The 288,358-nt window shown below is 43.9% G+C and overlaps 1 protein-coding gene and 1 long non-coding RNA gene across 2 annotated transcripts; one reads left to right on the top strand and one right to left on the bottom strand.

The window, feature by feature from the left end:
- The first annotated feature begins 35,782 nt into the window (after window positions 1–35,782).
- LOC121582434 lies at window positions 35,783–38,149 on the top strand. The gene is made up of 6 exons (XR_006003352.1): window positions 35,783–35,860; window positions 35,951–36,062; window positions 36,151–36,374; window positions 36,466–36,637; window positions 36,771–36,898; window positions 37,025–38,149. It is a non-coding gene; the product is annotated as an uncharacterized LOC121582434 (long non-coding RNA).
- A 115,267-nt stretch (window positions 38,150–153,416) lies between these two features.
- Window positions 153,417–278,732, bottom strand: LOC121582435 (leucine-rich repeat transmembrane neuronal protein 4-like). The gene is made up of 3 exons (XM_041898207.1): window positions 277,999–278,732; window positions 266,947–268,508; window positions 153,417–157,744 (listed from the first exon to the last, which is right to left on the bottom strand). The coding sequence occupies exons 1-3, from the start codon at window positions 278,000–278,002 to the stop codon at window positions 157,436–157,438; spliced, it is 1,875 nt and encodes a 624-aa protein (XP_041754141.1). The 5' UTR covers window positions 278,003–278,732; the 3' UTR covers window positions 153,417–157,435.
- Between the last annotated feature and the right edge of the window lie 9,626 nt (window positions 278,733–288,358).

Raw genomic sequence — 288,358 nt, 5'->3', positions numbered from 1 at the left:
GCACACCACCCTCCCCCCGTCTGTCACCACCAACACGGCCTCCTCTGGACCAACTGCCTCCTCCGTCTCCCCTGGTCACACCACCATAGCAGCCTCGTCTGGTGTCCCTGCCCCCTGCAATTTGAATACAGCCACCTCCACAGATAAACACATGTTAAATTATGAAAAAATTACTGTTTGTTATCTGTTTTATAAAACAGCAATGTACTTTTTTTTGTATCTCTTTACATATCTACAGTCCATAGCACCAGCCCTCAAGTCATCTCCACCTCCTCCAAAACGTCTGCAGCTTCCTCCAGAGGTATTGATGTAAAAAAGTTTAAAAGGATTTTCATGAAACATGCTCTGTCTAACACTACTTTTTCTCAAACTGCAGCACAGAAAAGGAAGAGAAAAGCTCCTCTGGCCACCTCTGTCACGCCACCCATGGCACCACTCTCAGGTACTTCATAATCTGTTTTTCTCTCAGTTGTATCAATTACTATTGTTATTGAAGAACTTCTACATTTTGCAAAACCATGTTAATCAATTTTATTCTTATTTTATATAAAAGAAGACACCACCTGCTGTGCTTGCTGCGGGGAGCATGATCCGTCTGCAAGCTCCCCTCAGGAGTGTAGATCTGAGGTGCCATGGGTGTGCTGTGACTTCTGCCAGCACTGGTTCCACTGCAGGTGTGTGCAGTGGGATCCAGAGGTAGCAGTGGAGCTGGATTTTTTTTATTGTGATTTTTGTATTTTGATTTTTGTGACAATATAAGGATGGAGGTCAAGATTTAATTGTTTGTTTTGTTTGTGTTCATATGAAATTATTTGTTTGTCTAAAATATAATATATATATATTTATTCAACCCATCTTGTGTATTTATTCCTTTACTTTCCAAGTGCATCCCAGCAACACAAACTCCAACAGTGTTTTCATTGTTTGTCAATGCACATTACTGAAATTAAAGTTTTATTTTATGTAAATTATTCATACTCATATTATATTTTAGTATTCAACTGTTATCTACTTTCTCAAAACATAAGATTAATCTGTAAAACAAATTATGAGACATTATTTGGTTACAACACTGAATATGTTGGTGAAGAACAATTTTTTAAGAGTCCACAGGAGGGCGCACCGGGCTACGCAATGAAAAGTTGACAGGCAAGTCATTATTTTTTACCAGAAGGCTAGCCAACTAGTCAACTATCTAGTAAACACTCGGATACGAGGTTGGTGTCGCTTCTTTGAACAAAATTAAACGGATATGTCTCGTAATTGAACAAAATAGTATATTGGCCAATAACTGGGGACCGTATGCCGATAATACGGGATGTATTTTTTTGCTAAACCGCTTATCAAAAAGCTGATAGCATGTTTGACATTTCAGTGGAAATACTACTAATTGCTAACCCATTAGCTAACATTTTTACGATACCAATAATCACAAAATATTGATGGCTTGATCACAAGATAAAAGTGTTGAAGGTAATATATTTCTTAAACGCTGTTGAATATGCCGATAATACCGGATTCCACGCTAGGCTACTGCCTTAATCACTAATCGTCCTCATCATACACAAACATAAAAAACAAAGCAATTTAATTGGCAGATTAATGTTTCACAATTGGATAATCCAATATAAACACACACATCACCATAGCTACCAAGGATAGTGGGAGTGAACTTCGGGAGAAGTGGGAATGGGGTGAGGGCGGGAACTGCAGCAACACTATGAGCTGGTGGCTGTGGTGCAGTCGGCGGTGTAGCAGCCGATCAGGGGAGCCGAAGGGCGGCAGCCAATTGTCAGAATGCCGCCCCAAATTCAATTGCCGCCACAGGCGGCTGCCTAATCTTACCTAATGGGAGGGCCGGCCCTGCATAGCGTGCACCACAACCAAATGCAGTTGGTAATTAAAGCAATGCACATATGGCACTTTGCGATTCAAGTTATCTTGCAATATTTTCTGCACACCCCTGTGTTTCCCGGACATCTTACTAGCCCCGTCGTAGCATTGACTTAGAATCTTTCAGTGCTGAGGCCAACATTTGTTAGCACTGAGATAACAAGGTTAGTTAGTGATAAAGCATCACGTTGTTTGCTTGTTGCCATTGGCAGCAACCGCTCTCGCACACAGTTTTTTTCCATCTACATATCGAATGACAATAGAAATGTTCTCTCATCCAGTTGGGTCTTTGGTTCCATCTACTTTCAGTGTATACCACGAATCACCAATTTCCTTCACAATTACCTCTGTGAAAATCTTACTCATAAGAGCTATGATTTCGTTCTGAATGTCATGGGATGTACACTACCGTTTAAAAGTTTGGGGTCACTTAGAAATGTCCTTGTTTTCCATGAAAACATACATTAAATGAGTTTGAATAGGAAATATAGCAAAATGCATAGGAAACGTAGTCATTGAAATAATGATTTTTAATAGAAATAATAATTGTGTCCTTCAAACTTTGCTTTCGTCAAAGAATCCTCCATTTGCAGCAATTACAGCCTTGCAGGCCTTTGGTATTCTAGTTGTCCATTTGTTGAGGTAATCTGAAGAGATTTCACCAGGCTTCCTGAAGCACCTCCCACAAGTTGGATTGGCTTGATGGGCACTTCTTACGTACCATACGGTCAAGCTGCTCCCACAACAGCTCAATAGGGTTGAGATCCGGTGACTGTGCTGGCCACTCCATTATAGACAGAATACCAGCTGACTGCTTCTTCCCTAAATAGTTATTGCATAGTTTGGAGCTGTGCTTTGGGTCATTGTCCTGTTGTAGGAGGAAATTGGCTCCAATCAAGCGTCGTCCACAGTGTATGGCATGGCGTTGCAAAATGGAGTGATAGCCTTCCTTCTTCAAGATCCCTTTTACCCTGTACAAATCTCCCACTTTACCACCACCAAAGCACCCCCAGACCATCACATTGCCTCCACCATGCTTGACAGATGGCATCAAGCACTCTTCCAGCATCTTTTCATTTGGTCTGCGTCTCACAAATGTTCTTCTTTGTGTTCCGAACACCTCAAACTTCGATTCGTCTGTCCATAACACTTTTTTTCCAATCTTCCTCTGTCCAGTGTCTGTGCTCTTTTGCCCATCTTAATCTTTTATTTTTATTGGCCAGTCTGAGATATGGCTTTTTCTTTGCAACTCTGCCTAGAAGGTCAGCATCCCGGAGTCGCCTCTTCACTTTTGACGTTGAGACTGGTGTTTTGCGGGTACTATTTAATGAAACTGCCAGTTGAGGACCTGTGAGGCGTCTGTTTCTCAAACTAGACACTCCAATGTATTTGTCCTCTTGCTCAATTGTGCACCGGGGCCTCCCACTCCTCTTTCTATTCTGGTTAGAGCCAGTTTGCGCTGTTCTGTGAAGGGAGTAGTACACAGCGTTGTACGAAATCTTCTGTTTCTTGGCAATTTCTCGCATGGAATAGCCTACATTTCTCAGAACAAGAATAGACTGACGAGTTTCAGAAGAAAGTTATTTGTTTCTGGCTATTTTGATTCTGTAATCGAACCCACAATTGCTGATGCTCCAGATACTCAACTAGTCTCAAGAAGGGCAGTTTTATTGCTTCTTTAATCAGCACAACAGTTTTCAGCTGTGCTAACATAATTGCAAAAGGGTTTTCTAATGATCAATTAGCCTTTTAAAATGATAAACTTGGATTAGCAAACACAACGTGCCATTGGAACACAGGATTGATGGTTGCTGATATTGGGCCTCTGTACGCCTATGTAGATATTCCATAAAAAAAATCAGCCGTTTCCAGCTACAATAGCCATTTACAACATTAACAATGTCTACACTGTATTTCTGATAAATTTGATGTTATTTTAATTGGCTGAAAAATTGCTTTTCTTTTCGAAAACAAGGAAATTTCTAAGTGACCCCAAACTTTTGAACGGTAGTGTATATGGGGCATTACATGGAATTGTGCTAAATGCTTTTGCAAGTTCCTTGTCTTTTCTCAGCGTGGATTCCAACATTGACAGAAACATTCCACTGCTTCCTTCTCCCATCGAGTCAATCGCATCCAAACTCCCTCACAAAGAAAGCTCATTTACTGCAATAAACTCCACAATGTCCACAGATAAAGATGATCTCTTCCTAGATGCTCAGTATTCACAAGAGTGAGACATTTATTTTCCCATTGTGCTTCGTGTTTGTTTTTGTCTTCCATAAAATCATGCATTTGAAAGGCTCTATACAAGAGGCATGCTTCCCCAGCCCTTTAATTTCCAATTTCAGTAGCCAGTTTGAGTGAAAGCTCTGTCCGAATTAGCATTAGCCAATGTTAAAAGGATAACAGAAGGCTGTATCTGCCTTGCAGAAATATTCAAGCCACTCTCTGTCCCTGAACCAGGCACTGCAAAAGGCCCACTTTCTTCCACTGAAAATGTGGCTTGGGTAAGTGTCAAGACAAACCTGCGTTGGCTCATTATCATTGAGGTCGTCAGTTGCTAGTGGCTGGGGTAATGGATGTGCAGGACCAGGTACTTGTTGTGATGTTACCATCGTGCTCTTGTATGTCAGCAGGCGGTGTGGGGGATATGGCGGGCATTGCATTTTCTGCTAGGCACATCAACCTCAGTTGTCAGGCTAGCAGGCTGCTCGGCTTCGGTCTCAACGTGGTGGTCCTCAGTTTTTTTGCTCTTGGCAGTGCCCAGCCATTTTCAGATATCCATGCTGATCAAAGCTTAGCCAACCTGCTATAATTATTCAGTGCGCCACTACCAAAACTTAACGAAGCTAGCTGTAGCTGTCTGTAAAAGTGAACAACCTTTTTCTCTCTGTGAGAAAAAAAACTGTCAATTTGACCTCGCCCTGGGATACAATGAGCTTCCTAAACAAGGTAATGAAGGTGGTACCTTATGACATTGCATGGCTAGGTGCCCAATCAGAATGCATTTTTGGATTTTAACTACAAAATATTACATTATTACATCCCCCCCTCTCCCTCCCCCCGCCTCTTCAGATCATGAATGCACACCAGTATATAGCCTTGGTCCCAGTCTGCACTACTGGCAGGCCTGGCGGGCCTAAACTGGCAAAACCGGGCATGGTCATGAAATAATAATAATGAATATTTTTTTTATTTTGGAAGGGGGGGCTTATATTTGTCCTGTTACACACAAGTGTGTAATGGAAATGTGTTTTTTTGCATATCCCAACTCTACCTGAGACACATGCAGGGAGTGGGGTCACGGCCATGGTCGCCATTGTAAAGCGCCCCTGGAGCAATTAGGGTTACGTGGCTTGCTCAAGTGCACAGCAACAGATTTTTCTTACATTTTTTATATGATTGGGGTGGCACAAATTCTATCTGGGGTGTCCATGCCCGGCTTTGCCGCCACATAGCGCCGGCCTTGGACCCGGGTTCGCTTCCCTGCTCCCCGATCGCTACAATACCATGCCAACCAAACAATAGAGAGACAGTAATAACAGTTTTTATTGATAGCATGCCCATTGCTCTTGTGCTGTATAGTGAAACAGTTATTTGTACTGTGGTATGAAACAGTACTATAATGGGAATGATGCAGCTTCTTTCATATAGGTGGTTATAAAGCACAGCAATGGCACACTAAATGCAATCTGCAACCTACAGTATGTCTTGTGCATTCATATCATATACAGCCCATATTCTGTTTTTACAGTGCATAAATAGAACAGTATATGGTGTTTTTCTCTCTATATCCTGGGTGAATCAATCAGCGTTGGCCTCTCATTGAAGACCGGGAGAGTTCATTAGTACATTAGCAGGGCACTCTGGGAAATCAAAACCACAGACTCTTGAGTAATTCTACTCCTTCATTCCCTGTGATGGGGTTGGCTGCCGTTTGATCTCACGCTCCCTTCTTCTTTCTTTCTCTCCCTCACGAGCGGTCGTGTTCATTTTCTCTTATTAACCATGTTTTGAGGCTATAGAGTGTTTGTTTTAATTTACTTTGTTTACAAACATTGGAGTCAAACAAGTTTGGATTTTGGTTTCTGACGGGGTACGACAGTTGAACTAAGCTCATGAGGCATTATAAGTTATATTCTTCAAGGATCAATGGGTAGGCCTACATATCATACATTTATAAGTCCAAACATGGATGTAGCAACTGCAGATTGCCCCTTTAAAGCATAATGTATGTTGTTTTTGTGATTCAAAAGACTGAAGATAAAAGGGATCATGAATAGAATTAAATGTAAAATAACTTTTCAGTTTTTCATTACTCTGGACCTGTCATAGTTAATTTTGCGTTTCCTGATTCTCCTCATTTGAAATTTCAATATGTCTACTTTATCTCTCCAGAAGCCAAATTATCTCCTAACATTTATTCCTCTATGAATATTTGATTGTCAAAAATTGCCTAACGAATGGACGGGCCTGAGATTTGGTTTTGATTCGAGACTATCAACTATCAAGAAATCAATTTATTCTGCTTTGAATAATTCAGGCATTAATGGGATGAGAAATGGGGAGAGGGGCGGAGGGTTGAAAAGATGGGGAGGGCGTGGGACAGATGGAGAGATAGGACTGCAGACATGCCAATCAAGCACCAGAGCCCCAGTCTCTCTGTGGTCACTGCTAGGAGAGCCCAGTGCTATTCTGCTGCTGTAATCTCTGCTGGCCTGCTGTCTCTTCAGGGTTAGTTAGGTGAGTGGTTGGGTGCTGACATCCACCTGCTGCAAGGTATCTGCCATTTTTGGTTTGACTTGCTGAAGGTGGTTAATATGGCAGTCCGAGCATTTAGCTATTTGGTTGTCCCCTTCAGAGGGACATTGAATTAACCACGAATAATACATTGAGGCTACTTTCCATGTTTAATTTTCTCTGTAATTGAACTTTCATGCTTTCAAGCCACTAACCTCTCTCAGAATATTTTAATCCTACTAATGAGTAGAAATGTTAATGTGCCCCTCAAGTGTCAAGACATAATGCTTATTTAAAATGTTCAGAGAAGGTAGTGAAACATTCAGACTGAAAAATGAATGAAAGAAAGAAAGAAAGAAAGAAAGAAAGAAAGAAAGAAAGAAAGAAAGAAAGAAAGAAAGAAAGAAAGAAAGAAAGAAAGAAAGAAAGAAAGAAAGAAAGAAAGAAAGAAAGAAAGAAAGAAAGAAAGAAAGAAATGCATTGGGTAGTCACTGTCTAAGAGGAAGGGAAAAGTTATTTTTAATGGCAGTTCCTGCTTGTCTCCTGGGTGACCAGGAATTGACTGGTCATTGCGGGCTGTACTCAGGGGGAGCTGAATAAAATAATGACAGAAACTTCCATCCAAAAGCACACTTTCCTGTAATAAAGACTTGGCAAGGGTCATGTAGCCGGGGAATGGTCTCTGATATTTGGATAACCTGCTCTGCCTGAGGCAGGACTGAGATGCTCCACAGTCAGAGAGAAATGACATGTGTGGGAGGTTTAAGCTCTAGTGATGTACTGTACTCTACCATTCAACCTGCTTCCTCAGTCTCTTGCTGTCTCTTTGTCATTGGCGTCGGCTAATGGGGATCCTAATAAATAGGTCCCGTGTACCTCAGTTGGTAGAGGATGGCGCTTGCAACGCCAGGGTTGTGGGTTCGATTCCCACGGGGGGCTACTGTGAAAACAATTATGCACTCACTAACTGTAAGTCGCTTTGGATAAGAGCATCTGCTAAATGACTCAAATGTAAATCAAATCAAATCTCTATTCAGTCTTCCCACCATTTTCTATCTCTGTCTCCCTATTCAGATAATATCCTCCTTATTTTCCCACCCACGTTCCTCCATCTTTCTATTTCTGTTTCTAAAATTGCTGTCCTGGTTTCAAACTCCACTATCTACACTGAACAAAAATATAAACGTAACATGTAAAGTGTTGGTCCCATGTTTCATGAGCTGAAATAAAAAATCCCCGAAATATTCCAAACGCACAAAATTATTTATCTCAAATTTTGTGCACACATTTGTTTCATCCCTGTTAGTGAGCATTTCTCCTTTGCCAAGATAATCCATCCACTTGACAGGTCAAGAAGCTGATTAAACAGCATGATCATTACACAAGTGCACCTTGTGCTGGGGACAATAAAAGGCCACTTTAAAATGTGCAGTTTTGCCACAGATGTCTCAATTGTTGAGGGAGGTGCAATTGGCATGCTGACTGTAGGAATGTTCACCAGAGTTGATGCCAAATAATGTAATGTTAATTTCTCCATTATATCAAATCAAATCAAATCATATTGTATTTGTCACATACACGTGTTTAGCGGGTGTAGCGAAATGCTTGTGCTTCTAGCTCCGACAGTGCTGTAATATCTAACAAGTAATATCTAACAATTTCACAACAAATACCTAATACACACAAAATTAGTAAGGAATGGAATTTAAGAAAATATACATATATGGACAAGCAATGACAGAGCGGCATGGACTAAGATACAGTAGAATATTATAGAAAATAATGCAGTATATACATATGAGATGAGTAGTGCAAGATATGTAAACATTATTAAAGTGACTGTAAACATTATTCAAGTGACTAGTGTTCCATTTCTTAAAGTGGCCAGTGATTTCAATATGCAGCAGCAGCCCCTAGTGTGCTAGTGATGGCTATTTAACAGTCTGATGGCCTTGAGATAGAAGCTGTTTTTCATTCTCTCGGTCCCAGCTTTGATGCACCTGTACTGACCTCGCCTTCTGGATGATAGCGGGGAGAACAGGCAGTGGCGGGTGGTTGATGTCCTTGATGATCTTTTTGGCCTTTCTGTGACATCGGGTGCTGTATGTGTCTTGGAGGGCGGGTAGTTTGCCCCCGGAAATGCGTTCGGCAGACCGCACCACCCTCTGGAGAGCCCTGCGGTAGCGGGCGGTGCAGTTGCCGTACCAGGTGGTGATACAGCCCGACAGGATGCTCTCAATTGTGCATCTGTAAAAGTTTGTGAGGGTTTTAGGTGCCAAGCCGAATTTCTTCAGCCTCCTGAGGTTGAAGAGGCTCTGTTGCGCCTTCTTCACCACACTGTCCGCGTGGGTGGACCATTTCAGTTTGTCGGTGAGGAACTTGAAGCTTTCGACCTTCTACACTGCGGTCCTGTAGCTAGAAGCTGCCTCCAACGTCATTTTAGAGAATTTGGCAGTATGTCCAACCGGCCTTACAGCTGCAGACCACGTATAACCACACCAGCCCAGGACCTCCACATCCGGCTTCTTCACCTGCGGGATCGTCTGAAGGGGGGTGAGGGGAGGGTGCTGAGGAGTATTTATTTCTGTAATAAAGCCATTTTGTGGGGAAAAACAAATTCTTATTGGCTGGGCCTGGCTCCCCAGTGGGTGGGCCTGCCTGCCAAGTGGGTGGGCCTATGGCCTCCAAGACCCACCCATGGCTGCACGCTTGCCCAGTCGGGAAATCCATCGATTAGGGTCTAATGAATTTATTTCAATTGACTGATTTCCTTATCTGAACTGTAAGTCAGTAATATCTTTGAAATTGTTGCATGTTGCGTTTATATTTTTGTTCAGTATATTTCTTGTCTTTACTTCTGTCCACCTCTTAGTCATGCAGAAATGCATCCTAATTGTGAATGGGAAACTTCACAGACAATATAATTATCCCAACGCTTCCTGTAATAAATCTGCTGTCCACCGGACCATCCGCTGCAGCGAAAAGTAGAATGATTTAGGAGACTGGGAGGTCTGCAATGTGTGATGTTTACTGAAATCCCTCTTGATATCGATGAACAAAATGCTGGATCACTGCTGCAACCTGGGGAATGAGAGAGAGGAAAAAGCATTGACAAGCATTTTGACACATCCTCAAACTGAAACTCAGTGCTTGAATAATTGCTTTGCACCTAATTGAATTAGAGTGTCCTCTTGGGTGTGTGTGGAAATGTTTAGGGAGTGAACGTTATTTATAATAAGGGTTACATGGAGAAAATCGGACCTCACTGAAATGAAAATGGATGACCTCCCTTCAGCAAAATATATATTTAACCTTTACTGAATGCTTGAAAAATAACTGACCCTCCCCTATACCCCAAATAATAATTAAAACATAAAGGGGATAGCAGAGAACATGCCTACCATTTACCCTCACTTCTTGAACCGACCAAGAACATATTCTGTTTTGGAAACTGTTCTTTGTCCTGTATGCATTACATGGCAACACAGCAATTTTCATAGCACAGGGCTGCGGGCCAAAAGGTTGTGGGTTCACAGACCACCGTGAACAAAATATCTCATTTATAGTAAAAGCATTGCATGAATATCGTTGAATTTTCATCTATTCATTCATATTTCTCCAATGCCAAATCAGTATGGGTTTTTTGTAACAAAAATGTCCCTGTTTGCAAATCATTTAATCTGAGACATCATTAGGAATCTAAGCATGGTACTTTCAAAATGTAGGCATACCTTTCCACCCCAGACAGAGAACCTACCAACGCAGAAAAATGTAACTGCTGGCAACTCTTCTTCCGTGGCTTAACCCAATGAGAGAAGGCCACAAGCGTTTCCCTAAAAGCTGTCTGGGTTTAAACATATTATTTTGTACACAAAGTGAATAGCTCAATCAATTGATAGTGACAATTAGATTACTTCCAAAGCAACTTCAATGTTTTGTCTCCTCGGCTATAGAAGGTTGTAGCTCAGCCTCTTTCCCGGGTATTTTACAGCTTGTTTCTAGCATAAAGCATCGCGGACCAAAGCGCTGTAATAAATCACTTTAAATAATTGGATCTGTTTAATTTTCTTCTAAATCTTAACCTAACAATTGGTAGGCCATTTTCTTTAATAAAAGGTAGGCCTATGGCATACCCTATTATAACACCTCATTTCAACTTAACAGCCCTTCACTGACATGGAGGTAGACTATTTAAAGAGTGCATGGTGGGTGGAGGAATTGGCAGACAAATCTATGGATATAGCAGCCTATAGCCTAATTTCATCTGTCAAACAATAAGGCTTACCTCTTATTTCTTAAATAGGAAGAAATAGGCTCCAACACAAAGCACCCTTTTGGTTAGTAAAAATAAGTCTAATTAAAATGAAGACGTTGAAATGTCCCCTGTAGCTCAGTTGGTAGAGCATGGCGCTTGCAACACCAGGGTTGTGGGTTCGTTTCCCACGGGGGGCTATTATGAAAATGTATGCACTCACTAACTGTAAGTCGCTCTGGATAAGAGCGTCTGCTAAATTACTAAAATGTTAAAAATGTTAAAAAATGAATTATGCCTTGGCTACTAGAATGTACCTACTTTCAGCACCATGACCTGTCCATTTCTGATTGATTGTGCCACGGCTGCTGCTTCAAGTTTCAGCACCACACTGTAATTTACTCGAATCTGACTTATTGTGAGGTCAATAACGCTGATAAATACATCATGGGCAAGAAACACAATGTTTTTTAATCAAATCCATTGTAGTAGTAACAAGCTATCAAAGTTGACCTCCAGTGCTTCTTCTCATCTTCGCAAATCTCCTTCTCAAACTGAACAGAACATAGGCTATAGGCTAGTCTGCGCACAAGCTATTTCATTTTTACAATTTTTTTCGGAATCATTCTTTGTCTCTCGTCCTGAACTGCCACTGTTGGCCATTGGTTAGGCAGCACACAAAAACGTTTTGATCAGCAAGAGCAGAGCAGGCCGGGGCTCAGGGTTGGAATATCCATTGCGGTGTGTAATGCAGCCTAGTTGTATTTACACCATCCCAGCAGGTATCTTAGAAATATAACTTTGCTCTGTGCTTTTCCGAGCCTATAGCTTATAGGCTATGGATCATTTGATTGAGACCACAATAAATAGCCTATAGGTGCACTTGATATTGCACGCCCAGCTGAGAATCAGAGATGAGGGATGGCATCGGGAACACATCGATAGATAGACTAATAAGCAACTAGTTCTGAAATTTCATCAATTACAAATTACATGACCTTCCCCTGGACTAGATTACAAAAATACTAAACCCTCCCCTTGACTGAAATTGAAAAAGCTTGACCCTCCCCCATTTTCCTCTAGGTAACCATTCTGTAAATTTCTATCCATCCCTTATTTGTGTGTGTGCGTGTGTTTGCTGCTGTGTGCACACGCATTCCTTTGTCTGGTGTGTGTGTGCGTGCTGTTGGGGCGATCGGGGAGCTGCCTCAAAGAAACAGCTGCATTAGGTTTCTAGAGGGTTATATCAAATTCAACATCGCAACTCTCCAGAAGCACAATGTAATTTAAAAAGTTTACAATAACATTAGAGGAGCTTTAGAGAAAGAGAGGAGTGCAGGAAGGGTAACCTTGTGTTGTTGTTCAGAGCTGCTGATAAGGAGGCAGCCTCTAAGTGAACTAAATGAGAAATAGCGCCGGCACAGCTGTTGTTCCATTAAGGGCCCCCTGAGGAGGCTTTGAAGGGGGGTCCAGGAGGAGACAATACTCACAATGCCCAAAGACCTTGCCACATCTGCTACTCACTCCAACCTCTCATTCTGTGTGGCCCTAATCTAGTAATAAAACCTGTTATTGATACTTGCATTGTGATGAGGTGTGAATGAAGGAGTCAGGCGCAGGAGGTAAAACACCGAAGTCCAGAGTTTATTCCATTACATAAATAAAACGCACCAAGCGTCAATACGAAACTATCACAAGGGAAATATTCCACCTTGGCAATAACAAATGGAAGAGTAGCTCAACCGAGCTACTCGCTCTCACAATGAAACAATCACTCACAAAGACAAGGGGAACAGAGGGAACACTTATACACATACTAATTACGGGAATGAGCACCAGGTGTGTGTGATTGACAAGACAAGACATGACAAGTGGAGTGATGAGAATGGGATCAGCAGTAGCTAGTAAGCCGGTGACGACGAAGGCCGAAACCTGCCCGAAAAAGGAGGGGAGGCAGCCTTGGCGGAAGTCGTGACTTGCATGCCATTCATCATTCATTTATGGATCTGGAGACGTTTTCAGATCGGTCCCTATCCAATTCTAGTGGTCTTCACTTGTTGGAACCATAGCTCTGAGGCAATTGAGGCACTAGCTCTCTCGCCAATACAGCTCTATGTCAGCCAGAGAAGATGCTGGTAGTTGGTTCTGGCTTACACTAGCAAACAACATCATTTATGAGGCTTTGCAATAATGTGTTGTTTTCAAAGCAGTTGCTATGGGAGCATTGCACAGCATCTGATTTCCACAGGCCAGGCCTGAGCAGGTCTGTAAGACAGCTCGATAGGTGCCTGGTGGATATCCTAGAGGAGAATCTAATTAGTAATAGGTGAGGAGAAGTCCTGCATTCATGTTTAGACAGGGTGGCCAGCCTCTAAAGGCTTTGGTGTGAATGTGCGTCAGTCGGTCTCATTCACAGTACATAGGATGGTTCTGGCGGTTAGAGAGCTTTTTCAGACCATTCATGTTCTCAGTATGACTCATTCCCTTAGCAATACCCTTGCCAGAAGCCATCCATACCCCCCTGTATTCCTTTGCTGGTATTTGCATATATCAATATTTGATGACTACATCAGAAACTCAATATTTACTGTAAATATTTGTTATTAAGAATGAGTTTCTGTTTCTCTTTATATCAGAGAAACAGATCAGGTGTTTTATATCCTTCCTTTTCCAACTCGCCACAATGGGTCAACCACTAACCATGTTTCTAATAAGCCATTATGAGCCATTTCATTAATGAGCCATTATTGTACCTGTACTCATCTGTGGTTCTATGTGTGTGATGAGTGGCCGAGACGTGACCTCATAACCTTGCACTCAGACCTGAATAACTTCTCCCATTAATCATAGTGCTATTTTAAAGAACAAAGAAATAGAGAAATAATAGCTTAAAATGATTCTCAGTACAGCATGTTGCCAGAGAAGTGTACCTGCTATTTTTTCTTATGTCCTAATATATCCCTAACAGCAAGGCAATTATACCTGAGCTCACATACTGCACCAACTGTGATATAGCACCCATGTTGCTAAACAGGGCAGCTATGTACAGTAAGCTATGTTGGCAGATAGGCCTAGTTAAAGCCGAGTCCAGCAGTTTGTGTCAGTACCAGTAATTATGTTCTCATCTGCTGCAGCATTGAATCTGACGACACCTTTGCATTTCAGTCGGATCAGTCTCTTTAATCTGTTAGGATCCTCTCAGCCAGCCTAGCTTTCAGCCACAACAACTATTTTCTGTATTTATGGTTTCTTTCTTATCCTCTTTGTGCCTCCCATCTCCCATCAGACCGGGGCTTTTTTAAAGAGACCAGATCCATTTAGATAGATCTGGCAGAAATGAGTCAGTCTGGGACGGCCCCCAAAGGGACCATCACTCTCTCCTTTCTCTCTCTCTCCTTTTCGTCTTTTTTCTCACTTTCTGGAAAGATACAGCACTTTTATGAGAGCCCAACACAATCACATTACTGGTAGTAGTAAAGCTACCAATTTAGTGCAGTCTTCAGAATCCAACATATCTGAAGTGTTCTCTCTCGTTCTCCACGTCGACACACATGCTTAGCTTGTGGTGTCATATGTGGCCCCCTGCTGCTTCTCCACTGCAAAAACAATTCAGAAGCCTGTCAACGGCGTAAGCCATACCTTACCGCATAGGATAAAGGAAGGAGGATAAGAGGAGATACATTTGTTGCAGGGTCCTCTATAGCTTTGGGCAGGCTGTAGCACGGGCCCAGCGGTGCCTGAATTATTTAGCCCAGCCTGGGTCTCCCTGAGCGGGGAGGAGCGGCGAGCAAGGAGGGAGCACTGCTGGGGATTAGCTCCCGTAATGGGGTTTTCAGGAGAGCCAGGACTCCAGATTGGGAGCGATATGGCGCAGAGCGTAAACACCCAGACAGGGGTAAAGGGGGGATTTAGCGTACAAGGATACCCACGTGTCCCTGGTATCGCTGCAGCGTCTAAAGTACACCAAGTACCCTTCCCATGGTCATTTAGTCAAGCACCTCCGGCGGGGATTTGGTTATCCTCTCTCCAAGAGCAATACTGTCTTACAAAGCTGCACCCCCTCAACCATATGATGGGGAGAGAGAGAGAGAGAGAGAGAGAGAGAGAGAGAGAGAGAGAGAGAGAGAGAGAGAGAGAGAGAGAGAGAGAGAGAGAGAGAGAGAGAGAGAGAGAGAGAGAGAGAGAGAGAGAGAGAGAGAGTACATTATAAAGATAGAGGGAGAGGTTAGAGTGATAGATAGAGAGCCGTGCAAGACAGAGAGGCATGAGTTGTATTATCAACATCTGGACCATCATCAACATAGCTAAAATCATCTGTAACTAAATACTACCGTTAGTATTTACTGGTACGACTCTCACACATTTTTCTCCCACTAATAGTCCTTTTGATGTTTATGATACAGCAGCAGCTCACGAGGAGAGAGAGAGGTTTTTGAGCCAGATGGAATCAGAGACTGTATCAGCCCTGTCTGAGATGAGCTCACATCTGCCATTCACGAGGAATATAAAAGAACAGACGGTGAGCGATTACACACTGATAAAGAGGGACAAGGTTATCCTACTCGAACACAGCAGTGATCTTTGTTGACCTGGAGGTGGGAGGCCAGACAGCCAGGTCAGGTCATGGAGTGACAAGAAGCCTTGGGAATGCGGTGAGGAGACCCTGTGTACATCATGATCCAGACACGCCTCATTGGAATTGAAAGTTATGACTCCATTTCCTAGCCCTGAACTGATTAATACAGCAGGGTGTTCGTTGGAACATTTTGACCAGCTTGCTTCACATTTGCACGTTTATGCACGTGCACGTCAGTGGAGGCTGGCGTCACTTTAAACCGGAGGGGGGCTCATTGTTATGGCTGGAATAGAATGAAAGCAACGTAGTGTTGTTTACATTTGGTTGATGTGTTTGATACTTTTCCATTCATTCCATTCCAACCATTACAAAGAGCCCATCCTCTGATTTCTTCAGACAGACACACACACACACACACACACACACACACACACACACACACACACACACACACACACACACACACACACACACACACACGTATGGCGCCGGAGAAGATGGCTGCCATTTTACAGTCCTCTAACCAATTGTACTATTATGTGTGTTTTTTCACGTTATTTGTAATTTATTCTGTACATAATGTTTCTGCCACCATCTCCTATGACCAAAATAATCTTCTGGATATCAGGACAGCGATTACTCACCTCGTATTGGACGAAGATTCTTTCTTCAACGAGTCGGAATCGAAGGATATTCTACAGACACCCGACAAGGCCCAAATCCCCGTCATTCGCATCGTGGACGTAGGTCGGGGTGCCTTGTAAACTGCCTCTTCCATCCAGCCTATTAGCCAATGTTCAATCATTTGAAAATAAATTGGACGACCTAAGATTAAGGTTATCCTACCATCGGGACATCAATATTTTTATTTTATGCTTCAACGAGTCGTGGCTGAACGACGACATGGATAACATACAGCCGGCGGGATATACGCTACATCGGCAGGATAGAACGGCTGACTCCGGTAAGACAAGGGGTGGCGGTCTGTGTATATTTGTAAACAACAGCCGGTGCATAATTCTAATACTAAGGAAGTCTCGAGGTTTTGTTGGCCTGAGGTAGAGTATCTCATGATAAGCTGTAGACCACACTATTTACCAAGTTTTCATCTATATTTTTCATAGCTGTCTATTTACCACCACAAACCGATGCTGGCACTAAGATTGCACTCAATGAGCAGTATAAGGCCATTAGTAAACAGGAAAACATTCATCCAGAGGCAGCGTTCATAGTGGCCGGGGACTTTAATGCAGGGAAACTTAAATCCGTTTTACCTCATTTCTACCAGCATGTTAAATGTGCAACCAGAGGAAAAAAAACTCTAGACCACCTTTATTCCACATCCATTTGGCAAATCTGACCATAACTCTATCCTCCTGATTCCTGCTTATAAGCAAAAACTAAAGCAGGAAGCACCAGTGACTCGGTTAATAAGGAAGTGGTAAGATGACGCAGATGCTAAGCTACAGGACTGTTTTGCTAGCACAGACTGGAATATGTTCCAGGATTCTTCCGATAGCATTGAGGAGTACACCACATTAGTCACTGGCTTCATCAATAAGAGCATTGATGACGTCGTCCCCACAGTGACCGTATGTACATACCCCAACCAGAAGCCATGGATTACAGGCAACATCTGCACTGAGCTAAAGGGTAGAGCTGCCGCTTTTAAGGAGCGAGACGCTAACCCGGACGCTTATAAGAAATCCCTGTATGCCCTCCGACGAACCATCAAACAGGCAAAGAGTCAATACAGGACTAAGATTGAATCGTACTACACCGGCTCTGACGCTCGTTGGATGTGGCAGGGCTTGAAAACGATTACAGACAACAAAGGGAAGCACAGCCGCGAGCTGCCCATTGACACAAGCCTACCAGACGAGTTAAATCACTTCTATGTTCGCTTCGAGGCAAGCAATTATGAAGCATGCATGAGAGCACCAACTGTTCCGGATGACTATGTGATCACGCTCTCCGTAGCCGATGTGAGTAAGACTTTTAAGCAGGTCAACATTCACAAGGCCGCAGGGCCAGATGGATGACCAGGACGTGTACTCTGAGCATGCGCTGACCAACTGGCAAGTGTCTTCACTGACATTTTTAACATGTCCCTGACTGAGTCTGTAATACGAACATGTTTCAAGCAGACCACCATAGTCCCTGTGCCCAAGAACACTAAGATAACCTGCCTAAATGACTACCGACCCGTAGCACTCACGTCCTTTAGCCATGAAGTGCTTTGAAAGGCTGGTCATGGCTCATATCAACACCTTTATCCCAGAAACCCTAGACCCACTCCAATTTGCACACTGCCCCAACAGATCCACAGATGATGCAATCTCTATTGCACTCCACACTGCCCTTTCCCACCTGGACAAGAGGAACACCTATGTGAGAATGCTATTCAACACCATAGTACCCTCAAAGCTCATCACTTAACTAAGGACCCTGGGACTAAACACCTCCCTCTGCAACTGGATCCTGGACTTCCTGGCGGGCTGCCCTAGGTGGTAAGGGTAGGTAACAACACATCGGCCACACTGATCCTCAACACAGGGGCCCCTCAGGGGTGCGTGCTCAGTCCCCTTCTGTACTCCCTGTTCACCCATGACTGCATGGCCAGGCACGATTCCAGCACCATCATTAAGTTTGCCGACAAACAACACAACAGTGGTAGGCCTGATCATCGACAACGATGAGACAGCCTATAGGGAGGAGGTCAGAGACCTGGCCGTGTGGTGCCAGGATAACAACCTCTCCCTCAACGTGATCAAAACAAAGGAGATGATTGTGGACTACAGGAAAAAAAAGAGGACTGAGCATTTTTAATTGTTGTTTTTTTCCTCCTATGTTTTGTTGATTTAACTCTTTCATCCACCCAGCTTCTTTCTGTACTTAGATCTGTCTGCCAGAAGTCCTTGGAAATGTAATACATAGAATAGTCCTTTGGAGGAAGGATTGTTGACATATATTTGACATCGGTATCTAAAAGCATAATGTTGAAATAATTAATTAAAGTTGTCACCTTAAATGACTTTTTAGCCTTACCCAGGCCTCCTTTAAGACTATTGTGTTTCATCTGTAGGTGCTACAAAGCAAACATTGGTGTCAAATGAAGCTTTACCGCTTGCTCTGTAATATGAGTAGTATTTTGATTTCATTCTTTTTTTTACATTAATTTATTTTATATTGAAAAATATATATAATTTTTGATTTGGCAAATTGTTTTATATACAGTGAGGGAAAAAGTGTTTGATCCACTGCTGATTTTGTACGTTTGCCCACTGACAAAGAAATGATCAGTCTATAATTTTAATGGTAGGTTTATTTGAACAGTGAGTGACAGAATAACAACCAAAAAATCCAGAAAGACGCATGTCAAAAATGTTATAAATTGATTTGCATTTTAATGAGGGAAATAAGTATTTGACCCCCTCTCAATCAGAAAGATTTCTGGCTCCCAGGTGTCTTTTAAACAGGTAACGAGCTGAGATTAGGAGCACACTCTTAAAGGAAGTGCTCCTAATCTCAGCATGTTACCTGTATAAAAGACACCTGTCCACAGAAGCAATCAATCAATCAGATTCCAAACTCTCCACCATGGCCAAGACCAAAGAGCTCTCCAAGGATGTCAGGGACAAGATTGTAGACCTACACAAGGCTGGAATGGGCTACAAGACCATCGCCAAGCAGCTTGGTGAGAAGGTGACAACAATTGGTGCGATTATTCGCAAATGGAAGAAACACAATAGAACTGTCAATCTCCCTCGGCCTGGGGCTCCATGCAAGATCTCACCTCGTGGAGTTGCAATGATCATGAGAACGGTGAGGAATCAGCCCAGAACTACACGGGAGGATCTTGTCAATGATCTCAAGGCAGCTGGGACCATAGTCACCAAGAAAACAATTGGTAACACACTACGCCGTGAAGGACTGAAATCCTGCAGTGCTCGCAAGGTCCCCCTGCTCAAGAAAGCACATATACAAGGCCGTCTGAAGTTTGCCAATGAACATCTGAATGATTCAGAGGAGAACTGGGTGAAAGTGTTGTGGTCAGATGAGACCAAAATCGAGGTCTTTGGCATCAACTCAACTCGCCGTGTTTGGAGGAGGAGGAATGCTGCCTATGACCCCAAGAACACCATCCCCACCGTCAAACATGGAGGTGGAAACATTATGCTTCGGGGGTGTTTTTCTGCTAAGGGGACAGGACAACTTCACCGCATCAAAGGGACGATGGACGGCACCATGTTCTGTCAAATCTTGGGTGAGAACCTCCTTCCCTCAGCCAGGGCATTGAAAATGGGTCGTGGATTGGTATTCCAGCATGACAATGACCCAAAACACACGGCCAAGGCAACAAAGGAGTGGCTCAAGAAGAAGCACATTAAGGTCCTGGAGTGGCCTAGCCAGTCTCCAGACCTTAATCCCATAGAAAATCTGTGGAGGGAGCTGAAGGTTCTAGTTGCCAAACGTCAGGCTCGAAACCTTAATGACTTGGAGAAGATCTGCAAAGAGGAGTGGGACAAAATCCCTCCTGAGATGTGTGCAAACCTGGTGGCCAACTACAAGAAATGTCTGACCTCTGTGATTGCCAACAAGGGTTTTGCCACCAAGTACTAAGTCATGTTTTGCAGAGGGGTCAAATATTTATTTCCCTCATTAAAATGCAAATCAATTACTAAAATTTTTGACATGCGTTTTTCTGGATATTTTTGTTGCTATTCTGTCTCTCACTGTTCAAATAAACCTACCATTAAAATTATAGACTGATCATGTCTTTGTCAGTGGGCAAACGTACAAAATCAGCAGTGGATCAAATACTTTTTTCCCTCACTGTATTGTTGAACATGATATACTGTACTAGCATATCAAAGTTCCAGAGTGGGATCTCTAATAGTTTTAAAGTTATGGACAATTTTATACAGAGAAATTGGCACAATAGGCAATGTAACCAATCACAGCCCTCCTTTCACTTGCATAATTGCACATCCTGCAAATCACCAGCCGAGGGCACCATTTTTAATCCATTTACACATCCACTCTGTTGGTAATGCTTACAAATTGGATCATAACTCTAAAAGTAGCAGAGAATCCACTCTGGAACGTTGATATGCCCGTAGAGTATATTATGTTCAACAATATATAAATAAATGTGGCAAATCTGAAATTTTATATTTTCAATATTCATGTTTAGATTATTCATATTTCATAAATTAAGGTAAAAAATAAGTTACTGAAAACAAAATACTACTCATAAAACAGAGCAAGCAATATTTGCTTTGTAGCACCTACAGATGAAACACTAAAGGCTAAAATGTCATAAATATGCCAACTTTGTTAAATTCTTTCTCAATTATGCTTTTAGATACAAATGTCAAATATATGTCAACAATCCTTCCTCCAAAGGACTATTCTATGATTACATTAAAAAAATTAAAACAAAAACAAAAAGTATTTTTATGTCTGGGTTTAGTGAGGAATCACTCCTAAGCAAAATTATCGGTCAGTGAGTGTATCCAACCCTGAACATGTTCATGTTGAAAACCCCAAATAAATAGATTATAAATAGATCAAGTCATTATCTGGGAGGCACAACCTCTGACCGATCCATTCATTATTGTATTTGATGAGCTTCGATACTGAGGGTTGATTATCAACTATGCATTACCAAGCACTCCATAGGTCAAGCATTTAATGTTTTGACCTCCACTTCCCAAATACCAATTAACCGATGCCCTAGCCATCATACCCAGTGAAGGCCATACACATCAACCCAAGGCTAGCTGTGGGAGAGCCTAGCTTTAACACAATGTCAGACATACACATGTTCTTTATCCATCTTGACCTCTTCTCAAATCAGCATGGCCCCTGTCTACACTGTGACCCATGACCCCAATGCTCCTGTTCAATGCTTTAATTGTCTGCTTTCCTCCCTCAGAAGTCATTCCCATACCAATTACAGTAGTGTTAGCAAGCTGCAGAGTGAATGTGCCCTCCACAACGAGAGAGAGAGAGAGAGAGAGAGAGAGAGAGAGAGAGAGAGAGAGAGAGAGAGAGAGAGAGAGAGAGAGAGAGAGAGAGAGAGAGAGAGAGAGAGAGAATAAATAAGCAGCAGGGTCGGAAATCAGGATTATAGGCTGTGGTCATTAGGGTCAGAGAAGGGTTTGAGGAGGAAAGAGCAATGGAGGGAGGAGGCCAGGGATTGGGATGAAGAGAAAGAAAAGGAAGATGGAAAGAGAAATGAATAAGTGTGGGCAGTCAGTTATCTGTTCAGATGGACAGGGTCCTATCACGTACATGCTGTCTGAGCAGGAAGAGGATAGGCCTGATGAATGTCCTATGATAGATGAGTGGACGCATGGAGCACCGGTCCCATCTGCAAGGCTTAATGAAATGTGTCCCACTACAAGATGGAACATATTATTCAAACTGCGATGCCTATTCCTCTTTCCTCTAACGCAGCCCGGAGGAACAGCCATCTGCCTCTCTTCCTCTTCTGTTTGTCTTTCAATTTGAGAATCCGTTTTTTCATTTTGCACCCCTCAGATATCTCTCGTCTCTAAAATGAATAGTAGTCCATTCTTCGTGTCTTCAGATCAAATATGAGTCAGACAGACTCTACAGGTGTGTTTTGTGTTCAAGCCTGTTGCTCTGCTCATAATTCTACAGGTGTCATTCTATTACAGCCAGAGCTAGTGTATTTAGACGGTTTCAAAACATACAGTAAGAGGGAGAGGAAGAGAGAGTGGACTAGCTTGAATTCACAAGTGTCATTGTTAAGCAGTTTCTGTGGAGGACTACCTCTACACTAGCAGACAGAAGACAGACTGCCAGGTCCTCTCCACACATTCACATGGAGGTACAGAAAATAGCACCTTCACCATAGAAATGAGTTAAGGTGAAACTGCTCATTCGAAACTTTGTGGAAGACATTGAGGGACAAAGAGAGAAAGAGACACAACACAGAGTTTTCAATTTAAATTGCAACCAATAGAATGTTATATACAGTGGGGAGAACAAGTATTTGATACACTGCTGATTTTGCAGGTTTCCCTACTTACAAAGCATGTAGAGGTACACTTCAACTGTGAGAGACGGAATCTAAAACAAAAATCCAGAAAATCACATTGTATGATTTTTAAGTAATTAATTTGCATTTTATTGCATGACATAATTATTTGATCACCTACCAACCAGTAAGAATTTCGGCTCTCACAGACCTGTTAGTTTTTTCTTTAAGAAGCCCTCCTGTTCTCCACTCATTACCTGTATTAACTGCACCTGTTTGAACTCGTTACCTGTATAAAAGACACCTGTCCACACACTCAATCAAACAGACTGGCGAGTGGAGTTTAGACCAAAAAGCTCTAGTTTTGTCTCATCAGATCTCATGACCTTCTCCCATTCCTCCTCTGGATCATCCAGATGGTCATTGGCAAACTTCAGACGGGCCTGGACATGTGCTGGCTTGAGCAGGGGGACCTTGCGTGCGCTGCAGGATTTTAATCCATGAAGGTGTAATGTGTTACTAATGGTTTTCTTTGAGACTGTGGTCCCAGCTCTCTTCAGGTCATTGACCAGGTCCTGCCGTGTAGTTCTGGGCTGATCCCTCACCTTCCTCATGATCATTGATTCCCCACGAGGTGAGATCTTGCATGGAGCCCCAGACCGAAGGTGATTGACCGTCATCTTGAACTTCTTCCATTTTCTAATAATTGCACCAACAGTTGTTGCCTTTTCACCAAGCTGCTTGCCTATTGTCCTGTAGCCCATCCCAGCCTTGTGCAGGTCTACAATTCTATCCCTGATGTCCTTACACAGCTCTCTGTTCTTGGCCATTGTGGAGAGGTTGGAGTCTGTTTGATTGAGTGTGTGGACAGGTGTCTTTTATACAGGTAACGAGTTCAAACAGGTGCAGTTAATACAGGTAATGAGTGGAGAACAGGAGGGCTTCTTAAAGAAAAAACTAACAGGTCTGTGAGAGCCGGAATTCTTACTGGTTGGTAGGTGATCAAATACTTATGTCATGCAATAAAATGTAAATTAATTACTTAAAAATCATACAATGTGTTTTTCTGGATTTTTGTTTTAGATTCCGTCTCTCACAGTTGAAGTGTACCTATGATAAAAATGACAGACCTCTACATGCTTTGTAAGTAGGAAAACCTGCAAAATCGGCAGTGTATCAAATACTTGTTCTCCCCACTGTATATGGGGGATACAATCATCCCAGCTCTGCAGATTTAGCTGCGAAGAGACAGAATCATTAGATTACTTGTTTTGGTGCTGTCCATATGTAGCTTGTTTTTGGTCACAGATCCAGGAATGGCTGTAGAATAGCAACATGTAAGTTAACTCTGCAAATAGCACTAATGGGTGATCTGAAAAGTCATAGTCAATCAATCAATAATATAATAATACTCTTAGCAAAAATGTTTATCTTTAATTTACAATCTGTAGAAACTATGAGAATAGAAAGGTTCAGAACTTTTGTGAAACATCACCGCACAGTTGAAAAATAGATGTCAAATAGAAATCAAAACTGGATGGTCTTCAGAGATACACTACCGGTCAAAAGTTTTAGAACACCTACTGATTCAAGGGTTTTTCTTTATTTTTACTATTTTCTACATTGTAGAATAATAGTGAAGACATCAAATCTTTGAAATAACACATATGGAATCATGTAGTAACCAAAAAAGTGTTAAACAAATCAAAATATATTTGAGATTCTTCAAATAGCCACCCTTTGCCTTGATGACAACTTTGCACACTCTTTTTTTTTTTTTTTTTTTGTCATTTAGCAGACGCTCTTATCCAGAGCGAATTACAGTTTAGTGAATACATATTTTTATTTTATTTTTATACTGGCCCCCCGTGGGAATCAAACCTACAACCCTGGCGTTGCAAACGCCATGCTCTATCAACTGAGCTACATCCCTGCCGGCCATTCCCTCCCCTACCCTGGACGACTTGTGCGCCACCCATGAGTCTCCCGGTCGCGGCCGGCTGCGACAGAGCCTGGATTCGTACCAGGATCTCTAGTGGCACAGTTAGCACTGCGATGCAGTGCCTTAGACCACTGCGCCACTCAGGAGTTCACTCTTGGCATTCTCTCAACCAGCTTCATGAGGTAGTCACCTGGAATGCATTTCAATTAACAGGTGTGCCTTCTTAAAAGTTAATTTGTGGAATTTATTTCCTTCTTAATGCATTTGAGCCAATCACTTGTGTTGTGACAAGGTAGGGGTGGTATACAGAAAATAGCCCTATTTGGTAAAATACCAAGTCCATATCATGGCAAGAACAGCTCAAATAAGCAAAGAGAAAAGACAGTCCATCATTACTTTACGACATGAAAGTCAGTCAATACGGAAAGTTTCAAGAACTTTCAGTTTCTTCAAGTGCAGTTGGAAAAACCATCAAGCGCTATGATGAAACTGGCTCTCATGAGAACCACCACAGGAATGGAAGACCCAGAGTTATCTCTGCTGCAGAGGAGAAGTTCATTAGAGTTACCAGCCTCAGAAAATGCAGCCCAAATAAATGCTTCACAGAGTTCAAGTAACAGACACATCTCAACATCAACTGTTCAGAGGAGACTGTGTGAATCAGGCCTTCATGGTCGAATTACTGCAAAGAAACCACTACTAAAGGAAACCAATAAGAAGAACAGACCTGCTTGGGCCAAGAAACACGAGCAATGGACATTAGACTGGTGGAAATGTGTCCTTTGGTCTGGTGTCCAAATTTGAGATTTTTGGTTCCAACCGCCGTGTCTTTCTGAGACGCTGTGTGGGTGAACTGATGATCTCTGCATGTGTATTTCCCACCGTAAAGCATGGAGGAGGAGGTGTTATGGTGTGGGGGTGCTTTGCTGGTGACACTGTCTGTGATTTACTTAGAATTCAAGGCACACTTAACCAGCATGGCTACCACAGCATTCTGCAGCGATATGCCATCCAATCTGGTTTGGGCTTAGTGGGACTATCATTTGTTTTTCAACAGGACAATGACCTAACACACCTCCAGGCTGTGTAAGGGCTATTTTACCAAGAAGGAGAGTGATGGAGTGCTGCATCAGATGACCTGTTCTCAACAATCCCCCGACCTCAACCAAATTGAGATGGTTTGGGATGAGTCGGACCGCATACTGGAAGGAAAAGCAGGAAAAGCAGCCAACAAGTGCTCAACATATGTGGGAACTCCTTCAAGTCTGTTGGAAAAGCATTCCAGGTGAAGCTGGTTGAGAGAATGCCAAGAGTTTGCAAAGCTGTCATCAAGGCAAAGGGTGGCTATTTGAAGAATCTCAAATATGAAATATATTTTGATTTATTTAACATTTTTTGGTTACGACATGATTCCAGATGTGTTATTTCATAGTTTTGATGTCTTCACTATTATTATACAATGTAGAAAATAGTAAAAATAAAGAAAAACTCTTGAATGAGTAGGTGTTCTAAAACTTTTGACCGGTAGGTTAGATGGGACAAAAAACTAACAAAAGATAACTAATGTAAAATATACTGTGTCCGAAAATGTATATAGTATGTCTAAGCTGGAAGTAGACGCCTAAGTGTTGTTTTCCATTCGTTTACTCCAATTAGGGGAGGGGTGGTAGGGTTATGGGAAAATAATAAAGGAAGAAATATCTATATATAAAAATATCTATATTATTATTATTATTTAGTTATTTTTATGGGGGATTGGAAATGATGCAGACAATTACATTAATAGAAGCCACAATCTATTTGCAATATTAAAGCTGATCCACCCCCTAAAAAAAGAGAGAAAGAGACTGAGAGAATGACAATGGAACAATAGGGTTATTTCACTCTATAACCCCTGCTTCTGCTTCACTCTGCCTCCTCTCCTTCTCAGCTTCTACCTTTCTCTCTTGCCCCCGCTCTTTCCCTCTCTATATCCCCTCTCCTCATCTCTCTTTGTGTGGATCGTGTCTCTTGAGGAGCCGCTGTGCTGTTGTGTTGGCGCTCAAGGCGAAAGGCCAAGGTGAGTCCTTATCAGACTCATGTTTACAAAGCTCTCTGCCATGTCAACAAGGTCAAACTCCTTTTCTCTCCTGCTCTCCTTATGCTGTGCCCCTTATTCCAAGAACACACTCCACCTTCCTCCTGAAGGCCATCCAGCAGCCCGTCTCTTCTACCATCTAGCTATCTCATGCATGTGTGTGCGGCGTAGCCTATGTTGGTGTGCGTGCTCACCAAAAGGCTGCTTCCTCTCCGGAATAATTGATTTAACAAATTGCCGGCCGTGTTTCATTCCGAGGAAGTGACAGGAGTGGAGCGGGGCGCCGGAGCCAGGAGATTAATTAGGAAACAGAGTCGTCTTTATGGAAATTAAACGTGTCCTCTGATGATAGCCTTCCTTTCCAAACAGCCCGCCAGGTCTGCTCCCTTTTGGATGATAAAAGACCGGGAGGCTTCAGAAGACATCACAGAGATGACCTCCCTCTCAGCATAGGCCTGCCCTGCCCCACAGCACAGCATAGCATAGCACAGAACTCAGAGCACAACACAACCCAGCACCCACAGCTACGCTCGCTCCAACTCATCATGGGGTGATGGGTTTTACGGTTAACCATCAAATAGGCACTGAACCTTGAAAAAAACAGCTGCTGGTGAAAACAACATGAGATCCTCTCATGGCAACAAATTGTATTGAAACGGAGGAATGGCATACATAACAAGCCCCTCATATCCTGTTCAGGCAGCCCTGTACAGTATCTGTGGGTCCTCTACAGAGTGCTCTGCATATAACGAGGTCCCAGGAGAGCAGACCTGAAATGCTTGAATGAGTTGCGGTATAGAAGCTGGTGTCCATTACATTACCTACTGTATGCATGCACATGACACATGCCCCGATGATTGGAAGAGAGGGATTAACTAGCTTTCAACAAACAACATCTGAATAAGTAGTCACGCTGCATGCCTGGCTCCTCCTCAACCTCGCTTCATATGGAGTAAGAATTATACATTTTTTTAAAGACATTTTTTATGTGCCTAATAGTAACGACATAATTTAACTATATTTTTCCATTTGTCTCTGGTTCTTGGGCCCCTTATGGGCCCGGACCCAAGGCCTGTGGTTGTTGGTTGCAGTAAAACATTATTTTTAAATACACATTTCCATTTTTCTCTGCCTCGAGTGCCCCCTAAGCCCCTTTATTAACCAGGCCCTGTGTATATGAAGCCATATATCAGAGAGATGGAGGGAAAGAAAGACACAGACTTTTGTTTTGATCTTGAGGTGAGTGCTGATTGGATAACAGCAGCCATCCACTTAAAATGGATGATTGGATCTCAAGAGGTAAACTCGCTAAATCATGCAATACAAAAGTATTCACCCCCCTTGGCGTTTTTCCTATCTTTGTTGCATTACAACCTGTAATTTAAATTGATTTTTATTTGGATTTCATGTAATGGACATACAAGAAATAGTCCAAATTGGTGAAATGAAATGAAAAAAAGTATTTCAAAAAAGTCCAAAAAAGAAATAACGGAAAAGTGGTGCATGCATATGTATTCATCCCCTTTGCTATGAAGCCCCTAAATAAGATCTGGTGCAACCAATTACCTTCAGAAGTCACATACTTAGTTAAATAAAGTCCACCTGTGTGCAATCTAAGTGTCACATGATCTGTCACATGATTTCAGTATATATACACCTGTTCTGAAAGGCCCCAGAGTCTGCAACAACACTAAGCAAGGGGCACCACCAAGCAAGCGGCACCATGAAGACCAAGGAGCTCTCCAAACAGGTCAGGAACAAAGTTGTGGAGAAGTACAGATCAGAAAATAATAAGCAAACACGTTTGGTGTTCGACAAAAGGCATGTGGGAGACTCCCCAAACATATGGAAGAAGGTACTCTCAAACAAACGCAAACACAACACCTCTCATCACCCTGAGAACATCATCCCCACAGTGAAGCATGGTGGTGGCAGCATCATGCTGTGGGGATGTTTTTAATCGGCAGGGACTGGGAAACTGGTCAGAATTGAAGGAATGATGGATGGCGCTAAATACAGGGAAATTCTTGAGGGAAACCTGTTTCAGTCTTCCAGAGATTTGAGACTAGGACGGAGGTTCACCTTCCAGCAGGACAATGACCCTAAGCATACTGCTAAAGCAACACTTGAGTGGTTTAAGGGGAAACATTTAAATGTCTTGGAATTGCCTAGTCAAAGCCCAGGCCTCAATCCAATTGAGAATCTGTGGTATGACTTAAAGATTGCTGTACACCAGTGGAACCAATCCAACTTGAAGGAGCTGGAGCAGTTTTGCCTTGAAGAATGGGCAAAAATCCCAGTGGCTAGATGTGCCAAGCTTATAGAGACATACCCCAAGAGACTTGCAGCTGTAATTGCTGCAAAAGGTGGCTCTACAAAGTATTGACTGGGGGTATGTCTCTGTTTGGAGAGCTCCTTGGTCTTCATGGTGTTGCTTGCTTGGTGGTGCCCCTTGCTTAGTGGCGTTGCAGACTCTGGGGCGTTTAAGAACAGGTGTGTATATATACTGAGATCATGTGACACTTAGATTGCACACAGGTGGACTTTATTTAACTAATTATGTGACATCTGAAGGTAATTGGTTGCACCAGATCTTATTTAGGGGCTTCATAGCAAAGGGGGTGAATACATATGCACGCACCAACTTTCCGTTATTTATTTTGTAGAATCTTTGAAATAAGTTATTTTTTTCATTTCACTTCACCAATTTGGACTATTTTGTGTATGTCCAGTACATTACATCCAAATAAAATCCATTTAAATTACAGGTTGTAATGCAACAAAGATAGGAAAAACACCAAGGGGGATGAGTACTTTTGCAAGGCACTGTACCAAACAAAACGTAACATATCATACTAAATGGAGTGTCACAGATTTACTTACAGAATAATACGAAATGCTCTGAGACCACGTTGAACAGCACCTGTCCAGACATTAGATCTATGGAGCAGACAGACACTGAGGCTAAAGGAGGGAGAAAGTGGGGGAGGACATGGACAGGAAAACGAATGAAGGACAAGGAAAAAGATAATGGCAGTTAACCCTAAAAGTGTTTATTTTCTAAGCTTATAGTATTCTCTGTGGACTGTGGTCCTCTTTAAATAACAAACGTTATTTGATTGATCTAGTATTTCTCAACAGGACTCATTTATTCCAAGATGGTGCAGTAGTGCGGTCGTTTATGGTGTTGTGTCCTCGTGTAAATACAGTTTTTTTGTTTTTCTGTCTTTTATTCGTATATATTTCTCTCTCACTTTCCATCCTTTAACTAAATATACTTTCCTGCAACCCGCCTCACCCAATGTGGAATGGATTCTATTATTTCTTTATTTTTATCAAGAACCTACGGCTGAAACTAGCCAGCTAGCCAGCTAACTAGCTACTTGCTATTAGCCACCGTTAGCGGTCTTCACCACTGTCCGTGGCCTGCACTACCTACCAGCCAGCTCTAGCCTGGACAATTATTGGCCAGTCTGCACAGTGTGCTATCGACCCAGAGCATATCGGATTTTCTGCCGGATTCACTGAATCACTGGACCGTAACACCGGACCATCGCAACTAGCTAGCTGCAACCGAATGGCTGTTGTTGGCTAATATCCAATTCCCGACGTACCAGTTAGCCTTGAGCTAGCTTCGAGGCAGGCCCATCTCCTGGCTATCTACCTCTCTGTCAACCGGATGGGACCTGCTAGTGTCGACACAGAGCCCCGCTGATCCATCACGACTGGTCTGCCGAAGTAATCGTCTGATGTGGTTTCAACAGGCTTCCTGTTGCGATGACCACGAAGATCCATCTCCTAGCTCCGGCCCGCTAGCACGCGCAATCAACAGCAGTGCTTCCTGCTCACCTGTGCTTTAGCAGCCTATGATCTGCTCCCGGACTTACTTAGTGCTGTTCACTGGACCTTATGATCACTCAGCTACACAGCTAATGCCTGCTGGACTGTTCCTTTACACAGTACCCCAACCTGTTTATCTGTTTAGCCTCAACCCAACCTTTCGTCGCCATTACCAGTTGTTGTCTTAGCCCTCTCGAATAACACCTGTGATTGCATTATGCCTCTCTCCCATGTCAATATGCCTAGCCTATTGCTGTTTGGGTTAGTTCTTATTATACAATTTCACTGTAGAGCCCCAAGTTCAGCTCAACCAGCCTCAGAGAGCTCCATTGTCCCACCCCCCATACACACGGAGACCGGCTCAATCGGTACCTCCAGTGATGCTATCTCTTTCATAGTTACCCAATGCTTAGGTGTACCTCCACTGTACTCATATCCTTCCATATTCTTGTCTGTACATAATGCCCTGAATCTATTCTACAACGCCCGGAAATCTGCCCCCTTTCTCTGTACCCAACGCACTAGAAGGCCAATTCTTAAAGCCTTTAGCCGTATCCTTATTCTATTCCTCCTCTGTTCCTCTGGTGATGTAGAGGTTAACCCAGGCCCTGTAGCCCCTAGTATCACTCCTACCCCCCAGGCGCTATCATTTGTTGACTTCTGTAACCGTAAAAGCCTTGGTTTCTTGCATGTTAACATCAGAAGTCTCCTCCCCAAGTTTGAGTTATTCACTGCGTTAGCACACTCTGCCAACACAGATGTTCTAGCAGTGTCTGAATCTTGGCTTAGGAAGGCCACCAAAAATTCAGACATTTCCATTCCGAACTATAACATTTTCCGTCTAGATAGAACTGCCAAAGGGGGCGGAGTTGCAATCTACTGTAGAGATAGCCTGCAGAGCTCTATCATACTATCTAGGTCTGTGCCCAAACAGTTTGAGCTTCTACTTCTAAAAATCCACCTTTCCAGAAATAAGTCTCTCACTGTTGCCGCTTGCTACAGACCCCCCACAGCCCCCAATTGTGCCCTGGACACCATATTTGAATTGATTGCCCCCCATCTATCCTAAGAGTTCGTACTGCTTGGTGACCTAAATTGGGATATGCTTAACACCCCGGCCGTCCTACAATCTAAACTAGATGCGCTCAATCTCACATAAATTATCAAGGAACCTACCAGGTACAACCCTAAATCCGTAAACAAGGGCACCCTCATAGATATCATCCTGACTAATTTACCCTCTAAATACACCTCCGCTGTCTTCAACCAGGATCTCAGCGATCACTGCCTCATTGCCTGCGTCCATAATGGGTCCGCGGTCAAACGACCACCCCTCATCACTGTCAAACGCTCCCTAAAACACTTCAGCAAGCAGGCCTTTCTAATTGACCTGGCCCGGATATCCTGGATGGATATTGACCTCATTCCGTCAGTAGAGGATGCCTGGATGTTCTTCAAAAGTGCTTTCCTCTCCATCTTCAATAAGCATGCCCCATTCAAAAAATTCAGAACTAAGAACAGATATAGCCCCTGGTTCACCCCAGACTTGACTGTCCTTGACCAGCACAAAAACATCCTGTGGCGTACTGCATTAGCATCGAACAGCCCCCGCGATATGCAACTTTTCAGGGAAGTCAGGAACCAATATACACAATTAGTTAGGAAAGCAAAGGCTAGTTTTTTCCAAACAGAAATTTGCATCCTGTAGTTTTGGGACACTGTACAGTCCATGGAGAATAACAACACCTCCTCCCAGCTACCCACTGCACTGAGGCTAGGAAACACTGTCACCACCGATAAATCTACGTTAATCGAGAATTTCAATAAGCATTTTGCTATGGCTGGCCATGCTTTCCACATGGCTACCCCTATCCCGGCCACTAGCTCTGCACCCTCTGCTGCAACTTGCCCATGCCCCCCCAGCTTCTTCTTCACCAAATTCAGATAGCTGATGTCCTGAAAGACCTGCTAAATCTGGACCCCTACAAATCAGCTGGGCTAGACAATCTGGACCCTTTCTTTCTAAAATTAGCCGCCAAAATTGTCGCAACCCCTATTACTAGCCTGTTCAACCTCTCTTTCGTATCGTCTGAGATCCCCAGAGATTGGAAAGCTCCCGCGGTCATCCCCCTCTTCAAACGGGGTGACACTCTAGATCCAAACTGTTACAGACCTATATCCATCCTGCCCTGCCTTTCGAAAGTATTTGAAAGCATAGTTAACAAACAGATCACCGACCATTTCGAATCCCACCGTACCTTCTCCGCTATGCAATCTGGTTTCCGAGCTGGTCATGGGTGCACCTCAGCCACGCTCAAGGACAGTACTGTGCAGCCGTCTTCATCGACCTGGCCAAGGCTTTTGACTCTGTCAATCACTGCATTCTTATTGGCAGACTAAATAGCCTTGGTTTCTCAAATGACTGCCTCGCCTGGTTCACCAACTACTTCTCAGATAGAGTTCAATGTGTCAAATCGGAGGGCCTGTTGTCTGGACCTCTGGCAGTCTCTATGGGGGTGCCACAGGGTTCAATTCTCGGGCCGACTCTATTCTCTGTGTATATCAATGATGTCGCTCTTGCTGCTGGTGACTCTCAGATCCACCTCTACGTAGACAACACCATGTTGTATACATCTGGTCCTTCATTGGACACTGTGTTAACAAACCTCCAAACGAGCTTCAATGCCATACAACACTCCTTCCGTGGCCTCCAACTGCTCTTAAACGCTAGTAAAACTAAATGCATGCTCTTCAATCGAACGCTGCTTGCACCCGCCCACCCGACTAGAATCACTACTCTCGGCGGGTCTGACTAAGAATATGTGGACAACTACAAATACCTAGGTGTCTGGTTAGACCGTAAACTCTCCTTCTCCAGACTCACATTAAGCATCTCCAATCCAAAGTTAAATCTAGAATCGGCTTCCTATTTCGCAACAAACCCTCCTTCACTCATGCTGCTAAACATGCCCTCGTACAACTGATTATCCTACCGATCCTTGACTTCTGCGATGTCATTTACAAAATAGCTTCCAACATTCTACTCAGCAAATTGGATGTAGTCTATCACAGTGCCATCCGTTTTGTCACCAAAGCCCCATATACTACACAGTAAAAAATGGGGTGTTAATATTTCAGAGTAAAGTTATTTTAACCCAGATAGAGTATTTTCAACATTTTTGAGAGTAAAGTTGCTCTATCAGTGGAGTTAAAAGTGAGTGTAAAAATCTGCAGATACGCAGTGACAATTTCAACTCTACAGCAGTGATGAATACCCGCCACTCTGCTTTGCTGAAGTTTGGCACGTACGTTGGTGGAGGAAGATTGCGAAGGAGTAGCTAGGCCACAGATATTGCTAGGTAAGTTACATCCCCGTTTTTTCAACACCAAACCGGTATTTTTTAACTTTACATAATTTTAGAGTTGTGCTGATGTCAAGGTCATATTTTAAGTTACGAGTTCCATGCGGCGGTCCCCCTTGCAGTGACCTCGTCATCAGCCAGCTAAATTAGCTTGTAAGTTCAGATGGTTGACAGTAATAACTGTTATATGATATACCCATGGAATATGTTTGATATTTTTGTGAATGGCTTGCTGTTTCATATGGCTAAAAATAGGTAACGTTAACTTAGCTAATCAGTTCGTTTGAAGGACACCACCGTTTGGCATGAGCGCAGATTGTGCTTGTCATGCGGTTAGCTAGCTTGCAATCAGTATCGGTAACTGTCTTTCTTTGTGTTGCAATATTTTCACGAATGAAGTTTGTCAGAATGGTAAATACGTAAAATAACGTTCGCTAACAACAAAACATTTATACAGATAGTATTGTTAGCTAACGTTATTGTATAGCTTCCCAGGCTTCCTTACACTAACGTTAACTGTTTTTTATAAAGCTATATATAACGGTAATGTTAGCATGCTTCTGATAGTTAGCCAGCTAATGTTGGTGTTATAAAACGATAACTTAGATCACTGATTTGCATGACGGGTTTGTTTAACATTGCTTAACCATTTTAATGGTTAGCTACTGTTCGAACTAAAATGGCTAATGAGCTAGCTAACTTTGACACATAGCTAGTTATTTGGTAGCTAATGGGACAATGTGCCTCTAAACTTGAACTAGCCTACACCCATTTGCTGCAGAAAATGGCAGCTTAACGTTATATTCAACCAGCACAACTTTGTCTACTTCAGCCTTTGTAATTGCAGTGTAACGTCTAAGTAATGCATAGTGCTACTGAGATAAATGGATAGTTAGCTAACGCTTAGTTGAACCAGCACTAAATGATGATTTTGAATATATATTTTCTTTGTTAACAGAGGCAAAATGCTGTTGCGTGTTCAGCTCGGGGAAGAGCAGAAATACGTCAAGCTGTCTGAGCTGACATTCAATGCTTTCTTGAAAGAAGGTAGGTATAATAGGTTAAAGCAATACATATCACCCTAATGACAAAATAATACAGCATTAAGCTATTATCTTATGATATCTATTTAGGTCTATAGTCATTTCTGCTGTGCTTTATATTTTCAGTAACATAAAATCAGGTGCAGATCCTTGTCTTTCATCATTTTGTGAACACATGAGGCAACCTTAAGTATGAACTTGGATTCTTGTGAGAAGGGAATGCATGTTTTTCTTTTTTTTCTTCTTTTTTAACAGTGTGTCTAAAATTCAACATACCAGAAAGCAGAAAGCCAGACATTAAGGTGTATGACCAGTCTGACACAGAAGTTGACTCAGATGTTTTTGAAGAATTAGTAAAGGAGTCACCTGGAACTTTCAGAATCATGCTGGGCAATGGACTTGGTATTCATTCATTCAATTAGTTTTTTAGTTTAAAGGCCAGAATGAGAACCTTTATTGTCTTAAAAATAACAGTTTATTGTAATATGTTTCTATGTTTTGCACAAATTTCATAATGAACAGATACCTCTCATTCATCATCATGCTCGGGTACATCTGATGACACCATCATTCTGAATTTCACTGTGTGTGACGATGTTGAAGAAGTAGCGGCTGGCGAAGGAAGCCAGCCTAAAAGGCCATGCCACATAAACTATGAGGCAAAAGCAGTAAGTGGTGAACATTGCTGTTAAGTCCAATCTGAATGTTGTTTCATCATGTGACAGCATTACATATTGTTTTACAATTACGGAAAGCACATTTCTTTCCACCTATAGCTGATTGAAAAAATCCTAACATCAAAGCCTGGTGGTGAACGCATTATGCAAGAGTATGGAAAAACCAAATCTCTGACAGATGCCACCAGAAGACAGATGATCAACATACTTGCTGCTGAGATGACAGAAACACATGGGTAAGCATTAAGCATATAGATGGGCTGTAAAGAAACATTGTTATTATTTTCCGGTTATTAATTATGTAAAATGTGTTGTGCAATATCAATTCAGTGTGATGTTAACTTTGAATTCATATGCTAGGACATCCCCCCAAAAGTGTCAGAGCACAGGGGATAGTAGCTTTGTTTCCCTATCTAGAAGACCCATACTCACAACATGGATATGTAAGTAAATGGGTTATTGCAACATTATGCACATATTCACTCTATGAAATGGGAATAGTACTCCTTTATAATTTATTTATAATAATATAGGATCATTACTACGATCCGGAGAGTGGTTCCGGATACCTTGCATGGCGATTGAAGACCATACAAAGAAAAACAGCAGAGGAAAGAGGTGCCTCAGTCAGCAAATCTCCTAAAGGTATGTTTTCTGATCAGTGACATGTAATTATAATGGTGACCTGTGAATTGTACAGAAAGGATTTCTTAACACTGTATTTTGTCTTAAGTTGGTGGGCCAGGCCGTGATCGTCAGCCCTTCACCTATGACAGAGAGCCATCTGATGAGGATGTGGAAGCAGCTATTGCTGTTTTGAGACACTCTGCTGATGAAAACACTGTCCGTGAGAAGATGAAAATGACCTTCATATATCGGCAAGCAATGGTCAACGATGAAGCCAAATCATCAGATGTCTTCTCGGTCTTCCCAAGATTTCTGGACACACCAGGACTGGTATGACAACTTAATTCACTGCATCACCAAAAATATCCAATGAAGAATAAGGTAACACTCATTATTTCTGTCTTTGTGTGTTACATTGCAGATAGAACAAGATTTCAGACTTCTGTTTGGTGAGGCCACAGCCAACAAATTCTTGGAGAAGTGGCCAACCACTTTCAAAGCAAAAGTAATAAAGGAAAGCCATGGACTTGTATCCACCACAGAACTCTTGGATTTGATGCGCAATGCTGAGTCAGCTGCTGAAGTTGAGAATGGTATGAATGAACTGTTTTACTTTTTATGTGGATAATGTAGGTGTGCATTATATGTCCATAATGGTGCAAGTTGTGAATAAGAATGTTATGCTACGGCACAATGTTAACCAGGTTTTTATTTACTTATTTGTAGGCTGGGACAGTGACATGTCTGCCATCTTGCTGCTGCTACATTTGCTACCACCATCTGCACAAGGTAGAAAGAGGCCGGGAAAGATGTCTGCATATCAAGCTGTAGATCAGCTCATCAGATTTCAAAAGGTATGCTTAACAGTTGTTTAAAATATATATTCCATCATCTCAATCTTGTGCACAGTTTGAGGTGATCTTATCTATTGTCAGAGGTTAGTCACCAAAACAATTCTGTTGAATGTGTTTTTTTTGTAGGTTGGAACCAGTGTGCAGCAGCATCTTGACAACATCACCCAAAGCAGTCAGCCCTACCTTCTCGCCCAGGGATCCACACAGAGCAGCATTCACTCCTACTTCATTGTGGTTGACAAGCATGCTCTTCCATGCAAGGCAACAGGTTCAGTAGGAGCTTTTGACGAAGTCTTTAAAGCCCATTACGTATTTGGTACGTCATACAGTTCTTCCTTGAGCAGCTTTTTCACTTTTGTGCAAACAACCATCTATAACATCGACATGGGGGAAACAAAGGAGACTCCTAGAGTTGCTGAGTTGCGAGCAAGAATGGTGCGTTAGTTGAGATAAAACTATGAAGTGTTTTCTTTGCAAAAGTGACCATGGAAGTCCAAACAACCTTGTTAAGCACCTTAAGATAATTCATGGGCTATGTACAGGCAGGACTCTTTTTCTGAAATGTGGTCAAGAAGGATGCTCACGTTCTTTTGGTAGCTTTTCTGGTTTTAGAAAACATCTTAACAAGTGCCACGGAGAAAGTTTAGTAGATTCTATAGAAGATGATCTTTCAGACCCTCAAAGTACCGTCAACACCAGTAATATTTCTCATGTTGAAGTGTCGACTGAATGTTTAGAGGCTGAGTCAGAGTTATCTTCGCCATACATTGTAAATAGTTGTGCAGCTGTTATTTCTGATCTAAAGGCAGCAGGTGTTGGTCAAAGTACAGTAAATACTGTAGTGATTTCCATGGAAGAGATTGTTCAAGATATTCATCAGCATGCTAAAGAAACAGTGATAAAGCATGTATTTAGTAATGAAAGAGAAACAGAAATGTGCAAGAAAGTTGAGGCGTGTTTTGAGGGGTTAGAGAATCCTTTCACAGTTCTAAATTCGGAATACAAGCGATCAAAATTTATGACTGCCAAGTGGGAAATAGTAGAACCAGTTGAATGTGTGATTGGTTCAAGATTTGACACAAGACGAAATAAAAAGACTGGAACATATGATCAGGTAGTAGTTCAAGATAAATTCATGTATATTCCAATTTTATCTACACTGCAGTCAATATTTAAAAGTCAGTATTTTGCAGAAATGTTGCAAAGCTCAGCTACCAGCAACTCTAGACTGAGAGATATTTGTGATGGATCTTTTTTAAAAGTCACCCCCTGTTCTCAACTGAGAAGCAGACAATACAGGTCCAGATGTTCTATGATGATTTTGAGGTCGCCAACCCATTGGGTTCCAAGCGAGGTATTCATAAATTGGGTGGAGTATATTTTACTTTAAGAAACTTCTCTCCAAAATGGAATTCTTTTTTGGCTAACATATACCTGTGCGCCTTATTTCATACTCAAGATGTTAAACGATATGGTTTTAGTGAAATTTTTGCTCCCATTGTTCGAGACATTAAAGTGTTAGAGAGCGATGGTATTGAGATTCCATTATACAGTGGTTATGTACGTGGCACTGTAGTACAGGTAACAGGTGATAATTTGGGTTTGCATAGTTTGTTTGGTCTGGTGGAGTCTTTCAGTGCAAGGTACTGTTGCAGGTTCTGTTTAGCAGAAAAGGAGGACTTTCAAACAGAATTCTCTGAAGATTCTTCCAAAATAGTTTTACGCACCAAAGATATGCATACTGCTCACTGTCAAGAAATGGCTTGTAATCCATCCCTTCCGTATGTTTTTGGTGTGAAAAGGTCATGCATATTAAATTCATTGAGGTATTTTCACACAACTGAGAACTTCTCAGTTGATGTGATGCATGATGTGTTAGAAGGGGTTGGCCAGTACGAATTGAAGTTATTATTTCTGTATTTGAATGAAAAACATGTTACATCAGGAGAAATACATTCAAGAATACAAAGTTTTGATTATGGTTTCACAGAGAGAAATAACAGGCCTGTGACTGTTAATTTAAGTGAAGGATCTAATGATCTGGGACTGAATGCAATTCAGTCCTGGTGCTTACTTAGGAATGTTCCTCTTATCTTTGGAGATTTGGTAACTTCTACTGACCAACACTGGGGCCTGCTTCTTTTATTATTGCAAATAATTAACATTATATTCTCGCCCATGTTATCTCAAGGTCTATGTGTATATTTAAAACATTTGATTGTTGATCACCATACACTGTTTAAGAAGTTGTATCCTCAGAAAAAACTTTTACCAAAGCACCATTTTCTTATCCACTATCCCCGCTGCATCCAGAAAATAGGGCCTGTACTTCATAGTTGGTGTATGAGGTATGAAGGCAAACATAATTTTTTCAAAAAACAGCTTAAATCGTTTAAAAATATTACCAAAACGCTGGCAAAAAAGCATCAGAATCATATGGCATATAGTTGGCGAAGATCAACAACTTTTAGTCGGTTAGATATTGGTCCAGGAAAAATGGTGGCTTTAAATATGGTAAAAGGAGGTTCTGAAATTGCTTTGGCAATGCAAGTGCCCAGTAGCATTCAGGTTATGAAGGTTAATTGGGCTAAACATAATGGGTATGTTTATCGCCCACACTTGGTTATCTGTGGCGAAGTTGACTCTGAAGTGCCCTTGTTTTATCAGATTGAGTCAGTTCTGATAATGTGTGAAAAACTGTTACTACTCACAGTGCCTTTAGTTACAGTAACTTTTCAAGAACATTTCCATGCATATGAGGTGATCAGATCAAAGCATGATTTAGTTTTTTTTCATGTCGACAACCTGCACTACCCTAGACCTTTTGACATACAAAGGTCATATGGAGGAAATGACACAGCTCTCCTTGTTGTGCCATATTGCTTTCTCTGGTGAACATTTTTATGATGTTATACTTCTGTCATAGACAAGGCAATGGGTGTACAATGTAAATTCACGGACATTGAAATTATACTTTTTTTTTCAATAAATGTGGGTGCTCTCATCTTGTATTATTGTGCTTTGTTTTATTTGATAGTATTGATATTTCTATAATTCAGTAACACTACATCATATGATTTAAATAAAAAAATAAAAAACACTGTAGAGAAATGAAAAGTAAATATCATTACACTTTAAAGTGTCATTTTTTGAAGTAAAATTGTAGTTGACTTAACTCTATACAGTGTAATCATATTACTCTCAACAGTGTGATTAAACTACAGTGTTAAATATTTTGACACATTTCATTGTTATTTTTTACACAATATGGAGTAGAATTAACTCTAAAAGTTTTACACTGACCAAAGAGTACATTTTACACTGATTTTGAGTGGGACCAAATGTTATCTGAAACAGAGTTAAATTCAACTCGATAGGAGTTAAATTAACACTTCTGTTTTTACTGTGTACCCACCACTGTGACCTGTATGCTCTCGTTGGCTGGCCCTCACTACATATTCGTCGCCAAACCCATTGGCTCCATCTATAAATCACTTCTAGGCAAATCCCCACTTTATCTTAGATCATTGGTCACCATAGCAACACCCACCCGTAGTATGCGTTCCAGCAGGTATATCTCACTGGTCATCCCCAAAGCCAACACCTCCTTTGGCCCACCCAACTACCTCATCCCCATATTGCTATTTACATTGTTATTTATTTTGCTAATTTGCACCCCAGTATCTCTATTTGCACATCATCTTCTTCACATCTATCACTCCAGTGTTAATACTAAATTGTAATTATTTTGCACTATGGCCTATTTATTGCTTACTAACTTACTACATTTGCACACACTGTATATAGATTTTCTATTGTGGTATTGACTGTACGTTTTGTTTTTGTTTATTCCATATGTAACTCTGTGTTGTTGTTGTTTTTATCGCACTGCTTTGCTTTATCTTGGCCAGGTCGCAGTTGTAAATGAGAACTTGTTCTCAACTGGCTTACCTGGTTAAATAAAGGTTAAATAAAAAATAAAAAATTTTAGAAAGCCATTAGCTGGGAACTACTGATTAATTATGTGTTGAATGTACTAGCTAACATCTTGCGAATCCCACCCCCATAACGCCCACATACACACCCATTACACACATTCAGTGTTTCATTTTATTCAGGACCTTACAGACAAAAGCTAAAACAACAGCTTAAGTAGTTGTCGAGGGGATGTATACAAGTATCCCTAAGAAGACAGAATGAAAAGAGTAGAGAATATCTTACAGAATCTGAGCAACACTTCTACTGGAAAATATTGTGACATTTTAAAAGCAAAGGGTAGACCGTCAGTAATTGGAGGAGGACCGAAGTAGACTATTTCTTGACATTGTGGAAATGAATGGAAAAATAAGAACACTCCATGGATGGCATTTAGAGAGAGAACATCCACCACAAATGGGGCAGATGACGCATGTGCACACACACACACACACACACACACACACACACACACACACACACACACACACATTCCTTCTTAATTTCAGGTGGTTTTCATCCTAAGTCGTCTTCATCCTCCCCTCTGTTAATGGAAATTCCCCTGGGCATGTCTCGGAGAAAGAATCTCCTCTATTAATTTGATTCTACTCTCTTTATTGGTCCACCCACTGAGCACAAATGAAATAACCCTGTCAGTTCTAATTCAGGGATGGCATCGCTCTCCCAGCACAGCGGACATAGGCCAGTACATCACATTGCATCCCAAGGAAACCACAGATCAGAGGGTTCCAGGAAGGCTGATTGGTCTGTAAGAAGAGGCTAAAATAGCACCAGTATTAATTATAGTGATTATGGACACTTTTGTGACCACAGGGATCAACCCAAAACCCTCAGGGGACAGTGACCAAGTAAATATTTGTCTTTGGTGCATGGATGTGAAGTCAACCAACATCCAACATCCAATAACCACAACTCAATACATACTGTATCTGTTCAAAAGTTTTAAAAAATCACTCTGTGTATAGATACAGTGAGGAAACCCAGTAGATATTGTGATGGTGTGTGATGGTATGAGTGAAAGTGTGAGCTCCCCCCTCCCTGCTCTGCTTCCTGTTCTGCGGTGGAGTGTCAGATGCTAATGCTGGCGGATAGAGGCTCTACTCTGGGGTTTTAACTCAAACATGGAGGCCTAATGCCACGGGATAAAGCGTTCAGCCTCACTTACAGGGGCACCGGCACTCCCACAGGATCATGCAGGGGCCTGGGCGGCTGGGCTGGCTGCATTAAATTACCACAGACTCGTCTTGTGCATCTCCATGTCAAGGGAGCGACTGGAGGCGGCTGATGCATGCTGGGAGCCAGAATCGACAGCCTTAAAGGCGAACTGAACTCGAGAACCAACTTCTCTTGTTGAAAACGACATATGTGATATTAGATATTAGTCAGAAACATTTATTCCACTGCCAGAATATACTTAAAAGTGTAAGTAGCTTAATTTTGGTCATACGGTCAGTATCGTCCAAAACTGAGTTCGTCATGACCTACCTGAGGGTTGGGTTTTGATTTTGACAATGTCCATTTGCCCATTGACTTGGGATGAACAGCTGCGGAAATTGCACTCTATCCAATGGCACAGGCAGAGACAGACCTGCCCAGCAGCGTGCAGCAGCTTGGAATTTGTTTATATAGGACAAAACATTGCACATTTTGTAACTTGAGAAAAATTGCACCAGAAACCTTAGTTAGATGTAAAATTGTGCAACTAAAACCTCCTCTGCAAAAAACGTCAAAATACGTTACAGATTTCATGAGATATCTTAGATTCATTCTGACTATTTTGAGGAAGTGTCACGAGTTACAAAGCCAGAACCCAGAAGCAGACCAGGACAAGGTAAGTTGAAACGAAGGTGAGTGTTTATTTACAAATTCAAGAGTGATGCTGAATAATCCAGGGAACAGGGCGGGCGGCGTTGATTAGTTGTTGGGGGTGCAGTGGTTGATCCAATCATGGCTCGGCAGCCGCCGACCACCAGGCAGAGGTTGGATGAAGGTTCCGGACGAGTGACTGCAGATGGAACAAAACGGAGGTAAGTAAACAACAACCCAACAAGGTGCAAAACAACAAAACTAACGCTAGACGCTCTAAGACTGATACTCTGATAAACCTACTGTTCATGGCTAACGATCCGGCAGGGAATGGATGTTAGGCCAGAGCCTAAGAAGGGTGATGATCAGGACCAGGTGTGCAGATTGCTGATGGGATGCAGGTGCGGAAATCAAGAGAGCTCCCCGGAGCGTTCCAGAACCCTCGGGAAACTGGAGATCCCGAGCAGAAAAACTAGTCCACAGACAGGACCCGACTCAGACTGCCGGGATCGTTACAGTACCCCCCCTCCGACGAACGCCACCGGGCGGACTCCCCGGAGCGCCAGGATGGAGGCGGTAGAAGTCACGGATGAGGTCAGCATCTAGGATCTGTCGCCGCGGAATCCAACTCCTCTCTTCAGGACCATACCCCTCCCAGTCCACGAGATACTGGAAACCCCGGCCCCGCCGTCTGGAATCCATGATGCGTCGCACCGTGTAGGCAGGACCACCTCCGATCATCCGAGGAGGAGGAGGCGGAGGAGGCAACAGAGGACTGAGGAGAACAGGCTTGAGGCAGGAGACATGAAAGGTGGGATGGACTCTGAGCGTCCTCGGGAGTTTGAGTCGAACTGCCACCGGATTGATCACCTTCTCCACCACAAACGGACCAATGAACCCGGTAACAACTTCCTAGACTCAGTCCGTAAAGGAAGATCCCGTGTGGCCAACCAGACCCTATCTCCGATGGTGTAGGTGGGAGCGGGGATCCGGCGACGATTCGCCTGGAGCTGATACCGGTCCGAAACTCTAAGGAGTGCCTTTCTGGCCCGATGCCAGGTCCGGTGGCAACGACGAATATGGGCCTGAACAGAAGGCACTGAGAGCTCCTTCTCCTGAGAAGGGAACAAGGGAGGTTGGTAGCCATACAGGCACTGGAAGGGAGACATCCCAGTGGCAGATGTAGGGAGAGTATTGTGGGCATACTCAACCCAAGGCAACTGAGAGACCCAGGAGGTGGGGTTGGAAGAGGCCAGGCAGCGTAGCGTGGATTCCATCTTCTGGTTGGCTCTCTCCGCCTGACCATTAGATTGGGGGTGAAAACCAGATGTGAGACTGACTGTAGCTCCAATGGCCAAACAGAAGGACTTCCAGACAGCAGAGGTAAACTGAGGGCCACGGTCGGAAACGATATCACTGGGCAACCCGTGGACCCTGAAAACCTCCCTAACCAGGATCTCGGACGTCTCCGAGGCAGAGGGAAGCTTGGCAATTGGCACAAAGTGGGCGAACTTGCTGAATCTGTCCACGATAGTCAGAACGCCCGTGTTCCCCTCAGAAGCGGGCAACCCAGTGACAAAGTCCAGGGCCAGATGCGACCATGGTCGCCGGGGAATAGGAAGGGGGTGAAGTAGTCCAGAGCTGGGCCGATTGGTACTCTTATTCTGCGCACACACTGGACAGGCAGCAACATAACCCCGAGTATCCTCGGCCATGGCAGGCCACCAAAAACGTCTGCGAAGAAACGCCATCGTCCGAGCCACGCCAGGGTGACAAGCCATCTTGCTGGCGTGGGACCATTTGAGGACCGCAGGACGAACCGACTCAGGCACAAACAACCGACCGGGTGGACCGTTACCGGGACCGGGCTGCGTCCGAAGAGCCGCCATCACCTCCTCCTCAATCTTCCACCTAACAGCTCCCACGACGCAGTTCCGGGGAGAATTGTCTCGGTCTTGGACCCACTCTCCTCCGTCTTGGAGAACATCCGAGACAAGGCGTCCGCCTTGCCGTTCTTAGATCCAGGTCGGAACGTCAGGGAAAAAATTGAATCGTCCGAAAAACAACGACCACCTGGCCTGACGGGAGTTGAGACGTCTAGCCGATTGCACGTAAGCAAGATTCTTGTGGTCAGTCCAGACAATAAACGGCTGCTCCGCCCCCTCCAACCAGTGGCGCCACTCCTCCAAGGCAAGTTTCACCGCGAGAAGCTCCCGGTTACCCACATCGTAATTCCTCTCCGCAGGCGAAAGGCGACGAGAGTAGTAGGCGCAGGGATGGAGTTTACTGTCCGTGGAGCATCGCTGCGACAGGATGGCGCCAACTCCCACATCAGACGCGTCCACTTCAACGACGAACTGACGGGCCGTGTCCGGTTGAGAGAGAATCGGTGCGTTGGTGAATCGCCTCTTCAAATCCAGAAACGCTCGATCCGCCTCCGGATTCCACTTGAAGCTCCTGATACTGGAAGTCAAGGCCGTTAACGGAGCGGCCACACGGCTGTAATCCCGGATGAATCTGCGGTAGAAATTCGCAAACCCCAAAAATCTCTGGAGCTGCAATCTCGTACCGGGCTGGGCCCATTCCAGAACCGCTCTAACCTTCTCCTGGTCCATCCTAATCTCTCCCCTGGAGATGATGTACCCGAGAAAGGATGTCGTGTGGGCGTGAAACTCGCACTTCTCGGCCTTCACGAACAGGCGATTCTCCAACAACCGCTGCAGAACCTGCCGGACATGCTGGACGTGGTCGGAAGGTTCCTTCGAGAAGATCAGAATGTCATCCAGGTAAACAAACACAAAGAGACCGATCATATCTCTCAGGACGTCGTTCACCATACTCTGGAATACCGCTGGAGCATTGGTCAGTCCAAACGGCATCACCTGATACTCGAAGTGACCCATCGGTGTATTGAAACCCGTCAACCACTCGTCTCCCTCTCTGATCCGGACCATGTGATACGCATTGCGTAGGTCTAGCTTGGTGAACACCGTAGCACCCTGTAAGGAGTCGAAGGCAGAACTCATCAAGGGCAGGGGATACTTGTTCTTGACCGTGATGTCATTCAACCCCCGATAATCAATACACGGTCGAAGAGAGCCATCCTTCTTACCCACAAAGAAGAATCCTGCCCCCCAGGGGTGATGACGAGGGACGAACGAGACCAGCAGCTAGGGACTCCTTGATGTAGGTCTCCAAAGCCTCACGTTCAGGGCGGGAGATACTGTATAACCTTCCCTTGGGGTAGACAGCTCCAGGGAACAGGTTGATGGCACAATCATATGGTCGGTGGGGAGGGAGTGACAGAGCCTTCTGCTTACTGAACACTTCCCCCAAATCGTGATATGTCTCGGGAACCAGGGACAAATCTGGGGGTTTAGCCTCAATCACCTGGCTGGGAACCGAATGGGGACAGGCAGTCCTGAGACAGTTAGCATGACAATCAAGGCTCCAACTCGTTACCTTGCCCGTCACCCAATCGAACGTGGGATTGTGTTCCTTCAGCCAGGGGTATCCAAGGACCAGAGGAACATGGGAAGACGGCAGAATGAAGAATGAAATCATCTCCGAATGATTCCCTGACAACAGCATCTTAACCGGTTCAGTCCTCATCGTGATACGTGCCAGACTACTGCCGTTCAGAGTGGTCGCTTCAATGGCTTCCGGCAATTGCTCCTTGGAAAGCCCCAGCTGTTCCACCAACTCGGCATCAAGAAAGCTTCCATCGGCACCTGAATCGATAAAGCGTTAATCGCTAAGCTCTGATTCCTGTTCACAAGGGTAGCCGGAAACGGGGTCTGACAGAGGTACTGAGAGGTTGAAACTGGCTCGCTAAAAGTCCTCCCAACTTTAGCGAGCCGGGCAGTTTGACGACCGCCGGGAACAAGTGGAGATGTAATGTCCCGAGCTACCACAGTAGAGGCAGCAGTTGGTCTTACGTCTATGTTGACGCTCCTCCTTGGTTAACCCGTGCCGCCCCCACTTGCATGGGTTCAGAATCGGGAGAGAGGACCTCTCCACTAATCCTTTGTGGTGGAGAATGATCGACGTGTTCTGGTCCACCACCCGACCCGACTGGGAACTGAGAAGCTGATCGATTGGACGGACCCCATTGCTTCTCCCTCCTTCGCTCTCGGACTCGATTATCCACCCGAATAGACAAGGCTACCAAGCTGTCCAGGTCACTAGGCTCCGGATAGGAGATCAACTCATCCTTGAGCTGCTCCGACAGACCCTGGTAAAAGGCCGCTTGCAGAGACTCCTCATTCCACCCACTCTCCACAGCCAACGTCTTGAACTCGATCACGAAGTCGGCCACGCTGCGAGTTCCTTGGTGAAGCGAAAACAGGCGCCTAGCTGCGTCCCTCCCTCGGACGGAATGGTCGAAGAGCTTCCTCATCTCGGCCGTGAACCCCTGGTATGAAGCCATGCAGGGGTCTTGTCGTTCCCAAACGGCTGAAGCCCACTCCAGCGCTCGACCACGCAGCAACTCAATCACAAAGGCTATCCTAGCCTTGTCTGTGGCATAAGAGTAGGGCTGTAGATCGAACACTAACCCACACTGCATAAGGAAAGAACGGCATCTTCCCAGCTCCCCCTCATATTTATCCGGCGTCGGAACCTTGGGCTCACGGAAGGACACAGCTTCAGACGCGGCAGGCGAGATGGGTGAAACCGGTAGTGGATCCTCCACCGGAAACTTGCGCTGGTTCTGGACCTCCGTCAGACCGGTAGAAAGGTTCCGAACTGACAACGCTATCTCCTGTAGTGCCGTGCTATGTTGTCCCAACATCTTCTCCTGATGGGAAATGGCATGGCGAACAGAGTCCAGGTCCGCTGGGTTCATTACTGGCCGGATCGTTCTGTCACGAGTTACAAAGCCAGAACCCAGAAGCAGACCAGGACAAGGTAAGTTGAAACGAAGGTGAGTGTTTATTTACAAATTCAAGAGTGATGCTGAATAATCCAGGGAACAGGGCGGGCGGCGTTGATTAGTTGTTGGGGGTGCAGTGGTTGATCCAATCATGGCTCGGCAGCCGCCGACCACCAGGCAGAGGTTGGATGAAGGTTCCGGACGAGTGACTGCAGATGGAACAAAACGGAGGTAAGTAAACAACAACCCAACAAGGTGCAAAACAACAAAACTAACGCTAGACGCTCTAAGACTGATACTCTGATAAACCTACTGTTCATGGCTAACGATCCGGCAGGGAATGGATGTTAGGCCAGAGCCTAAGAAGGGTGATGATCAGGACCAGGTGTGCAGATTGCTGATGGGATGCAGGTGCGGAAATCAAGAGAGCTCCCCGGAGCGTTCCAGAACCCTCGGGAAACTGGAGATCCCGAGCAGAAAAACTAGTCCACAGACAGGACCCGACTCAGACTGCCGGGATCGTTACAGGAAGTGATACTGCCTTCATTCATATGGTGTCTCATGGGGGGCAAACATCAGTAACTCCCATATCGAACCACACCAAGACTGAAATCCACATTTTCTTATTGAGCAACAGGAAAACAGCTCTTTAAGACTTTGATTTCCACTTGTTTATAACAGGCAATGTGCCAAAATATATAGCCCATGATGCAGTAACTTTCCACCAGATGCTTTTAACAAATCCCCTTATCTTGATTTGCATTATAAATGGGAATGACGTAGTTTAGCTGGCACTTGAGTACAGCCTCTCCAGAACCCTGGATGTTATTCGCCCACTCTGCCCATACTGCAGCAGCGGCTGCTAGATAGACTCCCTGCACCAGGCTCTGACCCCACCCACTGTCTACCCTGGCGGATGTGGGAGCCTGATCACGCTGGCTGCTAATAGCATGGCTGGTTAAGAGAACCCATATGGGGTCTCTCTCCTTTATGTCTCATTTCCCCTCCCTCCTTCATCTTTCATTTCCCCTCCCTCCTCTCAGCAGGAGCACTCCACAGGGTGGAGAGAAACTGTGAAAGGACCCTTCCCATCTCTCTTCCCATCCGGCTCTACTTCAAGATTATTTATAGTGGGCAATTACTGCCATCCTTCCAACAAGCATACATGCAGTCATCTTTCCAATACTGTACATACCCTCACTCTCACTCTGTAATATCCTTCTGCATATGCACCCTATCCATCAACCTATGCACCTGCATACTCTCCATTATCCCCAAGAAGCCTATTTTATTCCAACCACCAACGCAGTCAATCAATAAATGTTCTTCACAATACCTTCATGTAACATACAGGTCTCAGCGGTACAATCTCTTAGTGGTATTTTTATACTGTGAAGGGCAAGATCTCTATGAGCAGCAGCTTGTATATTTCAGCCTGGTCTCAAGACTAGACGTAACAAAGTAAAAGTAAATCCTGGACACTCAAAGTGGTACGATATGTTTGGTATGGTTGCATAAGATGGAAGGTTACTTAAGACAAAAACGAAGGTAGGGTGGTTGGTCGTGGTGGATGGGTAGGCATATAATGCGAATTTCTATCAACCCAATGGTTGCATGTTTGAATCTCATCACAGACAACTTTAGCATTTTAGCTAATTAGCAACTCTGCAAATACTTACTACTTTTTAGCTACTTTGCAACTACTTAGCATGTTAGCTAACCCTACCCCTAACCGTTAATCCTAACCCTAACCTTAACCCTAACCTTAACCCTAACCTTAAACCCTAAACCTACCTCCTAGCCTAGGTAATGTTAGCCACCTAGCTAACGCTAGCCACATCAAATTGGCATTCGTAACATATCATACGAATTGCAATTCGTACATATTGTAAGAATTACAATTCGTAACATATCATACAAATTGTAATTCGTAACATATCATACGAAATGGATGATGGACATCCACAAATTAATACATGCCATACAAAATGTAACATATCATGCTAATTGGAGCGTCCCGGATAAACATTTACCAAGTTATGTCTACCCCTGAGTCCAGGTTGCATATATGCCCTCTAATTTACAGACAAATGCTATCTACAAAATACTATTTAGTTCACAGTTGCGAGAACATTTTTGTCAGATATATTTGGAATGGTCATACCCAGTGGGCATGGATAAGCAGTTTGACACTTTAGCCTACACCATTTTTCTTTCACAGGCTGGCCTCTGGTGACAAAGGGTAGGAGGTAAGAGCTGATTTAGAGGGGAATAGACACTGGAATCGCCCACTGGAACACATCCTGTGGCAATCTGATGCTCGCCGGCATCTTTGCTTGTCATACAGCACATTGCTTCAGTGAGTCATGACACAGAGACAGGCTCTCTCTTTAAGGCTGCCGGGGCCTCGTTCTCCCTCTCCTCCCAGCATAGCCATTTGGCTTACTGCATAAATCACCTCTAAGTCGTCTTAAGTCCAAATCCTCATGAGCTTTGAATGGCGTCTCGCTGTGGGGTTTCTGAAAATTGAATTTTAGTTCTGCGGATTTACTTATTGTTGGGGGTAATCATTCATGGATTTGGTTTAGTCTGAGTTGCTTTTTTATCCACAGTAAAGATACAGGGATTTATTCTGTATATGCTATTAAAGTTGTCTCCTTTCACATTAAAGGCTAAATACAATTAATATTATTGGTTACTAAAGATAAGGTTTCAAATAATTAATTAGGTTTGAATGTATGCCCAAGAGCCATTGTATTCAGTAGTCATTCAGTACATTATCAGCTTTCAGCAGCTTTTTCTATAATGTACAAGATGTATTGACATTGACAGAGTTCATATTTTTGTTTATCAGAGTTTAAGTTTTACAGTAATTAGATTATCAAGGACATATTACATTAGTGCCATGCAACAGTACTGCATCTGGAGCAAGCTTTCAGACTCATACTTATCCTAAAACCTATAACAATGCATGCTTACATAACAAGACCCATAGGGCAGGGGGTGGGTGAGAAAGAGAGAGACGAGATATGAGACGGCAGGTTCGGGACAAGGAATCACGACCAGTGAACAGGTCAGGGTTCCATACTGCAGGCAGAACAGCAGAAACTGGGTCAGTAGCACAACAAGGCAGCACGTCCGGTGAACAGATCAGAACAACCAAAACTGACTCACCAGCATGACCAGGTGGACTGGGACGGGGACAGCCAGGAATCATCAGGCCAGATAGTTAGAGGGAGCATACCTAAGATCACACAGGACACCAGATAAGACAGGAGAATTACACCAGATATAACAGACTGACCCTAGCCCCCCGGCACATAGACTATTGCAGCATAGATACAGGAGACTGAGATAGGGGGTCGGGGAACACTGTAGCACCGTTCAAAGTTACCCCCAGACAGGGACAACCAGGCAGGATATGACCCACCCACTTTGGCAAAGCACAGCCCCCACACCACTAAAGGGATATCAAGAGGCCACTAACTTACTATCCTGAGACCATGGCCTACACTCTCAGAAAAAAAGATGCTATCTACCGTAAAGGGTTCTTGGCTGTTCCTATAGGAGAACCCATTGAAGAACCCCTTTTGCTTGCAGGAAAACACTTTTGGTTCCAGGTAGAACTCTTTTGAGTTCCATGTAGAACCCTCTCTACAGAGGGTTCTACATGGGACCCAAAAGGATTCTAACTGGAACCAAAAAGGGTTCTCCTATGGGGACAGCCGAAGAACCCTTTAGGAACCCTTTTTTCTAAGAGTGTACAAAACAGACTTAGGGTATGTGTTGGCATCTATCCATCCACTGGCTGGTGTGTTCGCAGTGGCAGACCCAGTGGAGTGACCAGGGCAGGCTAATCATCAATAATTCAGCGGGCATGCCAGCTCAAAGGTAAACAATGCCTTTAATTAGGGGAGGTCTCCAGTGTGCACAGGCAGATTAATGAAAGGCCACTCACTCCACTGGCGCCTGGAGACAAGAGGTCTCTCAATGTGACAGAGGCACTGCCAAACGAAGCAAACAAACTCAGTCGGGTTGTGTGTGTGATGGGGAGTGGTGTGTGTGTGTGTGTACACACAGTTTCAAACAAAGTACATTTCCAACAGCACACAGAGATAAAAGTACCAAGGGCACTTAGTCTCCATACGGATACCAGTATAGAATGAATTCAGTGTAGAATACTGCAGCCTTGGGGATCACAACACTTGTATAGCAGATAAACCTATGGCATTCAATTGTCAAGAACTTACATACAATTCAGCACTGGACAGCGACCATCTCGTCCTTGAATACACATACAATTTCCAGCACCAAGGACAGCGCATGTAATCTCCATAACTCCAAGGATAATCAACAAAGCAGCCACCAGACTTCAACACCTCTGCAATCTCACATATTGTACATTGCTCAATTTCTGTGAGTGTGCTGTATGTGGGGGTGGCAATGATTTACAGATTGACCCTGAGAAATATTGATATTCACAACAAAATAACTCTAAAACAGTGTGCATTCCAGTACAGTTTGCCTGGAGTCCCTCTCTAATCCTGTCACAGATATTTAAGTCTCCATAGCCCCAGTGTGCATACCCAGCCAATCCAACAACAGTAAGCATGGTAGGGTTTTACTGCAGAAATCCCTCCCTCTGAGAACACAATGCATTCTGAAGCCACCACCTGCCAAACGTGACACAGGCGGGAGGCTCTTTAAATCCACCATTTCGGCTCTCGACATGCCCTGCGTTGGTGCCACCTGTTGCCGCTGGGACAGAAGGACAAAGATGAGCATGCTCTATGAGACAAAGCTACATACGTGGCACACGGAACGTCTGTCAGACCTGCCCTGGCACTGTCTCTCCCCACCCTCGGCCATCATTCATCATACCGTCACAGACCAGGGACCAGACCCAAAGAGCACAGCAAATGCTTCTCTGCTTTACAGCCCCTTGAACAAGCACAGGGATGACTGTATAATGAGCAAGGTCTTATGCTTGAGATACACTAACAAATGCGTTGAAGCTCATTAAAATCTATTGAATTCATTGACTGTGAATCACTGGTATACTTATTGTACTGATCTGAAAGAACATTGTGATGACAATATCTTATCATAAAAATCATCTATGTATAGTAGGTAAAACATTTACAAGGCATAGATAGATAGATAGATAGATAGATAGATAGATAGATAGATAGATAGATAGATAGATAGATAGATAGATAGATAGATAGATAGATAGATAGATAGATAGATAGATAGATAGATAGATAGATAGATAGATAGATAGATAGATAGATAGATAGATAGATAGATAGATAGATAGATAGATAGATAGATAGATAGATAGATAGCTAGATAGATAGATAGATAGATAGATAGATAGATAGATAGATAGATAGATAGATAGATAGATAGATAGATAGATAGATAGATAGATAGATAGATAGATAGATAGATAGATAGATAGATAGATAGATAGATAGATAGAGTAACCTTTAGGCAGTAATTGTAATCTGTAAAAGTTGTTTGAATATTCTTATATTGAGCATGATCTCCTTTATGGGTATTAAACATAACTTATATGTTGCAGTAACATTAGTAAAAACGGTGCTAAAACCTTTATACTGTGTTACTGCATTTTAGTGTTTTATGCACATTTAAGAGTTGCTATAGACATGGATGAGAGGATGATGGAGGAAGTGTTGTTTATCAGAGCACATAGTGGTCTAGTGGTTGGATGAAATGACACAGCTCTAGTTGAACTCAGGGGTGGACTGGGACCAAAAATCGGCCCAGGCATTTCTAACAAACCAGCCCATTTTTTTCTTGAAGCCCTCATTTATTTGCCAGATAATTATAAGTTTGTGTGAAGAAAAAAAGTTAGACAGGCCCACTGGGCTAAAAATGGACCAGCCCATCTGGCATTTGCCCGAAAAACCAGATGGCCAGTCCGCCCCTGGTTGAACTCCTTGGAAGCAGCATTGTTAGACTATGTGAAGTTATTTCTAGCAGCGCCACTGATCTGACTCTACAACCCTGCAAGGAGAAAGAAGCCTCTGACACTGCTCTGTTTTCTCCCTAGCTTTTGTTGTCTCTTCAAGCACGACATTTTCTCAGTATCAGGCCACTGATGTGCTCCTTTGAGCATTACTTTGAGACATACACTTCAACATCAGTCTACTTCACTGTGCCTCCTCTTTAAGTGTTATTGTAAGCCCTAGCCATTTCTTAAAATGTTCCTCCAGGAGTTTTATTTAAGGGCTTATTCCCTTTACCAGCAGGTTGTTGCTGTGCTTTATGTGTTTACGTGTTGTTATCCAGAGGCGTACTACCAGCCTGAATCTGTTGTTGTTGATGTGCTCTCTAAAGATGTAACCCCCACTTCCGGAGGATTCTTTCACAGTTGGACCACTGTTATTGTTTATGTAATCTATTGTCCGTAAATGGTCTGCTGGGGACAAAGACTCTGGGCGACATGAGACATGGTCGTGAGGTGGACTGTCTGGCCGCTGTCCCCGGGAGATGTATGGCTACGGTCATCCCAGTTGTCCCCAGACGTCCCTAGACCCCATGTGGCCTGTGTGTTTGACAGGTCCCCAAGACACAAGGTCACATCGTGATTAATCACCACACATAGCGGAGCTCAGCCTCCCTCAGTCTGCTGCCTGGGCCTCTGCAGCACGGCAGAGCAGAGTGTGATGTAGCAGAGAATAGAGGTACAGAGCACAACAACACAGCATGAGTCATGGGATGGAAACATACACATGTAGATGAGTATTCTAAACATCACACTGGTTTGGAATGGTTCACAAAGCAAACACAAAATGTTGAGTCAGACCATTATCCTAATTGACAATGTCCTATATACAGTATCTTCCACTTCTCCAGTTCATTGGTTTCAGCCTGTTCACTATGGTTGCGTTTAGACAGGCAGCAAAATTCTGATATTTTTTTCACTAATTGGTCTTTCGACCAATCAGATCAGCTCTCAAAAGACCAATTAGTCTAAAAAATATCGGAATTGGTCTGACTATCTAAAAACAGCCTGATATAACTGTACATGTGTGTGGGTGGTTTAAGCCCGCCCCTTCACTCAGGGGTCAGTCGGGGGTCAGACTAATGTGAACACAGAAGTAAGAACACATTGCAAAGTGTATGGATGAATATGGATCAAAGTTTCCCGACACCTTCCAACTCAATTACTTCAGCCTGCTTACCTAATGAGCTTCTGCTTGCTTAATTCAACCCCGCTCGTAAGGATGACTGTCATTAGCCAGGGTTTACTGGAAGGGAGCGATGTGTAATCGAGAAAGTAGTTCTGGGACAAAGTAAAGAACATGTAGTAGTGGAAAGAAGTCCCCAGATTCTGGACTCTTTATTTTTTCTTTGTTTTTCAAGTAGTGCCCCCGTAACTAATTGTCATGGCAACATAAACTACCACTCTAGTGACCTTCAACTACTGCTAAGAGAGGAATATTCCATACAGTCACTGTTAGAAAAGCGCCAGTGCAAGGATAATAATTCAGACACCTACAAGTGTAATTATCACATTCTCACATCGCATACAATTAGGTATAATTAGGAATCTGCATAAATGCACACACATGCACTTATAAACACATAGGCATACTGAAACAGACAATCTGTGGGTGGCGAGGGAAGGGGGTGTTGGTTAGGTTGGTAACATGGTTTTCTATTCTTAGCAGCCTAGCAGGCAGTACAGCCTAAAATCCTCTAGAGGACCACCACCTTCAAAGAGACCTGAAACAATGGTGGGTCGAGGTACACAACAAACAGGCTATAGAGAAGATAACTGGGCCTTTAATTGACAGCTCAGTGACGGCTCATTATCCCTTTATTGGGTTATGTAAATGACAAGAAAAGAGGAGGTGCAGCTCTAATGAGATTCAGATGATTTTCAGGGCCATTGCCCAGCCAACTCGAACCCAGCCACGTTCAGCTACATTCACATGCAAATACACTCTGGCATAGGACCGCACACTCCATCCAAAATAACCCTTTTCAAGCATTCATTCTCAATGGGTCATTCTCAATTCCCACATTCGTGGCACAAACCTGTATGGCCCTTGTGGAGGGAAAGGGCACTGAGTATATAATGGTGGGTCGAGGTACACAACAAACAGGCTATAGAGAAGATAACTATAATAATCAAGTTGGGTGAATTTTGGCCCATTCCTCCTGACAGAGCTGGTGTAACTGAGTCAGGTTTGTAGGCCTCCTTGCTCGCACACGCTTTTCAGTTCTGCCCACATATTTTCTATAGGATTGAGGTCAGGGCTTTGTGATGGCCACTCCAATACCTTGACTTTGTTGTCCTTAAGCCATTTTGCCACAACTTTGGAAGTATGCTTGGGGTCATTGTCCATTTGGAAGACCCATTTGCGACCAAGCTTTAACTTCCTGACTGATGTCTTGAGATGTTGCTTCAATATGTCCACATAATTTTCCTTCCTCATGATGCCATCTATTTTGTGAAGTGCGCCAGTCCCTCCTGCAGAAAAGCACTCCCACAGCACACCACTGGAGCAGTGGCTTCTTCCTTGCTGAGCGGCCTTTCAGGTTATGTCGATATAGGACTCGTTTTACTGTGGATATAGATACTTTTGTACCTGTTTCCTCCAGCATCTGCACAAGGTCCTTTGCTGTTGTTCTGGGATTGATTTGCACTTTTCGCACCAAAGTACGTTAATCTCTAGGAGACAGAACGCGTCTCCTTCCTGAGCTGTATGTCGGCTGCGTGGTCCCATGGTGTTTATACTTGCATACTATTGTTTGTACAGATGAATGTGGTACCTTCAGGCAATTGGAAATTGCTCCCAAGGATGAACCAGACTTGGCTGGTTTCTTTTGATTTTCCCATGACGTCAAGCAAACATGCACTGCGTTTGAAGGTAGGCCTTGAAATACATCCACAGGTACACCTCCAATTGACTCAAATGATGTCAATTAGCCTATCAGAAGCTTCTAAAGCCATGGCATCGTTTTCTGGAATTTTCCAAGCTGTTTAAAGGCACAGTCAACTTAGTGTAAGTAAACTTCTGACCCACTGGAATTGTGATACAGTGAATTATAAGTGAAATAATCTGTCTGTAAACAATTGTTGGAAAAATTACTTGTGTCATGCACAAAGTAGATGTCCTAACCGACTTGCCAAAACTATAGTTTGTAAACAAGCAATCTGTGGAATGGTTGAAAAATGAGTTTTAATGACTCCAACCTACGTGTATGTAAACTTCCGACTTCAACTGTAAGCTTCATTCTGTGTATTATCAGCTTCATCCCTATATCATACATTACACCCATTCACTAGGCATTTTGCCAGGGCCGGTGCTAGCCTTTTGGGGGCTTTCAACGAGATTAAAACAGTAAATTGAGATCCCAACTGAGTTCCTGCATTTTGCCATACAACAGCTTTTATGCAAGTCAGCTTCTCCCTGTGGTTTTACCTCAATGGTTGACAGTTTATGACTGTACTAGTTACATATGTCTGCATTCATCTCTTGTCTCTTGTGTACGATTGCAGATTGCAGTTCTAACATCAAAGCATGGTCTGAAGTGAAAGAATACAGCATTTGGTGACTCTCACCTCCTGACTGTCAAGATTTTCTATGGTATTTGTCTTTGGTGTGCTTCCTCTGAAATTGTAGAGCCATATAATGGCAATTGTGTAGCATCCAGATTTGGTCTGGAGTAGGGAACAACAAAGCTGCACTTAGCCCTGCAATGTGTCTTACCTGCCCATGTCTCTTTAGTCTAGAGGTGAGTTTGACAAAGGAAAAGTCACCTCTGCTCACCTGCTATTTGAGCTAAGTGACTGGCATGTGAGACAAAGTCTAATCCCACAAGTAGGTTAGAGAGTAGAGAGGAAAAATCAGAGGGGAAAAGAGTGTACACCCTGGTCTCCAACTCCAAACAAACCAACCAGGACCAAACTAGCTAGCCCTCAGATCCGATTAGGCCATTCCAGATAGGCATGGTAGATTGCCTGTAAATACTTTTTCAATTTGGACGATTAGCCGGGGGCTCGCTTTGAAGAGGCTGAGCGCATTTCTGACCTGGCAGGCAATCCATTTCCCCAAATGCTAAATTCCGACCGGAGAGATACCTATCGCTCCATCAGTCTCGAAAGGAAGATCCTATCTGCTGTCTGTGTGTGACATCACTGAGAGAGAGAGACACGCTGAATTTAGAACACAGGTGACTAAGGGCAATGGAAACATTGTGTTTTCTCTCATGGAAAATACTTCTCCATTGGTGGAAGGCTGGGTGTTGGCTGTGCACCTGTGGTTGGTTGCTCTGGCCTCTGATCTTATCAGTTAACTTATCAAAGGTACGTCAAGTTAGAATATAAATCAAGCGAGTACATCAGACTGAGGGAGACCGGGCATTAGGTCATGCACTTTCAATTCTTCTGAACTCTTTGGTAGCCGTCTGAAAACTCTTGACATTTATTTGTGGGAATGGCAGTTATGCTAATTTCCCTTCCCTCACACATCACTCTCACACACTTTGAGGGCCTGATCGGCCTGATTTCACAGCCGTCTGCAGAGTTGCCTGAGAGGAACTCCGTTTGAGATGCTTTGATAGTGTTGGGCCTCCCCTTCCATGCACACGCTCTGGTTCGCTAATGGTCCCTCCAGCAGTGCCCCGTCAGAGGAAGGGAACCCTGTAGACTCCCAATTTGTGTTGCGTGTGATTCGTCTCGCACCTCTGATACACGTGGCCCATTTCAGTTTGACACACTGTGGAAGAAAGATGGGGGAACTATCTGTTTGTTTTCCTCCTGTCATGCTGGAGGTTAATGGAAGCAGAAGCATGATGTGCTCCAAGACACAAAAGACAGGATGCTGGCTTTCTTTTGTGGAAGCTGCTCTCTCTCCTTCCTTGTCATCTCTTTCTCCTCCCTCCTCCTTCTCTCCCTGTTAACTTGCTGTTTGTCTTTCTTTCTCTCTTCCAAATGCAATTTTCCCAGTTTATGATGTCTCTCCTTATGTCTGTCTCCCACATACTGGGAAATAACACAGGAAATAAATGGAAAATGTATATTTAACGATACACAATAAAAGTTGTTCATAAACACAGTAACCTCTGTACAATGGTACACAGAGTGTAGAAAACATTAAGGACACCTTCCTAATATTGAGTTGCCCTTTTGCCCTCAGGAAAGCCTCAATTCGTTGGGGCATGGACTCTACAAGGTGTTGAAAGCATTCCACAGGGATGCTAGCCCATGTTGACTCCAATGCTTCCCACAGTTGTGTCAAGTTGGCTGGATGTCCTTTGAGTGGTGGAGCATTCTTGATACACACGGGAAACTGTTGAGCATGAAAAACCCAGCAGTGTTGCAGTTCTTGACACACTCAAACTGGTGCGCCTGGCACCTACTACCATACCCTGTATAAAGGCACTTACATTTTTTGTCTTGCCCATTCACCCTCTGAATGGCACACATACACAATCAATGTCTCAATTGTCTCAAGGCTTATTTAAACTGTCTCCTCCCCTTCATTTACATCGATTGAAGTGGATTTAACAAGTGACATCAATAAGGGATCATAGCTTTCACCTGGATTCACCTGGTCAGTCTATGTCATGGAAAGAGCAGGCATTCCTAATGTTTTGTAAACTCAGTGTAGATACGTAGATCTTCTAGGAAGTATTTTATATCACAGAGAAAAACAAAGGCAAAAGGCAGTGTCTGTGTGTGTGTGCGCACCAACGTGTGTGTGAGTGGCGGGGTGGCAGCAGCTCATTTAAGGAAATCATACTTGAACATGTCATAATCAGTTCCAGATAGCTGCACTAATGCATAAAGCATGTTTCCACAACCCTGTAATGAAGAGGTTTGCATGGTTGCTTTTCAAATGAAGCATCCTTTACTTGTCAGATTAATCATTTTCTATAAAATGGACATGATATGTATATTACATACTAGACAGGTCACGACATGCTTGACTTGCTTTGTCCTTTCCCATTTATAGATAACTTTTGTTTTATGTGTTAATGGTCCATTTGGCCAGTTTTTCCCCCTCATTATTTGCATTATAAAGGTGACCATTCAATGTGTTCACCAGTCCATCTAAATGCAGCAGCAACCCTCACATACAAAATATAAGATTGGTGTTATTTATTCAATATAGTCTGAAACTACCTTATATCTTTCTCTAATAAGATTAGACCTCTCTTACCTCTCTGACCACATAAAGAGCAATTATGAGTCTGTCTGGCCTGTGGCAGGAGTTCAACCTTCAGTGACCGCATGCTGAGGCTAACTAACCAGGGCAACAAAATATCCCAGAGTTATCTCAGTGTCGATATCACAGTGTTGAGAGTCACAACATCACAGAGCTCAGGTTCCATGACAGGGATATAGACTACTGTATGAAAAGTTAAGGCTCTTGTTTACTTGACTTCACTTATGCACAACTCTCACACATTAGTCAAAGCGTAGGTGAACAAATTGACCTCAACAATATCATCATCACACTCTGCTAAGTATGTGTGTTTGCTAACTACCCACCGGTACATCAACAACAAAGAGATCCTGGAAAAACCAAGAAGCAAACTTATCAATGACAAAAATTGTGTTATGCATTTGAATTGTGTATTAGCAGATTATTAGGGGAATAAAGCACTTAAAATACTTTGACTAATAGAATAAAGATTTGCCGGATCAAAGCTTTAGCAGGAAGAAATCCCCCTTGTTAATCTACTGCTCACTGCAGTGCAAAGTAGCTAATTACACACAGATCAAACTAAGGAACAACAGACTTTGGGTCGAGGACCCAACCTCTCCTCCTCTTCTCTCAGAAGTTTCATACAACAATCACCTCATTAAGAGAAAAGGCTGGCTTGAATCGGGCTGTTCTCACTCACTTAGTGGTGTTATGCAGAGAAGGAGAGGGTATAACATTGGCTTCACTATCTCTCTCTCTAATACGATTATTGCGAATACTCAGATTAATATAATATTTCGATTAAAACGTTAACATGCTTTGCAAGAATAACTATTTCCCTAATAGTCCTGTTTACACATCTGAATTCAGGCTACCTGATGGCACTTTAATAAATGCAAAACGTTCACATGTGCAGATCACCGCTGGAACTCTGATCAAGGTGTTTACATGTCCTAATAATTCGAAAGATTGCTGAGAAAACCAGGTGTTTTACTTGCTTAGATTATGACCTTAGACCGATTAAGATAAGCAGAGTAAGGTATTTACATGACTAATGCCATGCTCGGCCTACTGCCATAATCAGTTTAATATCAAATTATTAGTGTGCATGTAAGCGTTCTCTCTCTCTCTCTCTCTCTCTCTCTCTCTCTCTCTCTGTCTGTCTGTCTGTCTGTCTGTCTGTCTGTCTGTCTGTCTGTCTGTCTGTCTTTCTGTCTCTCTCCCTCTCTCGCGCTCTCTCTCTATCTATCTTTCTCTCTCTTAGCAGTGGTGCTGTGCAGAGATTATGTTGTGCATAACATTGATTTTACTATCTCTATCTCTCTTCCTTTCTCTCTCTCTCCTTAACTCTCTCCTTCCTCTCATCATTGTGTCTCTCCATCCGGCTGTGTTGTCGACAGTGGAGCTCTTAACCCCAGAGAAACCCCTGGGGGGGCTGCCCCCTCTTGTATGAAGTGTATAATTAGTGAGATTAACAAGGCCAACAGCGCAATTAGTCCTCTGAAATCACTCTCACATAGATTGGGCGAGAGAGAGGAGACATTCTGACCCCGTGGAGCCCTCTGCTGCTTTCCAGTGATGCAGGGGCCAGATGGGAATGTCAAACCAACATCATACATGGGTGGTTGGGTGGGTGGGTGGGCTGGGGTAAGTGTCAGTAGACGACATTATGCCACACTGAACTGGGAGGGCGGAAAGGAGTGAGAGAGAGAGAAAGAGAGAGTGAAATAGAAAGAGAGAGGGAGAGAAAATGAAAGAGAGGGTGTCCTATTGGAAAGAAAAAGGATGGTAGGGGAGGAGGAGGAGGAGGAGGAGCTGGTAAGCCCACAGGTTTTAATTAAGAAATGTCTGAGGTTGATGCTATCTCAGTAGTGCCTGGGCGAGGGAGGTCTGTGGCGGCCCTCTCCTATGCAAAGCACTGCATATATCCTGACACCCTGCGGACACATTTTTGGAAGAGGCCTCTTTCAACTGGCGTGCCCCCTGCTGTGATGACTTCAGATGTTGCTGCGCCGACAGTTGTTCCTCCAGGCAGACTACGGGGTGACTTTTGAAGTGGGCGACCCTAAAACGAATATTTTAATTTGATTTTAATTTGTGACTTTCATTTGCCATGGGGATGCACGACATAAAAGGTCCTTAAATTCTCCTGTTTAAAGAATCGTTGAAAATAACATGAAAACTAAATGAAAAAAGATAGCAAGGGAATACAAATCTACTTAGTTGATAAAGAGAGGAGCATGATATCTGTGAGGGGATCAGATAAGAGGTTGTTGGCTGAGAAATGTCACTTGGATCGATCATCATCTCCATCGACTCCTAGAAGTAAAGGTGCCTGGAAGAACCTTTTGGGTTGCAACACCGGCGGAACCTTTCCAGTTGAAAAGGGTATTTGAGGAACCCCTGTGTAAAGGTTTGAACCGGAACCTTATTGTGATGGGAGGGGTTCAATTTTGAACCTATTTAATAATATATTGTAGAGGTGGCAGCCTATCAGATTGGAAGTGTGGCTTACTGGATAGTTATTTTCGGTCAACCATTAACCAAAATGTAATTCCTCTTCATCATGTTAAGTTTGTCTACTGCAAATTAAAATGTTCCTTGAATAGTTGTGTCAAGGGCTGATGTAAGTGTGGTGTGGAAGTCAGGCGCAGGACACCGAAGCTTAGTCCAACAAAGTTTACTAGTTAACCACTAGGCAAAATACAATAAACGGCCTCAAAAACACACAGAGGCGAGCGATTACGCAAACTGTGCGTAAACACCAAAACAACAAACAGAGCAAACACGCAGCACTAACTGACAGGCGAAAAACAACACACAACCTAACCAATACAAAACAGGCAACTTATAGAACACATAATCAGACACAAACGGACACAGGTGCAATAGACAGACAAAAGCAATCAAACAAAGAAACATTCAATGGTGGCAGCTAGTACTCCGGGGACGACGAACGCCAAAGCCTGCCCGAACAAGGAGGAGGAGCAGCCTCGGCAGAATCCGTGACAGTACCCCCCCCCCCTTGACGCGCGGCTCCAGCCGTGCGCCGACCCCGGCCTCGGGGACGGCCAGGAGGACGCGGACCCGGGCGCGTGGGATGCCCACGGTGGAACTCAGTCAGGAGGGATGGATCTAGGATGTCCCTCCTAGGCACCCAGCACCGTTCCTCCGGACCATACCCCTCCCACTGGGGACCACTCATCCGGCGCCTCGAGTCCAAGATGGTCCGGACCCTGTACGCCGGGGCCCCCTCGATGTCCAATGGGGGCGGAGGGGTCTCTCCTATCTCATCTTCTTGGAGTAGGCCAGCTACCACCGGCCTGAGAAGAGACACATGGAACGAGGGGTTAATATTCTTGTAATCAATAGGCAGTTGTAACCTGTAACACACCTCGTTCAATCTTCTCAGGACTTTAAAGGGCCCCACAAACCGCCGACCCAGCTTCCGGCAGGGCAGGCGGAGGGGCAGGTTTCGAGTCGAGAGCCAGACTTGATCTCCCGGTGCGTATACCGGTCCCTCACTGCGGTGGTGATCGGCGCTCGCCTTCTGTCGACGGATGGCCCGCTGCAGATGGACATGTGCAGCGTCCCACATCTCCTCCGAGCGCCGAATCCACTCATCCATAGCAGGGGCCTCGATCTGGCTCTCGTGCCATGGTGCCAGGACCGGCTGATACCCTAAAACACACTGGAAAGGTGTTAAATTGGTGGAGGAGTGGCGGAGAGAGTTCTGGGCCATCTCTGCCCAGGGGATATACCTAGACCACTCCTCCGGCCGGCCCTGGCAATAGGACCTCAGAAACCTACCCACATCCTGGTTGACTCGTTCAACCTGCCCATTGCTCTCTGGGTGGTACCCCGAGGTAAGGCTCACCGAGACCCCCAAGCGTTCCATGAACGCCCCCCAGACTCTGGAGGTGAACTGGGGACCTCGGTCAGACACAATATCCTCGGGGACTCCATAGTGCCGGAACACGTGGGTAAATAGGGCCTCAGCAGTCTGTAGGGCAGTAGGGAGACCCGGCATTAGGAGGAGACGACAGGCCTTGGAAAACCGATCCACAACGACCAAAATGGTGGTATTCCCCTGGGAAGGGGGAAGGTCGGTCACAAAATCCACCGAGAGGTGGGACCATGGTTGTTGTGGAACGGGCAGGGGATGTAACTTTTCCCTGGGCAAATGTCTAGGCGCCTTACACTGGGCGCACACAGAGCAGGAGGAGACATAAACCCTCACATCCCTAGCTAACGTTGGCCACCAGTATTTCACGCTAAGGCAGTGCACTGTCCGGCCAATACCTGGATGTCCAGAGGAGGGTGATGTATGAGCCCAATAAATAAGGCGGTCACGAACCTCGAGCGGAACGTACGTCCGCCCCACAGGACACTCGGGGGGAGTAGGGTCGGTACGCAGTGCCCGCTCGATCTCCGCATCGACCTCCCACACCACCGGAGCCACCAGACAAGACTCCGGCAGTATGGGAGTAGGCTCAATGGACCTCTCCTCTGTGTCATACTGCCGGGACAGGGCGTCTGCCTTACCGTTCTGGGACCCTGGGATGTATGTGATCTTAAAAACAAACCGGGTCAGGAACATGTTCCACCTAGCCTGACGAGGGTTCAATCTCCTAGCTGCCCGGATGTACTCCAGGTTACGGTGGTCAGTCAGAATGAGGAAAGGGTGTTGAGCCCCCTCAAGCCAATGCCTCCACACCTTTAGGGCCTGGACTACAGCCAACAGCTCCCTGTCCCCTACGTCATAATTACGCTCCGCCGAGCTGAGCTTCTTAGAGTAGAACGCACAGGGGCGGAGCTTGGGTGGCGTGCCGGACCGTTGCGACAGGATTGCCCCAATTCCGGCCTCGGACGCGTCTACCTCAACTTGAAATGGTAAAGCGGGGTCCGGATGCGCCAGCACCGGAGCCGAAGTGAACAGGTTCTTCAGTCTAACAAATGCCCTGTCCGCTTCAGCTGACCACTGCAGACGCACCGGACCCCCCTTTAGCAGGGACGTAATGGGAGCTGCCACCTGTCCAAAGCCCCGTATAAACCTCCGGTAGTAATTAGCAAAACCCAAAAACTGCTGCACCTCTTTTACAGTGGTTGGAGTTTGCCAATTACGCACGGCCGACACACGGTCAACCTCTATCTTCACACCAGACGCTGACAATCGACAACCCAAAAAGGAGATGGACTCCTGGAAAAACTGGCATTTCTCTGCCTTAACATACAAGTCATGCTCCAACAGCCTCCTCAATATTCGGCGCACCAGGGCTACATGCTCGGCTCGGGTAGAAGAGTACACTAGGATGTCGTCAATGTATACTACCACACCCTGCCCATGCATGTCCCAGAAAATCTCGTCAACAAAGGATTGGAAGACTGAAGGAGCATTCATTAACCCGTATGGCATGACGAGATACTCGTAATGACCCGAGGTGGTGCTAAATGCTGTTTTCCATTCATCCCCCTCCCTAATGCTCACCAGATTGTACGCGCTCCTGAGATCCAACTTTGTGAAGAACCGCGCTCCGCGTAATGACTCCGTCATAGTCGCAATCAGAGGAAGAGGGTAACTGTACTTAACCGTGATCTGATTGAGACTACGGTAATCAATACACGGGCGCAAACCCCCGTCCTTCTTCTTCACAAAGAAGAAACTCGAGGAAACCGGGGAAGTGGAGGACCGGATGTATCCCTGTACCAAGGACTCGGCTATGTAAGTCTCCATAGCCGCTGTCTCTTCTTGAGACAGGGGATACACACGGCTCCGCGGAAGTGCCGCTCCTGTTTGGAGATCTATCGCACAATCCCCCTGTCTATGAGGTGGTAGCCGTGTTGCCCTAGTTTTGCTGAACACAAGTGCTAAATCCTCATATTCAGGAGGAATGCGCATTGCGGGCACTTGGTTCGGACTCTCCACCGAGGTCGCCCCTAAGGAAACACCTAGACATTTCCCTACACACTGGGCAGACCACTCCATAAGAGCCCTCTGTTGCCACGCAATGGTAGGATCATGGGCGCTTAACCAGGGAAGCCCCAGCACCACGGGATACGCAGGAGAGTCGATCAGATAAAACTGAATGATCTCCTCATGACCCCCCTGCGTCGTCATCTTAAGTGGTGCTGTGACTTCTCTGATCAACCCCGACCCCAGCGGCCGGCTGTCTAGGGCATGAACAGGAAAAGGGGCTTCTACCGGCCGAAGGGGAATTCCTAGCCTATAACAAAATTCACGATCAACAAAATTCCCAGCTGCGCCTGAATCTACTAGCGCCTTATGCTGGGAATGAGGTGCCACCTGTGGAAATCTCACAGGTATACTCATGTGACCAACAGAGAGCTCTGGGTAAGTGGGGGCGCCTACTCACCTGAAATGACTCCCCGGTGCGTGACCTGTTGTCCCCTCTCCCAGGAGACCCTCCCCAGCACCTAGCCGCAGTGTGTCCTCCACGGCCACAGTTGGTGCAGGGGACGGCCCCCCTCGGGTTCTCTCTCCTCCTCTCCCTAGCGCCAGCACCCCCGAGCTCCATGGGAATCGGCTCGGAGGTGCTGGAGGGTGGAATGGACGACCCCCACTCGGGACGTCCGCGGGTAGCCAGCAGGGTGTCGAGACGGATGGAAATGTCCACCAACTGGTCGAAGGATAGGTTGGTGTCCCTGCAGGCCAGCTCACGACGAACGTCCTCTCGTAGGCTACACCGGTAATGGTCGATGAGGGCCCTCTCATTCCACCCCGCATCCGCCGCTAGAGTCCGGAACTCCAGGGCGAACTCCTGTGCACTCCTCTTCCCCTGTCGGAGGTGGAACAGACGCTCCCCCGCCGCCTTCCCCTCAGGTGGATGATCGAACACAGCCCTGAAGCGGCGGGAGAACTCCGCGTAGGTGATGGTAGCGGCGTCTATTCCCCTCCATTCGGCGTTGGCCCACTCCAACGCCTTGCCGGATAGACAGGAGATGAGGGCGGAGACGCTCTCGTATCCCGAGGGCACCGGTGTATGGTGGCCAGGTATAGTTCCACCTGCAGGAGGAACCCCTGACACCCGGCTGCAGAACCATCATATGCCCTCGGGAGCGAGAGCCGAATGCCACTGGGTTCCGGTGCTGGGAGAGGAGGAATGGCCGATGGTGATGGTAAGGTGTGCGAAGGCGTGGGCACCTCTCCCGTAACCAACCGGCGTAGAGTGTTGGACACCTCGTTCATGGCGGCCCCAAGTTGCCGGATCATGGTGTCTTGGTCGCTGATCCGATCCTCCAGCGACTTGGGTGCCGCCGCTGCTCCTGCTGACTCCATAGTGGTGTGTTGTTCTGTCAAGGGCTGATGTAAGTGTGGTGTGGAAGTCAGGCGCAGGACACCGAAGCTTAGTCCAACAAAGTTTACTAGTTAACCACTAGGCAAAATACAATAAACGGCCTCAAAAACACACAGAGGCGAGCGATTACGCAAACTGTGCGTAAACACCAAAACAACAAACAGAGCAAACACGCAGCACTAACTGACAGGCGAAAAACAACACACAACCTAACCAATACAAAACAGGCAACTTATAGAACACATAATCAGACACAAACGGACACAGGTGCAATAGACAGACAAAAGCAATCAAACAAAGAAACATTCAACGGTGGCAGCTAGTACTCCGGGGACGACGAACGCCGAAGCCTGCCCGAACAAGGAGGAGGAGCAGCCTCGGCAGAATCCGTGACAAGTTGCACATTTTACATATTCTAATATTCATAATATTAACATTGCCGATTACATACAGTAATAAAGTGGTATCTATTCCAACTTTGGGATTTGCTTTGGCTCTTGAGTAACTCATACAACTTTGTTAGCCTTATTGAAGCTACAAAACTACTGTGTGTTAAACATTAACATGTGATTACAATACAACCGAAGAGATGAACAGGAACGACATTTACTCTAACAGTTGGCCAAATAAAGATAGATTTGAAAGCCACGCCCTTACTAAGCCACGCCTCCACTCAAGGGTTCCTCTAGGAACCCGTTGCTACATTGAACCACTGTTTCTCCAAGAACCCAAAGGTGCAAATATGAGCCATTGACAAGCAATGGTTCCTTGAGGAGCTACAGGGTTCCTTGAGTCACCACTAATTCTAAAAGTGTAGACGTCTATTCCAACTGTAGGGTCAAAGCAGCTCATCTGTCAACGTTGATGTGAGCTTATACACTAGAAAGAATGGGAGACATACATACGGCTCTCAGAAATGTATTATAGAATAGAAAACATTAAGAACACCTTCCTAATATTGAGTTGCACTCCCTTTTGCCTTCAGAAAACCCTCAATTTGTTGGGGCATGGACTCTACAATGTGTCAAAAGCATTCCACAGGGATGCTGGCCCATGTTGACTCCAATGCCTCCCACATTTGTGTCAAGTTGGCTGGATGTCCTTTAGGTGGTGGACTGTTCTTGATACACTGTTGAGTGTGAAAAACCCAGCAGCGTTGCAGTTCTTGACACACTCAAACCGGTGTGCCTGGCACTTACTACCATACCCCGTTCAAAGGCACTTAAATATTTTGTCTTGCTCATTCACCCTTTGAATGCCACACATAAACAATCCATGTCTCAATTGTCTCAAGGTTTAGGAATCCTTCTTTAACCTGTCTCCTCCCCTTCACCTACACTGCTTGAAGTGGATTTAACAAGTGACATCAATAAGGGATCATAGATTTCACCTGGATTCACCTGGTCAGTCTACACTCTTAGAAAAAAGGGTTCCTCCCCAAAGGAGAACCCCTTTTCGTTCAAGGTAGAACCCTTTTTGGTTCCAGGTAGAACTCTTTTGGGATCCATGTAGAACCCTCTGTGGAAAAGGTTCTACATGGAACTCAAAAGTGTTCTACCTGGAACCAAAAAGGGTTCTTCAAAGGGTTCCCCTATGTTGTTCTATGTCATGGGAGAGCAGGTGTTCATAATGTTTTATACACTCAGTGTATATGCACTTTTATTAATTATGCCTGGCACCAACACATATAACAAAAAATTACTCAGAGCCTGGGCTTGTATAGCAGTGTGCCGTTGCCCTGCATAACATTGACGTGTTCCAGGAAACATTATTTTATAAGGACTCATCAGATCAAATAGCACGAACTGAAAGACCATCAGCCTATGAACAATCAAATCAAACAATTTCAGCTTCCATGCAATCCCTAGTCCAGAGTCAATCCACTATAAAATCCATCTCCCAATACCAAGAAGATGTAGTTGACAAACCCAGCTTTCATTAGGAGACAAAGCCTAGGCTGCCTGTGGCACCCTGCTGTAATGAAATCCAAACTCAGTCATGTTGTTAGCACTTTTTAACTTTTCCCCTCCACGCATAGGGAAGGAAATCTATAACTCATCCCATAAATGAAGCTGGCACCATACCACTGTGTGGGAGTTCAGAACTGCTGTCATCCTCAGGGCGCTCTGTCCATCCACTAAATCACCCCGAATAAGAGGGGAAGAGAGAGGGAAAGGTGGAGAGAGGGAGGGTGGGAGGGGAGAGAGAGAGGGAGAGAGAGAGGGAGGGTGGGAGGGGAGAGAGAGAGAGAGAGAGAGAGAGAGAGAGAGAGAGAGAGAGAGAGAGAGAGAGAGAGAGAGAGAGAGAGAGAGAGAGAGAGAGAGAGAGAGAGAGAGAGAGAGAGAGAAATGCTGTGACAACATTGGTGAAGAGAGAGAGAAAGGGGCAGAGAGAGAGGTGAAAGAGTGGAACAATGAAAGGGGGAGGCAGAGAGTGATGAGCAGTGACAAGTATTCACGGATGCCAAGGGAAGCCAGGCTTCCCCAAATATTTGACCCAAAAAATTACAATTATAAAATAATTTCTCTGTGCTCTCTGTGCTTTCATAGTTTTCATCTGAGCGAGGGAATCAGCATTGAGCTGAGCTCAACTGTGGGTTGTCCTGGTGCAGCAAAATGTCCCCCAAGGGAGCCCAGTTGGGATTTGGCTTCAGACCAATCAAATCACCTCCTAAGCGAAACGTCCTTTTCTGAAGAACTTGTCTGTTTCTGGTCTGCTTGAGTTGATGTCCTGCAGTAGCTAGCTTGCTTAATCAGCCCTTTCCTAAACCATTGGTGGAGATGGGGATTTGGACTTGTGGTTTTGACTTAATTCTCTGTACCAGTGCATTCGGAAAGTATTCAGACCCATTGACTCTTTCCAAATTTAGTTAAGTTACAGCCTTACTCTAAAATCGAGTAAACACATTTTTTCCTCATCGATCTACACACAATAACCCCTAATGACAAAGCGAGAACAGGTAAAAAAATTTTTTTGCAAATGTATTACAAATACAAAACAGAAATACCTTATTTACATAAGTATTTGCTATGAGACTCGAAATTGAGCTCAGATGCATCCTGTTTCCATTGATCATCCTTGAGATGTTTCTAGAACTTGATTGGAGTCCACCTGTGGTAAATTCATTAGATTGGACATGATTTGGAAAGGCACACAACTGTCTATATAAGGTCCCACAGTTGACAGTGCATGTCAGAGCAAAAACCAATCCATGAGGTCAAAGGAATTATCCGTAGAGCTCAGAGACAGGATTGTGTCGAGGCACAGATCTGGGGAAGGGTACCAAAAAATGTCTGCAGCATTGAAGGTCCCAAAGAACACAGTGGCCTCCATCATTCTTACAGGGAAGAAGTTTAGAACCACCAAGACTCTTCCTAGAGCTGGTCGCCCAGCCAAACTGAGCAATCGGGGAGAAGGGCCTTGGTCAGGGAGGTGACCAAGAACCAGATGGTCACTCTGACAGAGCTCCAGAGTTCCTCTGTGGAGATGGGAGAACCTTTCAGAAGGACAACCATCTCTGCAGCACTCCACCAATCAGGCCTTTATGGTAGAGTGGCCAGACGGAAGCCACTCTTCAGTAAAAGGCACATGACAGCCCGCTTGGAGTTTGTCAAAAGGCACCTAAAGGACTCTCAGACCTCGAGAAACAAGATTCTCTGGTCTGATGAAACCAAGATTGAACTCTTTGGCCTGAATGCCAAGCGTCACGTCTGGAGGAAACCTGGAACCATCCCTACAGTGAAGCACGGTGGTGGCAGGATCATGCTGTAGGGATGTTTTTCAGCGGAAGGGACTGGGAGACTAGTCAGGATTGAGGGAAAGATGAACGGAGCAAAGTACAGAGAGATCCTTGATGAAAACCTGCTCCAGAGCGCTCAGGACCTCAGACTAGGGCGAAGGTTCACCTTCCAACAGGAAAATGACCCTATGCACACAGCCAAGACAACGCTGGAGTGGCTTCGGGACAAGTCTCTAAATGTCATTGAGTGGCCCAGCCAGAGCCCAGACTTGAACCCGATCGAACATCTCTAGAGAGACCTGAAAATAGCTGTGCAGCGACTCTCCCCATCCAACCTGACAGAGCTTGAGAGGATCTGCAGAGAGGAATGGGAGAAACTCCCCCAAATACATGTGTGCCAAGCTTGTAGCATCATACTGAAGAAGACTTGAGGCTGTAAACGTAACAAAATGTGGAAAAAGTCAAGGGGTCTGATTACTTTCTGAATACACTGTAATTCTCTGTACAGGCCAATGATTATGACGGCGATTCAGATCTAACCAAAAATATATTTGTTTTACCTCTGGCCTGAGACGATTGAATTTCAATATGTAACCTAGATGTAGCCACACACGCCCACACACACACAGACACACAGACACAGATACACACACACACACACACACACACACAAATGTTTACTTTGAAATGGTGCTGGAATAGTGGAGGCAGTGCTCCTGTTGTCTTTGTACTGACTTGTGGTAACTCTGTGGTTCTAAATCAGTCGTTTTTTAGTAAACTGTCAAAAACATGAACTTGCTTGACCATGCTGCAGGTGATATAACTGTTTGTTACATGCAATATTTGCTTCATGGACTTCACTAGACAGAAGTTGCTCTCCGGTTTTGTGATGAAACAAACGTATGTGTAGTTGAATTTATTCCGCCACTGTTTGACTGTTGTCTTATGGTTGTAATAGCCTTATTGTATATCACGGTGGCGTATGAACTAACGGGTTATAGGGCAACAACGCAATTATCACAACATAGGCTGGCTTGGCTTGGCTTCCTCAGTAATTTTACCCATGCATCGCTACTGGTGATGAGTAGAAAATCTATGAATATTTTTACCAGCTTTCTAAAATGAGGGAGCGTGCAAGATAAACGGAGGGATCATGCAGTATAGTGATAAGAGGAAGACAAGAGGAGCGAGAGATCATTAGAGGGAAAAAGTGTGTGGGGAGTCATTACCATGAGGCATGCAGAAAACCCACTCTTGTCTATGCAGACATCAAGAGAAACAGCTGCTAGACACGTGTATAGTAGAATAGTATACAGCATCTCCCTGCTTTCTAGGGACAATCAAAACCTTCTTATGACACAAAACACATACAGTACACGTTTGTGCGTACATGTACATTTACATGTACATTTACGTCATTTAGCAGACGCTCTTATCCAGAGCAACTTACAAATTAGTGCATTCACCTTATAGCCAGGATCGAGGCTATAAGGTGACCTCACATCTGACCACATGCACGCACAAACACACGCGCGCACACACACACAAACACACACACTCAGCCACACAGAGCAGAGTGGTCAGATGTGAGGTCTTCCTCCAAGGCCCAGTCAATCCATCAGAAACAAAAGCGTGTCATGGCACGGGGCAGAAACAATCATCTTGGTCACGGGGTGCAGGTCAGTTTCACACCACAGTAGACGTTAATGCCCTTCTCCCCCGGAGGTCAGTCAGCAGACCCGCTTACTCAGGGACCTGCCTGGTAAAGAACAAGAGTGTCCAAGATCCAAGATGGCGTAGCAGTGTCCAAAATCGAAGATGGCGTAGCAGTGCGGTCGTGGTTTTATTCTGTGTCCTAGTGTAAATATCCAGTTTCTTGTTTTTTTGTCTATTTTGTATATATTTCTCAATTTTACTTTTCATTCTTTAACTAAATATACTTTCCTGCAACCCGCCTCACCCAACGTGGAAAGGATTCTATTATTTCTTTATAACTTTCATCAAGAACCTTAAGCTGAAACTAGTGTAGCTGCAACTGAATGGCTACTTGCTATTAGTCACCGTTAGCGTCTTCACCATTGTCCGTGGCCTACACTATCCACCAGCCAGCTCTAGCTCTAGCCTGGACAATTCGTCGGCCAGTCTGCACAGCGTGCTATCGACCCAGAGCATATCGGACTTTCTGCCGGAATCACTGGACCCTAGCGCCGGATCATCGCAACCAGCTAGCTGCAACCTGTTGTTGGCTAATTACCATTGCCCCATAGCAAGCACCAGTTAGCCTTGAGCTAGCCTCAGGCCCATCTCCCGGCTATCTACCTCTCTGTCAACCGGACGGGACCTCCTAGTGTTGACACTGAGCCCCGCCGATCCAACACGACTGGTTTGCCGACGAAATCGTCTGATGTGGTTTCATCAGGCTTCCCGTTGCGACGACCACGAAGATCCATCTGCTAGCCCCGGCCCGCTAGCACACGCAAACTACAACTGTGCTCCCTGCTAGCTGTGCTGAAGCACCAATTTGAACTGCTCTCGGACTCACATATTGCTGTTCACTGGACCTTATGATCACTCAGCTGCACAGCTGATGCCTGCTGGACTGTTCCTTTACACGGTACCCTGTCCTGTTTATTCTGTTTAGCCTCAGCCCAAACTTTATCGCTATTACCAGTTGTTGTCTTAGCTCTCTCTAATAACACCTGTGATTGCTTTATGCCTCTCTCCCATGTCAATATGCCTTGCCTATTGCTGTTTGGGTTAGTTCTTATTATTCAATTTCACTGTAGAACCCCAAGTCTCTCTCAAACTGCCTCAAATAGTTCCTTTGTTCCACCCCCCATACACGCCGAGACCGGCTCAATCGGTGCCTCCAGTGATGCTATTACTTTCATTGTTACCCAACGCTTAGGTTTACCTCAACTGTACTCATATCCTTCTATATCCTTTTCTGTACATAATGCCCTGAATCTTTTCTACAACGCCCGGAGAACTGCCCCCTTTATTCTATGTACCCAACGCACTAGAAGACCAGTTCTTAAAGCCTTTAGTCGTATCCTTATTGTAGTACTCCTCTGTTCCTCTGGGGATGTAGAGGCTAACCCAGGCCCTGCAGCCCCCAGTATCACTCCTACTCCCCAGGAGCTATCATTTGTTGACTTCTGTAACCGTAAAAGCCTTGGTTTTCTGCACGTAAATATCAGAAGCCTCCTTCCTAAGTTTGAGTTATTCACTGCGTTAGCACACTCCGCCAACCCTGATGTTCTAGCAGTGTCTGAATCCTGGCTTAGGAAGGCCACCAAAAATTCTGAAATTTCCATCCCCAACTATAACATTTTCCGTCTAGATAGAACTGCCAAAGGGGGTGGAGTTGCAATCTACTGTAGAGATCATACTATCATACTATCCAGGTCTGTGCCCAAACAGTTTGAGCTTCTACTTCTAAAAATCCACCTTTCCAGAAATAAATCTCTCACTGTTGCTGCTTGCTACAGACCCCCCTCAGCCCCCAGCTGTTCCCTGGACACCATATGTGAATTGATTGCCCCCCATCTATCCTCAGAGTTCGTACTGCTTGGTGACCTAAATTGGGATATGCTTAACACCCTGGCCATCCTACAATCTAAACTAGATGCCCTCAATCTCACACAAATTATCAACGAACCTACCAGGTACAACCCTAAATCCGTAAACATGGGTACCCTCATAGATATCATCCTGACTAATTGACCCTCTAAATACACCTCCGCTGTCTTCAACCAGGATCTCAGCGTTATTGCCTGCGTCCGTAACGGGTCCGCGGTCGAACGACCACCCCTCATCACTGTCAAACGCTCCCAAAAACACTTCAGCGAGCAGGCCTTCCTAATTGACCTGGCCCAGGTATCCTGGATGGATATAGATCTCATTCCGTCAGTAGAGGATGCCTGGTTGTTCTTTAAAAGTAATTTCCTCTCAATCTTAAATAAACATGCCCCATTCAAAAAATACAGAACTAAGAACAGATATAGCCCCTGGTTCTCCTCAGACTTGACTTCCCTTGACCAGCACAAAAACATCCTGTGGCGTACTGCATTAGCATAAAATATGCAACTTTTCAGGGAAGTTAGGAACCAATATACACAAGCAGTTAGGAAAGCAAAGGCTAACTTTTTCAAACAGAAATTTGCATCCTGTAGCACTAACTCCAAAAAGTTTTGGGACACTGTAAAGTCCATGGAGAATAAGAGCACTTCCCTCCCAGCTGCCCACTGCACTGAGGCTAGGAAACACTATCACCACCGATAAATCTACAATAATCGAGAATTTCAACAAGCATTTTGCTACGGCTGGCCATGCTTTCCACCTGGCTACCACTACCCCGGCCACCAGCTCTGCACCCTCCGCTGCAACTTGCCCATGCCCCCCCCGCTTCTCCTTCACAGAAATACAGACAGCTGATGTTCTGAAAAAGCTGCAAAATCTGGACCCCTACAAATCATCTGGGCTAGACAATCTGGACCCTTTCTTTCTAAAACTAGCCGCCAAAATTGTCGCAACCCCTATTACTAGCCTGTTCAACCTCTCTTTCGTAACGTCTGAGATCCCCAGAGATTGGAAAGCTGCCGCGGTCATCCCCCTCTTCAAAGGGGGTGACACTCTAGATCCAAACTGTTACAGACCCATATCCATCCTGCCCTGCCTTTCAAAAAGTTTTTGAAAGCCAAGTTAACAAACAGATCACCCGACCATTTCGAATCCCACCGTACCTTCTCCGCTATGCAATCCAGTTTCCGAGCTGGTCATGGGTGCACTTCAGCCACGCTCAAGGTCCTAAACGATATTATAACCGCGATCGATAATAGACAGTACTGTGCAGCCGTCTTCATCGACCTGGCCAAGGCTTTCAACTCTGTCAACCACCGCATTCTTATTGGCAGACTAAATAGCCTTGGTTTCTCAAATGACTGCCTCGCCTGGTTCACCAACTACTTCTCAGATAGAGTTCAATGTGTCAAATCGGAGGGCCTGTTGTCTGGACCTATGGCAGTCTCTATGTGGGCGCCACAGGGTTCAATTCTTGGGCCGACTCTTTTCTCTGTGTATATCAATGTTGTCGCTCTTGCTGCTGGTGACTCTCAGATCCACCTCTACGCAGACGACACCATTTTGTATACATCTGGCCCTTCATTGGACACTGTGTTAACAAACCTCCAAATGAGCTTCAATGCCATACAACACTCCTTCAGTAGCCTCCAACTGCTCTTAAACACTAGTAAAACTAAATGCATGCTCTTCAACCAAACGCTGCTTGCACCCGCCCACCCGACTAGAATCACTACTCTCGACGGGTCTGACCTAGAGTATGTGGACAACTACAAATACCTAGGTGTCTGGTTAGACTGTAAACTCTCCATCCAGACTCATCTTAAGAATCTCCAATCCAAGGTTAAATCTAGAATCGGTTTCCTATTTCACAACAAAGCCTCCTTCACTCATGCTGCCAAACATGCCCTCGTAAAACTGACTATCCTACCGATCCTTGACTTCAGCGATGTCATTTACAAAATAGCCTCCAACACTCTACTCAGCAAATTGGATGTAGTCTATCACAGTGCCATCCGTTTTGTCTCCAAAGCCCCATACACTACCCACCACTGTGACCTGTACGCTCTTGTTGGCAAAATACAAATACAAAACAGAAATACCTTATTTACATAAGTATTTGCTATGAGACTCGAAATTGAGCTCAGATGCATCCTGTTTCCATTGATCATCCTTGAGATGTTTCTAGAACTTGATTGGAGTCCACCTGTGGTAAATTCATTAGATTGGACATGATTTGGAAAGGCACACAACTGTCTATATAAGGTCCCACAGTTGACAGTGCATGTCAGAGCAAAAACCAATCCATGAGGTCAAAGGAATTATCCGTAGAGCTCAGAGACAGGATTGTGTCGAGGCACAGATCTGGGGAAGGGTACCAAAAAATGTCTGCAGCATTGAAGGTCCCAAAGAACACAGTGGCCTCCATCATTCTTACAGGGAAGAAGTTTAGAACCACCAAGACTCTTCCTAGAGCTGGTCGCCCAGCCAAACTGAGCAATCGGGGAGAAGGGCCTTGGTCAGGGAGGTGACCAAGAACCAGATGGTCACTCTGACAGAGCTCCAGAGTTCCTCTGTGGAGATGGGAGAACCTTTCAGAAGGACAACCATCTCTGCAGCACTCCACCAATCAGGCCTTTATGGTAGAGTGGCCAGACGGAAGCCACTCTTCAGTAAAAGGCACATGACAGCCCGCTTGGAGTTTGTCAAAAGGCACCTAAAGGACTCTCAGACCTCGAGAAACAAGATTCTCTGGTCTGATGAAACCAAGATTGAACTCTTTGGCCTGAATGCCAAGCGTCACGTCTGGAGGAAACCTGGAACCATCCCTACAGTGAAGCACGGTGGTGGCAGGATCATGCTGTAGGGATGTTTTTCAGCGGAAGGGACTGGGAGACTAGTCAGGATTGAGGGAAAGATGAACGGAGCAAAGTACAGAGAGATCCTTGATGAAAACCTGCTCCAGAGCGCTCAGGACCTCAGACTAGGGGCGAAGGTTCACCTTCCAACAGGAAAATGACCCTATGCACACAGCCAAGACAACGCTGGAGTGGCTTCGGGACAAGTCTCTAAATGTCATTGAGTGGCCCAGCCAGAGCCCAGACTTGAACCCGATCGAACATCTCTAGAGAGACCTGAAAATAGCTGTGCAGCGACTCTCCCCATCCAACCTGACAGAGCTTGAGAGGATCTGCAGAGAGGAATGGGAGAAACTCCCCAAATACATGTGTGCCAAGCTTGTAGCATCATACTGAAGAAGACTTGAGGCTGTAAACGTAACAAAATGTGGAAAAAGTCAAGGGGTCTGATTACTTTCTGAATACACTGTAATTCTCTGTACAGGCCAATGATTATGACGGCGATTCAGATCTAACCAAAAATATATTTGTTTTACCTCTGGCCTGAGACGATTGAATTTCAATATGTAACCTAGATGTAGCCACACACGCCCACACACACACAGACACACAGACACAGATACACACACACACACACACACACACACACAAATGTTTACTTTGAAATGGTGCTGGAATAGTGGAGGCAGTGCTCCTGTTGTCTTTGTACTGACTTGTGGTAACTCTGTGGTTCTAAATCAGTCGTTTTTTAGTAAACTGTCAAAAACATGAACTTGCTTGACCATGCTGCAGGTGATATAACTGTTTGTTACATGCAATATTTGCTTCATGGACTTCACTAGACAGAAGTTGCTCTCCGGTTTTGTGATGAAACAAACGTATGTGTAGTTGAATTTATTCCGCCACTGTTTGACTGTTGTCTTATGGTTGTAATAGCCTTATTGTATATCACGGTGGCGTATGAACTAACGGGTTATAGGGCAACAACGCAATTATCACAACATAGGCTGGCTTGGCTTGGCTTCCTCAGTAATTTTACCCATGCATCGCTACTGGTGATGAGTAGAAAATCTATGAATATTTTTACCAGCTTTCTAAAATGAGGGAGCGTGCAAGATAAACGGAGGGATCATGCAGTATAGTGATAAGAGGAAGACAAGAGGAGCGAGAGATCATTAGAGGGAAAAAGTGTGTGGGGAGTCATTACCATGAGGCATGCAGAAAACCCACTCTTGTCTATGCAGACATCAAGAGAAACAGCTGCTAGACACGTGTATAGTAGAATAGTATACAGCATCTCCCTGCTTTCTAGGGACAATCAAAACCTTCTTATGACACAAAACACATACAGTACACGTTTGTGCGTACATGTACATTTACATGTACATTTACGTCATTTAGCAGACGCTCTTATCCAGAGCAACTTACAAATTAGTGCATTCACCTTATAGCCAGGATCGAGGCTATAAGGTGACCTCACATCTGACCACATGCACGCACAAACACACGCGCGCACACACACACAAACACACACACTCAGCCACACAGAGCAGAGTGGTCAGATGTGAGGTCTTCCTCCAAGGCCCAGTCAATCCATCAGAAACAAAAGCGTGTCATGGCACGGGGCAGAAACAATCATCTTGGTCACGGGGTGCAGGTCAGTTTCACACCACAGTAGACGTTAATGCCCTTCTCCCCCGGAGGTCAGTCAGCAGACCCGCTTACTCAGGGACCTGCCTGGTAAAGAACAAGAGTGTCCAAGATCCAAGATGGCGTAGCAGTGTCCAAAATCGAAGATGGCGTAGCAGTGCGGTCGTGGTTTTATTCTGTGTCCTAGTGTAAATATCCAGTTTCTTGTTTTTTTTGTCTATTTTGTATATATTTCTCAATTTTACTTTTCATTCTTTAACTAAATATACTTTCCTGCAACCCGCCTCACCCAACGTGGAAAGGATTCTATTATTTCTTTATAACTTTCATCAAGAACCTTAAGCTGAAACTAGTGTAGCTGCAACTGAATGGCTACTTGCTATTAGTCACCGTTAGCGTCTTCACCATTGTCCGTGGCCTACACTATCCACCAGCCAGCTCTAGCTCTAGCCTGGACAATTCGTCGGCCAGTCTGCACAGCGTGCTATCGACCCAGAGCATATCGGACTTTCTGCCGGAATCACTGGACCCTAGCGCCGGATCATCGCAACCAGCTAGCTGCAACCTGTTGTTGGCTAATTACCATTGCCCCATAGCAAGCACCAGTTAGCCTTGAGCTAGCCTCAGGCCCATCTCCGGCTATCTACCTCTCTGTCAACCGGACGGGACATCCTAGTGTTGACACTGAGCCCCCGCCGATCCAACACGACTGGTTTGCCGACGAAATCGTCTGATGTGGTTTCATCAGGCTTCCCGTTGCGGCGACCACGAAGATCCATCTGCTAGCCCCGGCCCGCTAGCACACGCAAACTACAACTGTGCTCCCTGCTAGCTGTGCTGAAGCACCAATTTGAACTGCTCTCGGACTCACATATTGCTGTTCACTGGACCTTATGATCACTCAGCTGCACAGCTGATGCCTGCTGGACTGTTCCTTTACACGGTACCCTGTCCTGTTTATTCTGTTTAGCCTCAGCCCAAACTTTATCGCTATTACCAGTTGTTGTCTTAGCTCTCTCTAATAACACCTGTGATTGCTTTATGCCTCTCTCCCATGTCAATATGCCTTGCCTATTGCTGTTTGGGTTAGTTCTTATTATTCAATTTCACTGTAGAACCCCAAGTCTCTCTCAAACTGCCTCAAATAGTTCCTTTGTTCCACCCCCCATACACGCCGAGACCGGCTCAATCGGTGCCTCCAGTGATGCTATTACTTTCATTGTTACCCAACGCTTAGGTTTACCTCAACTGTACTCATATCCTTCCATATCCTTTTCTGTACATAATGCCCTGAATCTTTTCTACAACGCCCGGAGAACTGCCCCCTTTATTCTATGTACCCAACGCACTAGAAGACCAGTTCTTAAAGCCTTTAGTCGTATCCTTATTGTAGTACTCCTCTGTTCCTCTGGTGATGTAGAGGCTAACCCAGGCCCTGCAGCCCCCAGTATCACTCCTACTCCCCAGGAGCTATCATTTGTTGACTTCTGTAACCGTAAAAGCCTTGGTTTTCTGCACGTAAATATCAGAAGCCTCCTTCCTAAGTTTGAGTTATTCACTGCGTTAGCACACTCCGCCAACCCTGATGTTCTAGCAGTGTCTGAATCCTGGCTTAGGAAGGCCACCAAAAATTCTGAAATTTCCATCCCCAACTATAACATTTTCCGTCTAGATAGAACTGCCAAAGGGGGTGGAGTTGCAATCTACTGTAGAGATCATACTATCATACTATCCAGGTCTGTGCCCAAACAGTTTGAGCTTCTACTTCTAAAAATCCACCTTTCCAGAAATAAATCTCTCACTGTTGCTGCTTGCTACAGACCCCCCTCAGCCCCCAGCTGTTCCCTGGACACCATATGTGATTTGATTGCCCCCATCTATCCTCAGAGTTCGTACTGCTTGGTGACCCTAAATTGGGATATGCTTAACACCCTGGCCATCCTACAATCTAAACTAGATGCCCTCAATCTCACACAAATTATCAACGAACCTACCAGGTACAACCCTAAATCCGTAAACATGGGTACCCTCATAGATATCATCCTGACTAATTGACCCTCTAAATACACCTCCGCTGTCTTCAACCAGGATCTCAGCGTTATTGCCTGCGTCCGTAACGGGTCCGCGGTCGAACGACCACCCCTCATCACTGTCAAACGCTCCCAAAAACACTTCAGCGAGCAGGCCTTCCTAATTGACCTGGCCCAGGTATCCTGGATGGATATAGATCTCATTCCGTCAGTAGAGGATGCCTGGTTGTTCTTTAAAAGTAATTTCCTCTCAATCTTAAATAAACATGCCCCATTCAAAAAATACAGAACTAAGAACAGATATAGCCCCTGGTTCTCCTCAGACTTGACTTCCCTTGACCAGCACAAAAACATCCTGTGGCGTACTGCATTAGCATAAAATATGCAACTTTTCAGGGAAGTTAGGAACCAATATACACAAGCAGTTAGGAAAGCAAAGGCTAACTTTTTCAAACAGAAATTTGCATCCTGTAGCACTAACTCCAAAAAGTTTTGGGACACTGTAAAGTCCATGGAGAATAAGAGCACTTCCTCCCAGCTGCCCACTGCACTGAGGCTAGGAAACACTATCACCACCGATAAATCTACAATAATCGAGAATTTCAACAAGCATTTTGCTACGGCTGGCCATGCTTTCCACCTGGCTACCACTACCCCGGCCACCAGCTCTGCACCCTCCGCTGCAACTTGCCCATGCCCCCCCGCTTCTCCTTCACAGAAATACAGACAGCTGATGTTCTGAAAAAGCTGCAAAATCTGGACCCCTACAAATCATCTGGGCTAGACAATCTGGACCCTTTCTTTCTAAAACTAGCCGCCAAAATTGTCGCAACCCCTATTACTAGCCTGTTCAACCTCTCTTTCGTAACGTCTGAGATCCCCAGAGATTGGAAAGCTGCCGCGGTCATCCCCCTCTTCAAAGGGGGTGACACTCTAGATCCAAACTGTTACAGACCCATATCCATCCTGCCCTGCCTTTCAAAAGTTTTTGAAAGCCAAGTTAACAAACAGATCACCGACCATTTCGAATCCCACCGTACCTTCTCCGCTATGCAATCCAGTTTCCGAGCTGGTCATGGGTGCACTTCAGCCACGCTCAAGGTCCTAAACGATATTATAACCGCGATCGATAATAGACAGTACTGTGCAGCCGTCTTCATCGACCTGGCCAAGGCTTTCAACTCTGTCAACCACCGCATTCTTATTGGCAGACTAAATAGCCTTGGTTTCTCAAATGACTGCCTCGCCTGGTTCACCAACTACTTCTCAGATAGAGTTCAATGTGTCAAATCGGAGGGCCTGTTGTCTGGACCTATGGCAGTCTCTATGTGGGCGCCACAGGGTTCAATTCTTGGGCCGACTCTTTTCTCTGTGTATATCAATGTTGTCGCTCTTGCTGCTGGTGACTCTCAGATCCACCTCTACGCAGACGACACCATTTTGTATACATCTGGCCCTTCATTGGACACTGTGTTAACAAACCTCCAAACGAGCTTCAATGCCATACAACACTCCTTCAGTAGCCTCCAACTGCTCTTAAACACTAGTAAAACTAAATGCATGCTCTTCAACCAAACGCTGCTTGCACCCGCCCACCCGACTAGAATCACTACTCTCGACGGGTCTGACCTAGAGTATGTGGACAACTACAAATACCTAGGTGTCTGGTTAGACTGTAAACTCTCCTTCCAGACTCATCTTAAGAATCTCCAATCCAAGGTTAAATCTAGAATCGGTTTCCTATTTCACAACAAAGCCTCCTTCACTCATGCTGCCAAACATGCCCTCGTAAAACTGACTATCCTACCGATCCTTGACTTCAGCGATGTCATTTACAAAATAGCCTCCAACACTCTACTCAGCAAATTGGATGTAGTCTATCACAGTGCCATCCGTTTTGTCTCCAAAGCCCCATACACTACCCACCACTGTGACCTGTACGCTCTTGTTGGCTGGTCCTCACTACATATTCGTCGCCAAACCCACTGGCTCCAGGCCATCTATAAATCACTGCTAGGCAAATCCCCGCCTTATCTTAGCTCATTGGTCACCATAGCAACACCCACCCGTAGTATGCGCTCCAGCAGGTATATCTCACTGGTCATCCCCAAAGCCAACACCTCCTTTGGCCGCCATTCCTTCCAGTTCTCTGCTGCCAATGACTGGAACAAATTGCACAAATCTCTGAAGCTGGAGACACTTATCTCCCTCACTAACTTTAAGCATCAGTTGTCAGAGCACCTTACCGATCACTGCACCTGTACACAGCCCATCTGAAATTAGCCCGCCCAACTACCTCATCCCTATATTGTTATTTATTTTGCTCATTTGTACCCCAGTATCTCTATTTGCACATAATCTCTTGCACATCTATCATTCCAGTGTTAATACTAATTGTAATTATTTTGCACTATAGCCTATTTATTGCCTTACCTCCATAACTTGCTACATTTGCACACACTGTATATATATTTTTCTGTTTTATTTTTGACTTTATGTTTTGTTTTACCCCATATGTAACTCTGTGTTGTTGTTTTTATCGCACTGCTTTGCTTTATCTTGGCCAGGTCGCAGTTGTAAATGAGAACTTGTTCTCAACTGGCTTACCTGTGTCAGCTTCCTGCCTCCTGTTTGTCTCCGGGCCTCTAGAGGTCATCTGTGTTCCCCTCTGCCTTAGTTCTTCCTTGTGTGTCCTAATTAGCTTGATCCAGGTCACCTGTGCCTTGTTTCCCCTTGTGTATTTTAGCTGTGTGTTTTCCCCTTGTTTCTCACTTGGTTATTGAGTCCTGGCTATGTGTCTCCTGCTTTGTTCCACCGTGTCTTTCCAAGTAAGGTTTTCTAAGTTATCTTTAGTTTGTTTTTCTCCCCTCGGGGAGTTATTTTGTTTTGCCTCCTGTTTTGTTAATATACCTCTTTCTGAGAAGAACTTTTGTTGGACTATTTTTGAAGTGCAAGGAACCTTTGTTTTTACATTAAATCTACTTGCCTGGAGTATTGCCTTGGGTGTTTCATTTGGGTCCTACTACACCTCCTCTGTGGCTAAGGGGTATTACCCCCAGCTCTCCACATCTGAGACCGGAGTTCAAGCCCAGCATTGTGACAGAATAACCAAGTCAATCATGGACCCAGAAACACTCAGTTCCCAGGACCTGTTGGCGGTGATCACTCGACATGAGGCTTCTTTCCAGCGCCATGAAGCCGTTCTCAGCCGACAAGAGGAGCTGATGGCTAGACATTCTCAACTCCTGGCCGAAATGATGAGTTCCCTTCACCATCTCTTTGAACGCCTCCTTGGTCCTCTCCCTTCCCCCAGGTCACCTCCCAGTGACGACAGGCCTTCTCGGTTGGCGGAGCCCCGACTACCACCTCCCAAGCCCTTTTCTGGGGATCCAAGCTCTTGCCAGGGTTTCCTCACCCAATGCTCCCTCACCTTCGAGCTCCAACCCTCAAGTTTTCCCACAGACCGTTCCAAGATTGCCTACATCATTACCCTTCTTTCAGACAAGGCGCTCGCCTGGGCCTCTGCGGTGTGGCAGTCCCAGGAGGCCTGTTGTGACTCCCACGCTGCATTTGTAGAAGAGTTCAAGCGGGTGTTCGATCATCCTGTCAGTGGGCGGGAGGCTTCCAAGCGCCTACTGTCTCTCCGTCAGGGCCCCCGAAGCACGGCAGATTTCGCCATTGATTTTCGGACCATAGCAGCAAGGAGCGGATGGAATGATGAAGCGCTGAGGGTCTGCTTTCAGGGAGGGTTATCTGAGCCCCTTCAAGATGAGTTAGCCACCCGAGAACCTTGGCCATCCGCCTGGACAATCGTCTAAGAGAGCGGAGAACGGCTCGCCGCCAGGTGTCTCAGTCCCAAGTTCCTCGGAGCAGTTCTGTTTCTCCTGTTTGGACTCCGTCATTCAGAGCTTCCCCGGCTCCTGAACTGGTCCAGGATTCCCCGGAGAGCATGCAGTTAGGCCGTTCCAGGCTTTCTCCCAACGAAAGGGAACGTCGCATGAGGGAGCGTCGGTGCCTCTACTGCGGGGTTGCCGGCCACTTCCGCTCCACTTGCCCCGAGCTGGGGAAACGCCAGTCCCCGCCCAGCTACAGGAGGGCTGTGATGGGGAGAATTAGAGCTCCTCCTACTAACGCTGTCCTGGCTATTCCAGCCACTCTGTCCTGGGAGGGCCACCAGCATCGGGTCCAGGCTATGATCGATTCCGGTGCCGCAGGTGATTTCCTGGATGTAACCTTGGCTAAGGAACTTAAGATCCCTACCCAACTACTTCCTCATCCCCAGGCAGTTACAGCCTTAGATGGCAGACCTCTGGAACCAGGAAAGGTTACAGAGGCGACTCAGTCCCCTGCGACTTACCATCTCTCAACACCAGCAGGAGGAAACCTTCTATCTCATTGACTCTCCCGAGTATCCTATAATCCTGGGTCACCCTTGGCTATGCAGACATAATCCCCAGATCGACTGGTCTACTGGCACCATTCTAGGCTGGGGTCCCACTTGCCAACTCACATGCATGCTTCAGAGTCCCTCAGCCCCTAGTACCCAGTTTCAAGAGTCTGTTGACGTCTCCCCTAGTCCCCAGTGTTTACCATCGGTTCAAGGCTGTGTTCAGCAAGGCCCGGGCTACTTCCTTACCGCCTCATCGCACGTATGACTGTGCCATTGATCTACTCCCTGGGTGCTGCCCTCCTAGAGGTCGGATCTTTTCCTTGTCCTCCCCCGAGCACGCAGCTATGGACACCTACATTAAGGAGTCCTTGGCAGCCGGCCTCATCCATGCCTCTACTTCCCCGGCTGGGGCGGGCTTCTTTTTGTTGAAAAGAAGGACGGGGTCTTAGGCCTTGTATTGATTACCGGGGACTCAACAAGATCACGGTTCGGAATCGATACCCTCTTCCTCTCATGGCCACTGCTTTTGAGCTGCTTCAAGGGGCTTCCATTTTTACTAAACTGGATCTCCGCAATGCTTACCATCTCGTGCGGATCCGGCAAGGTGACGAATGGAAGACGGCGTTCAACACGCCCACGGGGCACTATGAATATCGGGTGATGCCGTTCGGGCTCATCAATGCCCCCCGCAGTATTCCAAGCCCTGATTAATGATGTTCTCCGGGATATGCTTAATCTGTTCGTCTTCGTGTACCTGGACGATATCCTCATCTTCTCGAGGTCACTGAAGGAGCATGAGGGGCATGTTAGCCGGGTTCTCCAGAGGCTCCTTGACAATCACCTCTACGTTAAACCTGAGAAGTGTGAATTTCATGTTTCTCAGACTCAGTTTCTCGGGTTTATTGTCACTCCTGGGCACCTAGAGATGGATCCCAAGAAGGTCGAAGCGGTCCAGAGCTGGCCCACACCTACCACGGTCAAGGAGGTTCAACGGTTCATTGGCTTTTCTAACTTCTATCGGAAGTTCATCAAGAATTTCAGCTCGGTGGTAGCCCCCTTGACGACGCTTACCAAGGGAGGAGGGACCAAGATTCACTGGGGTCCGGAAGCAGCAGGGGCCTTCGAGGATCTCAAGCGCCGCTTCACGTCTGCTCCGATTCTGGTGACTCCTGACCCAGAAAGACCTTTCGTGGTGGAGGTGGACGCCTCAGAGGTGGGGGTGGGAGCCGTCCTGTCACAGAGGGGTGAGGATGGGAGATTACACCCTTGTGCCTTCATGTCTCGCCGCCTGTCTGAGGCCGAGCGCAACTACCACGTGGGGGATCTAGAGTTGCTTGCAGTAAAACTGGCCTTGGAAGAGTGGCGCCATTGGCTTGAGGGGCTCAGCACCCGTTCCAGGTTCTCACAGACCACAAGAACCTGGAATATCTCCAACAGGCTAAGCGGATGAACCCTCGGCAAGCACGATGGTCCCTTTTCTTTAATCGTTTCCAGTTCATCCTGTCTTACCGACCTGGCACCAAGAACGTCAAGCCGGATGCCCTGTCTCGAGCCTATTCTCCCGAGGTACAAGAGAAGCCCTTGGCATCGATTATTCCGAGGTCTAGGATCGTCGCACCTCTTCAGTGGGAACTAGAAAGAGGGTCACGAGAAGCCCTGGTCCATGAGCCCGATCCAGGCGGTGGTCCTGCCGGTCGCCTGTACGTTCCTCTCTCTGTTCGGGCCCGCGTCTTGCAGTGGGGTCATGAGTCGCCCTTGACATGCCATCCAGGCAGTGCTCGCACACTGGAATTCCTCCGACGGGCGGTTTTGGTGGCCGTCCATCAAGAAGGACGTGCAGGTCTATGTTGAGGCCTGCCCGGTGTGCAACCAGGGAAAGTCGACACGCCAGTGACCCCAGGGACTGCTCCATCCCTTACCTATTCCTCGAAGGCCATGGTCACACCTTTCTCTGGACTTTGTTACGGGACTTCCTCCATCCCAGGGCAACACCGTCATCCTAGTGATCGTTGACCGGTTCTCTAAGGCTGCCCGGTTTATTCCCCTGCCCAAGCTGCCCTCGGCTAAGGAGACTGCTGAGCTCCTCATGAACCATGTCTTCCGGATATTTGGCATTCCCCTGGACGTGGTCTCTGACCGAGGTCCCCAATTCTCGTCCCGGTTTTGGGGGCCTTCTGCAGGCTTATTGGGGCCACAGCCAGCCTATCGTCGGGGTTCCATCCAGAGTCTAATGGCCAAACGGAACGGATTAATCAGGATCTGGAGACCACCCTGCGGTGTATGGCGGCCAGTAATCCCACGTCTTGGGCCACCTATATCATTTGGGCTGAATATGCCCACAACACCCTCCAGTCTTCAGCCACCGGATTGTCCCCCTTCGAATGCCAGTTCGGTTACAACCCTCCATTATTTCCAGAGGAAGAGGCGCAAGTTGGTGTTCCCTCGGCCCAGCGCTTTGTCCAACGCTGTAGGCGGACCTGGAAGAAGGCCAGGTGTATCCTCCTTCGGACCTCCCAGAGATACCAAAGTCAGGCTAATCGACACCGCCGGACGGCCCCTAGTTTCCGAGCTGGTCAGAGAGTTTGGTTGGCCACTAAGAACCTGCCCCTCCGGGTCGAATCCAAGAAGCTTTCCCAGAGATACATCGGCCCTTTCCGCATAGCTAGAAAGGTTAACCCTGTTTCGTATCGTTTGGTTCTGCCTCGCTCCCTTAGAGTTAACCCCACTTTCCATGTTTCACTCCTTAAACCTGTCTTGTCTTCTCCTTTTGCCCCCCCACGCAGACCCCCGCCACCTCCCAGGATGATTGACGGCCAGCCAGCCTACACAGTCCGCCGGATACTGGACTCCCGGAGGGTCCAGAACTCTCTGCAGTATCTGGTGGACTGGGAGGGCTACGGGCCAGAGGAGCGCTCCTGGGTTCCAGCCAGGGACATCCTGGACCCAGGTTTGATCCGAGATTTTCGCACCCTGGGGCCGGGGTGTTCTGGAAGGAACGTCAGGAGTCGTTCCTAGAGGAGGGGGTCCTGTCAGCTTCCTGCCTCCTGTTTGTCTCCGGGCCTCTAGAGGTCATCTGTGTTCCCCTCTGCCTTAGTTCTTCCTTGTGTGTCCTAATTAGCTTGATCCAGGTCACCTGTGCCTTGTTTCCCCTTGTGTATTTTAGCTGTGTGTTTTCCCCTTGTTTCTCACTTGGTTATTGAGTCCTGGCTATGTGTCTCCTGCTTTGTTCCACCGTGTCTTTCCAAGTAAGGTTTTCTAAGTTATCTTTAGTTTGTTTTTCTCCCCTCGGGGAGTTATTTTGTTTTGCCTCCTGTTTTGTTAATATACCTCTTTCTGAGAAGAACTTTTGTTGGACTATTTTTGAAGTGCAAGGAACCTTTGTTTTTACATTAAATCTACTTGCCTGGAGTATTGCCTTGGGTGTTTCATTTGGGTCCTACTACACCTCCTCTGTGGCTAAGGGGTATTACCCCCAGCTCTCCACATCTGAGACCGGAGTTCAAGCCCAGCATTGTGACAACCTGGTTAAATAAAGGTGAAAAAAAAGTTTAAAAAAAGTGCAAGGACATCACAGACTAGGTAAATCACTATTTAATGGACTGTTGTGCAATATAAGCCATGCAACTAGAATAACAGAGGATATTTATAGGGATCGTTATTTTTCCCAATGCTGTTGATGTTCCAGCATACAGGGTGGCCCACATCACTTCACTCTAATCTGTTCATAGACTTTGAAGCACTAAACCAGTCAGGTTAGATGCTTTGATCAAAGTAACTGATCCAGTTTCCATGCTAGGTATCTGAATAATCAACAGCAGGCCTCCATTCAACAGGGTCCAAACTCTAAAAGAGCAGGACCAGTGTTTCAAAGAAGGTTCCAAGTTCATACCAAAAATTGGTTGCCATGACAGAGACATCTTATTTAATCTCTATACAGAGAGAAACAACAGCATACCCTACCTACTGGAAGTGTTCAACCCTGTATGTTTTGACTTGTTGTAAACATGTACTGAGCCTAGGTGCAGTATGCAGTTCAAGTGCTGAGGGGGTACAATGTAGCATATATGCACCTTGCAGTTCCTCAATAGAAAAGCATAGACTTGGTCCTGCTTCTGTTGCTTTCTCCAATGAAAGCAGTAGATGATCTCCTTGCCTTGGACAATCTAGGAATGGTGCCATTCTAAGCCGGATTATACGGGGCTAACAGGATCCTGGTAGGTGGGTGAGAACTAGAGAGGACAGAATTAATGAGACGGATGTGGGGCATTACATCAATTGTGTTCCTCATAAACTAGGACGCCTCAGTTTTTACTGGCCAATGGCCATAGTGAGAGAAACAAACTCTATACTGCACTACCAAGCTATCTGTTCTTTGCCAGGCTTGTATTTTGATGAGGCCATCAAGTAAAATGACGTGCCCTTTGAAATTACTTGTGTTAGTGCTACTGGATAAAACCCACAGCCTGGTTTGCCCTGTGTAATATCAACAGTGTGGGTATAGTGTCTGAGACTGGACGCAGATCATGAAAGTCATCAAACCAAATGGATGACCATGCAGCTTCACTTTTGCAGAGTCTACTCTGATGAGTTAAACTCCACATTTTCCTTTCTACACCCTGGGACTGGCTGGTTGGTGGTCTGGCTGGAGGTCTGAGGCTAATCCTGCTTGGTGCTGGTCTCTGCTGGTCCTCTGGGCCTGGAATGGTTCTCTCAGCTCTCCCTCCATGTGAATCAGAATCAGCTCAGCAGGTGAGGGGACTCCAGCCGAGATGAAAGTGCCATCCGGACTGAGGATGTCAATGGGACTGTGATTATGTCTTTCCCAATTCCCCCCGATGCAGCAGGCTGGCTACTGGGGCTAACATCAGAGAGGGTCTGAGGGACTTCGTAGAAATGTATTATGGATGCTGCAGGCCCTGGCAGGTCCCACTACACACATCCTTTCTGCTCGAATCTAATCCTAATGGAGTAAGGTGAGAGGTAACCGATCAACAATGGAAGAGAGGGGAAATGGAACTGCAAGTGAGAGTAGGATGCTTTGAGGAGGGAATTATCGTCGGTTGGTAGTAGTTCAGAAACATAGTAACAGCACATGGAAAATAGAAAATAAGAGAAATCTGACTGGCTTTGCAGTCTACTTGACTCTGCCACTGCAGAAACGTATGGAGACAGTAGCTATCTTTGGAGAACAGCTATTGTTTTAGTTTATGCACATGATGCATTGGGAGTTCATATTCCCATTAATAAAGAGTTATTTTGGATATAATGATGTCAATTAATTTAGACAAATATCTTGGCAACTACTTAAAGGTCCCGCACAGTCATCATATTTCCCAAGTAAAAACAGCCTTTAAGTGACCAAAACATATACCTATAATCTTTTTACGCAATGAAAATGCTCCAAATTTGAGAAATTGTACCTTTTATCTAATCTCCAACTATCAGGAAGCTTGAAAGAACAGGTTGAGTGGGTAGGGAACTTATATTCTTGAGCACACCTTGACTGACAGCTCTTTGAAATGCCCTTGTGGTCGTTGCCAGGTAACTAGGTAAACAATGGGCCACATGTTATTTATGACTTGACTTCCAAGGCTAAATAGTATGCCTCAACCCATTTTCTCTCCAAAATGCCCTCATGGGTTAACAGAGTTTTTCATGGACTGTTGGGTATCTGACAAACAGGAGCTATACACAATTGCCTTTCAACTGTTTTGTAACTAACTACAGAATACAGTTCACTGATACACTTCTTCACAAGACATTAGGGTGAAAACAGCATACAAGAAGTGTACTGGACAATGTCTTAGTATCTCTACATTAGCATTATAAATTACAAAAAGCTCAGCATCTAGTTTTTTTATCAGACATTTCTTTGATCATTTACATTAGGTCCGCATAGTTTAAATATTCATCAACATTAATATTCAGGAGCCTGTCTATACAGCCTGTAATGTGTTTGAAAAGCGAAATGTTATGGGTAGTGAATTTAATGTAATTTTACTATCAATTCGTTTATGTAGTGAGACACTTTTTCTGCAATGTGTTTTCTGATGTTTTAGAAGTACTCAATTTGAAATATGCAATTTTTAGTTGGGGACTTTTTAGGACAACCTTTCAATGTATTATGTGCCTGAAATGCTAAATTGATGCAGATTTGGAATGAAGAACTATGACTTACTGTATGTTGGGTCTGTCTTCACAGGCTTCACAGCATATCTCCCCTTCTTTGCCTTGGGAAAGCTGATTTTGTATCGCATCATTCGTGCTGCGGTGGTTGCCTGGCTGCGGTCGGCATTCTCATTGAAATGCATAGCTGCCAGGTACAGCCTAAAACGATAACAGTTTGTTTAGGAAAACGATACTATTGTAGCCATTATGCAAATGTCTCACACTCAAATTCCCCACGTGTTACAGAAAAGATACCGTTCACAAATCAAAGCAGAAACAGCCACAGTTGAATTAGCTAATGTTAGCCCCCCATCCCCCCAAAATGTTGGCTACTGTTTCAGATTCATCCAACTCTGATACTTACATTATGGTCAGCCCTTGCAAGATCCACTTTCAATGATGGTACAGCATCTGTCTTCAGGATTAGTTTACTGGTAAGACCCATCAATTGTTCTCTCTACTTAATAAAGCAACGTCACTAGAAATGTGCACTACACATGCGTGACATTTTCGTAATTTTAAGTGCAGCCTCAGCCTATCCACCCAAAATGAAAAGCAGCCAGTGCTGTCTGATGTCTTCATTCTTCGGAAAATAGTGTACGTTATGGCTATGGCATCCAGTCACAACACAGTGTGCTTTCTCCAACATGGTGGTAAGTAGCTTGCTACCTAAAAGTCACAACACAGATGAAAAGGGGTTAGTTACCAGTAGCATTCTGTCACGTTCTACTTGAGCTAACTAAAAAAAGGCCATATGATGCGCACATGTGATGATGGTTTTGAGGCGTTACATATTTACATTAGTTAAGATTATAAGACACTACCATTGGTGTATAAAAGTTCTGGCTTTACATGAAGTTGCATGAAGCTGTAAGTAATGCCTGCCTCCTGAATCCAAGCATTTGACATGGAGGGAGGGGACCAGTAACTGTATGATCAACTTTGTCAATGTACCAGCTACATAAATGTTCCATATACTTATATAGTAGGTCAACCGACTATGAACTGGTTTCATTCAAATATTATCCAATTTGATGAAAAACATGATTTTCAGTGTTCGAGACCTTTAAAATTGCATTCCCGCTTTAAATGACGTTCAGCTTATAAAGGCTTCATAAAGTCATCATAATGCCTTCATAAGCACTACATCAATGTGTTACAAAGCATCTTTACCATATGTGACCGACCGGCTAGATTCGGTCTTATGTAGCAAAATTTGAAATAGTGTTTTTTACATTGGATAAAAGTAGAAACTAAGAGCTAGAAAACGGTATACAGTGCATTCGGAAAGTATTCAGACCACTTCCCTTTTTCCACATTTTGTTACGTTACAGCCTTATTCTAAAAAGGATTAACTAGAAAAAAATCCTCATCAATCTACACACAATACCCCATAATGACAACGCAAAACAGATTTTTTGACATTTTTGCAAATGTATAAAAAAGACATAAGTATTCAGACCCTTTGCTATGAAACTCGAAATTAAGCTCAGGTGCATCCTGTTTCCATTGATCATCCTTGAGATGTTTCTAGAACTTGATTGGAGTCCACTTGTGGTAAATGTAATTGATTGGACATGATTTGGAAAGGCACACACCTGTCTATATAAGGTCCCACAGTTGACAGTGCATGTCAGAGCAAAAACCAAGCCATAAGGTTGAAGGAATTGTCCGTAGAGCTCCGAGACAGGATTGTGTCGAGGCATAGATCTGGAGAAGGGTACCAAAAATATTCTGCAGCATTGAAGGTCCCCAAGAACACAGTGGCCTCCATCATTCTTAAATGGAAGAAGTTTGGAACCACCAAGACTCTTCCTAGAGCTGGCCGCCCAGCCAAACTGAGCAATCGGGGGAGAAGGGCCTTGGTCAGGGAGGTGACCAAGAACCCGATGGTCACTCTGACAGAGCTCCAGAGTTCCTCTGTGGAGATGGGAGAACCTTCCAGAAGGACAACCATCTCTGCAGCACTCCACCAATCAGGCCTTTATGGTAGAGTGGCCAGACAGAAGCCACTCCTCAGTAAAAGGCACATGACAGCCCGCTTGGAGTTGCCAAAAGGCACCTAAAGGACTCTCAGACCATAAGAAACAGTGGTAGCATCATGCTGTGGGAATGTTTTTCAGCGGCAGGGACTGGGAAACTCGTCAGGATAAAGGGAAAGATGAACAGAGCAAAGTACAGAGAGATCCTTGATGAAAACCTGCTCCAGAGCGCTCAGGACCTCAGACTGGGGCGATGGTTCACCTTCCAACAGGACAACGACCCTAAGCACACAGCCAAGACATCGCATGTCTCTGAATGTCCTTGAGTGGCCCAGCCAGAGCCCAGACATGAACCCGATCGAACATCTCTAGAAAGACCTGAAAATAGCTGTGCAGTGACGCTCCCCATCCAACCTGACAGAGCTTGAGTGGATCTGCAGAGAAGAATGGGAGAAACTCCCCAAATACAGGTGTGCTAAGCTTGTAGCATCTTACCCAAGAAGATTAGAGGCTGTAATCGCTGATGTAAATGTGTACTGATGTAAATGTGATATTTCCGTTCTTTTTATTTTTTGGCTAAAGATTATACAAACCTGTTTTTGCTTTGTCATTATTGGACATTGTGTGTAGAATTCTGAGGGAAAATTTCAATTTAATCAATTTCAGAATAAGGCTTTAACGTAACAAAATGTGGAAAAAGTGAAGGGGTCTGAATACTTTCCGAATGCACTGTATCATAAACTACAGTTATGGAACAATGGGAAAGTAATTGTGCTTTGAAAGTAGATAAACTTGTAACCCCACTTTTGAAAAAATGCAAAACAACCAAAGATTTCAAGACTAAAGGCTGGCTTGTACTATGACCATTGACATGTCTGGAGACAGTTGTCGCAGTGACATCATTTACATTGTATTGTCGTCCGACATCAAACTTGTCATTGTCGTTATGAAAAAGTAGAATCACAAAAACGACATGCTGCATGACATCAGCAACCTGCTGGTCCAAAATAGCATAACTGGTGTATTTTAACACCAATAAATTCATCAGTTTAAAAATGAATTTAGTATATTTCAATCTAGCAAACCAGGCAACAAAAAACTACTTTTTGGATCTTTCTAGCGTGTTAGCTAGCTAACTAACGTTAAGTTAGCTGGCTAGCCAGTTCAAATAATGACCATATCAAATAGCTGACAACATCTTAACTTGAGCTAATTTGTATTAATTATTACAGGAAAATAAACTCACAACAAGATCATTATTTATATGTTAATGGCAAACTAATCACCGAAAATAGCTTACGGTTGTGAGTGTGACGAAATAAAAGCAAGGCATTCTACCTGAGAATTTTAGAACTTGGACACTCTCTCTGCTACTATCTAGTGGCCAAAATCTAAATCGTGCCTAAACTGCAATATTATATTGTGGCCTTTCTCGCATGTTCTTTTGTTTGTATTACATTTTACCAGATCTAATGTGTTATATTCTCCTACATGAACTTCAAAATGTTTCCTTTCAAATAGTATCAAGAATATGCATATCCTTGCTTCAGGTCCTGAGCTACAGGCAGTTAGATTTGGGTATGTCATTTTAGGCGAAAATTGAAAAAAAGGGTTCGATCCTTAAGAGGTTAAGAAGGAAAGAAATTCCACAAATTAACTTTTAAGAAAGCACACCTGTTAATTGAAATGCATTCCAGGTGACTACTTCATGAAGCTGGTGGAGAGAATGCCAAGAGTGTGCAAAGCTGTCATCAAGGCAAAGGGTGGCTATTTGAAAAATCTCAAATCTCAAATCTCATATATAAAAACACTTTTTGGTTTACTACATGATTCCGTATCCGTTATTTCATAGTTGTGATCTCACTATTATTCTACAATGTAAAAGTAGTAAACATAAAGAAAAACTCTTGAATGAGTAGGTGTGTCCAAACTTTTGACTGGTTGTGTATAATATATGAAAATGTGGCTAGCTAGACTCTCTTACCCGAATCCATGGATGAATGCTTCTCCCTCTCTGTCACGGATGCCATGGTTGCCCTTAGTCTGAAGATGTAATCCGGAGACAGGTGTTTTATACAATAGCCTTCTGTGTGTTGTCTTTTCAACTCCCTCTGCGTATTTGTAATCAAATGCAATAATTTTCTCAATCTCCTTAGCTATCATACTCTGCTTCTACCGGACATTCCACTGATTTCAAAACTCGGTCCTCCAGAAAATGGAGAGTATCTTTCAAAAAAGCCACGTTAGAAAGGATTACATACACATACTGAGCAGCTCATGTTCCAGAGAGAAGCATGCTACATGGCAGGCCAATCCAAACTCATCTGTCGGCATGTCCAGCACAACCATTATCTCAGCCAATCATGTCTAGTGGGAAAGTTCCTGTCTTTTTCCGTGGCTAAACCAGCTAGGCTCATAATTTAACATTTGTATTCGTATTTACAGATGGCAAACAAGTTTGTAATTAAGGCACATGAATGTTCACATGTTCCAGAAGGTTTTTCCTGCCCAAAAAACACATTATGATAAAACATAAATAATCACAGAAAATAGCTTACGGTTGTGAGTGTGACGAAATAAAAGCAGGGCATTCTACATGACCTGCACCAAAGTCAAAATAGGATGTAACGTTAGGCCAACGAGACAGTGTCCAAGTTCAAATGCATACAAATGTCTCTCCTGTGCAGTAGTGACGCGCGACATACGCCTAGTTTCCTGAAACGAATCACGTATGTCATGCTCTATAAAGGGTTCATAAATGTGGAATAACTGTGTGACATAACCCCCAATGTCAAATGTGACATAAACCTGTTCTTGAAAAAGAAATGTAAGTTATAGTTATGTCATTCTCATTGAAAGCAAGTCTAAAAAGCGGTAGATCTGTTCTATGTGCGCTATTTCCACGCTTCCCAGATCTTAAGTTTCGTTTTTGCATCTTACTTTCTGTTTTGTACACTAGCTTCAAACAGCTGAAAATACAATATTTTTGGTTATGGAAAATATATTTCACAGCGGTTTAGATGGTACAAAGATTCTCTACACTATACTTGCTTGTTTTGTCATATAAACTGAAATAGAATTTTAGCAACCAGGAAATGGTGGAGCGATTTCTACATGGTGTGTCTCTAATAAAGGCTTTATAAATCATATATGAGTCTTCACGAAGCATTTATAACCTTGTCATACATGTAGGTAGAGCATTGCAATAGCAGAATAGTGGGTTAGATTCCCGGGACCACCCATACGTAAAAATGTATGCACTTTGTATGTAAGTCGCTTTGGATAAATGGCATGTATTATATTACTCTAAACCCTTTCTAGGATAGCCCAACCTCTTTCCCTGTTGGGTGCACAGCCAATATTGGACCTGATCTCAACTTTCCCGAAAATGCTGTACTGCAGGATAACACACACTCTAAAGTGCAGTCATGCACAGCAAAAAGACGATGGTAGGGCTCTTTAAAATCCGTATTTATTTTTTTGCCCATTTTTTCAGGGGGGTTTTCCTTTCTGGGTTTCCCCCAGTTTTTTTAAAACACTTTTTAAATAGAAAAGCGTGGATTTTCTGGATTTTCTGTGTTCACAACAATACTTAAACCACATCAGGGGACCACTTTTGAGGTCTGGGAAAAATCAAATAAACTTTTATTTTTTAGTGTAGTTAGCTTTAATTGAGTGTGCATTCATTGTTATTATTATTATTATTATTATTATTATTATTATTATTATTATTATTATTATTATTATTATTATTATTATTATTATTATTATTTATTTATTTGTGGGGGGGTGGGGGTGGGGGGTAGATCAGCTTTAATATTGCAGATAGATTGTAGCTTCCATCAATGTAATTGTCTGCATCACTTCCAATCCCCCATATATCTTTTTGCAAATATATATACATATACATACATTCACATACAGTGCCTTGCAAAAGTATTCATCCCCCTTGGCATTTTTCCTATTTTGTTGCATTACAACCTGTAATTTAAATGGATTTTTATTTGGATTTCATGTACTGGACATACATTAAATCCATTATTAAAAAATGTAATATGGCACCTCAACAAACCTGCCAAGAGAGGGCCGCCCACCAAAAGTAATGGACCAGGCAAGGAGGGCATTAATCAAAGAGTCAAGAAAGAGACCAAAGATAACCCTGAAGGAGCTGCAAAGCTCCACAGTGGAGATTGTAGTATCTGTCCTTAGGACCACTTTAAGCCGTACACTCCACAGATCTGGGCTTTATGGAAGAGTGGACAGAAAAAAGCCATTGCTTAAAGAAAAAAATAAGCAAACACGTTTGGTGTTCACCAAAAGGCATGTGGGAGACTACCAAACATATGGAAGAAGGTACTCTGGTCAGATGAGACTAAAGTTGAGCTTTTTGGCCATCAAGGAAAACGCTATATCTGGCGCAAACCCAACACCTCTCATCACCCCGAGAACACCATCCCCACAGTGAAGCATGGTGGTGGCAGCATCATGCTGTGGGGATGTTTTTCATTGGCAGAGACTGGGAAACTGGTCTGAATTGAAGGAATGATGGATGGCGCTAAATACAGGGAAATTCTTGAGGGAAACCTGTTTCAGTCTTCCAGAGATTTGAGACTGGGACGGAGGTTCACCTTCCAGCAGGACAATGACCCTAAGCATACTGCTAAAGCAACACTCGAGTGGTTTAAGGGGAAACATTTAAATGTCTTGGAATGGCCTAGTCAAAGCCCAGACCTCAATCCAATTGAGAATCTGTGGTATGACTTAAAGATTGCTGTACACCAGCGGAACCCATCCAACTTGAAGGAGATGGAGCAGTTTTGCCTTGAAGAATGGGCAAAAATCCCAGTGGCTAGATGTGCCAAGCTTATAGAGACATACCCCAAGAGACTTGCAGCTGTAATTGCTGTAAAAGGTGGCTCTACAAAGTATTGACTTTGGGGTTTGGTGAATAGTTATGCACGCTCATGTTTTCTGTTTTTTTGTCTTATTTCTTGTTTGTTTCACCCGAAAAAATATTTAGCATCTTCAAAATGGTAGGCATGTTGTGTAAATCAAATGATACAATCCCCCCCAAAATCCATTTTAATTCCAGGTTGTAAGGCAACAAAATAGGAAAAATGCCAAGGGGGGTGAATACATACAGTGGGGAAAAAAAGTATTTAGTCAGCCACCAATTGTGCAAGTTCTCCCACTTAAAAAGATGAGAGAGGCCTGTAATTTTCATCATAGGTACACGTCAACTATGACGGACAAATTGAGAAAAAAAAATCACATTGTAGGATTTTTAATGAATTTATTTGCAAATTATGGTGGAAAATAAGTATTTGGTCACCTACAAACAAGCAGGATTTCTGTCTCTCACAGACCTGTAACTTCTTCTTTAAGAGGCTCCTCTGTCCTCCACTCGTTACCTGTATTAATGGCACCTGTTTGAACTTGTTATCAGTATAAAAGACACCTGTCCACAACCTCAAACAGTCACACTCCAAACTCCACTATGGCCAAGACCAAAGAGCTGTCAAAGGACACCAGAAACAAAATTGTAGACCTGCACCAGGCTGGGAAGACTGAATCTGCAATAGGTAAGCAGCTTGGTTTGAAGAAATCAACTGTGGGAGCAATTATTAGGAAATGGAAGACATACAAGACCACTGATAATCTCTCTCGATCTGGGGCTCGACGCAAGATCTCACCCCGTGGGGTCAAAATGATCACAAGAACGGTGAGCAAAAATCCCAGAACCACACAGGGGGACCTAGTGAATGACCTGCAGAGAGCTGGGACCAAAGTAACAAAGCCTACCATCAGTAACACACTACGCCGCCAGGGACTCAAATCCTGCAGTGCCAGACGTGTCCCCCCTGCTTAAGCCAGTACATGTCCAGGCCCGTCTGAAGTTTGCTAGAGTGCATTTGGATGATCCAGAAGAGGATTGGGAGAATGTCATATGGTCAGATGAAACCAAAATATAACTTTTTGGTAAAAACTCAACTCGTCGTGTTTGAAGGACAAAGAATGCTGAGTTGCATCCAAAGAACACCATACCTACTGTGAAGCATGGGGGTGGAAACATCATGCTTTGGGGCTGTTTTTCTGCAAAGGGACCAGGACGATTGATCCATGTAAAGGAAAGAATGAATGGGGCCATGTATCGTGAGATTTTGAGTGAAAACCTCCTTCCATCAGCAAGGGCATTGAAGATGAAACGTGGCTGGGTCTTTCAGCATGACAATAATCCCAAACACACCGCGCGGCAACGAAGGAGTGGCTTCGTAAGAAGCATTTCAAGGTCCTGGAGTGGCCTAGCCAGTCTCCAGATCTCAACCCCATAGAAAATCTTTGGAGGGAGTTGAAAGTCTGTGTTGCCCAGCAACAGCCCCAAAACATCACTGCTCTAGAGGAGATCTGCATGGAGGAATGGGCCAAAATACCAGCAACAGTGTGTGAAAACCTTGTGAAGACTTACAGAAAACGTTTGACCTGTGTCATTGCCAACAAAGGGCATATAACAAAGTATTGAGAAACTTTTGTTATTGACCAAATACTTATTTTCCACCATAATTTGCAAATAAATTCATTAAAAATCCTACAATGTGATTTTCTGGATTATTTTTTCTCAATTTGTCTGTCATAGTTGACGTATACCTATGATGAAAATTACAGGCCTCTCTCATCTTTTTAAGTGGGAGAACTTGCACAATTGGTGGCTGACTAAATACTTTTTTTCCCCACTGTACATACACATTTAAATACATACATACATACATACATATAAATACATATATATATATATATATATATATATATATTCTAGCTTATACATACTATATACATTTTATGGACACAGTCTATTTTACAATAGTTCTATTTTGTTTGTTTTTACTCCTGTCCTTCCTCTACCCTCTACCTCTCCCATCTTTTTCTGATGTCCATCCGGTTCTATTTGCCATATCTTTCAAACTGTGCTCTTTCACAAAAGTTCTTAACCTATAACTTATATACGTTTTACGGACACAGTATGTTTTACATTAGTTATCTTGTTGTTATTAGTTGTTATTAGTCCCAAACTTCAGCTCCATTCAACCCCTCCCATCTATCTCTTAACACCACCCATAATGTATTCATATTTGCCATATATTTTTCAACTGTGCTGTGATGTTTCACAAAAGTTCTGAACCTTTCAATTATCATTGTTTCTACAGATTGTAAATATAAAAAACATTTTTTTGCTAAAAGTATTATTATATTATGGTCTTTAATGCAAGGCCGACAGACAAGTTCCTTACTTTTTCCCCCTTCCACTTTCCTCTTCCATTTTTGCGGTAATTACATTTTAGTCATTTAGCAGACGCTCTTATCCAGAGCGACTTACAGTTAGTGAATACATTATTATTATTTGTTTTTTTTCATACTGGCCCCCCATGGGAATGAACCCACAACCCTGGCGTTGCAAACGCCATGCTCTACCAACTGAGCTACATCCCTGCCGGCCATTCCCTCCCCTACCCTGGGCCAATTGTGCGCCGCCCCATGGGTAACCCGGTCGCGGCCGGCTACGACAGAGCCTGGATTCGAACCAGGATCTCTAGTGGCACAGCTAGCACTGCGATGCAGTGCCTTAGACCACTGTGCCACTCGGGAGACGCTGCAATCAGTTGGTTGTAATTTTGTGTTTGTTAGCTGCATGTGTGACATAACTCCACAAGTCCTACATATGATATCATTTACAAAGATTATATATTTAAAACATTTTCCCAAAAAATAATGTTTTTTTTAATCCCACCGTAATAGGACCAAGCAGCGTGTGCAGGAGCAAATGCCGGGTATGGAACAGGAGGTTACTCTGGTAGATGTCCTCCTCGGTTGGGGGAGAATCACAGAGGAGGAGGCCGTCTGCTACCGGAGGGCAATGAGGGAGGATGCCCAGGCAGGAGAGAAGAAGCGGCGCCAACCGGGCCGTCGTCGGACAGGCGAGAGGCAACCCCAAGAATTGTTTTGGGGGGGGGCAAACGGCATGGACGATGGGGCTGCTGGAGGCAGCTACAGGGCGAGTTTGTGGACTAGGAGAGGAGGCCACCAGGTTACGGGGGCCATTGGTCATGAGGGGGAAGGAGAGTGTAGAGGCATGGCGAGAGGTACTGGGGTGTGTTACCAGTCCGGTCCGGCCCGTTCCTGATCCCCGCACAAGCCCAGTGGTGTGTGTTCCCAGTACGGTCTGGCCTGTTCCTGTCCCTCGCACCAAGCCTGTGGTGCGCGTCGCCAGCCCGGTCCGGCCTGTTCCTGCTCCCCGCACCAAGCCTGTGGTGCGTGTCGCCAGCCCGGTCCGGCCTGTTCCTGCTCCCCGCACCAAGCCTGTGGTGCATGTCGCCAGCCCGGTCCGGCCTGTTCCTGCTCCCCGCACCAGGCCTGTGGTGCGCGTCGTCAGCCTGGTCCGGTCCGTTCCTGCTCCCCGCACCAAGCCTGTGGTGCGCGTCGCCAGCCCGGTCTGGCCTGTTCCTGCACCCCGCACCAGGCCAGGGGTGCGCGTCGCCAGTCCGGCCCGGCCTGTCCCTGTCCCTTGCACCAAGCCTGTGGTGCGCGTCGCCAGCCCGGTCCGGCCTGTTCCTGCTCCCCGCACCAAGTCGGTGGTGCGCATCGCCAGCCCGGTCCGGCCTGTTCCTGCTCCCCGCACCAGGCCAGGGGTGCGCGTCGCCAGTCCGGCCCGGCCTGTCCCTGTCCCTCTCACCAAGTCTGTGGTGCGCGTCGCCAGCCCGGTCCGGCCTGTTCCTGCTCCCCGCACCAAGCCAGTGGTGCGCGTCGCCAGCCCGGTCCGGCCTGTTCCTGCTCCCCGCACCAAGCCAGTGGTGCGCGTCGTCAGCCCGGTCTGGCCCGTTCCTGCTCCCCGCACCAAGCCTGTGGTGCGCGTCGCCAGCCCGGTCCAGCCTGTTCCTGCTCCCTGCACCAAGCCAGTGGTGCGCGTCGCCAGCCCGGTCCGGCCTGTTCCTGCTCCCCGCACCAAGCCAGTGGTGCGTGTCGTCAGCCCGGTCCGGCCCGTTCCTGCTCCCCGCACCAAGCCTGTGTTGCGCGTAGCCAGCCCGGTCCGGCCTGTTCCTGCTCCCCGCACCAAGCCAGTGGTGCGCGTCGCCAGCCCGGTTCGGCCTGTTCCTGCTCCCCGCACCAAGCCAGTGGTGCGCATCGTCAGCCCGGTCCGGCCCGTTCCTGCTCCCTCCACCAAGCCAGTGGTGCGCGTCGTCAGCCCGGTCCGGCCCGTTCCCGCACCAAGCCAGTGGTGTGCGTCGTCAGTCCAGCACGGTCCGTGCCTGTTCCACCTGTGCCTGGTCCGTCACCGGTCAGCTGCTCCACGCCGGAGCCAGAGCAATCCGCTCCACCGGTGTTCAGTCCAGCTCCGGTCAGCAGGGCCAGACCACGAGGGCGCGAGAGTGAGTGGTGGTCACGCCCGGAGCCGGATCCGCCTCCGAGGCGGAATGCCCACCCGGCCCCTCCCCTGTGGTGTTTGGTTGGCGCTGTCGCAGTCCGCGTCTTTGGGGGGGGGGGGGTACTGTCACGCCCTGGCTCTGGGGACTCTTTAATGTTGAGCCAGGGTGTTAGTTCCTATGTTTAGTTGTTCTATGTGTTTATTCTAGATCGTTTAGATCTATGTTGGCCAGGGTGGTTCCCAATCAGAGGCAGCTGTAGCTCTTTGTCTCTGATTGGGAACCATACTTAGGCAGCCTGTTTTGCACAGTTGATTGTGGGATCTTGTTCTGTATAGGTTGGGAGAGGGGAGGGGTAGAATGATTACTTTTATACTATTCCAGGTATTCCTTAAAGAGGTAGGGTTTCAAGTGTCTCCGGAAGGTGGTCCGTGACTCCGCTGTCCTGGCGTCGTGGGGGAGCTTGTTCCACCATTGGGGTGCCAGATCAGCGAATAGCTTTGACTGGGCTGAGCGGGAACTGTGCTTCCGTAGACGTAGGGGAGCTAGCAGGCCAGAGGTGGATGAACGTAGTGCCCTCGTTTGGGTGTAGGGTCTGATCAGAGCCTGAAGGTAAGGAGGTGCCGTTCCCCTCACAGCTCCGTAGGCAAGCACCATGGTCTTGTAGCCTCAACTGGAAGCCAGTGTGCCAGTGTGCGGAGGAGCGGGGTGACATGAGAGAACTTGGGAAGGTTGAACACAAGACGGGCTGCAGCGTTCTGGATAAGTTATAGGGGTTTAATGGCACAGGCAGGGAGCCCAGCCAACAGCGAGTTGCAGTAATCCAGACGGGAGATGACAAGTGCCTGGATTAGGACCTGTGCCGCTTTCTGTGTAAGGTAGGGTCGTACTCTGCGAATGTTGTAGAGCATGAACCTGCAGGATCGGGTCACCACTTTGATGTTAGCGGAGAATGATAAGGTGTTGTCCAGGGTCACGCCAAGGTTCTTTGCACTCTGGGAGGAGGACACAATGGAGTTGTCAACCGTGATGGCGAGATCATGGAGCGGGCAGTCCTTCCCCGGGAGGAAGAGCAGCTCCGTCTTGCCGAGGTTCAGTTTGAGGTGGTGATCCGACATCCACACTGATATGTCTGCCAGACATGCAGAGATGCGATTCGCCACCTGGTTATCAGAAGGGGGAAAGGAGAAAATTAATTGTGTGTCGTCTGTGTAGCAATGAAAGGAGAGAACATGTGAGGATATGACAGAGCCAAGTGACTTGGTGTATAGTGAGAATAGGAGAGGGCCTAGAACTGAGCCCTGGGGGACACCAGTGGTGAGAGCACGTGGTGCGGAGACAGATTCTCGCCACGCCACCTGGTAGGAGCGACCTGTCAGGTAGGACGCAGTCCAAGAGTGAGCAGCGCCGGAGATGCCCAACTCTTTGTCTGAAATGGTGTACACGTTCGAGTTGGATATTATCGACAGCATCGAGTAGGATTTGATGCGCTGTAAGAAAGAATTCCTTCACTACATTTTCGGGACGTTCTCTTTCTTGGATACCCGTAAGTACTAGATTTTCTCTCATAGATCTAGTCTGTATGTCTAGTAAGGCTTCTCTCAGAAAGATGTTCTCCTTTTTAAGTTTATTAACATCCGTTTCTATCTTAGTGACTGTCCCTTTTAGCTTTTTTGTTTCTTTCTCCATTATCTCAGCGTTTTCGTCACTCATTTCAAGGCATTTATCGACTTTAACAGATCGCTTTCCACCCTTACCAGTCCCAGTGGTGAAAAGCATAAATAATTTGTCGCGTTTTCTTTTGGATATTGATTCTCCTCATTTACCCTCTGTCATGTTTGAGTGTTGCTTGTTTTCGTAATATTTGTCAATACATTTCTCTAGCCTTATGATTTCTTTTGCGTTATCATCCAGATTGATTGTTATTACCCACGAGTATATGAAGTGCTAATATTTAGTCTAACTTACTGATACTGAATATTACGTTTTTATCTTGAAGCGATTTGCACCGCTGTGTTCAGTACGCCACCATGTCTTCTTACTCGGAGAAGGAACTACCTATTGGCAAAACATGTTGTGGTGTATTGATACACCATCCAAAGTGCATGCACAGTTTTGTTAGTGGTGTTTCTGTAGGGCAGTAAGCGTACATGTGATGGAGTTCGCAAATCAAATGCCCACTTGTGGTATCACTGGACAGCAAAAAATGAGTAAGTTAACCTTTATTTATTGTAATTTAAATTAGTTTGTAGTAGTTATATAAGTGGTGAGTTAGATTACATACCTACCTCAATCGTTATTTCAAATAATTTTGTTGACTTCACAGTAATTGCTAGCTAGCTAACGGACCTGCTAACTTTCTTTAATGTTACTTTTAAGGTTGGTACCTCCAGCAGGCAGAGAGGCAAGAACCATTTGTCAACCAGCTCAGGGACAAGTTTCACTATTCACAGCCCTGTGTAATGTTCAATGTAACTGCATTGCTGGACTTTTTGAAATGTAATGTATTTGTATTGTTTAAAAACGAATAAATAAAAGGAAAAATATGGTTCTTTAATGTTTATTTGTTTTAGCTGTTAGTGACGATTCCTTTAGAGTTAATACATTTGCGTTTACATCATTAAGCCTTTATGTATGTGTTATGAATGACCAAAGGTGTCTGAATTTAAATTAAGTACAGTGTCATGCGTTATAGAGTCTTTATGAATGTGTTATGAATGACCGAAGTTGTCTCTCAAACAAAGTATTACAGGACACTACACAAAGTGTCAATAAATAGGTTACAAACGTTCTGCCGATTTTTGAAAGTTCTCATGATCCACAGATTACTATAGGGTGTGTTAGGTATTTAGATAGGCTGATGGAACTGCAACGCTTGTGTTTGAGTGTGTGTGTGTGTGTCTTTGAGTAGTCCTACAGAACCTGAGACTACCGCACCAGGTATTCCTCTTCTGTTCCCATGCTAGAGACCAGGGCTTGATGATAACCTATTATAATGGTGCCAACATTTTGTGGCTGATCTTTCAGCGGTAGAGCGGGTGAATGTGTCAAAGACCTGACTGGGTCCAGCACCGCAATGTATAGCTTGTTATATTGTTGTGTCAAAGACCTGACTGGGTCCAGCGCCCCACGGTGTGGCTTGTTATAGTGTTGTCAAAGACCTGACTGGGTCCAGCACCACACGGTATGGCTTGTTATATTTTGTGTGCGTCTTTGTGTACTGAGGAACATTAAACTTGGTTTCAGAAGAAAGCCATTTTCATCAAGGTAATTGTTGCCTGGTGTAATGTGACTAAAATGACTACTCTTTAGAGCACATGTCATCCTGCAGCATATCATGTCACCCTTTATAAAGCACATGTTTACAGTTGAAGTCGGAAGTTTACATACACCTTAGCCAAATGCATTTAAACTCAGTTTTTCACAATTCCTGACATTTAATCCTAGTAAAATGTCCCTGTTTTAGGTCAGTTAGGATCACCACTTTATTTTAAGAATGTGAAATGTCAGAATAATAGTAGAGAGAATGATTTATTTCAGCTTTTCTTTCTTTCATCACATTCCCAGTGGGTCAGAAGTTTACATACAGTCAATTAGTATTTAGTAGCATTGCCTTTAAATTGTTTAACTTGGGTCAAACGTTTCGGGTAGCCTTCCACAAGCTTCCCACAATAAGTTGGGTGAATTTTGGCCCATTCCTCCTGACAGAGCTGGTGTAACTGAGTCAGGTTTGTAGGCCTCCTTGCTCGCACACGCTTTTTCAGTTCTGCCCACACATTTTCTATAGGATTGAGGTCAGGGTTTTGTGATGGCCACTCCAATACCTTGACTTTGTTGTCCTTAAGCCATTTTGCCACAACATTGGAAGTATGCTTGGGGTCATTGTCCATTTGGAAGACTCATTTGCGACCAAGCTTTAACTTCCTGACTGATGTCTTGAGATGTTGCTTCAATATATCCACATAATTTTCCTTCCTCATGATGCCGTCTATTTTGTGAAGTGCACCAGTCCCTCCTGCAGCAAAGCACCCCCACAGCATGATGCTGCCACCCCCGTGCTTCACGGTTGGGATGGTGTTCTTTAACTTGCAAGCAACCCCCTTTTTCCTCCAAACATAACAATGGTCATTATTGCCAAACAGTTCTATTTTTGTTTAATCAGACCAGAGGAAATTTCTCAAAAAGGTGCGATCTTTGTCCCCTTGTGCAGTTGCAAACCGTAGTCTGGCTTTTTTATGGTGGTTTTTGAGCAGTGGCTTCTTCCTTGCTGAGTGGCCTTTCGGGTTATGTCGATATAGGACTCGTTTTACTGTGGATATAGATACTTTTGTACCTGTTTCCGCCAGCATCTTCACAAGGTCCTTTGCTGTTGTTCTGGGATTGATTTGCACTTTTCGCACCAAAGTACGTTCATCTCTAGGAGACAGAATGCGTCTCCTTCCTGAGCGGTATGACGGCTGCGTGGTCCCATGGTGTTTATACTTGCGTACTATTGTTTGTACAGATGAACGTGGTACCTTCAGGCGTATGGAAATTGCTCCCAAGGATGAACCAGAGTTGTGGAGGTCTACAATTTATTTTCTGAGGTCTTGGCTGATTTCTTTTGATTTTCCCATGATGTCAAGCAAAGAGGCACTGAGTTTGAAGGTAGGCCTTAAAATACATCCACAGGTACACCTCCAATTGACTCAAATGATGTCAATTAGCCTATCAGAAGCTTCTAAAGCCATGACATCCTTTTCTGGAATTTTCCAAGCTGTTTGAAGGCACAGTCCACTTAGTGTATGTAAACTTCTGACCCACTGCAGTTGTGATACAGTGAATTATAAGTGAAATAATCTGTCTGTAAACAATTGTTGTAAAAATTACTTGTGTCATGCACAAAGTAGATGTCCTAAACGACTTGCCAAAACTATAGTTTATTAACAAGAAATTTGTGGAGTGTTTGAAAAAACGAGTTTCAATGACTCCAACCTAAGTGTATGTAAACTTCCGACTTCAACTGTATGTTATATTCGACATAGTGGCTTATATCACATCTGACATTGGTGATTATGTCACACAGTTATGCCACATTTATGAACCCTTTATAAAGCATGACATACTGTTATAGATGCTTTGAAACACATGTATCTAGTTCTTAGGAAGGCATTATGAAGGCTTTATGAAGCCTTTATAAGCTGTACATCATTTAAAGTGGGACCAAAATGGTCAGTTAAGGTGACTGTTTGCCATTAAGTCAGTTGATGGGAATGATTCCTAACCCTAATGATTTCTAACCCTGCGTCTGGCAAATATGTCTCTGTCTTTGATCAATGTGTTGCATAAACAAGTTGTCACTCAATCAGCGATCATTATTAATTAGATTCTATCTGGCTTGATTTAATTTCTGTGGATGCCTTACGGTGTGTTAGAATTTCTCATCAGTTCTCATCAGTGCTTTCTCGGTATTTCCCACTGAACATAGCGGGACTAGTTTGTATTAATGTATATTTGGGGACATGGATATTAGAAAAACCTCATGGCAGGTCAGTCAGGGGAAGGCATTGATAAGACTTAGTCTTAATTTTCTCCTATTTAGCTAGTCCCTAATACTTGCTCTATAGAAGCCCCTGCTTGTCCCACTCTAAGTCCAACAGTAAGATTGCGTCAGATAGGAGAGTGACAAAAGAGAGAGCGAATAGCTTTATTACACGTTAAGAACCCATTGTATAAATACCAAGTGTGACTAATGTCATTTTTATATTCCCTCTTATCCTTATATACAATTTCATTGGCCAGTATTTGGCCAGCTATATCATGTATTGGTCTCCATGAGAGTTTCTAATTTAATTTCTCCCCATGACTCTAATTTGTGCTGTAGGGCCAGGCTTGATCAGATTGACGTAGGCCTTTCTTTCATCTGGAGGGATTTTTGTGCTTTCAGTATCTATAGACCACCTGGTGGAAACAAGAGTACCTGCAATTGTTCAGTTGTTGTTCAATTCCATAAAATTAGTTATTGTGAGGAGGGTCTATGCCCTTACTCTTAGAAAAAGGCTAAAGGTAAAAGACAATGCCTACAGGTCTTACTGGAGTAAACTGAGAAGCAGTTAATAATAGTTATGAAACGAGCCACAGGAGTCTCCTCAGCTTACCCTGAAGAGCAATGCTGCAGAAACTGTTGACATACGCATTGTCTGGAAAAGTCTGTGAAAGATGAGGTACTATTACACCACATGTCTACAAGTGTCAAACAGGTAACTTTATTTTTCCTCTCAGCTATGATTTCCAGGAGAAAGCATCTGTCAAGCAATTCTGGAAAAGTGTTGTTTGATGAGTCCAATTTTCAGCCGGCGCCACCGAAGTTTGAGGGGCTCATTTTCCCATAGCTATTTAGGGAGGAGGTTAAAGTGTTCCATTAAGGGATAGCAATTTAGATCGGGGGATTGTGCCTGGCTCCTTGATTGCCCATGTGACAGAAAAGAGACGCTGGGAAGGCAAGCCGGAGCTCAGACACTTGTTTATTGGAGGTCACCTTCCCTGCCATCTCAGCGTTGGGGATGGAGGCTGCCAGATATTCTTCACTGAAATTGGTCTTACAGTACCCTTCTGAGGGTTTTAAGGTACTCTCTTTTGACCATCACCTTTTTTGTCTCCTGCTTACTTACTCTCTCTCGCTATTTCTCCCTATCTGTTTCTCTCTCCCTTTCTTTCTTAATCTCTCTATGCTCCCACCCTTACCTATTGTATCTGTAAACAGATCCTTGTGTGTGCATGAGAGATAGTATGGATATCTACTATTTAAAAAAAAACTTTATTTAACTAGGCTAAGTCAGTTAAGAACAAATTCTTATTTACAATGACAGCCTACACCAGCCAAACCCGGACGACGCTGGGCCAATTGTGTGCCGACCTATGGGACTCCCAATCATGGCCGGTTGTGATACAGCCTGGAATCGAACCAGGGAGTCTGTAGTGATGCCTCAAGCACTGAGATGCAGTGCCTTAGACCACTGCGCCACTCGGGAGCCCATGAACAGAGCTGCTAAACATACAGTACATTAAGTGTTGCTGGTTTGATTCTACACTACACACACAGGTGTTGTTTAATGTAGTTGTTCAACTCTGCAAAGTTTAATTGAGATACTTAAAGTATTTGGAGGTGATCTCAAGCCACAGAGTGTAGCTCAATTAATCCGACACCCCAATCCTGAAAAATTGCAGCAAAGAGGAGGATTATGGAAGATTAATCTCTGACTTTTTTAGATGTGTTTTGAGCTTTCCTCCTTTCTCTCTTTGAAGCATTTATTTCAGGATTTTTTTTTAGCTTTTGCTTTTTTGTGGCTGCCTTCTTATTTTACGGATGGTTTTGCAAATTCACCCCAGGGAGAAGGGAAGATAATTTAATATTTTCCAACGTGGAGACAACAAGACATACAAAACAGAAAGGTGGGAGTAAAGAAGACAGCTTTCAGGATTTTGTAAGTTTTTCAGAGTTATCTTTTTTTAATGAAAGTTTATCCATCATAGCAGACAACAATAGGTACCATCCTAAAAAATGGAGGAGGCAAAAGATGGAGGAAGGCAATCAACCAAGCACTCTCAAGACATTCTGTCTGTCAGAGGAGTGGAGTCGCTTCTTGACCACAGAGAGAGTGATATAATTTTAGCGGTGAACTCTCACCCCAATATAAACTAATACCCTGATAGTGCTGTAATGAAAGAAAGGCTCAACTGTTTCTCCCCAGACACTAGTTTCCACAGAGACATAATGAGAGCATTGAGCGATGTCCAACATGACCTTTGAGAGATTGGGAGGACGTGACCAGACACACTATCACCTGTTTCCCAGAGCCCAATATACCTTTAAAACACAGAGCTCTTAAAATGAGAAGGCTAAATCTGGAAATGTCATTTCTGCATCAGATTATGTGATGAAAGCACACAGATAAAATCTTCAGTCATAAAACACACTCAGAAACCCGAACCCTGGTCACTCAACATAACAGTCAGACAAACACTGCATTAAAAAAAAATTAGAAAATGAAAAAGGTTCACCTTTTCAATTGAATTTGCATATGAAGCAGCCCATTGTTAGAGTTCAGGTCTAAATTAATGCCTAATTAATCTCCAACACATGTCCAAATCAGATTAGTTATTTGTTTCCTACATCAGAGAAAAACTGGGCAGAAATCCAATTAAATAAGTGGGATCATGGAAGTCTAGTCTTATACTAAATCAATATAAATAAAAAAAGAAGTGCAGAATACTCTGATGTCCAACACCCGCAGCTAGGAGCACGTTGCTCAAAAGAAAATCAATTTAGGGACTCAGGGCTACATAATAATTCAGATTGGGCGGATTATTTCCTCTGTGCTGTTCTTGCTGAGGTATACAGTCCTGGAGACATGCATAGGTCAAAATCGTTTTTTTAACTAGCGTCTGGGGAGAGCGGAGTCTGGCGAAGGGGCTTGTGAGCCAGTCATTTCACCATGCTGAGAAAGGTCACTGCTATTCGCTGATACCAGCTGACAGGGTATACACACAGTATGGATATGCAGCAGAAACACCTCAGAATATCACTATGCAAGATCGAAAATAACATCCAGCAAGAATATTATTTCCCATATGGGAAAACCTGCCTGAGAAAAAGTTCACAGCATAATCACAGTTTGCCACATAAGTAATATCTCAATCAGTAACACAGCATATGAACGCAGGAAGAAGAAGTTGGGTGGTTCATTGCGGGTCTATGTATGTAGGCACAAGCTGGAATATTGGTAGTTAATCACAGCTTTGGATTAGTATGTGTATATGATAAATATGATAATGGTGAGCCCTGCATGCATAATGCAGTTTATATACTGCACGTACATTATAAGGCCCATGGATAAATTACAGTATAATAAATTGGGTGGGCTGCTGTGTCAGACTGGGGGGTTGGAGGTGCTGAATGTTTTTCTGCAGGGGGAAAACACCTGGAATGTCTCTGAGTCTAACAGATGCTGACAGGGACAGAGCAGCTTGGAATAGGCCTGAAAGACATGGCACAGAAGGAGAAAGAGAGAGAGAGAGAGAGAGAGAGAGAGAGAGAGAGAGAGAGAGAGAGAGAGAGAGAGAGAGAGAGAGAGAGAGAAGGGAAGAGAGGGAGGGCGACGGGGGGAGAGGGGAAGAGAGAGGGAGAGGTAGGGAGGGAGGGGAAGAGAGAGGGAGAGGTAGGGAGGGAGGGGGAAAGAGAGGGACGTCCACCATGTGCCTTCTCTTCTGTAAGATGTCTGAAGGCATCCAAGCGAAAGAGACACTATCGCCTCTCCTGCTCTCCCTCCTGGAGCTGACACCTCTTTCTATATCCTAAGGTCATTCTTGCATTTATGTCTGGTTCCTCCTGTGCACACATCTCTCAGTAGCACTTTACACTCCAGCTCGGTAATAACATGATAATAACTATGTATTTACTAGGTAATTAGCTAGTAGTTACCAAAGTTACCAATATACTCTAAAGTATGTGGACACCCCTTCAAATCAGTGGATTTGGCTATTTCAGCCACACCCGTTGCTGACAGGTCTATAAAATCGAGCACACAGCCTTGGATTCTCCATAGACAAACACTGGGAGTAGAATGGCCCGTACTGAGGAGCTCAGTGACTTTCAACGTGGCACCGTCATAGGATGCAACCATTCCAACAAGTCAGTTCGTCAAATTTCTGCCCTGCTAGAGCCGTCCCGGTGAACTGTAAGTGCTGTTATTGTGAAGTGGAAATGTCTAGGATTAACAACGGCTCAGCCGTGAAGTGGTTGGCCACACAAGCTCACAGAACGGAACCACCAAGTGCTGATGTGCGTAGCGCGTAACAATTGTCTGTCCTCGGTTGCAACACTCACTACCGAGTTCCAAACTGCCTCTGGAAGCTACATCAGCACAATACCTGTTCGTCGGGAGCTTCATGAAATGGGTTTCCATGGCCGAGCCTAAAATCATAATGCGCAATGCAAAGTGTCAGCTGGAGTAGTGTAAAGCTCGCCGCCATTGGACTCTGGAGCAGTGGAAACGCGTTCTCTGGAGTGATGAATCACGCTTCACCATCTGGCAGTCCGACGGACTAATCTGGGTTTGGCGGATGCCAGGAGAACGCTACCTACCCGAATGCATAGTGCCAACTGTAAAATTTGGTGGAGGAGGAATAATGGTCTGTGGCTGTTTAGTTCCAGTGAAGGGAAATCTTAACGCTTCAGCGTACAATGACATTCTAGACGATTCTGTGCTTCCAACTTTGTGGCAACAGTTTGGGGAAGGCCCTGTCCTGTTTCAGCATGACAATGCCCCTGTGCACAAAGCGAGGTCCATACAGAAAGGGTTTGTCAAGATCGGTGTGGAAGAACTTGACTGGCCTGCACAGAGCCCTAACCTCAACCCCATTGAACACCTTTGGGATGAATTGGAATGCCGACAGCGAGCCAGGCCTAATCGCCCAACATCAGTGCCCGACCTCACTAATGCTCTTGTGGCTGAATGGAAGCAAGTCCCTGCAGCAATGTTCCAACATCTAGTGGAAAGCCTTCCCAGAAGAGTGGAGGCTGTTAAAGCAGCAAAGGGGGGACCAACTCGATATTAATGCCCATGATTTTGGAATGAGATGTTCGACAAGCAGGTGTCCACATACTTTTGTAGTTTCCTCCCAATCCTTTCCTGACATCTCAATTAGCCCATGGTAAACAAAGATGGTCGTTTCTATGTAATAACATGGAATCAAGGCTGGAAAATGCAACATTAGGTGACCTGTTTCTCTTTAGTTATAACGTTAAATCCCTTTCCCATAACAAACATAACAGTGACATATGTCCTTGTAAAGTGACAAAATAGCTGTATATAATAATGTCTTGAAGTACTCAAGAGACAAACAAAGCCCATTTCACAATCAGATGATTCTTTATTGACAAATAAGATATGGACAAGATATGAAAAGTGGCATTCGGTGACATGCTGTAGCTAAAAGGAAAATGACTGCTCAATGAAAAGTTATTGACTATGCACAGGATAATGGGGTAAAATGACCCAGTATAAGTTAAGCCACCACTCTTTTCTTGATAAACACAACATTTATAAAATAACCAATATTGAGGAGAAGTTAAGCAAGATACTTTTTTTCTCTGTATGTGTAGGCTAACGCAAATAGCCTACACATAGAAAGAAAGAAGTAGCTTGCTTAACTCTTCCTACATTTTGGGTTTGAACTCAAAGAAATAGGGTGGGGGATTAAACTTTCACTGCGTCATTTTATGCCGTTCTCCCATAATCAAAACTCTTCCTTGAGCAGTCTTTTCCCTTTTTGTTACAGCATGTCACCGAATGTCACTTGTTATATCCATCATTAGTCATATCTTGTGCAGATGTTTTTTGTCAATAAAGAAACCTCTGATTGTGAACTGGGCTTTGTTTGTCATGTCATAGTAATTTAGGGCTCTATTCAATCTGTATCGCTGAAGCGGGAACATTGCCTTTATATTTCAATCACGCTGTAATACTGAATTTCCGTGATATGGATTGAATAGAGCCCTTACTGTCACTATACAAGGACATAATATACCACTGTTATGTTATGTTTGTTATGGGGAAGGGATATAACGGTCTAACTAAAGAGAAACAGGTAATGTTGCATTTTCCAGCCCTGATTAAATGTTATTACATATAAACTACCATCTCTGATAGTTTATATGTTTACAAACCATGGGCTAGTTGGGATATTTAAAGGGATATAATGTTATAACTAAAGAGAAATAGGTAATGTTGCAAATACTTAGTTATTACCAGGTTATTACCCGGTTATTACCGAGCTGGAATGTAGTGCTACCCATCTCTCTTTCAACATATTCCATCTCTCCTGGAGAATGTTTCTCCATGTATGTATCCATATCTATAATCTGGATTAAATAATTGTATATTAAATAGGACCCTATACCTCTAACAATGTGTTCCTAACCATACCGTTTGTCATCATGTTTTTCACCAGAATCACAGCAATGAGAACCAAAGGTGCAACATGCTGTGATGGGCAACAGCGATCTGTTCACTTGTTCACAACATGTCTTCCTTGAGAAATATGACACACTATCAATCTGTGAGGTTGGCTTGATGTCCATGGAAGAAGTTAGGGTTCAAACTGGATTATGTAAGGAACTGGAATGGACATATTGGTCATGACTCAAAATAAGCAATATGCATTGAGCATTGGTCAGGCTTCATCCAAGCATTGGTCAGGCTTCATTCCTCCGAATTTAAACTGCAGAATATTCTTTTCATGATCTGTGTGTGCTTGTCTGTATGTGCGTGTGTGCACACATGTGTGTGCTTGCCTGTGTGCGAGCGTGCATGTGCACATGCATGTGTGTATGCGTGCTCACATGAAACGTGTGTGAAAGCAAAAGCAGAGTGTTTGGGGGCTGTCAACCTCCACCTTCCCCTCTCCTTGTGGTCCCCCGGGGGGTTTATGGGCAGTGGAGCGTGAGTGCGATCGCTGCTTCCTCCTCATAGAGGATGCCAATCCTCCTCTCTGGTGTCCTGCAGACGCAGCGCTGGTTGACAGACGGGAGGAAAAGGGAAAGAGAGAGACATCTAACTAACAACAACAACAACAACAACAACCAGAAATAGTGTGGGGGGGGTGATTCTACTGCCCATCAGCACCACTCCTCTGACAGGGACTTGAAGAATGTTAGGAGAAGACATATGGAAAAATGGAGAGAATAGAAGAGAGATAAAATAAAAAAGAGAGAATGAACGAGAGGAGATTCAGAGACATTACGAGGGCTAATTTACGCCTGCTTTGATGGTTACAATTGTTGAGTTGAAGCAACAAAGTATTGTATTTGTTATTACAAGGAGAAAATGTAATATCATATTTCAAAAACAATTTGCACTTGAAAAAGAGAGCTAGAGTAAGGAAAATACTGTTTACTGAAGGGATTGGCAACTGGTGGCCCCCCTTTTGTTGGCCCGCAGATCAATTTCCCCCCACCCAAAAATAATTACAGGAAATTACCTGCAACATTTTCTCTCAGCTGCAACATTTTCTCTCCACTCCATGGCGAAATTAGTAGAATTGCATAAAATGTGTTATAAAATTGCAATATCTTCTCTCCGCCCCATGGCAAAATGTGTAGAATTGCAGCAAACGGCAACATTTTCTCGACGCTGTCAAGATGGGGGCCGCTAAAATGTTTTGCTCGCAAGGTCAGTAGGGCGCCCCAACAAAATTTTGCTTAGGGTCCCCAAAAAGCTAGGGCCGGCTCTGACTGCATATGTCAGTATGGATGTCGGTATGCAGACCCGTGAGCAACTGCGGCCCTTCATGATGAGTTCAGATTGTTTGTGGCCACCATCAAAGTTGCTGCTACTGGTTTACTGCTACTGTATGGAAGTCCCAGCTGCACCTTTACTTGAAAGTATGGTGGTTATTACACAAGCAGCCTCTCCTACCCAGATAATATGTCATTACCTGCAGTAATCAATGTCAGTGGACATGGGTTGTGATTTGAAGAAGAGAAGCTATGATAAAACTGTTATTCTGAATTCTACTTGTAAGTTATACAGTACAGCAACCCAGAGAGTAGGGAGATGATGAGTCATGAAAAGTCAGGGGAAAGGTTATTCTTCAGCAGGTGTAATTGTTCTCTCTGCACATTAAAATGGAGGAACCCCTCTTAGTTCTTCTCCTCCACACTGACTCATACTCTGGCCTGATCCCTGTCAGAATATTGAAAGGCCCTCCGTTTGTCCAATGAATGAATGGATTCGGACGACTTGCATTTTAATTTGCCACAGAGTGCTGAATTGATTTGAACTTACTGATGGATCCTTTGAGGCGCGAGAAGAGGAGAGGAGATAGGGGAGGGAGCGTCAGATGGTGATTATGCATCCCTCCATCTATCTCTCCCTCTCTCCCTCTCCCTCCCTCGCTCCCTCTCTCCCAAGCAGCCCTCTCAGACATCCTGCCATCTGCCATATAACTTTGGAGATAATGCCACCTCCCTGTCCGCTTACCACAGCAACAGCCAGGGGGTAATTAGATGCATATCATCAGAACACTCAGTGCTTTCACCATACCCTCTACTGTACATACCAATTGCCATGTACTGGACCAAACAATGGCAATGGTCCGATGCATTAGATACTTTTCTCCCTCTGGATGTACAAGATATAAAATGTCTACAGCAGAAAAGACAAAGGCATGAATTCAAACATGCTTTCTTCCGGCACTGGAACAATGGTGTTTTATACCAGGTCCTGGAAACCCGCTCACTGTTTGTATACACTGAGTGTACAAAACATTAAGGACACCTTCCTAATATTGAATTGCTGTAAACATAATGTGTTAACCCTCCAAGCACACAAAAGGCAAACGAAGTTCAAAAGCCAATTGTTACATAAAGTGTAGAAGCTTTCCTGGATATAGTTGTTTGGAGAGGTCACGCATACATGATTTACATTGACACACTGAAGGTTAAAGTATATGAACTATTGGATATGGCCTACCTCTCTCTGCTCTAAACTATTTCCACTGACAGGGCAATGGAGTTCGCTTGAAACTATTGCAGTTTTAGGCCTTAAATTACCTTCATCCCTGCAAAGAATCATACTTGGCTTGACCCAGTGCTGTGTGTGTGCATGTGTGTGCATGTGCATAGGTACGTACATGTGTCTTTTTGCCTCGTCAACCCTGGGCTGTATTTTGTTCACACAATTGCTTTCTGGGTGATTCATATTAATATTGACATTGGTGATAATATATATTTTTCCCCCCAAGCAATTTCCATCTGCCCTTCAGCAGGAGAGACAACAAGCAGCCAGCCGCACAATGGCTAATCCTCCCCCACTGAACTGCACTGCTGATTCCTGCTTGTTAAGGTGCTGGCATTATTTAGGCCAGCTGACATGGCTTAAACTGTCTGGAACCACACAGTACATATGGCCTGGTCTTATCAAGGTGAGGTAGCGTGTACAGTTTAAGTTCTTTGGTGTTCTGTTGTGTGGATAGACTCTGAGGGGGATACATCTAACCTTCCCTTTTTTTCTAGCCTCACACTCACTGTTGGCCCACAGTACTACATGGCATGGTTGGTATTTGAACAGAGCTGCAGTGAAGACATTTCCTCTCAGCTCAGTCTTCTAGTTTGCAGCTGTATATGTATACTCAATTTGAGTTCAGAAGCTGTGGCATGTCTTCAGTGTTGTTGCTCCGTTTGGAATACTGGAGTGGTGCTAATGCCTTCCTGGAAAAAGTTTTTTGTTGTTTTTATTTTAATTTAATTTTTTTACATCCAATGTGGTTCCCTGGTTCCTTCCGTATCTATTTCCTCCCAGTGTTTCAACATGGCAGTGTGGGCACTGAGACATTCGACGTGCTCTGCTGACTTCTCAGATTATCGCTATCCGTCATTTGTCTATATTCTCATTTAGAAAAGGAGGCCACTTCGCTTATTGCATTATAATTTGCCACAAAGGTTGCAGAGGGCCAGGGCCAACCTCTCTCTCTCTCTCTCTCTTTCTCTCTCTCTCTCTCTCTCTCTCTCTCTCTCTCTCTCTCTCTCTCTCTCTCTCTCTCTCTCTCTCTCTCTCTCTCTCTCTCTCTCTCTCTCTCTCTCTCTCTCTCTCTCTCTCTCTCTCTCTCTCTCTCTCTCTCTCTCTCTCTCCCTCTCTCTCTCTCTCTCTCTCTCTCTCTCTCTCTCTCTCTCTCTCTCTCTCTCTCTCTCTCTCTCTCTCTCTCTCTCTCTCTCTCTCTCTCTCTCTCTCTCTCTCTCTCTCTCTCTCTCTCTCTCTCTCCTGCCACCACTCTCACAAGCCCTCCAGATGCTCACAACCCATAATAATGGCTGTAGTTGGTCTCCCACCTCAAATAGCTCCCTTCACATGTCATTTCTCTCTGCTCGGTCCTCTCACCACTGTTCCTTGGTTGTTGATACAGTAAAGACTTTGCCGTTGAAGCAGACAGCGAGGGAGACTAGAGGAGGGCCTTGGAGACAAAGAGTTGGCTGTGAGCTTCATTTTTTTCACACCTTGAACTGTGTTCATAGACTATTAATGTGACTTGAGAATACCATTAGACCCCTGCCAGTCTTTCCAAATTGGTTGATATACTGTCTCTTTCATAGTTTTGATGTCTTCACTATTACAGTTTTTCTCAATTGCTAAAACACTAAACCCTATTGTCTGAACCAAATGCTCAGTTGCCTGAACCCACTGATTGAATCAATCACTCTTTTGGCAAAACCATAAGCACTTTTCTCCTGTTTAAACATAACTTGCCAACACATTTTCATTATGATGCACCCGTGCTGCATAATGGTGAGCACAGGTGACAAAAGTCAAACACAATTAGAGCACAGGTGTCACCACTTGAACACAACAACTCAAAATTGATCACACTTGTGGCTAATGATGTGAGGGAACATATACAGTAAGCCAGTTCAGAGAGCACTGGTTTGTGAGGCCCTACAATGGATAGAAATCTGAGAGGAAGAGTTCGTGTGAGAGGAGGTCGAGGTGGTCGAGGTGGTCAGCGAAGACAAAGAACAGTAATATCTGATGAAATCAGAGCTACTGTGATTGACCATGTTCTTGTCCATGGTATGAGCATGAGGGAGGCTGGACAAAGGGTACAACCAAACATCAGTAGATTCACTGTGTCCACCATAATCCGAAGATTTTGAGAAGAGAACAGGTAATTACCTTTTTTTGACATTATAGTACAGTATGTAAATGTTGACAGCAATTACTGTATGACATACTATATACTGTACCACAGTATACTGTAAGTAAATATATGTTTCAGTACATCACTGTACCAATGTACTGTAGTATTGTAATGGAGGGTTGGTCTAACTGTTTGTAGGCCTAGTATTCCATGTATATTTTTGTAACTCCATGTTCTCTTTTGTAGAATTGAAAGACTGCCACATGGGGGTGGGAGGACAGGTATGTTCTCCCCACACCAAGAGACCCTAATTGTTGATATGGTCCGTGAGAACAATGCCATTAAACTGAGCGAAATTCAGCAGAAGATCATTGAGGACCATTTAAATTTTGAGGGTATCAGCCTCTCTACTGTTGATCGTGTCCTCAAGCGCAACAGACTGCGCATGAAACAGCTATACAGAGTGCCCTTTGATCGCAACTCAGACAGAGTCAAAGAGCAAAGATTCCAGTATGTACAGGTTGGCATATATCCAGACACATTCAATGTTGATTACTCTAAGTAGTGATTTACTGTAGTGGCCTAAATCACTTTTTCCGTATCACTTACAAAACTATATATATTTCTACAGAGGGTTTTTCAACTGGATGCAATGGAAAGACCCCATCAATACATCTACATGGATGAAGCTGGGTTTAATCTCACCAAAAGGAGAAGGAGAGGCCGTAATGTGATTGGCCATCGGGCCATTGTTGGTGTTCCTGGGCAGCGTGGTGGCAATGTCACATTATGTGCTGCCATCAGCAATCATGGGGTTGTCCACCATCATGCCAACCTGGGGCCCTACAACACTCACCAGCTCCTCATTTTCCTCAATCACATGCGAGATGCTTTGTTAGGGCAGCAGGATGAGCATCCCATCTATGTTGTTGTTTGGGACAATGTGAGTTTTCACAGAGCTCTCCAGGTTAGAGAGTGGTACAATAAAAGGTTTTATCAATCTTTGCCTTCCACCGTACTCCCCTTTCCTAAACCCCATTGAGGAATTCTTCTCCTCATGGCGGTGGAAGGTATATGAACGCCAACCTTACACCAGGGTAAATCTCCTGCAAGCCATGGGACTTGCCTGTGGTGACATAGGTGTGGAGGCATGCCAAGCCTGGATACGGCATGCCAGGGTTTTTTTCCCCCGTTGCCTGGCCAGACAAAATGTGGCCTGTGATGTGGATGAAGTCCTGTGGCCTGACCCAGTACGGAGACATGATGCTGTGGCTGAGTAACTTATTTGTATATTTTTGTACTTTATTTTTACATGGGCTTACTGTACACAAGTGGCAAACGCATAAGATTTCTGTTTGTTTTTACAAGTGCTACATGTAAATGCACAAGATTTCTGTTTTGTCTTTTTGTACAAGTGCTAAATGCACAGTTTTTTTTTGTTTTGCAACATGCATTTAGCCTACAGTGAACAATAAAAATTTATTTATTCAGCTTCATGTCCTGAGCATTGTGTTTTCAATTTTTCTACGTAGTGTTTAGTGACTGTTCAGTAGTGTTTTTTATTTTGATTGACTCGGGGCACGATTTGACAACATAGTTCAGTTTTGAGCACAGATTGAACTGTTTTGAGGTGAAAGTTTGGTTTTGCAAGAAGAGTCTGAGGTTTTGTGAATGTAGCTTGAAAATTTGGTTTTGTGTTCACAGTTAAGAGAAAATGAGAGCAGCTTTCAAGAAATGTGTCTTAGCAATCGAGAAAAACTGTATTCTACAATGTAGAAAATAGTAAAAATAAAGAAAAACCTTTGAATGAGTAGGTGTGTCCAAACTTTTGACTGGTACTGTATGTGCTGTTATGTGGAAAGTATTGAGAAACTCTATGTAAACACAAGACGTGCCTCAGCCTGCTCCAGCCTTGACAGAAATACCTACACAAAGCAATTGTTTCTCACCCCGCATCGGGCTACAGAGGGAGGGGGATATTTCAAATGCCCAACAGACCATAGCTATGCTGGACTTGTAATGTTCTGCTCGGCAGACTCCTGATGCTACATCATCTAAGAGCAACATACACCTGGACAATCCTGCTTTGTGACACAGTTATTGTCACTATGACACCATTGACAGGAAGGAGGAAGCTACGATGCATCTGTCCGGTAGATTTCACCCAGACAGGCATTCAGAACACATGATAGGGCCCGAGCAGAGAGGGGAGTGATGATCTGTTAAGTCTAGCCCACCTGGGCTGAGGTAAACAGCAGTGTGACTGATGTGTGTAGGCGGCTTACACGGAAGCAGCCTGGGGTCAGGACAAGGGCAACAGAAGCCCTGCGGTCTTGTTTACCAGATATGCTCCAGGCAGGTCAGTTTCTGTGTGAGGTTCTAAAACCAGGGGTCTCTCTCAAGTCCTACAGGTTATGTCAGGTGGAGTGTGTCTCTGTCCACCTATAAAAAAAATCTCAAGGGATTCAATCAGGGGATTTGTTCTCCCGGCCGACAATGATGTTGTTGATCCTTCAGGGCTCCTTAAGCTGGAGCAGGGAGTGCTGCAAAATACACTTTTTATACTTAGAAAGATCATCATAAAAATATCTGAAATAGCATGGGAAAAAAGGGGGGATGCAGAAGATGTTAGAGGTTATTAAGCCTATCGGAGAGGCTAACATCTGCTTTGTAGACTATCGTATTAGAATAATGACCACTGATTTATTCCAACTTTGGAGAGACTGCAAAAAAGTAACCTTTACTCATATAAAATTCCTCACATATGCGATTCAGCAACTGGAATGTATTAATACATTTCCAAATCTCCACGTGGTTTCTATTATGTCAAATAAGATTAGTCATACAGAGTGGAATACACAAATGGGGGTTATGTAAAGATAGGCCCACTGTGTGAGTCCTCCCATGGTAAATAGTGTGTGTTTAAATAGAAAGGGATATATAATATGAAAAGGTTCCTACAGGAGCACCATTTACAGCTTGGAAATGGAGAAGAAAACTGCATCTCTGAGTGCTGTGTAACTCCGCCAGGAAAACGTGACTGGTATGGACAAGTGGAGATTGATGGCATCTTTTTTCCCCTGGCTCAGCACTCTTTGATTTCCGCTGCAAATAGAGAGGAGGGAGGGAGGGAGATAGAATGATATAGCGGTATCCATGTCATTTTCATCCGCAGGTCAGCTGAGAGAGAGAGAGATTCTCTATGCCTATAAAGCACTTGGAATTAAGCCTATGGGACATTATTTCAGGGTCTGAGGATAGTCTCCATTCATATACACTCATCTCACATCATTGAAATGTTTTTGTGGAGGGATATATTGAGTGTTTTACATTGAGAACATTCCAGCCCATCTCAATTAGATGATTTGTGTGATGTGAGTGGTAGAAATAAACTCTTTCCTGGTCCTCTGTTATCAAAACTATTCAACAGTCCTTTAGGCGCGACAGCATGCTTTTCAATTTCCGCCATTGAATGGCAGCCTTGCTACTAATTATTTCCAAGAAGATGATGCATCGAGATGATTTGGGTTTAGAAGTGGATCTCGGCATAATTGTTTCTGCTAAGAAAATTATTGAAAAAAAGTATTCAGGTTGCCATGACCTCTCCAGAAGATGGGTGTCAGATGGAGCGGGCGTGCTCTGAGGCGGGCGCCATCCCAGGCAGAGAGCACCAGTGATCTGAGATGGTGCTGTAAAGCTGCTTAACTTAACCAAAATGGCTTTTGCATTCACTTAAAGCCTCCTCAGACTGTCAGGCCTTGTTTGAGAGAGAGGGGTCAAGGATGGCAAAGCTGTCCCATTATAAGCCATCATATAGCAGGGAGCATAGTATGGTGGGACCATATGGAGTTGGGGGCAGTGTGCAAATTAGTATTTGTTGTCCGATTTGTTTAAAATGCAATTTTGTACTGATACAGTGGTAAATATGAAAATAAAAGCTTATTCCAAATGAAAAGAACACCCCCACCTCTCTGTCATAGTTTAAACTAGTGGCAGTTGGTTCAGGTTCTTTCAATCGCATTTATCTCCCTACTCCGCCTGTCTGCAGCAATTAAGATGCAGCAATTAATTGGGCGACATGGGTCCCATTATGCCTGGCAAAAACCAAACACTGCATTCCACATTAAGAACTTTATACCAAAGGTATAATCATTTTTGACTTTATGTTTTGTTTACCCCATATGTAACTCTGTGTTGTTGTTTTTATCGCACTGCTTTGCTTTATCTTGGCCAGGTCGCAGTTGTAAATGAGAACTTGTTCTCAACTGGCTTACCTGGTTAAATAAAGGTGAGAAGAAAAAAAAACGGTCAAGCATGGTGGTGGTAGTGTGATGGTTTGGGGATGCTTTGCTGCCTCTTGACCTGGACGACTTGCCTTAATAGAAGGAACCATGACTTCTGCTCTATATCAGAGAATTCTACAGGAGAATGTCAGGCCATCAGTCTGTGAGCTGAAGCTGAAGCGCAGCTGGGTCATGCAGCAAGATAATGATCCAAAACACACAATCAAGTCTAAATGAAAATGGCTAAAAAGCAACAAATTTGACATTTTGGAATGGCCTACTCAAAGTCCAGACCTAATCCCAATTGAGATGTAGTGGCAGGACTTGAAACAAGCAGTTCATGCTTGAAACCCACAAATGTGCTGAGTTAAAGCGGTTCTGCATGCAAGAGTGGGCCAAAATTCCTCCACAGCGACATGAGAGACTGATCAACAACTACAGGAAGCGTTTGGTTGGAGTCATTGCAGCTAAACAAAGTTATTGAGTGTAAGGGGGCAATTACTTTTCACACAGGGACATTGGGTGTTGCATAACTTTGTTCATGAAGTAAATGAAATAAGTATATAATTGTTGTGTTATTTGTTCACTCAGGTTCCCTTTATCTAATATTAGGTTTTGGTTGAAGATCTGATAAGATTCAGTATCAAAAATATGCAAAAGTAGAGAAAATTTGAAAGGGGGCAAATACCTTTTCACAGCACTGTACATAGTTACCATTAAAATGCATGTCTTTACAATTAGTCCCATGAAATTTGAAGCTCATTTGCTTCATTTTTTTTACAATTTAAAAACTAACGTTTTACAGAACAAAATATTTTGTGCAGTTGTACAGCAAATTTCCTGCAATTCCCTACATTTTGCCATTACTTATGCCATGTTAATATGATATCTGAGTGAAAGTGGCTAACAAAATCAATGAGGCCCCCTGGAGGTCAGGGCCCCTGGGCAAATTCCAATCTGAAAAAATGTAGCTGACATGGGCTAATTGAGTGACTGTCAGTGAGTGACATAACAATAGGAAAACTGCTGATACACAACCAAATGTTCTAAATTGTCTTCTACTATTATAACTGTCAACAGTAAGTTCAGACAGCGACTGAGTTCCTAAATATATATATATATATATATATATATATATATATATATATATATATATATATATATATATAGGTGTAACGATTCGTTTTAACAACGATTCGATTTGTATCACGATTCGTGGTTGTCGATACGATTCAAGGGACGATATTGGTTCATTTAGAACGATACGATCCGAAACGATTCAGTGACTTGAAATCGATTCAGTAACCTTTTAGCCAAAAATTCAACCAGACTGAAATAAATACCTGGTAACCAGTTGCATTTTAATGGCTGGCAATAGTCTTGATATTTTTAACAGTGTTTCATGCCTCCATGCAGAACATCTGGTATTATGAAACTTACCCAGTTCCACAAAGGAGATCCAATTTTCTTCACATAGCTTTATTCAGTGCAGCAGTTTTTTTTGCTCCACCTTTTTGTAAATAAAACTGCAGCAGCTTGACCACAGAGCGATGAAATGTCTCACAGTAAGGAACGTTGCGATCAGCTGATTTCGCGCAATTCTCCAGTGTGTGTGTGCGGTGCACAGAATGTGCACAAGGGAGTCTCCAACCGCAGCATGTTGCCGGAGTTTTGGCACAACGCCGTTGTAGATACCTACGTTGACAGCAGCCCCGTCTGTGCACACAGCGACCAACTTTGTTGTCCAGTCATCCAAGCCTGTGACCTGGAAAAGTCTCACAAGTCCGTCTGTTATGGCCTGTGCGGTTCGGTCAGCACCCAATTCAATCAGTCCAATAAAGTCCGAAGTAAACTCTCCGTTGCTGGACACAGACACAATGTAAACTATTTCCTGCTCAGTTTTTGTGATGTCCTCAGATCCATCAAAAAAGCATTCAGTAAAGGAACATCCTCAGAATAGGAAGACATGGGACGTGCGTGTTTAGCTTTATGGAAAGAGAAAAATATTAAACAGAGCTTGCCGCTGTTCTTCATTCAGCTTGTCTCGCCATCTGGCAAGTGGGCGACTGGACATTTATTCTCGGCTAGCTTTTAGCAATGGCTTGCGCCACATTCGTGTGCTCCTTGCTCTTTTCATGTTTGTCAAATAAAGGATGGTTGAAATTCTTTGAGCCTTTATAAAATGCACCTGTTTTGTCTGCTAGATGTGGATTTGAGCGGCAAATCTTGCACCACATTTCAGTGCGCTCCTCGTTAGCTTCAAGCCACTGCACATCTTGGAGCCACTTTTCCGAAAAAAGTATTTTCTTTGGCTCTGGCTCCAGTTGGCGTTTCTTTGTAGGTGGCGAAACGCCAAAGAAGCTGCTTAATGTCTGTTGCTTTTTGGACATCCCTGACAGTAGTTGACAAGCAACATGTCATGTGTAAGGTTAGATGAGAAGATCGGTCAAGTACGCAAAGGCGCGTAGTCCTGATTTTTGTCGCGCTTGCGTATCTGCGTACCAGTTATGTGCACCCCTGCATATAAAGTCTGACGTGCTTAAATCCAATGGGTTATTTCCTAGTATCGATACAATCGATTTATTACATTTTAAAACGATGTTAGATCGATATATGTTGTCCAAAAGGCCAACTCGCCGAGCACAGATCGATGTAGTTGGATCATATGAATATAAATCGATACATCGATGTAGTAGATGGATCGTACACCCCTAATATATATATAAGTTCAGACAGCGACTGAGTTCCTAAATATATATATATATATATAAAATTAGAGGTCTGTTCCTCAGTGTCCTGTCCATGATTGAAGGTATTTGCTTCAAATATGTAACCCAGAACTTATTTTTCTCTTCTCTTGTATAATTTCTTCTCTTTCAACACTCTGCAGTAGTCTTGGCAACCTCTCTCACTGTCTGTCACTCTCTCTCTTTCTTTTCCTCTCTCTCTCTCTCTCTGCACCCCACTTCTCGTTCTTTTCAAACCTTCATCTAGCCCTCTCCCTCCCTCCCACCCTCTTCCACCAGCCTCTCTTGCTTCCTCTTTCTCCCGTTCATTCCCTCTCTCTGGGAATAAAGCTGTCTGATTTTGTCTCTTGAGTGACATGTCTCTATATCTGATAGATTTTCCCTCTCTCATCCAACCATTCTTTCTCTTTCTCTCTCTCCCTTCTTCTCTCCTCCTCTCTCATTTCCTTTGTGTCTCAAAAGCTGTGATTATGCAGCTGAATATAGCCACATTCTCCATACAGTACAATACAGAGTCATTTATTACCCTAGCAGTGCTAAAAAGGAGGACATTTGTGTTTCTCTGCCAGTTATTTTGTTCTTTCCAATGTGAATTGTTAATATACTTTTGCTGTTGAAATGGTGCAGAATTGCACATAGAGACTTGCATTTACATAAGCAAACATTGATCACATTACTCAACAGCATGGCAACAGCTGCTAAATGACCTGTCAACATTTCAGTAATGCCAAATGCTATAATCACAAAGACTTGTTAATTCTGTTTAAACCCATCAATAGGACCTCAATGAGGGGGAAACCATGAGCTCTTTCTGCACATGTTCATACACAAGACACTGAGCATTTGCACATTAGAGTTTCAAGGCAACATTTCCCAGAAGTGAATTGCTTGTTCATATGCAAATTATACTCTTTAATCCTCCATTATTCTCCATTTACATGCGCTTCAGAGAAATTGCACTCTCCCTACCTATCCCTAATCACTTACAAAACAAAGGTACTTACATGATTCACTTCTGCAAATGCTGCAGTGAGGAACATGGCTTGAGTCTCTGTGGGGATACAAATGAGAAACAAGTGAAATGCTGTAGCCTCTAATCCATTTCCAGGCCACGATTCTCATGACGTCGTCTCTTTCCTAAATCACAATTAAATTTTTAACATGATGGGCCCTTTGTGATTTTTACATTACAGCCTTAGACTATAGCGAGAATTACGAGAAAGAAATGCTGGAACCATGATGCAGCAGGGATATGTCAAAGCCCTGAAGAGAGATAAAATGTATGTTTATAATAATAATAATTATCTTTAGATGATCTATTTTCATAATAAGCTACCAAGATGATCCCAAACATCTATCTCCATATAGATCTATTGGAAATCTTATCCACATCTCAGTGCTGATCATGAGCAACTGTCTGACTGGAATCTACAGTACCAGTGAAATGTTTGGACACACCTACTCATTCCAGGGTTTTTCTTTATTTTTTTACTATTTTCTACATTGTAGAATAATAGTGAAGACATCAAAACTATGAAATAACACATATGGAATCATGTAGTAACCAAAAAAGTGTTCAACAAATATAAATATATTTTAGATTTTAGATTCTTCAAATAGCCACCTTTTGCCTTGTTGACAGCTTAAAAGTTAATTTGTGGAATTTCTTTCCTTCTTAATGCGTTTGAGCCAATCAGTTGTGTTGTGACAAGGTAGGGGGGTTATACAGAAGATAGCCCTATTTGGTAAAATACCAAGTCCATATTATGGCAAGAACAGCTCAAATAAGCAAAGAGAAATGACAGTCCATCATTACTTTAAGACATGAAGGTCAGTCAACACGGAACATTTCAAGAACTTTGAAAGTTTCTTCAAGTGCAGTCGCAAAAACCATCAAGCGCTATGATGAAACTGGCTCTCATGAGGACCGCGACAGGAATGGAAGACCCAAATTTAACTCTGCTGCAGAGGATAAGTTCATTAGAGTTACCAGCCTCAGAAATTGCAGCCCAAATAAATGCTTCACAGAGTTCAAGTAACAGTCACATCTCAACATCAACTGTTCAGTGGGGACTGTGTGAATCAGGCCTTCATGTTCGAATTGCTGAAGAAAAAAAAAACACTACGAAAGGACACCAATAACAAGAAGAGACCTGCTTGGGCCAAGAAACACGAGCAATGGACATTAGACTGGTGGAAATGTGTCCTTTGGTCTTGTCACGACTTCCTCCGAAGCTGCCTCCTCTCCTTGTTCGGGCAGGCTTCGGCGTCCGTCGTCACCGGCCTGCTAGACACTGTCTCTCCTCTTCTCATCATTCCATTTGTTTTACACACACCTGGTTCATATCCCCTCATCAGTCCCTATATAAGTATTCCCTCTGCCCCCCATGTCTTTGTGTGTGATTGTTTCTATGTGGAGGTGTCGATAGCTCGGTGGAGCATTATGTACTTTATCGCTGGGATATTCACCCGTGTGTTTTGTTTTTCCCAGTGCACCGGAAAGTCGCACTGTAGTTGTTTTACGCATTGCTGCGAACCGCTGTATTGGCCGAATAAACCATTATTCTGTGTTTTACACCTCCTGCGCTTGACTCCGTCCAAATCACACGCTACAGGTCTGGAGTCCAAATTTGAGATTTTGGGTTCCAACCGCCGTGTCTTTGTGAGATGCGGTATGGGTGAATGGATGATCTCCGCATGTGTATTTCCCACCGTAAATCATGGAGGAGGAGGTGTTATAGTGTGGGGGTGCTTTGCTGGTGACACTGTCTGTGATTTATTTAGATTTCAAGGCACACTTAACCAGCATGGCTACCACAGCATTCTACAATGATATGCCATCCCATCTGGTTTGGGTTTAGTGGGATTATTATTTGTTTTTCAACAGGACAATGACCCAACACACCTCCAGGCTGTGTAAGGGCTATTTTATAAAGAAGGAGAGTGATGGAGTGCTGCACCAGATGACCTCAACCCAATTGAGATGGTTTGGGATGAGTTGGACCACAGAGTGAAGGAAAAGCAGCCAACAAGTGCTCAGCATATGTGGGAACTCCTTCAAGACTGTTGGAAAAGCATTCCAGGTGAAGCCAGTTGAGAGAATGCAAAGCTGTCATCAAGGCAAAGGGTGGCTATTTGAAGATTCTCAAATATAAAATCTACTTTGATTTGTTTAACACTTATTTATTTTTCTAGATTATTCCATATGTGTTATTTCATAGTTTTGATGTCTTCACAATTATTCTACAATGTAAAAAATAATACAAATAAAGAAAAATCCTTGAATTAGTAGGTGTGTCCAAACTTTTGACTGGTGCTGTAGATTCAGGGAAAGAAGCAATGTACATGTCAGTTTCAACAAATCAAACTCAGTACAAATGTATGCTATTGCTATTCCCAAGGTTGAGAGAGGGCTTTAATGATTTTCTTCCTTAAAACTATTTTTAATATGAGGCATTGGATTAACTATCAAGGGCAGCTGACAAAGTAGACCTGCACAACTTTATTAAACATCCTTTTAAAAGCTGTCATAGGAACAATGACAAAAATTATTTATGCACTCATATATTCCAACCCAGATGAATAATGTTTCCGTGCCTCTTTGACTTTGCTTCCTCTTCTTTACCATGGTGCTCCTGTGCCTCTCCAACCGTGAGCTACAGTTTCCAGTAGGACAGCTGAAAGAGAAAATGTGTGCAAACCCCCCTAGCTCTTTATAGATTTGTCGTCTCCCCTGTTCCTCCCACCTGATTGGGAAGAGGAAAATATAGAAACATTCAGGAGATCTGTTGGAAGTGGAAGTGACAAGCGCTGTGACGCGTTCAGCCCCACAGGTAAGATCAAAGAAGCATTGAGCTCCTAGAGACATATGAGAATGGATCAGAACCAAACCAATCCTTGAATCCCCCCTCGCCTGGGCTAATTAACACCTGTCTGCAACTAATTACCCAAATCCATGAGAACCATGTTAAAGAGGGAAAAACACAAGTTGGCCCTTAGCTATGTCTCTAGGGCCTCTGTATGTCTACCTGACCGCTGAAGGTAACGTTTGTTCAGGTGTTTTTCTCACTCCACTGTATGACTTTGAATTGCAAATTCAATGTGAGTCGTGTGGGAGAGGATGGGGAAATATTTTGTTCATGGGAAAAAGTTGGTTTTGTGCAGCACTTAAAATGAGACGTTAATTGCTTTTGGTCTTGCATCTGAAATTTCATTGAAAAATAATGGTAACATTTTCATTCATCCTCTTGCACTTCAATTTGTAAAATGTATCTATTCTTTTGTGCTCAAACAGCTATGTTCACAGTAAATGAAACAGTGCTAGGAGCCTAATATAGTCTACGCACTTGTTTACCAAAAGAATCACAAGAAGGGCTTTGTGTGCACACAGTACTGCTCCTACAACAATCAAAGACATCTATTTCATGTTTCCAAACTGTAGATTGCTGGGCTTTTTCTTTTCTCCCACTGACAAGTAATAGATCGTCAAAAGGACGACATACTGCCTGTTTTAGAATTGCTGTAATTCATGTTGTGATGCCAGTAAATGTTGACAAGAAAAGACAAATGTTTGACTGTTTGATTTCTTGATGGAAGTGAAGGAGGATGAATGTTAGTGACTGAATACAGTTGGTTGGATATTTCATTTAGGTGCCATGGCAACAAAGAGAGGGTAATTAACCCCTAAATGTGTAAGCCGTTGGAAAAGGGTCATGTTAGTTTGTAGCCCAAACAGTTCGGACGCTATATACAGAGGTGCCGACTTCAGTTGAGTCCCGTGGGGGTCGTAGAGCAAAACGGAGAACACCATCGTATCTCATTTTTTCATAGAGTGGTCATAGTAGTTTGTAGGCCAAACTAATGGCCATTTGGACACTACAGACGTTTTCGTGAGAAGACCGATTTTCTGGATGTCTCCTGGCCTGACAAACAACGCTGTAGCTCTGCCACTTTCCACCGCATATGCGGAAGGCTAACATAGGCGGATGTGGTGGCACGGGTGCGTCAATCGACTCTTAAGGATTAACTGTGTGGCTTGGCACGGTGGCGGTGGTTGCGGTTGCGGTGGCACCGTGTCCTGGATGAGTGTTCTCTGTTGCTAAGGCAGATAATAGGCCCACGGCAACAGGCTGGTGGGGTAGCAAGCTCTGACACAAGCGGTTACTCTAACACAAATGGTCACGACTACAGCACCTTCTAATGGCTTCTATAGCCTGTGAGGTTGCCTGTGGTCAGCAGCCTGTTCTACATCAAGAAACTAGGCACCAGAGAGGCATGCCCTTAACCCCACACGCCAACCTGTGTTCACTCCACCTCAGGTGGTAAGTGTTTGTAGCCTACACATCTCTTTCCTAGCCTCAGGCCTCTACTGATGGAGAAACACAACTGTCACTCCTGAAACGTAAACAGACAGGACACATCCACAGTGCTTCTAAATTATTTGTGTCAGCTTCATCTCTAAGCAATTTGGTAATTTGTTTATTTCGCTCTAGCTACCTCTCATCTCCCTCTCTTTCCCCTCATGCTGGGCTGTTTCAAGTTACAGTTGAATTTTCCCCATCGACGGAAATTTACTTAGCTTTCATTTGGCATAGCCATAGCAGTTGCTGCCATGGGAAGTCTATTGTGACTAGCACTTCAGGTAATGAGCGAGAAGAGCAGTAATTCCGCTGGCTGATTACAGGCAGTAATTAAGACACTGATCCCGCAATTGGGTGGAGGGTGGAGTCAGGTATCTCGTGCCTGGAATTCATCCTCTCTATCTCTCCTTCAGAAGACACCTACACCTACAACAAACAGAGATATGCACAACAATATGATAAAAACATTGGTTTGGAACTGGAGCCTGGTTTGATGTCCATTTAGCTTTGTGTGTATTATAATATATTCACAGTATTTTATAAAAAAATTAAAATAAAATAAAAAAAAGACTAAAATCACCATCAATGAATTCATCTGTTCAACAATTATTCCCACGGATAAAAAAAGAGACATCTGTGATCGTGTCGCAATGTAATCAAGGTATAAAATGATTGTTATTTTATAATACAATCTCTTTTTGGGATAAGTTGTGGTCAACTTGCAGTGTACAAGTTATTATAATTATATTCCAGCCCCCTGACCATCCGCTCCAACAAAAATCGTGCCATGGCTGAATCTAGTTGCCTACCCCTGCTCTAGAGACTGATGTTGGAAATCAACGTAAGCTATATGAGCTGGGTGTTTTAGTCTTGCTCCACTCCCTGTCACACAAACACATTTTCTCACTTCTCTTTGCAGTGGCCAAGACAACCTTCTGGCTGACAATGACTCATCACAGCACTTATTTAAGCACAGCTATGTATTTTTGACAAGACCTAATATTCAAACTGTCAGATATCTAATTTACTCTATACTCTGTCTGAGTGTTTTTGCTGCTACCCAGAGACAAAACTAGAATAGGAAATTATGTAAAACAAGATGGATATGCTAGAATGTCTGTTGTTACAGGCTCCTTCTGTAAGGGTTGGTGTGAGGTGTGACCCAGGTGCAGGATAGACAGTAGGCAGTAAGCAGAGATGGTGAAACAAGGATCTTTACTGGTGGTCCCGAAGCCAGGATACAAAATAACGGACTTATGACGATAAAAGAAAGGCGGGGCAAATAAGTCTCCAAAAACAGGCTGACAGCCAAAATAGGAAATACTAACTACGACTGAAACAAATAAAGAAACTGTGAGAACACATCTCAAGTACCTGTACATACGTCTCCGATCAGACACTGATTAGTACTGCTGGGCATAGAGAAACTAGCAGAGAAGACTGAGCAAGGGAACACAGGGAAGTGAGGGCATAAATACACAGGTGAACAGGTAGACAAAGGTGACACCAATAGGATCATGATTAGTCCAGACTGTAAAGTGAGGAGGTGCTTAAGGTTGTCGGAGGAGGACACCTAGTGGATCGCTCCGGAACTGCGACCCCCTCCTGTAACACATTCTACTAATATATTCTGTTTAACCGTCTTTAAAACGTAAATAAAATGAGCAAATTGTGTTTTCTACATTGTATTCTACATTGAACCAGTTTGTTGCTGTATTGTTTGTGAGCAAGGCTGTTACAACTTAAAAAGCTTTTCATTAAATGTTGGCACTGATGTGGTTGTTGCCAAAGAAGCATCAAGGTTTGCTTGAGACATTTTTTCTTAGCTCTTTGTAAAGAAGTAGAGAATCCGCATTTTAATACTCACCTTCACAGGCTCTCTCTGCGATTGTCTTTTCCTTCAGTGAGTTAGTGTTATAGCACCGTATAGGTACTAGGCAGGCAGATTTCTTTGAACATACCTAGGGAAACCTTGGGAAAGCTTGTAAGTAAAAGCTTGATGTCTGCTTGGCTACATCAAAGTAAATACATGATTATGCAAATTACATGCTATTCACCAACTATTCGTTTGGGGTGGAGATCGAATACAGTGGCTTGCGAAAGTATTCACCCCCCCCTTGGCATTTTTTGTATTTTGTTGCCTTACAACCTGGAAATAAAATTGATTTTTGGGGGCTTTGTATCATTTGATTCACATAACATGCCTACCACTTTGAAGATGCAAAATATTTTTTATTGTGAAACAAACAAGAAATAACTGAAAACTTAAAACTGAAAACTTGAGCGTGCATAACTATTCACCCCCCCCAAGTCAATACTTTGTAGAGCCACCTTTTGCAGCAGTTACAGCTGCAAATCTCCTGGGGTATGTCTCTATAAGCTTGGCACATCTAGCCACTGGGATTTTTGCCCATTCTTCAAGGCAAAACTGCTCCAGCTCCTTCAAGTTGGATGGGTTCCGCTGGTGTACAGCAATCTTTAAGTCATACCATAGATTCTCAATTGGATTGAGGTCTGGGCTTTGACTAGGCCATTCCAAGACATTTAAATGTTTTCCCTTAAACCACTCGAGTGTTGCTTTAGCAGTATGTTTAGGGTCATTGTCCTGCTGCAAGGTGAACCTCCGTCCCAGTCTCAAATCTCTGGAAGACTGAAACAGGTTTCCCTCAAGAGTTTCCCTGTATTTAGCACCATCCATCATTCCTTCAATTCTGACCAGTTTCCCAGTCCCTGCAGATGAAAAACATCCGCACAGCATGATGCTGCCACCATCATGCTTCAATATGGGGATGGCGTTCTCGGGGTGATGAGAGGTGTTGGGTTTGCGCCAGACATAGCGTTTTCCTTGATCTCTAAAAAGCTCAATTTTAGTCTCATCTGACCAGAGTACCTTCTTCCATATGTTTGGGGAGTCTCCCACATACCTTTTGGCGAACACCAAACGTGTTTGCTTATTTTTTTCTTTAAGCAATTGCTTTTTTCTGGCCACTCTTCCGTAAAGCCCAGCTCTGTGGAGAGTAAGGCTTAAAGTGGTCCTATGGACAGATACTCTAATCTCCGCTGTGGAACTTTGCAGCTCCTTCAGGGTTATCTTTGGTCTCTTTGTTGCCTCTCTGATTAATGGCAAGTGCCCTCCTTGCCTGGTCCGTGAGTTTTGGTGGGCGGCCCTCTCTTTGCAGGTTTGCTGTGGTGCCATATTATTTCCATGTTTTAAAAATGGATTTAATGGTGCTCCGTGGGATGTTCAAAGTGTCTGATATTTGTTTATAACCCAACCCTGATCTGTACTTCTCCGCAACTTTGTCCCTGACCTGATTGGAGTGCTCCTTGGTCTTTATGGTGCCTCTTGCTAGGTGGTGCCCCTTGCTTAGTGGTGTTGCAGACTCTGGGGCCTTTCAGAACAGGTGTATATGTACTGAGATCATGTGACAGATCATGTGACACTTAGATTGCACACAGGTGGACTTTATTTAACTAATTATGTGACTTCTGAAGGTAATTGGTTGCGATGAAAAATAGGAAAAATGCCAAGGGGGATGAATACTTTTGCAAGGCACTGTATTAATTAACTAATAATTCCACCACCTTTACACTCTAGGAAACCATTAATAAGGTCTAGCCAACCTACCGGTTCCAAGTGGAAAAAGCATCTACCAGGACTTTCTCTGTTTCCTATTTCTATCATGTTAAATATTAGCCACTATCAGTACTGACCGTCAGTTGGCTTAATAACAACACATATTAAACTGCCAATTTACTGTTAGTTCCCCTCAGTTGGTATAGCCTACATTATCATTCCAGTTAACCTCTTAAGGATCAGATCCTTTTTTTCAATTTTCACCTAAAATGACATACCCATATTTAACTGCATGTAGCTCAGGACCTGAAGCATTTGAAAGGAAACACTTTGAAGTTTGTGGAAATGTGAAATTAATGTAGGAGAATATAACACATTAGAGCTGGTAAAAGATAATACAAACAAAAAAAACATGCATTTTTTTGTTTTTTTTGTTCCGTCAAGAGAAAGGCCACTATATAATATTGCAGTTTAGGAGCAATTTAGATTTTGGCCACTAGATGGCCACAGTGTGTGTGCAAAGTCAATTGATACATTTTCAAGTACATAACTATAGACACAATACAAAAATGATTTGGTAATACAAAATGTAAGTTTACACACTCCCAGGAATGTCACACATTATGGATCATTAGCTTATACACTAACTTTCACACATCTAGATGGTGTGGAGCCAGAGACAGCAGGGGTTCAAACTGTAGAACCCATTTCCTACATTTGAATATAAAAATGGATTTTATCAAACAAAACTATGCTACCTTTTATCTTTAGGACTCTTAGGATGACAAATAAGAGCAAGATTACTGAATGTAAGTACATTATTTACCTTCACAGCTGCCTTGATAAGATTTTTGTTGTTGTGCACTCTCCACAAACAATGGCATTTTATTTTTTCACTGTAATAGCTACTGTAAATTGGACAGTGCAGTTAGATTAACAAGAATTTAAGCTTTCTGCCCATATAATACATGTCTATGTCCTGGAAGGTTTGCTGTTACTTACAACAGTCATGCTAATCACATTAGCGCACGTTAGCTTAACCGTCCCGTATACGGGACACCAATCCTGTAGAGGTTAAGGGACTGATTCAGACTTAGGAAATGTACACCTTTCCCACGCACGTCATTCCTACGCACTTCTCAGTATTTGGTATTCAGACTTACCTCATTTAGTTGCGTAATACATCAACAGTGAAGAGGCGACTGCGGGATGCTGACCTTCTAGGCAGAGTTGCAAAGAACAAGCCATATCTCAGACTGCCCATTTTAATCTTTTCTTTTTATTGGCCAGTCTGAGGTATGGCTTTTTCTTTGCAACTCTGCCTAGAAGGTCAGCATCCCGCAGTCGCCTCTTCACTGTTGATGTTGAGACTGGTGTTTTGCGGGTACTATTAAATGAAGCTGCCAGTTGAGGACCTGTAAGGCTCCTGTTCTCAAACTAGACACTCCACTAATGTATTTGTCCTCTTGCTCAGTTGTGCACCGGGGCCTCCCACTCCTCTTTCTATTCTGGTTAGAGCCAGTTTGCGCTGTTCTGTGAAGGGAGTAGTACACAGCGTTGTACGAGATCTTCAGTTTCTTGGTGATTTCTTGCATAGAGTAGCCTTCATTTCTCAGAACAAGAATATACTGACGAGTTTCAGAAGAAAGTTATTTGTTTCTGGCCATTTTGAGCCTGTAATCGAACGCACAATTGCTGATGCTCCAGATACTCAACTAGTCTCAAGAAGGCCAGTTTTATTGCTTCTTTAGTCAGCACAACAGTTTTCGGCTGTGCTAACATAATTGCAAAATGCTTTTCTAATGATCAATTATCCTTTTAAAAGGATAAACTTGGATTAGCAAACACAACGTGCCATTGGAACACAGGACTGATGGTTGCTGATAATGGGCCTCTGTACGCCTATGTAGATATTCCATAAAAAATCTGCCATTTCCAGCTACAATAGCCATTTACAACATTAACAATGTCTAAACTGTATTTCTGATCAATTTGATGTTATTTCAATGGACAAAAAATTTGCTTTTCTTTCGAAAACAAGGATATTTCTATGTGACCCCAAACTTTTGAACGGTAGTGTACATTCAGTAATCTTGCTCTGATTTGTCATCCAAAGGGTCCCAAAGATAAAATGTAGCATAGTTTTGTTTGATATTCAAATGTAGGAACTGGGTTCTACAGTTTGAAACCCTGCTGTCTCTGGCGCCACACTCACCCCACCCGGCCATCTAGATGTGTGAAAGTTAGTGTATAAGCTAATGATCCATCATGTATGACATTCCTGGGAGTGTGTAAACTTACATTTTGTATTACCATATAATTTTTGTATGTTCCCTATAGTTACAGTATGTACTTAAAAATTTATCAATTGACCAATTCGGCACATTCATACAAAATAGTCCAGTATTGCAATGCTTCACTGGATCAATCTGAAACTTTGCAAACACACTGCTGTCATTTAGTGAACAAATTCTAAATTGCACCTAAACTGCAATATTATATTGTGGTGTTGCATTTCAAAGATGATGGAACCAAAAAAATTATAGAAAACGCATGTTTTTTTGTTTGTATTATCTTTTACCAGATCTAATGTGTTATATTCTCCTACATTAATTTCACATTTCCACAAACTTCAAAGTGTTTCCTTTCAAATGTTATCAAGAATATACATATCCTTGCTTCAGGTCCTGAGCTACAGGCAGTTAAATTTGGGTATGTCATTTTAGGCGAAAATTGAAAAAAAGGGTCAGATCCTTAAGAGGTTAAGGAACAGTGTGCTAGCAGCAGAGCATCACATTCTGTGCTCTTTCATGGAGCTAGCAGGAGTGATATACAAGAGAGGGTATTATGGATTTGGATCTCTGTTGGGTTCCTCCGTTGCTCCTTTAACCCTCCCGTTGTCCTAGGGTCAAAATGACCCGCCACTGTGTTGAACCAACTTTATTTAATTTTTATATTTTGGGGATCATTTGTGAGAAGGAGGCAGTGAGACTTTAAAGAAAGTATCACTGCCTCCTTCTCACAAATGATCCAAAAAATATAAAAATTAAATAAAGTTGGTTCAACACAGTGGCGGGTCATTTTGACCCTAGGACAACGGGAGGGCTAAGGGAGTTTTTGCCTCAGTTAAAATACTAGTATAAATTATTCACAAAATTTATTCAGAGATGCCGAAGAACTACTCAAGCTATTCTGTGCTCCACTACATGATATCGTTTCTCTAGCAATACAATAAACCTAGATACAAGTGTAATACCTGTTTTCTATGACCAGGCATATGTTGAGTTTATGCTATTAAATATTGTTCTAAGACTGTATGTGGTTTTTAAACAGGACAAATAGATTGGGAGCTCAGTGTAGCCAAGCATAGCCTAGGACAAGCCATGCCTCAGGAGGATGCTCTATTGGGGTCATTCCACGAAATGAGTCCCTTTTCAGAAGTGTAACTTTTTTAATTTCACGTAATTTTAACATTCTGTCATAAAGAGAACATGTTCAACTTCATAAAAACATGTTTCCACATCTCAGCAGGTTAAATAACAAAATTACTATAGTAAGTGCATATAAAGTGCCAAATAAAGTAACATGGTTGATTGTAACAGGGTTGATGATTTAATCTTAAATCAGCCATAAATCCCCTTGTGACAGCAGGAATGGAAGCTTGTTGTGTGCAACAGGAAGGTTCAATTGAATGTAAGATTCACCAAAACATTTCAATTGTTAAAACATTTCTAGCCTGTCTATCTATGGGTAACAGGATAGACGTGTTATGCTCGACCCGCACAGTGTTCCACCACAAAACACCAGAAAATTGCCAAAAAGAGTAGAACCAGCTCACCTGCTTTTACACTATGATTTTACTATTTGATGTTCAATGTTTCTTTATGTTTTTTTATGAGTAATTTCACCATATTAAAATGAGAGTTCAGTTCATGTAACAGAGTTGTTCTCTATATTTGGGCACTTCATTTAATATAACAGGTTTTTAAAATAAAAAATTGGTGCACAATTTCTACTTAAAATATCAAAGGGACACAAAACGGAGTCATTTCATGGAACGACCCATCAGTGTTGCAAATACACAAATGACAGAGTGACAGGCGCTGGTTTATGCCTGTTGCTCTCATCGCTGTGGTGTGATGCATCTCTTTAGAAGACAGACGCCTTGATGCAAACAAGAGCCAACTAAAAATAACATGCCACACATTCTCAAAGGCGAAAGGCAGAACATCATTTTTTCCTGTGTAATATCTGTTTCTCACACTGCATATAGAACAAACTTTTTTCCTGTTTTGTTGTTGTTGTTGCCAAGGAGGAGTACTGTTGGGCTCTCTGGCTAAAACAGATTGGGGACTAAAGGGTTTGGACTCCCTGACCTTAAAGGGTTTGGACTCCTTGACCTTACAGATTACCACAAGTTAGAGATGGAAGATGTGTCTGAGAGGAAGGATATCAAAAAACAAACATTATTACATACCGGTAGTTATCTTTGAAGGAATTTAATGGTCAAAGTATATCTACAGGATGGTTGAAAATATGCTTCTCTGTAACTCAGGGCTCTATTTTCGACTGGTGTTAAGTGACAAATGCAAACTCGTTGGCAATTTCGACTTGTAAAAACCAGCGCACTTCTTTTTTCCAACCTTTGTGCCGGGATTGGTAATTTACCTGTCTAACATCAGCTCGCTTGCACTGAGGTGGGAGAGGTGGAAATATTTGAGGTGTGTCCTTAAAAACGTGTGCCAATATTGCCAGTTTCAGTCAGTGCAACTAGGGATATTGAAGACAGACCAAAAGCTGGTCTTTGCAGTAACTCATTAGGTTATATGGCATCGATTTTGCCAGCAGAGGCATACACAGTAGCCTTAGGCTACATCACCAATGTTTGATTAACATATCATGATCAGCAAAACAGTCAACAAACATTCCTCCTTTTTTATTTATATTGGAAATTATTTTTTGTCCAGCTTCTGTGAAAAGTTCCCACTGGGCACAAAAGTCATTTCAACTTTTGGGAGATTTTGGTTTCAGACGTTGATCAATGAGATTTCAACCTTTATTCACCCACTCAAAAAGACAGACCTAAGTTTATTCAATTCCCAATGTGTTATCACTACACTTTCAACCATCTAAAAGCGCAACTAAATTCCAATGGAAAAACATGGGTTTAGTTGTCATCTAAATCTGTTATCAAGGCGCTTTCAACCGTTTAAAAACACATCAAAGTTCAAAAGGGAATACAATGTTAGATATTTTGTATTTATACAACAATTTAAAGGAAACTGAGTCCATTGTTGAAATATAACTTTCAAAATTCAGAAATCCAGCCGGTATGATGCATTTTGCATCATATGATGCAAAACGCAGCGTCATATGATGCAAAAGCATCATACCGATTGTATTTCTGGATTTTGAAAGTTATATATCTTGAAATACCAAAATATAGATTTTGGGTGGAGTTTATCTGAATGTGTCACTGTGCTTCATCTAATAACACAACCAAATGACCTTGATTGCAGTTGAGATTACATTAAAAGTAGCGGTGATGTAGCCTCTGTAAGATGGATCCATTATGTTTATAAAACATTATATTTGGGAGCATTACAACGGTGAGTGGACATTCTCTTTATATTGGATATATTTCCAGCTCGTGTGAAAAGTTTAGATATGTGTAAACCCTCCATAGTCTATGTTGTTTTAGGCCTAATATTATATTCCCACAGGGAGCAATTATGGTGCCTCTAACTGTATTTAAATGTATCATATTTAAAACAAGTTGTTGTTTCGTTTTATTCTAACTTGATTTGAATGATTCACTGTCTTTTTAGGTCATGTCAATAGTGAATATAATCTTGCTTTTTGACAACTTTTGGCATGATCAGGCTCAGACATAAAGCATTTTATAGTAGGCCTATATCAGTGTGAATGCTATGTTTAACAATATATTTCCATATTAAAGCCATGCAATTACTTAGAATAATGTGGACGGCAAATATGGGATTGGCTTACATTTTGTTAATTTGTTTCTGTACGCTATTTAACAAATTAGGCTATAAAGGACTAACATTCGAAATGGAATTGATAACAACACAATACATAAAAGACTGTAAATACACAACTTGAAGCAACCACATATTTAGCCATGGAGCATGTTCGATTTGCCAGTGAGGGGTCAACACACCTACAACTTGTTTATTCATCAAAAACACAGCCCTCTGCACCACCGCCAGCTACTGTGCCCATAATTCCCGCTGTAAAAATAGTTACAATATTTTTGACACACCACTGGACATATAATGCTACCGCCAGTGCTAAGATTTACCATTGCGTTAGATTTGTTAAAATAAAGCCCTCAATGTCTTGTTACATTTGGAATAATCCTATAGCTACCAGTGGTGTAAAGTACTTAAGTACAAATACTTGAAAGTACTACTTAAGTCGTTTTTAATTTACTTTACTATTTATATTTCTGACAACTTTTACATCACTACATTCCTAAAGAAAATGATGTATTTTTTACTCCATACATTTCCCTTGACACCCAAAAGTACTCGTTACATTTTGAATGGAAAATGGTCTAATTCATACACTTATCAAGAGAACATCCCTGGTCATCCCTACTGTCTCTGATCTGGTGGAATCACTAAACACATGCTTGGTTTGTAAATGATGTCTGAGTGTTGGAGCGTGCCCCCTGGCTATCTGTAAATGATGTCTGAGTGTTGGAGTGTGTCCCTAGCTAGCCGTAAAAAAGAAAAAAAAAGAAAATGGTGCCGTCTGGTTTGCTTAATATAAGGAATTTGAAATGATTTATACTTTTACATTTAATTTTGATACTTAAGTATATTTAAAACCAAATACTTTTAGACTTTTACTCAAGTAGGATTTTACTGGGTGACTTTCACATTTTCTTGAGTCATTTTCTATTAAGGTATATTTACTTTTACTCAAGTACGAAAATTGGGTACTTTTTCCACCACTGATAGCTACTTACCATAATGATTTACAGCAAACCCATGGCCCTATATACACTACATTTTATCCATAGGGCTTCAATCCCTTTCCTCAAAGGCAAAGATCAAACATATATAAATGAATCTTCTAACTGTGCCACCTGCTCTCCTCCAAGGGACCAAAGCCAAATAATACCCGGGTACAAAACGCTGCTTCCCTGCATCTCCCATAATCCTTCTCTCTCCCAGCTACGCAGTAGCTGGAGGTTGAAGGTTATGGCTCCCTCCTCTTCTGTGGTCATCTCTCGCCGCCTTGATTATTATTTCCCCCCCTTCAACCATTAGACCCCTGCCAGCTCAAATCCATGCCCTGCAGAGACCAATTTGCCTTGATAAATTTGCCCTATTATGCTGATAAATTAGTGGCTTGTCTAAGCTTTCTGCAGTGCTCTGTTGCTGTTGGCTGGGGGCAAGGCGCCTGTCATTACCCCAACTAAATGCAATTTTTTTAGACATAAAATAGCAAGGGAAGATAAAACTAAATCGAGCTGACATGGCGTTTGGATATGTTGATATAAGATGAGAAATACACTTGCAAGACTAACGTTACCAACCAGGGTTTCCTTCTGCCTGCTTTCTATTTATTTAATTCACACTGCCTCTCATCATGTGTTTTGATTTTGTCACGATCGTTGAACGGAGTAGACCAAGGCGCAGCGTTGAAGGCAAACATACTTTATTTTAAAAAGTGATAACACGAACAAAAGAATAAACGATAACGTGACATCCTAGGTTAAACAACCAACACGGAACAAACCAAAAGGAACAAGATCCCACAACAACTGTGGGAAAACAGCCTGTTTAAATGTGGTTCCCAATCAGAGACAACCAGCCACAGCTGACACTCGTTGCCTCTGATTGAGAACCACACTGGCCAACATAGAAATAGAACACATAGAACTAAAACACAGAACACAAACACATAGAATCTACACACCCTGGCTCAACATATAGAGTCCCCAGAGCCAGGGTGTGACAGTACCCCCCCCCCAAAGGCGCGGACTGCGACCGCGCCTCAACATAAACCAAACAGGGGAGGGCTGGGTGGGCATTCCTCCTCGGAGGCGGTTCCAGCTCCGGGCTTGCCCACCACCCTCCAATAATCCCCCCGTAGCGCCCCTGGTCCGGTCTGGCCCCGCTGGCTGGAGCTGGACTGGACATCGTAGGAGCGGATTGTTTAAGCTCCGGTGTGGAGCAGCTGACCGGTACCTGACCAGGCACCGGTGACCCAGGCACGGGTTGTGCCGGACTGACGACGCGCACCCCTGGCTTGGTGCGTGGAGCAGGAACGGGCCGGACCGGGCTGACGATGCGCACCCCTGGCTTGGTGCGTGGAGCAGCAACGGGCCGGACCGGGCTGACGATGCGCACCCCTGGCTTGGTGCGTGGAGCAGGAACGGGCCGGACCGGGCTGACAATGCGCACCCCTGGCTTGGTGCGTGGAGCAGCAACGGGCCGGACCGGGCTGACGATACACACCCCTGGCTTGGTGCGTGGAGCCGGAACGGGCCGGACCGGGCTGACAATGCGCACCCCTGGCTTGGTGCGTGGAGCAGGAACGGGCCTTACCGGGCTGACGACTCGCACCCTGGCTTGGTGCGTGGAGCAGGAACGGGCCTTACCGGGCTGGACGACTCGCACCCCTGGCTTGGTGCGAGTGGCAGGAACAGGCCGGGCCGGGCTGGCAACGCGCACCGTAGGCTTGGTGCGAGTGGCAGGAACAGGCCCGGCCGGGCTGGCGACGCACACCGTAGGCTTGGTGCGAGTGGCAGGAACAGGCCGGGCCGGGCTGGCGCCGCGCACCGTAGGCTTGGTGCGAGTGGCAGGAACAGGCCGGGCCGGGCTGGCGACGCACACCGTAGGCTTGGTGCGAGTGGCAGGAACAGGCCGGGCCGGGCTGGCGACGCGCCCCGTAGGCTTGGTGCGAGTGGCAGGAACAGGCCGGGCCGGGCTGGCGACGCACACCTTAGGCTTGGTGCGAGTGGCAGGAACAGGCCGGGCTGGGCTGGCGACGTGCACCGTTAGCTTGGTGCATGGAGCAGGAACAGGCCGGGCCGGGCTGGCGACGCACACCGTAGGCTTGGTGCGAGTGGCAGGAACAGGCCGGGCCGGGCTGGCGACGCGCCCCGTAGGCTTGGTGCGAGTGGCAGGAACAGGCCGGGCCGGGCTGGCGACGCACACCGTAGGCTTGGTGCGAGTGGCAGGAACAGGCCGGGCCGGGCTGGCGACGCGCCCCGTAGGCTTGGTGCGAGTGGCAGGAACAGGCCGGGCCGGGCTGGCGACGCACACCTTAGGCTTGGTGTGAGTGGCAGGAACAGGCCGGGCTGGGCTGGCGACGCGCACCGTTAGCTTGGTGCATGGAGCAGGAACAGGCCGGGCCGGGCTGGCGACGCACACCGTAGGCTTGGTGCGAGGAGCAGGAACAGGCCGGGCCGGGCTGTGGAGACGGATAGGAGGCCTGGAGTGAAGAGCTGCCACAACCCGTCCTGGCTGAATGCCTACCTTCACACACTCTGTGTGAGGCATCAGCACAGGACGTACAGGGTTGTGTACCCGTACTGGCATAACAGCACGTGACACTGGCGCAGGATATCCGGGACCGAGGAGAGGCACTGGAGGCCACGAGCGCTGAGCCGGCACACTCGCCACACGACACGTGCGGGGTGCTCGCACAGGACGTACCGGACTATGCCGGACCACTCGTGGCACAGTACGCAGCTCCGCATACCCCGGAACCTGCCCAGTCTCATGCTGCCATGCTTGAGTACGGGGAGTTGGCTCTGCTCTCCATCCAGGCTCCGCCAAGCTGCCTTCTGGTCCCCCAAACCCGGTGGCCTCCTCTCCTAATCTCCCAATACGCCCTGTGGCAGCCTCCTGCTGCCCCGTCGCCCATGCCGTGTGCCCCCCCCTAAAAATGTATTGGGGGTGCCTCTCGTCCGTCCGACGACGACACTGTTGACGCCGTTGCTCCTCTCTCGCTAGGGCCTTAACCTTAGCCCATGGCCCTTTTCCCCCGAGCATGTCCTCCCAGGACCACAATTTGCCCACCTGGGCCATCGCCAACCTCTCCAGCTCCTTTCCCGGCGCTTCCTCCCATGTCCAGGCCGCCTGCTCCTGGACACACTGCTTGGTCCTGGTATGGTGGGATCTTCTGTCACGATCGTTGAACGGAGTAGACAAAGGCGCAGCGTTGAAGGCAAACATACTTTATTTTCCAAAGTGATAACACGAACAAAACAATAAACGATAACATGACGTCCTAGGTTAAACAACCAACACGGAACAAACCAAAAGGAACAAGATCCCACAACAACTGTGGGAAAACAGCCTGTTTAAATGTGGTTCCCAATCAGAGACAACCAGCCACAGCTGACACTCGTTGCCTCTGATTGAGAACCACACTGGCCAACATAGAAATAGAACACATGGAACTAAAACACAGAACACAAACACATATAATCTACACACCCTGGCTCAACATATAGAGTCCCCAGAGCCAGGGTGTGACAGATTTAATTAGGGGCTAGATTTAATCAGATCTGCCTTAACCCACGATAACCAGAAACTGCATAGCATAGAATCATTTTTGTTTAGGCTATGTCAGAGGTGTAACTGAGCTGGAGCTGTCAAATTGGTGAGCGACTGCTCTTGTGGTCATTGTCACGAAGCCACACCCACTGTCACGCCCTGGCTCTGGGGACACTGTTATGTTGAGCCAGGGTGTGTAGATTTGTGTTGTGTTTCTAGTTGGTTTGTGTTAGACCGTGAACTGTCACGTTATCGTTTTGTTTATTTTGTCAATATATCGCTAAATAAAGAGTATGTTTAACTGCAACGCTGCGCCTTGGTCCTCCTCTGTTCCCGACGAGCGTGACAGAAGATCCCACCAAGACTGGACCAAGCAGCAAGTCCAGGAGCCATCGCCTGAGAGATCTCTAGCGGATCTCCTTCGCCTCCTCGACTGGGTCAAGCCATGTGAGGAAGAGAGGGGCTTGACGTGGAAGCAGAAGGGCGAAAGGCTGGCAAAAAGTATGGAGACCTGGTCCACGGGTAGGAGTGAAGCCCATAAAAATTTTAGGGGGGGGGCTAACGCCGTGGACGACGGGGCAGCAGGAGACCGCGACAGAGCAGCCCAGCGGGTTGGCAGAGGAGGCCGCCAGGTTACGGGGGCCACTGGTCGAAGAGGGGAAGGAAGGTGTAGAGGCACGGCGAGAGGTAAATGGGGTGTGTTACCAGTCCGGTCCGGCCCGTTCCTGATCCCTGCATAGGGCCAGTGGTGTGTGTCCCCAGTACGGTCCGGCCTGTTCCTGTTCCTCGCATCGAGCCTGTGGTGCGCGTCGCCAGCCCGGCCCGGCCTGTTCCTGCTCCCCGCACCGAGCCTATGGTGCGCGTCGCCAGCCCGGCCCGGCCTGTTCCTGCTCCCCGCACCGAGCCTATGGTGCGCGTCGCCAGCCCGGTCCGGCCCGCTCCTGCTCCCCACACCAAGCCAGTGGTGTGCGTCCGTCAGTCCGGCACGGCCCATGCCTGTTCCCCACACCAAGCCAGTGGTGTGCGTCGCCAGCCCGGTCCGGTCCGCTCCTGCTCCCCACACCAAGCCAGTGGTGTGCGTCGTCCAGTCCGCACGGCCCGTGCCTGTTCCCCACACCAAGCCAGTGGTGTGCGTCGCCAGCCCGGTCCGGTCCGCTCCTGCTCCCCACACCAAGCCAGTGGTGTGTGTCGTCAGTCCGGCACGGCCCGTGCCTGTTCCCCACACCAAGCCAGTGGTGTGCGTCGCCAGCCCGGTCCGGTCCGCTCCTGCTCCCCACACCAAGCCAGTGGTGTGCGTCGTCAGTCCGGCACGGCCCGTGCCTGTTCCCCACACCAAGCCAATGGTGCGCGTCGACAGCCCGGTCTGGTCCGCTCCTGCTCCCCACACCAAGCCAGTGGTGTGCGTCGTCAGTCCGGCACGTCCCGTGCCTCTTCCACCGGTGCCTGGTCCGGCACCGGTCAGATGCTTCACACCGGAGCTAGAGCAATCCGCTCCACCAGTGTGCAGTCCAGCTCCGGCCAGCGGGGCCAGACCGGACCAGGGGTACTTTGGGGGGTTGGAGAGGGAGCGGGGATCAGGCCCGGAGCCGGATCTGCCGCCTAGGCGGAGTGCCCACCCGGTCCCTCCCCTGTGGTGTTTGGTTGACGCGGTCGGAGTCCGCGCCTTTAGGGGGGTACTGTCACGCCCTGGCTCTGGGGACACTGTTATGTTGAGCCAGGGTGTGTAGATTTGTGTTGTGTTTCTAGTTGGTTTGTGTTAGACCGTGAACTGTCACGTTATCGTTTTGTTTATTTTGTCAATATATCGCTAAATAAAGAGTTTGTTTGCCTGCAACGCTGCGCCTTGGTCCTCCTCTGTTCCCGACGAGCGTGACACCCGTCTCACCCGCGTTAGAAGTTTAGAACAAGAAAGTGTAGGCTATATGGAAATAATGACACTCAAATGTAATATAATTAAACAAAATAATAAGGATTTTTATCAGCCTAATCGAGGTGTAGATTACAACACACATTCCAGTGTTCAAACTTGCATGGGATTTCCACTAATGCGACTCTGTGCATCCAATGGCAATGTCCCCAATAGGTATAACGTAGGGAGCCGCTTGCTGAATTGACAGCCCCAACGCAGTTACACCTCGAACAACGCTAAACAAAAACAATTATATGCTGCGCAGTTGTCGGTTATCACGGGTTAAGGCAGATCTGATTGAATCTAGGCCTAATAATATGCCACATTTTACTGTATGTAAAATGTGAATTCCATGGTGAGTGCACTTACAGTATAGTGTCAACAAAAATAATTGCTATTGACATTGGGGTTGTTAGTATTAAATCTATTTATATTTTTCAGTTCTACACAGTCCATTACATTTTATTGGTTTGCATGAGATGTTTTTTTGCAATCTCACCATATTCTCCCTTAACATCATCATGGCTGTTTGCTCTTACCTCCTGAGTCTGTAATCCATTATGTACTGCAGTATGAGTTCATACTGGTAAGCATACCGCAATCCTGTATTATTTACCACTGAGAATCCTCTAAGGCAATTACAATATCCATTTGCATTTGGTAAACATCCGGAGAGAAACGAGACAATAAAAAAACACTGAACACTGTAATATTAAATGTTGAGCTGGAAGTAAATGGCCCCGGTGGCCTATCTCCGATGCATTCGTTTGTGTGTGTGTGAACATAGGGTCAGTGAAAGGAATCTGCCAAAAGGAACAGGGAGATGAGCCCGTCTTCTATTGCTCTAGTAGGGTAATAGTATGGGGTTGTTCTGGGGAATTCAGCTCCTAAAACATGAGGTTCAGACTGTACTGAGATGGTGGGCTCATCAGGTCCTCTGAGAACAACGACATGTAAAATAGATTCCTCTCTCCCTGCACATAAAATCCTTTACTTTACCAGATGTTACCATGCTGCAACAGAATAATTGACTGCATTGCCAGCTTTGTAATACTTGGACAACATAATAAATCACCATGTATTCAAGAGAGCATCCCCAACCACTCGACTCCCAACCCAGCACTTTTCTCTTTCTCCTCCTCCTCCTCTTGTTTTTTGCCTCTCAATGAATGAAACCATGGGCAGCATCACACAGTGGTAAAGGTCAGGAGAAAATCACTGTCGGACTACAGAGGAGGCATCTGACCAATCAGCCACAAACTGTGTGCCATTTGCTCCAGATTAAAATTAGGGAGCTGTGTGCAGTCAGGTAAGAGAGGCTGACCTGGCGGGCAGCTGCACAATACCCTTTTATGCTTTGGGGTTTACAAAGGCTGTGCAGTGCTAGGAATTATCTGACTTCTTTGTTTTGGAGGCCATGGCCTGAGCATGGTTTCATTATGATCAGGCATACACCTCAAAACATAATCTGAAATAAATCTGTTTGTATGAAAAGCATTTTGATTAGTTTGTGTGGATATTTTAAGGGCAAACAGACTGGTGCATCATTTGAAAACATATCATGGTGACTTGAAAATAATTGTACTGTAAGTAGGCCTACATACACTGAGTATACAAAACATTAAGAACACCTGCTCTTTCCATGACATAGACTGACAAGGTGAATCCAGGTAAACGCTATGATTCCTTATTGATGTCACTTGTTAAATCCACTTCAATCAGTGTAGATGAATGGGAGGAGACAGGTTAAAGAAGGATTTGTAAGCCTTGAGACAATTGAAACATGGATTGTGTATGTGTGCCATTCAGATGGTAAATGGGCAAGACAAAATATTTAAGTGCCTTTGAATGTGGTGTGGTAGTACTGTAGGTGCCAGGAGCACCGATTTGTGGGTTTTTCATGCTCAACATGCTCCTGTGTGTATCAAGAATGGTCTACTGCCCAAAGGACTTCCAGCCAACTCGACACAACTGTGGGAAGCATTGGAGTCAACATGGGCCATCTTCCCTGTGGAACGCTTTCGAGACCTTGTAGAGTTTGTTGTAGGCTGTTATAAGGAGCCATGAGTTGTTTGAAAGTGTTACCAATGTATGACTAACACCTGTTTACATGGTTATGTCTTCGTTCTGATGATATTGCCTGGACTGCTTTTGCGTGAAAAAAATATCCTCTGAGGGTGTATGATCATTGGATTGAGAGGCAAAAGATGTTATGTCTCTTGCCATGAAAGTAACCACAAGCTGGACTGTTAACAGTGCTGCCGTATTCCTCCAACATGCTGATATGTTGACGTGTGTATATGAACTGACAGGCCTCTCAAGCAGGCAAAGGTCCCTCACTGACAGTACATTATGTCTGAAGGGATTACAGAAATGAGAGACTAAGCTTAGTATTTATGAAAATGTGCTTATTTTTTTCCTCACATAATCAGTTTTAATATTTGTCGTTGATATTTCCTAATTGCTTTCCTGAAATGAGTTTTTCTGCTGTCTCAGAATATGTTTACCTACATATACAACACATGTTGAGCTACTGTATGGCACAATAATATTCAGAGACCATAATTGGTGGTTTAGGGTAAGGTATCAACAACTAGAACACAGAGGAACAACATTTTAAATCTTTAAATTTCTTTATTTTTGATTTCGTCATCAAAAATTTTACAAAACATTTTCTGACAATAATATACTCAATGAGGAGCCATATTTTGGGTTTGGACCAGGTCTCCACAAAACCGCTTTAGGTCTGAGTACATAAAAATAAAATATAAAAACCAAAACAACAACAAACCAACTACAGAAGAAAACAGTGCAGCGCATATTTACATCCCACAGAAATCAATGCCTCCATAGGAGATGGATGAGAGGGAAAAGCAGGAAATCCCATGGAAATATCATGGAAAGAACAAGAGGATATTGGTGGGAGGAGAGAGTGTGGAGAAGCTTGGAGCAGGCAAGGAGACAAATATTATGATAATATTGTTTTCTGTCAGTTTTACTGTACTGTACGTTCACATCTCTACATTGACTGTGGCAGTAACATGGAGCCTATATGAAAGTAGTGTTCCTTGTTTTCTGTTCACAGAAATCCAATTAGGGTTGTAAACATGCTTTGTCAGACCAAAATAACGCCTGTTTCTCTGACAGAGGTTAATGATTATGCTTAGATTTTACTCTGCCCTTTGGCGTAAGCAATGGTTATAAACCAGGGTCAAGACAATAGGGGTTACGGTTAAAGACTTCCAGCTAATGTGTAACAGTATGGAATAATAGCAATCAACGGGGATGTAAAAAGACTGGCCTGAACATCAGTAATTGGACATTGATTCAGGGGAATTACTGGGATATAAGAGCTCCTCCTACTTTCCTGTATACCTCAGGTCTCTAAATGCTCTGGGCCCTACAGAGGCCCTATACTGTAACTGTCTAACATCCCAGTGTGAGACTCAGAGATAGATCTGGCTGGGAATACATTTTTCAAATCTATTGATCAGGTAATGACTTAGAAGCCATTGAAGCTCTGTGGTTGGCCTCAGGTGAACTGGAGGGGGGGATGTGTTGTGTTGATGGCAGGGAGGCTGAGGTGCTGCAGAGCCCAGAGCCATGGTGAGTTATAAGGGCCAGGTTTAAGACACCACAAACTTGGTGTGCACCAGCAGTGACAGAGCCTGGGCAACAAAAGCCACAGTACATCAGCAGCAGATGGCAGGCCCTGTGGGGAAGTTGCAGAGTACAATGATGAGACCGCTCACTGCATCCTCAGCCATGTGCACCAGGCGTGATAAGACTACACACAGCCAAGGTGTGGAAGGAGGATTTAGGAAATAGGCAGGTGTCTGTGTAACGCCTCCTACGTGCTTACTGTAGATGTGTAGCAAGGTGTTAGGATAGCATCCCCTTGTGTGCATGGGACGCAGAACCTTTGTTTTAACCTCTACGGGATCGGTGTCTCGTATACAGGACGGTTGAGCTAACGTGTGCTAATGTGATTAGCATGACTGTTGTAAGTAACAGCAAACTTTCCAGGTCATAGACATGTCTTATATGGGAAGAAAGCTTAAATTATTGTTAATCTAACTGCACTGTCCAATTTACAGTAGCTATTACAGTGAAAAAATATTGCTATTGTTTGAGGAGAGTGCACAACAACAAAAAACTTATCATGGCAACTGGTTTGATACATTCACCTCCTGAGTGGCGCAGTGGTCTAAGGCACTGCATCGCAGTTGTGCCACTAGAGATCCTGGTTCGAATCCAGGCTCTGTCGCCGCCGGCCGCGACCAGGAGACTCATGGGCGGCGCACAATTGGCCCAGCGTCGTCCAGGGTAGGGGAGGGAATGGCCGGCAGGGATGTAGCTCAGTTGATAGAGCATGGCGTTTGCAACGCCAGGGTTGTGGGTTCGATTCCCACGGGGGGCCAGTATAAAAAAAATATATGTATTCACTAACTGTAAGTCGCTCTGGATAAGAGCATCTGCTAAATGACTAAAATGTAAAATGTAAGGTAAATAATGTACTTACATTCAGTAATCTTGCTCTGATTTGTCATACTAAGGGTCCCAGAGATTAAATGTAGCATAGTTTTGTTTGATAAAATCAATTTTTATATTCAAATGTAGGAACTGTTTCTACAGTTTGAACCCCTGCTGTCTCTGGCTCCACTCCCACCCCGCCCGGCCATCTAGATGTGTGAAAGTTAGTGTATAAGCTAATGATCCATCATGTATGACATTCCTGGGAGTGTGGAAACTTACATTTTGTATTACCATATAATTTTTGTATGTTCTCTATAGTTATGTACTTGAAAATGTATCAATTGACCAATTCGGCACATTTGGGCAGACTTGATACAAAATAGTCCAGTATTGCAATGCTTCACTGGATCAATCTGAAACTTTGCACACACACTTTGCACACACACTTTGCACAAACACTATGACAGAGCCTGCATTCGAACCAGGATCTCTAGTGGCACAGCTGGCACTGCATCGCTCTGTCATAGCCGGCCGCGACCAATGGGGCGGCGCGCAATTGGCCCAGCGTCGTCCAGGGTAGGGGAGGGAATGGCCGGCAGGGATGTAGCTCAGTTGATAGAGCATGGCGTTTGCAACGCCAGGGTTGTGGGTTCGATTCCCACAGGGGGTATGAAAAAAGAAATAATGTATGCATTAACTGTAAGTCGCTCTGGATAAGAGCGTCTGCTAAATGACTAAAATGTAAAATGTAAATCTAGTGGCCTAAACTGCAATATTATATTGTGGCCTTTCTCTTGCATTTAAAAAATAATTTAAAAAAAAAGAAGTGTTTTTTTGTTTGTATTATCTTTTACCAGATCTAATGTGTTATATTCTCCTACATTAATTGCACATTTCCACAAACCTCAAAGTGTTTCCTTTCAAATGGTATCAAGAATGTGCATATCCTTGCTTCAGGTCCTGAGCTACAGGCAGTTAGATTTGGGTATGTAATTTTAGGTGAAAATTGAAAAAAAGGGTCTTACCCTTAAGAGGTTATTAACCAAATACAGTACAATCGCCTTGTTCTTACCCCTTTCCTTAATTTCATTTCTATTATTTTTTTCCCTTTTCTCTGTCTTCCCCATCCCCATTCCTCCTAGCGATTTGCATTTAGCCATTCCTCTGTGCATAAACAAGGAATATGAAAGGCTTCCTTGCAACACTTCAGACCTTCATTCAGCCCCCCCCTTCAGCAAAATCTGTTCCCAGCAGGGATTTGAGCCCAAACTCGGAGGGTTGGGGTAGAGGGGGAAACAGAACCCAAAACAAACAAAGCAGAGGAAAAACAAAGCCTGTCGGCGTTGCTGGGCTAGTGCAGATGTTCCTTAAGTTCAGCTCAAACATGCATAATTTGCATGCATCCCCTGTGCTGAAAGCCACCATAGAGTATGGCATTAGAAAAATGGGCCAAAAGACTAGTTAATGCAAGACAGCAGGGTCATTTTATTCCAATGGCCTTATCAGTGCTTATCATGGATGTAAATAATGGTAAACCAATACTTATTAGCCACTCATTTAATTGTGATCACAGTGAGTCCATTTCAACTTCCAATTACATATTGGGGTGAAATCGTTTTGGCAGTTGTCGGACTGCTGTTAAGAGATTACTGCTCAAGGAAACATATTAATGAAGAAACTAAATAATGAAGACTGGTCTAGAAACCTATTAGCAGGATATACTGTAGAAAGAAGAGGAAAGCCTCTCTCTGGGGTATAACCTCGTCCAACAAAAGCATCTCTCTCTGCAATGTGCATACAGACTGCATGGAGACTGGAGGGCCCATGGGACTAGAGCAATCTACTCTGGAGAGGAAGGGCTATGGAGGGGTCAGTGAACAGCTTGCTTGGGAGAAACCAAAGTGACCAGTGTGTGTGTGTGTGTGTGGAAACACGTGCTTGTGGTTCTAGGGCATGTCAGACAGGAAAGATTCTAGCTCCATACTTTCTGTTTCTAGTTCAGTGCACACCCTCATATCAGGACGTGGTTTCCGCAATAGTCAGCATGCGGACAGAATTAGAATGTTATACAACAGGTTCACCAAAGTCACCAAAGGCAGACATGACATTCAGGCCAGGGAGGTGGCAGGGGGCAGGGGAGGTTTAAAAAGCAAGACAAGACAAGACATTGATATAACTGAGAGTGAGATGTCCCATTTGTAAAGACATTTGCACAACATTTATTACAATTTAAACTCGAACCAGCACTGTAGTCAGAAACCATTTTGAGTAAACCGACAGTTTTCATGTAATATGTGGGGCATATCTGAAAACATTTGTACATCATGATATCATTATAAGAGCATTATTTCTGTGTTTGCTTAGGGGTTGGTAAATTATTAAATGAAAATAAAGTTATCATGGCACAACAAAAACCTTTTCAAAATATCAACTTGTGTAGAAAGAACATACTATATCAAGATTATTGAAAATGACTTGTACAAAGAAAATGGGGGTGAGAATATAGTAATAATAATAATAATAACAATAATAGTAACAGCGGCCATTTGGAAGCTTGCTATGAAAAATACTCTACTACAGACCAGACACTTCAAATCATTATGTTAGGGCTTCCAAATTCCCTGTCATGTGTGGTTCTGGTAGGGGGTGTCACTCTGAGAAATGAGTAATAACCTCAGTGATAGACTATCTCTACAGGAATGGTGACATGGTGGAGGGAGGTGGGAGCAGTTAGAAAAATATTCATCATTAAAACAAGGAGGACAGAGCATATGGTGAGAATCATCACCTCCCTCCCAAAGCCATCTTCTTTACAGACTCCCTTCCTTACACTGGCTCGTGGATAAGGCTCCTCTTCTGGCCACAAGCAGTTTGTGTTTCAGAAGAAGCGAAATATGTAACTTTTTTCTCTATTTACAAGATACATAAATCCAGATGGATTTTGTCCTTTTGATTTAGTATTTTATAGAATTTCTTGACATCTTTGATCATCTCAAAAAGTGTCACTTTTGCTCCCAGGTCGAGAAACATCACAAAAGCATACACACCCCCCCTCCCTCCCCCGTCCATATCCTGGCCCTTACCTTCTCCTGTGGCAGGCCAGTGATGACCACAGACAATTATCCAGACTCCAGGGTGATGAACTTGACCAAATACAAAAATTACCATAGCATGTTGTTATTTGGACATGGGGAGTAAGGGGGGTGGGGGATGCCGGTTGAAAGCAACCACAACAAATGTTCAAGTCCATCATCAAGTCCATCAATCAATGGTAAAGGATGTCCAATAGTGGCCATGGGTGACAGAGAGAGTGTCCACATTCATCTGGTTAGAGTCCGAACACTGTCAGGCACACTAGCTGGCAAATGGCTGTGTTGTTAACAGGCAATATCCATCCCCAGTGGCAGTCCACCACAGTCAGTGAGTTCATCTGGAGGTCAAAGGAACATCAAAGTGTCAGCCAGTCCAACAAGCCCCCATGAGGCACTGGGCTCTGTGTCTGCACTGTCTCTGAGGGAGTAGAGAGGAGAGGGCAGCACAGGAGCAGTGCTTCACCAACCCACCAGCATACCAATCTACCGGTCACCTCACAAACAGTTACAGTTACAAGAAAATCAAGCGTTGTTTTGAGAAATCAAATATGTAAAATGGCTTGCTAGGCTTTTACAGGTGGTAAGAGATTCAACCTTCGAAGGACCTACAGACCTACTTGTTAACTGCTTTGCACCATTTGATCAAACTGAGCATCACAAAGCATTGGCATTTAAAAGGCCTTAATTCTTCACCTCCAGCTATTCCATTTTAAAGGATTTAATGAGATAGATATCAACCCATGAATTCCCCAGATCATAGAGAGTATAATACATGGTGGGCCAACTCCAGCCAGCTGCCAAATCTTGACAAGCCATTACACATGCTTCCTATATTTTTCCTATAGATCGGACTATAACAAATGATATTTTTGTAATGACAACTTGGCAAACTGAGTAGGCTCCGCAACCATTTACAGACACAGGCCTCGGCAGCCTGTGTAGACTATATCATGTGGTTTGGTTGTACATATCGTTATACAGGTGGCAGACGTACATTTGTAAAAAGTAAACCATCCAAAGCATGTATTTAATGTGTACCAGTTTTGATGTTTTCAGAAACAAAAAGTATAAAGAAAACAAATGCTATTATGTACATCTAAAACAACAAATCTTTGGTATGACATGAGCACATGAATAGAACTCAGCATGAGACTGTGACCTCCATGGAAACCATACAATGCTCAACATCTTTTCCCTCACCATGACATTCTCCTGTTTAGAAAATTAGCTCATTTTAATGAAATAATGATTCCCATTAGATAGCATTATGACCGCTGACTGGCAATTTTAATGGGAATAACAGCAAGCCTTTGAGCTCTGGTAAACATTATTTTGTATCATGATGTTGCTGTCTTTCTTTATATCTCCCTCATTTCATTTTCCTCCAGAAACCTTGTTTATTGCACATTCCTTTTTCACTCCTAACACAGCATGAGAGAACTGTCATTATCCATTTCTTGGTGCAGGCACCCTACAATGTTGTCGCTGTATGGGCCAGAGCTGTAACCAAAGTGATGTTAATGTTAACGTGTCATGCATGTTGCATCACGTTTCAAGTTTCCCAAGAGCCAGGAGGAGGGGAGCAGGAAGGCCACTTTGAAGTGTTTGGAGAAATAAAGAGAGATGATAGCAGAACTCCCAGGATGCATCAGCCTTCATAATGATCACATTCCGGGTGCCAGATGCCAAAGGCCTCTAGCCATGTTTTTAAATTGTTTTTTTTTTGTTTCCTCTCCTCACCTCTGCCCCCTTGTGGCTTCCCATGCCAATGTGCTAAAAAAGGCCCCAAAGAACCACCCCCCTCCATCGCCCTCTATTCAAGAGTCATGGTGGATCTGTGGCATCCCTACCCTGCCTCAAATGACAGCCTTCTCACTCCAGCTGTTAGCGTCCAAAGGTGAGCGTGGTGGTGCGCTCTGGGGGAGGGAAGGGGCCACCGGGGCCCTCGGACGGGACTCTGAGGATAGAGGGTGGTGAGCGGGGCCTGGCCCTCACCCCAATGGTGGCAGTAGAGGGCACAGTGGGCAGCGCTACAGTCTGTATGGTGGCCCTCTCGCGTGGCCCCAGCTCCTCCAGGCCCTGCGGGGGGCCCTCGTAGCCCATGTTGAGCCGCAGGGGCTGATGGGCCTGGCAGTAGTCCACGATAGGCTGCTCGTACCGGTAGTACGTTAGGGCGCCCATCTGGTGCGGGGCCTGTTTAGAGGAGGGTGGGCGGGAGGGACAGAGAGGGAGGATGATGCAGGGATTGAGAATGGCAGAGGGAGAGAGAGAGAATGTGTGAGAAATTAGGTGGGAGAGGGAGAGGAGGGGCAGAGAGAAAAAAAGACAGAAAAATACATTAGAGATGTCAATCTCAAATGCTTCTATCTTTTGTTGAGAGCTCTGAGCCCTCTAGATATCAACAAACAATTGGGAACAAATAATCATCAAAAATTATAATAATATCTACAATTCAAACAAAGACTTTTGTCAAACAGTGATTTGTTTGTCAGAAAACAATAATGTGTATCAATTCCCTAAATGAGTCGTTAATTTACATTTGAGTCATTTAGCAGGCTCTCTTATCCAGAGCGACTTACAGTTAGTGCATTCATCTTAAGATAGCTAGGTGGAACAACCACATATCACAGTCATTTATCGTTCCATGTCATTTCAGCAAGCCATGACACCCACCATCTCAGATTGTTCAGAAATCTTTTCTATAGTTAAAAACAGATAAGATGAGCATTCCTGCAAAATTATTTAGCTGACATTTAATTTGATCTCTGAGAAATTAAGCTAATTGATTGTACCCAAATTGGCCCTTTTAATTCATAGGATTTACATTATATTCAATAAATATAGTACCCAACATCTGATTTGGACCAAACCTCTTCCTACCATTGAGTAAGACATGAGGAACATCCGTTTCGGATCGAAATGTTGTCAATAAAGCGGTGAATTGGGAGCTTCAACAGTGTGCGGGCCTTCTTGTTCTTTACGAAGACATGAGGAATCCAATAAAATGGTCAAAAGCCACCCACGAACCCCCCACGCCAATCCCACCCCAACAACTGTCTGATAAGTGGTATGGAGCTGCACTTGGATTATTGCTTCTTCATCCTTTGTAATGTATTCCCTGCGAATCTGGTGATGTTTTTTTTCACTGTTCAGAGAAATTTGCAATTGAAGTCGCTTGCATTATTTACCATACATTTGTGTGAAAGTACCAGGTTTTGCCCAATAGATGCCACTGTTCCTGCTACTGCCACACCCCTTTTATTCATTTTGCTCTTGTGTTTATTAAATGGATCACAACATTTTCTTTGCAAATTTGGGTAGAAACCCCATAGCTTTTGCTCAACTTCTTTTTACCAAGTGTAGCATCTGTCTTGTTATACAGATTGAACTCCACTTGCCAGTGACTCATAATGCATACTCAAATTTCACAATGCACAACACCATGCTCATTCATATGTTCAAATAGGCATGCAACCTAGACAACCACAATGACACAAAATCTGCCACAGACACAGGATGTTTGCTACTGTTACAGTATTCTCCCCTCATACAAGTCCAATGACATAAGTCAAAATGACTATGCTCTCTCCATCGCCATGTCACTTGTGTCAGTGCCAGAAGCACTCGTCACATTTGGTGTTGTGTCAGGTCTCCCGTTCCCTCCCCAGCCAGAGCACTGTGCCAAACAAACAGATGAGCGACTTCCAGCGTTTTCCCCAACTCACTGCCTGAGTTCACTGCCTTAACAATGGCCAATTAGTGGAGGTTGAAAGGTGCCCAGACACAATAGGGAGAGGCGGCTGTGACAAAAAACAAACAACAACAACAAATAGGAGGCCAAGAAAGAAAACAGAGAGAGATAAATAATTCCAAGGGTGCTGTCTTGTCTGGGAGGATACTGCATCACTTCAGCCCTATGTTCTCTAGTTTGTTGGCTGACAGAGCAAAAACAAAACAACCTTCCACTTTGGGTAACATGGATTCAAGATTCATGGACCCAGTCAGTTGAGCAAGATCAGTCATTCAGATAGTAGAGTTGCCACAAGCAGAATAGTCCATAACTGTGGAATAACAATCAAAGTAGCCGTGAGCAAAGTTAAAGAGAACAGACAGTACAGAACATACAGTCACACTGAGCTATATTGACTTGATATGGTGTCTAACGAGCAGGGTTGGGGTCAATTCCATTTTAATTCCAGTCAATTCAGAAAGTAAACAAAATGCCAATTTCCTCATTGAAAAGCATTGAAGAGAATTGGAATTTCAGTCTACTTGCAGTGTTATGGGTTCCAATTCCTGGCTGACTGGGCTATGTCAATAAATACAGAAAACAAACAAACAAACTGTACAGACTACAGAGAAGGTATGAGAAATATATATTTGAGCAAATCTGTCCCTCCCCCTCTATCAAATGGACTCCAGTAAGCTAGACCTATACTCATTACATTATGGGCACTCAGCGGATTACTCCCCCCTCTCTCTGAGTCTCTCCTGCTCCTCAATCCTCCCCCCACACACCCCTCCCCCCTCTGCTCCCTGCCTGCCCACAGATTAATTAACGGATATTAACTCCTAACTGTTTCAGTGGATTCTGTCAAAGTGCCAGGGCATAAATCTGCCCAGTGTGCTAGGAATGTGTGTGTGTGTGTGTGTGTGTGTGTGTGTGTGTGTGTGAGAGAGAGAGAGAGAGACATTTGAAATGTCTTTATTATTTTGGAACTTGTGTGAGTGTAATATTTACTGTTCTTTATTATTTATTGTTTATCAATTTCACTTGCTTTGCCATATGTTTCCCATGCCAATAAATCCCCTTGAATTGAATTGAATTGAGAGAGAGAGAGAGAGAGAGAGAGAGAGAGAGAGAGAGAGAGAGAGAGAGAGAGAGAGAGAGAGAGAGAGAGAGAGAGAGAGAGAGAGAGAGAGAGAGAGAGAGAGAGAGAGAGAGAGAGAGAGAGAGAGAGAGAGAGAACCTGTTAACACACACCCGGTGGTCTAGCAGCATATCCACAGCAGTCTCTGGCCTCAGTGTTTTGTGATTGAATTGTCTCCTCAGAGAGGTGGAATGTAATGGAATTAGGTGCACATCTCAGACTGATACGCTTGGTGTGATGAACCAGCTAAATTGGCTTACATTGTTATTTTTGTTTGTCTCCAAAGAGGAAAAATGTCCCCATTGGTTAATATTTATGACAGTGACAGTGCCTCGGGCAAAGACAATGCAAATGGTTCCCTTGGACCGCTTGCCAAAACACTTTCTCTTTGATCCTCTCAGCTCCACCTCGTCTGTCTGTCTGGGCACTAGGATACTGTAGCAAAGGGGAGAGGAGGAGAGCGGACCCATACTCATGCATTTGCAATATGACCTTACAGTATGTATCCAGCTAGTCTCTTAGGAACCAGGATGTGGGAGGGGATCAGGGCCAATCAGAGGAGTGTATCCATCGCACATGCCTGCTACTCATTACGGATAGCAGTGAGCACAGTGACCGGAAACACACTGTCATTTGCAGCTGCTAAAAAATAATACAGTGTGGAAATACATTACCATAATTCATTTCAATGTGATATCTATATTTAATTAAATGTAATTCACTTGTCATGAAAATACTTCACGTACTTTGATTATATGGAATAAAAATAATTGTGTCCCAGAGTGCTGTTTTGGTAAGGTACTTTTCTGTTTTCATAATGTTTCTATTTTTGTGTGCATGTGTGTATCTACTGTACTGTAGTCCTAAGAATATCAAATAAAATACAATTGGTGTAGACCAACAGTGAAATGCTTACTTACGGGTCCTTTGGCAGAGTTAAAGATAAAAAATAAAAAATAAAAATATAAATAGTGACACAAGGAATAAATACACAGTGAATAATTAATAAAAATAATGTGGAAAAATAGCATGGCTATGTGTGTGGCCTATACACTGAGTATACAAAACATTAAGAACACCTTCCTAATATTGAGTTGTACCCACCCCTTTTTCCCTCAGAACTGCCTCAATTTGTCGGGGCATGGACTCTACAAGGTGTCGAAAGCGTTCCACAGTAATGCTGGCCCATGTTAACTCCAATGGTTCCCACAGTTGTGTCAAGTTGGCTGGGTGTCCTTTGGGTGGTGGACTAATCTTGAAACACACGGGAAACTGTTGAGCGTGAAAAACCCAGCAGCGTTGCAGTCCTTGACACAAACCGGTACACCTGGCACCTACTAGGCACTTAAATCTTTTATCTTTCCCATTCACCCTCTGAACGGCACACATACACAATCCATGTCTCAATTGTCTCAAGGCTTGAAATTCCTTCTTTAACATGTCTCCTCCCCTTAATCTACACTAATTGAAATGGATTTAACAAGTGACATCAATAAGGGATCATAGCTTTCACCTGGATTCACCGGGTCAGTCTGTCATTGAAAGAGCAGGTGTCCTTAATGTTTCGTACACTCAGTGTATGTGTGTCACTGTGTGGGTGTGTGAGTCTGCAAAATGAATGTTGTCCTTTCCTAGCGTGCGGGTGTAGACGGCACAGATATTGCACTGGGGGCATCCATGACATGGAGCCCACCAGACAGGTTTTCAGCCCCAGAAAAACAGACAGAAGTGTCTGAGGGGGAGTTTAGCCAAACATCATTACATTTACAAAAACAAAGCGTGACCCCAGAGGAAAGCAGCTGCAATCCATGTACGTACAGTACATTACCATGTGGCCATTTGCATCTGTGTGTATGTGTGTGTATGTGTATGTATGCGCGTGCTAGCTAAGTGGGTGAAGTGAACATTCTGGCATTCCCATTCCATTCGGTAAGCAATCATCATCTGCCTGTAAAACCAACCCAATGCTCTAACAAATGACTCATTTTCTTAATTCCCACTTTAAGCTTGTCGTAGGGACCAGATGTTGGAACAGCCTTAAGGGCAGTAATTAGCAGGAGACAGCTGGATCAGGTGCAAAATAGTATCCATTGAAAGGTGGTTCCAGGTGAATGACAAAATCCAATGAATATTTACAAAATCTACAAAGGTACTGTATTTACAACATTAACAGACTCTCAAAATACAGGTTTTAATCTAAAACCTAAGCCTCAATCAGGCCTACATTGCCAAACCAACTATAGCAGGTTGGTGTATACCAGGCTATGGACAGCATCCCCACAGATTTCACATACCAGAGCTAGAACATAACTCCAGCTCACAGGTGAAACAGGTACCTTTATACATATGGCCCCTCCCTATGGACCATACCATTAACTATGGAGCTCTTTACCCAAATATGGCATATCAAATCATGTAACAGACATCTTCATTATACCCACATTTACATATTCCGTCTAAATAAACGTCTTAAACATTTCTGGCTTATCCTCAAAGCGGGAATACTTTCAATTAATGAATTCACATTTCATAATAATAGTTCTGCAGGCCAACAGGCGGGAAAACGTGTTACTTATGGAGCCGCGCACGCTCCCATTACGCACGGACATGACAGACAAGACATGGAGCTTTGAGACAAGTAAACTTCAAACACAGGACACATTACAATATGTAAATAACCTAACTTATTTCTCATCAGTGTAGCAAGTGTTCATGTGCACCTAAACATTGCATCCACTGGGAGGATTGCAAAATGGTAAATTACTACATTTAAATATGAAACTGAAATGCATCACAATGCAACTTGACCAAACATTTCCACAACACATAATTACCCTTGCGCACAGTAAATACCCATGATACTGACAAAAGAGGAAAATAACAACAGTATATACAGACAGTACCAATCAAACGTTTGGACACACCTACTCATTCAAGGGTTTTTCTTTATTTGTACTATTTTCTACATTGTAGAATAATAGTGAAGACATCAAAACTACGAAATAACATATATGGAATCATGTAGTAACCAAAAAAGTGTTAAGCAAATCAAAATATATTTTATATTTGAGATTCTTCAAATAGCCACCCTTTGCCTTGATGACAGCCTTGCACACTCTTGGCATTCTCTCAACCAGCTTCATGAGGTAGTCACCTGGAATGCATTTCAATTAACAGGTGTGCCTTGTTAAAAGTTAATTCGTGGAATTTCTTTCCTTCTTAATGCATTTGAGCCAATCAGTTGTGTTGTGACAAGGTAGGGTTGGTATACAGAAGATAGCCCTATTTGGTAAAAGACCAAGTCCATATTATGGCAAGAACAGCTCAAATAAGCAAAGAGAAACGACAGTCAATATGGAACATTTCAAGAACTTTGAAAGCTTCTTCAAAGGCAGTGGCTATGATGAAACTGGCTCTCATGACCACCACCACAGGAAAGGAAGACCCAGAGTTACCTCTGATGCAGAGGATAAGTTCATTAGAGTTACTAGCCTCAGAAATTGCAGCCCAAATAAATGCTTCACAGAGTTCAAGTAACAGACACATCTCAACATCAACTGTTCAGAGGAGACTGCGTGAATCAGGCCTTCATGGTCAAATTGCTGCAAAGAAACCACTACTAAAGGACAACAATAATAAGAAGAGACTTGCTTGGGCCAAGAAACACGAGCAAAGGATGAGTTGGACCGCAGAGTGAAGGAAAAGCAGCCAACAAGTGCTCAGCATATGTGGAAACTCCTTCAAGACTGTTTCAAGGCAAAGGGTGGCTACTTTGAAGAATCTAAAATCTAAAATATATTTTGATTAGTTTAATAATTTTTTGGTTACTACATGATTCCATATGTGTAATTTCATCATTTTGATGTCTTCACTATTATTCTACAATGTAGAAAATAGTTAAAATAAAGACAAACCCTTGAATGAGTAGGTGTGACGGAACTTTTGACTGGTACTGTACATTTAGGAAAATGAATGACTACATACAGTATATGGGGAAACATGAACGCGCTAAACAATTAATAAGGGGAATTAATGTACGTTTGTGACGAGGGCTACTGAGTCAGCTTTATCACAAAACTCTTCACCCAGGCTTTTGGCCCTTTCTACAGAGGTCTGACACCCTCTGGCCTCTGTCATTATTGGGCAGATAGCCCTGGAGGTGGGGCAGAGTTTTACTGTATGGGTGAGTTATCCACATTACATTTACATTTTCGTCATTTAGCAGACACTCTTATCCAGAGCGACCTACAAATTGGTGCATTCACCTTATGATAGCCAGTGGGACAACCACTTTACAATTATTTGTTAAATATTTTTAATTGTTCGAGTATATTTTGAATTTTCATTTGTTTTATATATATATATATATATATATATATATATATATATATATATATATATAATTTTATAGTTTTTAAATATTTATATTACTTTTATACTATCCCAGGTATTCCTTAAAGTGGTAGGGTTTCAAGTGTCTCCGGAAGGTGGTCAGTGATTCAGCTGTCCTGGCATCGTGAGGGAGCTTGTTCCACCATTGGGGTGCCAGAGCGGCGAACAGTTTTGACTGGGCTGAGCGGGAACTGTGCTTCCGCAGAGGTAGGGGGACCAGCAGGCCAGAGGTAGAAGAACATGTGTGTATTTAAAGCTAAGTGTTTCTCTAAACAAGCTGTTACCCTCCTGCTAATTCCTTAATGCCTGCTACTCCCTTTATGTGCACTGCAGTGGTGATTACAGGTCTCTGACACCACACAAATTAACCGGCTTCACTCCACACATAAGCACACACACACACTCATTGCACCCACACACGCATTCACACACACACACACACACACACACACACACACATACAAAGCTCTGCCCCCTTCACGTGCCAACATCTGCCCACCGTTGATGCACTGTGTCCTCAGCTGTACAGATACTAGAGGAGGTTCTAAGGACAGACCACAGCAAATGGGCCGTGAAATGTCAGTCAATGCTCAACACTGGTCCTTCTGTACTCCATGCCCTAGTCTTTCACATTCAACACAGAGCATTATTACCGCTGCTATTGATTTCTCTGCTGCGTTTCTGCGGCTGTATGGAAAAATAGTACGGCTAAAATGGCTAACAACTCTAACCTCTCAGAGTTTGACAGGCTCTTTAGCTGCTACTGGCTGCTACTTGCTTCTCCACTCAGTGTGGGATCAACAGTTTCTGTCTTGACATTTCATGTACTGCTCTTTTAGTCCACAGTTCCCTGCATCGCTCAAGGATAAATCTGTGTCTGCACTGACCTGACATAGGGGTCAACGACCTTAGATACATTCATCAGGGGATCTGTCCATAAACTCTTATATGTTGTTGTTTTATATTCAATAGAAGCGCTTAGTGTGTTTACTCATTCAAATCATCACAAGTGTCCCTCATGAATAAGGATGGGGCTTATTCAGTTAACTCAATCAAAGGAGATGAGAATTAAAACAAAAAGACAACAGGGTGTCCTTGTAGGTAATTCACATGGCTTTCATTTAGTCGAAGTCAGCATGGGGCTATAACTTCTAGAGTGAGACATCTATAGTTCAATATGCTAATGCTGGGTTGACAGAAACGACATACAGTAATAATGAGTAAAAAGCTGTCCTCTACACAGTCTGACTCTGATGCAAACACTCAAACAACTGCTAGAACATCCGCTCTTAAGCAGGTGCATTTTTCTATGGCAATTTTGTGTGGCAAGATAAATAGAAAAATGGCATATAGGAAGTTACGGTGAGGTGTTATTTGTGTCAAAGGGATACCATTCGTTTCATATTTTTCTGCTATTCTTTGTGAATTTAAACTTTCCTGATTACTTGGCCTGAAATGGCCTTCTCCCTGGGTGCTCTGTCCAAGAGCACCATTGGCTGTGTGTCTGAGTGATGAGCGCAGCGCAAGATAAGGGGAGTGTGGCCAGTCTTGGCTCTACGCTAGGCTGCGTCTGTCTGACTTTAATCAGACATATTGGGAAGGAGTGTGCCTGACGCTGTACCCAGACCCAGGCTATTAAAGACCTGACTAATAAGACATGTCAGGACGACCTGGGTGACCGCCTTCCCAAGATACAGAACTTTAACTTACCTAGCTATCTCCGTCCCTGTCTCTTCCCGTCTCTCCCACTCTCTAATATACAGAACTTTAACTTACCTAGCTATCTCTGTCCCTGTCTCTTCCCGTCTCTCCCACTCTCTAATATACAGAACTTTAACTTACCTAGCTATCTCCGTCCCTGTCTCTTCCCGTCTCTCCCACTCTCTAACATACAAAACTTTAACTTACCTAGCTATCTCTGTCCCTGTCTCTTCCCGTCTCTCCCACTCTCTAATATACAAAACTTTAACTTACCTAGCTATCTCCGTCCCTGTCTCTTACCGTCTCTCCCACTCTCTAATATACAAAACTTTAACTTACCTAGCTATCTCTGTCCCTGTCTCTTACCGTCTCTCCCACTCTCTAATATACAAAACTTTAACTTACCTAGCTATCTCCGTCCCTGTCTCTTACCGTCTCTCCCACTCTCTAATATACAAAACTTTAACTTACCTAGCTATCTCCGTCCCTGTCTCTTACCGTCTCTCCCACTCTCTAATATACAAAACTTTAACTTACCTAGCTATCTCCGTCCCTGTCTCTTCCCGTCTCTCCCACTCTCTAATATACAAAACTTTAACTTACCTAGCTATCTCTGTCCCTGTCTCTTCCTGCCTCTCCCACTCTCTTACTCACTTGTATTGTTCTTTCTCCAAAGGTATTTGCTTTCAATAGAAACCAACATGATATATCTAAGAGATGCATCTTAAATGGCAGGCAGCACTTTGAGGTCACTCAATTTCCTCATGATCTCAGCCTCCTTGGCCTTGTCGCTCTAAGACAGTAAAAGCATTGAAGGAGTTATTTCGCTTGTAAGTACCAGACAAAGGAAGGTATATATATAATACAGGTGCAGCAGGTTCAACAGAACAAAAATGCTATCTGGACAAAGTGTTTTTACTCAAAAAGTTGATTTCCCAAATCAACAGAATTTCATTTAGGGCTTACACAGCTGAGAAGGGGAGTTTGCTGTGAAATGTCAGGCTGTAATTACAGTGTGGTGTAATGCCACTCCTCTCTCCTCACCCACCACTCTCTGTGTGATTGCTTTAGCGAGAAGGTACAGCAGTGTGAGAAGCTGCCTCGGTACAATGCTGGGTAGCTTATTTGATTGTGTGTGTGTGTGGTATCGCTTAGTTTGACTATGTTTTCTTTATGTGATTAGGTGTGTGTGTATGTGTGTGTTTGAGTGAGTGAGTGTGTGTGTGATACTGTGTATTCTTATGAGTGAGCATCACAGCGACTAATTTTTATTAAAGCAAGAACAACTTATTTGGTAGTAATTATGTTAGATTGTGGACTGCTGAATTAATAAGGGGGTGTATGTTTAAATCTGTAAAAATAATTAACCATGTGGGCTAAAGTAATGGGGGAAAAAGAATCCAGGTTGTTCGAAACAGCCCCTAAAGAGATATGTTGTTTGCATACATGCAGCATACATCGTGATCACTCTTCACAATCAAAGAGAACATTTCACTGAGAAACCTTGACCAGGCAGCACCTCTGAGGCTGGTGCATCACAGCACTGAATATCAATCAGAGGTAATGCATACAGGTTAGGACTGCTAGGCAGGAAGCTAGGCACCATTCAGGCAGTGAAGGGCCAGGTAATTAGTGTAACGACTTGGCATATTCCTAGACCTTGATGCAGCACTGCAGGAGACGGATATGGCACAGCTGCTTCCCATATAAACTTTCCTAACAATTTCTCTTTCTCTCTGTCTCTCTCTCTCTCTCGCAATCACTTGCTTGCTCTTTGAAACGTGCACACAGACAACAACAACACAACATGCACCCAGCAGCACAGATGCACACAGCGACACATGCAAATACTGAGTGACAAGACCAATGTTTCTCTACTAAACATGGTTAGATGCATGCTTTGCAAATGGTAATTAAACAGCCTGAATCCTCAAATCCCTGATACATATTTCATTAGGTGGCTCTTGGTGGACGCCATTGTTGACAGCACAACAATATTTATAATGGCCTTTAGAAATTATAGCACCCACAGGGACATCACCTACTCACACACAAATAACAGAAATCCTAGACAAATTAACATATGTAATACTTTCTCATAAACAGTAAATTCACATAACAACATATCAGTAGTTTTGAGTTCCACAAAGTTGGTGTAGAAGAGGTGAATAAATTGTTGCTATCTATAAATAAGGACAAGCCACCTGGTACCGACAACATGGATGGTAAATTGCTGAGGTTAGTAGTGGAATACATTGCGACTCCTGTTTGCCACATCGTCAGTTTAAGCCTAGAAGATGGCGTGTGCCCTCAGGCCTGGAGGGAGGCAAAGGTCATTCCGCTGCCCAAGAATAGCAAAGCACCCTTTAATGGTTCAAACAGATAACCAATCAGCCTGTTACCGGCGCTTAGCAAACTTTTGGAAAAAAATGTGGTTGCTCAAATACCATGTTATTTTATAGAAAACAAATTGGCAACAGACTTTCAGCATGCTTATAGGGAAGGGCATACAACATGCTCGGCACTGACACAAATTACTGATGATTGGCTGAAAGAAATTGATAATAAGAAGATTGTGGGAGCTGTTTTGTTAGACTTCAGTGCTGCTTTTGATATCATTGATCATAACCTATTGCTGAAAAACGTAGGTGATGTTAATTTACATTCTCTGCCTTATCATGGATTAAGAGTTACCTATCTAATAGAACACAGAGGGTTTTCTTTAATTGAAGCCTATCTAATGCAAATTTGGTTCAGTGTGGTGTACCGCAGGACAGCTGGCTTGGGCCTTTACTGTTTCTGTTTTTACTAATGACCTTCCACTGACCTGGAAAAAAGCCTGTGTGTCTATATACGCTGATGACTCAACAGTATACTCGTCAGCTACGACAGTAAAATAAATAACTGACACCCTTAACATAGAGCTTCAGTCAGTTTTAGAATGGGTAACTAGCATTAGGCTGGTGCTAAATATCTCAAAAACGAAAAACATAGTTTTTGGGACAAATCACTCAATCAACCCTAAGCCTCATCTAGATCTATTATTGAATAATGTGGCGATTGAGCAAGTTTAGGAGACTAAACTGCTGGGTGTAACCCTAGATAGCAAGCTGTCATGGTCAAAACATATAGACTCAATGGTTGCTAAAATGGGAAGAGGTCTGTCCATGATAAGGCGCTGCTCTGCTTTCTTGATGTCTCAATCAACCAGACACGTCCTACATGCCCTAGTTTTGTCACACCTGGACTACCACCCAGTTGTGTGGTCATGTGCGGTAAAGAAGGTATAGGCAAATGAAAACAAATGAAAATTAAAAACATACAAAAAAACCATGAATAAAAACAATACAAATATAAATAAATACAAACAAAATACAAAAATATATTAAAATATACAAAAATATACAAAAACTTTAAAAATTGTAAAGAAATTTCGATAGAAAAAAACACACGAGATATAAAAAAAATGTGTAAAGTCGTTGTCCCACTGGCTATCATAAGGTGAATGCACCAATTTGTAAGTCGCTCTGAATAAGAGCGTCTGCTAAATGACGTAAATGTAAATGTAAATAGGCAAATTGCAGTTGGTCCAGAACAGAGCAGCACATATTGTACTTAGATGTACACGAAGGGTGAATGTCAATGACATGCATGTCAATCTCTCCTCACTATTGGTCTTTGTGCGAGGTGTTGATGGTACCAAACTGTCTGTTCAAGCAGTTCGGACAATCATCGGTACCATACAAGACATGCAACCAGAGGTCTCTTCACAGTCCCCAGGTCCAGAACAGAGGCTGGGAAACGCACAGTATTAGATAGAGCCGTGATTACATGGAACTCTCTGCCACCCCAGGTAACTCAAGCTAGCAATAAAACCAGATTGAAAAACCAGAAAAAAAATCACACCTTAAGGCACAACAGGGACTTTGAAGAGACACAGGCATTTGTATATATTTTGTATTGTAATTTGCATTGTATTATGTATTATATTATGTAGGTTTATGTATATTAAGTATTCTATGTGTTGTTATTTGTTTACTGTTTGGACCCCAGGAAGAGTAGCCGCTGCCTTGGCAGCAGCTAATTGGGGATCCTAATAAAATACTAAATACTAAACACACACGTGCACACACAGGCACATACTCAGAAATATGTTTTCACATACTGGTAATGAATGGCCTTGTTGCCAACAACAACCTTGCTGGCTGTATAGAAACATGCACACACAGAACCCACCCAATCTCAGAATAGGTCATGAATAAATGGAATACGAGATCAGATGAAGTGAATATTGGAATATGCAGAAAATAAATGGGAATTCTTCAAGTTGAGACATTGGAGACCTTGGAGATTGGAGACCTCTTGTTCACATACAGTGCCTTCAGAAAGTATTCATACCCCTTGACTTATTCCACATTAATTGTGTTACAACCTGAATTCGAAATGGATTAAATACATTTTATTTCTCACCCATTTACACACAATACACCATAATGACAAAGTGAGAACATCTGTTTTTTTGCAAATGTATTGAATATGAAATACAGAAATATCTCATTTACATAAGTATTCACACCCCTTAGTCAATACATTTTGTATTTGTATTTGTATTTATTAAGGTTCGCCAATAGTTCCTGCCAAGGCAGCAGCTACTCTTCCTGGGGTCCAGCAACATTAAGGCAGTTATTGTAGCGGGTGATTTGGACAGAGTCAGGGGCAGGAGGTGTAAATCACAGAATAAATGGTTTATTTGGCCAATACATCGGTTCGCAGCAATGCGTAAAACAACTACAGTGCAGTACAACGGCGCACTGGAGAAAAACAAAAACACACAGGTGAATATCCCGGCGATACAGTACATAAAGCTCCACCGAGCTATCGACACCTCCACATGAAACAATCACACACAAAGACATGGGGGGCAAAGGGAATACTTATACAAGGACTGATGAGGGGATATGAACCAGGTGTGTATAAAAACAAGACAAAACAAATGGAATGATGAGATGAGGAACGGCAGTGGCTAGAAGGCCGGTGACGACGAACGCCGAAGCCTGCCCGAACAAGGAGAGGAGGCAGCCTCGAAGGAAGTCGTGACAGTTACATACAATTTAAAATATTACATGACATTACATTTCATAACACTGTTAAACACTATTATTGCCCATAGAGTGAGTCCATGCAGCTTATTATGTTACCAAACTAATCACATTTTCACTCCTGAACTTATTTAGGCTTGCCATAACAAAGGGGTTGAATACTTATTGACTCAACACATTTCAATTTTTCATTTGTAATTAATTAGCAAAAATGTCTAAAAATATAATTCCACTTTTACTTTATGGGTTATTGTGTATAGGCCAGTGACACATCTCAATCTAATCCATTTGAAATTCAGGCTGTAACACAACAAAATGTGGAAAAAGACAAGGGGTGTGAATACTTTCTGAAGGCACTGTACACATCTGACTGACAAAATCTCTCACCACGTCCACAGCCTGTATAGTACTGTACTGTCTGTGTCAGATCAATACCAAGGCAGTTATTGAGGCTGAGGTACATCTGTAGTTCCATCAAACCTTAACACAGCCAAGAGTAAGGGCCTGTTTAATATTCTCTGATGTGATGATCACATGCTTCGTAAACAACAGGTGTAGCCTAACAGTAAAATACAGTGCCTTGCAAAAGTATTCATCACCCTTGGCGTTTTCCTATTTTGTTGCATTACAACCTGTAATTTAAATTGATTTTTATTTGGATTTCATATAATGGACATACACAAAATAGCCCAAACTGGTGAAGTGAAATGTAAAAAATAACTTGTTTCAAATAATTCAAAAAAATAAATAACAGAAAAGTGGTGCGTGCATATGTATTCACCCCCTTTGCTATGAAGCCCCTAAATAAGATCTGGTGCAACCAATTACCTTCAGAAGTCACACAATTAGTTAAATAAAGTCCACCTGTGTGCAATCTAAGAGTCACATGATCTGTCCCATGATCTCAGTATATATACACCTGTTCTGAAAGGCCCCAGAGTCTGCAACACCACTAAGCAAGGGTCACCACCAAGCAATCGGCACCATGAAGACCAAGGAGCTCTCCAAACAGATCAGGGACAAAGTTGTGGAGAAGTACAGATCAGGGTTGGGTTATAAAAAAAAAATCAGAAACTTTGAACATCCCATGGAGCACCATTAAATCCATTATTAAAAAATGGAAAGAATATGGCACCACAACAAACCTGCCAAGAGGACCAGGCAAGGAGGGCATTAATCAGAGAGGCAACAAAGAGACCGAAGATAACCCTGAAGGAGCTGCAAAGCTCCACAGCGGAGATTGGAGTATCTGTCCATAGGACCACTTTATGCCGTACACTCCACAGAGCTGGGCTTTACGGAAGAGTGGCCAGAAAAAAGCCATTGCTTAAAGAAAAAAAATAAGCAAACACGTTTGGTGTTCACCAAAAGGCATGTGGGAGACTCCCCAAACATATGGAAGAAGGTACTCTGGTCAGATGAGACAAAAATTGAGCTTTTTGGCCGTCAAGGAAAACGCTATGTCTGGCATAAACCCAAAACCTCTCATCACTCCGAGAACACCATCCCCACAGTGAAGTATGGTGGTGGCAGCATCATGCTGTGGGGATGTTTTTCATTTGAAACTGGTCTGAATTGAAGGAATGATGGATGGCGCTAAATACAGGGAAACTCTTGAGGGAAACCTGTTTCAGTCTTCCAGAGATTTGAGACTGGGACGGAGGTTCACCTTCCAGCAGGACAATGACCCTAAGCATACTGCTAAAGCAACACTCAAGTGGTTTAAGGGGAAACATTGAAATGTCTTGGAATGGCCTAGTCAAAACCCAGACTTCAATCCAATTGAGAATCTGTGGTATGACTTAAAGATTGCTGTACACCAGCGGAACCCATCCAACTTGAAGGAGCTGGAGCAGATTTGCCTTGAAGAATGGGCAAAAATCCCAGTGGCTAGATGTGCCAAGCTTATAGAGACATACCCCAAGAGACTTGCAGCTGTAATTGCTGCAAAAGGTGGCTCTGCAAAGTATTGACTTTGGGGTGGGTGAATAGTTATGCACGCTCAAGTTTTCTGTTTGTTTCACAATACAAAATATTTTGCATCTTCAAAGTGGTAGGCATGTTGTGTAAATCAAATGATACAAACCCCCCGAAAAATCGATTTTAATTCCAGGTTGTAAGGCAACAAAATAGGAAAAATGCCAAGGGGGTGAATACTTTCGCAAGCCACTGTACTTAGAGAAAAATAGAAAAATAATAGAAAGATAGCTATACATCTTAATAGAAAGATGTATAGTTAAGTAAGGCTTCACAGTGGGCTGATGCTGATTCAGTGTTACTGGCTTTGGATTCTCTCTTCTGAATCAATCAGATAATACTCTTGACATGTCTGAACGCCTCAATGCATAGAGCATACTCTGGGGAGGAGGAGAAGGAGAAGGAGAGAAATACAGTGCTGCTACTCTTATCCTTACTCCTCCCTTTCAATCATGTATCATTCATTCACTTTCAGTTTAGACTTAAAAGTGGGCTGGTGGTTCACCCCTGTTGCTGTAATTGCTGTTTCCTGGTGTCTGTGATAGCTCAGACAGATTGTCTGAGGTGCTAAATGACTTCCTTGAGGTAACCCAAGCAGCACTGTCTATATAATAAGAAAAGGCTGATATTAAAGGAAGCCTGGAATCACAGTACTCTGGCGTGCTCCCCGGTATAACTGATCTGAATATGTTATTACACTGTGAACATCACACTACCTGTTACTGGAAAAGTGCTACTGACAAATCGAAACAGGCCTCAACTGACAATGACTGGTTCAAAACCATCTCACAGGGAGGATGCTTAGTGATAAAACACTTGACTTAAACTATACATCATAACAGTGCCATAATGTATTGTCGTAAACATTACAATAAATGTCATTAGACGTCATGCCATTTTAAGTGGCAGGACAGTGTGACTATAATCAGCAGGCAGCACATGCCTTGTGAACTTCAGATGGAGGGAGAATAGAAAAATATTCTATGCGTGTTTTCTCATTATAGCCCTTACAAATTGTCTTGTTGTCCTGCTCCTCTCTTGCAGCTAAAGTTGCCTTTTACTTCCATTATGCTAAGTTGATGTATCTCCTTTGTGGCTGTTGTGTCCTATTTGGAGTCAATGAGGAAGGCTCACAGGGGAAGGAGTCATTATCACTGTTTATTCACAGCAAGTCAGATGTCTGAAAGGACACAACTGTTCCTGTGTGTCACACTAGGCCTATTATAGGAAGTCATTTTTTCCTTCTAACAAGCACTGTATGGTAGCAGCCACTGCTGGTACATGTATCTAGGTGAGTGCTATGATATTTCCTAGCAGATTAGCTATGGTTTGTCACAACCTATTTACAGTTGAAGTCAGAAGTTTACATACACCTTAGCCAAATACATTTAAACTCAGTTATTCACAATTCCTTACATTTAATCCTAGTAAAAATTCTCTGTTTTAGGTCAGTTAGGATCACCACTTTATTTTAAGAATGTGAAATGTCAGAATAATAGGAGAGAGAATGATTTATTTCAGCTTTTATTTCTTTCATCACATTCCCAGTGGGTCAGAAGTTTACAAACACTCAATTAGAATTTGTTAGCATTGCCTTTAAATTGTTTAACTTGGGTCAAACGTTTCGGGTAGCCTTCCACAAGCTTCCCACAACAAGTTGGGTGAATTTTGGCCCATTCCTCCTGACAGAGTTGGTGTAACTGAGTCAGGTTTGTAGGCCTCCTTGCTCGCACAAGCTTTTTCAGTTCTGCCCACACATTTTCTATAGGATTGAGGTCAGGGCTTTGTGATGGCCACTCCAATACCTTGACTTTGTTGTCCTTAAGCCATTTTGCCACAACTTTGGATGATGCCATATATTTTGTGAAGTGCACCAGTCCCTCCTGCAGCAAAGCACCCCCACAGAATGATGCTGCCACCCCCGTGCATCACAGTTGGGATGGTGTTCTTCGACTTGCAAGCCCCCCCTTTTTCCTCCATACATAACGATGGTCATTATGGCCAAACAGTTCTATTTTTGTTACATCAGACCAGAGGACATTTCTCCAAAAAGTACGATCTTTGTTCCCATGTGCAGTTGCAAACCGTAGTCTGGCTTTTTTATTGTGGTTTTGGAGCAGTGGCTTCTTCCTTGCTGAGCGGCCTTTCAGGTTATGTCGATATAGGACTCATTTTACTGTGGATATAGATACTTTTGTACCTGTTTCCTCCAGCATCTTCCTGAGCGGTATGACGGCTGCGTGGTCCCATGGTGTTTATACTTGCGTACTATTGTTTGTACAGATGAATGTGGTACCTTCAGGCATTTGGAAATTGCTCCCAAGAATGAACCAGACTTGTGGAGGTCTACAAATTATTTTCTGAGGTCTTGGCTGATTTCTTTTGATTTTCCCATGATGTCAAGCAAAGGGGCAGTGAGTTTGAAGGTAAGCCTTGAAATACATCCACAGGTACACCTCCAATTGACTCAAAATATGTAAATTAGCCTATCAGAAGCTTCTAAAGCCATGACATCATTTTCTGGAATTTTCCAAGCTGTTTAAAGGCACAGTCAACTTAGTGTATGTAAACTTCTGACCCACTGGAATTGCGATATAGTGAATTATAAGTGAAATAATCTGTCTGTAAACAATTGTTGGAAAAATGACTTGTGTCATGCACAAAGTAGATGTCCTAACCAACTTGCCAAAACTATAGTTTGTTAAAAATTAATTTGTGGAGTGGTTGAAAAACAAGTTTTAATGACTCCAACCTAAGTGTATGTAAACTTCCGACTTCAACTGTATATTCCTATACTGGATAAACATCATTGACACAGGTTTGATCAAACATAATATCACCATTAAGATCCTACATCTTCGGAGTAGTTCGTGTGTCCAAACACAATTCAAAATGGCCTTGTATGGGTGTACTGTCAGATGCCCTAAACCCCTCAAACTCAACTCTGGACCTCAGAGCCAGTTCCACTGTGTTTTTTTGTTGTTCCCCTCTAACCATGGACTGATTAAGACCTGGGACATCAGGTGGGTGCAATTAATTATCAGGTAGAACAGAAACCCAGCAGGCTCTGGACCACGTAGGGTAAGAGTTGAATACCCCATGCCCTAAACCATCCACACTAACAATAGCAATGCCAGAGAAGCAGGGAAACTCTTTGTTGGATGTAGCACTTCCTGCTAGTGGGGCTAGGCCCAAATCAGCTTGGCTAAAAGCAGGGCTGATTGGTGCATAATTGAATGGCTTTTCCAGACGGTTTTCAAGGCTGACTCTACAGTCATTTTAATTTAACTGTGACTCAGGGTGCAGGCCTAATCAGAGAAGTCTGTGCCCAAGACTCTGTGTGGTGCCAAGAGCTCCGCAGCTGCAGAACAGAACTCACTCATCAGTAAGAGGTGAGCTGGAACTAGTCTGTTACAGGCTAGGGGGAGAACAATAGCAGAACAATATCATTATGCTGCGAGCTGAATGTTAGATGCTGCGAACGGTTTCCTTTTTGTATATTGTTTGATACTGATATCTGTATCATGCTATGAAACGTAAACAACCCACATTAAAAAATACTGAATCAAATAAAATATCAATTTATTCGTCACATGCTTCGTAAACAACAGGTGTGGAATAACAGTGAAGTGCTTACTTATGGGCCCTTCCCAACAATGCAGAGAGAAAGAAAATTAATAGAAAATTAAAACATGTAATAATAAAAGTAATAATAGATACACAATGAGTAACGATAACTTTGCTATATAAAAGGGGTACCAATACCGAGTCAATTTTCAGGGGTACGAGGTAATTGAGGTAGATATGTATATATAACTAGGAATAAATTGACAGATAGTAGAACAGTATCAGCAGTGTATGTGATGAGTCAAAAAAGTTTGTGTAAAATAGTTAACCAAATAGCTACCCGGACCAACTATTTAGCAGTCTTATGGCTTGAGGGTAGAAGCTGTTCAGGGTCCTGTTAGTTCCCGACTTGGTGCATTGGTACCGCTTGCTATGCGGTAGCAGAGAGAGCAGTCTATGACTTGGGTGGCTGGAGTCTTTGACAATTTTTAGGGCCTTCCTCTGAAACCGCCTGGTATAGAAGTCCTGGATGGCAGGGAGCTCGGCCCCATTAATGTATTGGGCTGTCCGCAACACTCTCTGTAACGCAATGCGGTCAGATGCCAAGCAGATGCCATACCAAGCAGTGATGCAGCCAGTCAAGATGCTCTCAATGGTGCAGCTGTAGAACTTTTTGAGGATCTAAGGGCCCATGCGAGTGGCGCAGCGGTCTAAGGCACTGCATCTCAGTGCTTGAGGCGTCACTACAGATCCTCTGGTTCGATTCCAGGCTGTATCACAACCGGCTGTGATTGGGAGTCCCATAGGGCAGCGCACAATTGGCCCAGCGTTGTCCGGGTTTGGCCGTCATTGTAAATAAGAATTTGTTCTTAACTGACTTGCCTAGTTAAATAAAGGTAAAATAAAAATAAATAAATGCCAAATCTTTTTTGCCTCCTGAGGGGGAAGAGGCATTTTCGTGCCCTCTTCACGACTGTGTTGATGTGTTTGGACCATGATAGATCCTTAGTGATGTGGACACAGAGGAACTTGAAGCTCTAGACTCGCTCCACTACAGCATCTCTCACCACGTCCACAGCCTGTGAATGGGGTCGTCCTCGGCCCTCCATTCCTGTAGTCCACGATCAGCTCCTTTGTCTTGCTGACGTTTAGGGAGAGGTTTTTTTCCTGGCACCACATTGCCAGGTCTCTGACCTCCTCCCTATAGGATGTCTCATCATTGGTGATCAGGCCTACCACCGTTGGCAAAGTTAATGATGGTGTTGGAGTCGTGCGCGGCCACGCAGTCGTGGGTGAACAGGGAGTACAGGAGGGGTCTAAGCACGCACCCCTGAGGGGCCCCCGTGCTGAGGGTCGGCGTGGCAGATGTGTTGCTGCCAACCTTCACCACATGGGGGCGTCCCGTCAGGAAGTCCAGGATCCAGTTGCAAAAGGAGGTGTTCAGTCCCAGGTTCCTTAGTTTAGTGATGAGCTTGGTGGGCACTATGGTGTTGAATGCTGAGCTGTAGTCAATGAACAGCATTCTCAAGTAGATGTTCCATTTGTCCAAGTGGGAAAATATATAACGTAGTATATACAGTGGGGGAAAAAAGTATTTAGTCAGCCACCAATTGTGCATGTTCTCCCACTTAAAAAGATGAGAGAGGCCTGTAATTTTCATCATAGGTACACGTCAACTATGACAGACAAATTGAGAAAAGAAAATCCAGAAAATCACATTGTAGGATTTTTAATGAATTTATTTGCAAATTATGGTGGAAAATAAGTATTTGGTCACCTACAATCAAGCAAGATTTCTGGCTCTCACAGACCTGTAACTTCTTCTTTAAGAGGCTCCTCTGTCCTCCACTCGTTACCTGTATTAATGGCACCTGTTTGAACTTGTTATCAGTATAAAAGACACCTGTCCACAACCTCAAACAGTCACACTCCAAACTCCACTATGGCCAATACCAAAGAGCTGTCAAAGGACACCAGAAACAACATTGTAGACCTGCACCAGGCTGGGAAGACTGAATCTGCAATAGGTAAGCAGCTTGGTTTGAAGAAATCAACTGTGGGAGCAATTATTAGGAAATGGAAGACATACAAGACCACTGATCATCTCCCTCGATCTGGGGCTCCACGCAAGATCTCACCCTGTGGGGTCAAAATGATCACAAGAACGGTGAGCAAAAATCCCAGAACCACACGGGGGGACCTAGTGAATGACCTGCAGAGAGCTGGGACCAAAGTAACAAAGCCTACCATCAATAACACACTACGCTGCCAGGGACTCAAATCCTGCAGTGCCAGACGTGTCCCCCTGCTTAAGCCAGTACATGTCCAGGCCCGTCTGAAGTTTGCTAGAGTGCATTTGGATGATCCAGAAGAGGATTGGGAGAATGTCATATGGTCAGATGAAACCAAAATAGAACTTTTTGGTAAAAACTCAACTCGTCGTGTTTGGTGGACAAAGAATGCTGAGTTGCATCCAAAGAACACCATACCTACTGTGAAGCATGGGGGTGGAAACATCATGCTTTGGGGCTGTTTTTCTGCAAAGGGACCAGGACGACTGATCTGTGTAAAGGAAAGAATGAATGGGGCCATGTATCGTGAGATTTTTATTGAAAACCTCCTTCCATCAGCAAGGGCATTGAAGATGAAACGTGGCTGGGTCTTTCAGCATGACAATGATCCCAAACACACCGCCCGGGCAACGAAGGAGTGGCTTCGTAAGAAGCATTTCAAGGTCCTGGAGTGGCCTAGCCAGTCTCCAGATCTCAACCCCATAGAAAATCTTTGGAGGGAGTTGAAAGTCCGTGTTGCCCAGCGACAGCCCCAAAACATCACTGCTCTAGAGGAGATCTGCATGGAGGAATGGGCCAAAATACCAGCAACAGTGTGTGAAAACCTTGTGAAGACTTACAGAAAACGTTTGACCAGTGTCATTGCCAACAAAGGGTATATAACAAAGTATTGAGAAACTTTTGTTATTGACCAAATACTTATTTTCCACCATAATTTGAAAATAAATTCATTAAAAATCCTACAATGTGATGTTCTGGATTTTTTTTCTCATTTTGTCTGTTATAGTTGACGTGTACCTATGATGAAAATTACAGGCCTCTCTCATCTTTTTAAGTGGGAGAACTTCCACAATTGGTGGCTGACTAAATACCTTTTTCCCCCACTGTAATATAGTAATAAATGTAATGTTTTTGCGGACTGTAGTGTTTTTGCAGGGACATTACTGTAGTATTTAATGTAGTGCTTTTGTGGACTGTAGTGCTTTTGTGAACATTACTGTACTATTGAGTGTAGTGCTTTTGTGGTCTTTAGTATACTGTAGTATTTACTATAGTATTCTACAGCTTGCTCGGATCTTGGGGAGGGTGCAAAACTGCACTAGGCCACTGTGTAGTACTAAACTGTAGTATTTTTTCATGTTGGAACGCATGCTTTGCCAGCTTGCATGTTGAGCCTATAGAGTAATCTACACACCATAAATTAACTATCGTTAGGACCAATGACATGGGCTGTCAAGTGAGCGTTGATGGGGTTTTTCAGCGTGATTTCAGTTGGGAGGAACTGAAGTGACTGCATTACTAACCAGCCTTTCCACTCTGCATGAGGCTAACATACGGTGATGCTCAACAGTCTCCCTCTCTCTCTCTCTCTCTCTCTCTCTCTCTCTCTCTCTCTCTCTCTCTCTCTCTCTCTCTCTGTCTCTGTGTGTCTGGCAGCCCACAGACAGTGTCATTTCCAGTCTTTGAAAGCCAGTTACGGTGACGTGCCACTGAGCTTTTGCTGCGACTTCATGAAATACCCAGCTGCATCTGAGTGTCACGCCGTCACGCCATCCATCGGTCCCAGGTGTCAACCCCCCCCAACTTTCCTTAGCAATGTCTGCCTGTGCCCATTACGACTGTTTGTCTCAATCGAAAGTGATCTAAAGCTCGTACAATGAAACACTACAATGACAACGCTCAACACTCCGCTGCAAACAGGTTCATCAATGGGGAACTAAAGGGGGATGCACAGATATGTGCTTCACTCCTTGCTGACATTTATGTCAGCCTTTGTAACATGAGACAGTCCCTCAAGTGTCTTTGTCACGTCAAACTAAAGGGAAAATAAGGAAGAGTGTCTTCTCAATTAACATTCAGAGCATTTTATGCTACATTCAGCATATACAAACGGTTTCTGAAAAAATAGGACGGAGGAATGTGCACACAAAAGTAGGGAAAGAGGATAGTCACAAAGAAAGATTACAGAGAGCAAGAGAAAGGGATTGGCAAAAAGAAATAGAGCGAGAGATGAAGAGAGATAGAGTAAATAACAAAAAGAGAAAGATAGAGCAAGAACAGACAAAGAAAGAGAGAGCGAGAGCATGGAGCCACGTGAGCAGTGAGCCATGGCCCTCATGGCTGGGCTGAGGCGCTCATTATTGATGTGGCAGAAAATGTGCGCCGACAGGAAACGAAGCTGCCAGCTGTCCCCCCCATTATGACATTATCTCAGAACAATGGGCGACAGCATCACTGCATCCTCACACCCAGGCAGCCAGCCCATGGCAAGACCAGGAGAGCCTGGGCCCAACGTTGCAACATAGGCTACATGCACGCACGCAAGGACGCACACAAGGACGCGCACACACACACATCACTAAGCTCGGGGCCCTGGGTCTGAACCCCGCCATGTGCAGCTGGGTCCTGGACTTCCTGACGGGCCGATCCCAGGTGGTGAAGGTAGGCAACAACACCTCCGCAATGCTGATCCTCAACACGGGGGCCCCGCAAGGGTGCGTGCTCAGCCCCATCCTGTGCTCCCTCTTCCCTCATGACTGCGTGGCCATGCACGTCTCCAACTCAATCATCAAGTTTGCTGACGACACAACAGTGGTAGGCCTGATTACACAACAATGATGAGACAGCCTACAGGGAGGAGGTGAGGGAGGAGGTGGTGCGAGGAAAATAACCTCTCCCTCAACATCAACAAAACGAAGGAGCTGATCGTGGACTTCAGGACACAGCAGAGGGCACTCCCCCATCCACATTGACAGGGCCTTAGTGGAGAGGGTGAAAAGCTTCAAGTTCCTCGGCGTGCATTTCACTGAAGAAATTCGGTTTGGCCTCTAAGACCCTCACAAGCTTCTACAGATGCACCATTAAGAGCATCCTGTCGGGCCGTATCACTGCCTGGTACGGCAACTGCACCGTCTGCAACCACAGGGCTCTCCAGAGGGTGGTGTGGTCAGCCCAACGCATCACCGGGGGCACACTGCCTGCCCTCCAGGACATCTACAGCACCCGGTGTCACAGGAAGGCCAAGAAGATCATCAAGGACCTCAGCCACCCAAGCCACGCACTGTTCACCCAGCTACCATCTAGAAGGAGGAGACAGTACAGGTGCATCGAAGTTGGGACCGAGAGATTGAAAAACAGCTTCTATCTCCAGGCCATAAGACTGTTAAATAGTCAACACTAGTCTTTCTCCGCCCAGTACCCTGCCCTGAAATTAGTCATTGTTACTGGCTGGCTACCATCCTATACTCTACCCTGCACCTTAGAGACTGCTGCCTTATGTACATAGTCATCGAACACTCGTCACTTTAAGAATGTTTACATATTGTTTTACCCACTTCATATGTACAGTGGCTTCGGAAAGTAGTCATACCCCTTGACTTATTCCACATTTTGATATGTTACAGCCTGAATTCAAAATTGATTAAATATATTTTCTTCTCACCCATCTATAATAAATTGAAAACATGATTTTAGAATTTTTTGCAAATGTATTGAAAATGAAATACATAAATATCTCATTTACATAAGTATTCATCAGTCAATACATGAGTCAATACATGTTAGATTACATCTGTGAGTCTTTATGGGTAAGTCTCTTTGCACATCTGGATTGTACATTATTATTTTTAAAATTCTTCAAGCTCTGTCAAGTTGGTTGTTGATCATTGCTAGATAGGAACATTCAATGTTGTCGTGGTAAGCAACTCCAGTGTATATTTGGCCTTGTGTTTTAGGCTAGTGTCCTACTGAAAGGTGAATCTGTCTCCCAGTGTCTGTTGGAAAGCAGACTGAACCAGGTTTTCCTCTAGGACTTTGCCTGTGCTTCGCTCTATTCCGTTTCTTTTTATCCTAAAAAACTCTGTAGTCGTTGCCGATAAAAAGCATACCCATAACATGATGCAGCCACCACCATGCTTGAAAATACAGTATGAAGAGTGATTGTGGAGTATTGTGGGGTAAATACAATGTTGTTGATCCATCCTCAGTTTTCTCCTATCACAGCCATGTAACTGTTTTAAAGTCACCATTGGTCTAATGGTGAAATCCTTGAGTGGTTCCTTCCTCTACTGCAACTGAGTTAGGAAGGACACCTGTATCTTTGTAGTGACTGGGTATATTGATACACCATCCAAAATGTAAATAATAACTTCACCATGCTCGATGGGTTATTCAATGTCTGCTTTTTTCCGCCATATTTTTCCCCACATCTACCAATAGGTGCCTTTTCCGAGGCATTGGAAAACCTCACAATTTTTTTTGAAATTCACTGCTCGAATGAGGGACCTTACAGATAATTGTATGTGCGGGGTACAGAGACAAGGTAGTCATAAAAAATCATGTTAAACACTATTATTGCACACAGAGTGAGTCCATGCAAGTTATCATGTGAATTGTTAGGCATGTTTTTACTCCTGAACTTATTTAGGCTTGTCATAACAAAGCGGAGTTGAATACTTATTGACTCAAGACATTTCAGCTTTTATTTTTTTATTAATTTGTAAAAATGTCTAAAAACATAATTCCACTTTGACATTATGGGGTATTGTGTGTAGGCCAGTGACACATAATCTCAAATCAGGCTGTAATACAACAGAATGTGGAAAAAGTCAAGGGCTGTGAATACTTTTTGAAGTGCATTTCGGAAAGTACTCAGACCACTTGACTTTCTCCAAAAAATGTTACGTTACAGCCTTATTCTAAAATGGATTAAATAAATACAAATCCTCATCAATCTACACACAACACCCCATAATCACAAACTGAAAACAGGTTTTTAGAACTTTTTGCAAATGTATTAAAAATAAAAAACAGAAATACCTTTTTACATAAGTATTCAGACCCTTTGCTATGAGACTCGGAATTGAGCTAAGGTGCGTCTTCTTTCCATTGATCATCCTTGAGATGTTTCTACAACTTCATTGGAGTCCACCTGTGTTAAATTCAATTTATTGGACATGATTTGGAAAGGCACACACCTGTCTATATAAGGTCCCACAGTTGACAGTTCACGTCAGAGCAAAAACCAAGCATGACGTCTGTCACGGTTTCGGCCGAGGCTGCCTCTCTTCCTTGTTCGGGCAGGCTTCGGCGTTCGTTGTCTCCGGAATACTAGCTGCCACCGTTGTATGTTTCATGTTCGTTTGCTTTTGTCTGTTTGTTGTGACACCTGTTCTCGTTTAGCGTAATTAGTGTCCTATACGTTTCTCGTTGTGTTTGTCTAGTGTTGTGTGTGATTGATTTATTTCTGTCGTGTGTAGTGCTTGTGTACTGCTATTTCGCTCGGTTGAGCTTCACTCCACTGCGTTGGAGCATTTACGCACATGTTTAGTGTCTGCAGTGGTCTGCCGAGGCGGACAGGGCGTTTGGGAGGCTGAAGGACCTGTTTACCTCGGCCCCGGTGCTGGCGCATCCGGATCCCTCTTTGCCATTTCAGGTAGAGGTGGACGCGTCTGAGGCCGGTATAGGAGCCGTGCTTTCACAACGGTCAGGCGCGCCACCTAAACTCCGCCCCTGTGCTTTTCATTCTAAGAAGCTCAGTCCGGCGGAGCGAAACTATGACGTAGGGGACAGGGAGCTGTTAGCCGTGGTACAGGCCCTAAAGGTGTGGAGGCACTGGCTTGAGGGGGCTCAACACCCTTTCCTCATTTTGACAGACCACCGTAACCTGGAGTACATCCGGGCAGCGAGGAGGCTGAACCCTCGTCAGGCAAGATGGAATATGTTTTTGACCCGGTTTACATTTAAGATCACGTACATCCCTGGGTCACAGAACGGTAAGGCAGATGCACTGTCTCGGCGGTATGACACGGAGGAGAGGTCCGTGGAGCCCACTCCCATACTGCCGGAGTCGTGTCTGGTGGCACCGGTAGTGTGGGAGGTCGATGCTGAGCTCGAGCGGGCGGCACGCACCGACCCTAGTCCACCGCAATGCCCGGAGGGTCGGAAGTGCGTTCCGCTCGAGGTTCGGGATCGATTGATCTATTGGGCTCACACGTCACCCTCCTCTGGACACCCTGGTATCGGCCGGACAGTGCACTGTCTTAGTGCCAAGTACTGGTGGCCCACGTTGGCAAGGGATGTGAGGGTTTATGTTTCCTCCTGCTCGGTGTGCGCCCAGTGTAAGGCGCCTAGACATCTGCCTAGGGGTAAGTTACTACCCCTGCCCGTTCCACAACGACCATGGTCTCACCTCTCGGTGGATTTCCTTACTGACCTTCCTCCTTCACAGGGGAATACCACTATACTGGTCGTTGTGGACCGGTTTTCTAAGGCCTGTCGTTTGCTCCCCATGCCGGGCCTTCCTACAGCCCTGCAAACTGCCGAAGCACTATTCACCCATGTGTTCCGGCACTACGGGGTGCCCGAGGATATTGTGTCTGATCGAGGTCCCCAATTTACCTCCAGGGTCTGGAGAGCCTTTATGGAGCGGTTGGGGGTCTCGGTGAGCCTCACCTCGGGTTACCACCCGGAGAGTAATGGGCAGGTGGAACGCGTGAACCAGGATGTGGGTAGGTTTCTTAGAACATACTGCCAGGACCGGCCGGAGGAGTGGGCAAGGTACGTTCCCTGGGCCGAGATGGCCCAGAATTCCCTACGCCATTCCTCCACTAACCTAACCCCTTTCCAATGTGTGTTAGGTTACCAGCCGGTTCTGGCACCTTGGCAGCAGAGCCAGATCGAGGCTCCTGCGGTGGATGAGTGGGCGCGGCGCTCGGAGGAGACGTGGAACGCTGCACACGTCCACCTGCAGCGGGCCCTCCGACGTCATAAGGCGAGCGCCGATCTCCACCGCAGTGAGGGACCGGTGTACGCACCTGGTGATCGAGTCTGGCTCTCTACCAGAAACCTGCCCCTCCGCCTGCCCTGTCGGAAACTGGGTCGGCGGTTTGTAGGGGCCATTTAAGGTCCTGAGAAGGTTGAACGAGGTGTGTTACAAATTACAACTACCTGTTGAATATAAAAGTATTAACCCCTCGTTCCATGTGTCCCTTCTCAGGCCGGTGGTAGCTGGCCCACTCCAAGAAAGTGAGATCAGGGAGACTCCTCCGCCCCCATTGGACATCGAGGGGCACCGGCGTACTCCGTGAGGTCCATCTTGGATTCGAGACGTCGGATGGGGGTCTCCAATATCTAGTGGAGTGGGAGGGGTACGGTCCGGAGGAACGGTGCTGGGTGCCGAGGAGAGACATTTTGGACCCGTCTCTCCTGACGGAATTCCATCGTGGGCACCCGACGCACCCTGCTCCGCGTCCTCCGGGTCGTCCCCGAGGCCGGAGTCAGCGCACGTCTGGAGCCGCGCGTCAAGGGGGGGGTACTGTCACGGTTTCGGCCGAGGCTGCCTCTCTTCCTTGTTCGGGCAGGCTTCGCGTTCGTTGTCTCCGGAATACTAGCTGCCACCGTTGTATGTTTCATGTTCGTTTGCTTTTGTCTGTTTGTTGTGACACCTGTTCTCGTTTAGCGTAATTAGTGTCCTATACGTTTCTCGTTGTGTTTGTCTAGTGTTGTGTGTGATTGATTTATTTCTGTCGTGTGTAGTGCTTGTGTACTGCTATTTCGCTCGGTTGAGCTTCACTCCACTGCGTTGGAGCATTTACGCACATGTTTAGTGCGCCTTTATTTTTGTCGCCTTCGTGCGTAGTTTCGCCTTCGGGCAAGTGTGTTCGTATTTTCCTTGTTGGAAAGTTAACTAAAGTCTTTTGGACTATACTTCGGTGTCCTGCGCTTGATTCCACCACTACACCCACCTACAGCACTCTTGACAACGTCGAAGGAATTGTTCGTAAAGCTAAGAGACAGGATTGTGTCGAGGCACCGATCTGGGGAAGGGTACCAAACAATTTCTGCAGCATTGAAGGTCCCCAAAAACACAGTGGCCTCCATCAATCTTAAATGGAAGAAGTTTGGAACCACCAAAACTCTTCCTAGAGCTGGCCACCCGGCCAAACTGAGTATTTGGGGGAGAAGGGCCTTGGTCAGGGAGGTGACCAAGAACCCGATGGTCACTCTGACAGAGCTCCAGAGTTCCTCTGCAGAGATGGGAGAACCTTCCAGAAGAACAACCATCTCTGCAACGCTCCACCAATCAGGCCTTTATGGTAGAGTGGCCAGAAGGAAGCCACTCTTCAGAAAAAGCCACATGACAAAAGGCACCTAAAGGACGACCCTAAGCACACAGCCAAGTCAACGCAGAATTGGCTTCGGGACAAGTCTCTGAATGTCCTTGATTGGCCCAGCCAGAGCCCGGACTTGAACCCGATCGAACATCTCTGGAGAGACCTGAAAATAGCTGTGCAGCGATTCTCTTCATCCAAAATCAAATCAAATCAAATTGTATTTGTCACATGCGCCGAATACAACAGGTGTAGACCTTACAGTGAAATGCTTACTTACAAGCCCTTAACCAACGCAGTTTTAAGAAAAATAAGCGTTAAGAAAACAATAGATAAGTAAAAAATAAAAGCAGTAAAATAACAGTAAAAATAACAGTAGCAAGGCTATATACAGGGGGTACCTGTACAGAGTCAATGTGCGGGGGCACCGGTTAGTCGAGGTAATTGAGGTAATATGTACATGTAGGTATAGTTAAAGTGACTATGCATAGATAATAAACAGAGAATAGCAGCAGCGTAAAAGAGGAGGTGGGGGGTGGGGGGACAATGCAAATAGTCCAGGTAGCCATTTGATTAGCTGTTCAGGAGTCTTATGGCTTGGAGGTAGAAGCTGTTAAGAAGCCTATTGGACCTGGACTTGGTGCTCCGGTACCGCTTGCCATGTGGTAGCAGAGAGAACAGTCTATGACTAGGGTGGCTGGAGTCTTTTACAATTTTTAGGGCCTTCCTCTGACACTGCCTGGTATAGAGGTACTGGATGGTAGGAAGCTTGGACCCAGTGATGTACTGGGCCGTATGCACTACCCTCTGTAGTGACTTGTGGTCGGAGGCCGAGCAGTTGCCATACCAGGCAGTGATGCAACCAGTCAGGATGCTCTCGATGGTGCAGCTGTAGAACTTTTAGAGGATCTGAGGAACCATGCCAAATCTTTTCAGTCTCCTGAGGAGGAATAGGCTTTGTCGTACCCTCTTCATGACTGTCTTGGTGAGTTTGGACCATGATAGTTTGTTGGTGATGTGGACACCAAGGAACTTGAAGCTCTCAACCTGCTCCACTACAGCTCCGTCGATGAGAAGGGGGGCGTGCTCGGTCCTTCTTTTCCTGTTGTCCACAATCATCTCCTTTGTCTTGATCATGTTGAGGGAGAGGTTGTTATCTTGGCACCACACGGCCAGGTCTCTGACCTCCTCCCTATAGGCTGTCTCATCGTTGTCGGTGATCAGGCCTACCACTGTTGTGTCGTCGGAAAACTTAATGATGGTATTTGAGTCATGCCTGGCCATGCAGTCATGGGTGAACAGGGAGTACAGGAGGGGACTGAGCATGCACCCCTGAGGGGCCCCGTGTTGAGGGTCAGCGTAGCAGATGTATTGTTGCCTACCCTTACCACCTGGGGGCGGCCCGTCAAGAAGTCCAGGATCCATTTGCAGATGGAGGTGTTTAGTCCCAGGGTCCTTAGCTTAGTGATGAGCTTTGAGGGCACTATGGTGTTGAACGCTGAGCTGTAGTCAATGAATAGCATTCTCACGTAGGCGTTCCTTTTGTCCAGGTGGGAAAGGGCAGTGTGGAGTGCAATAGAGATTGCATCATCCGGGTTGGTAAGCAAATTGGAGTGGGTCTAGGGTTTCTGGGATAATGCTATTGATGTAAGTCATAACCTGCCTTTCAAAGCACTTCATGGCTACAGACGTGAGTGCTATGGGTCTGTAGTCATTTAGGCAGGTTACCTTAGTGTTCTTGGGCACAGGGACTATGGTGGTCTGCTTGAAACATGTTGGTATTACAGACTCAGTCAGGGACATGATGAAAATGTCAGTGAAGACACTTGCCAGTTGGTGGTCAGCACATGCTCGGAGTACACGTCCTGGTAATCTGTCTGGCCCTGCGGCCTTGTGAATGTTGACCTGTTTAATGGTCTTACTCACATCAGCTACGGAGAGCATGATCACACAGTCGTCTGGAACAGCTGATGCTCTCATGCATGCTTCAGTGCTGCTTGCCTCGAAGCGAGCATAGAAGTGATCTAGCTCATCTGGTAGGCTCGTGTCACTGGGCAGCTCACGGCTGTGCTTCCCTTTATAGTCTGTAATAGTTTGCAAGCCCTGCCACGTCCGTCGGAGCCGGTGTAGTACAATTCAATCTTAGTCCTGTACTGATGCTTTGCCTGTTTGATGGTTTGTCAGAGGGCATAGCAGGATTTCTTATAAGCGTCTGGGTTAGAGTCCCGCTCCTTAAAAGCGGCAGCTCTACCCTTTAACTCAGTGCTGATGTTGCCTGTAATCCATGGCTTCTGGTTGGGGTATGTACGTACGGTCACTGTGGGGACGACGTCATCGATGCACTTATTGATGAAGCCAGTGACTGATGTGGTGTACTCGTCAATGCCATCAGAAGAATCCCGGAACATATTCCAGTCTGTGCTAGCAAAACAGCACTTCTTTATTGACCGAGTCACTGGTGCTTCCTGCTTTAGTTTTTGCTAGTAGGCAGGAATAAGGAGGATAGAATTATGGTCAGATTTGCCAAATGGAGGGCGTGTGAGAGCTTTGTATGCGTCTCTGTGTGTGGAGTAAATGTGGCCTAGAGGTTTTTTTCCTCTGGATGCACATTTAACATGCTGGTAGAAATGAGGTAAAACGGATTTAAGTGTCCCTGCATTAAAGTCCCCGGCCACTAGGAGCGCTGCCTCTGGATGAGAATTTTCCTGTTTGCTTATGGCCTTATACAGCTCATTGAGTGCGGTCTTAGTGCCAGCATCAGTTTGTGGTGGTAAATAGAGAGCTACAAAAAATATAGATGAAAACTCTCTTGGTAAAGTGTGGTCTACAGCTTATGATGAGATACTCTACCTCAGGCGAACAAAACCTTGAGACTTCCTTAATATCAGTGGTGTAAAGTACTTAAGTAAAAATACTTGAAAGTACTACTTAAGTAGTTTATTGGGGTATCTTTACTTTACTTTACTATTTATATTTTTGAGAACTTTTACTTCACTACACTCCTAAAGAAAATTATGTACTTTTTACTCCATACACTTTCCCTGACACCCAAAAGCACTCGTTACATTTTGAATGCTTAGCAGGACAGGAAAATTGCCTCATTCACATACTTATCAAGAGAAAATCCCTGGTCATCCCTACTACCCCTGATCTGGCAGACTCACTAAACACATGCTTTGTTTGTAAATTATGTATGAGTGTTGGAGCATGCCCCTGGCTATCCGTAAATGTAAAAAACAAGAAAATGATGCCATCTTGTTGAAATTTGAAATTATTTATACTTTTACTTTTGATACATTTTACATTTACATTTTAGTCATTTAGCAGACGCTCTTATCCAGAGCGACTTACAGTTAGTGAGTGCATACATTTTTTTTTAATACTGGAATCGAACCCACAACCCTGGCGTTGCAAAATGTCGGGTGTCTGAAGTAAATCCTTCTCGACTCGTTGAAGAAAAAATCTTTGTCCAGTACAAGGTGAGTAATCGCTGTCCTGATATCCAGAAGCTCTTTTCGGTCGTAAGAGACGGTGGCAGAAACATTATGTACAAAATAAGTCACAAATAACGCAAATACACACATAATAGCACAATTGGTTAGGAGACCGTAAAACGGCAGCCATCTACTCCGGCACCATTATAAATACTGACAACGCTTGAGAGGATCTGCAGAGAAGAATGGGAAAAACACCCCAAATACAGGTGTGCCAAGCTTGTAGCATCATACCCAAGAAGACTCGAGGCTGCAATCGCTGCCAAAGGTGCTTCAACAAAGTACTGAGTAAATGGTCTGAATACTTATGTAAATGTGATATTTCCGGGGAGGCGGGGGGGTGGGGGGGTGGCAGTTTGTATATATTTGTAAACCAGTTTTTGCTTTGTCATTATGGGGTATTGTGTATAGATTGATGAGGGGGAAATAACTATTTAATCCATTTTAGAATAAGGCTGTGAGGTAACAAAATGTGGAAAAAGTCAAGGGGTCTGAATACTTTCCGAATGCACTGTATACTGTATTCTAGTCAAGGCTCATTCTACATAACTACTGCTGTACACACCTTTCCTATTCATATACTGTCCATACTGTCTATACACACAACATTATATTTATATTCCGGACTCTGATATTGCTTGTTGGGATTTGTGTGTATTGTTTTGTATTTTTAGGTATACTGCACTGTTGGAGCTAAAAACATAAGCATTTCACTGCACCTGCAATATAATCTGCAAAATATGTGTACGCGACCAATCAAATTTGATTTGACCAATAACTTTGATTTTTGTTTTGTCTAATACATTTATTCCAGGATGCAATTAAATTATCAACTATCCCCCATTGACATTGTTGTGCCTACAGTATAGCTTCTTAATGAATGATATGCACATAATAATTTTGCCTCAGTTGCAGGGACAGCATACCATTTGTATATAGTGATGCCACCTTATGTTTTATGTGCATAGTGATGAAGCTCGGTGTGCTGAGTTGGTGCAGGTAGGTGATGTGGCTGTCATTAGACTGAAGAGAATAGGCTGCCTGCTATAAGCCCTGGCAGCTGCCGCCGTAGCTGCTCTCCAACACAAGCCAGCCATGGCTGTCATCACGCTGAGGATGGAGCCCAAAACGCAGTGCAACAACACAGACTGAAATAGACTTGAACTCTGCCCGGCAACCAGACAGAGCCGGCACTGCAGATCCAACACACTAAATGTGCTACTGCCATGATGCTACTAGGAACGCTCCCTGGGCCAGGGCAGGGGAACTACATACAGCAAGGTTGAGTCTGAGAGAGGACATGGGAGAAGATGAACACAAATGGGACGTCTACAACTAGGGCTGTGCCATGCCATTTTGACAGCCGGTGATTGTCAAGCAAATAACTGCCGGTCTCACGGTAATTGACTGTTAATTAACATAAACATTTTAGCATCTCCTGGCTTCCACGTATAGCCTACAAGCCACTGATGCAGACCTTTGGAACATCTACATTTAAAAAAGTCAAATAAATCAATTTAATATTGCCTACACAATAAACCCATTATTTATTTTAGACAGGTCTAAAGAAACATGATATGAAGAAAATGTAGCCTATTTCAGAATAACAGAATAGCATACTCTGAGTTGTCCTTATGTTAGGCCCTGATATGGCTATGCCATATTGCTGTGGGCTACACTAGTTCATTCAGCAGAAAATATTTGCTTAGAATTCCGTGGCATTCTTTTTTATTATTTTATAGTATGAAGAATACAATTGAACACAGCTTAATAAAATTGAAAGGATATTTTCTCCAAACAATTTCAAAGGAAGTACGCACATTGGCTATTCTGTGTTGAGCGGTTAACAAAGAAACTGGTCCTCCTATATGCTTAATTATGGAATTATTTATTCAACTTTAGTTGTGATACAAACGTTGGGCTATATATTCAATTTTTAATACATTCTAAGGCTGCATAATGGGACTCTAAGGATGATTTGAAAAAAGTTGCAAGCTGCACACACTTTCATCAGTCTCTCATTCACAATTTGACAAGCACTTGATAATATTCACACCAGGCCTCGACTTTCCCGGCAGGATCCCCTTGCGTGGCCGTAATGCCCCCTAAAAAATTCCATGCCTTTTGCGGCCAAAATGGCTGTTGTGCTATTGGGTTGAATATAATAATTATAATTCCCTTCTCCTGGCTGCCGTGCTCCAAAGCACCTCTCATTCACGTGGCTCTCTTAGATGTAGCCACTGACCGTCACGTGATCGGGTCCATCTCACAGGCATTTCAGCTAAGAAGTAGGCTACAAGTGAATGAAGGCAGACACATCGGGGACGCAGCTACGCGCGTCCCTCTTATCGAATTCCGAGGCACATATTGAAGATGTTAGAACTGTCCACATTTAGCCTACTTTTCGTCAGCCAACAAAATGAGTAGGCCTAAGGAACTGCAAAAGCACGAGCCTATGTCAATGTATTATCTCCCATAGTACAAAAGTTGACCTATGCTATTGGTCAACTTGTCCTTCTGTGCAATAAATAAATATTTCAAACATACTCTGGGACAGTTGTGGGATGTGATAGATCCCAAATTAATACAACCACTCGCATCAAATAACCATTTAAAAGCAATGAGGCTGATTCAACAGATCAGAACGTTTAGCTTAAAATGTTGATAAAATATTAGGCTTTCTTCACATTATAAGCACAGCAATGCGCACACGGCAGTAGGCTATAAGCCGAATATTCCAAAATGCAATCAATTAGCGGGAAAACACTGTTCTTGAAAGTGAAGGCAAATGCGATTATGCATGTAATGTTTTATTAAAAAGGTGCATTTTTATGGTGAAAATGATCTTCCCCAAACTTGAAACTCACGAGCTGCTTATGTATTCCTATTAGGCCTTATCAAAACATGTAGGCCTATGGGCTAGGCTACAGTGCGTTCGGAAAGTATTCAGACCCCTTGACTTTTTCCACATTTTGTTACATTACAGCCTTATTCTAAAATGGATTTTAAAAATATACTGTATATCCTCAGCAATCTACACACAATACCCCATAATGACAAAGCGAAAACAGGTTTTTTGAAATGTTTGCAAATTATGCAAAAACAGAAATAACTAGTATTCAGACCTTTTGCTATGAGACTCCAAATTGAGCTCAAGTGCATCCTGTTTCCATTGATCATACTTGACATGCTTCTCCAACTTGATTGGAGTCCACCTGTGGTAAATTAAATTGATTGGAAATGATTTGGAAAGGCACAAATCTGTCTATATAAGGTCCCACAGTTGACAGTGCATGTCAGAGCAAAAACCAAGCCATGAGGTCGAAGGAATTGTCCTTGGAGCTCCGAGACAGGTTTGGGTCGAGGCACAGATCTGGGGAAGGGTACCAAAACATTTATTCAGCATTGAATGTCCCCAAGAACACAGGGGCCTTAAATGGAAGAAGTTTGGAACCACCAAGACTCTTCCTAGAGCTGGCTGCCTGGCCAGTCTGAGCAATCGGGGGAGAAGGGTCTTGGTCAGGGAGGTGACAAAGAATCCGATGGTCACTCTCACAGAGCTCTAGAGTTCATCTGTGGAGATGGGAGAAACTTCCAGAAAGACAACCATCTCTGCAGCACTCCACCAATCAGGCCTTTATGGTAGAGTGACCAGACGGAAGCCACTCCTCAGTAAAAGGCACATGACAGCCCGCTTGGAGTTCGCCAAAAGGCACCTAAAGACTCTCAAACCATGAGAAAGAAGATTCTCTGGTCTGATGAAGCATGGTGGTGGCAGCATCATGCTGTGGGGATGTTTTTCAGCGGCAAGGACTGGGAGACTAGTCAGGATCAAGGCAAAGATGAATGAAGCAAAGTACAGAGAGATCCTTGATGAAAACCTGCTCCAGAGCGCTCAGGACCTCAGACTGGGTCGAAGGTTCACCTTCCAATACGACAATGACCAAGCACACAGCCAAGACAATGCAGGAGTGGCTTCAGGACAAGTCTCTGAATGTCCTTGAGTGGCCCAGCCAGAGCCCGGACTTGAATCCGATCGAACATCCATGGAGAGACCTGAAAATAGCTGTGCAGCAACGCAACCTGACAGAGCTTGAGAGGATCTGCAAAGAAGAATGGGAGAAACTCCCCAAATACAGGTGTGCCAAGCTTGTAGCGTCATACCCAAGAAGACTCAAGGCTGTAATCGCTGCCAAAGGTGCTTCAACAAATTATTGAGTAAAGGGTCTGAATACTTACTGACTAATATGGTAGCAGAGAGAACAGTCTATGACTAGGGTGGCTGGAGTTTTGACAATTTTGAGGGCCTTCCTCTGACACCGCCTGGTATTGAGGTCCTGGATGGCAGGAAGCTTGGTCCCAGTGATGTACTGGGCCGTACGCACTACCCTCTGTAGTGGCTTGCGGTCGGAGGCCGAGCAGTTGCCATACCAGGCGGTGATGCAACCAGTCAGGATGCTCTCGATGGTGCAGCTGTAGAACTTTTTGAGGATCTGAGGACCCATGCCAAATCTTTTCAGTCTCCTGAGGGGGAATAGGCTTTGTCGTGCCCTCTTCATGACTGTCTTGATGTGTTTGGACCATGATAGTTTGTTGGTGATGTGGACACCAAGGAACTTGAAGCTCTCAACCTGTTCCACTACAGCCCTGTCGATGAGAATGGGGGCGTGCTCAGTCCTCTTTTTTTTTCCTGTAGTCCACAATCATCTCCTTTGTCTTGGTCACATTGAGGGAGAGGTTGTTATCCTGGCACCACACGGCCAGGTCTCTGACCTCCTCCCTATAGGCTGTTTCATCGTTGTCGGTGATCAGGCCTACCACTGTTGTGTCGTCGGCAAACTTAATGATGGTGTTGGAGTCGTGCCTGGCCATGCAATCATGGGTGAACAGGGGGCGGCCCGTCAGGAAGTCCAGGATCCAGTTGCAGAGGGAGGTGTTTAGTCCCAGGATCCTTAGCTTAGTGATGAGCTTTGAGGGCACTATGGTGTTGAACGCTGAGTCATTTTAGTACTCGTCAACAACAGCTTCCTAGTGCCTACAAAGCTGGTATTACAGCGCAAGAACATGATGTACTGGGTGACTTGATGGCTTGTACAGCACCTGGTGCATTGATGGTTTTGTGTAGAATAGATTCCAGTGACTAACTGTAGAGCAGTAACCTTGACCACCACTACTAATTTGCTAGCCTCTGTGCCGTGGGCCCTCAGCTTCTCCATACCTCCTGACTGGTTGTGGTAAATGTCATTCTGTAGGCTGCAGAAGTGTGTAATGGAAGAGGGGTGTGCTAGGTTTGGTGTTTGTTCAGCAAATAGATAATGTAGATTTCTGTTCCAGCCGCTCACAGGAGTATTTACAGTTGCTCTTTAATAGAATCCTGCCTCAAAACACAACGAGCTGATGAGCAGGCCTTTGAGCTGGGTTGTAAAATTTTATATTTCACACTTCTCCAAAGGATATTCTCACGGGTTGGTTTCTTTCCTGTCTTTTCCCCCTGATTCAGTGCATCCTCCAGGACCAGTGAATAAAAATGTCATGTCAAGGAGGTATGAAAGAAAATCTCCACGTAGACCAGCCAGTGATTTTCCATTCCCCTTTGCCATTGAGAGCAAGTATATTGTTCACCTTCGTCAAAAAATAGACGGGATAATTATTTTCCCCCTGACATTTCCTCTTGAGATGTCACCTGGCCCCTTGGCTGTCTGATCTTTTGAGGGAGGTGACAGGACTATTGTTGGGTGCCCATCTACAGTACCTCTCTGGCCCCTTATTGCTCTTTATTATATGCATGAAGACAGTCAGCTAAAGACAGGTGTCTACTTTCTCTCAAGCGTCGAATCAAAGCAACCCCTTGCTATTCCTGCTATCCAGGCCATGGATAAAGCTGCAAGGAACACACTTTTTCTCTTTTCACGTTTCCTAATAGTATATTGCAATAGCCAAACTTCCATATACAGTGGGGAAAAAAAGTATTCAGCCACCAATTGTGCAAGTTCTCCCACTTAAAAAGATGAAAGGCCTGTAATTTTCATCATAGGTACACGTCAACTATGACTGACAAAATGAGTAAATCACATTGTAGGATTTTTAATGAATTTATTTGCAAATTATGGTGGAAAATAAGTATTTGGTCAATAACAAAAGTTTCTCAATACTTTGTTATATACCCTTTGTTGGCAATGACACAGGTCAAACGTTTTCTGTAAGTCTTCACAAGGTTTTCACACACTGTTGCTGGTATTTTGGCCCATTCCTCCATGCAGATCTCCTCTAGAACAGTGATGTTTTGGGGCTGTCGCTGGGCAACACGGACTTTCAACTCCCTCCAAAGATTTTCTATGGGGTTGAGATCTGGAGACTGGCTAGGCCACTCCAGGACCTTGAAATGCTTCTTACGAAGCCACTCCTTCGTTGCCCGGGAGGTGTGTTTGGGATCATTGTCATGCTGAAAGATCCAGCCACGTTTCATCTTCAATGCCCTTGCTGATGGAAGGAGGTATTCACTCAAAATCTCACGATACATGGCCCCATTCATTCTTTCCTTTACACGGATCAGTCGTCCTTGTCCCTTTGCAGAAAAACAGCCCCAAAGCATGATGTTTCCACCCCCATGCTTCACAGTAGGTATGGTGTTCTTTGGATGCAACTCAGCATTCTTTGTCCTCCAAACACGATGAGTTGAGTTTTTACCAAAAAGTTCTATTTTGGTTTCATCTGACCATATGACATTCTCCCAATCCTCTTCTGGATCATCCAAATGCACTCTAGCAAACTTCAGACGGGCCTGGACATGTACTGGCTTAGCAGGGGGACACGTCTGGCACTGCAGGATTTGAGTCCCTGGCGGCGTAGTGTGTTACTGATGGTAGGCTTTGTTACTTTGGTCCTAGCTCTCTGTAGGTCATTCACTAGGTCCCCCCGTGTGGTTCTGGGATTTTTGCTCACCGTTCTTGTGATCATTTTGACCCCACGGGGTGAGATCTTGCGTGGAGCCCCAGATCGAGGGAGATGATCAGTGGTCTTGTATGTCTTCCATTTCCTAATAATTGCTCCCACAGTTGATTTCTTCAAACCAAGCTGCTTACCTATTGCAGATTCAGTCTTCCCAGCCTGGTGCAGGTCTACAATTTTGTTTCTGGTGTCCTTTGACAGCTCTTTGGTCTTGGCCATAGTGGAGTTTGGAGTGTGACTGTTTGAGGTTGTGGACAGGTGTCTTTTATACTGATAACAAGTTCAAACAGGTGCCATTAATACAGGTAATGAGTGGAGGACAGAGGAGCCTCTTAAAGAAGTTGTTACAGGTCTGTGAGAGCCAGAAATCTTGCTTGTTTGTAGGTGACCAAATACTTATTTTCCACCATAATTTGCAAATAAATTCATTAAAAATCCTACAATGTGATTTTCTGGATTTTTTTCTTCTCAATTTGTCTGTCATAGTTGACGTGTACCTTTGATGAAAATTACAGGCCTCTCTCATCTTTTTAAGTGGGAGAACTTGTACAATTGGTGGCTGACTAAATACTTTTTCCCCCCACTGTATCCCAAATCTCACAGGCTAATGTGAGACAATCATGGTGGTGCAGGTGTGAATGTGAATTTTGTCAGATATTAAGGATGACAAATCTGTTAGGCTCTAAAGTATGTGCTCCTGGAATACAGAATCCATAATTCCCCCACATATACACAACACTTCTCTTTCCATCCTCAGTCCTTTGTTTATAATTTACATTTTTACATTTTAGCAGACGCTCGTATCCAGAGCAACTTATAGTTAGTGAGTGCATACATTTTTTTTTTTCTTCATACTGGCCCCCAGTGGGAAACGAACCCACAACCCTGGCGTTGCAAGCGCCATGCTCTACCAACTGAGCTACACGGGGCCGTGTATTTATGTGTTTATAATGAGACAGGCAACAATTTGGTACCTCATTGCACCCCCACACCCTTCCCACACTGTAAAATAAACTCATTATCTGGGAAAATGGACAGCATGATCCTCTACAAATGAAGAGTATAAGCGACAAATCCTGGTGCATATTTTTGGGGCCTTATAAGAACGCACTGTGTCTTTGACACAGGTGCTCATTTACATATGAAATAGTAGGCATTTCCCAGGAGATCGACATCAAGTGCAAATACATAAATTCAAACCTCACAGGCCTTATTGTGTATAGCAAGGCTCAAGCTATTCCCACCTGAGAATACACCTCTCTTTCGCTTTCATTTGGCTGTGTTGAAGTGAATAATCCATTTGTCAACTAATTGTCACCACTGATTTCTTTCAAAATAGAAACTTACAATATTCACACTATTACCTGTGCAAACCACCTTTCTCATCGATTTTTACTATTGGGGAAAAGTGTGAAACGATGTCTCAAAAGGATGGGGGTATCGTCAGAAATTGTAGAAATGAGTTTTGACCCAGGTGTTTATAAAAGTTGATATATCGATGGGGATTAAATGCACTGACACGGCAACTACAGTGAGGGAAAAAAAGTATTTGATCCCCTGCTGATTTTGTACGTTTGCCCACTGACAAAGAAATGATCAGTCTATAATTTTAATGTTAGGTTTATTTGAACAGTGAAAGACAGAATAACTAAAAAAAAAATACAGAAAAACACATGTCAAAAATGTTATAAATTGATTTGCATCTTAATGAGGGAAATAAGTATTTGACCCCTCTGCAAAACATGACTTTGTGATTGCCAACAAGGGTTTTGCCACCAAGTACTGAGGTCAGACGTTTCTTGTAGTTGGCACCAGGTTTGCACACATCTCAGGAGGGATTTTGTCCCACTCCTCTTTGCAGATCTTCTCCAAGTCATTAAGGTTTCGAGGCTGACGTTTGGCTTCTCGAACCTTCAGCTCCCTCCACAGATTTTCTATGAGATTAAGGTCTGGAGACTGGCTAGGCCACTCCAGGACCTTAATGTGCTTCTTCTTGAGCCACTCCTTTGTTGCCTTGGCCGTGTGTTTTGGGTCATTGACATGCTGGAATACCCATCCACGACCCATTTTCAATGCCCTGGCTGAGGGAAGGAGGTTCTCAGCCAAGATTTGAAGGTACATGGCCCCGTCCATCGTCCCTTTGATGCGGTGAAGTTGTCCTGTCCCCTTAGCAGAAAAACACCCCCAAAGTATAATGTTTCCACATCCATGTTTGATGGTGGGGACGGTGTTCTTGGGGTCATAGGCAGCATTCCTCCTCCTCCAAACACGGCGAGTTGAGCTGATGCCAAAGAGCTCCATTTTGGTCTCATCTGACCACAACACTTTCACCCAGTTCTCCTCTGAATCATTCAGATGTTCATTGGCAAACTTCAGACGGGCATGTATATGTGCTTTCTTGAGCAGGGGGACCTTTCGGGCGCTGCAGGATTTCAGTCCTTCACGGCGTAGTGTGTTACCAATTGTTTTCTTGGTGACTATGGTCCCAGCTGCCTTGAGGTCATTGACAAGATCCTCCCGTGTAATAATATAATAATAATAATATGCCATTTAGCAGACGCTTTTATCCAAAGCGCCTTTTAGTCATGCGCGCATACATTTTTGTGTATGGGTGGTCCCGGGGATCGAACCCACTACCTTGGCGTTACAAGCGCTGTGCTCTACCAGCTGAGCTACAGAGGACCATGTAGTGTAGTTCTGGGCTGATTCCTCACTGTTCTCATGATCATTGCAACTCCATGAGGTGAGATCTTGCATGGAGCCCCAGGCCGAGGGAGATTGACAGTTCTTTTGTGTTTCTTCCATTTGCGAATAATCGCACCAACTGTTGTCACCTTCTCACCAAGCTGCTTGGCGATGGTCTTGTAGCCCATTCCAGCCTTGTGTAGGTCTACAATCTTGTCCCTGACATCCTTGGAGAGCTCTTAGGTCTTGGCAATGGTGGAGAGTTTGGAATCTGATTGATTGATTGCTTCTGTGGACAGGTGTCTTTTATACAGGTAATAATATGAGATTAGGAGCACTCCCTTTAAGAGTGTGCTCTAATCTCAGCTCGTTACCTGTATAAAAGACACCTGGGAGCCAGAAATCTTTTTGATTGAGAGGGGGTCAAATACTTATTTCCCTAATTAAAATGCAAATCAATTTATAAAATTTTTGACATGCGTTTGTCTGGATTTTTTTGTTGTTATTCTGTCTCTCACTGTTCAAATAAACCTACCATTAAAATTATAGTGGGCAAACGTACAAAATCAGCAGGGGATCAAATACTTTTTTCCCTCACTGTACATGACAAGAGAGAAAAGAAAACGGTCTACTTAGTACTTAGAGTAAGTGTTCACCATCGTGGGATATACCATTTTTGATTTTTGATTAGATGATAATGTAAACAAAGTCGCCACTCAGAAAAGAAAGCCGGCACGAAAAATCCACATATCTAATTAAATTGTGCAATATTTTAGCTTTCCCCTACTGTCAGATAAATACAGTGTCTTCAGAAAGTATTCATACCCCTTGAATTATTCAAATGTTGTTTCAGCCTTAAAAACCAATAAAGAGAGTTGCACACTCTATGTATAAACTCCCAGTAATTTATTGGGTAAAAATAAATTAGTGTTACAGCTTGAAATCAAAATGGATAAAGAAAGTCCCACATGTCTACACTCAATACCCCCTAATGACAAAGTGAAAACATGTTTTCAGAAATGTTTTGAAATGTATTGAAAATGAAATACAGAAATATCTAATTTACATAAGAATTCACACCTCTGAGTCAATACATGTTAGACCTTTGGCAGCGATTACAGCTGTGAGTCTTTCTGGGTAAGTCTCTAAGAGCTTTGCAGACCTGGATTGTACACTATTTGCCCATTATTCTTTTCAAAATTCTTCAAGCTCTGTCAAATTGGTTGTTGATCATTGCTAGACAACCATTTTCATGTCTTGCCATAGATTTTCAAGCAGATTTAAGTCAATACTGTAACTCGGCCACTCGGGAACATTCAATGTCTTCTTGGTAAGCAACTCCAGTGTAGATTTGGCCTTGTGTTTTAGGTTATTGTCCTGCTGAAAGGTGAATTATACCAGTGTCTGGTGGAAAGCAGACTGAACCAGGTTTTCATCTCTTGAAAATATGAAGAGTGGTAGTCAGTAATGTGTGTATTGGATTTGCCCCAAACGTAACACTTTGTATTCAGGACAAAAAGTGTATTGCTTTGCAACATTCTTTGCAGTATTACTTTAGTGCCTTGTTGCAAACAGGATGTATGTTTTGGAATATTTGTATTCTGTACAGGCTTCCTTCTTTTCACTCTGTCAATTAGGTTAGTATTGTGGATTAACTACAATCCTCAGTTTTCTCCTATCATAGCCATTAAACTCTGTAACTGTTTGAAAGTCATCATTGGCCTCATGGTGAAATCCCTGAGTGATTTTCTTCCTCTCTGGCTACTGAGTTAGGAAGGACGCCGGTATCTTTGTAGTGAGTGGATGTATTGATACATCATCTAAAATGTAATGAATAACTTTGCCATGCTCAAAAGGATATTCAGTGTCTGTTCTTTTTTCTGTTCTTTTTAAAATCTACCAATAGGTCCCATTCTTTGCGAGGCATTGGTAAACCTCCCTGGTCTTTGTGGTTGAATCTGTGTTTGCTCGAATGAGGGATCTTACAGATAATTGTATGTGTGGGGTACAGAGATGAGGTAGTTATTAAAAAAACATGTTATTTAAACACTATTATTGCACACAGAGGGACTCCATGCAACTTATTATGTGACTTGTTAAGCACATTTTTACTCCTGAACTTATTTAGGCTTGCCATAACAAAGGGGTTGAATACTTACTGACTTAATACATTTCACATTTAAAATTTTAATTTATAAAACATAACAAATAATAATGTATTCCACTTTGACATAATGGGTATTGTGTGTAGGCCAAAGACAAAATCTCAATTCAATCCATTTTAAATTCAGGCTATAACACAACAAAATGTGGAAAAAGTCAAGGGGTGTGAACATTTTCTGAAGGCACTGTATGCATTGGTTAATTCTAGAGTGATATACTGTATAGTGGTGTTCATATCAAGTGGGTGCTATTATGATACAAAACATTTGCTCCTTCTGTTTAATATTCTAGATGACACCAATCATGAATGTAGCACATTTTTGGGTGAAAGCCATGGTGAAAGTTGATGGGAGATTATGAGGGGGCGGTTACAAATTCTCTTTGGGGTGATACCGTAGAAAGAGCTGGTTGGATATAGAGTAATTTCATGCTAATTTACTTCATTATGCCCATATATACAGCATATATACATTTGTTGTTATTTCCAAATGTTATTATTAAATCAATATAATAGCAAAACATAGATATATTCTGCTTAATCTCAAACTATACAATTAATCTAACCAAATCAGCCCTACTGCCTCTCAAGACCCTGATGGAGGACTCCATCTTTACTTGCTAGCCTCTGTGCCGTGGGCCCTCAGCATCTCCATACCTCCTGATTGGTTGTGGTAAATGTCACTCTGTAGGCTGCAGATGTGTGTAATGGAAGAGGGGTGTGCTGGGTCGGGTGTTTGTTCAACAAGTTGGTAATGCAGCGTTCCATTCCAGCCAATCGTTTCCCATTTTAAATATTTGGGAGTAGAGTATATTTCCTTCCTTAGATAAAACCATTGCTAGAAACTTTAACAGAATGCTCAAATCAATTCAATCTGATTTCAGTAGATGGAATAATATCCCAGTTGCTTTAACCGGCAGAATAATGATTGTCAAAATGAATATATTGCCGCGGCTGAATTTCTGTAGTTCAATGCTTCCCATGGCTCCCCCTTCTGGCTATTGGAATAAAATTAATAGTGTGGTTTCAGAATGTATATGGCAAGGTAAACGATCCCGGATAACATTTAAACATTTACAAAGAGGGAAAGACATAGGAGGACTATCCTATTGCCCAGGAAGAGGTGGTCTTCACTGATACTGTATATCCCTTAAACAATGTACTCTACGCTTTGGTCCTATTATTGCTCACACAATTTCTATTTGCCGCAAAATTTTAAAACAATGTAATTGGGAATCAAAATGGCATGCCCATACTCCAATAATTCACAATAATGCCTTGCAATCTGGAGGGTGGCCTTTTGCATCCCCCCAATGGTCCAAATGTGGAATCCGTACCCCTACTGATATCATGGACAGTAATGGTTTGAGAACATTCCAAGATTTGAAAGATACATACAGATTACTAGACAGGGATAGGAGGCATGGTTTCCGGGTGGGAAGGGAGGATGCGGGTGGGTGGATGGGGACTGAGGGGGGGAATGGGTAGGGGTTATCTTTGTATGATAGTTTTTTTTGTACCTGTAACCCCCCCCCCCAAAAAAATGACAAAACTAAATAAAAAGTTGGCCCCCAAAATGTTTTATATAATAACAAAACATATAAAAGTGCCATATATGATTTAAAAACGCTGGCATGTGTCATTTTGAAGAAGAACAATTTTGATATTTGACATTAAATCGAATACCTGAAGTCCCACCAAAATGTCTGGATTCCATAGATTTTCTGTCTGTCATTATACAATTGTTTATGTGCTATAATGGTCAATATTTGATTGACCAAAAAAAAAAATGGTTGAGTATCTTACTCCATTAAGCAGCTGTTACATTTATCTGAACTGTATTTTTGACCTTTAATCAATTTTGACAAACGTTGCTATTGTATTACCATCGGCACATGGCTGCCTGAGATAAATGCTCTAGACTGCGATGCTCTGTGACAGCTGGTAGCTTGTGGCCCTCCACTGTGGTGGGACATGGTTGACTGGGTCAAATTGCCACTACCTCTCGTCTGGGGGCAGCAGGGGCTGCTGGGAGGGCGGCGTGGGCGGCTAGACCGGGTTGGGGCAGGGGCTCCTCATGTAGACATCATTCCATCCCGGCAGATTAAGGGAGTATGACACGGCTAACCCCTAATCCTTTATCTGACTGAGAGATTAGAGGAACATGACACAGCGCACCAAATCCCTTTAATCATCCAAATGTTTCCTCCTCTGCCAATGGCTCTGCTGCGCTGGGAATGGGAGTCAGCTCCCTGGAACAATAAAGACTCCGGGGAGGAATTGTCTGGGAACATTGTTCCATCCCGAGGTCTCACGGGCGCACTCATGACACTGACAAGCAGCTTTGGTCGCAGAAATACGGAGGAGTTATTCCGGGTTGGGGCCAAGTCAATTAAGCAGCAACACTGATCTAATAGGGTGTTTGAGGGATTGGAGACTGAACAGGGCCGTACTGACTATGTGTCCCTTATCACTGATGCTCTGTGGGGCTGACGTCTCTTTCTAGACTCATTTAAGACTGGGAGCAATTGGTCTGACTTTGATGATGACAGCGGGTTGTTGATAGTTCGAGTCTTACTAATGTCTATGGGACAGATGTCTTATTAATATCAATCCCAATCATTAGATAAAGCACATATTAAAAAGGCACACAAATTATATTAAATTGTCAGGGGGGAGTGTCATTTACAGCGAGACATCATACTCTTGGTCTTTGTGATGTTTCTATTCTACTTACTGAACTGAAAGTGTAGTTCCGAGATCTATGCAGCATGACTTCCTTGTACTGTATGTGATAAAGGGTAAAGGTGCCCTCTTCAGGTTGCTGAACACACAACAGCTCCTTGTATAACCATGTACGATTGCAGTGTGGTGAGTGGTGAGTGAGGTTAATGAAATGCAGGGGATGGAGGCCTGTGACCCTGTGCCTGAGAGCTGTGCCATGCTGCAGCAGGAGAAGCAGCAGCTGTATGTCTGCTGTTTTCTGGACAGCTGGGGTGACATCAGATCAGACTGATGCCAAGGCATATTCCAATCACTGGCCCTCACTACTATCCACTCCACTTTCAAATGATGGCTCTGAGAGTGTGTGGTTTACAGAATGTGTGTGCGTGTTTACATATCTTTGACTGATGGTAGCCGATTGAGACAAGTCTCAGTGCCTGGGAGGCAGCGTGCCGCACCATGCCCTATATGCCAAAGAGCTGAACATGACTCACATAGGGACAGCGAACACACATATGTATCTATACATGTGTGTGTCCATGTGAATCTGTGTGTATGGCCTGACTGTCAATGAGCTCATGATGACTGGCGTGTATGTGGGCCTTGCAGCTCGACTGGACAGGGGGCTCCACACTTGTGCTGTCATCTGCAAGGCCGTGGGAGGACTGATATTAAGTCATTACTGCAGTCAGCTTTCTCTGCCTCAGCCTGCCTATTCCCCACCATACATTGATACATAGTTGACACAGTGCACAGACAAATGCTCTCACGCGGTCTTTCCTACTCTTCCTTTCACTATCCCTTTTACAGACAAACACAGTGTTAAGCCAAACATGTCTGGGCATGCTGCCAGCATGATAAGACACATCCTCCACTGCCACTTCACGCTTCCTTTGGAGAGGTGTACTGTACCTTGAGTTTACAGTAAATGTGTTTCCTGTTTAGAAGATTCAACCTCCAGCCATTCTGTTGGTTTATTCATAAAGAAAGGGACGATGGGGGGAGGAGTAGAATGAAAGAGAGGAAAAACCTGCAAAGAATGCGAGACAGGATGAAAGAGCAAATCCAATCTGCCTCAATATGACTATCAATCACCTCAGCATGTCTTTGGAAGAGAGGCCCTAATTACCGTCCAAATGAACATCGACCATTTTCTATTAGAATAATTCCGACGGCCTGTGTTTGTATATGCCAGTCCCTCGTTCTCTATTCCCATTCATTAAGCTGCATTACTTTTTTGTGATTTTTGACAGCCGATATTTGCTCAGCGAGTTCAGAAGCTAGCTCATTCTCAAAGAGAATTACTTTCCCTTGTCGTCCTTTTTTTATCTTCTGGGCTGTTTGGCAGGAGTGTCCGGCGCTCGCAGCACCCTGGTGAGGAAGGCATGGGATTATGTCTCAGTGGCTCGGCAGAAACCATGTGGAAAAGGAAACACTGTGGACGAGCGCACCATGGGTTTTCACGCCCACCACCGGACATGGACCGGGGTAACCGTGGTTAACGTGGCACAGTGTGAGACATCACCCTGAACACAGAGGGTGGGAGTGTTGGACATTGGCATTTAGCCAGGGTGAACCAGACACTGGTGGGTATGTGTGAGATACTAGAAGGCTTTGCTGTTTTAAAGGAGACCGAGTTTGAATATCAATGAGCTGATTTAAAAGACGAATAATTAAACATGTTTGGTTTAGTCACCCTGGGCCTGTATCAGATATAAGACCTACATATCTATGACGGAGCACTACAGACACAGTGGAATAACAACTAGCTGGACGAAGATGAGAGAGAGAGAAGGAGAAGGTGAAGGTGGGTTAGCAAGGTTTATATTAAGATCTAACATCACTAGCTTAATTTATTATAAGTCAGGTCCTCAGGCTCTTAGAGCAGACTACATACATCTTCTGTGCTTAACCTCCCTCTGTGAGATGACCTCCATTTGAATCTTATTTGAGGAGCACTGCCATGCCTTTCTGTTCCCAGGTGGCTCCAGCGTCTGCTCTAATAGCTCTTCCGGATGGGATGTTCCTTTAGTTCCAGACCTGCATCTTTTGCTCGGCATGGAAGGGATGTTGTATCTGCTTTGGAGAGACATTGTGGTAGAGCGAGCGACATTGGGTTTCATGAAGCCTGACGGAGACATCATTAAAGATGCATAACATCTCACAACTGCCAACAAGGATGACTTATGACATCTGCCACAATGCGTCATGTTGCCTGTCACTGGCAGTACAAACACTGTGGTGGTTAGAGCAATCACTAAGAGGATTTATTACTGTACCTACTGTTGATTTCACCATCTAGCTCCTCCTTCTAATATGTCACATGTCCTTTTTGTGAAGAGCTTACGGGGAGTAGGATATAAACAAACACACCTGGCTTGCTAGGGAGGGACACAAGATGTTATGTGGACCAAAATGTTATGTACTGTAGACCCGGCAGGGTGGGTTGTTTTAGCTTGTAGATGGCCTGCAGCACAGGACAAAACAGATATTATCTGCAGCAAGGGCACATTTCAAATTGATTTATGTACTTTCGTTTCTATAAGATGAAGACTGAGCAATTGACTAGGGACAAAGAAAACAATATGCCATATGCAGGCTGATTTGGGAAGAGTAAAAGAATGAAGCTAGCTTATTGGCGACACCATGGAAATGGCAGTGGGGGACTGTTATTAACGTGACACCGTGAATCAATCCGTCCCATCTGCAGAGTATACAGCGGGATGTGAAGAGAGAGAGAGTGCTAAAGTCACGGATGAAAGGGTGGATTGTGGAGGGGGGAAAAGACGCAGGAAGGACTTTGCAATTGGGAAAGTTAAAGCTATTTACAGCCGCAATGTCTGGGGAAATAGGAGGGTAGAAAAAAGAGAAAGCTTCAGGAAACATCTCACCAAAGACGCTGAAAAAAAACAAGGCAAACAAACAAACAAAGCACACGAAATGGAGGGAGGAGAGCTTCAAAGCCTGCAGGTTGATTCGCAAAATGAACTTCATTAGCATATAGTCAACTGAAGGACATCTTTTGAAAAAGCAGAGCCACGGGTCCAGAAGAGAACGGCATTAACAACACTAATAACAAAGGTATAACAACGAGTCGCTTTTTATAACAACGATAATATTAAGTGAATTTAAGAGAAGAGTTTAATCACACTGTGATTAGTGAGCACAGTACTGCGTGTAAGAGAACATAGTTGAATAATTTACACGCAAGTCATGCACGCGAGAGGTACTTAGTTGAATCATTAACACAAGAAGAGAGGGCCGTAGCTCATTGACTCAAGCCCAAATCATGCAACACACTTCTTTTTTTTTATGGCGTTTAGCTACACCTCTAGACACTACTGTTAATGTTTGTTTTTCCTGAATAAAGGAATATTTTATTAACCTCTAGCCTTTGTGACTTTATAACCTGAACAACAGAGTTTGAGTCCTTTACTTATGACTTTATCCTATGTCTATACAACCAAACCTGTTATAGTGCTTTTCCCCAAGCCCCTTAAACTCAGTTGCCTCTGTGAATGGCTTACTCTTACAACTGTACCCCATTTCACTAAAATGCTCTGAAAAAAAGTAACTTCCTAACAGTACCAATCTAGGCATCAAATAGCTTCCACTCTCCTGTGAAGTACCGGAGAGAGAAGTGACTCTAGCAGTTTGGCAGATGTCTTATTCTGTCGGAATCTATCAGAGGGTAATACCCCAATGCGTTCAACTACGTCTGATAACCGACACATAGATACACTCTCGTCCTGCTCCATAGGAGAGGAAGCATCCAGATCGGCAAGCAGGTCTCAGAGCATTTCATATTATTCTGTATGTAAATCCAAGACACTCCATTTAGTATGATATGTTACGTGTTGTATGGTATGTATTAATTTGTGGATGTCCATCACCCATTTCATACGATATGTTACAAATTACAATTTGTATGATATGTTACAAATTTAGCAAAACGTATGATATATTACAAATTACAATTTGTTGTGGCTAACATTAGCTAGGCTAGGGGTTAAGGTTAGGGTTAAGATTAGGAGGTAGGTTAAAGGGTTAAGGTTAGGGATAGGGTTAGGGGAAGGGTTAGCTAACATGCTAAGTAAACTCAGCAAAAAAAGAAACGTCCTCTCACTGTCAACTGCGTTTATTTTCAGCAAACTTAACATGTGTAAATATTTGTATGAACATAACAAGATTCAACAACTGAGACATAAACTGAACAAGTTCTACAGACATCTGACTAACAGAAATTGAATACTGTGTCCCTGAACAAAGGGGGGGTCAAAATCAAAAGTAACAGTCAGTATCTGGTGTGGCCACCAGCTGCATTAAGTACTGCAGTGCATCTCCTCCTCACGGACTGCACCAGATTTGCCAGTTCTTGCTGTGAGATGTTACCCCACTCTTCCACCAAGGCACCTGCAAGTTCCCGGACATTTCTGGGGCGAATGGCCCTAGCCCTCACCCTCCGATCCAACAGGTCCCAGATGTGCTCAATGGGATTGAGATCTGGGCTCTTCGCTGGCCATGGCAGATCACTGACATTCCTGTCTTGCAGGAAATCACGCACAGAACGAGCAGTATGGCTGGTGGCATTGTCATGCTGGAGGGTCATGTCAGGATGAGCCTACAGGAAGGGTACCACATGAGGGAGGAGGATGTCTTCCCTGTAACACACAGCATTGAGATTGCCTGCAATGACAACAAGCTCAGTCCGATGATGCTGTGACACACCGCCCTAGACCATGACGGACCCTCCACCTCCAAATCGATCCCGCTCCAGAGTACAGGCCTCGGTGTAACGCTCATTCCTTCGACAATAAGAGCAAATCCGACCATCACCCTTGGTGAGACAAAACCATGACTCGTCACTGAAGAGCACTTTCTGCCAGTCCTGTCTGGTCCAGCGACGGTGGGTTTGTGCCCATAGGCGACGTTGTTGCCGGTGATGTCTGGTGAGGACCTGCCTTACAACAGGCCTACAAGCCCTCAGTCCAGCCTCTCTCAGCCTATTGCGGACAGTCTGAGCACTGATGGAGGGATTGTGCGTTCCTGGTGTAACTTGGGCAGTTGTTGTTGCCATCCTGTACCTGTCCCGCAGGTGTGATGTTCGGATGTACCGATCCTGTGCAGGTGTTGTTACACATGGTCTGCCACTGCGAGGATGATCAGCTGTCCGTCCTGTCTCCCTGTAGCGCTGTCTTATGCTTCTCACAGTGCGGACATTGCAATTTATTGCCCTGGCCACATCTGCAGTCCTCATGCCCCATTGCAGCATGCCTAAGGCACGTTCACGCAGATGAGCAGGGACCCTGGGCATCTTTCTTTTGGTGTTTTTCAGAGTCAGTAGAAAGGCCTCTTTAGTGTCCTAAGTTTTCATAACTGTGCCCTTAATTGCCTACCGTCTGTAAGCTGTTAGTGTCTTGACGACCGTTCCACAGGTGCATGTTCATTAATTGTTTATGGTTCATTGAACAAGCATAGAAAACAGTGTTTAAACCCTTTACAATGAAGATCTGTGAAGTTATTTGGATTTTTATGAATTATCTTTGAAAGACAGTGAAAAGTTGCTAATTAGCTAAAATGGCAAAGTTGTCCGTGATGAGATTCAAACACGCAATCTTTGGGTTGCTAGATGTTCACTTAATACGCCCAACCATCCACCCCAACCTCCTCACCCTCCTTTAACCTTTTGTCTTATTTAACCATACCAAACGTAACATATCATACTAATTTGGGTGTCCCGGATCAACGTTTACTATGTTATGTCTAGTCTATGAGACCAGGCTGAGAAGAGGCACTACATGTTGTGCTGTCCATAGCAACAACAGACAGAGGCGGAGCATGGACACATACCACAGCCACTCTCCACTAAGTCTTCTTATAACAGACACAGGGGATAGCGCAGCTGATAAAATGATACCATTTAAATCCAGATGTATATTTATGGTTTAAAATATTGCTTGAGCAAAGTTACATTGTATATGACACAGCTTATTTATTTTCATAATGCCAAATGTCCTTCCACACCTAAGAATTATGAGGCACACAGAGTATAATAGGCCAAGATGCTACCATGCTGCTGCTGCAATTTCACAGGCAGGCACACCTGGTCAAGTCACCAAAGTTAAATGTGTAGATGAAAATTGATGACAAGTGATGCGAATAAATTATGTGTGTCATGTACAGTGGGGGAAAAAAGTATTTAGTCAGCCACCAATTGTGCAAGTTCTCCCACTTAAAAAGATGAGAGAGGCCTGTAATTTTCATCATAGGTACACGTCAACTATGACAGTTTGAAGAAATCAACTGTGGGAGCAATTATTAGGAAATGGAAGACATACAAGACCACTGATAATCTCCCTCGATCTGGGGCTCCACGCAAGATCTCACCCCGTGGGGTCAAAATGATCACAAGAACGGTGAGCAAAAATCCCAGAACCACATGGGGGGACCTAATGAATGACCTGCAGAGAGCTGGGACCAAAGTAACAAAGCCTACCATCAGTAACACACTACGCCGCCAGGGACTCAAATCCTGCAGTGCCAGACGTGTCCCCCCTGCTTAAGCCAGTACATGTCCAGGCCCGTCTGAAGTTTGCTAGAGTGCATTTGGATGATCCAGAAGAGGATTGGGAGAATGTCATATGGTCAGATGAAACCAAAATATAACTTTTTGGTAAAAACTCAACTCGTCATGTTTGGAGGACAAAGAATGCTGAGTTGCATCCAAAGAACACCATACCTACTGTGAAGCATGGGGGTGGAAACATCATGCTTTGGGGCTGTTTTTCTGCAAAGGTACCAGGACGACTGATCCGTGTAAAGGAAAGAATGAATGGGGCCATGTATCGTGAGATTTTGAGTGAAAACCTCCTTCCATCAGCAAGGGCATTGAAGATGAAACGTGGCTGGGTCTTTCAGCATGACAATGATCCCAAACACACCGCCCGGGCAATGAAGGAGTGGCTTCGTAATAAGCATTTCAAGGTCCTGGAGTGGCCTAGCCAGTCTCCAGATCTCAACCCCATAGAAAATCTTTGGAGGGAGTTGAAAGTCCGTGTTGCCCAGCGACAGCCCCAAAACATCACTGCTCTAGAGGAGATCTGCATGGAGGAATGGGCCAAAATACCAGCAACAGTGTGTGAAAACCTTGTGAAGACTTACAGAAAACGTTTGACCTGTGTCATTGCAAACAAAGGGTATATAACAAAGTATTGAGAAACTTTTGTTATTGACCAAATACTTATTTTCCACCATAATTTGCAAATAAAATCATAAAAAATCCTACAATGTGATTTTCTGGAATTTTCTCAATTTGTCTGTCATAGTTGACGTGTACCTATGATGAAAATTACAGGCCTCTCTCATCTTTTTAAGTGGGATAACTTGCACAATTGGTGGCTGACTAAATACTTTTTTCCCCCACTGTATGTAGTGCATGCATGTATGTGCCCGTAGGTGTGTCTGAGAGGCTCTGCTCATATAGGCTTAAAAGGCTGGAATATGTACACACCTGATTGGACAATGCAGGTGTCTGCTAATAACTACCCTCTGAGAGAACAGAGGATGGTCATAGTGCTGTAAATGTCAGTCATCCAGCATTCTACAAAAAAACTACGCTACTCCAGTTGAAAACCCAAAGAGGCCAAGGAGTTTCCTTATTTTCCATTCGCTACATTTCCTTTTGACATCTTAAAAGCTCTTAGTTCAGCAAGGCACACCAATGCTTTACTCAATATAACTGGCGAGAGTTCCCTTTTTAGACTAGAAGTGAGGACGAACGACAAAAACAAAATAGAATAGGAATAAATAAGTGAAAGGAATGGGGAGCCAGAAAGAGGACAGAGGGTAAAGAGGACCGAGGTTAAAGAGGACCGAGGGTAAAGAGGACCGAGGGTAAAGAGGACCGAGGGTAAAAAGGACCGAGGGTAAAGAGGACAGAGGGTAAAGGGGACAGAGGGTAAAGGGGACAGAGGGTAAAGGGGAGGAGGAACAAATAAAATGTCTAGAGTAGAAAAGAGAAAATTATTTGAAACAGAAACCTAGAGATTAGAGATTCATCTGGCCAAGCCAAACCCATTAAGTTTGAATTAAAGACCATTGTAAGGCTGGTAAACTTGGCATGGACTCCATATATCTTGACAAAATTATCTCTCTAGTTTTTATTATCAAACAAAGGGCATTACGCTAGCTTCCAGGCACTCTGTAGAGGCAAAGTTATCTGAATGGATAATCATATGTATCAACTATTGATTTTGTTTCTCAACACAACTTTGGCTCTCTCTGGAAGCTGAGAAAACTCAAATGCCGTTGGACTAATGCTCCCCTATGCACAGAGACCATTACTCAACATAAAACCTCACAGCTACTGTCCATGGAAAGAGTCTTCAGAAGAAAAAAATACATGTACTCAACATGTTCACAAGAGACATTCCAGTGTCACAAGTGTATGATTACATTCGCAGTCAAAAGGGGCAGTAATGCTGTCCAGAAAAGCACTGTGTAGCCTACTGTCTAGCCTAGAGTATTGTAGTGGCCACAGCATTGACTGATGTCCTCTGTTGTCCATTATGTCGTATAACCCTGTGAGGTTGCTGACGTGGACAATTTGTCAACTTTGAGTTCTGTGACTCCACATCCCCTCCCCCCACTTCCTTTGATTCCTGTCATTACAGGGGATCCTGAGCCGACTATCAAGAGCGCGCTATAAAGTTAGAAGTGTTCTCTACGAGGCAAACGGACGCTCCATTAAGGTAAGTCAGATCTCTATGTTTGCTCTCTCTGACCTTGTTAAGGAATATGCTATCAGTCTTCTTAACTATCCTGCGCCACGCTTTCAATTCACCTCCCTCTCAAGGCTCTTTTACTTTATAATTTCCATGTATCTCTCTCCCTTTCCTCTCCCTCCTTTTTGTCTGTATGTAAATGGATGCCCTAGTTAACCAGGAGAAAAGCTACTAGAGCTAATGCTGCTGCATCTGCAGATACGTACTTAGCTAACGCAACTTTGTAACAATACTACGTTTCTCCATTTATGGAGTAATTGAGATAAACAGATATAATTTGTTCTGTAGTACCTGTCCTTTTATATGCCCACATCATGCACAAAGGGACAAATACAACATCAATCCTATTCATCGGCTTACATTGTGCCATAAAATAAATTATTTAAACGGGTCCCGCTTTAAATTATGTGCCGCTTATAAAGGCTTCATAAAGCCTTCAGAAACACTACATAAATGTGTTACAAAGCATCTATAACCGTATGTCATGCTTTATAAAGGGTTCATAAATGTGGCATAACTGTGTGACATAACCACCAAAGTCAAATGTGACATAACCCACTATGTCAAATATGATATAAATCTGTGCTTTATAAAGGGTGGCATAAGCACCGCTTAATAAAGGCCTTATAAATCATATTAAATTGAGGCTTCATAAAGCATTTTCTAACAATGTCATGCCTCTTGGTAGAGCATTGCAATGCCAGGATATTGGGTTCGATTCCCGGGACCACCCATGCGTAGAAATGTATTCACACATGACTGTAAGTCGCTTTGGCTAAAAGTGTATGCTAAATTTTATATACTGTATTATATTATATTTCACTAAAACATTTCTAGGATGGCCCAACCGCTTTCCCTCTTGGGTGCATAGTCAATATTGGACATGACCTCATCATTCCCCAAAATACTGTGCTGCAGGATGACACAAACTCTAAAGTTCAGTCATGGACAGTAGAAACCATTGGTAGGGCCTTTTAAAATCAGTTTACATCTTTTGCCTACTTCTGTTTTGTTTTAGTTTTTTTATTCTGTTTTCTTGGTTTCGTTTTTCCAGTTTTCGGCTTTCCCAATTATTTTCTGGTTTACCCCAGTTTTTTCACACCTTTTTTTATAAGACAAATAACAAAATAGGGTTTTCTGTGTTCAGAACAATGCTTAAACCACATCAGGGGATGATTTTTGAGGTCTGGAAAAAATCGAAGAAACTTTGATTTTGAGTGTAGTTGCCTTTTAATTCAGTGAGCATACCCTGCACTGTTGTTTGGTTAGCATGTTTTCTGTAGTGCAGTAAGCGCACATTCGGCCAGAAATGTAATGGGTGGAGTAAAATGCCAGCAGCACTCTGTATTATTCAGAGCCCTATGAAATGACACCATATATACATTCTACAGACCCTACTGAGTATTCCCTACAATACCTGGGACCCACTTGGGAGCCAGGCCCACCCACTGGGGAGCCAAGCCCAGCCAATCAGAATCAGTTTTTCCCCACAAAAGGGCTTTATTACAGACAGAAATACTCCTCTGTTTCATAAGCTGCCCAGGTGGCTCGTCTCAGACGATCCCGCATGTGACGAAGCCGGATGTGGAGGCCCTGGGCTGGTGTGGTTACATGTGGTCTGTGGTTGTGAGGCCGGTTGGATGTACTGCTAAATTCTCTAAAACAGCTTATGGTAGAGAAATTAACACTACATTCTCTGGCAACAGCTCTGGTGGACATTCCTGCAGTCAGCATGCCAATTGCATGCTCCTTCAAAACTTGAGACATCTGTGGCATTGTGTCGTGTGACAAAACTGCACATTTTAGAGTGGCCTGTTATTGTCCCCAGCAAAAGTTGCACCTGTGTAATGATCATGTTGTTTAATCAGCTTCTTGATATGCCACACCTGTCAGGTGGATCTTGGCAAAGGAAAAATGCTCACTAACAGGGATGTAAACAAATTTGTGCACACAATGAGAGAAATTAGCTTTTTGTGCATATGGAACATTTCTGGGATCTTTCATTTCAGCTCATGAAACATGGGACCAACACTTTACATGTTGTGTTTATATTTTTGTTCAGCACAGTTTGTAGTAGTTAAGTGTTGAGTTAGATTACATACTGTAGCTACCTCAATCGTTATTTCAAATAATTTCAGTGACTTCACAGCAATTGATAGCTATCCAAAGTTTAGCAAGCTAGCAGGCTCAGCTACAATTTACAAAATCCCCCTAGACACAGCCACATTTAAAAAAAAAAACATTTTTAGTCATTTAGCAGACGCTCTTATCCAGAGCGACTTACATTATCTTTTTATTTTATATACTGGCCCCCCGTGGGAATCAAACCCACAACCCTGGCGTTGCAAACGCCATGCTCTACCAACTGAGCTACATCCCTGCCGGCCATTCCTTCCCCTACCCTGGACGACGCTGGGCTAATTGTGCGCCGCCCCATGGGTCTCCCGGTCGCGGCCGGCTACGACAGAGCCTGGATTCGAACCAGGATCTCTAGTGGCACAGCTAGCACTGCGATGCAGTGCCTTAGACCACTGCGCCACTCGGGAGTGTGAGTCTCTATCTCATAGTCAAATCATGAGATTTGTAAATTAAAGAGGAATTAAATAATACTAATTGAATGGAGTTTCCCATCTTCGCATTTAGAGTTTCTGACGCAACACAGAAATGCCCTTATCCAGATGGTGTGACAAGGGCATTTCCTAACAGACCCGCTAACTTTGTTGTTACTTTTAAGGTTGGAACCAACATGCAGTACCTCCGGCAGCAAGAGAGGCAAAAACCATTCGTCCGCCAGCTCAGGGACAAGCTACACTATTCACAGCCCTGTGTAATGTTCAAAGTAATTGCATTGCTAAAGCTTCATGTATTTGTATTGTTTAAAAATGTACAAATAAAAGGAAATGTATGGTTTAAACATGTTTTTAATGTTTATTTGTTTTAGCTGTTAGTGATAATTCCCTAAGTGTTATTACATTTGTGTTTATATCATTAAGTCTTTATGTATGTGTTATGAATGACCAAAGGTGTCTGACTTTATAGTAAGTACAGCGCCATATGATATAAGGCATTTATGTATGCATTATAAATGACCAAAGGGGTCTTTAAATTAAGTACAGCATCATGTGATATAGAGTCTTTATGTATGTGTTATGAATGACCGAAGGTGTCTCACTTCAAACTAAGTATTACAGGACACTACATGAAGTGTCAATAAATAGGTTATTAACATTCTGCTGATTTATGAAGGTTCTCTCGCAATCCACAAGTTACTGTAGGGTTTGAGAGGTATTTAAATGGCTTGATGGACCTGCAAAGCTTGCATTTATGTGTGTGTGTGTGTGTGTGTGTGTGTGTGTGTGTGTGTGTGTGTGTGTGTGTGTGTGTGTGTGTGTGTGTGTGTCAGAACCAAAATGATTTGGAGTATTCCAACCTGAGACTACCACACCAGGTATTCCTCTTCTGTTCCCATGCTGGAGACCAGGGCTTGATTACCTGTTACAATGGTGACAACATTTTGTGGCTGATCTTTCAGCGGGGTAGTGGGTGAATGTGTCAAAGACCTGACTGGGCCCAGCACCGTGCGGTATGGCTCATTTTTGTTGTGCGTGTCTGTGTACTGTGGAACATGTAACTTGGTTCCAGAAGAAAGCCACTTTCAATTTCTTTAGGTTGGGGGCTTTCATCAAGGTAAGTGTTTCTTGGTGTAACGTCGTCCCCAGGCTATGGCACACACAGCACATTTAAGGCTGGGATATCAACCATTCAGAGTTGGCCTTAGTGGGAGTGACCATAGAATTATATAGGAGTGACCTTAATGAATAAAGTACTTGTCATCGTCACTACTTAACACAGTCAAAAAGTCAAAATTATGGCTAAACCCTTAACATTTTATTTTAAACCGAACCCTAATTAATGACAACCAAGTTTGATGCGTTGGTCCCCCCGACCTTCCTCACATTTGGGCAGAAGTGTCTGGGAGCGAGAATAGGTGTAATGTGACTAACATGACATGTCACCCTTTATAAAACACATGTTTATATCATATTCGACATAGTGGGTTATTTCACATTTGAGATAGGTGAATATGTCACATAGTTATGCCACATTTATGAACCCTTTATAAAGCATGACATATTTATAGATGCTTTGTAACACATTTATGTAGTGCTTATGAAGGCATTATGAAGGCTTTATGAAGCCATTATAAGCTGAACGTCATTTAAAGCGGGACCGATAAGTGCAACAGCCAGTTGAATTTGATAGTGGTAGACAGGCGGTTGTTGGATTCTGCTGGTGGATGATGGGTAATGGGATGGTGTGTTGTTTGTGGATGTATTACCATTCAGGGCACACACTCCTCAGCAGTCAGTGGCGTTTACCGCCATTGACCGGCCAGCATCGTTTGATCAGTACTTAATGTCACTTAACGCAATCGCTTCAAGCCAACCCTGCCTGTTTAGAGTGGAACAGATGTTTCGCCGAAGTGATCTCGCAGTTCTAATTAGCCATTGATAGTAAATGCATTAGCACTGGGAAGCAACGCAGTTTAAAATATAGCTGCCTGCGATAGGAGGTGAAAGTGAGTGGGATATGGAATTAGGGGGTGGAGAGAGAGGGGAAGGGAAATAATCAATGTGGCTTGTTAAGATAGCGAAATCGTGGGGTACCATTACAAAGTGCTATTTGACTGTGCTCTCATGCTAGCCTCCTCTGTTGTTGCTGCTTTTAAGAAGATTTATCCCTGTTTTTTACGATGAGGAAACTTCTGGAGATTTACCTGGAAAACAGACTGCGTGCTGGGAGTGTGTAGGAGTACATCTCTAGGTGAAACCATCACTTTTCCCTTTTACGCTTACATTATACTCCTAAACAGCATGAAATAGAGACTCACACTTCTTATTCATAGAGTTGTACAGATAAGCCAGTATCTATTCTCTCCAGGACAGTTGGTTTTGCTGAAGGCAGTGAAAGAGAAGTATACTATGGTCTTAGATTGGAAACCATTTTCTACAAACTCCTTTCCCCTCAACCATGGGTGTATGATATTGCAAAGATTACCTGGATTTCAAAGTTGTCAATTCTCAGGACGGAATTAGTTAAAAAAGTCTCTCAACTCAAAACTAAAACCCTATTCTAACAATAATTAACACAGTGGGGGCTTTTCAAATCGTTTTCTGCAAAGCCCACTGTACAATACCATCCAATCCAAACCAGCAGCACTCCAACCCTCTAGAAAGCTCCCAATTCCATCCTCCAACTGATTCCCTTCCACCAACTATAAATACACACGTTCTCACAAAGCCACAGAGCTGATTGCCTTTGAGCCACTTGTGAATGGCCAGCCACCAGCCACCTGCCTCCCCTCTTGCACACCTTCAATAGAGTTTATCAGAGTGGCAGTGCCCCAGCTGCTGCCCTCTTCAACCTTAAAGACATGGAGCTGGATGTCTCCTCTGCCCTCAGTGCCATGTCTCCTGCTATCCTACAGACCTAACCACCTGGCCTCGTTTTGTGTTCTGCCGACACTACTACAACCTGGGATACAGCTAACAGTAACCACTGCCATGTATTCTGCCTGCTACATCTCTAAGCAGCCTCAGCCTTGCTGCCTCTGTGTCTCTGTCGTTGACTCTTCCCCCTTCAGGCCACAGCCTCCACAAACAAAACTACAATGGATCCATGGGCTCTGAAAACTATATAGGGCTGATGTAAACCTTTTGCCTTTAATGGCACAGGAAATGAATCTCCTGTTAGGGATTACTGTGGCGTGTAACAGCCCTTGAGCGGCCCGCTGTAAAGGGTTTAACAAGGTTAAATGGGTGTGAAGTGGCGGTGGTGGGATGGGGTCGTGGGCGTAGGGTGGGGGGGTTTCATACCTGAATTTATAAAAGTGTGATGATGCGTCATGAGTCTTTATAAACTCGTAAACACCCCCACTAGCACATTGGGCAGTAAAAGGAAGGCTGGAATTAGGTGGATGGTGGCAATAAACGCAGAAGAAACGCAAGCTGGAACACTGGCTGTCTGCATGTAAAACACTCATAATAGAAGTGTTTTAATGGAAAATGTCCCCTCTTAGACCTTAATCTATCCAAGCATCCTATTACCCAGGCCTGGTAATGATCGTGAGGACAGAAGACACGTGGTATAGAGGAAGAAGGTGGTGTGGTGTTGAGCTTGGCCAATGGCAGTGCTGTTGGTGCCTATTGGTTAATTTGGGGAAGATTAATTGTGTGGATGCTGTCACCTTTCTACAGGCCAGGGTCAGACTAATCTCCTAAGGAAACAAAGTGTGATTCCTCGTGCGTGCACATGCCCACCCACCCAGACACGTAGCCATGCACCTGTATGTTTTGTGCTATAATTAAGCAATAAGGCCCGAGGGGGTGTGGTATATGGCCAATATACCACGGCTAAAGGGCTGTTCTTATGCACAATGCAACGCGGAGTGCCTGGATATAGCCATTCGCCGTGGTATATTGACTATATACCACAAAACCACAAGGTGCCTAATTGCTATTATAAACTGGTTACCAACGTAATTAGAAATGTTTTGTCATACCCGTGATATACCACGGCTTTCAGCCAATCAGCATTCAGGGCTCGAACCACCTGGTTTATAATTGCACCTATACACTCTGGCCTGTTATGCAGCCTCTCACTGTGCTTCGCACAATCAATCTAAATTCACATGGATCCTACATGTACGGAAGCTTTCTTCCACAAAGTGAATAAAACCAGTCTTGACTCATTAGCTTGAGGTTCACTGCCAGAAAGCAGCATTCAGTTATTTCCTACACTGAGGCATTCAACAGCATATGCCCTTTGTTGAATTTCCATATTAGGTGCTGTGGACGTCATGTAACACGACAGATAAAAGCCGGATGGAGGCAGCGGTAAACTAGCAGGTACAAATGCTGCGGCAGAGTGTGTATGTGTGTGTGCATGTTTTTCTTTCTTCACTGATGTGAGGTTCAAAATGGAGAGCCTGAATGTGTGTGTGTGTGTGTGTGCGTGTGCGTGCGTACGTGTGTGTGTGGGTGAGAGAGAGAGTGTTTGATGGAGAGTGATTGTATTTTCCTTTTCTCCTGTCCCCTGAGGAGGTGACGGGGTTGGTATTGTAATTCCACTCTCATTTCCCAAGTCACCACGGCGACTGTGGACTTGTCACTCAGAGGAGGCAGAGAACGAGCCTGTCAATCAATCAAGGGCCCATTACGGAAACTATTCCAAAAATGACTCCTTTTTCCTTCCACTTCCTTTTTAGCATAACTACATTTCAACACTTTGTCATTGGCATGGAGTGTGATTAGTCTGCTAAGTGAAAGGGGGCTGCAGGGAGAAAGAGAATGAGCAGGAGGGAGATGGAGAGAAAGAGGGAGAGTAAGGGCATCATTACATTACAATGCCCTTGTCTAAAGACAAAGATGCAGTAAGGTATGAAAGGAAGTGAATGGCATGTTAAAAGCAAAAGCCCCACTACTATATCATTTCAGAAATTCTACATAGCATTTACGGTATTTCTACACTTTCAATAGAAAGTAGGAAGTCGTTCATGCTTTATTGGGTGAGACAGAGCCATGCTGTGCACCTTAAACAAAAGTGAGTGTAAACCTGCATATAGTAACATCCATCACACACACAGACACTAGTATGACATGACAGCTAAAACAGATCTCCACGAGGTAGTGGGTTGGGTGGGCTAGAAAGGGTAAAGAGAGAGAGAGAGAGTCGGATAGAGGGATAAAGGAGGAGGAGAAAACCAGAGAGAACAGCCCCATATTGAACTGTATGATCGTGTTAAACCCATTCTGACATAACACCTCACATGACAACCATCGCCACATGAATCCTCGCTCCACTGCAGACTTGCGTCAAATGGAGCAGAGAGTTGTAACCTTGAGAAGGCTCACCAGCCCCCACTAGAAGGAAGCTTTGGCCTCAGCATAACACAGCAATATACTGTCCTCACGTGTCTTCACCATGGCTCTGTGGTCAATGTTTAGTAAAGATACAAATCATGAGGAAAATGTGGACTAGGCCTATAGGTTTGACATTCTGTTGACCATCTGTTGACATACAGTTGAAGTCGGAAGTTTACATACACTTAGTTTGGAGTGATTAAAACTCGTTTTTCAACCACTCCACAAATTTCTTGTTAACAAACTATAGAATTGACAAGTCGGTTAGGACATCTACTTTGTGAATGACACAATACATTTTTCCAATAATTGTTTACAGACAGATTATTTCACTTATAATTCACTGCATCTCAATTCCAGTGGGTCAGAAGATTACATACACTAAGTTGACTGTGCCTTTAAACCGCTTGGAAAAATCCAGAAAATGATGTCATGGCTTTAGAAGCTTCTGATAGGCTAATTGACATCACTTGAATCAATTGGAGGTGTACCTGTGGATGTATTTCAAGGCCTACCTTCAAACTCAGTGCCTATTTGCTTGACATCATGTGAAAATGTAAAGAAATCAGCCAAGACCTCAGAAAAAAATTGTAGACCTCCACAAGTCTGGTTCATCCTTGAGAGCAATTTCCAAATGCCTGAAGGTACCACGTTCATCTGTACAAACAGTAGTATGCAAGTATAAACACCATGGGACCACGCAGCTGTCATACCCCTCAGGAAGGAGACGCGTTCTGTCTCCTAGAGATGAACGTACTTTGGTGCGAAAAGTGCAAATCAATCCCAGAACAACAGCAAAGGATCTTGTGAAGATGCTGGAGGAAACAGGTACAAAAGTATCTATATCCACAGTAAAACGAGTCCTATATCGACATAACCTGAAAGGCTGCTCATGAAGGAAGAAGCAACTGCTCCAAAACCGCCATAAAAAAGCCAGACTACGGTTTGCAACTGCACATGGGGACAAAGATCGTACTTGTTGGAGAAATGTCCTCTGGTCTGATGAAACAAAAATAGAACTGTTTGGCCATAATGACCATCGTTATGTTTGGAGGAAAAAGGGGGTTGCTTGCAAGCCGAAGAACACCATCCCAACTGTGAAGCACGGGGGTCGCAGCATAATGCTGTGGGGGTGCTTTGCTGCAGGAGGGACTAGTGCACTTCACAAAATAAATGACATCATGAGGAAGGAAAATGATGTGGATTTATTGAAGCAACATCTCAAGACATCAGTCAGGAAGTTAAAGTTTGGTCGCGAATGGGTTTTTCAAATGGACAATGACCCCAAGCATTCTTCCAAAGTTGTGGCAAAATGGCAACAAAGTCAAGGTATTGGAGTGGCCATCACAAAGCCCTGACCTCAATCCTATAGAAAATGTGTGGGCAGAACTGAAAAAGCATGTGCGAGCAAGTAGGCCAACAAACCTGACTCAGTTACACCAGCTCTGTCAGGAGGAATGGGCCAAAATTCAACCAACTTATTGTGGGAAGCTTGTGGAAGGCTACCCAAAACATTTTACCCAAGTTAAACAATTTAAAGGCAATGCTACCAAATACTAATTGAGCGTATGTAAACGTCTGACCCAGTGGGAATGTGATGAAAGAAATAAAAGCTGAAATAAATAATTCTCTCTACTATAATTCTGACATTTCACATTCTGAAAATAAAGTGGTGATCCTAACTGACCTAAAACAGGGAATTTCTACTAGGATTAAATGTCAATAATTGTGAAAAATTTGGCTAAGGTGTACAGTGAGGGAAAAAAATATTTTATCCCCTGCTGATTTTGTACGTTTGCCCACTGACAAAGACATGATCAGTCTATAATTTTAATGGAAGGTTAATTTGAACAGTGAGAGACAGAAGAACAAAAAAAAAATCCTGAAAAACTAATGTCAAAAATGTTATAAATTGATTTGCATTTTAATGAGGGAAATAAGTATTTGACCCCTCTGCAAAACATGACTTAGTACTTGGTGGCAAAACCCTTGTTGGCAATCACAGAGGTCAGATGTTTCTTGTAGTTGGCCACCAGGTTTGCACACATATCAGGAGGGATTTTGTCCCACTCCTCTTTGCAGATCTTCTCCAAGTCATTAAGGTTTCGAGGCTGACGTTTGGTAACTCGAACCTTCAACTCCCTCCACAGATTTTCTATGGGATTAAGGTCTGGAGACTGGCTAGGCCATTCCAGGACCTTAATGTGCTTCTTCTTGAGCCACTCCTTTGTTGCCTTGGCCGTGTGTTTTGGGTCATTGTCATGCTGGAATACCCATCCATGACCCAATTTCAATGCCCTGGCTGAGAGAAGGAGGTTCTCACCCAAGATTTGACGGTACATGGCCCCGTCCATCGTCCCTTTGATGTGGTGAAGTTGTCCTGTCCCCTTAGCAGAAAAACACCCCCAAAGCATAATGTTTCCACCTCCATGTTTGACGGTGGGGATGGTGTTCTTGGGGTCATAGGCAGCATTCCTCCTCCTCCAAACACGTTGAGTTGATGCCAAAGATCTCCATTTTGGTCTCATCTGACCACAACACCTTCACCCAGTTCTCCTCTGAATCATTCAAATGTTCATTGGCAAACTTCAGACGGGCCTGTATATGTGCTTTCTTGAGCAGGGGGACCTAGCGGGCGCTGCAGGATTTCAGTCCTTCATGGCGTACTGCGTTACCAATTGTTTTCTTGGTGACTATGGTCCCAGCTGCCTTAAGATCATTGACAAGATCCTACCGTGTAGTTCTGGGCTGATTCCTCACCGTTCTCATGATCATTACAACTCCACGAGGTGAGATCTTGCATGGAGCCCCAGGCCGAGGGAGATTGACAGTTATTTTGTGTTTCTTCCATTTGCGAATAATCGCACCAACTGTTATCACCTTCTCACCAAGCTGCTTGCCGATGGTCTTGTAGCCCATTCCAGCCTTGTGTAGGTCTACAATCTTGTCCCTGACATCCTTGGAGAGCTCTTTGGTCTTGGCCATGGTGGAGAGTTTGGAATCTGATTGATTGATTGCTTCTGTGGACAGGTGTCTTTTATACAGGTAACAAGCTGAGATTAGGAGCACTCCCTTTAAGAGTGTGCTCTTAATCTCAGCTCGTTACCTGTATAAAAGACACCTGGGAGCCAGAAATCTTTCTGATTGAGAGGGGGTCAAATACTTATTTCCCTCATTAAAATGCAAATCAATTTATAACATTTTTGACATGCGTTTTTCTGGATAATTGTGTCTCTCACTGTTCAAATAAACCTACCATTAAAATTATAGACTGATCATTTCATTGTCAGTGGGCAAACGTACAAAATCAGCAGGGGATCAAATACTTTTTTTCCCTCACTGTATGTAAACTTCCGACTTCAACTGTACATCTAGACAATTTGATCCAAATAGCCTAGGGATGGGTATAGCATCAGTGGAATGATCCCCATTCCCCATAAAAACACTGCATTTAGGGAAAGAGAATGTATTTAGGGCATGGAGCCTTGAGATGCTGATCTTCCTCAGTATTTTCCATAAACTCTGGCCACGGTTCTCTTCAAACCATTTACTGGGTTTCTGGGGGAATAAGATACAAATAATGCTCTTCAGAGTACTATGAGAATGCATGTTTGGATTCAAGCAATCAATTAAATCAGTGTTTATGGTTTAAGACAACATCATAATTCACAAATGACCTCTTGGGGTATTATTTATAACCAGGTTAGATAGAATTGGGCCATGTGTCTTGAAAGCCTTATTGTTTATGGCACTAAGTTCAAAAGATCTTATTTTCCAGGCGAATAGGATCCTGTGTTATCTGTGAGGATCCCCTGGGATCTATAGAACATCCCCGGAGATGACGTACTAAATAAATACATAGAGGCTAATCACATTTCCTTTGTTGAGCCGAGGGTAGAAGCTTTTAAATCAAAGGCACAGTTAAAGCACATACAACCACGGTAAACTATAAGTAAATCAATTCCACACACCCCCTCAACCAACCAACCGGCATACTGTTATTACATACACTGCAGAGAGGATGGCAACAGAGATCCTAAAACAGAAACAGGAAATACGTGAAAACTGCCACAGACAGCAAAGCTAATCAGAACAGATGTATCTGCAATCTGACATTGGACTGTTCAATCTCCAGCCTGCTTAAAGGGCGAGAGATATCCAAATCGCTATGATCCCCCTCTCAAGGCCTTATCCTGCAATGTGAAGAAAGAATCTCTAGAAAACGCTGGGGCTCTGTGCATGCAATCACATTACACACCTGTCATCTTAAAAGGTCAACGTATTAGGTTGGTCCCCTCTCCAACTGCTGTTTCTATACTTGCCTCATCTCCAAACACATATATATATATATATATTTGTTACAGAAAAGAGAGAAAACTACTTAACATTTATCTGAAGAGGAAAGAGGACAGTGGAGAGGAGAACATTTTCAGTGTTTTCTATAATCTAGTGGATGACATTTTACTTCCTCTCTTTATCCCCTGTGGTCTCAGTGAAAATGAGTAGAGGATGATATTATAATAGGGATATCTGCATCCGAGCGGAGAGCTGCAGACCAATGTGACAAACCTACACAGAGGGAGTGGGTGAGAATGAGGAATTGGGACTTCAACCATCCAACACAGAGTGAGGAAGGAGTACACTTGACTGCATCCACACTGATCTACTCCACTGCATCCACACAGAGATATTGGGTTAATAACTTAAGCCTGCATTGTGTGTGGCTGTGTGCATTGTAAGGCCACCTCCATCTGCATTGGTCAGAATTTGTCGCTAGCAGCTCCCATCTATCTAAATCAGTTCACTCCTCACAGATTCTCTTCAGTCTCTGCTGCACTAGCTAGCTCTGCATGACACATCACTATGCAACACTATGTATTATAGGGAGAGAGTATTCCTATTCGAATGAAGTGTTTCGCAATCACTGCAATCCCACGATTCCCTCCTACTTGTCATTGTCACCTGGCTGTGTGGCTGCTTGGCTTGATGGGATGTGACGCCTCTCCTCTCCTGTATGCTCCCCTCCTCTCCCCTGCTGTACGCTCCTCTCCCCTCCTCTCTACTCCTGTACGCTCCTCTCCTCTCCTCTCTACTCCTGTACGCTCCTCTTTGCCCTACCGCGCTGCTCCTGCTTGGGCCTAGACAGGAATGGCATTAGGATGCTGGCGGGGGCCTTCCCTTGTGGCAGCCTCTGCCAGCCACTTAATTTGCCGTTTATAGTTTCACCACAGCAGTAATTTAATCTTCTGCCCACAGAAACATCTCTGTCAGGCCTCTACGTATGTGTTTCCCTGCCTATGTGACTATACAGTATGTGTATGAAACAGAGATATGGGTGGGTATATCTCCTACCCTTTTGTGTGTGTGTGTGTATGTGAGTGTGTGAGTGTGTCTGTATGTGTGTGTGTTTGAGTGTCTGTGTGTGTGTGTGTGTGGTTGTATGGCCTTTCCCTGTGGGATGAAGCAGTGGTATTCACAAGGCCTTATTAAAATGCCAGTCCTGACCTGGTTTCACAGTCATGGAGAGAAGGCGGAGATAGCTGTCCTTGATTCTCATCTACCCCCCTGAGCTGCTGCCCAAGGCCTGCTGAACTCTCCCTCTCTCTCCCTGCCTCTCTCTTTCTCTCTCTCACACTCCTATTTCTCTCGCCGTCCCTGTCTCTCTGTGTCTCATCCATCCCTCCCTCTCCACCCTTTCCCTTCCTTTCTGTAGGCTGCCTAAAGACAGGATGGGTAGACTAGAAGGATGGACTTTATATAATTACATAGCCACCACGGTCAGATGCAGCAGTCCACTGTGTCGTATTTAATGCACTGAGTGTACAGAACATTAGGAACATCTTCCTAATATTGAGTTGTACCCCCCTCACCCCCCCTTCACCCTCAGAACAGCCTCAATTTGTCAGGGCATGGACTCTACAAGGTTTCAAATGCATTCCACAGAGATGCTGGCCCATGTGGACTCCATATGGGGGGGGGGGGTTTGGAACTCAATATTAGGAAGGTGTTCTTAATGTTTTGTACACTCAGTGTACACAATCCATGTCTCAATTGTCTCAAGGCTTAAAAATCCTTATTTAACCTGTCACTTGGATTCACCTGGTTAGTCTATGTAATGGAAAGAGCAGGTGTTCCTAATGTTTTGTACACTCAGTGTATTTATAAATCCATCAGTGTCTATGGAATATTTAATAATTAACATACATTTACATTTAAGTAATTTAGCAGACGCTCTTATCCAGAGCGACTTACAGTTAGTGAGTGCATACATTTTTCATACTATATATACAAAAGTATGTGGACACCCCTTCAAATTAGTGGATTCGGCTATTTCAGCCACACCCATTGCTGACAGGTGTATAAAATTGGGCTGCTGTAAGTGCTGTTATTGTGAAGTGGAAACGACTAGGAGCAACAACGGCTCAGCCGCGAAGTGGTAGGCCACACAAGCTCACAGAACAGGACCACCGAGTGCTGAAGCGCGTAGCGCGTAACAATCATCTGTCCTCGGTTGCAACACTCACTACCAAGTTCCAAACTTCCTCTGGAAGCAACGTCAGCACAATAACTGTTCGTTGGGAGCTTCATGAATTGGGTTTCCATGGCCGAGCAACCGCATACAAGCCTAAGATCACCATGCGCAATGCCAAGCCTTGGCTGGAGTGGTGTAAAGCTCACCACCATTGGACTCTGGAGCAGTGGAAACGCGTTCTCTGGAGTGATGAATCACGATTCACCATCTGGCAGTCCGAAAGATTAATCTGGGTTTGGCGGATGCCAGGAAAACGCTACCTGCCCGAATGCATAGTGCCAACTGTAAAATTTGGTGGAGGATGAATAATGGTCTGGGGCTGTTTTTCATGGTTCGGGCTAGGCCCCTTAGTTCCAGTGAAGGGAAATCTTAACGCTACAGCATACAATGACATTCTAGACGATTCGATGCTTCCATCTTTGTGGCAACAGTTTGGGGAAGGCCCTTTGCTGTTTCAGCATGACAATGCCCCAGTGCACAAAGCGAGGTCCATACAGAAATGGTTTGTCGAGATCGATGTGGACGAACTTGACTGGCCTGCACAGAGCCCAGACCTCAATCCCATCGAACATCTTTGGGATGAATTGGAATGCCGACTGCGAGCCAGGCCTAATCGCCCAACATCAGTGCCCGACCTCACTAATGCTTGTGGCTGAATGGAAGCAAGTCTGCGTAGCAATGTTCCAACATCTAGAGGAAAACCTTCCCAGAAGAGTGGAGGCTGTTATAGCAGCAAAGGGGGGACCAACTTAATATTAATGGCCATGATTTTGGAATGAGATGTTCGACAAACAGGTCTCCACATACTTTGGTCATATAGTGTAGTTTATCTATCAGTTTAAAGTGACAAATTAACAGAAGGCACACAGGGTATTCTAACCACCACACAACACAGTGACAGACTAATTGGAGGGCTTAGAGTGTTGCCAGGCATGTCCATGACACTGCATGACTGTTTCCTGACTAGTGTTTTCCGACAGAGCCCTCCACACAGAGGGGACTGCTATTTACTCATCCCTCTGAGCCTCTGCTATTTATTTGTTGGCTCCGGGATGCTGTCTGGGTTGTGCCCCCTTGTTTGGGTAGAGACGATTCCCTCGCCTGCTGACAAATCCATTTGTACCATGAAGTTCACCACTGCAATTCCCTCTTCCCCGAGCACCACTGAATTGTCTCTTCCCATTCTTTAAATCTCCTCCCTTGAGTGTGAGTGTGTGTCTCCATGTGGTTTTTTGTATACTGTTGCCAGATACCTTGAAATTTGCTGAGTACCTCCATTTCTAAGTTGAAAAACAAAGCATCTCTTCCCCACATAGAACAAAGACAGTATGGCTTGTATGCAACTTTATATCTCTTACTCTGTATCTAATAAACACTCTGAAGATCACACTGTCTTTGTATGTTATGCTCTATTCATTGACATGAAACAGAAACATTCTAAAAATATTTCACTAGGCATAGAGCCTAACTGAAATTTCCCAAAATGAAAATCTTCAACCTAAGGGATACCCACCTCTCTCTCTCTCTCTCTCTCTCTCTCTCTCTCTCTCTCTCTCTCTCTCTCTCTCTCTCTCTCTCTCCTCCAACTGTTTTAAGTGTGTGCATATATATACACTACCAGTCAAAAGTTTGGACACACCTACTCATTCAAGGGTTTTTCTTTATTTTTTTACTATTATTTACATTGTAGAATAATAGTGAAGACATCAAAACTATGAAATAACACATATGGAATCATGTTGTAACCAAAACAAATCAAAATATATTTTATATTTTAGATTCTTCAAATAGCACCCTTTGCCTTGATGACAGCTTTGCACACTCTTGGCATTCTCTCAACCAGCTTCATGAGGTAGTCACCTGGAATTCATTTAAATTAACAGGTGTGCCTTGTTAAAAGTTTATTTGTGGAATTTCTTTCCTTCTTAATGCGTTTGAGCCAATCAGTTGTGTTGTGACAAGGTAGGGGGGGTATACAGAAGATAGCCCTATTTGGTAAAATACCAAGTCCATATTATGGCAAGAACAGCTCAAATAAGCAAAGAGAAACGACAGTCCAACATTACTTTAAGACATGAAGGTCAGTCAATACGGACAATTTCAAGAACTTTGAAAGTGTCTTCAAGTGCAGTCGCAAAAGGGGGGTGTACAGTGGTGTGTAGTCACAAAAGCCCAAAAGGTGGGGGTGTAGCTATCCTGTTCTCAAAAGGGTTTTTGCCTTTGTCGTATGAGGTTGAAGAGGTGGTTGAGGGGAGGTTATTAAAAGTTAGAGTGAGGTATGAAAACATCACTATGTGTTTGATAAATGTATATGCCCCAGTGGTGGCAGTTGAGAGGGTAGGTTTCTTAGAGACATTATCAAACACCATTGAGAAATGTAACATGGAAGATTATGTATTTCTTGCTGGAGATTTTATCTGTACAGTCAGTGATTTAGATAGAAACCACAAAGAACCTCATATAGCCTCAAGGAATTTTCTAAAACATCTTATTGTAACACATGAACTGTGTGATATTTGGCAGAGCCAACATGGAGGCACCAGACAGTATACATGGGCCTAAGTGAGAGAGAACATCATCTCTATGGCCAGGTTAGATAGGTTTTATTGTTTTGAACATCAATCTCAGGTCTGTAAATCAAGTGTGATAACCCCAGTGATTTTCTGATCAATGTTTAATAACAGAGGTGGTGTTCGTCAACGCTGTAAAACCCAAAAGCGCATAGTGGCATTTTAATATACATTTTTTGAGTGATGTTCACTTCAGGGAATGTTTTAGTTTTTTCTGGGAGAAATGGAAGTCTCAAAATGCCCGTTTTGTATCCCTTCAACAGTGGTGGGATATAGGGAAAATACAGATTCAACAACTATGTAATCAATACATGATGAATGTTACTAGAGACATCACCAGATCAATGGAAGCCCTAGGGTCTGAAATAGTAAAACTCCTGAAGTTAGTTGAAACCACAGGAGATCGAGGCCATACTCAGGCCCTCAGGAGAAATAAAGTTGCATTGGCAGACCTGCTGGGTATTAGACCACAGGGGGCATTGGTGAGAAGTAAGTTTCAGGGAATCTCTGAAATGGATGCCTCATCCAAATTTTTCTTTGGTTTAGAGAAAAAGAATGGGCAAAGAAGAATTATTCAGTGCCTCAAATCAGCTGTTGGACAAGAGCTCACTAGCCCTAGTGAAATTAGGAAAAGGGCAGTAGAGTTCTATGCTGAGCTCTACAGGTGTGAGCACAAAGAGGATAAAACAGTAATATATATTAAGAGTGGAAAATTGAAAAGGGGGAACTGCACTGCTTGATTTCCTGCACATGCTCCGGGGGGCCAGTATGTAAAATTTATGCACTCACTAACTGTAAGTCGGTCTGGATAAGAGTGTCTGCTAAATGACTAAAATGTAATGAAAGAAAAAAAGCTATTAGCTTTGTGGCTTTAATAGTAGTAGAGAAATGTATTAAATACTTGTATGTTCTGGGGCTCAGATGTTCTCTGCTCCCTGAGGAGAAAGGGATTAAGCTAAAAGGTCCTTCAGAAAAAATACACAAACACAACACAAACAGCAAGAAAAGTTTATTTTCCCCACTAACATTATCCTCTTCTCCTTGGCATTGATCAGGTGGTGTAAATTAATGCATGGATATTTGATGCATGCTTCAAAACTGAGGGATGAAAGTGTTCAATCCATTCAGTACCTTCAGTAATATTACTCATATAATCCTATTTTCTATTCTAAATGCACATATGTTTTCTGTGTGTGAGCTTATGCTATGAGTCAGAGTGTGGGTATGAATAATATCAGAGTGCAGAATGTATATGACAAAACATTCCCTTTAGTTTGACCGAAGGTATGAGGTGCAGCACAGTAGTACTCCACTTCAGATACCCATCAAGCTGGTGGATTAGAGTGCAGCTCTGACTAGGAGTGATTCTGAGAGGCATAGCTCATACACTCATACAGACGCCCTGACGTTCTCCATGCACTTAATTAACAGCTGGCCCAGCAGCAGCAGCAACACATCTCTCCTCTCTTCTCACACCCTTCCAGGGGCTCCACTCCACCAACCAAGAATGAAACGGAATGAACTCATGAGCCAACCCACATGGGGAAGAGGCATTTCAGATTCTTCCCACTCGTCAAGCAGTTATACTGTTGAGTTGTGTGGTGGCGTTGGTGGTGGGAAAGTGGTAGTCTGATGTAGATGGCTGGGTACAGCAGTATCTCTAATAGAGGGCTTGGGGTTGACAGCTCTGTGTAGGAAACAGGACTGTGTCACTGGAGCTGTCATTGTGAATTCAAATTAAATGAAATGCAATTTTATTTGTCACATGCACCGAATACAACAGGTGTAGACTTTATCGTGAAATGCTTGCTTATGAGCCATTCCCAATGATGCAGAGTAGAAAAAATATAAGAAAAATCAAAATATAAAAATACACAAGAATTAAGCTATATACAGGATGTACCAGGACCAGATCAATGTGCAGGTAGGTGTACAAGGTACTTGAGGTAGATACTGTATGTAAATAAAGGAAGGGTAAAATGACTAGGCATCAGAATAGATAATAATAAGAGTAAGAATAAAGAACAGAGTAGCAGCAGACAAAATATTTCATTGCCTTTGAACGGGGTATGGTAGTAGGTGCCAGGCGCACCGGTTTGAGTGCGTGAAGAACTGCAATGCTGCTGGGTTTTTCACACTCAACAGTTTTCCATGTGTATCAAAAATTGTCCACCACCCAAAGGTCATCCAGCCAACAATTGTGGGAAGCATTGGAGTCAACATGGGCCAGCATCCCTGTGGAACGCTTTGGAAACCTTGTAGAGTCAATGTCCCAACGAATTGAGTCTGTTCTGTGGCCGAAAGGGGGTGCAACTCAATATTAGGAAGGTGTTCCTAATGTTTTGTACACTCTGTGTATAGTCACTGTTGGGACAACGTCATCTATGCACTTATTGATGAAGCCATTGAGCTCACATTCATGTGGAACTATCAACTGTTTCCAGTATCTCACCCCTCCAGCTATTTTCATGTTATTGGTTCATCCAAGAGGGATCTACAGCCTCAGTTCATCATGACCAGATGGGAGAAGCAGAGGGACTCCATAGCCAATAGGGTTACCCAGCAATACTGAACTTCTACTCTCCTGACTCAGTTTGCTGCCTGGGTATGAATGTCTTCTGACATAATGTTAGGTGAGTCATGACAACTCATGGCAAGTCATGACAGTGTTTACTCTTCCGTCAAATCCATTGTTTGGAAATATGCGTCCACCACCTGGAAATTGAAATTGTGATTGTTTACTGGGTGGCTTTTGTGATGCTCACTTATAACAACCTATACAAGAGTCACGCTATCTAAAGTAGATCCTAGCTTTATGTTGCTTCACTGTGTGTCCCAGTCTAATTTCACTGGAACAGATTTGACGGGATTAAGTACTGTGGTACTGTTTCAGTTGGATTTGGAAGTACAGTACTAGGCCGACCCTGATGACCACTCTGAACTACACCCCCGTTGGATCACATAAACTAAAACTAAGTCAAGACAGACCACACTTGACTACAACTAACTCCGCAATCCCCACATGTTGCTTCTCCATCAAAGCAGAACTTTGAACCTTTAAAAGGCACATACTGTACTGTAACAGCAGGCTAAAATGCCATTTTTATTCCTGAAAGCAGATTATAGCACAAGAAAAAAATGGATGATATGGGTTGAGATTAAGCCTCAATTTGTTTAAAATTTGAACCCCCCCCAAAAAAAAAGAAGGCCATTAAACGCTAGCGCTGAAAAATGTGTTCTCTAACCTTTATATCTTATTTTCTGGCATCAACCTCAGCTTGTAAGATTCTATAAACTCCTCCTCTGGAAGCATAGATTAAGGCGTTTGTGGAAATCCAATATTTTTTAGAAGACAGAAGCCAGAGTGATAACGCTTGAATGTGTTATGAAGTCTTCATTGAGCTTTGGGGTTCAGCAAAGACTGCTTCTTAAGAGTATTAATTAAGACAAATGTTGATATGGTCCTCAATAAAAAATGCAAGGCTATAAATCATCAGTTGAATTGAAAATTATTTAAATGCATATATGACTTCAAGAGTAATTATCCTCACCCTTTCCATTCCACTTTGAGAAGGCAAATTGCTAATGTATGGCTATTAGGTATTAAAAGGGTTATCTATTATATATTCTAAACTTCTAATTGCTCTACTGAATGAATAATTAGTGGGTTGTAAAGTTTCCTCCTCACTATTCGTTAGAGAAAATGGCACTCTGCCTTTAACTGAGGCAAGCTGTTCCTGTAGAGACTGAGGTTGGGTAACTGTAATGCTATGAAATGAGTGGACTGGTAACATTTACATTTTTACATTTTAGTCATTTAGCAGACACTCTTATCCAGAGCGACTTACAGTAAGCACATACATTATTTTATCGAACCCACAACCCTGGCGTTGCGAACGCCATGCTCTACCAACTGAGCTACATCCCCTGCCGGCCATTCCCTCCCCTACCCTGGACGACGCTGGGCCAATTGTGCGCCGCCCCACGGGTCTCCCGGTCGCGGCCGGCTACGACAGAGCCTGGATACGAACCAGGATCTCTAGTGGCACAGCTAGCACTGCGATGCAGTGCCTTAGACCACTGCGCCACTCGGGAGACTACCTTTAGAAGTGATTGACAGGGATTGTACATGATGCAAACATGCAATCCAATTACACACAAAAAATACCTCTCTCTCTCTCACACACACACACATACACACACACACACACACACACACACAAACACACACACCTCACTCTAACTAACCTCACTCCCTTCTTTGATTTATATAAAAGGGGTGGTGACTAGCTGACACTGAACTCCACCTCCATATATCTCCCCCCTCTGCGGTCTCCATCCCTCCATCCCTGCTCTGCGGGAGTGAGGCAGCCTGCTTGCCTGTCCTCCACCAGTGACAAGCCCTCCATCACTCTTCAAGGAGACACATAAAACACAGGCAGGCCAAAGGTGATGATGCTCAGGGCCCTTCATCACAGAGGTTGATATCCAAGAGAAAAGAGAAAAACATCTTCACAACTAATTCTCAATTGAGTGTATTTAAGTGTGGGATGGAGAGAGAGAGAGAGAGAGAGAGAGAGAGAGAGAGAGAGAGAGAGAGAGAGAGAGAGAGAGAGAGAGAGAGAGAGAGAGAGAGAGAGAGAGAGCTGTTGGAATGTGGATTTTCCTGTTGCCTAGAAACCTCGCAGGACAGTCAGTCAGCTAAACAGACCTTATTGTTTGAATTAAAAAGGATGCAGTGAAAAGATGGACTTGGTGCTCTGTTCAACAGCTAGATGAAGTCAAGGTCATAAAAGAGCATGATTGCTATTGAGAAGCTTTTTTATTGCAGTTGTCATGCATTCTTATCAAATCCTAGATGCCATTGCCTGCCGCTGTGTCCTTGAGCAAGGCAGTTAACCCCCCACAACAACTACTCCACGGGCACCCAGTGTGGCAGCCCCCTGCTCCAACCTCTCCAACCTGTAAGTATGTGTGTCTTTCGGAGGGGTTGGACCTTGTGTACAAATGACGAATAAATTGATCTTAATCTTTTGCATCCTTCTGACATGGCTTTTCGTGACTGACTGTGGCAGAGTAAAAATGATCTAAATTATAATCTATTCCTTAATTTGACCATGAGCAACGGGACTATGATGCACATATGGATTAACAAAACTCTACCAAACAAACCCTCCAATTCTCTCCATGGCACCTCATCTGAGTCAGAGACTGCGTGCATCCAGCTCTCTCTCGTGCTTTAAACGCACAGATTTTCACTTCCCAAGCCCAGAGGAGAAAGTAGCTAATTACTAGCTTTGAAATCATTGCATGCTATTACATAATGACTCCAACCATTAATTTACTTAAATGTGTTTTATTTGTTTACTTATACATTAGAGGGGGAATTAAGTGATTAAAGCCCAACATAAAGAAGGCTGTTGTGTCTATCAGAGTGGGTAGAGAGTTCTGCAGTGTTTTTAACATCTTTGGTTTAAGTGGAGGCAGGAAGTGAACTCAAAGCGACAGGTTTATGGGAAGAGGACGGCTCGAGTCGGAAAGGGAAATCATGAGCCAAGCCGTTACATTAGCATCTAAAGCGGGCAGTCTAAATTTCCCCAAATCGGAGGGAAATAACTACATCGATGAGGTAAAAGACACTCCCTTAGAGATATCGCCTTGCCTTTGGTACGCTGAGCGCTCTTCTGCTATTTCTGAGATTTGAGTCTCTTTCTAAAGCCCAATCACAAGCATCTGTTGTGCGAGGGGCCAGGATCACTGTGTAATTTTGCTGTGCAAAATTGGATGGGCGATAAACTACTTTTTGAATGTCCACAGGGATGGCCGATTTCATTGGTTGTAATTGTGTCTCACTCGTGTATAGAGGAACAAACTGGTAACCACTCTACTGGGACGTCAGATCAAGCACTGGCTCTGATTGGATACATCCTCTTTGTTATAAACAGACTAAGCCATTCTTATTTGAGGATATTGTTGATTGCATACCAGAATGCAAAATTGCAGTATAATACAGTACTGTGCAATCAAATCCTATACAAGTCACTGCCTGTGCAACAAAAACAAATAATACAGCACAAAGGGCATCTATTGAATGTAATAATATAGACTCCCTCTAATAAACACACTCCTACACTACATGACCAAAAGTATGTGGACACCTGCTCGTCAAACATCTCATTCCAAAATCATGAGCATTAATTTGGAGTTGGTCCCCCCTTTGCTGCTATTACAGCCTCCACTCTTCTGGGAAGGCTTTCCACTAGATGTTGGAACATTGCTGCGCGGACTTGCTTCCATTCAGCCACAAGAGCATTATCGAGGTTGTGCACTGATGTTGGGCAATTAAGCCTGGCTCGCAGTTGGCGTTCCAATTCATCTCAAAGATATTCAATGGGGGTTGAGGTTAGGGCTCTGTGCAGGCCAGTCAAGTTCTTCCACACTGATCTCGACAAACCATTTCTGTATGGACCTCGCTTTTGCACGGGGGCATTGTCATGCTGAAACAGGAAAGGGCCTTCCCCAAACTGTTGCCAAAAGTTGGAAGCACAGAATTGTCTAGAATGTCATTGTATGCTGTAGCGTTAATATTTCCCTTTACTGGAACTAAGAGGCCTAGCCCGTACCATGGAAAACAGCCCCAGACCATTATTTCTCCTCCACCAAACTTTACAGTTGGCACTATGCATTCGGGCAGGTAGCATTCTCCTGGCATCTGCCAAACTCAGAATAGTTTGTCGGACTGCCAGATGGTGAAGCGTGATTCATCACTCCAGCGAACACGTTTCCACTGCTCCAGAGTCCAATGGCGGCAAGCTTTACACTGCTCCAGCCAACGCTTGGCATTTGCGCATGGTGATCTTAGGCTTGTGTGCGGCTGCTTGGCCATGGAAACCCATTTCATGAAGCTCCCAATGAACAGTTATTGTGCTGACGTTGCTTCCAGAGGCAGTTTGGAACTCGGTACTGAGTGTTGCAACATAGGACAGATGATTTCAGCACTCGCCGGTCCCGTTCTGTGAGCTTGTGTGGCCTACCACTTCGCGGCTGAACCGTTGTTGCTTCTAGACATTTCCACTTCACAATAACAGGACTTACAGTTGACCGGGGCAGCTCAAGCAGAGAAGAAATTTGAAAAACTGACTTGTTGGAAAGGTGGCATCCTATGACAGTGCCACGTTTAAAGTCACTGAGCTCTTCAGTATGGGCCATTCTACTGCCAATGGTTGTCTATGGGGATTGCATGGCAGTGTGCTCGATTTTATACACCTGTCAGCAACAGGTGTGGCTGAAATAGCCGAATCCACTAATTTGAAGGGGTGTCCACATACTTTTGTATATAATGTATATGGCTCCATCCTGTACAGAACAGAGCAGGTCCTCTAAGGCTATATCCTGCATGCCTTAGTGCTGTGACATGCTAGGCCTCCATGCTCTGTGTGTCTGTTGCAGGTCTCCCTACAGGCCCCACTGTAGGCTGCTCCTAGAGCCAGTAGAGTGGGCTGGAGCCTGGAGACAGCTAGGGAGCCATGGGTCATGGCCACATACAGGGGTATTAAAGGCAAGCGGTGAGTCATGAGCAGTCTGAATGAGAGGGAGATGGGGAGGGCAGGAGATGGGAAATGGCTGGAGAGATGGAAAATAGAATAGAATGAGAAAGAGGGAGAGGGAGAAGGGAACATACTGTAAGGGATTAGGAGGAATGGGGTAAACAGAAAATGTGAGAGAGGGAGAGGAAGAAAAGGTAGAGGGTGTGATGGAGTGAGTGGGTGGGGGGAGGAAAGAGGGTGGTTGGAGAGAGTAAGGGTGGTAGAGTGAAGGAAGGAGGGAAAGAAATGTTATAACTCAGGCCTGCTCTGGGGGGGGAGGTCTCTAAATTACAGTGTGATGTGGACAGCTTGTCAATGCCGAGGCCGGGGCCCTTGCTCTGGAGAAACACAACACTCCTTTCATTAGGTCCCCCACATCAGTGCCTGACTCTAAATCTCAGGACCGCTATTTATTTATATATTTATTTCTGTATTTACCCTACTCGCTCAGAGCTCTGGGTTTCTCCAGTCGAGTGTAACCACTCAAACCTACCCTTCCCCATCAACCTTACCTCCTAAACACACATGAACACCCACACACCAACTGAAGCAGAAAATTGAATAGCCCATCCAAATTCTACACTGGCCACTTTCCCATATGCAAACCCTACAGTAAAGGTCCTGCCACTCTTGACTTGATAATTACAATGACAAGTGACACTCATAAGAGCTGATGAGGACCTTTTTATTGTTCGTCAGCTCTTCACCTCATCACATAACCTTTCATAGCAACAGTTAAATCATGTGTAGGGAAATGTCAAGTGTAGGGACATTTTCACTGATAAAAACAATAGATGTGTATTGCCATACCATACTACCCTGTAATGATTATCATTGCTTATGTAGTGTATTCTATTGGATGTGAATCAGACAATGTATGTTTTAGTCTTGGTAATTATCATGTTAGTGTGGCAAGGTAGCAACCAGCTTTTTTGTACCTTGACAAGATTTTTCCTCAAGCTTGGTTTGCTTCACTAAACAAGGAAAGTGTTAGCTAACAAGTTCGATGTGCAAATTGAAGGTGTGAGACACGTATCAGCCAGATGAACCTTCAATATACACTTTTTTATTAATTTATGTAAAAACAGTACATGGAAAAACCTCACTAACTAGAATCTACAGAGTAAATAACCTCAATGTCCATGGTGGTAAATTAGGCTGTGTATGTGCATGATAGAAACATTTTAATATGTGTATTTTAGCTTGCACCCACACAAAAAAAAATATTGGTAAAAACAACTCAATTTGGGTTATTTGGTAACCCAGCGCTGGGTAAATATTGCACAGAACACACGCTGGGTTATTTTGACACATCCCGTTGGGTTGCGTGAATAACCCAACATGTTGGTTTGTTTGGATTACCCAAACATGGTTTAATTTAACCATCAGTTGGGGTTTTATTCACTTTCATGCTGGGTTGAGCTCGTTTTTTAATGTAATCCATAGGTTATTTCCAGGAGGTGTGGCCTATTAGGGGCGTGGTTTCAGGTAGTTGGAGTAAATGTAATTCCTGTTCATCATGTGAACTTTGTACAGTGCAAATTTTCTTGAATATTTTTGTGCATTACATATTCTAATATAAAATGATAACATTATTATTTACATATGGTGACAAAGTGGTGACTATCCCAACATTGGGATATGCATTGGCTCGAGGAACTCATACACTTGTGTAACCCAGTGGAGGCTGCTGTGGGGAGGACGGCTCATAATAATGGCTGGAACGGCGCAAATGGAATGGGATCAAATACATGGAAACCATGTGTTTCATGTATTTGATACCATTCCACTAATTCTGCTCCAGCCATTACCACGAGCCCGTCCTCCCCAATTAAGGTGCCAACAACTTCCTGTGGTATAAGCATAATTATAGCTACAAAAGTGTTCAACCTTAACAATACAACAGAATAAATTAACCGAAATAACATTTACTCTCATGGGTGGCCAAAAATAACTATCTGAAAGCCACCCCACTTCTAATTCCTCCAGTCTTCTGATCTGACCCGCTGAGTCATACCTCAATAACCCAGCATCAACAAACCAACCTTGCTCTTTTTAAAGATAACAACCCAACTAAGTGACCCAATACCTGCAACCGAGCAGTTGGGTCATCCATCCACCATTTTCTAGAGTGCATGGTTAAATAACTGAATGTGTGTCTCCATGTTTATATATGAGTATTGAATCATACATTACAGTAGATGTTATTCCCCCTCCATGAGTTGATGTGGAACTGGCCTACTTTTACCATTACATTTACATTTACATTTATGTCATTTAGCAGACGCTCTTATCCAGAGCGACTTACAGTTAGTCCATACATTATTCTTTTTTATTTTCATACTGGACCCCCGTGGGAATCGAACCCACAACCCTGGCGTTGCAAACGCAATGCTTTACCAACTGAGCTACCTCCCTGCCGGCCATTCCCTCCCCTACCCTGGACGACGCTGGGCCAATTGTGCGCCGCCCCATTGGTCTCCCGGTTGCGGCCGGCTACAGCAGAGCCTGGATTCGAACCAGGATCTCTAGTGGCACAGCTAGCACTGCGATGCAGTGCCTTAGACCACTGCGCCACTCCAGTGGTCCAGTGGTCCAGCGGACTCTCCAGCCAACTCTCCAGTCTATCGGTTGGGGCTTTTTCTTTTTGGAGAACCGGCTTCTGTTTTAGGTAGCTAGATAAGTCATATCCATTATTTACAAATCACAGCTTTGTTCAGAAAAATCTAACACTTCAGTGCAGTGGGGAAGGTTGGAGCACAGCATTGGAACACACAATTTAATACATGGCTGCCTCTGTCGCTGTGCTCAGAAAGACCATAAGGCACTGCTGTTTTGCTGCAGGTATACATCTCTGTTTGTTCAATAATTAAACTGCCCAAATGCCTTATTTAGTAGACCCCCTGGCCCTGTCTAATTCAAATTTCTGCCTCTGGAGCGCCACAACAACAGTATTTATAATGGCTAAGAAAACTCCCTAAACCTTGGGACCGATGAGTCACCACTACATATTCACATGTATGTTATTGAAACAGACAAAGTGAGAATAGACTGCCACAGTTCATGGGTCTGTAGTAAAACAATCCACATTCATTTTACATTTGTGGCTGCGGCGGAACATGGCGTCGTCGGTCGCCCCCTGGTCTGCAGTTTCATATGAATGCAGCCATCCGTCGACCAGCCAGAGGACAGTCAATTAGCCCCGAAACCTTCCCCTCTCTCCACAATGCCAACAGGGTCTGAGGCAAAGCATCAATCAATGCAGATACCTGTCAATCATAGAGGGAGTCATTGAAACAGAAAGAGAAATACCATAGCAGCCCCGCTGGGTTCAAGACAGCGTGACCGATCTGAAATGGAGTGGCGGCATGTCTGGACCCGAGGTCTGATGCCTGGTTTCCCCCCTGGCTCGCCCACAGCCCACAACTCAGCTGATTTACAGTCAGCTCCCATATATTATATTTGGTCGCCCTGTCATCCATTTTCTTCGGCTGTGCTGCAGGCGTCCCTGCCTTAGGATGCCTCAGCCTGCCCGCTGTCCAGCCTTCGCAGAGAGAGGGTTGGGAGATGACCCCCAGCTGAGCCCACTCAAGCTGCCCCATCATTCGCCTGATCCACCGTGCAGGACCGTGAAGAACCATAGAGGACAAACAGGACCTGGCACACAATAACAGGCCCAGAGATGAGAAGCACTTGTTTGGGCTGAGATTACTGATCGATAGAAGAATTCAAAGAATGTGAGTTCATATATGAAATTATGAAAACCTATTTGAAAGTTTACTTTAAACTTTTCGTAACATGGATTGTATTAAACAAAGAGGATAAACAAACAAATGTCTGCTTTGGGTAAATAAAATGGCAAAGTTAAGGCTTTTAAATGAAAATCACTATATTTTGTACCGCACCCACACACACACACACACACACACACACACAAACACACAAACTCTCTGTCTCTCTCGCTCTCTCTCAATAGCTCCCCTGCTGAGCCACCAGGACCGCACGTCCTACAGATCTGGGCTGAGTGAGAAACACTCCATGTAGATAAAGGTAAACAAACACATGAATACACCATTTTAACTTCACATTCCTCTATAGTAGTCCCCTCCTCTCCTACAACATCCCTTTTTAAATAAGAAGCTGATTCGCCGCCCCTACTTTCTCTAGGCAATTTCCAGGGAAATATTGGGGGATTTGTTTAGCTTAGCCATGATGGAACATGGCGGTGAATCTAAACCAGCTTAGAGAGGGAGAGAAAGGAAGAGGGGGGTTTATTGGCTTTCCCTCCAGTCAAACAGAGACAGCGCTAGCGCTGAAGGAATAAGATCTCTGCCGAAGGAGGCCCCGTCGAGCCGGAGCGGCGCAGTGAACCTCCCCAAGCATAACGGCAGGTAGGGTGGAGGAGGAGGGAGAGGAGGGTGGAGAGGGGGAGGACAGGGAAAGGGAAGAGGCTGCTTGATATAAAACTGGATTACAGATGATGACGAGCAATAGAGAAAGAAAGAGAGAGAGCAGAGAGAGAGAGAGAGAGAGAGAGAGAGAGAGAGAGAGATAGAGAGAGATAGAGAGAGAGAGATGGCGTAGATGGAAAAATAAATAGGAAGAGAGGCCGGGGGTATAATTGATGGATTGTTGTTTGTCTGAAACCACAGGTAGACCGAAGACTGTCTCGTCTGCAATTACAGTGCAGTATGTGTTTGAAATAAATAAACTGCCAGAAACTGCAGCATTTTCCTACATGTTTTACCTTAAATGTCTTACATGTCTTTATGGTAAAAATACAGTGTAAACTGCATTCCAAAGTGAATTCCAAAGTGAATTTGCAGCTCTTCACATCACGGAGAATGGCGGCGGAGTGGATGGCTGCCGTTTTATGGGCTCTTAACCAACCGTGTAATGTTCTTTTGTTGTTGTTTGAAACATACTTTGTACATAATGTTGCTGCTACCGTCTCTTATGACCGAAAATAGCTTCTGGACTTCAGAACAGCGATTACTCACCTTGAACTGGACGAATAATTTTTATTTAATGAGTCGGACGAGAGGGATTTGCTCCAGGCACCCGACAGGGCCCTCATTCCCGTCATTCACAGTAGAAAGAGATATCACGGAAGGAGATTGGGGTACCTGGTAAGGAGCCTGCGACGAGTGGCTAATCTGCCTTTGCCATCGGTACTATTGGCCAATGTACAATCGCTTGATAATAAAGCGGACAAACTACAAGCACGTATATCCTACCAACGGGATATAAAAAACTGCAATATCTTATGTTTCACAGAGTCGTGGCTGAACGACGACATGAATAACATACAGCTTGCGGGTTATACACTGTATCGGCAGGATAGAACAGCAGCCTCTGGTAAGACAAGGGGTGGTGGTGTATGTATATTTGTATAACAACAGCTGGTGCACGATATCTAAGGAAGTCTCTAGGTTTTGCTCGCCTGAGGTAGAGTATCTCATGATAAGCTGTAGACAACACCATCTACCAAGATAATTTTCATCAATATTCTTTGTAGCTTTCTATTTACCACCACAAACCGATGCTGGCAATCAATGAACTGTATACGGCCATAAGCAAACAGGAAAATGCTCATCCAGAGGCGGCGCTCCTAGTGGCCAGGGACTTTAATGCAGGGAAACTTTCTACCAGCATGTTAAATGTGCAACCAGAGGGGGGAAAAAAACTCTAGACCACCTTTACGCCACACACAGAGATGCGTACAAAGCTCTCCCTCGACCTCCATTTGGCAAATCTGACCATAAATCTGTCCTACTGATCCCTGCTTACAAGCAAAAACTAAAGCAGGAAGCACCAGTGACTCGGTCAATAAAAAAGTGGTCAGATGAAGCAGATGCTAAGCTACAGGACTGTTTTGCTAGCACAGACTGGAATATGTTCCGGGATTCTTCTGATGGCATTGAGGAGTACACCACATCAATCACTGGCTTCATCAATAAGTGCATCAATGACGTCATCCCCACAGTGACTGTACGTACATACCCCAACCAGAAGCCATGGATTACAGGCAACATCCGCACTGAGCTAAAGGGTAGAGCTGCCACTTTCAAGGAGCGGGACTCTAACCCGGAAGCGTATAAGAAATCCCGCTATGCCCTCCGACGAACCATCAAACAGGCAAAGCGTCAATACAGGACTAAGATCGAATCATACTACACCGGCTCCGATGCTTGTCGTATGTGGCAGGGCTTGCAAACTATTACAGACTACAAAGGGAAGCACAGCCGCAAGCTGCCCAGTGACACGAGCCTACCAGACGAGCAAAATTACTTCTATGCTCGTTTCGAGGCAAGTAACACTGAAACATGCATGAGAGCATCAGCTGTTCCGGACGACTGTGTGATCACGCTCTCCGTAGCCGATGTGAGTAAGACCTTTAAACAGGTCAACATTCACAAGGCCGCAGGGCCAGATGGATTACCAGGACGTGTACTCCGAGCATGCGCTGACCAACTGGTAAGTGTCTTCACTGACATTTTCAACCTCTCCCTGTCTGAGTCTGTAATACCAACATGTTTCAAGCAGACCACCATGGTCCCTGTGCCCAAGAACACTAAGGTAACCTGCCTAAACGACTACCGACCCGTAGCACTCACGTCTGTAGCCATGAAGTGCTTTGAAAGGCTGGTCATGGCTCACATCAACATGATGATTGTGGACTACAGGAAAAAGAAGAGGACCATGCACGCCCCCATTCACATCGACGGGGCTGTAGTGGAGCAGGTTGAGAGCTTCAAGTTCCTTGGTGTCCACATCACCAACAAACTAACATGGTCCAAGCACACCAAGACAGTCGTGAAGAGGGCACGACAAAACCTATTCCTCTCGGAAGACTGAAAATATTTGGCATGAGTCCTCAGATCCTCAAAAGGTTCTACAGCTGCACCATCGAAGCACCCTGACTGGTTGCATCACTGCCTGGTATAGCAACTGCTCGGCCTCCGACCGCAAGGCACTACAGAGGGTAGTGCGTACGGCCCAGTACATACGTCACTTTAATAACTCTATTTCATGTACATATTACCTCAATTACCTCAACTAACCGGTTCCCCCGCACATTGAGTCGGTACCGGTAACCCCTGTATATACAGTGGAGGAAAAAAGTATTTAGTCAGCCACCAATTGTGCATTTTCTCCCACTTAAAAAGATGAGAGAGGCCTGTAATTTTCATCATAGGTACACGTCAACTATGACAGACAAAATGAGAAAGAAAATCAAGAAATTCACATTGTAGGATTTTTTATGAATTTATTTGCAAATTATGGTGGAAAATAAGTATTTGGTCAATAACAAAAGTTTCTCAATACTTTGTTATATACCCTTTGTTGGCAATGACACAGGTCAAACGTTTTCTGTAAGTCTTCACAAGGTTTTCACACACTGTTGCTGGTATTTTGGCCCATTCCTCCATGCAGATCTCCTCTAGAGCAGTGATGTTTTGGGGCTGTCGCTGGGCAACACGGACTTTCAACTCCCTCCAAAGATTTTCTATGGGGTTGAGATCTGGAGACTGGCTAGGCCACTCCAGGACCTTGAAATGCTTATTACGAAGCCACTCCTTCGTTGCCCGGGCGGTGTGTTTGGGATCATTGTCATGCTGAAAGACCCAGCCACGTTTCATCTTCAATGCCCTTGCTGATGGAAGGAGGTTTTCAATCAAAATCTCACGAAACATGGCCCCATTCATTCTTTCCTTTACACGGATCAGTCGTCCTGGTCCCTTTGCAGAAAAACAGCCCCAAAGCATGATGTTTCCACCCCCATGCTTCACAGTAGGTATGGTGTTCTTTGGATGCAACTCAGCATTCTTTGTCCTCCAAACATGACGAGTTGAGTTTTTACCAAAAAGTTATATTTTGGTTTCATCTGACCATATGACATTCTCCCAATCCTCTTCTGGATCATCCAAATGCACTCTAGCAAACTTCAGACGGGCCTGGACATGTACTGGCTTAAGCAGGGGGACACGTCTGGCACTGCAGGATTTGAGTCCCTGGCGGCGTAGTGTGTTACTGATGGTAGGCTTTGTTACTTTGGTCCCAGCTCTCTGCAGGTCATTCACTAGGTCCCCCCGTGTGGTTCTGGGATTTTTGCTCACCGTTCTTGTGATCATTTTGACCCCACGGGGTGAGATCTTGCGTGGAGCCCCAGATCGAGGGAGATTATCAGTGGTCTTGTATGTCTTCCATTTCCTAATAATTGCTCCCACAGTTGATTTCTTCAAACCAAGCTGCTTACCTATTGCAGATTCAGTCTTCCCAGCCTGGTGCAGGTCTACAATTTTGTTTCTGGTGTCCTTTGACAGCTCTTTGGTCTTGGCCATAGTGGAGTTTGGAGTGTGACTGTTTGAGGTTGTGGACTGGTGTCTTTTATACTGATAACAAGTTCAAACAGGTGCCATTAATACCAGGTAACGAGTGGAGGACAGAGGAGCCTCTTAAAGAAGAAGTTACAGGTCTGTGAGAGCCAGAAATCTTGTTTCTTTGTAGGTGACCAAATACTTATTTTCCACCATAATTTGCAAATAAATTCATAAAAAAATCCTACAATGTGATTTTCTGGAGAAAAAAAATCTCAATTTGTCTGTCATAGTTGACGTGTACCTATGATGAAAATTACAGGCCTCTCTCATCTTTTTAAGTGGGAGAACTTGCACAATTGGTGGCTGACTAAATACTTTTTTTCCCCACTGTAGCCTCGCTATTGTTATTTTACTGCTGCTCTTTAATTATTTGTTCCTTAAAAATAAAATAAATCTTATTTTTTTAGGTATTCTTTCTTAAAACTGCATTGTTGGTTAAGGGCTTGTAAGTAAGCATTTCACTGTAAGGTCTACACCTGTGGTATTCGGCACATGTGACAAATACAGTTTGATTTGATTTGATTTGAGTATTGATGGACCACGCCTGTGTACTGGAGAAGGGAAGGAGCTGAGTATCTGAGAAGAGGAAGCTGATTGGGGATTTCTGAAATCTGGATTTGTGAGACCACCCATGCAGGTTATTGACCGATCATGTGAATATGCTGGGGGTTTTCTACAGCAGCCATTTTCCTCCTACAGACATAAAGGTGAGGATACAGCAACAAGATTTACCAGGGGGCTCGTTAGACGAACATCAGGTTTGAGCCTGTCAAAACTGGGCAGTGTACACCTCCACAATGCTGGGAGCCCAGGGCCCTCACAGCTTACCAAAGCTCACCTTACACCTTGCTAATGGGCGTCAGTGGTTATTATGTTCCTCCAATGACTCACTCACATGCTCCTGAACACAGTCTCCTCATCTCTACTGGGACCACTGCTGGGGTTTTATATACAAGCAGAAGGCTGTTGTTATTGTTACTGCTACTGGTGTTATTGATATTTGTTCACACTTTCTCTTAACACAACAAGCTAGCTACCTGCCAGGAAACCACACATACAGCACAACACCACACACACAGCACACTCCAGTGCCCCACAACGCCACATAATCCTTCCTGGTGTCAGTGTCTTTACCTGCAAGCTGGGGGATCTAGATATACTCACACACCCACGCAAACACACACACACACAGCACAATTCCCTCTAATGGAGATCCCTTTCACTCGGTCTCTCCATGTATCTCTCTCTCTGTCACTCCTATCTCTCTCTCTCTCTCTCTCTCTCTCTCTGTCACTCTGTCACGCCTATATCTCTCTCTGTGTCACTCTTTCACTCCTACATCTCTCTCTCTCTCTCTCTCTCTCTCTCTGTCTGTCTGTCAGTCACTCTGCCACTCCTATCTCTCATATCTCTCTCTCTCTCTGTCTCTCCTATATCTCTCTCGCTGTAACTCTGTCACTCCTATATCTCTCTCTCTCTCCCTCTCTCTGTCTGTCACTCTGTCACGCCTATCTCTCTCTCTCTGTCACTCTTTCACTCCTACATCTCTCTCTCTCTCTGTCTGTCTGTCTGTCACTCTGTCACTCCTATCTCTCTCTGTCTCTCCTATATCTCTCTCTCTCTGTGTCACTCTGTCACTGTGCACATGCATGCCTTGTCTTCATATGGATGTGTCAGTTATCTGATGTGCTCTCTGTACTGTGAGTAGCAAGGGTGTTAGGTTAGTGTACTTCCCTGCCTCCCCACTAGTGGGCATTGGCCATTGGGCCCTCCAGCCGCTGCCAACCTTCCTGGCCTGCCCGTGGTTAGTACAGTAATTACACCACCCATCAGGACGGAGCCAGACAGACGAATACCAATGAGAAAGGGAGGGAAGACAACAAAGCAGCCATGACAGCATAGACTCTCATTCATCCATGCATGGACACAGCCTCCTCAGGAGCATGGGCCCACTACTACGGATGGATGACACCACTCGCTGGGTATGGCATATAACAACTATCCCATACAAATTAAATTACAAAGGAAATAATGGAAAAATGAGTGGAGGCGAACCTCAGGAGGAAACTGGATGTCAAATTAATGTCAAATAAAATGTGACATCTACTGACTATGGATTTCGCACTCTTTTTTTCCCAGTTGACAATACTGGCTTTTCTGGGCTATTTGAGTTATCTAGAAGGGCTATATTCATACAGGGTTAGAGTAGAAAGGATATGCTGTGATTGAGAGGGGCCTATCTCCTCTAGCCAAGTACATCATATCTCATTTAGAGTGGGAATAGGGGAAGAAGAGACTGGAAGAAGACACAGCGATCATACACACAGTCCATCTGGCTCTGGCTGGTCGAGACGCCAAGGCCTTCTGGGATTCTGGAGGACTAGGATGGTTCCCCTCAGTGTAGACCCTAATCTGGACTGGGATCTCCCACCTCCAGGGCACAGTGGTGACATCACAGCCCAACGGAGAGACAGACAAACAGCAAGACACACAGAGGTCATGCTGCTAGAGGGAAATACAAACTCAGAGAGAGAGAGAGAGAGAGGTAAAAATCTGCATCCCAAATACAAACTCAGAGAGAGAGAGGTAAAAAGCTGCATCCCAAATACAAACTCAGAGAGAGATAGAGAGGTAAAAATCTGCATCCCAAATACAAACTCAGAGAGAGGGGTACAAATTTGCATCCCAAATACAAACTCAGAGAGAGAGAGAGGTAAAAATCTGCATCCCAAATACAAACTCAGAGAGAGAGAGGTAAAAAGCTGCATCCCAAATACAAACTCAGATAGAGAGGAAAAAATGTGCATCCCAAATACAAACTCAGAGAGAGAGGTAAAAAGCTGCATCCCAAATACAAACTCAGAGAGGGGTAAAAATCTGCATCCCAAATACAAACTCAGAGAGAGAGAGAGGTAAAAATCTGCATCCCAAATACAAACTCAGAGAGAGAGAGGTAAAAAGCTGCATCCCAAATACAAACTCAGAGAGAGAGAGAGAGGTAAAAATCTGCATCCCAAATACAAACTCAGAGAGAGAGGGGTAAAAATCTGCATCCCAATTTGGCAGAGTGGGTATGGAAAAAAAGTCCTGTGTTTTCATTGATAAACAGTAACAGGGAAAGGGTGTGGGCTTGGTGCCCTGCTCTATCATCCAAACACCACCCTCTCTCAGAGGGAGGGCATCCACTTCCAAAACTCCCCCACTGGCCCTGGCCTGGTCCCGCTCTGCCAAGTCTGTCATCCATAGAGCCAAACAGAGACTTATCCCTCACTCCCTCTCTCTATTTCCTCCCACACTCCCCTTCTTTTAGTGAAGTGAAGACCACTGATAGGCAGATGAGCAGATGGGGATGGACAGGGCACCCCGGACCAAAAGCTAATTGGGGGAGACTGGGGAGGACTTTGGTGGTGCTGAAACTCCTCACATGATGGGAAAATCAATGCACACTTCTAATGCGCTTCCATCATGCTAAACCGAGGGACTCACTGCGCTAATGTTCCCTCATTTAGAGTAATGTTGCACACCGACCCCAATTCTGAAGGCCTATGTCGGATCCCATGTTTTCTATGTGGTTCACCATACTCAGAGGCAAAACCATGTGTCTCTACAATTGTAACATTACACATGAAACGTACATGGACATATTGCCATTTAATAGGCCCATTGAGGGGTTCAATGCATGATGATGTCAAACTCCCATGGTAGTGCATCTAAGACACTAGGGGCCAATGCGACAGAGATAAACTCAACACACTAAATCATGTTTACTAAGTTTACTTTGAAACTAGTAACTCATATGTGTGATGACTCTGAGGATGACTCCGTTGTCTGGAGAACTTTGGACAGTATGTCAGTCAGTCAGCCCAGAGTGTGGCCCACCTGCTCCTATCATAATGAAGAGACGGTCACATCGAACATCACATCAATGTCCTGCCTACAGATCAGTCAGCAGGAGACCTCTCTGCAGTCATGGGAGAGTGTGTCTCACCATGTCACTGCTTAGAAGTGCTCTATACTTTTATTCAGTATAATATGTAACTTTTCAAAATACCAATCTGCTTTAGTGGATATTGTCAATGTGTTAATGGTCAAGTGTCCTATGGTAACGTTTGGGTGTTCATTACACTGCATATATAATGTATTCCACTAGACAATAACCTATACATTCTCTGTAGGACGATACAATATACATAGGTTGTTTCAATTTTCACACAGTATCCAATAATGCCTGTGGATAAAGAGTATCACTAAGGAGATCAAGGATAAGCACCTTGCCTAAGGGTACAGCCGCCTTTGGATCTAAATCTGTGAACTCTTTGTTATTTTTTATCTGCCATCCGTCTGCTGGCACAGTGGGCAGCTAGCAAAGCCTGGGCATTCAGAGGTGATGACTTGATTGTTTTGACTTTGGTCAGGATGAAAAACGTTATATTAGATGGGCGGAGTTCGCCTGATTATAAATTGACTCCCTCCGGCATCATTTGATGTTGGATAAAATCGGATGGCAATCAAGAGGCGCGGCTTCATTATACAAAGATAAAACATAAACCAAAAAAAGAAAGAGCTGAAGGGGGTACGAGAAGGATGAAAAAAAGGAATAAAAACGAGGAGGCCATATTCCACTTTTCACTCGGGTTGGCTCAGCGAGGGGCAGCAAGGACCTCAAGACCCTATAGGAACAGCAAAACGTGACAAGGGAAAGGACTCCATGTTGTCATGGCAACACCCCGGTTATGGTGAAATTGCCCTCTTTGTAACAGGCACCACTGACAGGTGAAACAAGAACTGTCTCTTCGCTTTCTTTTTCAGTCTCCCGTTAAGTCGGCACAACCATCTCTCTACTCCTCCAATTTCTTTTGGGGTTTTCATTATGTGTATCTCCTCCCCTATCTAGACTAGTCAAACCTCCATGTCCAGTGTCTCCTCTGCTCTCTTAAACAAAATCTGACACAAAACTTGGAGAAGGTGTTTATAGCGCAGTTGGTTCCCTCATGGGGCGCTCAAGTCCCAGAATGCCTTGCAACATGCGAGAGTGTCACACCCTGGCTCTGGGACTCTTTATGTTGAGCCAGGGTGTGTTCATTCTATGTGTTCTGTTTCTATGTTTGACTGAGTGACTCCCAATCAGAGGCAACGAGTGTCAGCTGTTTGCTGGTTGTCTCTGATTGGGAGCCATATTTAACTGTCTGTGTTTCACTTTGGGTTTGTGGGTTTTTGTTCCGTGTTCGGTCATTGTCACCGTGGACTTCACGAGTCGTGTTTTGTTTTGTTTAGAAACTTTAACTAATTAAAGTCATGTTTGTTTCTCACGCTGCGCCTTGGTCTACTCATTACTACGACCATCGTGACAGAAAAACCCACCATACCAAGACCAAGCAGCGTGTCCAGGAGCAGGCAGCCTGGACGTGGGAGCAGATCTTGGACGGGCAGGGGTCCTGGACCTGGGAGGAAATCCTGGCCGGGATGGATCGCCGGCCATGGAGTGAGACGGTGGAGGCGCGCCGTAGAGAGGAGCTACGGCGTGATCAGGGTCGTCGTCGGATGGTCGTGAGGCAACCCCAGAAAATTTTTAGGGGGGCACACGGCATGGACGACGGGGCTGTGACGGAGGAGAAAAGGGGGCGGATCCAGAAGGCCACCAGGCCAGGGGTACACCGCCCTGTACGTCCTGTGCGGATGCCTCACACAGAGTGTGTGAGGGTAGGCATTCAGCCAGGACGGGTGGTGGCCGCTATTCACTCCAGGCCTCCTATCCGTCTCCACAGCCCGGTTCGGCCTGTCCCTGCTCCACGCACCAAGCCTACGGTGTGCGTCGCCAGCCCAGTCCGGCCTGTCCCTGCTCCACGCACCAAGCCTACGGTGTGCGTCGCCAGCCCGGTCCGGCCTGTCCCTGCTCCACGCACCAAGCCTACGGTGTGCGTCGACAGCCCAGCCCGGCCTGTCCCTGCTCCACGCACCAAGCCTACGGTGTGCGTCGCCAGCCCAGCCCGGCCTGTCCCTGCTCCACGCACCAAGCCTACGGTGTGCGTCGACAGCCCAGCCCGGCCTGTCCCTGCTCCACGCACCAAGCCTACGGTGTGCGTCGACAGCCCAGCCCGGCCTGTCCCTGCTCCACGCAATAAACCTACGGTGCGCGTCGCCAGCCCAGCCCGGCCTGTCCCTGCTCCACGCACCAAGCCTACGGTGTGCGTCGCCAGCCCAGCCCGGCCTGTCCCTGCTCCACGCACCAAGCCTACGGTGTGCGTCGACAGCCCAGCCCGGCCTGTCCCTGCTCCACGCACCAAGCCTACGGTGTGCGTCGACAGCCCAGCCCGGCCTGTCCCTGCTCCACGCAATAAACCTACGGTGCGCGTCGCCAGCCCGGTCCGGCCTGTTCCTGCCACCCGCACCAAGTCTACGGTGCGCGTCGCCAGCCCGACCCGGCCTGTTCCTGCCACCCGCACCAAGTCTACGGTGCGCGTCGCCAGCCCGACCCGGCCTGTTCCTGCCACTCGCACCAAACCTACGGTGCGCGTCGCCAGCCCGGTACGGCCTGTTCCTGCCACTCGCACTAAGCCAGGGGTGCGAGAAGTCAGCCTGGTAAGGCCCGTTCCTCCTCCACGCACCAAGCCAGGGTTGCGAGTCGTCAGCCTGGTAAGGCCCGTTCCTCCTCCACGCACAAAGCCAGGGGTGCGCGTCGTCAGCCTGGTAAGGCCCGTCCCTCCTCCACGCACCAAGCCAGGGGTGCGAGTCGACAGACTGGACCAGGGGCACTATGGGGGGTGTATTGGAGGGTGGTGGTCAAGGCCGGAGCCAGAACCGCCGCCGAGGAGGTATGCCCGCCCAGCCCTCCCCTGTTTTGTTTAGTTGAGGCGCGGTCGCAGTCCGCGCCTTTAGGGGGGGGTACTGTCACACCCTGGCTCTGGGACTCTTTATGTTGAGCCAGGGTGTGTTCATTCTATGTGTTCTGTTTCTATGTTTGACTGAGTGACTCCCAATCAGAGGCAACGAGTGTTAGCTGTTTGCTGGTTGTCTCTGATTGGGAGCCATATTTAACTGTCTGTGTTTCACTTTGGGTTTGTGGGTTTTTGTTCCGTGTTCGGTCATTGTCACCGTGGACTTCACGAGTCGTGTTTTGTTTTGTTTAGAAACTTTAACTAATTAAAGTCATGTTTGTTTCTCACGCTGCGCCTTGGTCTACTCATTACTACGACCATCGTGACAGAGAGGGATATTAACTTTCCGACATTCTTTGATCGTGATGAGCACACAAGCACGCATACAATTCCTTCCTAAATGTAGTGTGTACAGCAAGATAATGGAAGACTGACATATAACAACCTCTTCAGAAATGGGAGAGTGCACAGTAACAGTAACTGTTTGTGATTAGAATTATATCAAAGCAATGGGTGGAAAAAGTGTTGAGAGTAGGGTGTGGGAGTGAGAGAGAGACAGAGAGAGACCCTATAGCCAGGGTTGGGGTCAATTCCAATTTTAAAAAATATTGAATTCACTCATGAAGTAGAGAATTTACGTTGAATTCAATTTGAATTTCAACAATCTTCAAGTTCTGAAATTAGACTATTTGGACTGTCTGAATGGGAATTGAATTGGGATTTTAGAAACATTTAATCTTTGGCATTAAATTTAATTGGAATTCAATATTTGTACATGTCCCAGTTAATGGGATGAATCCACTTAGTATCAAACATTGACTGCAGGATTAAAAATATATATATATTTAAACTTCTATTTCTATATTTCCAGTATAGCTAGGCTTTCTGAACATTGACATGATCAGCCTGAAAGCCAGGTAGAATTGTTATATAATATTGAATTGGGAATTACATTTTTGGAATTTACCTAACATTGAAATTGAGAGGAATTTTATTATCTCAGAATTCAAAGACTGACTTAGAATTTGAATTGAATTACATTTAATTTACAGGGAGAGGGAATTTAATTAGAATTTAATTTTTGGAATTAACCCCAACCCTGCCTATATGCTAATACTTTATATTGAGGACATAGGTACTACACAGGATTGGCTCTGAACAACAATGGTGAATTTATTTTAGTCTCACACTGGTGATTGATTGGCTCACAGGGTTAGAGCCAAGCGTTATCTGGACACACAGAGGTGTGTGATTTGCCCAGAGAGATATGGGTGGGAGTATGTTGGCTCCTGAGGATGCGGAGGGAATGGGCAAAGTGGGCCTTTAGTGGATCATTTCATTGGGGAGGGCCCACTGGCACTCATGGCAAGTGAAGTCTTTACTACTCAGGAGCTCCTCGATGGGGGTATTAACCGAATCCCACACATAACAGAAGGTAGGCCATGCAAATCATGCCGAGCACGGACTGAGAAGGAGTGGAGAGGATTGGGGAGAGGAAGAGCAGACAGAACCACATGGAAGAAATTGATTTGTTCACCAGAGCAGAGGAAGGGAGGCTGGGAGCATTATTCAACCTAAGAACACAATACAAGGAACATGCAAGAACAGGAACAAACACATTGAGTACATGAGTTTCAGAGAAGGGAGCAAGAGGAGCGAGAGGAGATTGAACAATACAGTGATACAAAGTAAAATGCAAGTCATCAAAAAGTAAACAGGTGAGAGAACAGAGGAGAGAGAGAGAGATAACGAGAGCGAAGTACAGAAGATATAGAGAAAGAAAGAGGAAAGGAAGGAGTGAATAGAAAGTTGAGAGAGTTCTCCAACTAGAGACTTATGGTGGTGCCTGAGGGTTATGGTCGTTAAGTCTACAGCCGCATCACGGTGAGTCACCACTGTTGACACCAGCTAGACCGCAGAGCCACAGAGCTTCACATAGAGCCTCCATAGAACCCGCAGAGCTCAGCCCCACACAGCCTGTGAACAGGCCTGGATTTCAGGCTGGTGTAGGAGGGGGAGATGCAAAATCACAAGGCTTTTACAGACCACCCAGAGCGAACCAACTGAACTAAGTAACACTGGAACACCTCTGAAAGCAAAAGCTCTATTTCTGGCATGACGTGTTGTTCTCTAGTGTACAGGTGCAGTGTTTCAATGCGGTCCACCCTGACCTGTCATCGCTCCAGGTGAGCCTGGAGGAGGATCTTTGAAGGACCATGCTTTGCCACAGGACATCTCTGCCTGACGAGACAACACTTCACAAAGCCAGAAAGCCTATATTGTAGTGGGGATGACATTGCACAGTTCAATCAAACCTTAAGGCTGGTCCAAGGTTTTCAAAGGCATGTACCTGAAACGTATTCACAACAAAATATCCCCAATATGAACATAGACATAACTACAGTATACATTATGAATTACTAGCTAATAAGCCTGTACTTAGATTATATTCTGACATGTGAGAGATCAAACACATTGGATGCCTTGATCTCATTATCCAAGGGCAGTCAGAAAGTAAATAGAACTTCACTTCTAACCCTCCCTTGGCCCTTACCTCCACTCCTCCATCACCCATAACCCAAGCCAGTGTGGCCTTCCCCATGGAAATAAGAGGTCACAGATGAAAAAGAGAGGGTGATGATAAAAGAGAAAGAGAAGAAAAATCTGGCGAGTGTCCTGTTGGAACGCAGCGGGAGTGGACAATGACCTTGATACGCAAATAGACCATCTTCATTAAAAAGAGGATACATCTTCCCTTAAGATATTTATCATATCAGGGTCCATTGCCAGTGAGGTAGATCGGCTCTGCTTCATTTCATTATCATAATCTATTCAGCACTATTTTTCATTTAGGCTTTTTTATATATCCAATGGGGCGGAGGTGGGCTGGGAGCTGTCTTTTAGATGCATGTGGGCAATTAAACACCAAGAAATAGCCAAGTTTTACATTGGTAACCTTTTCCTAATGCCTGATCTTTCAATAAGAACCATAAAGAACTGGTTATTGATTTAGCATGTGTAATAATACATTGATATGCAAGTTAATATCACAATGCTGTGTTACCATGAATATTATGAAGTGCTATGCTGATAAATTGGTGGTCCTCTGTAGCTCAGCTGGTAGAGCACGGCACTTGTAACGCCAAGGTAGTGGGTTCGATCCCCGGGACCACCCATACACAAAAAATGTATCCACGTATGACTGTAAGTCGCTTTGGATAAAAGCGTCTGCTAAATGGCATATTATTATTATTAAATTAGTTAATATTGATATAGTTCAAAATCTATACAGTTAAAGTGTGCATGAATTAAATGTATACCTGTACATGCTGTTTTTCTTTCAGCTTTAAATAGCCAAATCTTATATCAACACTTTTATCATGTCCACCTATCCCATCCTTAATAGGGCATCAAACTCCACTGAAGACATTTCACAAGGAGAAAACCAGATCATGATCAGAATTAATCATGAAGTTAATCAAAAATGCAGAATGTTGCTAGAGAATGTCAACAGTTAGTCATGATCAGCAGTCAAAGTACACCCAGGCTGATTGGTCAGGGAGGGCTGCTGTGGAATAACAGACTAAAGCCATCATTATGCTCGGCACAGACAGAACGCCTGGGCCTGGGAGAGGGAAATGTCATTCATGCCGACATCTTCCCTCCCTGCATAGCTGGCATGGTTCAGCAGCAGCAGCAGCTAGAGCCACAGCCTGTCGTTCCAGTCTAGCTGGATGCCACTCTCTCTCTGTGTTCACCAATGGCATGGGCTGTGGACCACCGAAGTGACGCATTAGTAATCGACACGAACTTGCCGTGAGGTGCAGTGTTCGGACCTCGGTGCCATCATGCCACACAATGACCACCTGCCTCACGAGACACGCCGAAGATCTCCCCCAAAACAATGCAAGGCCAAAACACCCGTAGCTCTACAGCTTTTGTCTCGTCCTCTCATGGCGACACAGGCGACAGCTCAGACACCTACACCCTCCGCCTAAGCTGCCCTCCACAGTGAAAGGAGCTTGTTTATCATCTCGCAGCATATTGTCACCATCCTCACAGGCAGAGGGAGAGAGGTGGCAAACCAGACAGACAGAGAGAGAGCGCGAGAGAGAGCGCGAGAGAGAGCGAGAGAGAGAGAGAGAGAGAGAGCGAGAGAGAGAGAGAGAGAGAGCGAGAGAGAGAGCGCGAGAGAGCGCGAGAGAGAGAGGAAATGGGAGAGAAAGAACATAATAGAGGAGACAGAGGCTAATTAAGGGAGGCTAGATTAATTAGGCTTTGAGTCTGCCTGCCTCTCATACTCCCACTGTGCTCAGTGCCAGCCCCCCGCCACCAGGTCCCCCGCCCCTCGGCCCAAACACAGGCCTGTGTATTGTTGCCTGCTCCATTCATTTTTATTTTATCAGGGAGTCCATACTGAGACCAAGGTCTCTTTTACAGATGAGCCCTGAATTACATAAATTACAGAAAATACACACATCAATATAAATACAAAATGCAAGCAGAAAGAAAAACACATTCGAAAACATTAATCAGTAATAAGGTACTCAATCAGCTTTCTGAATTGCCCTAGAGGCACCGGAACGTCAAATTTAACATTTTGAAGACTGCTCCATAAATAAGGCGGAAGAAAACTAAAAGCTGATTTACTTAACACAGTAGAGACCAAAGGAATTTCCAGAGTTAGCCATCCCTGAGACTGGGTGTGGTAACTCGTATGTCTAAAGTTTAGTAATGATGTTAGGTACAGTGGGACTTTTTGTAAAAGGGCTTAATAATTGAAAACATAGCAATGTATCAACCTACGTGACATCAAAGAGGGCCAACCAACTTTCTGGTAGAGAATGCAGTGACGAGTACTAAAACTGTCGCCTGTAATAAAGCGCAGTGCACTATGATAAACTGCATCTATTGGCTTTAAAGAAGTGGCAGCTGCGTACATATAGATGATTTCGCCATAGTCTAGGACTGATAGGAACGTCAACTGAATAATCTGCAGGACCCATTGGAATGTGCATATTCGTCACCATGCCTTGGCTTGCATCAGGGGCCGTGGGAGCTTTACACTAGGTAAACACATAAATCGGAGGCCAATAATCGGAGGAGAAAAACAAGCTAACGCTAAATGCATGGCTGTCTGAGCCTACGGGAGACTCAGAGGAGAATCGAGGTCACATAAATGAGCACTTTATTTGAAAAAAACAGAGAAAAAACATCTAATGCAATACTCTCTTCTCACCAGATGCACTGCCAGAACCCATCATATGGGCAGGAAATACGTGTCATGACCTCACACACTAAGCACTGAAGGGTTATCACAAGAGGCTGCTGAGGGGAGGACGGCTCATAGTAATGGCTGGAATGGAGTGAATGGAATGGTATCAACCACATGGAAACCATAAAGCAACCAATTAAAATCCCGCTTGATTAGGTCAAAAACATTTATTCAACTTTCAAGTGTTCCAAGGACACTTCAGGTCTCTCCAAAAAGTCTTATTGGGTCACACAGCTTCTTCAACAATCCTGCCCACTCTGGTCCCCCTCTACACACTCATCTCCCAACCCTTAGTAAATTAATGTATTATCAATTTATCAAAACCCAGTTTATGAAAGTGGGAAAAGGGGATACCTAGTCAGTTGCAAAATGCATTCAACCGAAATATGTCTTCCTCATTTAACCCACCCCTCTGAATCAGAGAGGTGCGGGGGGCTGCCTTAATCGACGTCATCGGCGCCTGGGGAGCAATTGTTGTTGGGGGTTAACTGCCTTACTCAAGGGCAGAACAGCAGATTTTTCCACCTTGCCTGCTCGGGGATTCAAATCAGCGACCTTTCGGTTACTGGCCCAACGCTCTTAACCGTTAGGCTACCTGCTGCTAAGTGCCAGTGAGAGAAAAATGGCCTACTTGGAAAGACAGAATAAAGCCTCCCACTGCATTCAAGATGAGACTTTCAATGGCTCTTGGATCACCCTGCATGATCAAAACAGAGGGAGAGGGCTTTTGAGATGCTGAGTGTTCCATAGGTTAATTCTACTGGCCACACAGACACAGAGAACAGCCAAGCCCCCTCATCCCTTCCCCACCTAACATTATTGGTCCTCTCCATGGTGGAGTATGATGGGATGAATATTTATCAGGTTCCTGGCGTTGCCAAGATGCTGGGAAAAGTTGAGGAAAAACAAAGTGGAAAAAAGCTGGAGTCTGCTATTTCTGGCCTGATTGACGGCCAGGCTGGTAGCGAGTAATTCATTTTGAGGGTGAGGCACAAGTGCCCTTGCACCAGATCCCAGCACAAGTTTATGATAATCCCAATAAATTATGATGCACCGCGTGGTCATTAAAAACTGTGATTGGCACTAAATCAAACATCCCCTCTCCTCTCTCCCCCACCGACTATCCATCCATCTCTCTCTGCATCTCTCTGCTCCTCTCCCCTCTCCTGTCTCCTTTCCTTTAAATTGTTCCGTCTTTCTGCTCATGTATTTCTACCTAACTGCACTTCTCCTTTATCGCCTCTTTGAAGTAGAATTAATGAACTGGTAAACATAATCACTTTGAAACTTTTCATACTTTTTTTGCGTACATGCAGATATAACAGCCTGCAGGTATTTTTGTGAAATTGGTGATCTAATTCACGCTTCAACTGACAACTAGGTTCAAGCCAACAGTTTTAATCACACCCAAGCACTCTACTGTCTACCACACGGATGAATCCACTTTCATCATCTATATCGGTCAAAGGTGCAAAACATAAATTTGTTAACCTAAATCTGGTTAGTCCACTGACTGTTGATTACTGCCCTTAGCATGCCCATTATTATGTGCAAATGGAAATAGAGGGCCTTGATTTTTAAACAATAGAAGAAGAAAACAAACAGTATTATCAGGCTAATCCTTTAATGTGAAGGTGGTTGGTTTATCTCTCTGCTCCGACATGGAAATGCCAGCGTAGCTGACACTAGGCCACGTCTGTGGGTCAAAACCACGGATTCCATTAGAAAATAGCTTTTTCTGTTACCCTCCTGAGTGTGCAAAGACATAACTCAAGGCATTATGACCATAGAGACCTCACTACCTTATCAAGTGGGAGCCCATCCAGCTGAATTGTGTCAGTGTTGAGAAGCTACAGTAGCAAGTCAGACTGCAAGAGAGAGAAAGAGATAGATAGAGAGAGAGAGAGCGAGATAGAGAGAGAGAGAGAGAGAGCAAGAGAGAGAGAGAGCAAGAGAGAGAGAGAGAGAGAGAGATTACAGCCTAAGAGAAAGTAGAGGAGTGGAAGGTGTGTGTGGCATAGAGTGATTAAAAGCGCAGCTCCCTTTGCACTGATTACACTGAATTTTGGAAAGCGTCCCACTTTAGATAGGAACGTCCCAGAGCAAAAAGGAACATGTCCACTCATCTTAATAAGGCATATAGTAAAGTGAATGGCCTGATGCATGGTCTGAAAGGAGAAAGCAGAAGCCTCATCCTTTCAGAGACAGACTCTACAAACTCTATACCCTCTACAGATGCTGCCATCAAAGGCTAAACAGCTGCTCGTATTATATCTCAATCACTGGAAATGAAGCAAGATTGATAGGCCATTGCTGCAAAAACAATCAGAATGTACCAGATGACACTGTGAGAGGGGCATTGTGGGATAGTTTCCCCCCCTACAGAGGGTTGTGGGTATGGAGGCTTATTGTGAAAATCTCCACATATACCCACACATGAGTTGGTTACAAATAGCTGCTTCTAACCAGTTGTTGATATACCATTACTGTAATTTCCGGCCCCTAATGATATACAGTACATGATTAAATACAAGTAAAAAAGGCCTGATTGGAATTCTGCATTATGTATCCCTTCTTTTATTATCAGCATTATCTATGATCTTCCTCACATTTCAAGAGGCGGTCAATGAGTTGGATGAAAGGGCTCTGGTCCCTAAGTGTACTTGCTGGCTTCATGGCACAATCAATCCCAAAAATATCCATTGTCGATTTTGTAAAAAAAAAAAAGTATATTACCTTGCTAATCCAATCGATAAAAGGCACCATTATATTTCAGAGTGAAAGACAGCCATCGAATATATGACATTTATGCAAGGAGTGCCTTGCAAAGGTATTCATCCCCCTTGGAATTTTTCCTATTTTGTTGCATTACAACCTGTAATTTAAAATGGATTTCTATTTGGATTTCATGTAATGAACATACACAAAATAGTCCAAATTGGTGAAGTGAAATGAAAAAAATAACTTGTTTCAAAACGTTCTAAAAAATAAATAACGGAAAAGTGGTGCGTGCATATGTATTCACCCCCTTTGCTATGAAGCCCCTAAATAAGTTCTGGTGCAACCGATTACCTTCAGAAGTCACATAATTAGTTAAATAAAGTCCACCTGTGTGCAATCTAAGTGTCACATGATCTGTCACATGATCTCAATATATATATATATATATACACCTGTTCTGAAAGGCCCCAGAGTCTGCAACACCACTAAGCAAGGAGCACCACCAAGCAAGCGGCACCATGAAGACCAAGGAGCTCTCCAAACAGGTCAGGGACAAAGTTGTGGACTAGGTGAAAAATCTGTCTATGTGCCCTTGAGCAAGGCACTTAACCCTAATTGCTTCTGTAAGTCGCTCTGGATAAGAGCATACTTTCTCAAGCCACTGTATCTCTAGAGAAGGTGTGCATCTCTCTCTCTCTCTCTTTCTCTCTCTCGCTCGCTCTCCCCCTCTCTTTCTCCCCCTCTCTCCCTTTATCTCTCGCTCCACCCCTCTGTTGCTCTCTCTCCCCTCTCCCCTCTTCCCCGCTCTCTCTCTTCCTCCCTCTCCCACTCCATCTCTCTCTCTCTCTCTTGCACCCATGCATGCCAGTCAACACCTGGGGATGCATGACATTGATGAAAACACAGGTTTTTGAGATGGTAAGAGACTTCAAATGTGTGTCTGAATCTATCCTGTTCCTCTGATGTGAAAAAGCTACACATTGGACATGTGAGGATGTAATACTAAACCAAGGCAGGGAGAATAGAACTCATCAATCATGAGTGGCATTCATTTTCCTGCAGTGGAAGGCAGCCAAATGGCATTAGAGTTGATACAGCAGCAGCAGCAGTAGTAGTAGCAGTACTTGCCATAGATCAGGAGCCTGGCTGGGGCGAATGATAGATAGGTAATTCACTAAAAATAATGTGTGCTTGAAGAAGCATAGGAAAACGGTGGGAAAAACAAAATATATGAGACCTCTAAGAATAGCCTAGCAGGAGAGCAAAAGGTTACTTGTATGTGCCCACGTGTGCATATGCTGCACATGCACTCAAGCAGAGACACACACCTACGCACAGGAGGAAGGTATTTGAACTGTGAAACTGGCTGCGTTTACACAGGCAGCCCAATTCTGATCTTCTTTTCACAAATTGGTCTTTTGACCAATCAGATCATCTCTGTAAAATATCTGATGTGAAAAGATCTGATGTGATTGGTCAAAATACCAATTAGTGGAAAAAAATTTCAGAATTGGGCTGCCTGTGTCAGATCATGATACATTTATCACAGCTGGCCTCAATAAGTTAGACATACATACTGACCCGGTCTGAATTGGGTAAAAGGATTTGACATTGGTTTAATAGGATCTGTCCTTTAATTCTGTCTGTTGTTTCGTGTTTTGCCTTGTAGTTTGATCCAGCCACAGAGGAAAACATGCCAATCTGCTGGACTTTGCTTTAAAGACCACTGATCTCGCAAAAAAAAAGCTTTGAGCTGGCAGTGATCACAGGACGGACAGCCGTCTGTGGAGAGCAGTCTGTGTGTATGTGTGGACCCAGCCCTCCCAATCTATCTGTCTAGTCTGGATGGCTGCCGATTTTTCGGCCTGCCTAACTGCCTTTCCTGTATATGTGTCAAGTTTCCTACCCTCTATGTATCCTGCCCTGCCAGCTTACCTGCTTTCACCTGTCTATGCCTGTCTCGCTGCCAGTCTACTGTTCTACCTGTCTCTCTGCCTGTCTCGCTGCCAGTCTACTGTTCTACCTGTCTCTCTGCCTGTCTGGCTGCCAGTCTACTGTTCTACCTGTCTCTCTGCCTGTCTGGCTGCCAGTCTACTGTTCTACCTTTCTCTCTGCGTGTCTGGCTGCCAGTCTACTGTTCTACCTGTCTCTCTGCCTGTCTCGCTGCCAGCCAACTGCCTTTCTGCCTACCTACCTGCCAGCTAGCCTCTCTGCCTGTCTGTTGTGCCTGTCTCACAACTCTTCAGGCTGCCGTGCCTCCAGCACAGGATGACTCTAATGGCACTGTCAGCCACAATAACCTGTCAAGGTTATTTTTGCACGGAGGAGAAAAAGGCCTGCACTACTAGTGTAAGCACACAGCTATATAACTGCATAAACAATTAAAACACATGCAATGAATGCAAACATTCATTGACACAGCAACCTTTCACCTAAAGTATCTGAAAACACACATACTGTAGTATTTTATTAATATTTAAAATCAACAAATCCTAGGATTAAACAAATTCAGCACACACACATACCCTAGGCCTATGGTTTGATATACAGTATTAGAGCCCAGTGGCCCAACATGTTGTAAAATAAGTCTAGAGGCTTCAATAAAATAAGTTTAAGGCTTTGAAAAGTGGATTTTAAAAGGAACAAAAGGGAGAAAATGGTGACCACCAAGCCAGATGGGGAGAAGAGAATAAGAATAGACGTTTTAGAGGTAATAACATGAGGAAGAGGGACAAGGTAGGTAGGGAGAATAAGTAGAGAGTGCCATTAAAGATGCACTTGGGTCGCCTTGGGGAAAATTTTAAGGAAGAGAGCAGTCTTTGCTTCTTTTCCAGGTAATGCGATTGCTATATTGGTGATCTAACACCCTCATTAAGCACGGATCAAAAGGCGCTGCGAAAAGCGACGGCACAGAACCACATTGTGTAAGAGACAGGATTAGGAGGATGAGAGAGATATTCTCTCACTAACTGTGAGTGTTTGAAGTCCCCCGCATGCCTAATTGTCAACTGAAGACTGAAGACACTACCATCTAAGTTCAGCTTGCCTGCTGAATTGCAGACCGATTATTTGCCACTGGCAAGCCTCAGAGTGTTTGTGGTGTGATGCTGTTCAAGCAATTAACAATCTGACTTAATGATCTTGGTTTTTATGAGAAATAAACATACATGTACCTCAGGGAACACTGTGATGTCATAAGATAAATTAAAGTTTTTTTGTATCCTTTTAGCAAACACGGTTTTGCTTGTCACATTTTCAGGCCTGAATAAATACGAGAGTTGCCAAAAGGGGAAAGGAAGAATTACCTGAAATTGCAGTGGAATATTAGCGTATTATTTTCCTTTGAACTTGTTGAAGACCCATTTGAGCAATTCTCTACCTTGTAAGAGTAACATATTGAGTAACACAGCATATAAAAAAGCATATGAGTGGGCCAAATCACCAAAGTCATAAAATCCACAGCCAGACAGACAAACAAACACACTGTCTTCAAAGACACTAACAGCATCGGAGCTAAACGGTTACAGTGAACACAGAGAATAAACCTTGAAACACTTATCCAAGACCAGTTTAACCAGATCTGATTGAAGACCATTTAGGAGTAAGAACAACACTTTATATAATACAGTCCTAAAAATAAACAAACCTTTTTTGGGTGATGCAACTTAGAGGACAAAACAAACAGTAGGAGCAAATAGAAATGTTTAAATTATGTGAAATGTATGCTTAGTTTCTATCTGTTGAGATTCTGCTATGTTGTCAAAAACGAGGTGGTTCCAAAAGAGTGAGAAGCACTGGACTTTTAGTCCCACAGTGCCACTCTCTCCATAAAATGTGTTTTACCATTTATGAATTTGCCCAGTGAATTCAAACATGCCAAGCAGTGGCACTCCTTATGGAAGTTTCAGACAATGCATATTTGTAGTAATACATGTATTGCGATGTATGTGTGTTGTATATATGTCTGTGTGTGTGTGTGTGTCTGTTGTACACCTGTAGGTATGAATGTAAGGTGAAGAAAGAGAGGCATAGATGGAAAGCTAGTAGGAGGGAGCTGTGTATGAAGTGTTTCCCGGCACCCATTGTGAGTCAGTGCTATATTAGGTGTAGGATGAAGTCATCAATGGAGAGGGAACCTTTTTGCTGACACAACAGTGTCCATTATCATTCCAAGTGTCTAGGGATGAATCTCCCCACAAACAAAGTGGCTAATTGAAAACAGAACTGAAATATGATAAACACAAACAAAACAATGCCTTTGGCATTTTGGAGGGTAAAAACTGCACCTAAATAAGCAATTGAATCCACCTCTCAGAATACATGGAAAAAAACGGTCACTTATCACAAACAAAGCCTGTGGCACACTTTAAGCTAGTGAGATTATTCAGGATAGGAAATGTAAATCGGTTGTACTTATTGCATTTCAACACAATTTTACATCAAACAATGTTTTTCCTCTCAACAGACACAAGGGTGTAAGTGAATACCAAACATTTTCTTTGAGCACAATGAACTCAAGACAACGATAGCGACACCAACATCCCAAAGCGAACACACCATTCCTTACCTAATGTCCAAAACAAAGCTACAGCCAATCCAAGACGGGAGATACGGAAAGAAAGCCACAGATGTAATATCTATCAAAAGCAGTGTAAACATTTACCTCAGGTTGCCTCGCTGTGGAAGAGATTTGATTAGGAGGGGTGGCGGATGGTGTGGGTCATACCTCGCATTCCCTTGAGCCTGAGATGGTGTAGGTGCAGGAGCCAGTCCCATTGACAAGCACGTCCATGGCCTCCGAATTGGTGGGCTTGTAGTCCACATAGTACTCCTGCAGTGGGGAACTCAGCGTGCGCTCCGTCTCTCTGGCTTTTTTCCGGCGCTTGCGAGCTGCGGCCGAGTGCTCCTGCAGCTGCTTGACACTGCTGGGATAGCGCTTCCACGACACGTAGATCACCAACAGGATCATCACCACAGACAAGAACAGGGCAACACTCCCAGCCACTATCTTGTGAAAGGACACATGCTCAAACTCCTGTTCAGGTGGTGGTGCCACGGCCGAGGTAACAGCTGGAGACGTAGGGCCTCCTTTGGATCCCTCCTCTCTCTTCCCACCTCGCGTGGGTGGTGTGGGGTAGGCTGGGCGGCGTTCTGTCTGGTCTGGGTCATTAGAGGGGGTGGGTGGGGCGCTGGCCGTGAGGGGTGTGATTGCGGTGTCCCGACACACACTGTGGGTGTCAACGGCATCCATGACCTTCTCGCCCTGGGATTCCTTGGGGGCAGCGCATATCATGTTGTTCTCCTTGTTCCCCTTGAAGTTCCTCAGCCAGACAACCAGGGGGCAGACCACAGGGCCACAGTCCCACACATTCCCCGCCAGGCTGATGGTGGTCAGGGAAATCCAGGCAGAAACGGTCTCCTGGGACACATTGGTCAGCTTGTTGGAATCCAGATTGAGTGTTTGAAGGTTGGGTAGGCATTGGTAGACCGTAGCATCCACCTCTTGCAGATCATTGCCAGACAGGTCCAGCTTCTGCAGGGAGGTCCAGGTCCAGGTCAGGCCTTGGCTCATGGAGCGGATGCGGTTCCACTGCAGGTAGAGCGCCCGCAGGTTGTAGAGGCGTGGGAAGTGGGAAAAGTTTATCTTAGAGAACTGGTTGTGCTCCAGGTGCAGCTCAGTCAGCTTCAGCAGGCCTGAGAAGGCGTTGCGGGTGATGCTGCGCAGGCGGTTGTAGCCCAGGTCCAGGAACTCTAGGTTTCTGCAGTCCTGAAACAGACGCACAGGGATGCTTTTCAAGGAGTTGGAGCGCATGTGCAGGCTGAGGAGCTTGCGGAGGCCCTGGAACTGGCCCGGCTGCAGGGACGCCAGTTTGTTGTAAGACAAGTCCAGGTTGCGGAGGTTGGGTACAGGGTGGAAAGTGGTGTTATGGAGCATTGTGATCTTGTTTGAGCTCAGGATCAGCTCCTTGAGCCTCCGGACGCCTTGGAAGGCCAGTACATCTACAGAGGCAATGTAGTTGTGGTCCAAGTAGAGCCAGATGAGCTGGTTGAGGCCCACAAACTGTCCAGCTCTGAGACTGACCAGACTGTTGTAGCGTAAGGACAGGCCTTGGCAGCCCCCTGAGAGGTTCTTGGGCACATCGCGAAAAGCGCTGGACTCACAGTAGACAATTTTCCCATCGCAGCGACAGCTCTTGGGGCATGGACGCTCGCTGAGGGACGGAGATGCCGCCAGCCACACCTGCATGAGCAGCGGCACCATAAGCCAGTGGCGCTGCATGGCAGAGGCTGCAGAGAGGGACAGAGAGAGAGAGAGAGAGAGAGAGAGAGAGAGAGAGAGAGAGAGAAAGAAAATATACATTTTTACTGAAAGTGTCTGACAACAACCCATCTGGTTGAAAAAGGTGTAGAAAATTGTGGTTTTGATTTGGTTTTAACTGCAATCGACCAGAATTTAGTCTTCCCACAAGCTGCCACAGTGCTTGAGGCAAAACTAGAGAAGTCATAAAAGCAAGCTGGAAACATCAAATTAACATTCAGGAGCTGGCGATTGTGTACAAATCCAGAGGCATATCAATTTAGAATCTAGCCACTTCACATTGAACCATAACAGAGCGGTTAAGGGGTCTGATTGAATCATGGTGTTCACTTCCACCAAGTTCAAACAAAGGAGTCAGCTCTCTAGAAACCCTATGGAATTAAACAACTCTGCTCTGTCCAAGCAAAATACATACATGAATACGCACGTCGTTAAATAAGCAAAACGCACAGACAAAAAAAGGAATCTGATCATGCTGTGCCGTCTATTTGGATATCCTGCTACTGCTACTTGGGATTATATAACATAGAAGAAATACTGCAGATACAGACTGTTGAATCAGTGATGGTGGTAATGAGAATCGGTCAGTATGAAGATCTTAATTTGAGCCAGTTTACTACAGCAGGAAATTAATCCTACAGCAACAGAACATTTGAATTATTATGTGGATTATAATTCATAGACATTTTTGTAGGGGTTGATATATTTTTCATAGGGGAAAATCAAGTCTGAAATTTCAAAGTGGAAATTACAAACTTCAGATGTCTTTTTAAACCTCAAATACACTACAAGTTTTACATTTCCTGAAAGTTCTCCTGTAACAGGGTGATAAAATTAAGATCCAATATCTGTACATGTAGCCTGGTGTGATATCGGTCTTCGTCCTTAGGTGAGAGTGAGCTGTTTACATTAAAAGCGCTCCCCTTACAGAGTCACTAACGATCTGTTATTAAGGGTACATTGATTTTCTCCTGAGGAGTGCTTCCATTTCTTATGTGTGCTCTTTTCTCTGGGCTAAACCTCTGTAATGTGATACCTTGTAAACATCCTCTAATCAAAAGATAGGCTGAACGTGTGGTTTAACATAGTCCATAGTTGTGTTTAATTGGTTATCACATGTGTATGTCATGGTGACAGTCCAATCATCCTAGATTTTACTCTATGAAAGAAAATGTGACAGTGATGTTGTCTGCATGCTAAAGTTTCAAATGTGTTGCAAAACTGAACAAATTATGTACCCAGAGTATTCTATCAGTGAGATAGAATGAGACCAAGGAATAAAATGCTTTTGATGGTACTTGGGCTTCAGCGCTTCATGTTCTAAAATTCATATTTAAATGTTATCATCTCGGGGCGACAGCTTATCAGAATTAATTATTTGACCAAGGGTGGCCGAGAAGCATGATATAGCATTTGAAGAGTTCCATTACAAAACGCTATATATCCATTTTCAAAAATGTTGGTAAATTAGCTTTTATTGTTTAATTAAATAAATTATATTTTCATGGCATGGGGTTGTTCAATGACAGACATGTATTTGTTAAAAATATAGCACTTGATTGTTTCATTTCAGAGACAAATAAACATGTTTTTCTTTTGCAAAATGCTATATATCCGCCTCACTCTCAGATAAATAAGTAGTACTACTAGGTTTTACAGTCAAATGTAACAAATAACTACATTTCTGTTGAATTGCTACATTTAAATACAAGTTCTTATATTATTTTCATTGTATGTACAGTATATTGAATTATTATTTGCAGTTGTCACTATGACAATGAACACACCCTGAAAGCACTGAATGGTATTGTGTTACCACCTTATTAATAGGCCTACAGCAGGATGCGTTGATCAGTTCATTGACAGGTGTACTGTAGAACGATAAACTTTCCTCTAGTGTGGATGCTCACCAATATGGGTTTGAGTATGGACTCGCGATAAACTTCTTTAATATAACACTGCTACTGCAATCTGTAGAATGATAACAAGAGCGCTTGACTTTGTTTATTTTTTACTTAACTAGGCAAGTCAGTTAAGAACAAATTGTTATTTACAATGACGGCCTACCCCGGACCAATTGTGCGCCGCTCTAAGGGACTCCCATTCACACCCGGATTGTGAAACACACTGGAATCGAACCAGGGTCTGTAGTGACGCCTCTAGCACTGAGATGCAGTGCCTTAGACCGCTGCCTCACTCGGGAGCCTTCTTAAGGACACTCATGTGAAAAGTGTTTGTTCACGTCCATCTACGTCAACATTTGTAATTGGCTGATGCCATAATCACTGTCGGGTGAGGTCAGCATAGGGCTAACATGTGCTAGGTTATCTGATGGGAGCTGCTACAATGTAGCGTTCTATCTAAGTAAATTGACGATTTTAATTGCGTCTTGAGATGGAGAAACTGTTTAAATTTCAACCGTTTCTAATGTTCGCAAGTGTGGTCCCACACTTTTAAAACAAATTATAATCTAATTAGGCAAGCCAACATTATGGAAGCACAACAATGTTTATTAATTTTAAAGGACATTTCATTGCATGTTTTTCCATGTTTTCTGTGTGATACATTATGTGTGGGCAGCTAAAACAAAGTGTGTTCGTCAGATTCAGTGTGCATTTACACATCCTCCTAAGAGAATCGAGTGAGATGCATTCAACTCTCAAATGCTTCCATGTGCAGCTTTATTAAAATAGATTGTGAGATACATAATTTAGCTTGTACCCTCTTCACTCGGCACCTTCATGCCCTGATTAACACTATGTGGTTTAATGAGCAGTCCATGCACTAATGCTTCACTAAGCCATCTTCTTCTCCTCAGCTTCTTATCTTATTCAGAGAGGAACAGAAGTCGCCCTCAGAGGTGTCACTCATAAGCTGTGTCTCTGTTACCACCTCTCTACCATGCTTCCCTTGTCATTACCATTTGGTTACCATATCATATTGGTTAACTATCACCTATTAATTCCTAACACTTCCATTACCACTTCAGTTCTTTAGACTTCTTTCCCCTTAAACTGCATAGCCTGTTTTTGCCTGTTCCAACGCATACAAGTCAGTCATTAACACCTCTGCATACCCTTGGTACACCTTAGCTTTTTATTGTGACTACCATTATCACGCTATGCTAGGACAAACTGTATAAGTCCATTTACTACTTATCCTCTTATAATACTGTAACAGAATCACTCAGCTGCTGCTACTACTACTACTACTACTGCTACTGCTCCTACTACTACTACTACTACTACTACTACAACTACAACAGCTACTACTACTACTTCTAGTATTTAGTATTTATTAGGATACCCATTAGCTGCTGCCAAGGCAGCAGCTTCTCTTCCTGGGTTTCAAACTGGAATAAAACAATTACATCACAACAAAACAAAACAGCCTACATCATAAACAAAACATTGCATCATACAAGACATTATTACTTAATTATTACACATTTACAATATAAAATGTACAATACTACACTACTACAATATAACAATGTGTGTGTGCGTATGCGCGTGTCTCTTCACAGTCCGAGTTGTGCCATGAGGTGCTGTTTTATCCCGTTTTTTAAATCTGATTTTACTACTCGCTTGAGTGACTTGACGTGGAAGAGAGTTGCTGGTAGACATGGCTCTATGTAGTACTGTGCGCTTCCCAGTTTGTTCTGGACTGTCTTGTGGGGAATGTATGGATGTCTGAGCGGAGTAGTAGCTGTTTGAACAGACAGTTCGGTGCTTTCAACACGTCAATACCTCTCACAAAGGCAAGTAGTGATGCAGTCAATATCTCCTCTACTTTGAGCCAGTAGAGATTGACATGCATGTTATTGATATTAGCCCTCTGTGTACAATTAAAGGCCAGCCGTGCTGCTCTTTCTGGGCTAACTGTAAATTGCTTATGTCCTTCTTTGTACCACTTGACCATATAACTGGGCAGTAGTCCAGGTGTGATAAAACTAAGGCCAGTAGGACTTGTTTTGTTGATTTTGATGTCAAGAAAGCAGAGCAGCGATTTATCACAGACAGACCTCTCTCCATCTTAGCTACCGTTGCATCAATATGTTTTGACCATTTCAGTTTACAATCTAGGATTACACCCAGCAGTTTAGTCTCCTCAACTTGCTCAATTGCCACATTATTCATTACAAGACTTAGATGAGGTTTAGGGTTTAGCGAATGATTTGTCCTAAATACAATGCTTAAGTTTGTTATATTTCGGCCTAACTTAACACTTGCAACTGATTCTAAAACTGACTGCAGCTCTTTGTTAAGTGTTGCAGTGATTTCACTTGCTATGGTAGCTGACATGTACAATGTTGAGTCATCAGCATAGAGAGCCTTCAGAAAGTTTTCACAACCCTCAACTTTTTCCACATTTTGTTGTGTTATGGCCTGAACTTTGGATGGTGTATCAAAACACCCAGTCACTATAAAGATACAGGCGTCCTTTCCAACTCAGTTGCCGGAGAGGAATGAAACTGCTCAGGGATTTCACCATGAGGCCAACGGTGACTTTAAAACAGTTAGAGTTGAATGGCTGTGATAGGAGAAAATGGAGGATGGATCAACAACATTGTAGTTACTCCACAATACTATTGTAATTGACAGAGTGAAAAGAAGGAAGACTGTACAGAATAAATATATTCCAAAACATGCATCCTGTTTGCAACAAGGAACTAAAGTAATACGGCAAAAAAATTGGCAAAGCAATTCACTTTTGTCCTGAATACAAATTGTTGTGTTAGGGTCAAATCCAATACAACACATTACTGAGTACCACTCTTCATATTTTCAAGCATGGTGGTGGCTGCATCATGTTATGGGTATGCTTGTCATTGGCAAGGACTATGGAGTTTTTTGGGATAAAAATAAGTGTAATAGAGCTAAGCACAGGTACAATCCTAGAGGAAAACCTGGTTCAGTCTGCTTCCAGCAAACACTGGGAGACAAATTCACCTTTCAGCAGGACAATACATTTTTTTCAGCAGCAGACTATGATCGATAATGTAAAAAGTTGCACTGAAGTCTAACAAAACAGCTCCCACAATCTTCTTCTTATCAATTTATTTCAGCCAAGCATCAGTCATTTGTGTCAGTGCCTTACTACTACTACGACGACGGCAGGGATATAGATCCTTCTGTTATTAAACAAAGAATGAGAGGAAGAGCACAAAGCTGACCTAATGTACAGACAAAATAAAAAATAACTTGGCAAATAGGCACTATGCTATGATCTTTGAACACACAAGTGGCTCATTGTTGAGTTTTCTGCCATGGACAAAACTGCTATCAAACGCAGCCATGCCCACATTGTGGCTGGACAGGAGCCTAACGCACAGGGAAGGACATCCCAGCAGACTAGCCTATGCCTTCCTATTAGTCTCCAATTATCATTGAGATGATTGCCAGCCTGCCAAAGCAGCCTTATTTTCCTGGTCCTTGGGAACCAGCGCTTCATGTCCTCTGTTCGTATTGCCTCAATGTTCTGGGGAAACACAGATGTCTTTGTGTAATTACAGAAATGCTCAGCAGATGCATTGGTATTTGCAGTTTGGTATTTGCAGTTACTGAAGTAGGCGGCCTACAGTACAAACAAGGTCAACTGGATGAGAGAGAATATGTGGTGGATTCTCCTCAATACACCAATATCCAAATGTGCGTGCACTCATGCTAGCTTGCGCACACACACACATACATGCAAGAACAGATTGTGTGTTAGTATAGATTTGCTTCTCCCTTGCATCTGTTTTCTGATTTCCCCTGACGGGAACTGTTCCGCCAGGGTGGAGTGACTGAGAATAACCAATCAACCCCCAGCCCTCACAACACCATGGATGAGTCTGTCACATCCTCTCTCAGAGCCACCCCCTGCCCTCTCCAAGTCTTTCTCAAATATACCTTCACTACAGGCACGTGCCAAACCTCAGCACATTGGCCAATTAAGTCACTGTGAATAACCTTTTAATAAATGTAATGTAAATATAACCTGATTGTGGCGGTACTGACATGCTTCAGGTCTATATTTGCTGAAGGAATGTCCCAATGAGAGCTACCTGCAATACAGTATTTACTTTTTAATCCTCAAGCTACCAACATATTTTATATACATGGATTTTGACTCCAATAATAAACTATTGGAAAATGCAACAATCATAGCAAAATATCAACTTATTTCTTATCAAAATATTATTAGACATGTAATTAATGTTATCTGAAATAAAAGGTGTAATTAAGTCTGCTATCCAACAGACACTAGGAGACAAATTCACCTTTCAGCAATACAATAACCTAAAACACAAGGCCAAATATACACTGGAGTTGCTTACCAAGATGACATTGAATGTTCTTGAGTGGCCTAGTTACAGTTTGACTTAAATCAGCTTGAAAATCTATGGCAAGACTTGAAAATGGCTGTCAAGCAATGATCAACAACCAACATGGCAGAGCTCAAAGAATACAAAAATAAATCCAGGTGTGCAAAGTTCTTAGAGACTAGACCCAGAAAGACTCACAGCTGTAAATGCTGTCAAAGGTGATTCTAAGATTTACTGACTCAGGGGTGTGAATACTTATGTAAATGAGAAATTTCTGTATTTCATTTTCAATATATTTGCAAAAGTTTCTAAAAACATGTTTTAACTTTGTCATTATGGGGTAGATAGGTGAGATCCATTTTGAATTCAGGCTGTAACACAACAAAATGTTGAATAAATCAAGGGGTATGAATACTTTCTGAAGGCACTGTATATCACTGCTACAAAAAAAATCATGTTTCATAATTTGGTGGATTACAAATAAATAAAAATTCCCATGCTCTATGCATAAAAGGTTGCAAAACGGCTTTTCCATGCAACCTGTTGGCACATATGCTCATATTGCTATATGGCTTGTGGGCTTTGTATTTGCAGAAACAAGACCACATTGCAGTGCATGGCAGTGTGCGTACCTCATCACTTTATGGGCCATGAAGCCATACGTGCGCCACATGATGCAGCTAACAAATGGCATCAGAGGAGTCGGTAGTTTAACTGCCAAATGCTCTGTGAGATGACTGAGGGAGCAACTTTTAAGTAATCAACAACGGTAATGTGATTACAAGACCAAAGTTTATGGATGACAAAGGTGCTTTTTGTGTAATGGAAATGATGCGTTAGAAAACAAGTGAGTAGTTTTGCCTGTTACCTAAGGAAGAGAGAAAAAGCACAATCAATGCAATCCAACCTGCGTGATGGTCATGGGCAATTCAAGTGCTCAAGCTATGGCTATATAGCCTAAAGGCTATTGCAAAACTATGAAACTGACTAAATAATAAATAGTCATTTATTCTTATTCATGTGTGAAAATTTAGCAGAATTAGTTATTTCAGACCTATTTTGCTATTTAAAACTGGGACCATGCATATTCCAGTGTGCCCCTCAGATTTGTTCTGGATTTTATTTTTAACAAAAATAATAATAATAATAATAATAATAATAACGTGTTTATTTTTTCTTCTCTGTAATAGTACTAGCCACCTAGAAATTGTATGAAGTTGGCTTTAGCTAGCCCAAATAAGTTCCTAATATCCCAACCTCATAACTAGCTACCAAGAAGACATTTCAGCTAGCTTGTCTAACTATCTTAGCTGGCATGCCTGCTTGCAAGGTTGGTAGACTTTAGAAAAGCAAGCAATAACTAATAGTAGGCCTACTGAATAAGACTCACATTACTTTAAATAATTTACCCTGATTTTAGCAGGGCTGCAGAGAAGCCTATTTAGTTTCTTTAAAAAAAGAACCACCAATCAGGATACAGACAGCTCAAGAGGTATGATTGGATATGCAGAAAAATACACTTTTTTTTTTTTTACATAGATGTAAGCATAATGAGTATGGCTCTAGAGTGCAGGAAAATCAGTAACGTTTTTTTTAAATGGCAAAATTCTCCAATTCACCCCTTCTCCAGACCACCCCCAGTCATCCTAAGGTAATTTGTGCCACCTCAGATTTTTGGGGTGCATGAAGCCCTGGTAAACAATGTATCGATGCAGTGCAGTAGCCTGATACATCATGCCACCTTAAAATTAATGGCACAGCATAGCCAGTGCAGTTGGCCATCTGTGTAAGAGTTAAATAATGGCCGTGGATATTGGGCTACATAGGGCGACGATAACGAAGGTAGCAGAGGCAGAGAGAAAAAACATGGAAATGAACCGCTAACACAAACATACTGATGATTTCAATCACCAGGGGGAAGCTATTAAAAAAATCTAACCACATCCGTAGGCTAGCCCTCATCACACACGCACGCAAGCACGCACGCAAACGCACCTACACACACACACTTGAGCGAACATGCTCACACTATGTAATGCACAATTTGCAGGCTGTTCGTGCTCCAAATGGAATTAATCTAGCCTCTTGTAGATTCTAGGTCCAAAAAAATAAAAGATCCACAATCATCTCTCAATGACCAGACAGCAAGAGAGCGCATAAAACTGTCTTCACGCCTCAACACGGAGCAGGTGCACACACCGCTAGCCTACTGATGTATGATATAGCAAAGCAAAATAAAATATGAATCGATTTTATTAGCAAAGGTTACCTGCGTAATCTGGATGTAATCCACTCATGAAACTGAAATGGTCTGTTCTCAGTTAATGTTGGTCCCGTGTAGCTCAGTTAGTAGAGCATGGCGTTTGCAACGCCAGGGTTGTGGGTTCGATTCCCACGGGGGGCCAGTATGAAAAAAGAAAAATGTCTGCACTAACTGTAAGTCGCTCTGGATAAGAGCGTCCGCTAAATGACTAAAAATGTAATGTTGGACATACCACTGACACTTCTAGATCACGAAATGAAGAAAACCTAACAACGGATGGGCTGTCGATAATTATGCAGGACCACGCTTTGTAAAGTTGACTTGCATCCAACATAAGTCATAATTAGCATTCCAGTCAATGATCCGAATTTAGTGTGCTTCTTAAACCAGTTAAGATGAAATAGGATGCTCCAAACCATATAGCTAACGAACAGATGCATTAGACTATAGAGCTTTTTGTAAAATAAACAGTTATTTCAGATGCCATCTCTGGCAAAGCTAGAACGGCATACTGGCGTATTTGTTATCTGTCCTATTGTTAATCGCACACAGGCATTAATCGCCTGTAGTAAAACAATAAAATAAAATAATAAACACATTGCAGCTCTGCGACTCTGTGGACTGTGTTTGGCACATCCAGACTATATTCATAGCGACAAGAGCGTGCTGAATGTATTTTATAACAAATAAAAAAATAACAATGCTTTGGGAAATCTCAAGTAGCAATACACATTTTTTATCTGAACATCCTAGATCTTTATGCACTCAGACACAATAAATCGGCTGGCATGTTGGGAGCGAATTTGAGGGAAAAGACGCAGCTTACCTTACTCTCGTTTCCACTACATGGAGCAGATATGATACATTTACAGGCACATATACTTACCCATATCAGCTTATCTGTCAGCTCCTGTCCACAGGTTTTAAAGCCTTACAGCGCGCGACAGCTGAGTCCGCATGACACGCGCTCTCATCAGACGGTACGGTTCTAGTCCACGACTCCAGTCGCTTCACGCAGCCGCCGATTCCAACGCGCACCTGCCCGTCGCTGCCCCCGGAATTTAAGCGAGTCAGAGGGGTATCCTTGTGTCAAGCCTGTAGTTTCACCATGGAACATGTCTCCGGATCTAGTTTTCTATCATATCCATGCACATAATTCCCGCGTAAAATCGTGGTGTCCAACATTAACAGCGCGCCTGAGAACAAACGCTGCCACATCCAAGTCATATATGACAATCCAAAATAAGCGTGATAGCAAAGTTGAAAGATTCCAGTCGAAACGTTCTCATCACCCTCCAGCCATCCATTATGGCATGATGCACAAACAACGATTTTCCCAAGAGGGTGTGTGAATACCAGCAGACCTCCCCAGTAAAAAGCGACCCAAAATGTTTATGCTAGGACTGAGGGTGAATTCACATTCCCTCCCGAAAGAAGCTTACCCTGATCAGAGGAGTATTCGAAGGGTCTGCGGTAGTTTTACTCGGTATTCACCCCTATTCTCTCCTCAATTCCAAATACAGAAGTGCATAAGTATAAGCGTTTGAGTAGTTAACAATCACGTCTGCATGTATCATGGCAACTTTATCAGGCAGAATCGGAATGCCCTCTTCTGGCGAGAGAGCGCCCCCCGAATAAACATATATTATCTTCGGCTCTCCCTCAGCATACAGTGCACGTCTTTGTAGGTTGTGTGTCGAAAGTAGCAAATATAATGACATAGAGAAAGGGATATTCTCTGATGCTGACAATTCACACGCTATTTCACGAAAGGCTATAGCAATTTGCAAACTACATGTAATGATAAGCTACCTGTTGCAGTTTTCAATTGGTTTGATTGTGCAATTTGAGATTTTTTATGGTAGCCTAATGCACCAGAGAGATGATACAATCAGGGGCGTCATGCACCCCAAAAATCTGAGGGGCACAAAGAATATGAGGATGGCTGGTGGGTGGTCCAGGGGGGTGCTAGGCCACCATCCATACATTTGAGAATTTTGTATTTTTCAAACACCTGAAACAGCTTTTTCCTGCAATCTAGAGCCATAATCATTATGCTTCCTATGTTTTATTTTTTTTATTTTTTTCTGCATATCTAAGCATACCTCCTGAGCTGTCTGTATCCTCCTGACTGGTGGTTCTTTTTTTAAAGAAACAAAATATGCTTCTCTGTATCTCTGCTAAAATCTGGGTAAAAGATTGAAAGGAATGTGATTCTTATTCAGTACATTTAGTTATTGCTTGCTTTTCTAAAGTCCACCAACCTTGCCAGCAAGCATGCCAGCTAAGATAGATAGATAAGCTAGCTACTCTAACTTGATTGATATCCTGAAATGGCTTCTAGTATTGAAGTGGCTAGTATTATCTAGTATTTAAAAAATAAAAACTTGTATTTTTTTTATTAAAGGAAAAAATCTGAGGGGGCATGTGCCCCTTTGTACCCTATGGGAATGATGCCTCTGAAGGCAATATATAGCCTACACAGAGGACACAGTCCTCAATTTCATCTGCAATGAAAAAAGCAACTCTGAACTTGGGTTGCTTGGTGAATAAAGTTAATTTGAATGTGTCACATTGGCTGGCTGAGACACATTTAAGGTTACTACCCAATGGGCACAGACATCAATTACACATCTATTCCACGTTGGTTCAACGTAGTTTCATTGAAATGATGTGGAAACAACATTGATTCAACCAGTGTGTGCTCAGTGGGTACAAGCAAAGAGTTTTATAACTAATCCAAGATAGACCACATGTCACGTTCATTGAGAGACGGGTCAGACCAAGGTGCAGCGTGGTATGCGTACATGTTTATTAGAACAAATAAACACTCAACAAAAAGCAACGTAACGTGAATCTCACAATGGCTACACACAAACAAGCCAAACCAGAGTCAAGATCCCACAACTAAGGTAGGCAACCTGGCTACCTAAAGATGATCCCCAATCAGAGACAACGAGCGACAGCTGCCTCTGATTGTGAATCACACCCGGCCAAACCTAGACATACACATACTAGATCACCAACATAGAATATAATCACATAGATCTCAAACTGAAACTCACACCCTGACCCAACCAACAAGAGTTCTCTAGGTCAGGGCGTGACACCACAGCATGTCGTTTCTAATGGGAGCAAATTAATCATAGTAGGCAGAATAAGCAAGGAGGTGGGCAAAGCCAAGCACGAGCTAACGAGATCCTATTTGCGCGTTCTAGCATCTATTTGCATATTTCCATTAAGGAACGCCTACTATGTGAAGTGCACGTGTGCAATAACTCAATTCACCCTCTCACTCCTTCTAAACAATGCAATTTTTAGAAACTTTGGCAAAGGCTAAAGTCTACTAAACTTAGTTCACTCTGTTCGTAACATATTCTAGTTTTGGGAACAGAAAATTGTATTGAGATGCATTGTTTCATCAATGAGAAAATTACCAGAATGTCGGGCAAAATCCATTTCGCATCAATCTTCTCCTACTGCCGGCCACTGGGCTTCCTCTCATTACCATACTTTGTGGTGAGTGGAAATGCCCGCTGGATGCTTCAGATTTATACATCCGTTGAAACATCTGGGTCATTGTTCTATCTGTTGTACAAGCTTCACTCCGCTGATCTACGTGCGCCCATGCACGTGGGTGGAGTAGGATTCATGGCGAAGCGGACACCTTTTGGTAAGATGATATCCTCGTCGGTCCCACTCCCATTCACAAGGGGGCGATAGCAACATCTTTTCTATTTTTGTCTTTTCATTTTGTGAAAGCAGAGGAGAGTCACCTTCCCTTGCTAGCAGGAGCTAGCTGGCAGCCTGGCTAGCTGGCTTTAGCCTGGCTAAAAACATAGCAAGGTAGCCAACCTTTTTAGCTTCCCACATCTCCATGTGAAATAATCAGATTTATAATTTAAAAAAATATGCCCTGGCAAATATTCTTATACTTGCCGGTGTAACCTAAAACATTATCCCAGTTTGATATGCTGCTTGTGTATTCAATCCCATATCAGCTGAAAATAGAACGTCATAATGTTTTGGTCACAGAGAAAAAAGCACATGGCTAGCTAGTTGGCTACAGCTGGTTCTACCATTTCACAATAGCCTGGATTTTTGTTGTTTGGTTTACTATTTGAACAGTCACTGAGATTATACACTGAGTGTACAAAACATTAAGAACACCTTCCTGATATTGAGTTGCACCCCCTCCTTTTGCCCTCAGAACAGCCTCAATTCGTTGGGGCATTTACTCTACAAGGTGTCGAAAGCGTTCCACAGGGATGTTGGCCCATGTTGATCCAATGGTTCCCACAGTTGTGTGAAGTTGGCTGGATGTCCTTTGGGTGGTGGACCATTCTTGATACACACGGGGAACTGTTGAGCATGAAAAACCCAGCACCATTGCAGTTCTTGACACAAACCGGTGCACCTGGCACCTACTACCATACCCTGTTCAAAGGCACTTAAATATTTTGTCTCACCATCTGAATGGCACACATGTCTCAAGGCTTAAAAATCCTTCTTTATCCTGTCTCCGCCCCTTCATCTACACTGATTGAAGTGGATTTAACAAGTGACATCAATAAGGGATCATAGCTTTCACCTGGATTCACCTGGTCAGTCTATGTCATGAAAAGAGCATAATGTTTTGTACACTCAATGTATTTGATGAATAGCCTATAAGCCTATAAATCAGCTCAAGGAACCAAGCAGCAACACTGCCCCCACGGCTGTGGAAGGATTGATACGGCATGTCTCAATTGCAGGTAGTACAAAAGTACTTCGAATGCCGGAGCGTTTTACAAGGAGCCGCACCTTTTGTGACAACCCTTTTGTGACGACATTGCTAACACTTAGAATCTTGCGTCTGCATAGAGCTTGTAGTAAGCTTTAGTCTCTGAAGTGTTTCATGCATAAATAGGGGTTGCGCACAGCGACCCTTACGGCAAAAGTCGATCTAGCACGTTGGGTTCGATTAAACAACGGAGCCCCATTCATTTTCAATGAAGGGAAGCGAAGTGGGCGGGGGACTGTTGGTTGATGCAAGCATGGGCGAGGGAGCGTGAACTGGGCAGGAATAAAAGTTGGGGAAAGCTGAACTTTTGTCGCATACACTGCGACATCGCGTTGCTATTGACCAATCAAAGCTCACTATAGTTTCCAGCCCCTACTGGATTGGCTGTTGATACTTAGCACTACCTAGCCTGCTTGCTAATTTGCTAGCATCGACATGAGAGAGAAGCTAGCGTGGCTATCCGTATAGTGGATCACTGCTGTTAATAGAACAAGATATCCAGGTCATGGCTGTCGTTTTTATCGGACATGTCTCCCGTGGCTCCTCATCGCTGACTTAATTACGGATAATGGGAACTTTACCTTGCGTGTTAATGCAGTACAGTTGGCCGTGCTGTTGGCTGCATTCTCATGCAATGAGAGTGACAAACAGCAACTCAAAAGAGCTGTGCTTGAGAGGCTATTAGGCTATTTTGTTTGATGTATTGCTAGATCAAAAAGTATCTTAACCTATTGCCTTATCAGTGTGTTGTATGCTCCTTTTGTTTTGTATATGGACACCTCTTCAAATGAGTGGATTCAGCTATTTCAGCCACACCAGTTGCTGACAGGTGTATAAAATCGAACACACAGCCATGCAATCTCCATAGACAAACATTGGCAGTAGAATGGCCCGTACTGAAGAGCTCAGTGACTTTCAACGTGGCACCGTCACAGGATGCCACCTTTCTAACAAGTCAGTTAATCACATTTCTGCCCTGCTAGAGCTGCCCTGGTCAACCGTAATTGCTGTTATTGTGAAGTGGAAACATCTAGGAGCAACAACGGCTCAGCCACGAAGAGGTAGGCCACACAAGCTCACAGAACGGGGCCGCAAATGCTGAAGCGCGTAGCGCGTAAAAATCGTCTGACCTCGGTTGCAACACTCACTACTGAGTTCCAAACTGCCTCTGGAACAGTGGAGGCTGCTGAGGGGAGGACGGCTCATAATAATGGCTGGAACGGAGTACTATGGCTGGAATGGAGTGAATGGAATGGTATGAAACACATGAAAACATGTTTCTGATACCATCCCCCTCAGTCCATTCCAGCCATTATTATGAGCCGTCCAACCCTCAGCAGCCTCCACTGCTCTGGAAGCAACGTCAGCACAAGAACTGTTCGTCGGGAGCTTCATGAAATGGGTTTCCATGGCCGAGCAGCCTCACACAAGCCTAAGATCACCATGCACAATGCCAAGTGTCGGCTGGAGTGGTGTAAAGCTTACCACCATTGGACTCTGGAGCAGTGGAAACGCGTTCTCTGGAGTGATGAATCACACTTCACCATCTGGCAGTTCGACGGACAAATCTGGGTTTGGCGGATGCCAGGAGAACGCTACTTGCCCCAATGCATAGTGCCAACTGTAGAGTTTGGTGGAGGAGGAATAATGTTCTGGGGCTGTTTTTCATGGTTGGGGCTAGGCCCCTTATTTCCAGTGAAGCGAAATCTTAACACTACAGCATACAATTACATTCTAGACGATTCTGTGCTTCCAACTTTGTGGCAACAGTTTGGGGAAGGCCCTTTCCTGTTTCAGAATGACAATGTCCCATGCACAAAGCGAGGTCCATACAGCAATGGTTTGTCGCGATCGCTGTGGAAGAACTTAACTGGCCTATACAGAGCCCTGACATCAATCCTATCGAATACCTTTGGGATGAATTGGAACGCTGACTGCGAGCCAAGCCTAATCGCCTAATCGTCCCCGCAGCAATGTTCCAACATCTAGTGGAAGGCCTTCTCAGAAGAGTGGAGGCTGTTATAGCAGGAAAGGGGGGACCAACTCCATAATAATGCCCATGATTTTGAAATGAGCTGTTCGACGACCAGGTGTCAAAACAAATAAAGAGAGTCGCACACAGTGGGGGAAAAAAGTATTTAGTCAGCCACCAATTGTGCAAGTTCTTCCACTTAGAAAGATGAGAGAGGCCTGTAATTTTCATCATAGGTACACGTCAACTATGACAGACAAATTGAGAATTTTTTCCAGAAAATCACATTGTAGGATTTTTTTATGAATTTATTTGCAAATTATGGTGGAAAATAAGTATTTGGTCACCTACAAACAAGTAAGATTTCTGGCTCTCACAGACCTGTAACTTCTTCTTTAAGAGGCTCCTCTGTCCTCCACTCGTTACCTGTATTAATGGCACCTGTTTGAACTTGTTATCAGTATAAAAGACACCTGTCCACAACCTCAAACAGTCACACTCCAAACTCCACTATGGCCAAGACCAAAGAGCTGTCAAAGGACACCAGAAACAAAATTGTAGACCTGCACCAGGCTGGGAAGACTGAATCTGCAATAGGTAAGCAGCTTGGTTTGAAGAAATCAACTGTGGGAGCAATTATTAGGAAATGGAAGACATACAAGACCACTGATAATCTCCCTCGATCTGGGGCTCCACGCAAGATCTCACCCCGTGGGGTCAAAATGATCACAAGAACGGTGAGCAAAAATCCCAGAACCACACGGGGGGACCTAGTGAATGACCTGCAGAGAGCTGGGACCAAAGTAACAAAGCCTACCATCAGTAACACACTACGCCGCCAGGGACTCAAATCCTGCAGTGCCAGACGTGTCCCCCTGCTTAAGCCAGTACATGTCCAGGCCCGTCTGAAGTTTGCTAGAGTGCATTTGGATGATCCAGAAGAGGATTGGGAGAATGTCATATGGTCAGATGAATATAACTTTTTGGTAAAAACTCAACTCGTCGTGTTTGGAGGACAAAGAATGCTGAGTTGCATCCAAAGAACACCATACCTACTGTGAAGCATGGGGGTGGAAACATCATGCTTTGGGGCTGTTTTTCTGCAAAGGGACCAGGACGACTCATCCGTGTAAAGGAAAGAATGAATGGGGCCATGTATCGTGAGATTTTGAGTGAAAACCTCCTTCCATCAGCAAGGGCATTGAAGATGAAACGTGGCTGGGTCTTTTAGCATGACAATGATCCCAAACACACCGCCCGGGCAATGAAGGAGTGGCTTCGTAAGAAGCATTTCAAGGTCCTGGAGTGGCCTAGCCAGTCTCCAGATCTCAACCCCATAGAAAATCTTTGGAGGGAGTTGAAAGTCCGTGTTGCCCAGCGACAGCCCCAAAACATCACTGCTCTAGAGGAGATCTGCATGGAGGAATGGGCCAAAATACCAGCAACAGTGTGTGAAAACCTTGTGAAGACTTACAGAAAACGTTTGACCTGTGTCATTGCCAACAAAGGGTATATAACAAAGTATTGAGAAACTTTTGTTATTGACCAAATACTTATTTTCCACCATAATTAGCAAATAAATTCATTAAAAATCCTACAATGTGATTTTCTGGATTTTTTTTCCTAATTTTGTCTGTCATAGTTGACGTGTACCTATGATGAAAATTACAGGCCTCTCTCATCTTTTTAAGTGGGAGAACTTGCACAATTGGTGGCTGACTAAATACTTTTTTCCCCCACTGTATATATATATACTCCCAGTAAGGTATTGGGTAAAGCAGGCGTCCCCATGTTTTTGGTCATGCAGTGTATCTTGCAATGTCAGTTGTAAATTCACATAGTGTTTCAGGTCTGTCTGTTACTCTATAGGGAAAAGCAAGCAACATCTCACAGTTGATCTAGTTAGGGATAGCATGCTTCCTGAAGGCTAAGAGTAAATGCAAGACTAGAGCAGATGTTTCCTGGGGTCAAAGGGAGGTCAAGGAACTCAGGTGCTTCTACACAGGGAGACATTGTTGTGTTAATTTCTCAGCAGAAGAAGCAAGATATTGGACTCTAACAAATCTCTGGTGAAGTAATCAAGGATAAATGTATCTTATATAAAATATTATATAAAACGAGTAGCCAGGAGATTTCTGACCTGAAAAGGTATTTTAGCTGTTGTTGTTGATGTCTGTGGCATTTTATTTTGTGGGTTCTGACACTACTCTCTATTGGAAATCCAGTGGCAGTTTGTTTATCTATTCCCTCAGCATTACCCAAGCAAAATTTGCAGCCCTGGATTTTTTAAAACAAGCAATAACACAGCTGAATTTTTTATGTGTCATTGACTCTGGGGTAAAAACATTTTTTACTCTAAGGTGAAATGGACATAACAGATATGATGAGAAAAGGAATATAACATTTCAACATTTAAGATGTAAGATGTTTCATATCTCTTTTTATAATTTTATGTTTGCAGTATTTTTAGATGTTTTCTTTGAAAGCTGTTGGCGCTATTCGGTAGGTGTCAAATCTTTGTGGTTCTAGTGTTAAAAGGGTTTGAGTGTAACATCTGAAATATGTTGGAGGCATTCAGAGCATATTGTGGTGTTATGTTGAAAAATCTATAAGAATGTGCGACTGAGCACACAGTAGTTTATCAAACATTATGATGTTGTTCATTGTGTACCACTTACAGAAAAATCCAGAGTTTACTTAGTAGCCCATGCTGGTGCCAGAGTAACTGTGTCACGTCATCACAGAGCCTTTTGTGATATCTATAGAAATAAATGTAATAATAATACCCAAAGGACGATCTCAAATTCAATAAGAATCAATGCTAACATATTGGAAGAACATTTTAGTTCAGGGGAGTGTCTTTAGTGGTGTTGCGTTAAGTTCCGTTGGGTGCAGTCAAAGTGAGTTCAGTTGAGTTGAAAGAACCTGATACAACTTTTTGAGTAACTCCATCCCCCAGTCTGGGATAGGGGTATGAATAGGTCACAGTGATCATAGCTGTCTTTTATGATTAACATTTTATTTGAATATATTTTACAGATTCTATCAACCATGCAGAAATCCCTCCCTGCTTATCCTCCTGATCCCCTTGATGATGGGCATTAACCAAAAAGGCTGTGACATGTCACCTGTGTTCAGCGCACTACTTCAAATGGAGCAAGACACCTATTCGGACACTTTCTCTGCTCCTTTTAAAACACACCACCCATTAGTGGGACTTATGTATCCGCTCCCATCCAATTTGGCTGATGGGTTTACTTTTGGATGGAGTTCAACAAGCCGAGACCATTCTGCTGACAGCGGTGAAACAATTAATATCCTGCAAAGTTCTGTAGCCAGCAGCAACGCCAACCAATGGACCACGACTGGGATTCCACCTCCTCAGGAAATACAGCCCACTGGTACACCTATGCCATTGCTCTCTGCCCTTTATGGATTGATCTTTCAATAGTATTTTTAAGGTCCCTCACTGATACCTTCTTTAAACTGTGTGTGTGTGTGTGTCTCCAGCATGTGTATGCTAAGTGACTGTGTCAGAATCCTCCCCGTCAGGCATCTATCTCCAGGGTTATAGACAGCCATGTTCTCTCATTCGCATGTTCAAATTAAGCCAGCACATGTTCTTAGTGCTGCTGGATCTCGTCTAAACCATTTCCTCTGATCTTAACTCTGCCACAATCACCTCCATCTGCCTCAAGTGCTTTTTAACCTGACACCAAATTCAGGTGATGACACTTGAATGGGAATCATCTGTGAAATGGTCTATACAGAGAAAAAGAGCATCACAAAAGCTGAAGACAATTCAAAACGCATGTTTGTTTAAAATGTTACCATACCTTTATTTTTTCCAGATTTTCTCCAGGCATTAGGAGGTGTTAAAGCCAAGGTTGCAGCAACACAAGCTGGAGCCGGTGAATCCTTGTTTATGGGTCGACTCCATTAACCTTTACCCCAAGCTGTGGGCCAATCTGGAGGCTTCTGTTACAAACCGTGCAGCAGAGGTTGCTGGGAGCGGCTGTACATGGAAACAGACATATGGGCGGTTGTTTAACTACCTGAAAGACAAAAATCACAAAGTACCTCCATCAGCTGAGATCAGAGAGGAGGATTGTTGAGTTGTTGAAATAAATGTATTGGCACTGCACTGCCATAATCTTTTGAAAGAGCTGGATGTAATAAAACATATATCTGACATACTAGATGGGATTCTAGAATCAGACTCACATCTGTAAGTGTAGTTGTTCAGGCTAACCCATTTGCTGTGTTTTTGTTTTTACTACTAGCTCATGTAGTACTACTAGCATTAGCCCATCATAATATACCTAATACTGTACATTCAATTTTATTTTCCAAATTATATACTGTCTATTCTGGATTCTCTCACATGCTCACTCTAATATATCTACTTTGGATTGTTATTTCTTGATTTCTTGTTTAGATTTTTGAGTGATTCTTTGTGTATTTGTATTGTATTTGTGAGACGTTCTACTG

Source organism: Coregonus clupeaformis, chromosome 15, assembly GCF_020615455.1.
Source record: "Coregonus clupeaformis isolate EN_2021a chromosome 15, ASM2061545v1, whole genome shotgun sequence".
In the NCBI taxonomy this organism is placed as follows: Eukaryota; Metazoa; Chordata; class Actinopteri; order Salmoniformes; family Salmonidae; genus Coregonus; species Coregonus clupeaformis.
The sequence above is the reverse complement of the archived record's forward strand: the minus strand, read 5'-3'. Positions and strand labels throughout refer to the sequence as shown.

Coding starts and splice junctions, on each gene's coding strand:
- LOC121582435 (XM_041898207.1), bottom strand. Junction 157,745..266,946: donor CAGGCTCAAGGGAATGCGAG/GTATGACCCACA, acceptor TCCTCTAAACAG/GCCCCGCACCAGATGGGCGC.